Genomic DNA, 288,358 nt, shown 5'->3' with positions numbered 1-288,358 from the left:
TATATATTCAATAGATGCAACACGACAGAAGCATGGCAGCCTTGAATGAATCGTTACTTCATTTCTTTTGGCATCTTTTTATGGACAATGCTTCATAGAGATAATCAACCATTCTAGAAGCCACTGCCAGAAGTATTGTGCACGTCTCTCAAGTCACGTTTGACAAGTTTTTTGTATTGCATCGCGTTTTTGACGATCACTCCTGTAAAGCATATTTAAAAATGCAACCACTTGAGTAAAGCAATAAAATATTACGCGTCCTTCAGGCAGTAACATCTGTACTCCTTAGTTCACTTTTTACAAATTTGTGCATCTTTGCAAATTCAGCCCCCACTCTTGAGAAATAGAGCTAATTAAGATCTGTGTTTTTTTAGGCAAAATTGCGGTGTCGTTGAATACACGCAGTAGCGGTGGGCTGTGGAATATTTTTCATCAGGTGGAGTTTTAAGGCGAACACAAATCCTAGTGTACGGGAGTTTCTGTATTCTTTAACGTCGAATACAGCATTTATAGACAGTAATCGCCCCGCCATGGTGGTCTAGTGGTTATGGCGCTCGAGGGCTGACCCGAAGGTCGCGGGATCGAATCCTGGCCGCGGCGACGGCATTTCCGATGGCGGCGAAAATATTTGATGACCGTGTGCTTAGATTTAGTGCACGTTAAAGAACCCCAGGTGGTCTAAATTTCCGGAGCCCTCCACTACGGCGTCTCTCAAAATCATATCGTGGTTTTGGGACGTTAAACCCCAGATAGTAGTAGTACTTATACACAGTAATGGAACACGCGTCCTTACCCCGTGCTGTACTATGCTTTAGTCCCTAAATTAACCTGGGCGATTTCGCTTGTCGACAGTTTCGTCTAACGTACACTTTTATTTTTACAAATAAGAGGTGAGAGCATCGGCATGTTTCTTAAATAAGACATTATGTACACATGTGTTATATAAATCTGATGGCAAGAACAGCGCAAACGTAAAGCACGGGACGAGGATGGAACACACACGACGACAAGAGTGCTCATTATCACGTCTTTATTACCTGCATTTGCGACGTCCCGTGTTTTACGTTCACGCTGTTCTTGTATGCGATCGTGATTCACGAACTTGGCCGCCAAGCTTCAATACTATATAAACATGCATTTGTAGTTCGCATGGCTGGATCAATGCCGAGGCGGCACTTGCTCAGTGGCACGGATGACTAAATTGTGCGACAACATTACAGAACTTCTAGTTCTAAATAGAGCATTTTTGAGTGACACAACACTGTTTTAGTAAGATCAGCGGAGATGCTTTACCCTCCACTGTTGTTGGTGCCAATGACTTTGTACGCGAACTGGAAATTTATATTGTGGGTCGGTGGTTGTAATCGATGTTTCTCTTGCGTTTCCCTTTTCTCATTGTTCTTATTTTTCCTTTTCGCTATGATTGCGATGTTTATTATTATTTTGTAATCACTGTACAGCCCCTCCAGCCTGAACCACAGGGTGGTCTGCAGTATTATTAAATAAATATATAAAAGAGAAATGAGACATGCACCGGAGGGCTGAATTAAGGACGTCGCTTACAGAATATAGCAGTGCCACTAAGGCTATTTACCACATCAAGGATCAGGTACATCTGTGCATTTAAACGTGGGAGTGCTAATCAGTGGCGCGGTGCTGATTAACACTCCCAGGTTGAAATTCTGGTTAAAATGAACGCGAGGATGACCGGCGCCGTAGCTCAATTGATGACGAATCAGTGGCGCTGTTCGAAAGTTTCAGGTTTGGTCACTGCCGGCGGCAAATTATCTTTTCGTACACCCTAATTTCTTCTCGTTTATATCACAATTACTACAAATAACATCCCCTACACTAGTTTAAAGTCCGTAGGTCAGCAAGCTCACTCATGAGTCGACTCACTGAGACTCACATCGAGCCGTCAGCCTGAGTTTAAGTCAGTCCGGCTGATTAATACTTTGGTGAGCTTGAGTGCGAGGGAGTCCGTTTGAGAAAAATTTTAGTGACTCTGAGTGCAGGCGAGGAAAATTTTTGAGAGCCTGAGTCCGAGTGAGCGCTAAGCGCAAAGTATATATTTTGAGTAAGTCTGTGAGCTCCACATCTTTTGCTGAGCTATGGTAAAGTTTGGTGCCCTATCCTGTCTTATCTAGTTTTTTTCATCGTTCTCAGTTTGCGCCAGAATTATTTCGTTAAGGTATGCACCAACTCGCCTAACGTTAAGCCCTGCTACAGCAGCTGCTGAGTGTTATTGTTACAGAAAAGTTAGCCACATTCTGTTTTGTAACTAGATGACCTTAAACCGTATCTTAACAATGGAAGAACAGTTATTTCAGGTACATCTAAAAAAACGCTCGCGCACCAGATTAGGCTAGCAACGCCGGTTAGAGTCGCCATTCCATGTGATGGAGAACTCCCCCTTTGTACTTATACAGGAAATGGAGAGGGGAATGTGCAGGAATTTTCGTGCAGAAATTCTGTAGTTTTTTGTCTATATCAAAGTAACTCACGGTGAAGGCAATATCGTTCCGCGCAATGTGCTCATTCTCACGCTGTATGGCATATATTTGTTTTTGGAATTTCAATATATAAGATGCCCAATATATTGGACATCGCACATCATGCAAACGCGAAGTGGTAGTAAATTAAGCTTGAACAATTCTTGCCTATCTCAAAATAGGCTATCCTAAAAGTGATAAAAAATTAATGCACCCAACTGCAACGCGGCCCTTACGAAGTTATTTTTAAGTTCGGAGCACTTTAGGGGCCCTGGGTGTCGTCTTATGTCGTTGCTTGGCGTCCCGCTAAACGTACCAAAATAGGGCAAAAGGGAGTGCTACGGTGAATTCAATATCCTAATAGGTCAAAATAGGGCACTACAGGCCCAGTCAATATCAAAATAGGTCAAAACAGGGCGCTTCATATCAAGTCAATGCCAAAATGGGTGAAGAGACGGCGCCAATGCATCAAAAATGAAGGTTGCCTTCCCCGCCCTGGACGCTAAGCAGGCTGCACGCTTTAAATGCCAGCGCTTGCTTGCCTCGTCGCCGAAGGGCTAATTCGTCTGTCTGATTCAGCGAAGCGGAGGCGAAACTCCAGCGCCTGGAGTTGGACGCAGATCTACGGAAGAGAGAAGTGGAAGCGAAACGCCATCGAATGCAAGGCAACCATCACCTTCCGAAGGCTCAGGCACAAGCCGAGAACCAACAAAGGCAGGCAGACCCGCAGCTTCGACTCAGACAGGCAAAACCCAAGCGCTAACAGAGGCAGGCGATTACTCAGTTTGCATGGTGTAGAACTGGCTGGATATTTTTGCACAATGCATTCCCCAGCATTTCACTGGTGGCAGAATGTAGGTTCAAGGATAATCATCTGGTCATTGTCCCCCATAGAAATCTGTTTATATAGATAATATGAAGCAAGCAAATATGCGTAAATGTGTTTAAAATTGGTCTTGAAATCAAAATATAAAATAATCTAATTGATGTTTAATATACACATATATCAACATACCTCGCAAGTAATCCGGTGCTTGAGGTAGCTACTCTAAGAAGTTTGTTATAACTTGTCACAATTCCGAAGCGCTTTTTAATGAAACGTTCGCCATATTTATTGAGAAGTTGGGTTGTTCGGGCGGTTAATTTTCCGTAGGCTTGAGCTGCACCTGGACATGATATTGTTCACAGCTTTTGAAAGTCAGTTTCTGTCTGCTGAGGCAAAAAAAAAACAACAACAATAGCATTCAATAAAAAGCATTTTTATTAATTTCAATAAACCAAGAACACACGCACAAATGCGTTAAAGGGACCTTGCAACACTTTTTCAGCATGGTCAGGAAACGCTGCCTATCAGTATTTGAGGCTCCTGAGAACATATATGCCAAACAATTCATTCTGAAGATCGGCTAGAAATCGATCCCTCTTCAATCGACAAATGATGCCAAGAACATAAATGGCCGCTCCATAAACTCAAAGCCCACGGCCATTGGCTCATTTGAACATAGCGAGTGGCATAATTACCGCCGCCGTCGCGGGATGGCTCGACGTCCCGATTGCGCACTCGTGATTACTGTGAAAATGGGCCTCGCGTTCGAAGAAAAAAAAAAAGAAAGTCCTCGACGTCACAACACGCGCTGAGGAACGGGCAGCCCCTTGCATCCCTCCCCCCTCCCCTGCGTAACTTTTCGCGCTCTCTGGTACGAAAGGACAGAGAAAGCGCTTAAAGGAACACTAACGGGAATTAATTTGGCGTTGATTGTTTAATTAGCGTTCCGGAAAATTCGTAGCGCTTGTTTCGTGCAAGGAAGTGCTTATTTTGAATGAAAATCACGTTTTAGTGGTCCGCACAGCGTTAGCGCACTTCAAATCGTGCGCCTGAAAAAGGCCTCCTGACGTCGCACTTACCTTGCGCAAGGTTACCCGCTTTTACTGCCCAGCAACCGACGCTGTGGTTCCTGCGCTGAAGGGTACATAACACCACATCACATGGACACATCATTTTCTCGAAGTTTACGTTGGAGAAACTTTCATGAGCGTGCTAGGCACAGGCAGCAGTACGCGATAACGAAGCTACCACTGAGACACGACCGCGCGAGCGGAGCGCAGCCTAGCGAAGACGGAGCTTTTGCACAACCCGCGCCGTTCTCCACTGTACGTCAAGTTCTTTTAACGCGATAGCGTTAGAGAGCTCGTTTTGCAGAAATGCCGCCGTCGGTGGCGGCGTCGCTACGTCGCTTGTGACCGAAAAATCTTTCATGACCGAAAAATCGAGAAAGATGCAAATAAAGTAAACAATAAAAATATTCGGTCCCATTTTTTCCCTGAATCAAACAGAAACGCACAAGCAGCATTTTTGTTTTACGTTTCGCAATGCTCGGGAAGTTCTTTTTTATCATAGGTAGCTCGCATACGAGTGATACTTTGTACTCGGGACTCTTTACGTCATTGGGCTCGTTGCAAAACGTCCCACTGGTTGCGCATATAGTTTCCTACATTCACCTTCTCAATTACTACAGCACTGCTATGGATAATATTGACGTTTTAGACGTACTCAAGCATTGACCTTTCACTATGACATAATTGTTTTTTTTTTGCCTTTAGTGGCCGTTTAAAGCGTGCGGCAAATCCCTTATCTCCGCTCGTGCAAGACGGATTGTAAAAAAATTGCGGCATTCAATTCGTGAGAAAATAAACTCTTTTAACGAGGCCAGTCCATCATTTCTTGAAAAGAATGTTGCAGGGCCCCTTTAAATCGTAGCTATAGCTACGGTTTATGACTATATTTAAACTAGAATGCGTCGATGCCCACTCGAGGAAGAAAATATTGGCGAGTCTTATATTCGTGATCGAGCGTGAGTGGGCCAGTGGTGAGTGAGTCTCAAAATATTTTCGTGTGTGAGTCTGAGTTAGTTACACTTTTCTTGCCGACCTAGAGTCCTACCAACTCAACTTCAACATTGCTATCAGCTTCATGTAGGCTTACGCTTATACTCACGTCTGCGCACACATATTTCAATGCGTTGATACACCAGCTCAATATTGATTGATCGTTATCACAGGTTTAAGGTAAGGAGGGTGGTGGGCAGGGTGGGGTTGCCTTGCTTCCCCCACCCCCCGCAAACTCTTACACGGGAAGTTCTTGATGAAAATATATAATGTGACTCGTGTATTTCAATAAACATGTCATTACTGTTTTCCAACCACTAACACCGCGTGTTTTAAAGTACGAGGTCAAAGGGCACCTCGAAGATCGTCAGTTACGTCAGATATTGGTGTTAAAGTGAATCGACTCCATGTTAAAAAAAGCTAATTATATGCAAACCATTCACTCACTCAGTCTCAGATCTAGTTTTGAGGTGAATCCAGGTGAGTAATATTTTGGTGAGTGTGAGGCCGAGTGAGCCCGATTGAGAATATTTCATGTTAGTCTGAATCCGAGTGAATCCGGTTTAGGAAAATTTTAGCGAGTCTGAGTCTGAGTGCGCCCTAAGCGCCAAACGTATTTCTTGAGTTAGTTTGAATGAACTCCAGTTTTTTGCCGACATATGAATGACAATGTTATAAGCTTTGTAGTTCATGTGTATTATGCATATGTAGAGCTATGTTTCGACACATGCTAAAAATTAAGCACGTTTATGGGTATTTTTCATATTATGCGCAGATAACGCTTAGGCATAAACGTACGCGCCCCATTTTGTTTCAGTAGCTTGGCTTCTGCGAGCATTAACCTCTTTCATTGAATCAAAAGCCCAGTGCTACACGAAACTGACTCGCTAAGCAGACTGGCCCATAACTGTGAGGTGTTCCTGTATGGCCGTACTTGCCTAACCTGAATGCGTCATCGGAGTATCACGTTCCAGCACGGTCAACTAATACAAACAGATATGGCGATTTTTTACTCAATGCTCTACAGTACTTACAGATCTCATCAATTGAAATGCAGTAAACAAAATAAGTATGGCGGTCCTTTTTGCGCAAGTGCAGAGAAATGAGGACACAACACGGATTAAACGTTGTGTGCGATGAGAGCGAGACATTTGTACACTCTGTGACTGTATTCGGCCAAGTAATTACCGAGCGCTTTTCTGCATGAGGTCTGGTTATCGCATTTTAATCGATGAGCACTGCGTGTAACCTGACGCCTAAGCTTGAGGACGCGAGTTCAGTTCTCGGCCACTCAGGCCGTGTTTTGATAGGGTCAATATGCGAGAATAGCCGTGTACACGAAGTGAGGTGCGCGTTACTAACTCAGTTTTTTTTAAATTTATATTGAGCAGCAGCTCCACGGGTCACACACAACGATGTGGCCCGTCTGTGTGTCCCGTCAAATTGTTCCACTATCCAACTTCAAATATGCTGCACCAACTCGTCCAGTCTTGAACCTTACCGATAACCGGGTGACCTAAATTATTCCGGCGTCCCGCTCTATATGGCGTCTCTCTTATTCATATCGACGGTTTGGCCCGTAAACCCCCATCATTACATGCTTATTGACCTCCGTATACAAGTGAGGGCAAATTATGTTGTCCAGAAAGCAACACCGTTGGAAGGCCTGCCTTATATGACTTCCCTTTGGGGAGACCTACGACGCATACTTTTGCGCGTGTCATTTGCTGATGTACTCTGCCTGACGTTTTACGACTTGTTAAAGTGAGCTATTGAAAGTGGAAGTGTGAACGAAAATGAGAAGCGTTCAAAAATTTATATAAGCCTTATGATGATGAAGACAGAGATATCAAGTGTAGTTCAGTTTCCGGTTTGCCTACACTTAGCAATTCTCCGAGGCTTTTACCTTCCCAATGACGCTAATACGTGTTCACTGGTTATTATTAAACGAGATAATAATATCTGGGGTTTTACGTCCCAAAACCAAGATATGATTATGAGAGACGCCGTAGTGGAGGGCTCCGGAAATTTCGACCATCTGGTGTTCTTTAACGTGCACCTAAATCTAAGTACACGGGCCTCTACCATTTTGCCTCCATCGAAAATGCGACCGCCGCGGCCGGGATCGAACCCGCGACCTTCGGGTCAGCAGCCGAGCACCGTAGCCGCTATACCACCGCGGCGGACATTATTAAACGAGAGGATTGCTTATTTGCGCCACGTCATATTTGGAAATTCTCAGGGTTTTTCATGTAGGTACTGCAGAAAAAATATTCTGTTTAGCAAGAGTCTGCAGGGCTCTCGGTATTTATCTATCTAAACTTTACGTGCACTCTTTTTTCTGTTCACGCAGCGTAACTAGATGTGACATTAAGGAAGCTTTTCTATGACAATCATAATCACGTTTCTTACTACAGGGCAAATATTGCCTTGAAGTTGAATTTTCGAAATCCATGCTAAGGTCCATGTAACACATATCACAAGCACCACAGAGAGTACTGATGATTTCTTTTGTTTACTATTTGTGATATATGACTTGTGCCACTGTATGCTGATTTCATAACTGAAATCGAAATGCTGCCTTAAAGTCGCACCATAGTCGATAGAACATGCTTAGTTTAAACTTCGCTCTTGCTGCTCTGAAAAGAAAATTCAGGCTACTGAATTACTGTGGCCTACGCAAGCCTTTCAAGCAGTTTCGTTTCAACAAATATATTATGGTTGTGTTCTGGAAAGTTATGCAAGTACGGTAATGTCTTTGCGGATGCAAAGCCTCGCTGTTCTCATAATCACATTGTGTTAAATGATACCGTCGTTGATAAACTAGCTGAAATGTCGAATTTTGAAATACAGGGACATTAATCTTTTTTTAATGAAAAGAACTTATTGCTTTTTTTCTCTTCCATGCGTGAACTATTGTGGACATGATTCACAAGTACGCAGAGGCTCATTGAACTCAGTTTCGTCTGGCAGTAACGGCAAATATGACGCTGATTGGCGGTGCCTTTGTGTAAGCACCCGTAGACACCTTGTTCGAGTGCAGTGACGTCCACGTTTTCACCACATTGTTCGTACAAAGGTCGTGTCCTGGCTTTGGACAGCCTGTTGCTAAGTCGCCATTGTTCATTGTGTTTGGTTGCGACTGCGTCGAAAAATAATTGTTCTTGAACATAATATTGCTGTGGGAGCTTTTTCCGGAGCAGCCAACCTGTTTCTGGTGGCTAATGCAGCTGTCACGCTTTCCAATATACATATTCGACATGGTTGCGAATTTTCACCGGCACTCCTTTCATTGTTTATACAACTGTGTAATTGTGAGGCACAGATAATATTCATCTGTTTTAACCACCTGTCGCTATTCCAAGCACGCTCCTACGTCTCTTTTGAAAAATTTATGAAAATTATCTACTATATATATATATACACATATAATTCAAAAGAAAGTTCTGAAGGTCCGGTGCACATGTAGTCGAAGAAATGAAGGAGCACACGAAAATTGCATATTTTTACTCATTTACGTTGCGGCCGTGGCACGGCCTTCGACAGAATAAACTGAAGTACAAGCACATAGCCGCTTTTATGGGCATCAACACGTGGGTGAAGTAAATGTACAAAATTTACAAAACTATAATAAAACAGATATAGTACATCAGGCAGCATCAAGGGCTTATGAACAAGCGCTTATAACGTTGAGTGATTGACCGCACTAGTCTCGATGGTTGCACGTGAAGAGACAAGACGATAACGATTCTTCAATAATCAATCTTTTTTGCAGATGTGTTAGGCACGTGTCATTGAAGTTATGACAAAAATTCGAATATCAAGACATTACAGAAAGATAAGCACTTTTCCTTCGCTCTAGTTAATACCGGACGATACAGTGTTAACGTTATGGATTAGAAAGGATTCTCGAACTTCGGGATCATGGTGCGATTTGAAGCCTGATTGTAATATCGTCACCATGACTTTGTCAAATGAATGACCTGGCAGCCGAACATGTTTAGACAATGGAAGATGTGGCAAACTGTTAGCGTGTGCTCTGTGATTGTTGAAACGGATACGAAATGATGTTTCAGTCTGACCGATGTAATGCATGTGACGCACTGAGCACTCAAGTAAGTAGATCACGTTAGTGCTGCCGCAGCTGAAGTCTCCGCTAATCTTAACTGAAAAATTAGATACTGTGCTTTCAGCAGTATTTGCAGTGGTTTGTGTAAAGTTTGTACGCATATGACCACTGCAAATACTGCTAAAAACGCAGTATTTAATTTTTCAGTTAAGATTAGCGGAGTCAGTGTGACGACTTCGTGGTACTCAATGAGACACTCTGCGAGAAATATTGCGTTTATATTTCTTCTTGGTCGACATTGATGAAAAGTGCTGAGTTTAGGTTTAATTATGTGGCAATTTCAAATATAGAATTATATTTCTGGAAGAAAACGCACTTTTAACAGAAAAATTTGTGTTTTGATGGGCAAGCCTTTCCAAACTTGAACAATTACGAAGTAAATCGACATACCTCAAAATTAGGGGATAAAAACTGTATTCAATAGTTTTAAAGGAGTTTCCTGCGCTGTTCTGTCATAATGTTCATGTACCCACTAGCCCACCTACGAACCCTTGTTTTAAACCCGTTTCAGTTAAAAGTTACGTAATATTGAACTCTCGTGAGCGAATCATCAGCTAGACATACTTACTCTTCAATGTTTAGCATAGTATAACTTTTGTTAAGTGGGTTTAGAACATGCATTCTGGTTCTGTTGCACACAGTCTCGATTTAATATTATTGTGATATGCGTACTTTGTTACACGTTCAGGTTACGAAAACATGTTGCGCCTAACATGGCACGTGAAATGTTTGATATAGTTAATAAACGCGACATATACTAGTGGAAAAATCATTGCATATTCAAAATCAGCATACAAATACACATAAACTAAGCAAGTTTTAAAGAAATTGATCAAGAATTTCAAAAGAAGCTTCAAAGCAAGCGAATACGATTAGGGTTTTTATGTGATAATCAACGAAAGTTGGTGCCGCTACCTCTTGTTACTCAACAAGGCGCTTCCACCGGGGTTGTCGAATAATTAATCAATTACTCAAACAGGAACACTGTGGTGGATGCTTGACAGGCGCAACAAGTTTTTGTAGCAACTTTACAGTGGTGCACGCGATTCCTCTGAGGGAAATAAAATACTACTCAAAGTTTATCAATACGAGTTTCACAACAATTGCCGTGACTGGCGTAAAACACCAAAATAAGGTAATTACAGAAGAAAGTAAGGCTTGCAACACGGAAAGAGAAGAGTTGCAGACAGCTCAAACGCTAGCGTTTGGCTTGTCTGTATCTTTTCTCTTTCATGTCGGCATGCCTTCATTCTACAATGAACTCCTATAAACAAACTGAAATTTCTGTCATTCGTAAAATTATACCATGAATCGGTTTTCAACACTTGATGACATTTCATACATGTGCACATCGTAATGACAAGCTATTGTTGTATCGATAAGCACCTAAACTACAGGCAAATAATGCGCAGTCCTTGGCCACGTCTGCACCATTGCTAAACATGATATATATATATATAGGAAGGAGCCATAGGCCCTGATACTGTAGGAAGGTATTTGACACACTACGTACAGCGGTGAGCACTGTTAGGGTGAACACGCGAGCGCGTGGCCGACGTAGAGTCACTGGAAAGTCACTGGATAGGCCGATGGCACTATCAGCGCCGCGTAACAGCCATCGTTGGAAACATTGCACATGCGCAGCATGTGCTTTGCGATACACTTTCCACCACGCGCACTGCGTCATAGGTATGCTTGTTGGGGATACGCTTGTGTGCGTGCGGCGGAAAGAGTATTTCGTAGAACGCATGATGCGCATGCGCAATTTTTCCACCGATGACCGTTACGCGGCGCCGACAGTGCCGTCGGCCACGCGCTCGCCTGTTCACCCTAAGAGTGCTCACCACTGTACGTTTTAACACTCTGCTAACACGTACAGTCGCGCTCAATATGACTTGCAACACGGGAGCGCATGGCCTTATGAGATGAAAAATTGCGCATGGGTTTAACTTCTTTTAGTTCAGCAGTTAAATTATATTTTCGTATTTGGAATCATCCCCGAGTGCGACAACAGCGTTTAGTTATGGAAATAAGGGCTAGTGAAAGCCATCATGAGCAGCATTTAAAAACGCGATGCCACGCACATAGCGTACGAAGGTCACTTCGCTCGCTGAAGCGGCCGCGGTTGCGAAAGGAGCGCGCTATTCAAACTGAAATAAGTAACAACTGCGACATTTACTTCGCGCTCGTCCGGTGTGTACCCGTGCGTTCGTTTCGTGCGTCCTGCTTTATGTTTCAGCAGTGTACTTCAAGTATCGAGCTTTGACGCATGGTAGTTTGCGCTCGTCCTTTGTGCGTTCTTTTCGTGCGTCCTTTGGGCTCGAGCGACGGGCTGGCAATTTTGAGCTGGTTTGCGTTCTTCGCGTTACATTCCAATTTGTTGCTATCGCATTCAATGCTTCGCCGTTACGGCGAAACTGTGACTTTTCTTTTTCTTTAGTATCGATTAATCCCTCTAGATGGCGCCAGCTACTACCTTCTTCACGGCTGTGGCGTTTTCACAGCTCCAGCTACTTATAGGTTGAACATCTATCAATCGAAACTATGCTCTGCTGCGCCGGGGTTGTTTTGCTGCTACAGAATGTACATTTTGGAGGCATATGTCGGGGCATGTTGCCCCGTAAACGCGTGAATAACGTCGCTACACCGCGTAATGCTTCAGGAAATAAAGGCAGCAAGCCTGACGTAGAGCCTCCGGGTGTGAGCTCCTTTGCAGTATCCGTCTCTTTTATAGTGAACGCCGTCTCGCTGGCCGAGCGAGACGTACTAGTTCCGTCGCTCTGTTTCGCGAGGTTTTCATCACCACAGGTTTGCCTGCTTGATTTTATTGTCATATCCTTCCATATTAAGCTCAGTGGGACCGGTTTTTGATATTACATTCTTTAGCTGTCCAAAATTGATGCACTCGCGAGGCTTACTTGTATTGCTCGCTCCGCTAGTCTGGTGTCAGCCATCTTGATTTTGACGGGGGAGGAACCTTCCTCCATTGCAAAAGGGAGGAATGTTCATCCAATTAAATTCGAACAGTGGGGACATCGCCGTTTCTCTCTTAAAGGGCAGAGGGTCACTCCATTTTTTTAGGAGTGTCCAGGTTTCTGCTCTGTAGGTAAGTACAGGTAATATGCAGTTGTTATATAGCTTTCTCTTGAGGGATAGCGGTAAACTACCATTCATGATATGAATGCCGGCCGAATGTGCACCACCCACTGCTTCTCCAGTGATTTTTAGCGGTAATTCGTGAGGCCGTTGAAATGGTGAAACAAAAGGGCCGCAAAAGATCAGACATATCGCCCGCTTTTTCATGTGCTTAGGCCCGACACTGAGCGGATTTGTTTGCCATTTCCACTTGCTTCGAGCCAAAATGTGAACTCATCTTCAGGGAGGGTGTCATAAGCTGAGCATGCAAAACTGCGCATAACGATAAGAACCGCACGACTGTTTTCGCCGAGGAACGTGTACTCCAAAGGGTTCACACCAGCAGCCATTGTTAGAGCAGAGCGCCTTTACACTTCATGGAAATTTGTGCTATAATTGAAGCTGACGACGAAAGCATAAACGGTGATGCTCATCAACGTAATTTATGGTTATTCGTTGCTGAACAATACAGAGCCACTTCAAAGAGACGTTCCTTAAAAGTGCCATTTAGATAAAGATCGTGGAGGAGCATGTAGTTAGGAGAACATGCAGAATCATAAAGTTGGCGCCTGTCAGCTTCTTCATTTCAAGTATAAAAGGAGAATCAGCCACCGCAAATACTGGAAGGTCATCACATTTAGCTGCTCCCCGTGCACCTTCAGGAAACCGACAGGTTGAAAAAGTCAAATCAATATCTTCTTTCTCTTCTGTACATATTGCTAAAAATTCTGCCAGCGAAAGCATAGAGGAGAGGCTAAGTAGCATGCAATGACATGTCTCTGATGAACGAACTCTAAATAGAAGTGACGCAAAAGGCAGCAGTGGAAGAAAAAGCAAATGTGAACATATTCGGCACGAGTGAAGAATCCCGGCATGGGGGGGCTCCGGCCTTTCATCTCTCTAGCCAGTTGCCAAGTGTGAACTTTCGAAGCGCAAACGCGATCGATTTAGTCAATGCGTTTGATTTTTATTTCTTGCTAACACATTGTTTTTTGTTATTGCGTGCTGTGGTACGTTCTAAGATTGCAATGGTGTGCGAAATATACTATTTTGCTTGTAAAAATTAACATAGTCGTTGCTTGAACTGGTAACGTGTGTGGTGATAGCTCTTTCTGGACGATTCATTAAGTGTCGCATTCATTAAAAAATAATACTAATATCCTCCACAATCTTGAGAAACATAACGCCTCAACTCATTTCGCACGGACGAGGGCACTGGAGAAAGCTTAATAAATGTTGTTCCTCACGTCTACAAATGCTCACATAAGGCTTCAGCTAATGGGGCATGTGTTGTATTAAATATTCGGTAAAAAACAGGCTGGCTAATGTGCTTTTATTGAACAACTGAAATATCCTGTTCCGTCCTCCAGAGGTCTTACTGGCAGTCAGACTTCAAGCATTCTTGAGGGATGTCAGGTTTATTGTAGACAATTGTACTTTTTAATGCAGTTGCCTCGACAGCACCACCCAAGTGGTTGTTCCGGTGTCGGATTCCGCAGCTGCACATAAGAATTAAATCATTGATTCGTGAAACATAAGTTTTGTTAGGTAATTCTATGAAAACGATTCTAAATCTACGCCAGAACACAAGCAAAACTTCAATAAATAGGTCTAGTTAACTGTTCCTAATATATTAAAAGTATATTTCTTAATTTTTTGCACAACAGCTTCGCGTACGACGTAACGTTGGAGACTGGGCATAAATCATTTTTAATCGTGAAAATTTTCATTGTATGAAAGAGGTAATGAAATAATCAATGTAGGAAAATACGTTTTGTAGGTGTTACACTCTTGTAGCGCAAGAAGGCGAAATCCTTGCTGCACTCATGTCAGACAAGACGAGCCGCAACATACAGTACAAATGATTGAAATGTAAGGGGACCACAAAGAAAGGATACAACATAGTTTTCGTTTGCGTCCTCGTTTTTCCTCGTTATCCTTCTTTTGCGCCGTTTATATTCTAGCACGTCGGACCAACACGCCCAGGTTAAGTGAAACCATTTTTTTGGGGGGAGCCCCTTTTGATGTTGTGCATGCATTTGTGTCTTACGCTCGTCGTGCCCCTCGTTGTTCCGCTTCTCTACTTCGCGGTTCGGTATCTCATTGTTTTCGGCAACATCATAGTGCGGACAGAGAAATGCGAGCACGGACACGCGCTGCTTCCGCCGTGGTTATTCCGCATGCGCAGCCGCCCTAGCGGCTCGCGGGGATGGCGTGCACACTTCATTGCTCAATCACCTAGCAGCCGACTAGCACCGCTGGTGACAGCCGACCCAGCAGCAACTGCGCCTGCCTTGATATAAATGCGCAGTGTGCAAGCACCCGCTCTTAAATGCAAGAAATCCAGTTTTTCTGCAGAATATAGTCAAGAGGAGGCGTCGGCTGCGGGCGCATACCTGTTTTTAGTTCGCTCGAAGCTTTTCCGCTCGCTTCAGCTAAAGGGTTTTTTTTTCGTGAGACCGCGTCCCGCATCAAGTTCACTGGCTCTTCTGTGGGAACTACAACATAGAGACCGAGGGTTCTGGCCTTAATAAAATACAAAACAAATTTTAGACGCCGGTATGAAGTCATCGTGACGAAGAAAGAGCAACCCTTTAGTGTTGCTGCGGCACCCTTTATTGCACATATAATAATCATTGACTAACAGATGATACAAAGGAGAGAAAATCAAAACGTAGTTTTCAAAATTAAAGCAAATGACATTAATTTGCAGAGTAGGTAACTGTGTCAGAGAAGTATAAAAGAATTCGCTTGGTGCGAGCCACCGTGTTGAAGCTCGTAGCATTTTTAAACAGGACTTACAGAGGATCAACGTTACTGCCGTTCAATTAAATTTCCTGGCAGATAAGTACTTGGAAAATACTTCATGAAAGGCAATGATCTAAGCGGTGTGATTATCAAAACATGGATAGATTGTTTTTGCAGCAGTATATTTTTCTAATTTTATAATTTTCTGGAATAATCACCTCTTTCAGACATATAAACAGAGCGGCATCTCTAAAGTACGGTCATATGTTCTAACTTCGGAAGCGACCACGAATACTTGTCTCATAATAAATGCTTACAATTGGCAGATATTAGTGCTATAAAAATGCGGCCATAAAATTTAGGATCCAAATAAAGAATCTTGATCTACCCAATTAATAATGAACTAATTTCAAGTAAAACTAACAATATCCTTTCCGGTGTGTACCTGAAATGTTACTTTTTTTAACGTCCCTTCAGAAGTACCCTGTCACCGGTTTGATACTGATGAATTTCGCTCGTAGAACATAGTTCGTGCTTACACTGCCTGTGAAGTACTTGTCTATGATAATTTTCAGGGGAGAATTATAAGAAGGTCGTGTTCAAGGTCTCAGATGTTTAGCATATAATGAACCCTATTAGAACATCGTTGTGCGCGCCGAATCGCGCGAAATGAAATAACCAACCTGGCTGACCAACAGAAACAGCCTGCATTAGTGCTCTCCAAGAAGCACTGAAGTAATCACGTCCATGGGCTTTTGGAATCCACAAAAAGGCCCGCCCAAATTACCCATGCGTTGCTACAATTACCAGGATTGTCATGTTTGTATTACGTGATGGATCGGGGCCTTGCGCTTAATTGACTAGCCGTAACATTAAGGCATCGGAAGACATCAGCGTTCGTCCGAAAAAAACGGTGGTAGCCGACATTATAGTTGATATTAAGAGAAAGAAGAGAACCTAAGGCGCCACGTAATGCGTATTATAGGCAGGAAATCGTCAATTACAGAAAGGGAGTGGTTACCAGAGGATAAGAAAAAAAAGCCGAGGGTGGCAGTAAGTTGGATGCAATGAAGTAAATATAAAGGTCGCTGATATAAAATAAATGAGCTCGCACTTGACAGGGTAAATTGGAGATCATTCGTAGAGGCCTTCTACCTCCACTTGATTTAAGATAGGCCGATTTCAAGACTTTTGCCTTGGCGTCTTTGGATTTCTTTTTGCACAATAGTGAGTATATAGTCTAGCGTATGCGAATTGCCTCGCGCTAACCGGCGAATTCGGATACGCCTCTCCAGTGACATCATAAGGGCCGAAATTCTGTCCCTTTAATAGGTCGGCGCGCCGAATGCGAGGAAACGCTACGCGGTAATCAGCTATTGTAGGTTCCATGTACGGAAGTTAGCGATGCCCTAGGCACACGGTTCACGCAGAACACTGAACTTGTAGACCAGCCTACAGCTAGTCAGGTATTATTGCGCGTCATGCAGTGCGAACGAACACTTGCGATGTAAGGAAGAAGAGGCTGTCGTCTCGTGCTGTTGGCGAACGCGTCGCGTAGAAATTCACGTAGAAATTAGCTTCAGCTATGAACACTTCTATTACCTAAAACGCGAATAAGGCAGCACAGAAGCAGCACAAGAGGGAACGCTTGTTTTACGTTCGGTAGAGCTTGAAAATAATTTCATTTAGCGTTTCCTCATAGAATGGTATTTTCAATAGAGGCGAAAATGCTTGAAGTCCGTGTACTTTTATTTAGATGCACGTTAAGGAACCCCAGACAGATGAAATGTCCTACGGTGTCCTTCGTCATGATATCGGGGTTCTGGGACGTAAAACCTGAACAATTATTATTATATGATAGAATCGCATCACTAAGATAGTTGTTCTTGACTATAAAATATCTGCACGTTTGAGAGAACTATTTGAATTTCAGAGATCTTTCGATAAAGTTATTTTCCTTGCCTAAATAGAACAAAATCGAAATATAAAATATCTTACGAAACTCTATGGACGCTGAATAATGCTTATGCACTGCTTCAATAAATAATTATTCTGAAAGATAGCATCCATCATGTACGATTGAGTCGCAGAATTTTGAGGTACTGCCTCGTACCGAGGGTAAAGCAGAAATAAATAATTAAGGGCAATATGCATTACGTATGAATCCGTTGAAGTTGTCCAACCCATATTAATTTTACCGCCGTGTATTCTGCAATGAGCGCCTAAATTAAATTTCATCAGAATTTTGAAATGTGTCGTGAACTGAATACAGCTGCCAAGACAAGGTACTCAGTTTTGGTCCTATAATAGCACAGCGCCATGCACAGTCGGCCAAATCTTTTAACTATCGTGCGCGAGCGCCGACTTTTTTGTGCGTCAGCGCCGTACGACGGAGCCAAGTTGCAAACAGGGCGAGAGTAAGCGCAAAAAAAAAACAGCATGTGCGTCGCCAGATCACGGCCGGAGTGGAAAGACGCGCGTCGCCAGATAACAAATTAACAATCCACATTTGTCAGCTTATCTCATGCGCGCTGGCATGTGACGTCTCGGATTTCATTTTCTCGGTCGCTTGCTGATCTTCGAAATATAAGATACGAGTAAGACGCGCTGCCTGTTCGTCTGAACTGAGTTAATGCACCGTGACGTTCCCACGAAGGAACAGCCAAGGAGACGATGGGCCCAGCTGAGCGCGCTTCGTGGGCATGCGATTACTGTCGCCCTGTTTGCAACTTGCCTCCGTCGTACGGCGCTGACGCACAAAAATGTCGGCGCTCGCGCACGATAGCTAAAGATTCGGCCGATTGTACACATAGCTAGCGAGTTATATAGACCAAGTACTTGGATGATTATCAATTTATTATTGACAGGATTACTTACGTTGCATCCACTTGAGGGCTTGCTGTCAAAATAACCAGTGAACCAAAAGCCATCCCGCTGGCAATAGTGGTAGCAACTCGTTAGGATATTTCTCTGCATGAAACAAATCAGTGAAGTATCAGTTTTTCTTTCGAAAACCTAACCAACATCTTCGATTTTTTTTCCTCCGTTACGTGGCGAAAGTTACATAAGTAATGCTATTATCCTACCATCATTAAAATATGCACCTGTTTCTCTCCAATTTGAGATGGAAGTAAGAAGTGAAGCAGGTATGTGATGGAAAGCCCACATATTTACACGCATGTGGTTCGTGCAACCATAAATGTGCGCAGACATATCGATAAAACCTCCTTGAGGACGCTTTTACCTCATGTTTTTATCACGAGATAGGCCCCTATTTCCTCCACCCTTCGTTTGTTTTTTTTTTTATTTATCGCGTGCAGCCACCCATATTTGGAAGGCTGAAGATCCTCTCAAAAAGTTCTATACTCACACGCCTAATCACACTGTGACTTCGGAATGTGCATGGCGATGTTTCATCGTGCAGATGCTGTGCCACCGGCGGTTGCGTATTTTGAAAAGATGCTTCGCGTAGCCGTCAGTGGCGGGATTTCCCACAATTATTTCAAGCGCCATGCATGAAAGAGAACTATGCTTGGAGTAAATAATAACGGAGTGCATTACTCTGCACCAGAAACAGATGGGAAACTTCAGTTATATTTTTGAAAACAAGAAGTGATACGTCTGCCCAAACACCCACTAAATTTAAATCAGGCCATAAGTATTTAAGCGAGGCGCAGATGAGTACGGCGCATTCTTCTCTTCACCTGCGGAAGGAACATCACCTGCAAGTCCCGACAAGCTGTGTGCTACAAGCTTACGTAATGTATGCAGTTCGTAAAAATCTATTTTGTAAAAGAGTCAAGGTATCACTTATTTAATAGCTCTTATTTATTAGCGCTTTTGTTATAATGCTGCGTAGTACTTGACCTTATATATCCAACATTAGTAGATGGAGGCAGTTGGAAAACTGCACGGGATCGCCACGGAAGCGGCGTGGCCGCTCACTGTCTCCCCAAAAGTGGGGCGCTGGGATCGTTTTGCGCCCTGTTCACGTGACGTGTTTCGCGTCGGTGCTTCGTCTGCTCCGCGCGACGCCGGCTGCGCGCCGCGGAAAGGGTCACGTGACGTGGTCGCAAAGCGATGCCAGCCACACCTGGAATAGGCGACGATTTGCAGCCGCCTCCTCGCGTGAGTTTTCCAACTGTCCCCATCCAGTAACGTTGTATATATCATACCAAAAAACCGAAAAAAAATGCCATATAATACATGCATGTTCTTCAATGTGTGCGACTGTTAGCCTTAATTCCAAATATGTAATAGGTATGAAAGTTCCGGATTGCGTCTTGAGCTTGGATGACGTGAAAAAGTAATAATGACGCTATTCTTAACACCTCTGGCACTTTTGCTATAGAGTGTTTTAACTACTGTTAGGCGCAGTTTCTTACAAAGAAAATCATTTAGAATAGAATTACGTGAGACGCTAGGTGCACCCAATTTTCGCTGCCATTGCATTCCATCAACTCTATCACAATGAAACACACAATAAAGCACGAATAAAGTGTAATTGACACTAGTACTTACAGTATATTTAAAACAACCGGAAATGTGCGGTAATAGTAGAACAAGATTACTAGCGTAAAGGCAACAGCTACGAGAAGCAGAAACGCAGGGTCACACTAGTACCTTCTTCTTGTCCCTGTCCTTTTTACGCTGTTAGTCATGCCCTACTATGCTCGATACTTACTAGCCCAATTGTCCGCCTTAATCGTGTGTGGTAAAACACTGTAGTTCACGTCAGCTTAGCAGAACTACACTGGACAAGTATCGAATAATGATCACAATTCTGCTGGCGTTAAGCAACCGTTTTGTCGCACCAATATCCTGACATATAACTGGTTTCATATCATAGAAACCCGTGGATGATTATAATGTAAACCTATTATATTTTAGCTTCAGTAAATACTTACGCCAGTGTGCTCCCTCTCTGGGCATTTAAGAAGGCTTTGTGGATGTGTCAGTTTATCCTCTTCAGGTGCTGAATACGTAATATAATGAATGTTGCAGAAATTTCATCGAAACATCACTTTACCAAAAACAAACGAGTAAGGACAGGAAAACTATATCTGTAACCACAAAATCAATCAATGCGTCGCCGCAACATAGAGAAAAAAAAAAACAAATTTGCTTCATGTGCTTTTATATCTTCGTTCGATCCCGACCGATGTATAGAAAAAATATTTTTTCGCTACATCTTAACCCCATTGATAATGCTTTACCAAGGGTACGATTGAGAAGCAACGCTGGCACTTACTCGTTCTTTTTTTTATGAATGACTGGTCATTTGGTATAACAACAATTACTTGATTACTCGGAGACGACAGCGTTATATCCGAACAAAACTGGTTGCCCTCAGTTCACACTGCACTTCAACAAGATGCTAAATGTTTCCTAACTAGTGCCTGGCTTTCAAACGACCGTGGTTACGTTTACGTACAATGTGACAGCGTTTACATCTACACACAAGTACACTGATATAACGACAAGCTTATAAGAGAACGTGATAACAGCAAGCCGATAGGAAAATAAACAATTTATGGTCTAACTACAGTGAAAAAATAATAGCTAGGGCATCGTACACTCTCGAGTGCCTGGAGTGCGAGTAACTTACAGATCCTTCTTCGAACAAATATAATGCCTATCATAGTGCAACCAAACGGGATTTGTAGCTTGTTTATCGCCCCCTCATCAAGCATATCTAATCCAAATTTTCTGTTTCGTGGAAAACTGGAAAACCGTTGTGCTATTGTCATTTTCAAAACAGTTTGCTATCAAGCGGAAGAAGCAGCTAACGTTGTCGCTATCTTTACAGACATCACATGGGGTTCCAGCGTTACTTTCGCAAAGATATGTAACTATGCATGACGTACACCCGCCTACCTTACCACCCCTATATTCTCTAACTACACCTCGACGCACGCGCCGTCTCCCCAGCTTCAAGCGATCTTCAGTCAGACTAATGCGTTCGAATCCCCTGATTGACCTCATGCTGTTGTACTTTCGAAGGGCCTAATTTGCAATATTTCTGACAACACTAACTCAGAAACATTCGGGACAAAATATGTGAGTACAATATTTGAATTACTTATCCAAAGAACACCATTTGTTAGTTAATATTCGTAGTATTTCTTGTCATTGTTTGTAGAATTACATGACCATTTGTGTTAACTGCTTGACTGTGCCTTAATTCTGTATAGTGAAATCTTGCAGTTGAAATGATCTCACCACATACGGCAACTCACACAAATTTTTCTCAGTCTTTTATATTGCTGATAATGTACGGTACGTTCGTTACTCCTTATTTTTTTATTATATGCACTGCTCTATTCCTGCAATATTCTTTTTGTGTCATCTAAGGTATATGAATGGGAAAATAAATAATACACAGTAATATTTGGTAGCGAGCAATGCCATTTATACTGCGTTGCTATGTATTTTAGTATTTTATTCTTTATGCAGTCATGACCATTATATTTTTTTGCAGGCTGATTAGCAATAACAACATAACGTTTTTCTTTCTACGCGTCTTTCGCTGTTTTTACCCAATATGTAGGAATATCACACCACGTAACACACCCCACTAATTAGGCCGAAATCTGCCAGCGCAAATAAAAAGGCACTGAACGAAGAAACGAACACACAAGCTATACGCGTTCGTATGGTCTGTGTACGTTTAATTTGTGCTTTGAGCTCCTTAAAAACGTGCGTGCACTGATCCACCTATCAATCCTGTTTTGTTTTTCAGCCAATGATTGTTATGTGGATGTCATAACGACACATAGTCTCGGTAAGTCCATCACCACCGTAGAATAATGTACATATTTGGGTTGATATCGTTTTGTGGTTCGTTACGATAGCCTCATTCTTCGAGTTAAAATGATATACACTTGGCATTTGGTGCATTCAGTGAAACAGTTAACAATGATGTAATCTATGTGACGCAGGTTTTCCGCATTTCTTGGGCTATCTCAGAGTTATTTCTGACTAATATTACCGGCGCACGCCTAGACACTCACATTTTACACCATACTTCTAGGCTTCAGTTTGTGCAACAAAGCAAAATTGCGATTTTTATTTTCTTACTTGGATCGTAGATGGACTTGCAAATTCCTTGACTGCAGAGGCCAGCGGCTCCAACTCGGCGTCCGTAGCTATTTATGTTCTGTAAAGTAGGACATGTGTCGTTAATCGCGATGGTGTAGGTTGGTTATTATAACGAAAATCTTAGTGCCAGAAGGAGACCTTCAAAATTCTAGCCTTGATTCACGGTTTTCAAAAAAATCCTTGAATAGTACGTTCCATATTTTCATTATTTATTGGTACTTTAGGCGCAACTTCGAGGAAAGATTGGACATGTGTACGTTCAATAGTGGCTGAATTAAAATACCTGAGCATTCCATTTAGGCCCCTGAAGCGCTACATGAAACTTGAAAGCTTTCTCAGCTTTCTTGGAAGGCAAAAAGACAGTCACAGTCTCACATTTGCAAGAAGAGAAAATGAGTTTATGAAAAACGTCTAGAAATTATTTGAAGTAGGTTTCGTGTGCTACAACAAAAAATGATTCTGATGATCGTTCTGATCAGTTTTACACGTTAATTTATCTAGTTACTTTTTCTGGTACTTTCAGGACAGTATGTGATACATTTCTCTCATACAGACAAGATAGAAGTTCAGGGGAAGATGGAGGCTGGAAGCGACAAGAAATTTCTGAAGAAAATGTCGCTGGAGCCAATGCTAGCAGCAAGTGCATTAACAGCCATGACGTTATTTCCTCCAGCGACATTTCCCATTTAACAAGTTATCCAGTGGGTCGCATACTCTATGGGACGTTCGCTACATGTTTATTGTTCAAGGTTGAGTACAGGCATTGCCCGCCACTACTCACCGGAGCGCTTCACAGCATCATGCGGCCGTTCCCGCATTGTTTCCCTCATGACTGAAAGCAGTTTGCACGAGTGACATCCAGTTCACATTCTGGGAGAGCAGTGAGCGTGTTGAGTGTGATTTGCGGAAAGTTGAACCATTCATAGCTTACATAAAGCTAAGTGAACATGTAACACAATTTGTTTATTTTTTGACACATTGATGTATGGTCCGGTGTGGCTTTATACAGTGTTTGTTTTAATGCGAAGCATTTCTGAACGAACCAAGGGCACTTTGAGCGTATCTATCTATCTATCTATCTATCTATCTATCTATCTATCTATCTATCTATCTATCTATCTATCTATCTATCTATCTATCTATCTATCTATCTATCTATCTATCTATCTATCTATCTATCTATCTATCTATCTATCTATCTATCTATCTATCTATCTATCTATCTATCTATCTATCTATCTATCTATCTATCTATCTGTCTGTCTGTCTGTCTATCTATCTATCTATCTATCTATCTATCTATCTATCTATCTATCTATCTATCTATCTATCTATCTATCTATCTATCTATCTATCTATCTATCTATCTATCTATCTATCTATCTATCTATCTATCTATCTATCTATCTATCTATCTATCTATCTATCTATCTGTCTATCTGTCTGTCTGTCTGTCTGTCTGTCTGTCTGTCTGTCTGTCTGTCTGTCTGTCTGTCTGTCTGTCTGTCTGTCTGTCTGTCTGTCTGTCTGTCTGTCTGTCTGTCTGTCTGTCTGTCTGTCTGTCTGTCTGTCTGTCTGTCTGTCTGTCTGTCTGTCTGTCTGTCTGTCTGTCTGTCTGTCTGTCTGTCCGTCCGTCCGTCCGTCCGTCCGTCCACCTACATATGGATGCTCTCGTGATCGCCTCCTTAACCTGGTGTAGACTAAATTTGGCATGGGAGGGTAAGGGGTTTCACGAATACCACTGTCTGGTAATTACATGAATAACGTGAAAATCCTATCGCGTACGTCGTCAAACCCTTTCCTCCAGAGACTTGTGGCACATACCCGTATACCATGGATCACGGTATGCGGGTGACCGCCACAGGTGATTGACAGTTTCTATCTACCCAGGAACGGCGAGAACGTGCACTGGTAATTTAAATGCGAGAGAGCTAAGAACCGATATCGCCAGCGTTCTGTCGGTGAATGCAAGGACTAAAAATCAGGATCCCAGCAGGTATCGAACAAAGGCGTTCAACGCGGCAGTCAGGTATTCTAGCACAAAGCCAGGCCACGTCTCGCAACTGCTTCGGGAAAAAAAAAAAACCTATGCAGGCGTAATGTCGGTGCAGCGTCAGTTTTGGTTGTAGTGCTGGTTATCTAATTTTATAACAAAACAATCAACATTATGAATGAACATTCCATGCCGATTCGGACGGCAAAATATTCCATGACAACGGCGCCAAACCAAAGTCGGCAAAACACTGATACCTCGCGTCGAGAGGGTCGAGATGGGGTTCGAAGTAGGAGACGAGTTCATTGGGGGCCGACGTATATTCTGCGGGAGAAGACGAGCGCAGCGCTTCTAAGACATACATAAAAGCTGACAGTTAATTCTACAAGTGGCTTGTTTAAGGAAGGATGGTTGGTCACGTTGAGTCGTGATATAGTGAGATGTCAACGATATGTTGATGGTACAACAACACAGATGTTAAAAGGCCACGTTACCAAACGATCACTTGAATGCCGGACTCGAACTGCATATTTCGCGAGTGGAAGTTGTAATGAATGGATTAACTTTAACGTTTGGTTTAAAATTGAACGCGAACCCTAATTACTAATACCTAGATTATTATCTATTGGCGTGCTTGAGGCTGGTTTCGTAGTTGGTATTCTAGGTGTCTTATGTGAATTAAATGAGCCCGCTTGTAATCACTAGTTTAAGATGCAGTTATTGCTATAGGTGACATGTGACCAATGTTACTAGTAGCTGCGGTGATGCTGCCTATAAGATGAGCTGCGTATTACTGTTTTATGAAGGAGTGTGACTCTGCTGTGATAAGCAAACTATCCCCACAAGAAGTAGTCTTCACGAAATTCCAGCTGCCATTGGGATCAAACTATCATTAAAATTTGTGAGGCGGTGTTGTAGTATAAAAGTAGGTCATGATATACGTGTGCAGAAATACAGTATATTTCAAGTGAAGTGGCAGAAAATGATTATGTGGTCGTACTGCTCACAGTTTTTGTGGTGCCCTGAAAGACTGTGCAGTGTTACAGCAAGCTCATATTTGTTGAAAATTAGGGTGCTCGAGTGGAGAACACCTAATCATCAATGATGTACAAATAGTTTACCAAACATTTAGCTCTAACATTGAGCTGCAGCTTAAAAAGAATTTTCGAAACTATCCGTAATATCAATTTCAAAACCATGTGCTTCCTCCTCCAATTTCGAATGGGTGTGGATGTCAAAGAACTGATCTGTCATGATTGGACATTTAATAGAGTTACGAAAAGCGTTCTACATCTGCAGCGACGTTTGTTTTCACATTTACCAGAAGTTATATACAACCGTGGAATAATTACCGCCCAAGAGGATGTTGAATTATATTGAAAAGGACGATCTCTACGGCGATGTTAAACTATAAGAAGTCGTTTTTGTTACATATAACGCTGGTGAAATAAATTGGGTTTAATTGTTATGCAACGGAACGTAACACTTGCGCATGAAGTTGACCGCCGCAGTAATTTATGTACACCTGCACAGTATTGATTCAACGGCAAGTCCTTGGCCACAGATTTTTTTTTGCAGAAACAAGAAACGCTGCCCATATGCGTAACTCTATCATATCAGAAAGTGAAAGTGATGCCTGGTTGTTTAATAATTTGAAATGTTTTTATAACAAAATATAGAATAATTTTAGGGCCCTTCGCAAGTGTGATGGCATGAACAACAGTGAAAAATTTCGAAGCTTACACTAAGTAGTGCGAGGTTTAAACAGCGAAGATGGACGATTCTGAAGTCTAATCTGGTTGCTTCTAGGTTGTTGCTAGGCTTTGGCTGGATGATGCTAGGTTGTTTCTTGGTTGCTTCTAGGTTGTTGTGAGGCTTCAGCTAGGTATGCTAGGTTGTCTCTACGCTGCTTCTCAGTGCAGAGAGATTAGTCACACACCCAGGACATGGATGTCCAAACTCCAGCGACACAAACTCGCGCTGAATCCGAGCGAACGTTCCCACCTCCCATAGATCTACGGGCAGGTCGTCGTTCGCGTTGGGCTTCCATCCCTTCGGGGTCTTCTCGTAGCCGCCGTTGCCTTTCCCGTTCCTGTGTACTCTCTCGTTGCACGTATCGCTAAAGCACTCCATGCAGATGCTTCACCGAAGCTGATACGTGCGGCCACGGTGTTTATCACTGGGTTAATCCCGATAGTTTATTAAAGCTTTGCTTAATTATTGTTTATATCAGTCTGTAAATATTATTTGGTGTAGCTGCCCACCTGTTCCCTTCTTATTTTTAGTGGATCAGTGGTGAGTAGTGGGGTTTGCCCAATTTCTGTGGCGCATACCCACTCAAGATCATGATAGTCTTTGTACACATTTGTTCATGCCAAAGTTTTTACGGCCAGCTTAAAGAGCTTCGCTCTTTAAAGACGGCACGTGCTAGCGGGAGCGGAACTGGGGATATCGTGGGCAGGTGACCGTTTGAGCCCAGAAACAATTATCCCCAGGACGAATGCGCCCAGGACAATTATCTCTTCGTCCAGTATCATGAAGCCATAAGGAAATGTGCAAAACCAAGAGTCATTTTGCTCCGGTGAGCTGACACACTCGCCCACGTTAAAAAATATCCAGAATTCTTTCAACCGCACGTGATAGGCTGCGTGGAATGTCAAGTCTAAAAACACGAGAAACTCAGTTAACTTTAGTTCAGGGTAACGGGGTTCAGATTTGAGACTGTCGCCAACACTATGTAAATATTTATGTGCTTTGTCATGGTTCCTAACTTGTGCCTAATTTACTGTGCGCGTTATTGTTAACTACGTTACAGTTAGGATCAAAATAAAAGCAAAGCTCATGTCTTCACTACATTCCAGTGATACGTAAAGTGGACAATCATGGCGTGAATGATCTTACCAAACATGGCGTTCCATTATGGTAGGGCATGTTAAAGCTTCGGTAGCCTTGTGTGCAGGTGTAAGTACATGATGTAGCGTATCCTGGCTGTGAATACAAATATTTTGAGTGCTTTGTTACGAGTTCAGTAATGGAAATAAACGACAAGAACATAATATGCATATTCACAGGTGCATTGAAAGTTAAGTCAATGTTGCAATGCGGAAATATGAATATCTGTTATTGTAAGAATAGAAGAAGCACTGAAAAAAAGAACACTTTTTAAAAATAGAACACATGATTAAGTTTTATTTATTAAAAATAAACTGTTACCGGAGGAATTCATAGTTATTTGCACCGCGTTTCCTTATCGCGGCCTACTATAGTTTAATGGAGTACGAGCAGGACGAGCGCGAGCGAACACCAACAAAGTACCATCGCCCAAGCAAGTTGCGCTTACGAGTCTACGGCCCTGGGTGGCCGTTACATCGGATGCGATTTCTACGCGGAACTCGTCGCAATTACCACTGGGTCCTATGTGTCCATACTACCCTGTTCCAATCATGAAGACAGAAGCAGGTCACCTCACATAACATGTCCACATCTGCAATACGAATGTTCCCACCTACTGTCGCAAGGCGTCCTACGTACAACACCACGAACAGGTATGAACATTGGATACGTGATAAGATTTAACAAAACACTGTTTCATTTATTACACAACACTGGCCAGCACACATAAAACACACGACACCGATAATTGCCTTAAGAGCAAGTCTTTATCGCTACAAATATAAAAAGAAAGAATACGGAGTAAGAGTAAGGCATAGCGCATAAATTAGGCAGTATGTCTCCTATGCCAACGTCAATATTGAAATGGAACACCGGATGGTTATACATGACCACAGAACGCCAGCTATATGGATATATTGACACTTTGGCAAACCATGAAGTGTGTTTTGTCATTATTCCTGCGCATTCATAGCGGATAGCTTCCTGTATGGTCGTCGTATGATGTGCTGAGGCGAGTACTGCACTCTTTGTTCGCGATTACGGCAGGTTTAACGCTTTTTCTATTTTTGCGCTTGCCTTCCGTTGTCGTCATATGGCTGTATTGTCGGAAACTTTATGGCCTTCTCTAGAAGGTCATTCTCGGGCGGTATCAGCATGGCAAGGTGCCTTTCATTTTCTTTCTAGCGTTCGTCAGCGATTTGAACGGTTTAAAGGAAGACGCATCGCGTGATCCTCGAAAGGAGTGTCTGGCATTGGATCATCGCTAAGTTAGCATTTGGTTGTTGTGTACAATCTTTTTTTTTAACATTAAGTGTACATGTTGTCCTGGAGAAGGCCTTTATTTCACCACAACAGAATATTTCAACAGTCATCAGATAAAGTGTTCTCATTTTCTTTGGTTTTGTAACGCCGAAACAGGGCGTTACACCATATGTTTCAGATATATTCCTTTCCGCAAGCACTATGTTTAACCCAATCGGTAAGGCACTCACTGGGCTTCTCGCGTGGGGCCATAGTGCATAGACAGAACATCACGAATACTCCCCTTGTTTTATACATTTATTCCTTTCTAGCGAGATTCTGTGTATACGTGAAATAATTCTGGAGAAGGAATAGAACCCCGCCTGACGCCTTCTTGAACCCTACGTCTATTTTGGTTACCATTGTATATGTTGAAGCGCATTCTGTGCGGTGGTTTTTTTTTTTATTAAAATTATGAGGTCTTCGGAAAGTGTCATTTACTGAATGCGTGCGCATAGTTTACAGCGGAAGAAATATAATAAGGGCCTCTGATGTGGTATAAAAGCGATGAACTTTAACTTGCTCTCGAATTATTTCTCGACATTCCTGCGCCAAGAAATAACGCATTATGGCCTATTGCACTTCAGTTAGAAATTTTGCGATGTTAGAATGTTTCAGGGCAATCCCTCCTCTTACTGGCGTATAAGGATGATGTTTTACCAGTGACTGTCAGTCAGACTTTGAGAACCGTCACTTTGGTTCTGAAAGTGGTGGTATGGTCCACCAATTTAGTTTAATCACGCCCAAGTAATAATGCAAGCACTAGTTTTACCCCTAGAATCTTGCCTCGGACACTAAGCTACATTATAAAAAGGGGCAACGCTCTTTTATGGTGCTTCACTAGAAAACAACGGGTATGTACTTACGCTACGGTAAACGCCGTCACATGGCACTTCAATAGGAGCTGCAAAACAGCATATAAAATATAATTAGACAGCAATGTTTAAATATTGGAAAACGTATTCGAAGTGCTGGTACAGAAGGTCTTCCTAGGGGCTGTTGCTGTCTTATTATATGACTCACGCGCTTTGTGACTGGCAATATGATGTTAACATTTTTTAGGCCTGTCTTTTTGCCTTTTAGTTCGTAATACAAATAGAATACCACTCCAGCAATGACTGGTGACTATACCATTATTTTTCGTAAATATTGAACTAAATTACTACGTATTATTTGCGCGCGCCACATACACGAGAGACGCCGTTCCATTTGTCCGATTTTATACAGGTGAAAGACAGAGGTTCCCGAACTTTTCAGCAAAGTGAAATTAGCTCAAATGAAGACGGGCACAAAGACGAGGCAGACAAGGACAGGCGCTTCGTTTGTGCTGACATCAGTTTGCTGAAATGCAAGGCGAGCTAGCCCAGTAGCCTGTCCTACTGCGATGCATTTGCCCCAGGCTACGTGACAACGGCTGGACCTCAAAGTCTGCCTTGCTCTCATCTTCCGTAACGCTATAAACTAGCAAGACATAAGCGTAGCTTTGTGTAATCATTACAAAAGGGCAGGAGGAACAGCTACAGTGTTTCCCGAGCAACAAGCGGATGATTTTTGCTTGAGAAACTGTACCGTAGTATTACGCCAGTGTGAACAGAGGATGTTAAATGCGTAGTAAGTAAACTCTTTCCATATGCACGTGCTGCCTGATATATGGCCCAATTTGAGTTTCTAAACGTGAAGACATATTCATTTTCTTTTTGTATTGAAGGGTACTGAGAATAGTACCCACCGTAGAATATCCATTCATATCCGCTAACCGTGAGCATTCATTCATTTACTTCCCAATTGCGCCCAAAGCGTAGAGATGCGCAAGGTGCAATAAGTGTTTCGAATTTATATTTTATAGGTTGTTCGATTGATGCGTGAAAATCAGAAAATATTTTCGTGTACTCTATAGGCCCCAGTATGTCGGTGCGAGAGAAACTTTCCCTTCAGAGACTGGACATACGATACTTACCTACTTGTGCTGTGCATCGTCCATGAAGGCAGTATCCAACCTTTCGAGGCCAAATCCGGTACTATATAAAAAATATCAAATTCATATTTTTTCATATATGTATGATTATGACTTTCCGCCTTTAGAACTATATTTGTTTTCTGGGTATTTCTAAATAATTTTAGGTTGAAATAATAAAATTGTAATAGGCTCCACATCAATAAAATTTGGAGGAACAAAAAAGTGGGTTTCCTTTATTCGAATGCGAAGGGCAACACCAATCATCTTGTTCCCTGCAAAAGCGTCCCAGTACCGTGCTGTTTTCCCGTTGAAAAAAAATCGCTTCGCTGTATTTTTGTTATACTTGCAACGATGCTCTAAATAAATTATTTACCATATATCTTTTCCTCAACGTTACGTTCCCAAGTGAAAACACTGCCATCGAATCGGCGTGGTGCACGCATTCAACGTATTGCTTGACTTTTTAACAATATCTTGTGGCCATTTTGTTCCTGACAGCGACAAACCTGGGAATTTATTATCTCTGTTTTCGTCAACAGCATGGTAACATTAGGCATTTACTTTAGTAACAATATTTAGACGAATGTTCACGTAGCCGGTAACAAGGACATCATCTTAGATATAATACGTGAGCTTCCAAATATTGGTGTTGTGACGGCAAGGTGCCACGTTATACATAGTGTTCATTTCCTGCTTCTCGGCTTTTATTGGCCACATTTCTACACACAAGGGTGTAGGTAGATTCCATTGTTTTGATGTGCCGCGGGGCGTCTGCGCTAGCAGGCGTTTGGTGTGCGACCTCACCACGCACCCAAGCCAACGGGCTGGAGCGGGGGGGTTCAAACCCTCCCCCCCCCGCCGCGCGTCGCCGTGTGTGGCTTTGCTCTGTCGAGGGAAAAGGGGACCCTAAGAGTTGAGCTGATGCCTGGCGTTTGGACCTTTAAAGGTCCCTGGCGGAGGGAACACACCCCTTTGTTTCTGGCATCATGTAGACGGTACCCCTGGGCTCACACACCCAAGGGAATTCGGTAGTCACCATTTCTTATCTCTCTCACTCTCTCCTCACATCTTCTTCTCTCTCTCCCACTATTAAACCTTTCCTATCTTCTCCTTCCTGCTATTTACTTCCATTTCTCTGGTGTCAAGGTTTAACCTTGTGTGATATAACCAATCTGGTTTACTCATACTGTATTATAGCAATGATGTACTGCTGACGTGTACGCGTCTTCCCTTTGCCACGTTGTTGTGTTCCTTTGTTGGGCTCGGTGGTGGGTGGTAGGCATCATTGCCGAACATGCATTGTCTGTGTTATCTGATCGGCAAACCATCCACTTCCTAATCCCTCCCTCGAAAGAGGTGGCGCACCGAAGGAGCATCAACTTTTGTCTCTAAGGCGAAAGAAAGGTTCGCCAAGTTCCATGTTCTGCATAGTGAAGACCCGGAGAAGACCACTCGTGCATAATCGTCGTTTCTTGTGGCGATACTTCTCTCCGAAGATATAGGCCGCTGATACAAAGCAACAAAGATGGCTTCTGGTGACCTGCTGCTGGAGCTGTGCGACCACACGGATTATAGCAATTGCTCCAAATTCGTAGCATTGGGAAAGGTTCGAGTTTCTATTACTCCTCACCAGTCACTGGACAAAGTCCTTGGCGTAACATCAGATGAAGACCTCTTGACACATTGAGACAGAACTCACTGTGATAGAACTTCTCGAATGATAGAAGGAGGAACACGTGACCAATGAGCAATAAATTAGGATAAGACTAGAAAACAAAGAAATTCGAACGGAACACTTTATCCTGACATTCGCCACGACCAACCTGCCAGAGTCTATTAAGGCTACGTCAAGGTTCGTGTCAAAGCATATGTTCCCAATCCCCGCCGTTGTTTTAAATGCAAAAGGCTCGGCCATGGCTCAGAGAGCTGCCGTGGCCGGTTGATGTGCGCTAAACGCGCTGCAATTGACCAGGCAGCCGACAGCTGTCAGGAAGAACCTCACTGTGTCAACTGTGACGGCGGGCACCCCGCATGCACGCGTTCATGTCCCAAGTGTAAACTAGAAAAAAGAAATATTATTCTTAAAGGTCAAACAGAGCATATCATTCCAAGAAGCGTTGTTCAATTCTTAAACGCACATATTATGGGGATGCGGAGTCTCAGAGGGCTGCACTGCTTCGGCCAAAGGCGGCTGTTAAGTTCACGGGTAGTGTACTGGCATTTCTGCCACCAGTCCCTGCAGTGAAAGCAGCCAAAACTGCCCCACCCTCCCCGCCCTGACTGGTCACTGCAGTGGCTTCCGCTAGCGCTGGTAGCAGCCAGCGCAACTCGGACTCTCAAGCAATCCCACCGACCTCCGAGTTGGTGGGGGCAAAGCTCCCATCATTCGCGGCAATACTATTGCAAACAACGTGCCGCTTACAAGAGCACGTGTCCAGAGCCTCTCAAGAGGTAATAAACACTACACCAAGGCTGACAGCGCTACCACCGCCTTTGGAGCGGCACGACTCTAACGACCGCTCCAAAAAAGACCAATACCACATTACAGGGCCCAGCAAGGGCCCCTGTGTGCTAAATAACCTGCTTATCTTGCTACACAAAGCACACATTTGCAATAAATATAGATACACTATTACAATGCAGCATCAGAGGTCTATTTCATAACCTAGATGACGTCTAGGGGCTTTTACATGAACTTAGTCCAAAAGTGCTCGGTGTGCAACAGACACATTTAAAGTCTAAACATATATTCTCTGTCAATTGTGGCTTTTCGGAAAGATAATGATGATCTTACATCATCTGATGGTGCAGCCATCATATTTGATAAATGTGTAGCATGTCGACACGCACAACTACAAACAGACCAAGAAGCAGTGGCTGTTCGAGCTGTCATTTTCAATAAACTCATCAACATTTGCTCCATGTACTACATACCACCACATTATCAGCACAATAAACGCGATTCATATTCGCTAATAACGAAATTGCTAGAGCCCTATATAATTCTCGGTGATTTCAATGCCCACAATGGCCTGTGGGGCGATTCGCATTGCGATGCGCGAGGTTGTCTTATTGTAGAAGTTTCCTTTGCTCTGCAGCATGTTTGTTGAATGAAAAAGGAACCCACGTTTTTTAGCCTTGCAAGTAAAACTTAGTCTTTCACAGATCGTGATATTTTGTCCCCAACTCTTTTACCATACTTTAAATGGGAAGTGATTAAATATCCTTACGGGAATGACCACTTCCCTATCCTGCCTAAAACAGAAAGGGAGATCGAATTCCCACCATAGGCTCCTCGGTGGAAGGTCGGTAGATGTGATTAGGAGCAGTTTGAAACTCCCAGTCGTATCTAGTGGGATTACTTATCTGGACTAAGTATTGATACCGCTGTTGAGTATTTGACAGCTTTTCTGATCGGCGTTACTTCTAAATATATCCATGAAAGAAGTGGTCTGTGTTGCAAACGGCGTGTTCCGTGGTGGAACGATGAATCCAAGCCTCGGTTTGCTTTTTCATCAAAACAGAGCGTGGTGGCTGCTCCGCGATTTCACGACAGCGGGGAATCTCACGAATTTCAGACGTATAATAATCCCGAGGAAAAAGAACGCGCCGGAACGCTGGCAAGAATAGCTGAAATAAGTTTTATTAGGGGTCAACACCTTTACAGACGAAGATAAAGTCTCGAACAGATTTAACATAGTGGGACGGCGAAAAACGCATTCACTTCCGCTGGTAAACACACAAGGAGACACCTCGGAAGATTAAGCAAACTTCTTGGGCACACACTTCGAACATGTGTCCTCTGAAACTTTTTAATTGTACAAAAGAAAAATAGGACAGAAACAACAATGAAAATGTGCGGGGCACGAGACATAACATGGACTTTTCTCCTTTGGCGAGCTGCAGGTAATTCTGAGCTGCTGCAATAAATCCGCCCCAGGCTTCGGCCGTATAGTATACGAAATGTTAGAACACTAACTCTCCGCAACGCAAAAAACCCACATTTTTCTCCACAACACTGTATCATCTTCCGGCGAGATCCCTTCTTCCTGGAAAGAGGCCATTGTGATTCCTACTCTGAAACAAGGCAAGGATTCATCTTTACTTTCAAGCTAAAGGCCTGTAATCCTTACAAGTTTCCTTTGTTACTTTTTTTGAAAAATTATTCAGCTGCCGGCTACTACACTTCTTCGAATCAAACAAACTGCTTGACTCATACCAGAGCGCGTTTCCAGAGGGCTGATCCACAACCGACCAACTCGTACGAATCGAGGCTCACGTACGTGAAGCTTTCGTTCACAAGCAGAATTTTCTCTTCGTACTCCTTTATATGAGAAAGCCTATGCCACTACGTGACGATACGGGTTTTTCGGAGATCTCTCAGAATTAGTTAACTTGGATGTTGACTGTATAGAAAGGTGCCTGTCGAACTGCGCATTCCGCGTCCGATTGGGCAATGTTCTATTACGGCCATCTATATAGGAAACAGTAGTATACCGCAGGGGGTGTGCTGAGATGCACGCTTCTTTTTATCAAAATAACCTCCTTACGTCATCGACTCCCCCGCAGAATGTTTTATTCCACGTATGTGGATGGCATACAGATACGATTAAAATCGTGCAACCTTGCAGTGTGCGAGCGGCCGGCACAGCTTGGTCTGAACAAGATGTCTAAATGGGCAGACGAAAATGGGTTCAGCCTAAACCCACAAAAGAGTACCGGCGCCTTCTCTGAGGACAGAGAGGCCTGCATGCACCCCGATACCGACATCCATTTGTAGGGTCAAGGCCGACCAAAGAAATTCCTAGGTGTGATTCAAGAGGCGACGCTGACCCTGTTACCCTATATAAAATACCTAAAAACAAGTGTGTCGAAACAATGGACATCCTGAGAGTGTTCTCATGTGCTACATGGGGTAGCAAAAAAAAGTTATACTTGCACATAAGCCTCATGCGCTTATGTCTAGATTACGTGTTCATAGCCTATCAGTCGGCGACACCAAGCGCCTTGAAGATGTTGGACCCCATCCACCACTTGGGGTTTCACCTTTCTACAGGTGCGTTTCGGACAATCTCTGTAGAGAGCATTTACGTCGAATCAGACGAGTGGTTGCTTCATTTACAAATAGCATACGTATGATTTGTCTGTTTTTTGGAAGTGAGCGCAATAGAGCGTACTTCACTACCAATGATATCTCCAGCTGTGTCCTGTTTCATAATCTTCCCCATGTAAGAGGGCCATACTCATTTTATGTGCGGCGATTCACGCTTCTTGCTCCCCGAAAACTGATGATTTGCTGGCTTAGAATCTCTCAAAGGGTGACTGCTCCTTGACACCAACTGACAACTTCCGCCAAGCGGCTTCCACAAGGGCAGTGGCAGCTAATAGAGTGCTATGTGTCTTTAGTTAACGTTACAAAGCATGCACCTGTTGCAGATATCGAGATGTATTTTCTCAAACAATCACACAGATACTCTTGTCCAGAGTTTTCCACAAATGCATTGAATTCTCTTGCTGGCGTATCTCACGCTGCAGTCGGCCCATCTTTTTTCGCATGCCGGAATCCTGCACCCTTGCATAAGCATTTTCACAGCAGAGGCATACGTAGTATTGGTGCCGTTAAACACATTAAGCAACTAAAGATACAAAATGCTGTTGAATACACAGGTTCCTTAGCCATCGTAACAGCTTTGAAAACTCTCACAAAGCTAGTTATTATGTTATTTCATCTCTGTGCTCACTCATATGCACTATTTGCGCATTGAAACAGCAGGTCATAGTATGCTGGGTGCCGCGGCACCGTAAGATCGAAGGAAATGTGATGCCTGCTCAACTAGCCGCATCCATCGCCGCAAGCGCCGTCAAGTCATCCGTGGCTCTCCCTGTAATGGACCTCAAGCCCTTCCTCAGAAAGAATGTTAGGGCTTACTGGCAGCGCTTACGGGACCGTGAAACGCACAATAAACTGCATGTTATGAAGCCGTATCTTGGGAAATGGCCTCTATTTTCTAAGTCTCGGCGTATAGAGGTGACATTTCGTAGGCTCAGGATTGGGCACACACGCAGTACATATGTATACCTTTTGTCCGGTACCCATGCGTGAGAAATGTGGTGAGTCACCGTGCTTCACATCCTGCTACAATGCACTCCCCTAGAAGCTAATACGAAAAATTGTTTCCTTTACCATTCCGACAGCATACTCCACTTAACCCTTCCATGTTCACTGGCAGAGAGCCGCTTTTGAAATATGAATCAGTGTTGACATTTTGAAAAGAGGTTACTACTTTTCATATCGTATATCCAGGTGACCCATGGTGACCTCTTATTAAAGGCTGTCGCTGCTGTAGTCATTTTGAGAGAACGCACGTGCCTCCCATCCCTTGCTCTCAAGGGCCACGATGAGATATTAGTGCCAGGTACACGTGATATTATTCTCCTCTATGATATATTTTAGGGATATATTTTATAACCATATTTATCCGCACGCTTCAATACGGTAACTGTAATTATATATACATAACTTTTACGCACTCGGGTGTCAAATATTTTGGTCCTGTACACAGCCATTATAAATCTTTCATTCTGAAACACTGGTTACCGTAATTTTACAAATTACAGACATGGCGCTCTTTGGCCGACCTTGGGCCTTGCGCGAATAAACACGATCAATCACGTGATCGCCAATTGTTTTGACGTTACAAAACTCACAGTAAATCTTGAAACAGCAACAGGCAGAAAAAAGGGACAAGCGAAACAATGTAGGTACGCATGCCAATGCCAATAATTTTGAACAGCAATGTATTCGAAGACGTTCTACGACAATTATGTTGCCCAGCCATGTATCTATTCTCAGGAATGGTATGGGCGCATTCGCCTTTGTGTCTGCCAAACGGCAGCTATGTTCGAACTAAGGTTTGCTTCCGCACTCTCGTCAACGAAGCATCCAGAATCGGTCCCTGCCATTCCTGACATTGCGTGCTACACTTACATCGCGTACTCTTTAAAATCGCTCATACTACATGAACAACACCACAAAAAAGTTTGGAGAAGCCCCTCAACCCATAACTCGTGTTCCTTTCGATTGATTAGAGACATTTTTGAAAAAGTGTTCGAAGTTTACCCACTGGCGTAATTTCCGAGGGGCTATAAGCGACAGCAATATGCCCGTTCTGCACAGCGTCATTTGTGGCCAACACATTAAGCTACAGTGTTCGACCATAATAGCGCAATTAGGTAACCATGATAATGTTCTTCCATTTCAGTTCAGATGTCACAAATACTCTCACTCTGTCTTGCCTTGAAACAAGGGAGAATGCGTAGCTGATACTTTACGTACGCGTGGCGTAATCTTTAGGGCCTATATGTATTTGAAAATGTAGTCAGGGCAGACAAGTGCTTTATGTTCTTTTTTCCTAGATTACGTTGATTTCTAACAAACGTAAGTGAAAATTAAAATTTTATACATACAGGGCCTTTTAAGAAAGGTGTCCGAAATCCTCTAAAATTAAGAAAATACGATATTTATTCTATGCCTTCCTAATTGCTTCTTCTGGAGCCGCAGGCATATCAAGATGGCTAGAAACGTCATTAGGGAAGTATTTAAGAAAGATAAATAATAAACTTTCTAATTAGTGGAGTTAGGCGGTTATGTCAAAGGGGAGAAGTGAAGTCATTCATGCGAAAGAACCATTGCAGATTTGAGATTTCGAAAACATGGGCTCTAGTAATGATAGCGAAGTAATAAATTCAGACAACTTTAGCGGCGAAACCGAAACTGAAATACAGAAGAGCGCTACTGCTATATTCTTCTGAGATGTCCTGAATGAGTGAGCGTCCTACACATCTGTCATCGTTGTCTTGAAGAGTTACGTCATTCTGGTCGTCTGCTTGCTGCACTCTAGGCTGGTTTTTTGCCGTCGCCGTCATGTCCCGGATATGTATATATATGCATATATAAATAAAATCAAGAAAGAAAATTAAATCAGAAGAAAAAAATTGGCCGCGTATCTGCGTGTTTCGCTGCAAATGTCGTCTAAAGACGATAGAAGAGGCGCTGCGTGAGATATGGACGCCATCTGGCAATACGTCGGGAGACATGAGTGCTGTGTTGCGGGCTGGTAGCCCCGGCGCAGCAGCAGGCGAAGACCGGCGGTGACCAACACGGGCGGCGGCAACGCCAGCCAGCCCGAACACGCGGTTTGGCGCGAAGCGCTGAAGCAGAAGAAACGTCCGCACTCAACGAGTACTCTCCACACACTCTCTTCTTTACACGTCACCTGGGTAAAACAGGAATGCCAGAGCGGCGCCCCATGGCATTCGTACAGTGCAATACAGAACCGAAACCGAAACAAAACAATGAGCTCGTGCAGAGGGCACGGAGGAACGCAAGTTTCAGCGCAGTCGCTTTTTCAGTGGCGCTTAAAAAACTAGGGTCTTTAGAATTACGTATGTATGCATTTTCTATTAAAGGAACACACCACCTCATACTTGCCTAGTGATGTTGCGCCTCAGATATGCGTAATGTTTGCTTTTTGATCGAAAATGTACACAAGTATGAACCTGGTCAGCCGTTCAAGATGGCTGGCCCTTGGGCAAGTGGTTCAACTTTGGCCGAGTGGCTGAATCGAGTGACGTGCCGACAAACAGAAAGACAGAAAGACAGACCAAAATTTATCCATTTAAGTATCCCAAGAAAGACTATCGTCTTAAAAAAAATTCCGAAGCGCGCCACCGGGATTCGAAACTGCGACCCCTCACTGCGCAGCGTCCTGCTTTAAACAACTCGGCCACGCGCCACCGGCTGTTTGAGTAATCTAACATGGCCGCTTGAAGCTCTGACGCGTGTCTCTTTGGCTCCGCGGACTTTCCATGTTGTGACCACCTTTTCGGATCCTTGGACACTGGATCGCGCATCTCACCATCTGTGAGTGGACCAGGCACCTGTCTGACAGCTTGTTGGAACGTGGCGGTCCTCTTTCGCGAGAGTGCTGACATTTGCTCGTTCCGCCGGACCGCCTCCGCTCTAGGCCTAACCACCGGCTTAGCATGAGCGGAGGCGCCCAGCGCGACGCGGCTGGCGTCGCAGCAGGCGTCGCTGCTGAAGGATGCGGCCCCTTCTACAACAACATGGACGCCGCGCCGACTGCCAACACGACTGCTACCCCCTGCGTGCAGCCTGTGAACAGCCCTAATGACACCCCGGTTACCACTGCCGCTCTCGACCTCGACGAGCTCTCCTCGGCGAGCGAAGACGAGGGTGCCGTGCTCGAAACCACACCGACTGCATCGCCGGGGCCGGCGAGTGACACCGATGCGAACTGGAAATTGGCGATTTCCCGTCGTCAGCGCCAACGCCAGAAAAAGTTCGAACAAGCTCGAGCGGTATCATTGCAGCCAACCGGTCCTGCAAGCACTCCGCCTAGCCACGTCGCCGCTGGAGCTGCCCCGGCTGGGGACGCTCCTGCTGCGCCAGCAGACGCAGCATGCGTCGCACCGGCGCCCACAACGCCGCATGTAGCGGAGCCGCGCCAGCTACGACGGAAGCCGCCGCCGCTTCCAAGCACGGACATAAAGATCATTATGCGGCCGAAAAAGGGTCTCGCCATTCGAAACTTCACGACGCATCAAATCTCCCGAGCCGTAGCAGTGGCGGGAAATTCTCGACAACACTGCACGGGTGACCATTGCATTATACGCACTCGCCTCGGGTCGAACATTATTATTGCCAGCACGCCACATGTTGACACGGCCCAAATTCTCCGCCGGATCACCACCCTCGTACTTGAGGGGAAGGCCTACGAATTCAACACTTATGTGGCGGCCCCCGAAGGAACGCTGCGTGGAGTCATCCATGGGATAGACCCCGGCACAACCCCAGAAGAACTTACCTCTAACCTCCGTGTGCGAACGCAGGGGGTGACAGTGCACAGTGCGCGAATACTTGGTGCTACCAAAGCTGCTGTGATCACTTTCGAGGGCCCCCTTCTCCCCCGATATGTACTGTACTACGGGGGGGAAGTGGCCTGCCACCCATACAAGCCGACGCGCCAAGCCTGCCAAGTCTGCTTACAGCCGGGACACCGCTCAGACGTATGCCCCACGCCGAACGCTCGTGTGTGTCGGCAGTGTGGTACTCTCAACCCCGTGGACGGTCACCCCTGTGCTCCCAAATGCTGCTTGTGTGGGGAAGCCCACCTAACTGGCGCCAAGGAGTGCTCTCAGAGGCTGAAGGCCCCGCGACCACGACCACTTCCTCGACTCGCAGCAACCACCCCTGCCCGTGGGCGCAACCCCCATCGCAACGGACCCACTCCACAACGCAGATGGTTCAGCAAGGAGAACGAGACTTCATGCAGCCGCTCTCGCTCGAGGTCCCAATCTTTCCCTCCCCTCCCTTCTGCGGGGCCTGGCCACCAGCAGCAGCAGCAGCAGCAGCAGCAGCAGCAGCAGCAGCAGCAGCAGCAGCAGCAGCAGCAGCAGCAGCAGCAGCAGCCGAAAAACCAGGGCCGGAAGACAAAGGGGCAGCAGCAGGGACCCGCCCGCCAACAAACCTCGCAGGCTTCCAGCAAACCTGCTAACAAGCCGAACTACAATCATCCATCAGCCGGCACTAATAACAAGGTGAGCTGGTCAGCAGAAGCAGCAAAACCCATCGCTCCGTTCCACACCCAGTCCACCGAGTACGAACACCTTCTCGCGGAAAACGTGAAACTCCAACAGGAGCTTGCGGCCGTCAGGGCACGTCAGGCCAGGGACAGTGCTCAACTCCACGCCCTTATGGCGCGTCTTGGATCGCCACTCGACTCCCCCGAACACCCCTCCTTAACCACTCCCGACAGACAGAAAACTTCCGAAATAGCGATATCGGTTCCTACTGCGACGGGCACCGCGGTTACACGCGAAGAGATACGCGAGATGCTCTCTACGCTCAACCAACAACTGTCGCAACAGTTCAGTACCGTCTTCACACAGTTCGCAGAACGCCTCGACTCTCTCGAGACACGCATTGAGTCCCAAATTGCTGAAACAGGCGGAGGTACACGCAGGAAGCGCGCCACGCGTAGCTCGCGCAGCGTGACAGAGCCAGATTCCCACAGATTAAGCCTGGAATCGCATGCTTCCGAACTCTTCTCGACACCTGCGTCGACACTTGGCACCCTCACCCTCACCCCTACTTCGGCCTCGCAAGCCGACATCCCGACACCCACGCCTTTCCACACAACGAATTAAGCATGGGCAGCACAGCCCCACCAATTGGCGAACATTTAGAAGTTTGGCAATGGAACTGCCGCGGCTTCCGCAGAAAGCGGAGCCTCCTCCAACAGTACATTAACACACACCTTGCTCAGCCAGATGTCATAGCGCTTCAGGAGCCTGGCACGTCACCCACGTTTCCAGGCTATGAGCCCTACAATAGCCCAACAGAAGGCAGAGCGACCGTCCTCATTAACAAAGCGCTAACCGCAGTTGGCCTGAACAACATCCCCGATACCAACATAGACCATGTAATAGTGGAGCTAGTTCTCAGGCGAAAAAAGAAAGCCGAAAAGCGAAGCATCATCATCGTGAATGTATATAGCGCCCCAAAGCAAAAAGCCACCGACTTTCATGCCCTCGTCCAGGGCGCCTGCAAATTAGCCCAGGGAAAGGAACTCTTGCTCCTCGGGGACTTCAACGCTCTCGACGAACGCTGGGGGTACAACCGTTCGGATGCCAAAGGCAAACAGCTTGCGGCTGCCACCGACAAATTCCAGCTCGAACTACTTACGGATCCCGCATTCCCAACCCGGATCGGCAACAGTGTGTGCAGGGACACTTCCCCCGACCTTATTTTCGCCCGTGGCAGTGCAAACTATAATTGGGATAACCTGCAGGAATCCTTGGGTAGCGACCACTGCATTCTCCGCACAAAAATTACGGAGAGTGTGGTGCGTCGCTCCATTGGACAAGCCCGCATCACAAACTGGGACGCTTTCCGTAGCGAGAGCGAACATTCACTAGGCAGCCTCACAAGCCTCACCAACTGGTGCGCCCAACTTAAACAAATTCGGGATCGTTGTACCACCACCGTTAACAGAACACCTCAACTACCGGAAGTGGACGGTCATCTCCTGCACCTGTGGGAAGCCAGAAGAAGTCTCATCCGCAGATGGAAGACGCAAAAACATAACAGACGTCTCAAGCTAAAGATCGCAGCTCTCACCACTCAAGCAGAGCAGTATGCCGCAGAACTTGCGCGAGTAAATTGGGCCCAATTCAGCGACTCCCTTCGGGGCTCACTGGGTACGGCTCGCACATGGCACATTCTGCGTGCTTTGATTGACCCTACCCGTACAAAAAACGAGACAAATATGTCGGTCACGCGCCTCATACACGCCTTTCAGGGCACGGACGACGAGCTGCTTGCTCAAGTACAGCGGAAATGCTTTGGCGATTACCACCCACCTCAATCTCAGGCGACGTATCGAGGTCACGCCAATGATACTCTCGACCGACCAATAACGGTAGACGAAGTCTATGCTGCCATTCGCAGCAGCACCCACAACACAGCTGCCGGGGCGGACAAAATCACCTACTCCCTTATCAGGAACCTCAACGACGCTGCCGTGCAAGAACTCACGGCGTTTTTCAACGATCATTGGCAAAGCGGCACTCTCCCCCCTGAATGGAAGCACGCGGAGGTGATAATGATACCGAAGCCGGGCAAAAAACTCCAGATCGAAAACCTCCGACCAATATCTCTCACTTCTTGCCTTGGTAAACTGTTCGAGCGCGTCATCACTAGCCGCCTGCAAGATTATCTTGAGGACAATGACCTCCTCCCGCATTCAATGTATCTGTTCCGGGCACATCTTTCAACGCAGGATGTACTGCTTCAATTAAAAGAAGTCATCGATAACACCCCACAGCAAGGAGAAAACATTATTCTGGCTTTAGACATCAAAGGTGCCTTTGATAACGTCAGCCACCAGGCCATACTTGAGGGCCTCGAGGCCCTTCATTGCGGACTGCGCACCTACAGTTACATTCAGGCATTCCTGTCGGACCGTACCGCCACGGTCGGTCTCGGCTCGATCCGATCAGGTATTATCAAGGTTCCAAACAAGGGCACCCCGCAGGGCTCAGTGATTTCGCCGCTACTATTTAACGTAGCTATGATTGGCATGGCGCACGAACTCCACCGCATCGATGGCATCCATCATGCAATGTACGCGGATGACATCACCATCTGGGCCACGCGGGGATCCCTTGGAGAAAAAGAACGTAACCTGCAGCTGGCAGCCACCTGCGTCGAACAATACGTACAAGCACGTGGTCTTGCCTGTGCGGCAGAGAAGTCTGAGCTAATAAGAATTTGGAAACACAAGCCCCCACCGTCAGCGCAGAATGACCCAGGCTACCGCCCCCGAGTCGTCGTTGCTGGCCAACAAGTCCCAGAGAAAACCATCATTCGTATATTGGGTATGTGGATACAGTCAAACCGCCATGTCAATCACACACTTGGCCTCCTTCGTACCACCACGCTACAGGTGGCCAGAATGATATCGCGGGTCGCCACTCGTCGCCATGGCATGCGTGAGGAGGACACTCTAAAACTCGTACGTAGCCTCGTTGTAAGTAGGGTGACATACAGTTTGCCTTACCAACGGCTAACCAAAAGCGAACAGGACCAAGTAGACGCAATGCTCCGCAAGGCCTACAAGGCGGCACTGAAGCTACCACCGAGCACTCCCACAAGCAAGCTCCTCGCATTGGGTCTCCACAACACCTATTCAGAACTTTGCGAAGCTCAACTAACCACGCAGCTGCAGCGGCTTACGCTAACACCAACAGGCCGCGACCTGCTCCTACGCCTCGGCTATATCAGCCAGCTTCAGGACGTTGCTCGCCGCAAGTCCATTCCCGACCACCTTCGTACCACATATAAAGTCGCCCCCATCCCCCGTAACATGGATCCACGATTGCATCAAGGCCGCCGGGAAGCCAGAGTGGAAGCCCTCGAACGAGAGCATGGGCACAAGAACACCACGTACTATGTTGACGCCGCCAACTACGATCTCGCGAACACCAAGGCAGTAGCCACAGTCGTGGACCACACATTCAAAGAACGTACCAGTGCTTCCGTGCGGTGCCACAACATCACTGAGGCTGAAGAAACGGCCATCGCGCTCGCTCTCGCCCTCGGTTACAGACATCAACGATCGCTCACTGTTCTGACGGACTCTCAAGCGGCTTGCCGCAACTGTCTTAAAGGGCGCATCAGCCAACCCGCCCTCAATATCCTCCTGAACGCTACAGACACTGGCGAGCATTCCAGTACACACACACCCCGGATTTGGCATCGGATCATATGGACCCCGGGTCACATGGGGCTGGAGGGAAACCAGGCAGCGGATAGGGTAGCTCGAGGGTATGCGAGCCGAGCACCTTTCAACTCCGCTTCTGAGGAGCCCGTTCCCGTCCCTTGCGACTACTCGGCCATCCTAAACCATTACAGAGGACTCAGACAAACTTACTCCCTACCACATCGAACATTAAATAAAGAAGAATCGGTCAGCTGGAGGCAAATTCAAACCGGCACGTTTCCAAATTTGCACACCCTCAGTAAAATGCATCCTACTGCATACTCTTCTTACTGCCCATGGTGCCCAGCAAAAGCTACCCTGTACCACGTTACGTGGGCATGCCAGGCCATTACAGCCTTACCCCCGATACAAAATCCCACAGCGGAGCGATGGGAACAGCTGCTGGCCAGCGAGAACCTGGATGATCAGCTGAGTCTAATTGACCGGGCCCGTAGAGCGGCTGCTGCGAGCGGAGCCCTGGACTGAGGGCCCCCCCACCGCAAGTCAAGAACCTCCGCATATCCGGAGCTTTTCCGCAGAAGTTCTGTCAATAAATGTTTTCACCACCACCACCACCGGCTGTTTAGGATAACAACCGCGAATATACACCTAGCTTTTTAAATTGCTAACGACACGCAGAGCACGGAGGTGCTTCAGTGTGCGTAGTATCACCAGCGAGATTGCCCGAAGGGCGCGTTTTCAAACAACGCTCCTAAATTTTCCTTGAGTTTGAAAGCTGCTCTTGAGACGCGGACTAAAAAAATCACAGCATATCCACGGAGTGAATTATGATGAGTGGGCGAAGCTGCGGAGGTTCATCGGTAAACCGTGAATCTTCCGTGAATTCTGCCCAGTACATCATCACCGACGTGAGATCGGGCGCGTTTATACTAAATGTTCGATGAGAATTATGACGATTTGCAGCTCACTTTAATTTTACATGTACGCTGTGAATTTTCATTGTTTAATCACGCACAGGAGCAATCGCACACACGCACTACCTTGGAGGTCAAAATCCAGTGCCTATTTATGCGGGGTGGTCAGTGAACGGTTGTGCAGCGCGAGCGGTCGGTTTTTTCAATCAAGACGCTGCCGCGACGCTGCCTGCGTCGGCGCCGCAGCGCCGCGAGGCAAGATAGGGGTGGGGGGGGGGACCGTAGGAGGACCATGAGGCGATGCGAAGCCGGAGCACCTCCACGATCGCGTTCCGTTGGCGTTCGTTGGGCATGCTATACTCGCGGACAACTTTTCTTGGCAATGAAGCAAAGGCTACAGAGCCACAATGCACGTATCCTAACGCTAATGAATGTAGTCCCACAATTGCGTCCGTATTTTCTGGAGTGGGATATATAAAATACTCCTTCATTTTCTACATGTAGCTTTTTGAGGGGGAACGCAGTGCACACAAGCGAGATATTTGTATTTCTTTTAATTTATACGTTGTCACTTTGCGTTTTCACATGCGTAAAAACCGTGAATCTTCCGTGAATTCTGCCCAGTACATCATCACCGACGTGAGATCGGGCGCGTTTATACTAAAGGTTCGATGAGTTATGACGACTTGCAGCTCACTTTAATTTTACATGTACGCTGTGAATTTTCATTGTTTAGAAAACCATTGCTTTAGAAAACACCTTGCGTCTTTCGTTAAGCAGCTGGCGTCTTTTTCGTTTTGCTTTAGAAACATCTGGCGTTCTTTCGTTTTGTTTTTACAAAACATCTGGCGTCTTTCGTTGGTTTATTTCATCAATCAACGGCGTTTTGAACAAAATTTTTATTGTTTAATCACGCACAGGAGAAATCTCACCAGGCACTACCTTGGAGGTAAACAATGGCTGCTAATGGGAATGAGAGACAGAAGAAGTCGGCTTTTAGCTAACACTTACACTTCTACAGAGACAGAAGAATTCGGCTTTTAGTTAACGCGCACGCTGCGAATTTTTTATTGTTCAACAACGCACAGGAGAAATCTCCCACCGGCACCACCTTGGAGGTCAAAGGGTAAGACTTGTTACTCACTACTACGAGCACGACGAGGGACGAACGGGTGCCGCCTTAAGGAGCTTCGCCCCTAAAAGTGGTCCATTTCTGTACCCACTGGAAATCTGGAACGCCGAGTAAAGAATGCGTCGAACGCCACCGCGCGGCAGGAGACGCGGAGGGGTCCCTTATCGCGCTGCAGTTTTAAAGAAAAAGAAGTGTGAGGGCGTTGGGATGCAGCGCGCTGCTCAAACACGAAGAAGTAACAACCGTAACAGTTCGCGCTCGTCCTGTGTACCTGTGCGTTCCTTTCGAGTGTCCTTCCTTGTGTTTCAGCAGCGCGCTGCAAGTGTCGAGCGGTGACCGTAGTTCGTTCGTGGTCGTCTTGTGTGTGTTCGTTTCGTCAATCCTTTGCGCTCGAGCGGCGCGTTGCATCTGTGGCATACTTTTCTTCTTCTTCTGGCACGACGCACTTGGGACATAAACTAGTAGTGGGTAGTCTGCTGTGGAGAAGGAAGAGGTAGTTGGGAATGGCGGAGATACAATAAATATAGCACACTGAAACGCGGTTCCGAAAACACAGCGCGGTTTATTATTGTATCTCCGCCATTCCCAACTACCTCTTCCTTCTCCACAGCAGACTACCCACTACTAGTTTATGTCCCAAGTGCGTCGTGCCAGAAGAAGAAGAAAAGTATGCCACACATCTATCGAGCTGCTTGCGGTTATTCGTGTGACATTCTAATTTGTGGCTATGTCATTCATTGCTTTACCGTTGCGACAAAACTGACTTTTTCTATCCGCCTCGTGCGCTGCTGCTTTGAGTTGTACTGGTGGCGCCACCAACGGCGAAAGGTGGCGAAAGGTGGATACGCGCGGCTCATAGAAGCCGTGGGCAAAGCGCCCGTTACTCGCCGTTTTTCTATTCATTTTTCATTCTGGTTTGATATTTCTACTGCCGACACTGCTCCACTAGACAACCATGCCATTTGTTATGTCGATTGTTCTATATTATTTGTTTTAAAATGACAGGCCCGTGTTTTTTATGCGTGCGCGCGATGCACTGCGTACGTTTCTTACGTGCATGTGTCCAAGATGTTTGCGTGATCTGTTAACACAGATGAAATAAAAACTGTTGCAGTACAACACAGCATTCTTCTTTTATTGAACACCCGAACAGTACAACAACAATGACTGTTACTGCTGTATGCCTGCTTAAGAAACGCACAAAAGACACGCGTTTTTATCTTCGCCCAACACTCGTAGCACTCAACTAGGCCAAGAAAACCAAAATCTAACTTGCTGAACGTTTTAACAGCCGTAACACAGCTGAATAATAATGCGTGAAAGTACTTTAGCAAATGACCAACAAACATTCACACAGCGTTTTGTTTTGTTCACAGACCGTGTTAACATATGAGAAAGTTCTAACTGCATTGCAATCACATATTTCTGAATACCTAATCACTTTGACCACTGAAGCCACAATCCTCTAACACATGCGCTTTAAATTGAGCATGGCATTACTCAGACTTATATAGGAAATGCGCACGCGTGGCATTATTCAGATTTATATAAGAAATACGCACGCGTGTAATGTATCTCGTATGCTAGATTCTCCTTTGGTACGTGCAACTCAACATAAAATGCGATTATAGAAGTAATGTTCGTGGAGTAGCGAGCATATAGAAGTGCAACTACTTAAAGCTTCACTTAACTTTGCAAGAACGGTATTCCAATTGTAATTCATTATTAGCCGACGCAACAACCTTAACAACACACTTGTTGCACACAGGCGTACCAGTTTGACGCGCGAGGCCAAGCGCGGTATTTTAAGTGTAGCACAATCGTGCGCGTACAATACGCTAGAATATTCTGGCACAATGTCGTCAAGCTTGCAGTCACTTCAGCGGTTCCCACGATGTAGCACCAGTTGACGTCCTCACGTCATCAAACTGCTGCGACGCCGAGAACTACACACACAGCTGACTTGGAAAAACGCGGTCTTGCAGAAAGCCATCTTGTCCAGCAACCAACGGACAAAAGTACACAACTGAGGCGTCTGAAACATTGCCGTTGATGAGAAGGCAGCTGAACGAAATCAGGGTTCATCGTCCGACGTGTGGCCACCGCCTTACACAATGTTAACGTTGCAACGTCCAAGGAAGACGCGACGAAGGCGACGAGCCCAGCCCGCCTTGTCGGGTGCGCTGTCTACTACACAGTGCACAGCGCGCGCTCTCACGGCCACCGAAAGAAATAAAAGAAAGTGGAGAGAGGAGTTAACTTGGAGCATGGCCAGTCGGTGGCAGGAAGAGGAGGCGTTGCAGCGTCGGTGTGGCGTATTGTCGAGAGATGGCGCTAGTTTGTTTTTGCGTAACGGTATCCCAATCTTCATTCAACATGCATGGGATCCTATGGGGGGGTTGGGAGAGGGTGCAACCACCTGAGCCGAGCGGTGGTGCCACCATACCGATGCACGAGGCGGATACCTCGAAGCTGCGATCTTTTTTTTTTTGGTATTAAGAACTTCAATTCTCCCTTTTGACATAACCGGCTAACCCTGCTAACCAAAAATTTTATTAATTGAACTTTCCTAATGAGTGTCCCAAATGATGTCTTTAACCATCTTAGATGCCAGCCGCTACAGAAAAAGCATTTGTGCAGCCAGCGAGCAAATACCGCATTTTCCTTATTTTTGAGGATTTCGGACACATTTCTTGAAACACCTGCTATATTTATATTCACCCAGTAATCGTCGAACGTTTATCTATAGGGTATATTTGTATGTCTGTGTACCATCAGAGGTCTACTCACCAAACAAGGCGTGCCGTCCGGGTAATAGGCGTATTGTAGTTGCCATCCAACCCGGCGAATGTAGTAACAGAAGGTCTTTAGCCCTCTCTAAAAGGAGAGATTAGAACTGATATCAACAAAAGATTGGGATATTTAAAAAGCAATATTTCACATTTTCTCTCACTTAACATAGAGAACAAAATACACAATAAACCTTTAAGGGTCTTAAAGCGCGCTTTTCGAATTTACGCCCTCGTATACACCTTCTCAGCGCCCATTTTGCTGAAATACACGAGAGGAAATCCAGCAGTCATTGGGTGGTAACCTTTAACCGCCACACTCGCAGCTGGAACCCATGAGCTATGCTACTGCAGCCCTACGAAACGCCCCCCCCCCCCCTCTGCGCCCACGCCAAGACGCCCCACCGCTGCAGCACTTCCGCAGCCAGACACCACCTCCGCTGTCACCGACGTCATACCTCCCGCTGGTGGGACAGTGCTACGCCCAACGAAAACCGACGTTTGGCGCGCCCCAGACAACCACCCAATCTTCAACCACTGCAGGGAAGCCGGGCACACCCACCGCCGCTGCCAGTACCGACAGATGGGGCTATGCGGTTTAGACATCAACGCGCGGTGTCCACGATGGGGTGAACAACCTCACGACATCACTCACTACCTCGCAGGAGCGCAGTGGACATCCCGAGAACCTTGCCAGTCGCCATCGCCAGGCCGCCACATGTCACCGCTGCGCCGCTAGTATACCGGCCCTACTCGTGGCCGTTCCGCAAGCCCATATCCGGAAAACTAAGGGCAGCAACCGATGGAGGTGCTGTTGCTCTACAAAGAAATTTCGAAGATTCTCCACCGCCGACGGCAACTTGCGGCAAAACACGCCGCAAGTCGAACGAGGCCCTGACGTCGAAACTCGCCGCAAGTCGAACGAGGCCCTGACGTCGAAACGTCGAAACAACGCGGAAGCAGCGGAAAAAAAAACGGATGTACCCATGATCCGACGCGACGACATACCCGCAACGCATGGCAACGAACTATCGACCTAGACGTTCTTATCGACGCTCACAGCGCCACAGCTCTCGTCGACACCGGAGCCGACTATTCTGTCAACCGTGGACCGTACGCCACGAAGTTGAAGTAAGTCAAGGCCGCCTGGGAAGACCCCGAAATCCGTGCATCTGGAGGTCACACGGTAAGGCCGGCTGGCATATGCACAGCGGCATTCTCTATTAACAGCCGAATTTATCCCGCTACTTTCGTAGTGCTACAGCTTTGCTCGAGGTATATCATCACTGGTATGGACTTCTTAGGCCTTCATGGTCGAGTCATCGACCTAAAATCCTACTTAATATCCCGATCCACAGAAAAAGCACTACCACCGCACACGCCGCCACGAAAGCATGCCTTGAATATGCTGAAAGACCATGTCACGGCCCCCCTCACACGTCCGTCATCATTTCTGTCTGCACTCAAAAATCAACAAACCTAGCTGGAAGGCGTCGTTGAAGGAGACTATTACTTGTTGATGAATCGCGAGATTTGCGTCGCAAGAGGAATAGCCGAGCTGCGTTGAGGGAAAGCGATAGTGGTGCTCAAGAATTTCCGCAACGAGTACAACCATGTGAACCAAGGCACGACGGTCACCCACATTCAAGAAATTGTGCAAGCCACCAGTGCTTTCGCCCTCGCCGATTCTACCGAACCCATTCTGACAAATCGGGCCCCTAAACCAGCTTTCCAAGTCAATCCGAGCCTTTCGATGCGTAAGCAGACAGCTCAAAACCCTGCTCCAACATTACAATGTCTGCTTTTTTTCATTGTCAAGAATTCGGCGGAGCCCAGTCGTAAAACAAAGATCCTAACAGAGCAAGCTGACAGGCTACTGCGTCAGAGCCCGTACAGAGATCCGACGCGAGAATGTGAGGCAGTAAAGAAACAAGTCAACGAAATCCCACGCGACGACATCTTCCAGCCATCCAAGAGTCCGTGGGCGTCACGCGTGGTGTTACAGAAGGACAGTACCCTGCACTTCTGCGTCGATTATCGTCGCCTGAACAAAACCACGAAGAAGGACCCGTATTCTCTCCCACGTATAGACGACGCCCTGGATCCACTCCACAGCGCGAAGTAATTTTCGTCGATGGACCTCAAGACCGGCTACTGGCAAATCGATGTCGATGAGAGAGACCGAGCGAAGACTGCCTTTATAACACCAGACGGCCTCTTTGAGTTCAAGGCCATGCCCTTTGGTGTTTGCTCGGCGCCTGCGATGATCCAGCTTGGTATGGACACCGTGCTGGCTAGAATAAAGTGGCAGACGTGCCTTGTTTACTTGGCTGATGTTCTTGTGTTTGCGTCAAACTTCCACCTCCGGCGACTTGATGCTGTACTTCAAGCAATCAAGACCTCCGGACTCACCCTTAAGGCAGAAATGTGTCACTTCGCGTACGAGGAACTCCTGTTCTTGAGCCATGTCGTTAGCAAGAGTGGAGTTCGCCCCGACCCGCGATAACAGCTGTCATCACTGCCTTCCCGCCGCCCACCTGCAAGGAGACCACACGGCGATTTCTTCGCTTATGCGCGTATTGCAGACGCTTCGTGAAAGAGTTTTCACGGATCGGTGAGCCCCTGACGCAATTGGCAAAGACGGACGTCGGAATCAGGTGGGAAACGGCCCAACATCAAGCATTTCAAGAACTCAAACGACGCCTGCAGACGCCTCCGATACTTGCGCATTTAGACAAATACATTGATACGGAAATACATACCGACGCAAGCAGCATAGGGTTCGTCGCCGTCCTTATGCAAAGGACTGACCGACAGGAAAGGGTTATGTGTTATGCTAGCCGATAGCTACGCAAGGAAGAAGCCAATTATTCCAACACAGAAAAGGAGTGCCTTCCCACCATCTGGGCGACGTCAAAGTTACGACCCTACGTCTACGGCAGGACGCTTCAGGTCGTCTCGCACGATGGATCATAAGACTTCAAGAATTAGACATTACTGTGGGTTACAAGCCGGAAGAAAACACTCTGACTCTGAATGCTTGTCTCGTGCCCCCTTTAACCTATCGCCGCAAAACAACCGGGGTGATGACTGCTTCTTGGGAACTATAACTGCCAACGACTTCGCTGAACGACAGCGAGCCTTCCCGGAACTCAGTGGCCTTATGGAATACCCCGATGGCAAATTCCCGTTGTTCCGAAGGTATTCAAGCAAGCAGTGAGGCGTCATTTTTCTTACGATACGGCGTTGCCTAAAAGAACTTCACACCACTTGGACCAAATACGTTCTCGTTCTGCCTTGAGAATTTCGTCCATAAGTCCTTCAGGCCCTGCACGACGACCTGACGGCAGGACAGCTCGGTGTCTTCTGCACGCTGGCAACAATGCAGAAAAAGTACTACTGGCCGTGACTTGCCGCCGACGTCACTCGATGCGTAAGGACATGTAAGGGACTATAAGGGACGAAAGACACCGCCAACAAGACCAGCAGGCATGGCTTTCTTCAACCGATCGAGCCACCTCGGCTACCGTTCAAGCAGACCAGGATGGACCTAGTGGGACCGTTCCCAACGTCGTCTTGCGGAAACAAGTGGATCATCGAAGCTGCCGACTACCCCTCCCGAAAGACGGGCCCTGCAAAAAGGCAGTACCGCCGAGGTAGCCAAGTTCTTCGTTCAGAACATCGTCCTGCGTCATGGCGCTCCAGAGGTCCTCATCACGGGCAGAGGTACCACGTTTACTGCGGACCGAACTCTGGCGGTTCTCAGATACAGCCAGACAAGTCATTGCCGGACCACCGCCTATCACGCACAGGCAAATGGTGTCACTGAGCGTCTAGAGAAGACCATCACCGCTATGCAGGCCATGTACGTCGACGTCGAACAGAAGACCCGGGATACCATCCTATCCTGCGTGACCTTTCCATGCAACACGGCCAATGGGAAACGACGCAATTGACACCGTATATTTTGGTCTATGGAAGGAGCCCGGCAACGACGTTCGACGCCTTGTTACCCAACGTTTTCGACGAAGAAAACTTGGACGTCACCGTCTAACCTGAGCGTGCTGAAGAAGCGTGACCACTCGCCCGTCTGCGCATCCAGAGCCAGCAAAAGACTGACAGCGTCGTTACAACCTTCGACGACGCCTCGTAGGATACCAGCCTGGCGAGCGTGTCTACGTCTGGGCGCCAATACGCCGACGCGGACTCAGCGAGAAGCTTCTACGGTACTTCGGATTATGCAGGGTACTTCGACGTCTCGGCGAACTTGACGACGAGGTTATCCCCGACGTCATTACGAACTCTCAGCGGCGCCGGGCACGTGCCGAGGTGCATGTGGTGCGTCAGAAGCCTTTCTATGCGAGCTAAGAAAACCTGTGGACGCTATTTTTTGGTTGCTTTATTATACTTATTTTGTATATCATGCATGTTTTCAATTTCATATTCTGTTTTCAGCACCGGGGCGATGCTTTTTCAGAGGGGGGCATTGGCACGCTCGGTATTTTGATGTATTCAGGCTTCACCCGCAATGACTGCTTGCAACGCTCCGCGCAGATCGCGTCGCGATATTTCGAAAGCTTCACAATTGTTTTAGATCATTCCATTAAGATTGCGCGCACGAATGGTCTAGCGCCTTCGAGAGAATACGTGGCCACAAGCGATAACACTGAACCCGTCTATAGCAAAAGTATAAAAGACGACACTCTTTACCGCTTGTCAGTTTTATCGACGGCTGACGCTCTTTCACCGCTATCAGTGTGCAGTGTGTATTGCTGTAGTTTGACTCTCCTTTCCCGGCCGCAAGTTCGGCAAAATAAAGAGTTTCCTCTTCGACAAGCCGACTTCTGCCTTCGTCGACGTGACGACCCCGTGACAATATATACCAGGTAGCGTTGGCTATGAAAGCAACACACGTTTGAAGGACGACGTTGATAGCGGGACTTCCGATCAAATTGGTCCAGGTGGGGTCCGTTAATGTGGATATACGCGGATTCAATCAATCAATCGCGTTGAATCGACTTCAGAATGCGTCTCCTGAGTACAAGATTGAGCCCGCAACGCGGCCTACGCTTGCACGTAGCTAAGGGCAGCCATGGAGCGTGCGCAGCCCCGAATAATTGAATGGTTGCTATCATTGCCGCCGCGCTCGCCGGCTGAAGCAAAATTAAAACAAATACGGTGAATGTGACGTTTAAAAGCCACGTGGTTCTCATCATAAAGCGCCTACTCCGCTTTTCAGGCGAGAGCACTACAAACTGCACCTGGCTGCGCTCTGCGCCTCAACAGCGCTCTCCCTCTACCACGGGATGACAGCGCTCCTACTCGTGTTCGACCACTGAAACACGTCGGCTTTGAAGAGGGCACTTTCAGTGTGCTTTTGAGTGTTCCTGTTCTCCCAATATAATTTGCCATAACTCGCGGCCCTGGCGTTTCGCCCCTACTTCTCTCTTCTGCAGATCAGTGTCTCAACTTTCGGCGCTGGCGTTTCGCTGTGTCTTCGCTGGCTTGGACAGACTAAATAGGCCGTCGGCGACGCTGGCGTTCACGGGCGAGGCGCAGGAAGTGCGAACGTAGGAAGTGCCAGGCGCCTACCCGAGACATGAGACGCCGCAGGGCAGTCCCTTAAACTGTACCGCTGTTCGAAGGCTTGGGACGAAATGTATTCTGCCAACTTACATCCCGCTAGTCAAGCGCGAGAAGCAGACGATGAAGGATGAAGGAAGAGCGAGGACTATGCGCACTGGTGACCTCCCTCTCTCCCTGGCGAACGAAAGCAACCTGAAGTGACGTGATGGCGCTGTCTTTGTCCATAGGTGAAGTATGGTGCAGTCGCCGGCGATCAGACGCGAAGGTGGAATTTGCAGCATTCGCTCTTTGAGATGCCTAGGCGGCGGTATTTAGCGCAGCAGTTAATTGTGGTTCTTCTTTACGTGTAATAATTTGTGAATATGAACGTGTGATTGCTTTGGTGCCTAGTGTAATGAAAGATTTCGCTTGTACGTTGTGTATTAAGCGTACTTCATCTCATAACCAAGTGGCTGTACGCTCTGGGAAATAGTTGCACAGCGGTTTAACCACGCCGGTGTCACGTATTTTGGGCCTATTGATCTTGTCGTCACCAGTTTACCAGGGATATGCCGTTTAATTGGGGTTTATGTGCTGTTTCAGGAGCTATCCTACATGTACAGGTACTCACAGGATGATTTCAAACGCTGGACAAGTGGCCGTTCACCAACGGAGCACGCCAGTGGATAAATGGTGGCATGGTGTGCATGCGTGTGCTCTCCTAAGCAATCAAGGCTCGCTCCCCAGCCTTCTTGGCCCTGGTGTCGCCAATTGACGACACCGCACAAAAGTTCCCTTAGCACATTGGGAATGAAACCAAAATTGCTAATTCTTAGGGTAGTAATTCTTCAATGATCCCCACTGCGATCGACACCACAAGTGGGGCACTCCTGTGGTGCTGGGAGCCACAAAGAAGAACAAGCTTGACCGTAGTCGTGCATGACGCCGAGGCGGGTACGCTGAGGCGGGTAAGCGCCATCTTGGGGTCGACGTACCGAAGCTGTTTCAATAAGTATCACACTGAAAAAGTAGACGTGGTTCACATTTTGTGTACTCTAGTGAGTAGCAGGAAAAAAGATGCCATTTTTCTCATTTCACAACCGCTGAGCCCTGATGACCTAATTTCATGCAATGTCTGTAAATACAATAACACTTGCACCACTTGCTCAAGTTTTCGTTCTTGGTCTTCTGAGATCCTAACTATTAAGAAAACATGAACAAAAGAGTCTCCGACCAACATAAAAAATCCAAGACTGAAAGGGCTAGTGCTTGAATGGCGTTGCATTCCTCACAAATGCAAGTGTTAATGGCCTCTTGACCATGATGGACTGGCATTGTGAGTGGCGAACTTGGCGGGTAACTTCTGTCGCACGTTGTGCGCGTGCGTGCAATATAGATCACAAGTGTACCGTTCAATGAGCGCCTGTACCGTCATTTTGTCACGACCACAAAGTAATCCACTCACATAAATTCAAGACTAGCTCAGCTCGTATTGTAGACAAAAACTGCCCGTAGTTGTTTTTGCTAGCCATGGTGTTTAATGTAGATTTTTTTTCGCGGAAGTTGTTACGAATCAGTTGTCATGTGCTGTCCGCCAAAGCTGTTTTTTGATGGAAGCAATTTGCTACTTTGAGGTTTAATGAGAAAAAATGAAACATTTGCAGACATCCTATATCCTGCAAAATTATACAGTTGCACTTTCCTATATTTTTGCACCACAGCACATTCATGTGAAAAATTGCAGTGCATATATAGAAATACAAGAAACAATGCGCTATGCGCATTTTCCCAGTGACACATTGTCATAGAAGTTCTATCGCTTTGATATGCAAGTTATGTTGTAGATGTGGAATGCAACAGCGTTCGCCCAGGATGTCACTGTCCTGGCTAACGTTACTTCGGAATTGCTAAGGCCACACTTCTGACTCCCGCGTCACACAAGGCATACAGCATCGTGAACCTTTGACCGCATTGAGTTCAAATCTCGCGTTTTGGGATAACAATATAGCTTTTAAAAGTTTTGAGGATGAAAGCCAAGGCTGTGTACTATGAAACAATTGTGTATTACTCTTTGATATTGTTTCTACGATACTTGATGGAAGTGTAGTGCAAAAGAAAACCAACCGTCGACGTGGAACAAAAGATGCAATATGGACTCACGTTTGCAGCAGCGGAGCTATATTCAGATGGCTGAGACTCAGCCGCATACCACTCCTGTCCAGTGATATCTGCAACAAAATATGACAACCGTTGAATATTGCGACAGTAAGCTAAAATTATAAGTTCAGCAGCAGTCGACCAAAATTGACGGCTACATGAAAGCGTCTGCTGTTAGTCTGACGTTAAGAATAATCTACGCATAACAGAGTGCCATGCTGTAGTGATGGTGGAGAACATAGGAGCCATAGCAGCGACGTAGCTCTTTAATGAGGAGCCTATTTATTCCCCTCAAAACAAACACTCGGAGTAGAATAACGGTGAGCCCATCTGCGGGTGCAGTGCATTGAGTTTTATGCATGTGACCTTGTACCATCCAGCATTATTGCCTGTGCATGCGTAGGTTATAGAATGTGTACCATAATTCGCGTCGCGCAGGAGGCGTAGTTCAGGTCAAAATATTCGACAACAACATTCAAGAAGCTTCCGATACGTGCACCAAGTCATAACGTCGTAGCACCCTTAGTACGTGAAAATGTATCAAATATAAAAGATGTAAAAGCTTGTCCGTCAACATTCACCCTCTGCCTCGAAATTTTGAATTTTGATATTTAACAGGACCCTTGCGGCATTCCCATTATTTGTATACCTCTGATATTGCTGCGTAATAGAATTTTGTTTGAGGCCGACAACATCAGCGTATATGTGCTTGCGTCTATCAAAGTTCAGCTCAGCACACGAAAGGTGTTGCAGTACTCCCCGAGGCGCAACTTCAATGATCGATGCAGCTGTGTATTCACTCGGCGTGGCGGCGAACTTCTCGATCTATTCTCGGAAAATTTGCCGTACCTTCTGGCACAACGACCCCACGTTAGTACTAGTGACGGTTACGGAGGTCGACGGTCCATAGCCCTCCACTCGTTGACACTGGTGGCAAGTAACCTAAAGTACCTACTGGGTGGCTGTCGACAACTTTATCCATCAATCGACACTTGTTGGCGAGTTTTTCCGGCTTCTATATCCTGTGAATTAGATACCTGTGTTTACTCTACACGGCTCATTTAGGGATGCTCGACCAGGCAGACGGGCGACGTCCTGAATAAACATGGCGACTGTTTCACTCGGCTTCTCACTCCGTAGTTCGTCAACACGCTGTGTGTGGCCTCGCCTTTAACTGCTCCCGAACGTAAGGAGGAACTGTCAGCGGAAGCAGTCCTAAGATGCGAATTCACGAACTACGTTACGTACGCATCTTCAAGAGAGACGTATACGTCGACTAACTCCTGTATTGCGTATTTGTTAATGGAATTGGTCATCTAGCCCTAGTCAACTAGCCAGTGCTCTGCACGTTGCGATGCGCAGCCGTGATAGCTCACGGGAGATAAAGAATTTAAAAAAGCCATCCTTGTGAGGCTTTAGTTTTCGATGTCTTAGGCACACCTGCTCACATTCAGGCTTGTCGACTAACATGCCCGAACTACCGCATTGTTAGAAGGTTGAACTGTGTGCTCCGGTTTGGCAGCAGTGAATGAAATGTAAACGTGTGTTTAAACGCGCTGAAACCTTCAATGTATCGGTACAGGCTAGTTGATATTCCATATTAAACTTGCGTACAGTGCAGGAAGAGACAAAAGGACAAAGAACCGACCCAGAGGAGCGCTATCTGTGTCGGTTCTCTCTGTCCCTTCGTCTATTCCTGCACTGTACGCAAATAGAATACCGAAACCTACCTTTGCTACATGTGGGGATGCTGACAGTAGTAGCAAGCGTTCCTCCCATACATCCACCACTGTCCCGATGCAAAAACAGCCGAAAACGCGAAAACAAGGCTGCTCACTTTGCATAAACACAATTTGCCGATCAGGCATTTATATCGTTTTTTTTGTTGCCGGGTGTGTGCTCCATCGTTATTTACCGGCCACAGATTTAGTGAAGAAAATACGGCAGTGATTGTACCGTTAGTAACAAGAAGGAACGCATAGCAGCGTTCTGTCCGAATATTTACATTCGTTGTCTTTCTTCCTCCCTAATTACTATAGACCTTCGTGCAACTATTTCTTATTATACGATAGCGCATGATTCGTTGGTACTTGCTTGGTGTTCGTTTTATCATCTAGTAAGTATGATGCTTGCGCATTAATTATGCGCGAACTATACATGTCAAGATATTAGAAAACACTGGGGACGTATAGCTATGCGTAGGGTCGTTCAACGTGAAGCAACGCACCTATTTCGCGACCATCTCAAATGTATTTGAAAACAGAAATCTACCGGGTTTATTACACTGAAAACAGTGAATTGTTACAATATTTCGGGCAGAAAAAAGTTTTTTGCGCACGTGGAGCCTTTGGAATTTTGAAAAATTTCAGCTGATTTATGCTCGTCATAAAATTTAATCTGAGAGTATCATTCTCGCTTCAATACCAAATTTGTTTTACCTATTAAGCAAAGGCGTTTGTGTAACGCGATGGAAGCTCAATAATATTGCTGCAGTTTTAAACGCGAAGCATTTCTTAGCGAACCCTAGGTACCTTGGGCGTTTGTATCTATCTATCTATCTATCTATCTATCTATCTATCTATCTATCTATCTATCTATCTATCTATCTATCTATCTATCTATCTATCTATCTATCTATCTATCTATCTATCTATCTATCTATCTATCTATCTATCTATCTATCTATCTATCTATCTATCTATCTATCTATCTATCTATCTATCTATCTATCTATCTATCTATCTATCTATCTATCTATCTATCTATCTATCTATCTATCTATCTATCTATCTATCTATCTATCTATCTATCTATCTATCTATCTATCTATCTATCTATCTATCTATCTATCTATCTATCTATCTTTCTATCTAGCCGCCTACGTCTTTGTGCTGTAGTGATCACCTCCTGAGCTTGGTGTTGACCAAAATTTGCATGGGGGGTAAGAGGGTTTGACAAATATGACTGAATAAAACGTGAAAATCCTGTCACGTACGGCGTCAAACCCTTTCCGCCAGACACGTGTGGCACATACCCGTAGACCCCGGGCCACGGTATAAGCGGGTATGAACAGCAAGTGATTGAGAGTTAATATATCCTAGGAGCACTGCAAACCAACCGCTTTCCCCACCCATCTAGAAATTACCACTTTACCCCCTTCATGTCCTCCCCACAGTGCCAATTTTGTGGAGCACAGGGCACGCTATACCATATGGTGGGGGGTGTACACAGTTACCTATAAGTGCATCTAAACCATACCACACGTCTGAGCTTTGGGAGCGAGCCTTAGCCAGCCACAATCTCGAAGACCAGCGCCAGCTGGTAGCGAGGGCTGTCGACGCGGCGAAAGCTATGGTTTCCTGGAATGGGGAGACCACCCCAAAGACTACGCCTGAATGAAAACAAAATAGAGATGTTTATTCGCTCTCTCTTCCCAGGAACCGCGAGAACACACATCCGCAATTTAAATGCGTGTCTAAGGAGAAACGGACATCGGCAGCGCTCACCCTACGAATGCAAAGAATAAAAATCAGGATCCCAGCAGGAATCGAACCCAAGCATTCTGAGCGGCAATCAGGTATTCTACCAGAGAGCTACGCCACGTGGTACGAGAGAGATAGAGAACAACTTTATTGTGGTCCATTACAGACGTGGGGAAGAGCGTCCTCCGCGCCCACCCGGCCATTCCCACGTGGGGACCGACAAATCTAGCCCGTGGGCCCTGTCGCGGGCGTATGGTGAAACTGCCTTGGAAAAAAGACTCTATGCGGGCGTAATGTGGGTGCAACGTTAGTGTGCTTACAGTGTTGCTATCTAATTTGAGAACGAAGCAATAAAGATTACAGATGTTCTCCTATGATACAGGTGTCATGCCGGATTAACGGCAATTGTGGTTCCAGTGTTTTCTCCGCTTAATAAATATTACACTAGTATTCCTATGATTCACGACGCTATACGCAAGCGTTGCTCGATCCCTGAGGAACACGCTAACGAAAGTTAGTGTGTTCCTAACTTTTGAGCTAACTTCGTTTCGATAATACTGACGTCTGCGCTAGAAAGTGAGGGCTGACGTTACGTCAGACCGTAAGTTACTTTTTAAACGCCAGTGTAGTTGACATGCCTAGTAAAGATGCGATGTTCACGTCGAACCACCTCGTAACGCTTGGCTGTAAGCCATAAAATGCAGCATAGACAACTACTCGCTCATTGCTTCGCATGAAGCCGATTCCCACAAGGCGTGGGATCTGCCAATTTCTTGTGTCGTATACGCCTCCAGAAACCTTGCGAAAATTTTCCATGCTTGCATTTTCTTCGGTCGTAATATTACGCTATGTGTGAATCTGTCAGCAATCAGTACTTACTGTAGGCAAGGTATATTTTGCGACAAAATATTTTCAGGTCATTGAAGGTTGTTAATCTTCTGACAAACATCACTCAGACGACTTTATACGATAATGGGAAGGCTCCCACGTGACCAAAAATTTCTTTTTCTCCAAACTATTCTCACAATTCACTGTTTTCAATGCCAAGAGTCCGCACGATTTTTTTCAAACGTTTAAATGGCTCGGATGTTTCGCTTCGAATGACCCATACCATATGTAGCCTTCGGCTGCTGCTGTGGAACTATTTTACAATGGCTGTCTGCTATATACACGTATATGACTTCACACACTCACGCGAGAATTCTTCTAATTTATAAAGTATCTTCGTATTGTATGCTTCCTTCACTAGGTTTTTCTGCTGAAGGTTGAACGGATGATTTAAATATATTTCTCCTTGCCATTCATTTTCTCCTCCAATGCTCGATTAGTATTTCTTACAAAGCTAAAGTAGAGCATGCAAATGTTATTTTACGAGGAGTATGCTATTTACTGCTTCTTTATACGTCATTCAACAAGAAGCTCCAAGGAAATGTTTAGTCGCCACCTTCATTATTTTCTATAAGTTTATCACGCTGCCACGTGTATCTGGCATAGCAAATTTTTATTCACGAACATGAATATTTGATGCGTTAGATACTGTAATGACAAAGGTTATACTTACCTCTTACTGTTGCTAAAATCATTACAATAAAACCGAGTAACTTCATGACTGATACGTGGACGTGTTTTTTAAGGATGCCGAATTGCATGTGTGTGTTAGTAGGGCTCCATATGCAATACTTATACACCGCACACCTCCAATATAACCGCTATATGCACTGCAGTGCATAAATTATTTTTTATACCTTACTGTGAACAATGCTACAAAAAGAGAATCAATGACCGAACGAGCTGTGAATAACCTGCTATTGTTGAAATGAACGAGCGCGAAAATGTTAGCGCTCTGTACACTCATGAGCCTTTGCCTTTGTGTATACAACTACATTTTCCAAAAATAAGTTTTATCATGCGTCCTCAAGTGCAGGACAAAATTTTCTTACATTTCTTTATGGCGAAAAAGACACTGAGAAGTAACTTAGCAGCTTCAAGTTCGTAATGCCACGACAAAATTGTTCTTGCCATGGTGGAAAGTTTAAACAAAATGCAATTTTGATGTCACGAAATACAGGACTAAGGTGACCAAGTTTATTTTCGGCATTATTTTGCAGTAGACTTCCTTGCATTGTTCGCTGGTACGTCAGCCCCCCCCCCCCCCATTTTCGGGCTATGCAGCCCCAAAGGGCTGCATAGCACGCATGGCGTCGTAGATCACCTGTCCGGTTGTAGCATAGATTCAGCAGCTGCGCAGCGCTGGCACAGTGCGTGCTCGCGACCGCTTATGCATCCACTGAGTAAGTGTAGCCTTTAAAGTTATAAATGATGGGGGCTATCAAACATGTAGTGTATGCGGTGTGTGGACGATATCATTGAAACATTAACGTAGAGAAGCCGTAATCTGAGTTTCCTTATACCTATATGCAGAAAAAAGCGGACGTTGTTCACGAGCAACGTTGTCTGATAAATTCGGACTAACTTTACCAGGACAAGCAAGCGATTCTTAAAAATATATCCAACATGCCTAATAGAAAAACGTGGTCGTTGTATAGCTACATTATACAGTTCGTGGAGCTGCGACTGCGGTGACTACGAGTCAGAGGTCTTGAAATGGTAAGGCAGGAAAATGTAGCCAAAAATAAAAAGTTGGGAGGACGCTTGAACTTCGCTTTCAAGTGTAGAACGCGATAGCGTAATGGGACCGTGTTCATGTCGCCTTCCCAATCGCTAGCATACTTTCGCTTCTCGGCCTCCACCTAAACCGTGCCGCAAGAAAACCAAAGTGCGGACGCGCGCCGGCGCCTATATCCATGCATGCGGTACGACAAAGCACGGAAAGCGCGCCCGTGGGCCCTTTGCGCCATCTCGCGGGTTTTCTGTCAAGCCGCTGAATAAGCTCCGAGATGTGCGCCCCACTAACACTAAATGGTTATTTAACCCTTTCAGCCCTGGATTTTTTATTTTGGTCGAGGACATTTTTTGTGTTTGTTTTCCTAATACTTATGACCTCAGAAGATCACAAACGAAAAATTGAGCCAGTGGTGCAAGTATTAATGGATTTACAGACATGACATCAAATTAGGTCATCAGGGCTCAGCGGTTGTGAAATCAGAAAAATGGCATCTTTTTTCCCGCTATTCACTAGAGTACACAAAATGTGAACCACGTCTCATTTTTCAGTGTGATACTCATTGAAACAGCTTCGGTACGTCGACCCGAAAATTGCGCTTAGCCGCCTCAGGTGACCCGCCACGGCGTCACCCATGACTTCGGTCAAGCTTCTTCTTCACTACGGCTCCCACCTCCGCAAGAATGTCACCATTTTGGTGTCAAACGCAGTGCAGATCATTGAAGAATTATTCCCCCAAGAATGGCGACTTTTGGATTCATTTCCGAGGTGCTAGGGGAAATGTTGTGTCATGGTGTCAATTGACGCCGCCAGGGCCGAAAGGGATAAACAGCTAGCCGTTACAATGCTACATGATGTATGCGTGGTGGTCGAGCGGTAAACGCATCGCGCCACGCAACCGAATTTTTTTATTATTTCTTTATTTCCATTTACCTCAACTTTTCGCTCATTGGTAACGCTGATTTTTCGCTCACAACAAAAAACGCCGACACCGGAATTCCTGCGAAACGAGCTCTTTAACGCTCTCACGTAAAAAGTTATACCACGTTTGGAAAAAAGAATAACATATGCCACAGCCTCACTAAAGAAAAGACGCGTTCATAAATATGTATAATTGTTCTTCCGCTAAATATATACATACAATTGCAATAAGTTGCATAAAGAGCACAGGGTCAGAAAAAAGTGAACCCTCGTTTCTTTATGTCTCACATGCAACTGTTGCATTTTTGACACTTTACATTTATCTGAAAGGTATATGTGCAGCTTACATACATAAGATGCGTTTTAATTCTTTGCGCTCTTTTAATCCTAGTGCCCGTTTTCGGCGGAGGATTCCGAGAATCGCCACAGGAGGAAATAAATTTAGACACTGCATATTTGTTGTTTAAGAAGCCTGACGCTGCTGAAAACCAAGTCACTCTTGAAGGTTCAGGTTATGCGATCGCCGAAAGATACTAAATTTTCAAACATTGACGTTTGTAATGCATCGTTTCTGTGCAGCGCGCAAAGCAAGCAAAGATGAAAATCAGATATCTCGGAATTTCCTTCACATCAAGCGTTCCTGTCGAAACATGTGCACACATATGGGTCAGTTGGTTCAATGTTGCTGGGGCAACAGGGCCAAGAACATGTCACGAGGAGCTCTTTGGTTTGTACCACCTCATTTTATGTCCGGTTCTTCGTACTGTTTCACAACAAATCATACCTTAAAGTGGCAGACGGACAGATGATTTTGTTCTTTAAAGCGAAGCGAATGCATTTTACCAGAGGAATAGCAAAAGGCCGCAAAATAGCCTGCTTGTGGCAGTCGTCATCGAAAGGCACTAAACTGACTGATATATTTCTAGCGAAACAAAACTAGGGCTCAGCATTACACGTGCTCATTTTAATCGGCGGAAAACTATCACATCAGGAGCATGAAATTGTTGCAGTCTTTATTTTTCGTTCAACGTCAACAAAGCTGAAGAAAAAGGAGCAAGGAATCGGCTGTGGTGTCCTTCACCCCGAACAAAGAACACATTTTAGCACGATAGCGTTAAAGAGCCCGTGTCACAAAAATTCCGGCGTCGGCGTCTTTGGCTACAAGCGAAAAATCATCATTGTACGTGACCGAAAAAGTGTTAAGGATGCAAATAATAAAAACTATGTACCGGAGGTGGAATCGAACCCAGCCCTTCGGCATGGCAAGCAGGTGCTCTACCACAGACCTTTGCCAATGCTTGGAACTTCACTGGTTCCATAGGTAAAACGTGTGAATTCCGTGCAGTCAGGGAGACCGGAGACGGGGCGACGTGGCTCCTTGCAATGACGTTCGTGAGAAAAAGTAAAATGCCGCGTTCGGTACAAGAATTGAGCCAGCCGAGACGGCTGATAAATTTGTGTGCGCTATCTCCGTGCGTCTAATGTTTGGTGTTTTGTTATTTCAGAAAACCTAAAGGCCGCCAAACGTGTTTCATCGGTTAAGTTTGCGACATTTATCCCGTGATGTTTATGAATTTCGGCGTTCACGGTCGTAGAGTGCGATCTGCTCAAGTTCACCTGTGCAAGTGTGACGCCGTGTTTGTAATATATATTGGTTATGTGACTGACTACGGGAATTTATAAGGCGAATTAAATGGTAAACATTGATTGGTAAAGTTCCTTAAAGCACTGATATATACATCAACGCTTTGCCTTTCTGACAAAACTGCGACTTTTCCGGACACGCTACCTTTGAGAGCAGACCGCCAGCGAATACCTTTAATGTACCATGATCTCGTCTTTTCTTAATGATATCATAAGTATTAGCTTAAATACTATCGCTATCCAAGAAATTATTTCGTTTAAAAATTGGGGCCGGTACGCCCTGTTGCTTAGAAATCAGCGGATCAGGTGGTCTTTCCATCCTCCTCACGTTCACTTCCCTTTTCCACCCCTTGCTACACTGTACTATACATGGCTATGCTATGTTTTACTTTCTCCCTTCCTCATCACCCTCAAGCCAATAATCCTCACTCTCACTTTCTTTTTCAACTTCCTTGCTATACCATACTACACAAGGCTATGCTATGCATTCTCTGGCTTCAAGGCTATACATATATCTGATATGCAGACATCTGGACCGATAGCCTTCCCTGGCTATCGGTCCAGATATCTATCAATGATTATGTACAGAAAAATCAGGTTCGCAGTAAGGGCGAATCACGCAAAGCGATGACATTAAATTAAACGTTATACGAAGTCAGGCTATAACACTTTTTTATCCGACCTTGCGTAACTCAACAAGACACTGGGTAAGGGAATACGGCCGCTCCGGGGACCGAAATGGTTTTCGTGTTGTCAGTCCTGTAAACGCGAAATGCTGAGAGCTGCATCAAGTTTGCGGGCCGTGTCCTGATGTCTGTCGAGGTAGCTCGAGCACTAGCACTCGTGACCATTTCTTAAGAGCAAAGTTCGCTGCTGCTGCTCGAGTGACGCAGCTCCCTCCTCCCCATCTCCCACCATTCAACACTTCTTCGCCTGGCGAAAGAGGGCCTGGACATTTGCTTTCTGCTTGAGTGGGCATCGACTGCAGGACTCGCACGCAGGACAATGCTATCGCATGCACACATCGCGTGACGGAGATGGCCGGCTCGTTTCACATCTGCTTCAGCCGCGTTCCTTCCCAGCGCTTGCATGCTTTAACAATCGCGTAGAACATCCGATGCACCGGGCGATCTTCGCGATTTCGAGTTCATTCGGAGCATGACTGCGACGGCAACAGCGCGTAAGAGCATCCATGTAACTGATGTCGCAATAAAAAATAAGCACTTTCACTTATTCATACATGTATATATATATATATATATATATATATATATATATATATATATATATATATATATATATATATATATATATATATAATTATATATATATATATATATATATTGGTATCGAAACAACTGTAACAGTCCAGTATTTCTTGTGACCGGCATCAAACAACCCTGGTTAATATATTTGCGGTCCTTTCTTCATGATTTGTAATATATGTTCATTACTATAGAGATTTTGTTGTCTCAGAGCACAATTATGGCATGGAGGGGCCACCATGTAAAAGTGCTCACGTTCAGTTTTCATCCCGTGGGGCTGTGTTTTGCTCATGCCAGTTCGCAGCAATTTTCAAATCGCCTCGCCAAAACTGATGAGTTATGAGTTCATTGGCTTACCTTTAAATCGGGCCTTTATTGCTAAGTAGTATTCAGCCACATGTACTGTGAAATAGAGAAGAAGCGGGCTAGTGTTAGAATATAACGATTTCTGACTATCAGCCTAATTCTCCTCAAATTCGTTTCACAGCGCCTCGTGCCGAGGCATATAAACTAATCATTAGAGCCCAATGGAGCATTGCCTCACTCCGCGTGGAATCTTTGCTTTCTAACAACGATGCATTAAAATGTATTCAGAGAGATATTCTTAGACGAGTCGCGATATCTTAGAAATCTGGATAACCAGTGGTTTATGCTCCACAAAACAGTTGCCTTGCTTGGCTTCCTAAAGTAACAATGAAACTGCTGTTTATTTTCTCACACGAATTCCCACATGGCGGTTAACAAGAGCGTCATGCTCGGATATAACAGCACCACTTTAACAATAGACAAAGGAATTTCCAATGCTTTGTCAGTTGATTTTAATTATAGTGTCATTCTCTCTGAGGTGAAACTACACTGTCGACGTGCTTTGTGTAGTCGTTTCCTTTCGTTTTTTTATCTGCCGAAGAAGATTCGATGTAGGCATGACTCAAGTGTACCAATGTTCCTTGCACTCTTGACATTGTTGACTCTGGTTGCCTCTGCTGTTTTCGGGCACGTCCGTAAGCGCTGACGTCTCTGATAACACTTACACGTTAGCTTGACGTCAACGCTGAATCCCCAGCTTTTGTGAGACGTTCCAGCCTGACGTGTAGCAGCGTATAGGTTGCCTTAACGGCGATGTTATTTAAAGTTCTCCATATTACATTGTACAATGCACTGTTCATGTCTTTTAACAAGGGCCTTTTTTTTGTACGACGACCCATTTGCGATACCTGCGGGAGGACGCAGCTGTCACGCTATCATTTATATTGTACTTGCTTGCCAGCTTCCTTGGCCCCTTGCCCTGTCGCCCGTGCTTTGGAAGCGCAGATAATTGTGTATGTTAGCTAAGAATTACATGTGTTCCTCACTTCTGAATCTTTCTTCAAAAACATTTTGATGCGCGATTCTGCGGTAATAAACAAATATACACCATATCACCATGCACTGGAACCTTTTTAACGCGATTCTTGTGTCGGTATCGGCGGTGTCGCGTTGGATGCAGTGAACGAAAATTGAGGGTTCTGGCTGAAATCGAACCCAGCCGTTCTGCATACCGGTCAGGTGTTCTACCACAGAGCAACGCTAGTGCTTGAAACTGCTTCGGGAGAAAACCCTGGACATCTAGTGCGAGGAGTCGCGTTAACACTGCAATATTGCGTGGCAGGAGCGTATAATCGCACCAGGTGTGACACAATGTGGAATGCGCAAAGAGTGGGTGGTTTAAAGGTCCACCCATAACAAAGCGCCCATGCATAATTGATCATCGTAAGCCATAGCATGAACAAAATGTGCAGCTGCATAGGTGCGCGTATTGCCCTATGGACGCGTAGTAGTTACATGACTACTTCGCGAAACGATGACTTATGGCGTAGTGGGAACTTCGCAACTGCACTTGCAGGAGGTATTCTGCAGAAACTTAAAACGGCCAATGCCACGCACACAAATGTGCCTTGCCACGCGGCATGGTTGAGACGCCCGCACTAATGACAAGGCGGTGTGAACGGGGCCTGATTACGCCATCACGCTCCAGTCTTGAAGCAAAGCTTACCCTCCATCAACGTTTTAGTTACAGCGTGCACTTGCCTGCCAGTCGGTTTACTGTCCTATGGTTCTCTTCCTCGACCTCTTGAATCTCTCATTTTCTGCGAGTTATCACACTTACCAAGGTTGGTGCCGGCGCCAGCACTATTTTTTCAGACACACCGTTTTCTATTATTGTAGCACTAATGATCTCTAAAGTCAATTATTGGATGATTCCTTTTGCAATTCATCCACACATTTTCTTGGGAGATGTTTGTGAACGCCATTTATGTATTCAACCAGGAATAAGAAAACAGTATAAACGTATGATCTCCCGCTGAATCGAAACCTTGTAACTGTTCGTAAAATCATAATTGTTCATGCGCATTGTTCACGACACTGGATACGGTGGCTTCAGTTATTTCTGTAGTAGGCAGTTTTCGTAACTATTATAGACATTCCGCTGGAAGACCATGGACCGCATACACAAAATTAGTGACCTCACTTCTACACTTCTTAGTATTATAAATGTCATTGATATGCACACATATTAGTGACAATCGTCATTCTCTTTCCATAGTCTTAACACGAACAAATAGCGTGAGACCACAAAAAAACGGTCACAACGCTGACTCACCTTTACATGGTTTATTCACAGCAACCAAGTAATTTGCTGCACCCAGCTGCTAGATCTGTTGCTTGCTTTTATTTCATATTTTAATTTTCGTTTAAGCGTTCGAAAAGACTTCTAAAAGAGGAGGTCCTTGTCAATCGCAGTCTGCACTTTTGTATTTTCCTCATTAGCGAATACTTTTTTTAATATTGACAAGAGCTCTCCATGAATGTCTAATCTGAGGTAATAAAACATCGATGAATTTATCTAGGAAAATGAATGTTGTGAATGCCTGCTTCGTATGAACGCACTTCGTAGTTCCACAATCGATATCACCCCAATGCATCGTTCTTCTAAAACTACTTCGTCTCGTACGAATTTCTGGCTGCCCTTTGAACTCAATACCAACATGTGCAAAAACGAACGTGTATAGCAGAAGAATGCGACCAAAACATCATTGCGCATTGTTCTCGTCACTGCGCTTAAATTGTTTTTATCATTGAATGACGTCACCAATTAGCTCACCTACAACTCTAGAAGTACTATTGTGTTGTCTCCAGGCTCTTCGATTTCACAGGATTTTACCGGCTTTGTGATAACTAGCCTTTTGTTCGTTCTGGCATGGACGTTTATCCAGCTTCTTAGAACCGCCTTTTCACAGAAGACAAAATCCTACGGCACTGACCTAACCTGTCTTTATTGCAAGCGGCCATGAGGGCGTTGCTGCTGTTTATACGAGGAACTGGACTAAACGAGACATTGAACTGTTAGCCTGCAATATTGGTGTGTCGTACTTCGACGGCGCTATTGTCATGACTTTATAGGGTTGGTTCCAATGCTCATCCTAGATGGCTAAATAAACAGCCAGCCGGACAGCGGCAATGTTAAGTCCCATTATGAAGCCGATTAGGTCCATTAAGTCTCACGTAACCGACAAAATAGACAATTTCGCAAAGACAGCGCCGGAGGCAAATATGATGCTGGCTACTTTGCTGTCCAAACAAGATGGCGGCTCTGCGGAGTGATCGGATAGCTCGGATGTCGCCGAAATGGTCATCTCCACAATATCAGACGCCTTTATTTGCGCTCAATGTCGATTTTTCATTGATTTTAACACAAAAGATGTTAAAAAAATGGCAGTTATGTTTGCTTTTCTTAGCGTTCTCGTGCCGGCACGAAAAGCTGTCAGCATAGACTGTCTACGATGTTGTCCAGAATTAGAACATAGCCATGGTGTCGTCACACGTTCTTCTCTTTAACTTTTTCTCATGCCCTTTCTCCTTCCCAAGTACAAGATAGCACAGGACATTTTTTTTGTTAAACTCCCTACATTTCCTTTATATTTCTATTTCTCTTCTTTGAATATACCTACCGCGTGAATGCGCTAGTTTCTACCAGCTAATGACAGAGCTCTGTATTAGTTTCATCTTAACGTCAGGTTGCGCAGCCAATTCACAGAACGACCGTATCGATGTGCTTTAACGTCTTTTATTTGTCATTTGATAGCTTTGTTGTCGTAAGCTGCATTCGTGAGGCAGCCATTGACAACAAAAACAAAACACATTTTTGGTTACTCTTCTCTAGCGTGCACAAGTTTTCTAGCTCTGCACGCCGTAGCTGGTAAGGATAAATATTCTGTTCACGCATTTCCCACCTGCCACAATTATCACATGTAACACTTTGACCCATTTTGTGTTTGAACCACATAATCTTTTTCCGGACAACGCAAAAGAACTACGAGCAAACTGCTGCCGCGTTTGTGCGGAGTAGTGCAGATAGTGTGCGGAGTATAGCCGTATATATAGGAAATGTGCTGAATTATACTTAACCTGCGTTGTCAGGCATTTCACACGAGCGTAAGCGCTTCTCACGTAATATGACTCCTTTATTAAAGCGCTACAATGTCAGGTGCTGTATTTCTAGTTAGTTAGATGTTGCTCTTAGGAATCCAGGTGTGGTGCCACATTTTCAACATCTTGTCCGCATTTCGCCTGAGGTATGCATTCCCCTTCGCAGCAATATCCAGATACTCTTCGTGGGCCAAGAATCTGGAATGGCATCAATGCATAAGGTCTTCATAATTATCACGACGACAATAAATTGATGAATACCAGAGCCTTATATGGCTCATGGTTCACTTAGGCATGTGAGGGTGGCGCAGTACACGTCATGACAATTCTGCGTATCTTTATCTCTACCATCTCGACTGCTCTTAGCTGCTGTGCTCGCCTGTCGGCTTTTGTGACCGATACTTCCTCAGTATGTCGTCGCGCAGGACGTCGGTTGCATGCGACAATGGCGCAGCAGGCTGCTGCTTGCCGCCTTGGGCAGCACGCTTCAATATGACTCAGGTGGTCTATTGGAAAATAATTATTTCACATTCACAACTGATAAGTGATTTGTGTTCTGGTTTTTATAGCAACGGTATCTGCCTAGATCCACTAAGCTGACAGCAACATAACATGTACTGTTGGTTTAAGTAACTTCTTGCAGCACTCGGTCTTCTATGGAACCTATTAGGCATGTGAGATTGGGCTTTTCATCTTAGAACCTTCGTAGTTAATCGAAGTTCTCGAATCGCAAAATGCGACGTATTGAAATAGTCGTCATTTAAGCAATGCTAATAAAATTAGTGCATTTTCCGGCGTTATGACCTTGTAAAGATTTTGATCTCTTCAAAGACATTCTCTTTCAGCTCCGACATATATTGAGCTTTCTGTACCTACGCTACGAAAAGAATGTGTACTGTACTTTAAGTGTATTTGGAAATAGCTCGCAGAATAGGCACGTTATTCTAGAATTTCGTAGAGAATCCATGTAGTTTTATAAGAATTCCGTAACCTTGCATGAATATACAAGACATACTTAGGAATGTGTATGCTCTGTAAAAATACTAATATACAAAATACTTGCGAATGTAATCGGTTGTGCATCGACCACCTCTCCTTTCCTTTGCACACAACGAATGTGGTACCATCGCAAGGGCATGAACGCTTTTTCATGCGGCCTTTGTTTAGGAAACGTACGGTAAATAACATAACACTTTACCTCACATGCGCTGTTGTAGGTGCTCATATAATGACCGAAGAACCATTCGTTGTTTCTCTGACAGTAATAATAACAACTCCCGAGAACGTTTCTCTGGAATATAAAACAAGAAATACTGAAAAAAAACTATGAATACAGTTAAAAAGTGTTTCATGCCTATTTCCCTGTCTGTTACGCCGTAAATGTTACCAGTCTGATAAATGTCACTCATGGAGATTTTAAGGTGAATGCATTAGATTTCCATGTATCCAGGTCATGCGAGGCACGAAAAATATGGTCCGAAATAGAAAAGCACCTGAGCGTAAACTGCGCGCCTATTTCATCAACGTAGTTTTTGCTATTTGATGAAGCAGCGCACAAAAGGGCAAAATCACACAAACATAAAAATGACACAAGCACAAGCCCTGTACTGCAACTGATGTTTATTGACGAAATACCCGCCTTATATAGAATAATATGCACATGCGCACTGACGTCAGTGAACATGATAAAAGACCACAAGACCACAAAAAACCAATAAACAAGAACAAAAAAAAACGAATTGCACAGATATGACAGGATTTATGATAAGAATTGCGAAGAATATATGATTTAGACCAAGATATCGGCGCGCTTTTTTAGTGAATGATACCGGCATTATTCCCTAAAAAAGAACACGCTGGTTGGTCGCAACTCACAGAGTCATGGACTGAGGATTGCACTCACGAAAGGCTCTTTCATTACGGTCAGCTCAGTAACCATTACTCTCAGCTCAGTAAGCAGAATTGAGATGTTAGCAATGTAGTAATGTTGTGCGAATATTGTTGCGTAGCAAAACAATAGTCCTACCAAAAGGACTTCTCTGTGGGGGAGTTACTGCTCAGATTGCTTGTGTATGCTTGACTAGAGCATACCTACGCAAATGCTTAAGAACTCTCTTGTTTTTTGTCTTGTTTTCACCAAATGTATTTTAAACCACATTCAAGTATACACTCTTAATCAGGTCCCGGTTAAATGCTGGCTATATCCAGAAAACTAGACAAAGATGTCCGGCTTCCTGGCTATATCTAGCACTTTAAGCGGGACCTGATTAGGAGTACAAGTAAACAAACACTAGCTATGCTCTCTAGTAAATATTTCCGAGCGAGAATAAAAAAACACATGAGCCCCAGAAATAATTTTCTTGATCGGGCGATAACATACGATGAGATCAAGCAATAAAATAAACAAAAAAGAGCGAGGCTAAAAATGGATTGTTGAAGTTTGTAGACCCCAACACTTCGTAAGCATTGGTCCTGAAATTGTCATAAGGCTACGAAGACAGACACCGCTGCATAGTAACGAAAACCTATAAGGTTCCTTCACACTTACGCCGTAGTGATCCTTGTCGACACATCTGTGCAGCCTCCGTAGAAAAACCTTTTTCTTAATGTTCGGATAACTTGCCTCTATTTTGAGAAAATAAAATGACGATTTAGGTAAGCATCTTACTCAAAATGTATCTTTTCCTTACCAGAGTTTAAAAATTATTCAGTTTTCAAAATGCGAGAGTTTTTACAGCGTCAGCTAGTACGTTATACCACAACAGTTAGCGCACAGGAAGGAAGGAAGGAAGGAAGGAAGGAAAGGACTCTTCAGCAAGAGAAGAAGACAGGGCACAGGGCGAGCGCTCGCCCTGTGCACTGTCTGTGTGTGAGCTATGACCCCACAACGGCAGCCAATTTGATGGCGATATCCGCCGCTGCAGTCACGCCCAATCAGAAAAATAAATTGCGGCATCTACGCACTTGTGCGAAGACTGACGAAGCAGCAAAACTAGTGGCGTTGTCCTCCTCTCCTCCCTTTTCCTCACCCTAACATTCCTTTCCCAACCATTCATACACTTTACTATAGAAGATTGTGCTATGCTATGCTATAAAACAGAGTTCCAGCCAGCATCAAACCATAACCAGCCGGAGAGCAGGGTTGTAACACCGACCCTGGCTTTTCATTGGGAGCGATGCTGAGAACGTCAGACAGGTGCGACCCGTCGCGAGAGCGACTGCCACCCACCATTTGGTTGTATATCCTGTGCTATCAGTCAATGCTCTGGTGACAGAGCCGATATTTCAGGACGTTGTTTATGCTTGTCAGCCGTAGCCTATGGCTTTATCGAGACGAAGACGACGAGAAAAGCGTGGCTAAATTAAACCGTTTCTCCACATTTTTCAACCTTTCCCCCGTTTTATCAAAATGGCTTTTACAAAAACAAAGCAAAAAGGAACTATGCAATCCGGCTAAAACATAAACATGCTTACGCTGTGATTGTGCTGCTTGCGTAGTGATATGCATATTTGTACAGCGTGTGGCTAAAGTTCCATGTGTTTTCTGTGTTGTGTATTAAAGATAAAAAAGTGAGCTTCGGCTGATCTTTAAGGTCGTGTAATACTTGGCCTACCCGCGACAGAGGTGAAATAGCCTTCTAGCACTCCGCCCCTATTAATAATGATAATAACAGTAGTACATAATAGAGGTGCAGTGAATAACTAAATAAATCAATAATGTTGTATCAGCATTCAGAATACGCCGTCCCTCCCTGTCCATCCAGACCAGAATGAGGTTATAGCTGATCATACCTTGCCGAGAATCTCGTTAAGGTTCTGGGCCTAATGAATTGCTATTTATCACTGTAATTGCAAAGTTATCGTAACTTCAATCACGCAGTGATAATAAATACATGTACGATTGTCTAAATGATGACAGATGGCGCTCATCCAACTTCACGGAGTGGAATGGCACTAGATTTGTTTTATTGTTCTCAACCAAACACATTGTGTCCATTTGTTTTCAGAGAGAAGTGTATACATTGCGTGGCTTCAAGGAATTCAGTTAATTTCATTTATCGGGGTCTTGAAACAAGTTTGTATGCATGTGTTCTCACGAAATCACCTCACAATTTTACTAGATTACCTTGTGAGTCCTCTTCTACAAAAGTGTTTATATTATTGGAGGATAAGTGTTGAAAAAGTATCGTTAATGCACGTTCCAAGCCTAATATTTCACCGTCTTTTTCCAAAGTGCACGTTGGACCCTTCACAAGGAGGTTAGTGAAAACAGGCATGGTATGAGGGCAAGGCCCTGTTCCAAAAGTTACGCCGCTGACTGTCATGGACAGAGGCACCTTCGCTTTTTCTTCGTATTTTTTTTCTTGCGTATTGGCAGCTACTTCTTGTTCAGGCATACACTCCGCTGTCTATAAATGCCAGATTTGCTCGCTTTGCCCCTCGTCAACGTACCGCTGGAGATACGTCATGTATAACATAACAGTGTGTGCGTTGTCAAGAAAAATTCAGTTGGGAAATGTAAGGAAGCGGTGCGCCATGATGAAGCGTGCGCTGCGATATAGGGTTGAACACTGTCCGCGCCGCTCGACGCCCGTTCAGTGTATTACCGATTTAGTAAGGATCACGATGAGATGCATATTCTAGAAATGGCGTTTTTCTCATCACTTTTTCTATAGAGCGATGAACGGGTCTCGTGTTGCACTTCCGATTAAATGCGATTCTAAGTACGGTTTGGTAGAAAAAGTTAAACCCAATTCCACGCATGTGAACTCTGAAGAAACATCGATGATGTGGTTGTGCTGTATTTGCGCTCAAGGTAATCAGGATCGGATGATGGGCGGCACCAGCGAGCGTTCTCACACCTCTTAACCTAACAGAATCCATGGCGGAAAAGAACGTCATAAGCGCGCGCCCTCTTTCCTCTTTTTTCGGTCCTTTCTAGCCACCTGGCGCGATCTTATTGGCTCGCTCCAAGCCGCGCCGCCCACGCCGGTGCTCAGTTTTGTGAGTCGGTGGCGCGCTCTCTTGACTCTGCAGGCACCTGCGGCAAATGCGATCTGGATCCCAGGTGAGAGCGTGACATCGAGGACAGCGGATAAGGGGAGCCCCTAAACAGCTCGGATGTTAAAAGATAAGCATTCAATACTGTGATGGCAGGCTCAGCACGGCATAGGTGAACTACTCCGGGCCTTATCGTTCGAGAGAGCCCTCACGCAGAAACCTGGATGCCGCCCAACATGTTGGCAAATGCAATCAAGTTGCTAGCGCCTCTTTGTGGTGCACTGAATTAATGACTACCATAGAGACCTACTGATACAAGTTCACTAACCACTCCTAGTCGTTTCTCTGTGGCCCCAGAATGCCGTCCAATAATCTGGTGCATGAATGGCCTCCTGGTATCGTACCTTTCCCTTTGGCTAACAATAGCTTTCACTCTATTGATGTTGTGGCTCATACAGACTGAACAAAATAAGAAAGCTTTAGTTTCGTTACCATTGTTTCAAAATAACATTCAGGGTTGATCTCTCTTATGTCGAAAGTGATGGTTCGTGTGGGCACCCTTGGGATAGTGCAAACCTTACGCCAGCACCACAGCTAAACAACAAACTTACTTTCTCTTTAATTTCTCCAAAGTCCTTGACTCGCATGCATGCATTAGCACAGTACAAAATCAGGCCATTCGCCAAACGAATTAAGTTTTGAGGCTAAGGCACTGCCTTCATCAATACTTAAAGTCCACCCATATATGTGTTTTCTATAATTCTTCATTGCATTGTTTAGAGTTTAGCGCATGCGTCCTCAATTCGGAATATCTGATTTAATGCAACTAGTGGCCAAGCGTTGCGTAATTTCTATATTTAGATTACTTACCGAATTTTTGATACGGTTTGCACACACCAATGTAGCATATTCCGGCATCTCCTGTGCGTTCCCCGTCCTTATTGAAAGGCTGAGAAGTAAACGAGCTTGATGTGGATTGTTCCATGATATTTCATCAAAAACATTAACTTCGCGTTTCCCATTTAGAAGAAGGATTTGCATTGTCTTATTTTAAAGCAACTTTTTATTCCACTACCTCCGTTTAAGTAGTCATAAACTAATAACATGTATAGAGAGATCTCAAGAATCAACATGGATTGAAAAGCCCATGATTTAGAGCAATCTGAATGTCAGTGAATGTACAGTAAAAAGATGGCAACTTACTTCCCCCAGTCACACTCTTCCTTTCAATTTGTTCCTTTCTTACATACCATGGCGCGAAACCACTCACTTGAAGGATACTCAACAGGGTTAAACAGTGTGCTACTTTCTGTGCCGCCTTTTGAAACAACCCATGTTGTAACGATGCCTACTTGCGAGATGACAAGTCCATAGTAGATGAAATGAATATTTTTCACTCTTTCTTCACTTAATCACTCACTAAACCGGCGCCTAAACTTGTTTGTAGTTCAGCCGCCAAAATACTGGCGTTCACTGTGTCAAAGACAGTTTTTGTAAGTGGTCACATTTTCTGTGTACTCTGTTTCATAATTGCACGCTGAGCTTGTCTCATTTACCAACATTTCAGAATACTTTATTGCGATATCAATTATATGAACAATATCGACGGGTTATTGACGTCACCGTCATGTTCCGTGTAAAGTCCAAGTTCGTAATAACGCTCCGCGCATCGTAGGCTGTACCCGCGAGTAAAAGCGCGTGAGTGCTGGCGAAGAACGCGGCTGAAGTGGAGATGAAACGAGCCGGTAATCTCTGTGGCACGGAACGCGCACGCTACAACATTGCGAGGCCTGCCGTCGATTGCTCCTCAAGCAGAGAGGAAACACCCCGCCCGTCTTTCCACGGGCATAAACGCCGGGGGAGGGGTCGAGCTGCGTCGCTGGAGCAGCAACTGTCAACTTTGATTATAAGGACGCGGTCGCGATCGCTGGCACGCGCGTTCTCTCCGCAGGCATCACCAAACGGCTCGTATACCCTTCGTTGTGCTGTGCACTCACCTCTTCGCTCTGAGACAATAGACTGAGCGAAAACCACTTTACTCCCTGAAGCGGCCGTATTCCCTTACATCAGCGTTACAGAGGAGCTGTGAAAGCCGAGTTCGAACGGGCGAAGTATGGTCCGCAGAGTAGCGAAGGATGGGGAGGAGGAGAGAAGAGAGAGAAACATAGCATCCGCAACCTAGCGGAAGAGGGTGAGGAGGAGGGAAGAGAGTGAGGCATACCATAGTTATGTATAGTATAGCATAGCAAGGGGTGGGAAATGGAAGTGAGGGTCAGGAGTAGTGCTGTGAGAGTGAGAAGGATGGAAAGGAGGGGATAGGGTAAAGCATAGCACAGCCACGTACGCTAAACTATGAGAAGGTGAGGGAAAGAGTAGTAAGGGCGAGAGAAAGGAGGCGGGAGGGTATAGCACAGTATAGCGGGGGACGAGTGGAGGAGGGAAGCGAGTTGGAGGTTGGAGACATGCAGGTCGTCAAGCGGAGTTGAGGTTCCTCACGGCTAAACCATGTGAATGTTCCCTTAGCTTTGCGCAACTTTTGCATTTCATTGCTCAGGGTTCTTGTCAGATCCGCTGTACATTGGCTTGTATGACGTTAAATCATTACAGCCGAGCCTAAATTGTAGAGTTACGCGATATCGGACCCAAAAGAGATAGCTGCTAGTCTGATTTCTTATAATGTGACAATTTGTTCGTATCGCTTTCATTGCTTCGCCCTAGCGACGAACCTGTGATTTTTTATTGAAGCAGAAGGTACAGCTGTCCTGTAAAGAAAAGAATCTGTAGAAACCGCGATACCGACTATTCTGCATCTGAAATAAGCCGTTGTAAATTCTCAACCAAGTGACAAGTCGCGGCTTCCGATGTAACAAATATTACTGGGCACCAAACGAGGCTGCGGATCGTCTGCTTGGTAGTGCGGGAGTTGTTGTCCTCTCCTCATGACACATACCCGAGGGAGGGGATCGGCCAAGTAGTTGGTGAATTCTTCCTATATTGTCTGCAAGGTGTGACTTCTGGGTAAGCTATTTGTTTTTAGATATTGAATTGAAGTGCCAAATATGAGTAATGAAAAATTTAATGCCCATGGAATTGAGCAAGATATTCTTTTAATGGCAATTATATATTCCTGAACAGCAAGGAAAACATCCCTTTGGCTGTACGCCAGGGTAGTGGCTCCAAAAGAAAGAAGAATGGGTCCTGATAATTCCAGGCCCAGCTTTCAAAGAGGTGGTGGTGCTAGTATTCATTTTCTGAATGTGTTGTTGATAGGGCAGTGTCACACTTTAACTTTCTCTTACTAACACATGCGCACACATTTATGGTGAGATAAGACGTCTCAAGAGCAGCTGCTACCTCGTGCATATGAGCGACTGCAGTTTTTGCATTGCAGCCGTTCATTAGGAAATGCGTTAAACATGTATCTTGGGGGAATAAACGTATATACTGGTTATTCGACATGCATGAACGTCTAGAATGTATAGCACTGAATAAGCGCTTGAGGACCAGCTTTGGCGAGTCCACTGATAATAACTAGTGCCAAAAGTATCTTTGCGTGAGCACGTTTGTTGCTGAGCAGAACAACTGTGTTTTAAGTAGCAAGACCACATTAACTATAAATTCGATACACCCAAGTCGTTTTCTTTTTCTCGCAATAAGTCTACATTGATTTCGTGCTTCCAAAGCGGGCAAATATTAAAAAAAGCCCGGTCAATTACATCATGCAAGTGCTGTATAGATGTTTTCTATCTTTCGCGTAACGTTTGAAACAAACATATAGCAATAAGGTGGAAATTGAGGCATGGTTGAGACTTACAATGCAGGGGGTTCCAATAGCGTAATGCATTCGTTTCGGTCGGCTGCTCTGCATACATATATACTGACAACTTCTTGCATATCCCTTCTGAAAGAGAAAATACTGTTCATGTAGAACGCAGCCTAATGTCACCATATGGATTCAGGTAGTCTTTTTTTTTGTTACTCTGTAGTTGCGCACATAATTGAATCAGAAACCCGAGTGTTTTTGTAACCGAACTCGTATACTTACAGGTGCGACATTCCTGAAGTTGTTCTGCGCAGCATTCTAAAGCAAGCTCTTGTGGTGGAGTAGTTAGATCAGCATTTTGCTGCAGTAGGCACTGGCAGCTTTCGGACACCTCTAAACATACCAGAATGTATTGCAGCCATACAATGTCACTAATATAAAAATAAATGAACACATTAGATTAACACAGCCAGTCTACACGCAGATGTTCTACTAGTTGATCGGAAGGAATACTGGAATTTTCTATTTCAATAAAAAAAAATACTGGAATAATTTCGTTCCTTGTTGCATTGTTCACTTCGAAGGAGCCTTGCGTCATGCATTTGTTGATTGATGCAGCGCTTACTTGTTCTGGGCATGGCGGCGTAATATGTAATATATTTAGTTCTGCCCGGACTGGAAGATTGCCAAAAAAGTTGCATGAGGGGCACCAGCCGGATCTGTTGCGGTCGTGAGGTATTACGTTTTCCGTCATCACGTTGAATCTTTGAAGTATCTTAGTGCTGTGATAAACTTCACACGATTAACTCTACTTAGCAACTACACCGAACCAGCTAAAGCTACAGCCACTGGACAACGTCATCAGTTGGATATGCCACTTTTTGTCTATTCCATAAAGACGGGGTATGCTTTACCCGGTCCTGTGAGATCGTCATCACTTGCTGAATTTCTATCGTATATTGATAACCATGTTTAGTGCATCTTATCTCGTTACGCAATTTCTTGCATTCGCTACTCCCCACTCCTGCTTTAGAAAATATATAATACAAAAGTGAACATAGATAATATAAACGCGCACCCTTATCTAACTACATTGGCCTCCAGCATTTCAAATACATCGAAATGCGGCCGCAGCGGCAGGGATTCGATACCGCGATCTTCGGGTCTGCAGTCGCGCACCACAACCACTAGACCACAATGGCGAGCTTATTTCAATTCAACAAGTTTTTTTTTTATATTAAATAATACGTTACCTTTCCATATTAATGAACTGTGACTTACTAAAAGTCACAGTATGAAGGTTGTCATTGCCACGAGTTCGCACTAATTACGGCATCAAATGCTTAGAGCTATATCCATACAGAACTCTATAATACCTCATCTAAAGTTGTCATTTAACCTGTATAATGAAAAAAAAAAACTCTAAGAATATTCGTCTGTTGTCATAAATCATTGTATTTTCTTCTTGAAGGAAAGAAGTGTTAATTTTAAGGGCTCGTTTTTCTTTGTTATACACAATATTAATGAGCACTAACAGACAATAATGCCAAGGAATGTATTGCGGATGTTAGTAGTAAATGCAAGGTAAATGTGAAGACAGAAAAGTGGACGAAAAGATACCTTGCCGCGGGCAGGGACCGAACCTGCGACCTTCGAATAACGCGTCCGATATAGCCCAGAGAGGGAAACATATTGTTTCTGGGAATTTGTGGGGCGCCCGCTGCTCGTAACGCTGCCGCGTTTGACATTGTTGATCGTGACGGAATTGTGAACGTGATGCACGCATTTAGGTGTAGTGTTAAAAGATTATCGGAGGTGGTTTAGGGGCCCTTTAACGACTGATTATTGTTGCACTGCGAGTACTGAGATATCGCGCGCCACTTTACTACGTCATTTTGCAGAATACACAGTGATCAGACAAGACGCCTGTGTAAGCATAAGGCAACATAGATTACGAACACGCCTATTCCATACACGAGTGCTGTGTAACATGGGAGCGACTGTCTAAAGCGCTGTGCACAGCAGAACAGTCAAAAAGCTTAGAGAGTGCACTTTGCTTTGAAAATGTGCATTATGTGCCTGCTTATATCCCGCTTATAAAATGGTGCTAGGTGTCGTCTTCACAGCCACTTTGACAAAAGCTCCACTTGCCTGTAACGAGGCCCCGAACACTGTTATACTTGGCGAATTTTGCAACAAATGATGCAAAGTAGTTACCTGTTACCAAGTGTCTATGCAAATTTCCCGTACTAAGAAAGACCAGGGTCTGGTAAAAGTAAGAAAAGCCATGTGCCACTATGAAAACTAGAAACGTGTTTGTAGGTATGTAAAATAGATGGTGAGAAGCAGCGCGTTAAGTGCATGCAAGTTTTGCAGCTGCAGTCAAGCTGCAAGCCTTTCCTAATGTATCGTACGTACTTGAAAGGACATCTTGCCGATGATAACTGACTTACAAAAAATATTGGCTCATATATGTACTTTGTTCTTTTTTTTATGTGAAGTTTGTGCAGACTACACTGACCTCATGCACAACAATGAACTCACCTATGCTTTCACTCGTGTAAAATACTTACCCCATAATACTGACCATCGCAACGCCGGTTATTAGTTGTAGTATTGAAGTTAGAATCTCCATCTGTGAATATAGGACATGTATAGATTTGACTATTACCCTACAGTTACAACATACAAAGTGTGCGAACAGTCATTCGTACATACAAGTTTAACGATAGCAGTACTTTTATGGCCATCGTGTTGATTCTTTAAAAATTTTTTTGAAAATAAATATACCTCAGAAGTAGACAAGTGAAAGGAAGCACTACAGAGTCGTATATGTTTGAAAGAGAACAAAACAGAGTATTGGAAGGCCGGTTTATTTTTTTTATTTTATTTTAACACGAACGTGTTTTATGCCGGGGTCCACGAAGACTTTCATGACGTATTTCCGTCACGTTAGCAAAATGAACGCCATCAAATGGCAACGAAAAATACTATAAGGAAAAAATTAGACCATATCCCCGAAGGGAACCCTGATGGGATGCGAAGCAGCAGCGGTGCGCACGGCGTTGAGCCGGTTGAAACGGGCGTCGACGTGGGTGCTGGAAGAACGGTTTGAAGCGAAACTCGGTGTAGCGTTTACTCGAGTAAACGTTTGCTTGAAACGCAAAGACACGGGAGGCGGGTTGGGTTTCGTGGAAGTTTTATTAAAGCGTTTGGCAAGACTTCGTAGTCGTTGTTTCTTCAGAGTCGAGACACGGGCGCTGGACCGGAGCAGGCGCGCGTATTCGCCTTGACTACCACGGGTGAAGCGAGAGAGAAGTGACACGTTCAGAGGCGTTGCGAGAGGGCGGAGCAGCCGGCAGCTGCGGGCGCTACGGCGAGCATGCTGCGGGTGAGGGAGAGAGTGACGTCAGCGCGCACCTGCGAGGGAAGCGTGCGAGGGGAGCGTGACGTCAACGCAAAGGTGTGGCATGACCTACTTGGCAACGCTTAAACACCTACCGCGAGGGGAACGCGTTGCGGTGCATTCGTACGGACGCACGTAACGTACGGCGTTACACACGTGAGTCAAAGAGCTGCTTCGCATCTAAAAGTTCCATTGAGGGTATGGAACCCAATACCTCTCGGTCCGCCAAGCTGGCTGGCAGGTGTTAGCCCATTGAGCTACCGCCAAACACGTTACGGAAGCTACATGAAAGCGCCTTTTATCTTTCACACTTTCCTCTCACAGTGCTCTTGGATGTACGGATGGCTGCTATGAGCGTCCCCTTTATAACGAGGCGGTGACATTTTCGCTACCAGACTAAAAAAAAAAAAAAAAAAAACGCGCCGTTGCTACGACCGTCCCATTTGGCGCGTTTCCACTCGAAGTGTATTTTGTCCACGCTTTAAACACCGCGAGGGGGCGGTGTTAGCCCAAACCTCGCTCGTAGCATCTATCCATATCGAAAAACAGCTCTCCGACGCTCGCCTGGCTGTCGCCCTGTGAGAAACGCTGGCCCTGCGTAGCGTTTCTCTTCGCGTTTTAGGACGCTTTGAAGTGCATATCGGGTATCAGTGTTTATTACCTGCTTGGTGGTGCCATCATTGTGCGGGATTCACCGTATGCGGTGTTCGCGCGCATGTTAAGAACTTCAGCTACCGCAAGGGTTGAATCATGATCATGGGCGTTAGTCATCGGTACGGAGATGTGCCACTAGGCGTCAACGTGAGTGCGTCCACACCAAGCGGTGCTATATCTGCCAAACAGCAGCAGACATTGTACAAGCTCTCATATACCAATTCACTATAAACAATCAACTACCTCTCTGACGACACGTTTCACTTTCGTGTTATACCAATTCCTATGACGCAGGAATCAGCCATCTTTTTTGTCATTTCTGGTGCATGCATTTTGAGCCAGGATTGCGGAAGCGCAATGTACTGCACCACGTTGCAGTGAAGTTTGACAAAGAAGTCTAACAATCAAGCAATTAAGTAATAAATATGTTTACCCACTTCGCAAACGCTTGTTTCCTAAGTATAGCTTGTTTACTCCTGTTTTGAAGAATGAAATGTTGATGAGTTAGAGCACGTTTGGCATACATAAAGTACAAGATACCTCTTTTTTTTCTACTTTTGTCCTTCTGAACTCGAATGTAGAGGCGGTCCCGTTTGGGACTTCCTCTCGGTTGGTGAAAATGCTAGATGTATAAGAGAAACTTTAATCTCAGAATATTTCTTCTGTATAGCATTAGACATTCCTTGGGAACTAAGCGCGGTTGCTCACGACTATGTGATCGCTTTCATGAAGTGAACCCACAGATAGCAATGTGTAAAACCACGCCTTGTATCATACAGCTTTCTTTCTAGGTGTTCGTGAGAACACTCTCGGTCATTGTTATTTTAAAACAGCGGAGCTGTTTAAGCTTTTGGTTGCGCTGGGTGGTGCGAACAAAAATTATCATAATGATGAGTAGAGTAGAGTATGTAGATCCTATAAACTCTGGCACACACCCACGCTGGGAGATTGGCCAAGAACCGGATAGTTTTTAAAATATAAGTGTTAAAGTAAAGCGTAATTTTTTTCTATTTAAACCGGCATGCGATGTCTTTCTCCTCCTCTTCATCTTGTCCTTCGCTCACACAACACGTGCACTGATTTGTCTAGCGCGGGAGGCAATAACTCTGATGGGCGACAGAACGAGTGCAGAGAGAGAAAAAGAAAGAGTGAGAGGAAGCAAGACATAAAAATAAAGAGAAGGAGAGAAAGAGAGAGAAATAAATGGAAGAAAGACATAAAACTATAAAAATACAGAGAAATGACTACGCAGAGAGAGAAAGAGACTGAAACGTAGACAAAAAAGTGGTAGAAAAACCAGACAGCATGACAGAAAGATAAAGAGAGAATGGTATATATATATATATATATATATATATATATATATATATATATATATATATATATATATATATATATATATATATAGAGAGAGAGAGAGAGAGAGAGAGAGAGAGAGAGGAAAAGACCAAAATAAAACGAAAGAAAACATGCCCTAGCCACGCATAGTGTTGCGTAGCAATTAGGTGGCAACGAAATGTGAGGGTGAAAAGTAGGGAGAGGGGGGGGGGGACACAGTGAGGCATAGAATGCCCATGTATAGTATGGTATATGAATGGAAAGGAAAGGGAAGTGATGATGACGAGGAGAGAAAGGAGGACGGGAAAGGGTGAAGCATAGCATAGCCATGTATAGTTTGTATAGCAAGGGGTGGCAAATGAAAGTGGGGGTGAGGAGGAAGGAACCCTACCAGCTCCACTGATTCCTCAGTGTTTGTACCACTAGTCTGCAGCTCTCACAATATTTTCTCTGAGCTTCTATTGCAGCTGTTTAGATTACTGGTATCTTCAAAAGTGAATAAAAAGAAATATGAAGTTAATTAAAGTTGGTTACCATCTTGCACTAGGCATATTCCTCTTGCACACTTTCCTAATTTTGTCGGCTGTCCTCTAAGCTGCGGAGGAAAAAGGGCATCAGTCTGAAGGAGAAAATATTCGACAGAGCACGCATTCTCTGGTCAACATTGCTTCCCAAACCATAAATTAAATCTAACTATCCGATGTGCCTACACTGTAATCTAGCAGATGTGTACGTGCTCTTCTTGTCGTTTCATAATTGATCCTTTTAAAATTAGAGGTGAATATATTGTTGAATTATGCTTCTAGATAAAGAATTATCCCCCAAGAGGATTATTTTAAAGTATACTCTTGACGAAGCCTAAAGTCAAAAGGCCTCTTAAAACTTCCTCCATCATAAAAATATTAAGACTCGTGGTTTTATGCGCAGAAGCATAATCTGATTACGAAGAAAGTTGCTGTGAGTTTGTTAATGATATGCAGTTATCTGGTATTTACCTAAACCTACGCAACTGTACTTGCGATTCTGACCCCTGAAAAGTCGCAGCCAGGGCTCGCAATCCGCCACATCAGCCTCAGCAGCGCTGCGTTTCGCGTTGCTGCGTCACCTAAACTGGTAACAAACAAGGTAACGCCTATCTTACGCTCTCTGTTCTACGTCTTCGTCTTGCAGCCCTGCAACAACCATGCAAATATTACAAGTTGCCCAACATTCCATTGTACTGCGGGTCACTACATTCGCCCAATGGCGAAGCATTGAAAGTGAGAGAGAGGTCAACACCACACAACGGCGGGGTATATTCATAGCCGCAGGAGAGGAACACTAGTGTTCGTCCGCTTAAGACTCACTACAGCAGAGAAGTCAGGACATTACCTTGGCTCCAGCAGAGCCTATTGACAGGATGATCATATTTAGCATTCTGCATATTGTTATCTAAAGGCACTGCGCGCCTCGATAGGTCTTTATAATCCTGCTCCAAGAACTCTGGCGTGCGTTGTTGAAAGCGGGACCACGCTATATTATTGATAGCTGTGAAAGCAGTGAGTTCGCAATTAGACCGTGAGACTCTGCACTCGCTACAGCCATCAAAAATTTAAGGCGTGTCTATATGAGTACGATAAGGCATTTAAAATTGAAGTCGCCACATCAGAATGCAAGACTTGTGACGTTTCTCGTTATAGATAGATGACTTAAATATTATGAAAACGCCATATTTGATTGCGGTGTTTATGCAGCAGGCATGTGTGTTCTGCAGCTACATTTGCACGTTAACCTGCAAAACTAATGTTTCTGAATATGACTTCAAACCTCTTCAGACCGCATAATATAGCGCGTGTATCTAAATATAGCTGCAGTATAAAGAAAAGTGAAAATATTTCATTTAGCAACCTACCAGACAAGGTGTGCCATCAACGTGCATGCCCTGTTGGCGATGGTAGCCGTCGTAACATAAATAAAAGCAGTTGTGCTTTGGAATTGACTGCAAAGAGAACCAGTTAAATCCTGCTTACTTTCACACAGCACCTGTTAATTTCAAAACGAGTACATTATTGCTGATCTACAAATTCATCATTTTCATCATCATCATTATCAATATGAACCGAAAGACTGAGAACCTTCATTGTAGTACATCTGCTTTTACGAGATACCTCCAATAAAAGTTGTAGCAACAGTTGAATGTATCACGTGACCCAAGAACTTATCATTCGAAAGGACTGCACATTTACATTATCGACAAAACTTTCTATTTCTTTGTCGCTCATTGCTTTTCACAAATAAGTTTTATTTATTCGCGTAGTATGTGATCAACAAAGCCTGAACAAGGCTTGTTTGGAGAAACAGAAGCTCTGATGACAGCGTTAACTTTGGAATATGCAGTGGAAATTTCAGCTCACATGAAACTGGTTCTATAGGAACCATCATATCAATACTCATAACTAGAGACCGGCGTTTAGCTAAATGCCTCTTTTGTTTTTTGATTTCGTATCTTCCCAATTTCGTAGTATGAGCCTGAATGAGAAGTTAAGAGCTTTTATATCGTTGTTATGGTGCCTATAAATGCCTATTTTAGCGCTTGTGCGTCAATCCCTATCACTTCCTATACACATCTGTTTTCAAAATCGACGCCTATATGAACACTATTTAGTCACAAGTATCGCTTCCGAGTGCGCTTTGGGACCGTTATTCATGTGACCGGTAATGAATGTCTGTTCAGAACTCTATGGTGTTCAACCTAAATATCTAGCCGAACCAACTCACGGAAAACAGGTGCTAGTAGCCGCTAGTAACAACAGCTAGCAGCAGTGAAAAAAATTGGCCGCGTATCTCCGTGCTTCGCTGCAAATGTCGTCGAAAGACGATAGAGGAGAGCTGCGTTAGAGTTACTGTGTATGCTACCTTTGGGTAGGAGAGTATGCTACCTTTGGCGAATGCGAAACCGCAGAGAACCGTCAAGGGGAAAGGAAAATGAAGAGCAAAACAAGAAAAATGTGATGTGCGCGCGGTGTTTGTTTTGTTCGTAATTTACATTTGAACGTGTTCGCCGCCAGGGTAAAAATTGGCTCTACGCGCTTCGACCCGGCAATTACCAAGGGCTGTCCTTGTAGGTTCGAAGCCTTTGGAGAGAACATACTTTGTAAGCGAATCCCTCAAGGTTTTATACGAAACTGTTACGAAATTTGAAAGTTGGGAAGAAATTCTAGTTATGAACACTGCGCTAATTCTCCATGCACGGTAAAGAATCGCCGCCGTGCCTGAAGGAGTAGTAGCCCAAAAGACACTTGCGAAGTTACACTCGGTCTTGGACAAGAAAGACGAATTTTCTATTCTAAAAAAAGTTTCTGGAGTCCTTGATGGTGAGCATCCTAGGATCTTAGTGTCAGTTAAGTCATCAAATATTCAGTTTCGCTCCAATTACATCTTTAGACGTAAAGCGCTCCTTCTCGGCTTTCAAGGTCATTGTCAGTGACAAAGGGCAGAATTTGAATCTAGAATTCTAGAGATGGTGGTAGTTTGTAGTTATACCCATAGTTTTCAGAGTGATCCTTAGACTACTTTCCGCGGGGTCTCCAAACAGATTTCTTCAAACATGTGCACTTCAAGTGGACGGAAGTGTATTTGGCAGTGTTAGGGCGTCTTCCTGCCCGATTCCCATGTCATTGTATATCAGAAAATTCCCAGAGTTGGGCGTAACAGTTTTCATGTAAGAAAATGTTGATTTCTTAATAAATCACTGTCTTTTTTGCATTTAGTATTCGTTTAATTGCGCCCGGCAGAAATGAAGTAGCGCATTTTTTATTCAGTACAACCAGGTTTCAATTATTTTTAGATGCGAAGTATCTTAAGGCCGAGCTCAATCCAGTGGTGTGCGGCGTGACCACCCTTACTGCGCATGCGCATACCCTCTCCACATTCCCTCTCCCATTCCCCTCTCCCAGTCCCCTCTCCACTTTCCCTCTCCCATACCCCTCTCCCCTTCCCATTTCCACTCTTCCTCTGAAACGCGGGCTAGACATGCCGAAATTCTCTCCTGCGCAACGCCGCGATGAGCTCGAGCGCATGCGCGTCCCCTCCCCTTCTCTCTCCTCTCCTACGCTGCCCCCCTCTCGCCCGCCTGTCGACCGCGTTCCCCGCTCGCCCTGTGAGAATTAACGGCCAGGCTAGATGGAAGATACGACGCGCGTAGCGTCCCTCTTCGCGTTCCACGACGCGAGGTCGGTAGCATGCCCAACGAACGCCAACGGAACGCGATCGTGCAAGTGCTCCGGCTTCGCATCGCCTCATGGTCCCCTTTAGCGGGAGATGGTGTAATTTTTTCAGGCGTGTTCCACTATATGCAACACACCAGTAAATTACCGTGGCCATTGAACATGAATGTCAGCAGTGTGCTTCTCGAATTAAGCCAATTAATCGTCATTAATTCAGCTGTTTCATGAGACAATTGCATGGCTACCTTAATATGTTAGGGCCTTTGTGCCATCATAGACAATATATTTGTTTCTTTGTTTTGCTGTCATAGATAACGTTTGCGCATTTATTCGTTTGAAATTATTTGAATTTATGCAACATATTGTGCCCATATTTATGACGCTGGAGGCCTAAAACGTTGTTTTACCTGCCTAATTTTGCACCTAAAACGCGCTTTTTTAAATGCCTAATAATACTGCTTGTACTCATAACCACCTCACACATTATTGTTCACGCCAACCATACGCCTGGTCGTCAGCTGTCGGTATATTCAGAATTTATAGGTACTTCCAGGAAAGTTGACATTTTTTTACGTCCGCTGCTCTGCTACTGTTCAATTATGAGGCCCCGCCACGGTGGTCTAGTGGTTATGGCGCCCGACTGCTGACCCGAAGGTCGCGGGATCGAATGCCGACCGAGGTGGCTGCATTTCCGATGGAGGCGAAAATTTCTGGAGCCCGTGTACTTAGATTTAGGTGCACGTTAAAGAACCCCAGGTGGTCGAAATTTCCGGAGCCCTCCACTACGGCGTCTCTCATAATCATATCGTGGTTTTGAGACGTTAAACCCCAGATATTATTATTATGTGTTCAGTTACGAGGTTTGTGGTGTGCCGGTTAGGACCTTGGGAAGCTGATATTCTGTTTTTGAATCTGCTGAAATAGCGGCCTATTGCTAAAAATTATGCAGACGCAGTGCAACACGTAAACATGATCTTATACTCGCCCAAATTTGTTCCTACACACAGTGTTAATGCGGGCTTTTTGGTTCATACTGAAGTACGGGTAAACAGCGCTACATCGGGACAAGGAAAGAAGGAACCGGACCAAGCGCTGAACTTACGCTGTTAAAGACGACACGGCAGTCGTACTGCCCATAGCCATAGTCTCCAATACACTTGTCAACGAATACTAGGAAACAAAAAAAAAAGAGGTATAACAAATAAATCGTTTAATATGATGCCTCTTGACGGCAACTTACCATGACGAAGCACCTCGAAAAGAATTGCAGTCGTTACAGCTCTTTTGCACGTTTATCAACTGACACTAATGTTCTCTATATAAAATTGGAACCGTGCTCTACCCAGTTTTCGGAAAACAAGCACAACAGTAAGAGAGGGGTTCCTTGCGGAGTTAATCACAAAGGTATTTCTCGTTTTTCCATATACAACTTCGTTAAACAACTCACATCAGGGTGCGTCAGTTACGCTACTAGACTGCGCCATTACTGAAGGTAATGCGATGATTACACTGGGGCATTTTTGAAAGCTGAGCAACACAACATATCATGTTTAACTCATTGATAAATATACAATATACATAATTCCATCTCTTACATAATGATATGATCTGAACTTGCCCTGATAAGAATTATGTGAATTTTAATGACGTTCGTTATGACATTTATAAGGAAAAAAGAACAATAGGTTACATATTTTTGCTACACTTCCTTTGAATGTTTGCCCACGGCTACGTTCAATTTATTAAGCTTACTTTTACAAGTTATACTTCTATTCATATGTATATTATTTGGCGCGCGTGTGTTGTTGTGTGAAGCTGGGTGCGCTAACACGTATCTCTGTGTTTGTACGGGTGCGCGTGTTTGCTGGTTGCCACAAAATTGTAGTGGGTATGGTGGGGACATGTCGAAAGAAGTGCACTAGATTGTAAGCCATTCTACGGAATAAGGATAAATATTTTTTAACGCAAACCATTGCACGACTAACGGAACCCCTGTAGCACTCACAGGCACCAGCGCGCAGATGGGAATCCTATTAGTGAACACTCAGTAGAACTCAGTTAAGACAACACAAGTTTACACCCAGAAAGCATTAAAAATGTAACATGCATCTAAAAGAAACCGTCAAGCTTCCTGAAAGCTGAAATTGGCAATTGGCGCGCAGGCTAATATTAACAATCGGGTGAACCATTAGATATGCAGTTCACACAGACCACATCGACTGTGTTGGTAGAGAGATTTAGAACTTCCTTTTGCATAGATAACTATTCTGTTACCTCTCACACGTCTCATAACTGTAAAATCTTCCAAGCCCCCGCAGGGGCGTCTGTGGAAGCAGGTGTTTGGTGTGTAGCGACACCACGGACCCGAGCTAACGAGGGATTTCGATCCCTCCCACGCCTCGCCGTGCGTGGCTTTGCCGTGTCCGGGGAAAAGGGGATCCTGGGGGTTGAGCCGACGCCGGGTGATTGGACCTTTAAGGCCCCCCGGCAGAGGCAACACACCCCTTTGGCCCCGGCTTCACGTAGACGGCACCCCTGGGCTGACCCACCCAGGGGAACTCGGCAGTCGCCTTTTCCTGTCTCTCTCTCCCCCCTCATCTTCGTCTTTGTCTCCCACTTTAAGTCTTTCCTGTCTACTCCTCCCTTCTGCTTACATCCGATTTTTCCTGGCGGCAAGGGTTAACCATGTGTAGTTACTCTCGCTTGAGTAGTTATATTAGGTTATAGCGGCACTGCACGGCTGGCGTCTGTAGCCTTATACATCTAAGCGCTTCAGCGTCCCCTAGTTGGACTCCATGGTGGGTGGCCGCCATTGCTGCCGAAACAAACAAAACTATCATGGGAACACCCTCATTTCCCCGTCTACTTGATCGTCTCCCTCAGAAGAGGGTACGCACCGAAGAACTAACAAGTTTCAAACCGACCGAGAACCTCCTATCCGAAATTCCACGTAATCCATAGTGAAGCTACAGACAAACAAGCTAGATCGATCTCCCCATTTGTTGTGGCAAAGTCTATGACCGAAGTCTTTGGGCCAGGCTACAAGGTAACTAAGATGGCTAGCGGTGACCTTCTGCTTGAGCTCCCTGAAAAGCACCACTACGACAAACTTGGTGGTCTCGCAACCTTTGGCAATATCCCAATATCTGTTTCACCTCACCGATCAATGAATACCACACGCGGAGTCGTCTCAGAAGTAGATCTCCTTCAATTATCGGAACAAGAACTTCTAGAAGGGTGGAAAGACCAAAATGTCACCGATGTGAAGCGAATCATAATCAGACGCGACAACAAAGAAATAGCGACGAAGCATCTCATACTAACCTTCGAATCCAGCGATCTACCACAAACCATTGAAACAGGATACATCAAACTAGCCGTCCGCCCGTACATCCCAAATCCGAGGCGATGCTTCAAATGCCAGCGATTCGGCCATGGTTCGCAGAGCTGCCGTGGTCAAGAAACTTGCGCAAGATGTGGAGGCCAAGGCCATCCCTCTGAAAACTGTACAAGCACACTCCACTGCGTCAATTGTGACGGCGATCATGCAGCCTACTCGCGATCCTGTCCTAACAGGAAAAGAGAGAAAGACATAATCACCCTCAAGGTAAAAGAAAACATTTCCTTCCGTGAAGCCCGTAAGAGGTGCTCACCTTTTCACACCACACCTTACGCTGATGCGGCGCGCCGGGGGGCCGCGTCGCATCGGCCGCCGCCACTCCCTCGGTCTGCGCAGAGCGACCCGTCGGCTGTGGCGCCTGCCCCCAAGGCGGCAGTAGTTAAGTCTACACCACCAACTCGCGAACAGGGACCGGCGACTCCAGGGCCGTCGGGTCTCAAGGCCTCGTCTCACCAGGTTAGGCCCGAAACTCGAGCAACTAGCCCGACCGTGCGGGCATCCAGTGCCTCCGAGGAGGCAATGGACACGGCATCGGCACCACTGGTGCCGAAACACCGGCGCAGTCCTCTAGGACCGCGCCAAGAAAACAAAAAAGCCAATTACGGGGCCGGACGACCGTCCTGCCTCCTGAAACAGTATTTCACTTGAACACTCCACAGTTCCTTATTGTGCACACAGCACCGTTGTATGATTAATATGCACACACAAATATTACAGTGGAACTTCCGAGGCCTTCTTCGAAACCTCGATGACATTCAAGAACTCCTTCACGAACTCAATCCAAAAGTGCTGTGTGTGCAAGAAACACATTTAAAACCACAACACACAAACTTTCTCCGAAACCACCTCATTTTTCGAAAGGACCGAGATGATGCCACGGTATCATCCGGCGGTGTAGCCATTATAGTCAACCAATCAGTAGCATGTACACATCTACCACTACAGACGTCCCTAGAAGCAGTGGCTGTAAGAGCAGTTCTTCTAGATAAACTCATCACCATTTGCTCTCTATACATACCGCCACAATACCACCTACAAAAACAAGAATTCCAGTCCTTGGTGGATGAACTGCCGGAACCTTATCTGGTCCTTGGGGACTTAAATGCGCATAGTGGTCTATGGGGTGACTCTCGCTGCGATGCGCGAGGTCGTCTGATTGAACAGTTTCTCTTCTCTTCCGGCGCGTGTCTGTTCAATCGGAAAGAGCCAACATATTATAACCTCGCCAACAATACCTACTCGTCCATAGACCTCAGCATCACATCTCCATCCCTTTTTCCAGTCCTTAACTGGAAAGTTATTGGGAATCCCTACGGAAGTGACCACTTCCCAATAGAGCTAAGCGCAGCAATAACAAATCAATGTCCTCCACAGGTTCCTAAATGGCAGACCGAAACAGCCGATTGGGAACAGTTTCGAAAACTTACCCTCTTAAGCTGGACTGACATGTGTACCTTAAGTATAGAAGCTGCTGTGGACTACTTTGTAGCCTTTTTGATCGATGCTGCAAGCAAATGCATCCCACAAACAAGCGGACGGTCTCGAAAACAATGTGTCCCATGGTGGAATAATGACTGTCGAATTGCGCGAAACAAGCAAAACAAGGCATGGAGGTTGCTTCGCGATTCTCCGACAGCAGAGAACCTTACAAACTTAAGAACATAAAGTCCCAAGGCAGGAGGACGCGCCGACAGGCTAGAAGAGAAAGTTGGCAGAAGTTTTTATCAGGCATTAGTTCATATACACATGAGGGTAAAGTCTGGAACAGGGTCACTAGGGTAGTAGGAAGACAAGCGTATTCACTTCCTCTAGTAAGCACAGAAGGTGAGAGCTTGGAAGACCAGGCGAACTACCTAGGCGCACACTTCGAACAAGTGTCCAGTTCCGCGCATTACTCTGAAGTCTTCCAACGGTACAAAACAAGAATAGAAAAACAGAAACTAGAGCGGAAATGTACAAAACACGAGGCATACAACCAACCCTTCAGCTTAGCTGAGCTCCAGGTATCGCTTAACAGCTGCAGCAATTCCGCCCCAGGTTCTGACCGTGTGGTATATGACATGTTGAAAAACCTACCTGCCGAAACGAAAAAAACCTTACTTTCCCTGTATAACGCCATCTGGTTTTCCGGCGAGATCCCCTCGTCATGGAAAGAGGCGATTGTCATTCCTATTCTTAAACAGGGCAAAGATCCATCCTCTGTTACGAGTTACAGGCCCATCGCGCTAACAAGCTGTCTGTGCAAACTTTTCGAAAAGATGATAAACCGCCGACTTATACATTTCCTGGAAACGAACAATCTACTTGACCCGTACCAGTGCGGATTTCGCGAGGGCAGATCCACCATTGACCACCTGTTACGTATCGAGGCACAAATCCGTGACGCATTTGTCCATAAGCAGTTCTTTCTTTCTGTGTTCCTCGATATGGAAAAGGCTTACGACACAACATGGCGCTTTGGAATACTAAGAGACCTGTCCCACCTTGGTGTACGTGGTAGAATGCTAGATATAATAGAGAGCTACTTGTCGGATCGTACGTTTCGAGTCCGGGTAGGAAATGTTCTATCAAGACCATTTCTTCAAGAAACGGGAGTGCCACACGGTGGTGTACTTAGCTGTACACTCTTTATTATCAAAATGAATTCCTTGCGCCTCTGCATACCATGTAATATGTTTTATTGCACATATGTCGACGATGTACAGGTCGGTTTTGAGTCGTGTAACCTTTCGATCTGTGAGCGTCAGGTCCAGCTAGGCCTGAACAAGATCTCCAAATGGGCGGACGAGGATGGTTTCAGCCTTAATCCTCAAAAAAGCACCTGTGTCCTGTTCTCTCGTAAGAGAGGCCTTCATCCTGATCCAGATATTGACCTGCAAGGTCAACATCTCTCCGTGAAGACGGAGCACAAATTCTTAGGCCTAATTCTGGATAGTAAGCTTACGTTCGTATCGCACATTAAATATTTAAAAAACAAATGCCTAAAAACAATGAATGTTCTAAAAGTGTTGTCACAAACTACGTGGGGTAGTGACAAAAAGTGTCTGTTGAATCTGTACAAAAGCCTCATACGCACTCGCCTAGACTACGGGGCAATAATCTATCAGTCGGCGACAGCAAGTTCCTTGAAGATGCTTGACCCTGTCCACCATCTAGGCATTCGCCTTTCTACGGGCGCCTTTCGCACCAGCCCCGTGGAAAGCCTCTACGTCGAATCGGACGAGTGGTCGCTACACCTACAGAGGTCTTACCTATCTTTTGTATATTTTCTGAAGGTGAACGCAAACAAAGAACACTCCTCACACTCCACAATCAATGATTTGTCCAGTTCTGCCCTTTTCGACAACCGTCCTTCGGTGAGACAGCCGTACTCACTTCGTGTGAGGGCTCTAGCTGAAGAAATGGGTGTGCCAATTCTCGAACACTCTCTAATGGCTCCCGCTCCACGTCTCCCGCCGTGGCAGTGGCAGCTTATAGATTGTGATGTTTCTTTCACGGAAGTTACCAAGCACGCGCCACTTGCACATATCTGTACACACTTCCTCGAACTCCAGCACAAATACACGTGTCCAGAATTCTTCACAGATGCCTCAGTCCAATACTTCTGTGTCGTACGCAGCGGTTGGTCCATCCTTTTCCGATTCCGGTATTCTGCACCCAAACTCAAGTATCTTCACAGCGGAAGCTTACGCGATACTTGCAGCTGTTAAACACATAAGACACACAAAACTACAAAAGGCAGTTATTTACACGGATTCCCTAAGCGTGGTAAAAGCTTTAAAAACTCTGAAAAAACACAAAAACCCTGTCCTTGTCTCGCTATACACTCTTTTATGCACGATCCACACACTCGAACAACGTGTCGTAGTGTGCTGGGTGCCAGGGCACCACGAGATTGCAGGCAACGCGTTGGCGGATCACCTAGCAGTATCCGCCCACGAAAACAGTCCCAATACACTCATAGCTATTCCCCCACTAGACTTAAAACCCTTCCTCAAAAGAAAGCTAAGGGCCTTTTGGCAGACCACATGGGATATGCAGACAAGAAATAAGCTACACGTTATCAAACCGCATCTAGGTAATTGGCCGCCGGTATCGAAGTCACGATACACAGAAGTTACACTCTGCAGACTTAGGATTGGCCACACATACAGTACACATTCATACCTTTTGTCCGGAGGCGATCCACCTTTGTGTGATCATTGTGGCGATCCACTAACTGTACTCCACACCCTACTGCAATGCACGGAACTAGACGCTCTCAGAAAAAAGCATTTTTCATCAATATACCTGCAGTTCCCACTTCATCCCGGTATGTTCATTGGCAGAGAACCACTTTTTAAATATCATTCTCTCTTCGAATTTTTAAAGGATGTACATAACTTCAACGTTATTTTTCCAGGCGCTCCGTAGCGCGGCCTCATGATTGAAGCTGCTGCTGCGGTTTCTATCAAATTAAGCACCTGCCTCCCAGCCTTTGGGGTCAAAGGCCTTGAGGAAGCATTCGTGCTGCTTTCCCGTCTCTCACTTGTAAATACCATGCTCACTCATCATTCATCCCACACCCATAGATCACACCACTTGTCACTGCCATAATTTTATACTGTATACACATCTTTTACGCTTCTTTATAGCGCGTGACTTTAGGCCTCTATACAGCCACAATACACCCTGTCATCGTAATCATTGGTCATAGCTAACACCACACAAAAGACATGGCGCTCTTTGGCCACCCATGGCCCTTGCGCCACAAAGCCCCACTAATCATCAAATCTTCCAAGCGTGAGCGGAGCCCGTGCTGTGTATAATATTTACACATAAAATGAACACGGAAAGTAGAAAACTATATTGAATACGTCTTCCAATTATTCACTCTTATAACTGCATGTGATCTGTTTGAGAAATATCGCCGTTTCTTAATTTTAACTTCACCCTATTTGGTATTACTTTCGACAACTCGGCGATGACACACTTAGTCCGGTAGCTTCTGGTTCATAATGAAGAGACACATCTATTTGTTTGCTTTTGCGACAAGTCGCAATGCCTTAAGGTGCGCTAACAATGTATACGAATAAAAAATACAACTAAGGGTATGGTATTGCTTGAGGAGCGACGAGGTGCTATTCAATACTAAAAGGAGGCATGACTTACCAGTTACTACACTGTACAGTAAAATCAGATATACCATGATCATTCTTATTTTCCTTCAAAGGTAGTGTTCAAAGTGATTTCTTGCTTTAATTCTACCAAAATACTGTTAAGAAAGAAATGTCATTAACGAAACATTATGCATTGGTGGTACTGTTGTGAAACTATTGGCAAATCGACTATTGATAGCATAGTTTTTTTAGCAATCAACATTGTAAAGCGATTATCAATAGTACTACTATCGATAAACTAAGGAGGGTAGTAACATAACAGCTCCCCGGAAGACATCTCCTGGAGGCCTAGTCCGGGCCAGTGATTTCTCGTTGGACTCTCAATAAAGTTTATTACCTACCTACCATCACTCACCGCTCCGACGTGGCCTGCAAAATTCCTGATAGGTGAGAGAACGAGTAGAGAGAGAGAGAAAAAGATATAAAGAAAGAGAAAACATACCAATAGAGACATTGCATGCAACCTCGGCTCTACAATGCTTAGCCTGGCTGCTCCCGATCGTGCCGAGACAGTCGTAGGGCGTCCTTAGAAAGTGCGTTCTCCTGACGAGCAAGCCACGCATCTCCAAGCAAGACATGTTGGTTAACGGGAGTACGAGTGGCGACGGGCCCGTGATTCGATGTACCAAGCTTTGCGCGACTTAGTGCAAACTTCCCGCGTTTTTTAACACGAAACTGTTTTATGCCGGGGTCTACCAAGACTTCACGGAAGTATTTCCGTCACGGAAATACGTCAGCAAAATGCAGATGCGAAAGAAAAACCGAAGAAGATTTTTCGCTAATTTAGATGACCTGGGAGTCAAACCGACGACCTCTAGGTCCGCGACGATGGAAGTAAGGCTATTTAACCACTAATCACCGACGGTCATGCATGAGCCTCTACATACACGCCTTAGAGCTTTCACATCTTCTATCTTTCACAGTCACTGTTGGCTTGGAGCGGTGTCGCCGTCATGGAGAGGTGAATTCAAGTGCTGCTTCATGACACTAACGAGGACCGACAGGACTCGCTTCCGTGGTCTCAGCGCAAGGGCGCCTCCATGCCAGCGTTTCTTCGTTCAACGCTGGCTACGAGGCGCCGTACTCCGCGCCGCAGAGGCTGCTTCCCCTATTTACACTCCATTTCGTTTCAATACAGTTTGAGTGAGTGCTTTGTTGCAGTGAGGCACGCCAGCGGGTAGCGGTACGCCTTCGAACGTACACGCCTCAAGCTACGAGCCCTGCCTGTCGCGTTCGCAAATTGATCTGTGGATTTATGAGCAGATTAGTTGGTTACCACATTATGGAGAGCGAACACCTTGCCACTTTTCTCCTCAAATGGCACTTTCCATGAGCGCATATTTATGATGTGCTTGTTGATGTCATACCGTACGCTGCGTCGGGATTTATGTTAACTTCATTATCTACCACCAAGGTTTAATCATGATTATTGGTGTTAGTCTTCGCGATGGAGAAGTTCCACCATGCGTCAACGTAGGTGTGTCCCATCAAGCGATAGCCACCAAACGCCAGCAGACATTGTGCAAGCTCTAATCTATCAGCCTACAATGAAAATTTGAATACTTTTTCAAAAGAAACGTTTCACTTTCGTGTTCTACCGATTCCTATGACGGAGGGATCAGCCATGTCTTTCTTCTTTCTTTCTTCCTCTACTTCATTCTCTCTCTTTTTTGTCACTGTTCAAACCTATTTCTTGCTTTCTCTTTCTATCTAATTGTTTCTCTTTGTCGCTCTTTCTGTCTTTCATTATCTTTTTTTCTGTCTCTCTTTATTTCTATTCCTTTCTCTCTGTTTCTTTCATTCTATCTTTGTTGCTGATTTTCTTGCTCTCTCCTTCTTTCTATCGGTTTTTTTTGTGTCTGTTTCGGTTTCTTTCTGTCTATCTGTATTTGTTCTCTCTGCCTTCAGAGTTACGGCAACGCAAGCCGGACAAATCGGCGCACGTGTTCTGGGAGCACAGCAGAAGGCGAAGATAACAATATTATCTGGGGGTGTAACGTCCCAAAACCAAGATATGATTATGAGAGACGCCGTAGTGGAGGGCTCCGGAAATTTCGACCACCTGGGGTTCTTTAACGTGCACCTAAATCTAAGTACACGGGCCTCAAACATTTTCGCCTCCATCGAAAATGCAGCGGCTGCGGCCGGCATTCGATCCCGCGTCCTTCGGGTCAGCAGAGGAGCGCCATAAGCACTAGACCACCGTGGCGAAGCGCAGAAGGTGAAGAGGATGAAGAGGAAGTTGAGGATGAAGAGAGCTAGTGCCAGTTCATGATGATGACAGTATTTTGTCGGCTCAATATGGCATGTCAAAAATCCTAACAGCTCCCATATAAAAATATGGCGTCTCCTTGTGTGCCTAAAATGCGCTGTGTAAACCATGGTGTCAAACAAACGAAGGTTTAGCTGGGCATTTAGGTAACACGAGCAATCAATATATGAACTATAGGTTCACATACCATATTCCACAGCCACGTGCACTAACAGAAGACAACTTGAAAGGGTATCCTGCAATCCAGATGGGTATCTTGAAGTACACGCTACTGCGATGAAAAATAGCGGAAAAACGGGACAGAGGGGAAGACGTAGACAGTGCTTGTGTTGTGTGCTTCGTCCCCTCTGTCTGGTATTCGCGCTTTTTTTCCATCGAAATAAATTACATCCGTTAACATCACTGCCAAGTAGAGCAACAAGCATCATTCTACCTTAGTTTTATCGGACATGCCACCGAAATGTGTCACGTTGCTGACGTCTGCTTGATAAAAGTTTTTACCTCTGTGATATGTACGTGTGTGTCGTGAACAATAAAACCAGTTGGTAGTCAGCGCTCGTGTCGTCCCTCTTTGCTTTCCGTTCCTCGCTTTTAAGCCTTTCCTTCAGCACTACCGTGCTTGCGCTGCAAAACCCCTTAAATATGCATCATTTTCCCTAATGCATTTAAACTACAATTCCTCAGGAAATGTGTGTTCGTTTCAGTCATTATAAGACTCTGTTTTTCAATAAGCGGGGCTATTTTGAATAATCTTGTGACCGGCTGTCTTTTTCTTTAGTGCATTGGTTGTCTGCATATATTCCTACTTCAAGTTTTGTTTTCATTATAGGCTCAATAATACCCAATATCTAATCAACATAGCTCATTTCTTGCGGTATGCGCTCCCGCAACGCTCATTTGTAAAACATTGTCCTCTGAACAAATTGTAAGTAATAGATAACTTGCCTTTTAGAGCAACAATTATTTGCTTTCACCTGTATAGGAATCTGGATTGCCAGAAGTCGCAAAGGCGTTTACTGCCAAGTTTTTATCTTGTCCTCTTTCCAGATGCTCAATTTACACATTCTCTCGCCCATTAAGGTTCCTGACACACTTATCGTTCGCCGAGCTTTAAGAGTTGCGCGAAGGATTGCAACAATGCTTTTTGTTCCTCTGCAAAACTGCAGTAGATTTCGTTCACAGGTGCAGTTGAATAGAGCACTGCATCACCGAGTCCTTGCATGAGTGTCTTATACGAAGAATGATTCTTTGGACAATGCATCGCAACCGTGAAGTATTTACGCCTAACATGAGCCTGGGGTAGCACATGGTTCAAGCAGTTTAACATCACGGGCTATGTGCGGAGCACGCGGAACAACATTCTTTCATACAATATGGTAAAATATAAAGGGTTTGGAAAATTCTTCTGTGGAGTGCGCAAATTTTACTGCTCAAGAAAGTATTGAAAATATTTCTGCACTCTTGAAGTCTAATTATTGTGCGTTTCTATGGCTACTGATTGGAGAGCTCGTACACTTAACATAACAGGAACATTGACTTGGGCGAAGGGAGCATGCTTGAAATTTTAAGACCTTCTTTTTGGAAGCAATTTCGGTGAATGCTTCTGAATATTTCCTTGGTGATAATCTTCCTTGTTACACTTTCTCGACAAGAAGAGTGTTCGGATGACCGACGGTCTTTTACTGCAGGCTAACATTATGTCCGCAATAAGTTCACAAGGGAGAAACGCTATTTATTGCTGCGAATTTGTGTCGTAGTAAGTGCAGTAAACGCTGAACAAATAAAAAAGGGGCAATTTTTAGTGGTTTTATTACACGGGGTGAGTTCATTTCGTTGGTTTGGCTATTTTATTCGTCGTTAAAGTATTTCGCCTTGCTCATGTTAAAATATTATGAAGCACTATACACACATACGCAATCCTCCAAAATCATGAAGACGATAATTTTTTTCACATAGATGCAGGTAGCCACGTGTATTGCTTACAGCTTGCTGAATGGAGTGGAAACTCTATATATTGGCCATGGTAACCTACATAACGACCACTATGCCATGCATGTGTCTAGAGCATCTTAAAGCGCGAATTTTGAAAAAAAAAATTCTAATTTGAATAGTCTCACATTTTCTGTGAAATTACAGATTAGCCTTTAACAGTTTGAGCGCTTTAACATCATACATATTCTTATGACAGAAATATATAAATGAGCATTGCAAACTGATTTATATCGTCTATTTTCATTAAACTAATGCATCAACTGCGTCAAACCATTGGCTCTAATGTACCAAAATTTCATACACCAGACTACACAAGTAAAAGAGCTGACGTAAGTGTGTACCGACTGCTAAAGAAAACTCCATTCTTGTTCTTACAGTAGGTTGACGGTTTCATATTTAGTGCGTAGTAATTTTCTTATGTACGTCTGCTTTATCTAATGCATTTGCAGATGCAATTTGCATACTCGTCTGCCCTGCTGTGAATACTGTCTAGCGCTACATTGTGTAAAGAAGGGAAGCTTTTAGTGTTGTTTTCGTGCTTCTAAATATTTAAATTGCGATACTGCTGTGCTGTTGAACAGTGGCAGTCATTACATCGCCAGCGCCAACGTATCCATTGAAATAAGATCTCTAGTACTAGAAGCCTAAAGGTTTTGCGTATATATAGGCCTGGGCCAGTCATGGACCAATAGAATATGCTCTTGTGGTAATACGCGAGCACAAAAAAATTGTATTGCGATAGGAGTTGTATAGTCACTCTCGACGGGCTTCTGCCGTCGCCATTGCCGTGGTGTCCCGTATAAAGTCAAAATTGATAACATCTCCACGCGCATCGTATGTTCGTATGAGTAAAAGCGCACGAGCGGGGTTGACGAACACGGCTAAAGCAGAAATCAAATGAGCCGGGCCTTCTGCGTAGCTGGTAGGGCGCATGCGATAACATCACCCCACTCGGGAGGCCTGCCGTCGAAGCAGAAAGAAAACGCCCACCCGTCTTGAACGAGCATGAAAAGACGCGAGGGGAAAGATGGGGGGGGGGGTGTCGCTTGAATAGGAACTTTGATTCTAAGGGCGCGGACGTGATCGCTGGCCCGCGCGCCATCTCGGTAGCCATCAGCGCGCGGCTCGTATAATCTTCTACGTGCTGCGCTCGCAACTCGAATAGACTGTGCGGAAAGAGCATCTTTCCTTGGAGCGGCCGTATTCTCTTCCACCAGCGTTTTGTATAGTTTCGCGAGATGGTATCCAAAAGAGTTTCTAGCTGCCAGCCTCACTTCGTTTAACATTACAATTTGGTGCTGTCACGTCCATTGCTTCGCCCTTGCGGTTAGTTGGTTCGCGAAATTTTATTAGTCCTGAGACACGCGACAAGTGTGCAGTGGGCTCCTCCCTCGTTGGGACGGGCAGGCTAAGACTGATCGCCGCATCGTGGTCTCCCTGGACGGCCGAAAGCTGATCCCTGCTATTGGGGCTTCTCACACTTCCCTTATTGTAGCAAAACAGCCATTTGGGCTAGTTGGTAACGGTTCATATCTTAAAGCAAATAGGCGCACTATGGGAACAAGGACAAAAGGGAGGAACCGACGACACAAAGCGCACACTCGCAACTGAAGGTTTATTGAAAGAGTACACATAAATACGTTAAATACGGCGAGGAAATTGCACCACGTGCCCCTTTTTTTGTAACGTATTTATGTGTACTCTTTCAATAAACCTTCAGTTGCGAGTGTGCGCTTTGTGTCGTCGGTTCCTCCCTTTTGTCCTTGTTCCCATAGTGCGCCTATTTGCTTTAAGATATGACACTTCCCTTGCATACACTACCACACAGCGCTTCAGGAACGCGAGAGGCCGAGCTCGCAGCTGGAGCCTTGAACGCGCGAACGCGTCCCGCTGCCCGCTAACATGTCTTACTGACACAAATCACTCAGTCAAACTGAATTAAATGAAATGGAGTGGAAAACTAGTTCTTCGATAAGAAAGTCACAGCTTCACCGCAAGAGCCAACCAAGCCCTTGCGGTGAAACGGTCACTTTTTTTATCGAAGAACACGTTTCTCGACTGCATTTTTTTGCTGAAGTAAGCTAAATCTTACAATAGAAAATAACGAAGCGTGCAAACATGCGTGTAATGTGACTACAGTGGCGTTGCTCTCAAGAACATACCTCACGCGCGGTTGAAAAAGAAAGATCGCCCTGGGAAGAACCTGACGGAGGAGCTTTGTAGCTCGGAGTGTGTGCACACAGCGTGCACACTCACCTCATCGTGCATGCACTCATGATATTCATACAGGCACCGCAGTTCGTGCTGGTAGCTGTATTACTGACACCTAGTGTTTCGAACCAGCCAAATCGCCTGCAAACCGTGGCCAGGAAATCGTCGAAGTATTAGACGAATACGATGATGCCGCGCAAGTGGTAGTCCTTTCCTACGTGTCTGACATTCTCGTCTTAAATATATTATCAGCAACATTACTGCTAGAGTGAGGACATTGCAGGCTTTGTATATCGATATACTTATCGTTTTATCCATATCGGCCATCGGCTCACGTATACGCTAGTATTTTAGGGGGTACAGTCGATTTTGCTATATAAGGGCTTTACATACAAGTTGCAGGCAAGAGAGTAAAAAAAGCGAGGTCTTAATCTCGTGCCGCTAACACCACCCAGTCGGCAACCAAAGGCCAGCGGTGCGCTCAGCCTCTGCGCACCATTGCTTCGTAAATGTTGCGGCCGTCGCCTGCTCTGGCGAAGTCAGCATTATTATGGTACGAGGCATAGAGTTAATATACTGACTCTAGAGGAAAAGCTGCCCATAGAGCCCATGCATTGAAACCTATAACCGCATGGGTTCCAGCATGATGGAACAAAACGAACGTTGCCAGACCCTGAGACGCTCGCTATATTTGACGGTAGTAATCAGTTTTAATCTGCCAACCTAAGCCATCTACGCGTTGTTCAAGGAACATCATCTGTGTTTTGATGCGTGAAGCCCTGTGTTAGTGTAGCGTTGTCTGTGCGGCTGGCCCGATTGATAACAGCTAGCATTTCCACCTGTTTGTGCGTGGTTTTTACTCGGCACGCCCTACCAATAATGCATAACAAATAAAGGTTCTCCGTTCGCTGGCACAAGGGTCACTCGAGATTCGCAGCTCGAAGCAATGTGCGTAGGCCGTGGTCGCGCGGTGCTTCGACTTGCAATGACGAGACACCGGTATTCACGTTCTTTTTCAGCTCATTGCTGCATTACATCAGCGCAGAGTGCCTTAAAACAGAAAAAAAATGTCGATTGCAGCTTGCAGCGGCGAACGTGAGTGAGACGTCACCCGAAACTTTCAATTAAAAGTAAAGATACCCGGCACACGAAATTTTATCGCCATTAGAAAGACTAAAAAAAAAACATCGGTCGCGCCTAGTTGGTACATAGCTTTCAGTGCTTGTCTCCTGTCTTCTTTGCCGTCCGTCCTGGTTTGCACTGAAGTTTTCAGCTTGAAAGAAAAAAGAGCTGTCACATGAAGTCGAGTGGTACGTGGCAACAGAAAACGCACACAACGGTACACTATGACAACTACGAGATACACGACGTAAACGAAGTTTTAGGGGCTTTAATACGACACGGAAACCGGCGCAATCGGCCGCGAGCGCACTTTCGAGTGTTGGTGTTGATATGGTGGCGCCATCTAGTAAACCAGCCTGCAAACGCTCCTTTCCATGCACATTGCATAAATAGCCGTCGTATTCTTTCGTAAAACTATTCAAATTAAACACAAAACAATATCCGGGCGTTTTTAATTGTTCAAATGCTTCTTTAGGATTGATATGTAATGGCAAAAAGGACAACGTTCCAAGATGTGAGCGTTCTTGTGGTTAGCGGTCTCGTGGCCCAGCTTTTCCTCTAGAGTCAGTATATTAACTCTATGGTACGAGGGCACGTTTTAACAGCTAAGGTGTTTAGCAAATCGTTCCTTGTGAGCCTATCGCAGAAAACTATCAACTTAACGGGTATGTGCCACTGTGAGGCTACCTGAGAATGAGTACAAAGAGGGAGAGAGAAAGAAAGAGAGGAACAAACAGAGAGACGGAAAGAAAGACATGAATAAAAAGACAAATTCTTGCAGAAAAAAAAATGTTCTTGAGGCGGGATTCGAACCCGCGTTCCCTTGATCCGAAGGTAAGCGCCCGAACCACTCGTCTATCCAGGCACGCAAGCAGAGACTTGTAGAGTATAGTGCAGCAAGGGGCTGGGAAAGGGAAGTGAGCGTGTGTAGGAGAGATGTGATGGTGAGGAGGAGGGAGTGGGGACGGGAGAAAGTAAAGCGTAGCACAGAAATAATGGGAAAGAGAAAAGTAGCGAGAAAGAAATGTAGAAACAATAAAGAGAGAGAACATCCGCGAAAGGAGAGAAGGAAGTGGGGATAGAGAGGAAGCATGTATCGCGTAGTCTAGCGAACAGATACCGCACCACCTGGCCAAGCTGCGCATGCGAAGTAGCTAAAGCAGGACGGAGACATCGCGCGCAACCTCCGCTTTATATTGCATAGATTGGCTGCGTACTCCCGGGGAGGAAGCCGCGCATATCGAGGCTAGCCGTGTCGGTCGCCGGGGAAAACAAGTGGCAATGGGTCCGTGCTTCGCTGTTTCGAGTTTTGCGCGAATTAGTGCAAACTTCCAGCAATTTTTTTCGTGTTTATTTCACAATGTTGAAAGTTTTTCGCCTGCGGGGCTGAAGTCAACCGGCATGTCACCAATGTTGCGTCCGCAAAGTGGCTTCGCTATGCATTTGCCTTTGCAGCAATATCCTGACATGCGCTGAGGAGTAAACGTCTGAAAAAAAGGAAAAGTTTATTAGCGCATCAATAAAGGTGCTAAAGCAACAATATTTTCCCGCATGCTCTGAGCTATCAGGTGAAGGCAAGAAATATCTTCCCTAGTCTTCTACCACTTTAGCACGCAATTTTTATGCAAATAATAAAGGCATGAAAAAAATAGTCAGTGTGCTTCGCCATAATACTAACCTCTAATAATGCGGCATCTCATTTCGTAGCCTTCTTTAGCTAATAAAAAGATACAAGATAAACTGCAGCATAGATAACAGCTTCATTTATGCTGATGTGATACTAGAGGACTTCAGGCACCCTTAACTTTTTTTCGCTGATTACTCATGTAGGCGTGTTAAATATGTTTTGGTCGTTCTAACTTTCGTCACGTCCGCATATTATATATATATATATATATTGTTGAGAAGCAGTTGGCAACTCCTTTCTTTCTGTGCCTGGATTTTATTGTAATGCAAGGCTTCCAAGTTGTTTTGAAAGTAAATATTTCATAGCGCGTCATGATCACTGAAATGTTCTGCCAAAAGAGTTGTTGCTGGTGTTAACAATCATATTACCTGACACGCACTGTTGTAGCTGCTTTTATAAAAACCGTAAAACCATTCATCGTCTCGTTGACAAAAGTAGTGGCAATCCCCAAGCATATTCCTCTGCAATAGTATGAAAGAAGAAAAATATATACAGGATAAAAACGAAGCAAGCAAATACAATCCTCATCACTGTCACTCACTGCAGCACCAAGACGTCTCCCAATGATCTCCAATTTACCCTGTCATGTGCGAGTTATTATGTCCTGTGCTCACTTTATGCCGGCAAATTTCACACTTTCATCGCGCCACTTTCTGCAATCCTCGGCTACATTTCCAATCTCTTGGTGTACAGTATGCTCCCTCTGAACATGATTTTAAATGCATAGGTAATGTGTTTCCTTTCTACAAGATTTGATTTAGGTGAGTGGCACAGTAATGGGAAACAATCGTATTGTGAAACAGTGTGCGAGCCTTTTGTTACTTCCTGGTACAAAAGGCCCAAATGGAAGACTGCATGTACTTCTTGCGATATTTGAAATCATCATTTTGATGAAAAGGAACTCGTTCAGCGGCAATCCAAAAAAGGCAGAAGTTCGGGAGATGTAAGCTTGAAGGGATGAAAAATCTGTCAACATGAGATGTCGCTAGAGCTGACGTTTCGACTAGCGTACGTGTCTTCAAGGCTGCAATTGTTGCAGCCTTGCAGAAGAGAAGTACACTTGCCGAAACGTTGGCTCCAGCGACACCCTGTGTTTACGATTTTTTAATCGCTAGAAAGTCTGTGGTAAAATACAGGAAACAGCGCTATACTAAACACTAAAACTGGAATTTCGATTTGTGCGCTTAAGTTGACAATTGCAGGCCTCAACTTAGCAATATTGTTAAATTCAGAGTATAATACTTGTTGTGCTAGCTGTAGCTATGCAACCAAAAAGGACACAGGTTAATCACGTCAGTCCACACTCCAACAGTTTATGATGCGGCTAATTTTGAAAAACCGCCCCTCTAGAGCTTTCTACTATCCGAAAATATAGGTAATAAGCTGAGTACACATTCTGTCGTGTATTGTATAAACACTAATTTATCTCAATGCAGTAGCGTTTGTGCATTTACTAATTTAGGAAGTAAAGTAGAACAAGTCTGAATCATTATCCGGCTTTGCCTACTGCTTTTTTCGCGTAGTCCCGTACTTAAAGGGCCCCTCGCAAGGGCACATAGCAAATTTTACTTAGATGCTGAAAGTTCTTGCTGGAAGAGCATTATGCCGCAAAAATTTTGAAATGGTTCAAAAGCTGAGAAAAACAATAAGTTTTACGGGCGGGAGGCCATAACGCAAGGAGGCGAGCTTGAAACCCTTGCCACTCGCCCCGTGTAGCCTTCCCAAGCTAAATTTCTTCCCTGCCCTCTTCAGCATCGGAACCTGAGGATCACATGACGCATACTGATCAACACGTCATGCGCATGCAAGGTCACGTGCGCATGACGTGCGTGAGCGAGCCAGAGCACGCCAGCGGCGTTGTGTCGGCGTTCTCTGTGGTGTACTGCCTGTTTCTGTGTGACGTGCATGAAAGCTGCGACATTTATACGGGCACGAGACCAGCGGTGTCAAGAGCCAGTGCCGCATGAACATTTAGGTAGATGCAGGAGAATAAATGAAGCTAATGAGTGCTGGAACGGAGTAGAAAATTACAGTTTCGTTGTCAGGGCTGGCGTCTGCTCGACGTGCAAACCGCGAGAATACAAATGCATGCAAAACTAAGGCAAATTAGTCCCGCATATCGCTGCGATTCGCAGTAAAAAAAAATGAAAATGAGAAGCACGCATGTTTGTGCGTCCTCTTATCTCTCTCAAAGTTCATTATTTATTGAAGCAACAATTCACACAAGCTACACATGTCGCTTAAAATAATTATCGCAGTTGAACGTGCTATTGTGGGCGACGTCAGAGCACAGACAACTACGTAGGGCCCTACCTCGTTGTACGTCATCCTCCCCTTCTTGGGACGCGCGCCCGCGAGACGAAGGGCAAGCGGCATTATTCTTAAAATTTGACCCATTTCCGCGGAGCGCAGCTTTGCAAGTTTTCGCAGACGTGATCCTGAATGGCGAGTGTATGCAATGCGCTCGTCAGCTCAAAATGGTCAGACCTTTTGAGGGGCCCTTTAAAAAGTTGCTAAGCATTATTATGCATGCATATTCCTACGACAGAAAGACATCAGGTGATGGCAATGGAAACTTGATATTGCCACGCCCACTTCTTGTCTTGTTTTGATGTATTCGGGTTTGACCGGCAGGGACGGTTATCAACGCTCGACGCTGTCCGCGAAGCATTGTTCGAGAAGCTTCACGTCTATAGTAGATCGTTCTGTTAAGATTGCGCCCCGCACGCGAACGTTCCAGCTTTGTCTAGAGATAACGCCGCCACCAGCGATATTGCTGGAAAGTTCGATACCGCCTGTATAAAAGCCGACGCGATTGACCGCTTGTCAGTTGATCGACGGACGACGCCCTGTTCGCCGCTATATTTGTGCAGCGTGTATTGCTGTAGTTATAGTTCTCATTTTCCGGCCACAAGTTCGGCCAAATAAACAGTTTCATCCTGCAAACGCCGACTGCTGTCTTCATCGACGTCACGACCCCGTGACATCTGGTGGAGGTGCTGCTTCGCTCATGTTCCGGTCGCCCCCGTCAGGCCGTGAACCCAGTCCGGGCCGCAACGAAGACATCGACGCCTACCCCGAACAGCGAGCAAGCCGCAGGACACAAGGACTACCTCCAGAATACCAGCCTTTACCCGACAAGACCAGGAAGACCCCGACCATGACCAACACAACAGCGACAATGACAGCAACCATGCCGCTTGCACCCGTGCTGCTACAGCGCCCAAAGGAACCACCGACCTTTCACGGATCATCTGCTGAAGACCCGGAAAGTTGGCTGGAGAAGTACGACCGCGTCGCCATTTTTAACGAATGGACCGATGAAGACAAGTTAAGACACGTCTACTTCGCCTTGGAGGACTCTGCCCGAACTTGGTTCGAGAACCAAGAGCGAAGCCTCACGACGTGGGACATTTTTCGCACAAGATTCCTTGCCACATTCACGAGTGTCGTCCGCAAGGAGAGGGCCGAAGCTCTGCTGGAAACCCGTGTGCAGCTTCCAAACGAGAACGTGGTGCTGTACGCGGAAGAGATGAGCAGACTGTTCCGACACGCCGACCCAGCCATGCCCGAGGACAAGAAAGTCCGCTTGCTCATGCGAGGGGTAAAGCAAGAGCTCTTCGCTGGGCTAATGCGGAACCCACCGTCGACAGTCCAAGAGTTCGTCTCAGAGGCGACGACGATTGAGAAGACGTTGGAAATGCGCAACCGGCAGTATAATCGCCGATCGATTCAAGACAACCCAGTTGTTCATGCTGTCGGCTCCGACGACCTGCGCGAAACGATCCGAGCGATCGTGCGGGAAGAACTACGCAAGCTCTTACCCTCATTACAGCCTGAAGTTGCGTCGATCGCTGACATCGTCCGAGAGGAAATCCAGCAGTCTCTGGGCACCCCCGAGTCAGCGCAGCAGCAGCTGCAAGCAGTGACCTATGCTGCTGCAGCCCGACGCAACGCTCCCCCTCCTCGCCCAAGTCAAGACGCCGCGCCGCCTCAACAGTTCCGCCGCCAGGCACCACCGCCGCCGCCACCGACGTCACACCGCCCGCCAGCCGGCCAACGATACACGCCGAGGAAGACCGACGTTTGGCGCGCCCCCGACCACCGCCCACTCTGTTACCATTGCGGAGAAGCTGGCCACACTTACCGCCGCTGCCAGTACCGACAGATGGGACTGCGTGGATTCGCCATCGACGCGCCGCGTCCACAGCGAGGGGAAAGACCACGTGACATCGCCGACTACCTCGCGGGAACGCAATGGACGCCCCGACAACCTTCCCGTTCGCCGTCGCCAGGCCGCTACGTCTCTCCCCAACGCCGACCATACACTGGCCCAACTCGGGGCCGGTCACCTAGCCCGTATCCGGAAAACTAAGGGCAGCAACCGATGGAGGTGCGGTTGCTGTACGACGAAATACCGAAGATCCTCCGCCGCCGACGACAACGCCGCAACGACATCTAAAGAACACGCCGCAAGCCGAACGAAGCCCTGACGTCGAAACTTCACGGCCCGAAGAAGACCTGACGACACAACGACGAAGCAGCGGGACAAACCGACGTAGCCGTGATCCGACGCCGCGACCAAATCGAAACGGTAGGCGACGAACGAGTGACCTCGACGTTCTCATCGACGGCCACAACGTCACCGCTCTCGTCGATACTGGAGCCGACTATTCCGTCATCAGTGGGCCGTTCGCGACGAAGCTGAAGAAAGTCAAGACCGCCTGGGAAGGCCCCGAAATCCGCACAGCGGGAGGTCACCTAGTAACGCCGGCAGGAATCTGCACAGCGAGGGTCTCCATCAACAACCGGATTTATCCCGCAAGCTTTGTAGTCCTTCAGCATTGCTCCCGAGATGTCATCCTTGGTATGGACTTCTTAGGCCTTCATGGTGCAGTCATCGACCTCAGATCGAAGTCGATAACACTATCTACAGAAAAAGCATTACCGCGGTACACGCCGCCAGGGAAGCATGCCTTGAATGTGCTGGAAGACCAAGTCACCATTCCCCCTCGCTCCAGCGTCATCATTTCCGTCGGCTCTCAGAAAGTAGCAGACCTGGAAGGCGTCATTGAAGGCGACCAGCACCAGTTGATTAACCGCGAGATTTGCGTCGCAAGAGGAATAGCAGAGTTGCGGGGAGGCAAAGCAACAGTGATGCTCACAAATTTTAGCAACGAGTATAAGCACGTAAACAAAGGCACGACAGTCGCCTACATCGAAGAAATCACGGCTACGTCGATGGCTTTCGCCATCGCCGATTCTTCCGAGCCAACACCGACGAACCAAGCTTCTCAACCAGTTTTCGACGTTAATCCTAGCCTTCCGAAGCATAAACAAGAACAGCTCAAAACCCTGCTCTTGAAATACAGGGACTGCTTTTCGTCATCGTCAAGAATCCGCCAGACCCCAGTCGCAAAACATCGCATCATAACAGAGGAAAATGCCAGGCCACTCCGGCAGAGCCCGTACAGAGTTTCAACGCGAGAACGCGAATCCATAAAGAAACAAGTCGACGAAATGCTACGCGACGACATCATCCAGCCGTCGAAGAGTCCATGGGCGTCACCCGTGGTGTTAGTGAAGAAGAAAGACGGAACCCTACGCTTCTGCGTCGATTATCGCCGCCTCAACAAAATCACGAAGAAGGACGTCTACCCTCTCCCACGGATAGACGACACCCTGGATCGACTCTACAACGCGAGGTACTTTTCGTCGATGGACCTCAAGACCGGCTATTGGCAAATCGAAGTCGACGAGAGAGACCGAGAGAAGACTGCCTTTATAACACCAGACGGCCTCTTCGAGTTCAAGGTTATGCCCTTTGGTCTTTGCTCGGCACCTGCGACGTTCCAGCGCGTTATGGACACCGTGCTGGCTGGACTGAAGTGGCAGACTTGCCTTGTGTACTTGGACGACGTCATTGTGTTTGCCTCAAGCTTCGACGAACACCTCCGGCGCCTGGACACTGTACTACAAGCAATCAAGACTTCTGGCCTCACCTTGAAGCCTGAAAAGTGCCGCTTTGCATACGAGGAGCTGCTGTTTTTGGGTCACGTGATCAGCAAGGGTGGTGTTCGCCCAGACCCGCGGAAAACAGCTGCCATCGCTGCCTTCCCGCCCCCCACCGACACGAAAGCCGTGCGCCGTTTTCTCGGCTTGTGCGCCTACTACAGGCGCTTTGTCAAGGAATTTTCACGAATCGCCGAACCGCTAACTCACCTCACGAAGACCGACGTGCCATTCAAGTGGGAAACGGCGCAAATCGAAGCATTTGAAGAACTGAAACGACGCCTTCAGATGCCTCCTATACTAGCACACTTCGACGAATACGCCGATACGGAAATCCACACCGACGCAAGCAGCGTAGGACTCGGCGCCGTCCTTGTGCAGAAGACTGACGGGCAGGAAAGGGTCATCAGTTATGCTAGCCGGTCGCTATCAAAGGCAGAAACGAACTATTCCACAACAGAAAAGGAGTGCCTAGCGATCATCTGGGCTGCATCCAAGTTTCGCCCCTACCTCTACGGCAGGCCCTTCAAAGTTGTGAGCGACCACCACGCATTGTGTTGGCTAGCTAACTTGAAGGACCCTTCAGGTCGCCTCGCACGGTGGAGCCTACGACTTCAAGAATTCGACATTACCGTCGTTTACAAGTCCGGAAGGAAACACTCCGACGCTGACTGCCTGTCTCGCGCCCCCGTCGACCCACCGCCGCAGGACGACAAGGAGGACGACTCCTTCTTGGGAATCATAAGTGCCGACGACTTCGCCGAACGACAGCGAACGGATCCAGAACTCAGGGGCCTTGTGGAATACCTCGAGGGCAGGACCACCGTTGTTCCGAAGGTATTCACGCGGGGACTGCCGTCATTTTTCTTGCGCAACGGTGTTCTCCTAAAGAAGAACTTCTCACCGCTTCGAGCCGATAGCCTTCTCGTGGTACCCTCGACATTGCGGCCAGAGGTCCTCCAGGCTCTGCACGACGACCCGACGGCTGGACACCTGGGTGTTTCTCGCACGCTAGCAAGAATACAGGAGAAGTACTACTGGCCGCGCCTTTCCGCCGACGTCACTCGTTACGTGAAGACCTGCCGGGACTGTCAGCGACGCAAGACACCGCCCACTAGGCCAGCCGGATTCCTGCAGCCTATCGAGCCACCTCGACGGCCGTTCCAGCAAATCGGGATGGACTTACTGGGTCCGTTCCCGACGTCCAATACCGGAAACAAATGGATCGTCGTAGCTACAGACTACCTTACCCGCTACGCCGAGACGAGGGCCCTGCCTAGAGGCAGTGCCGCCGAGGTAGCGAAGTTCTTCGTTGAGAACATCGTCCTGCGTCATGGCGCCCCAGAAGTTCTCATCACCGACAGAGGTACGGCGTTTACTGCTGACCTAACTCAGGCAATACTGAGATACAGCCAAACAAGCCACCGCCGGACCACAGCGTACCACCCACAGACAAATGGCCTGACCGAGCGGCTAAACAAGACCATCGCCGACATGTTGGCCATGTATGTCGACGTCGAACACAAGACGTGGGATGCCATCCTTCCGTATGTGACCTTCGCATACAACACGGCCGTCCAAGAAACGACGCAGATGACTCCGTACAAGTTGGTCTACGGAAGGAGCCCGGCGACGACGCTCGACGCCATGCTACCCAACGTCACCGACGAAGAAAACCTCGATGCCGCCGCTTACTTACAACGTGCCGAAGAAGCTCGACAGCTCGCCCGCCTGCGCATCAAGACCCAGCAGCACACCGACAGCCGTCGCTACAATCTTCGACGACGCTTCGCGGAATACCAGCCCGGCGACCGTGTTTGGGTCTGGACGCCGATACGCCGACGTGGGCTTAGCGAAAAACTCCTTCGGCGATACTTCGGGCCATACAAGGTTCTTCGACGCCTCGGCGCTCTTGACTACGAGGTGATCCCGGACGGCATTACGAACTCCCAGCGACGCCGCGCACGACCTGAAGTCGTCCATGTCGTGCGCCTTAAGCCGTTTTTTGCGCGTTAGCGAACCTGGGGACTCTATTTTTCTTCCTTTGTTATTGTAATTTATTTTTGTATGCACTTGTTTTGTTTTTTTTCTCTCTTCTATGTTCTTTCACAAGCATCGGGACGATGCTTTTTCAGAGGGGGGCAATGCCACGCCCACTTCTTGTCTTGTTTTGATGTATTCGGGTTTGACCGGCAGGGACGGTTATCAACGCTCGACGCTGTCCGCGAAGCATTGTTCGAGAAGCTTCACGTCTATAGTAGATCGTTCTGTTAAGATTGCGCCCCGCACGCGAACGTTCCAGCTTTGTCTAGAGATAACGCCGCCACCAGCGATATTGCTGGAAAGTTCGATACCGCCTGTATAAAAGCCGACGCGATTGACCGCTTGTCAGTTGATCGACGGACGACGCCCTGTTCGCCGCTATATTTGTGCAGCGTGTATTGCTGTAGTTATAGTTCTCATTTTCCGGCCACAAGTTCGGCCAAATAAACAGTTTCATCCTGCAAACGCCGACTGCTGTCTTCATCGACGTCACGACCCCGTGACAATATGTTGTCAACTTGTGTCACGTGGTTTTACCTTGATAATAGATGGCACCACAAATCCCCAAGAGGAGTCTATAAAGAGAAAAAGAGCAGCTTCTGTTCCTACTTACGCCATAGTGTTCCTCTTCCTGGCACTTGTGATATTTTTTATGAAAAACCTTGTTCCTAATATTCGAATGCGTTGATTCTGTTGGCATAAACACCATTTATTTTAGCCGTAATTACGGGAGAGGTCTTACAGAGTATTAAGCTCTAAACATCCAGCGTTGCCCAATTGATATTCTAATGAAGATATTTTTGGTTGGATGAACTAATAATTATTCTCTTTTTTCTGTGTTCAACAAAATAAGGCATGGAAGGGGAAATTGCTATTGACCCGTTTCTAGCAAAACTCTGCCATGAAATTAACAGGAATATTTCATAAATAAATATCGGCAGATACCACGCAGTGTGGGAATCCATGTAATGCGAAGCAGCCAGCAAAGAGCTGCATACATCGTCTTGTTTGTCATCGAGGCTAATGAAGTCATTCATGTCGTGACATCTACTTCGCCATATATCGCGAGATTGTCATACATGCATGCTGTACAATCTTCTATATGCCATGGTAATGAAACATATATTCTGCTACATATATAGGATGCGTGACCTGCTATTTATGTTCGGCACTACTGTCATGCCATACTAATTTAGGTATATATCCAGTTAACAAAATGGCCGCGAGTGCACCATGACCATGAGCGTGGCGCCTAAATCATACCTACATGATATGCATGTCATGATTTTCGTGTTAACACCTGTTCTTTTTCTTCGTCGCACAGACGTCGCGCAATACCAATTTTGGTCTATATCAAACTAGCGAAACGACCGCCAGCCCACCATGAGCGTGGCACGCAAGTCATGCTGTACAAGACATACATGTTGTGATTTTCATGGTAACTCCTGTTATTTGTGTTCGAAACAGTCACGTCGCGCAATACCAATTTTGGTGTATATCAAGCTAGCGAAATGGCCGCCAGCGCACCATGAGCATGGCACGCAAGCCATACTGTGCATGACATGCGTGTCATGATTTTCATGTTACCACCTGTTATTTGTGTTCGTCACACAGTCACGTCATGTGATGCCAATTTTGGTATATATCAAGATAGCGAAACGGCCACGAGCGCACCATGAGCGTGGCATGTACATCATGTTGTACATGACATGCGTTTCACGATTTTCGTGTTAACTCCTGTTATTTGCGTTCGCAACACAGTCACCTCGCGAGATACCAATTTTGTTGTATATCAAGCTAGTGAAACGGCCGCCGGCGCACCATGAGCGTGGCACGTAAGTCATGCTGCGCATGACATGCATGTCATGATTTTTATGTTACACCTGTTATTTGTTTTCGTCACACAGTCACGTCGCGCGATCCCAATTTTGGTGTATATCAAGCTAGCGAAACGGCCGCCAGCGCACCATGAGCGTGGCACGTAAGTCAAGCAGTACATGACATGCGTGGCATGATTTTCATGTTAACTCCTGGTATTTAGGTTCGTGACACAGTCACGTCACGCTATGCAAATTTTGGTGTATATCAAGCTAGCGAAACAGCCGCCAGCGCACCATGAGCGTGGCACATAAGTCATGCTGTGCATGACATGCGTGTCATGGTTTTCATGCTACCACCTGTTATTTGTGTTCCTCACACAGTCACGTCACGCGATGCAAATTTTGGTGTATATCAGGCTAGCGAAACGGCCGCCAGCGCACCATGAGCATGGCACGTAAGTCATGCTGTGCATGACATGCGTGTCATGATTTGCCCGTTAGGTCATGTCGCATATGTTCGCCATACATTCTTGTCACGCCATACCAATTTTGGTATATAGCAAACTAACCAAACGGCGGCAAGAGCACCAAAACAGTGGCATGTAAATCGTGTCGTTAATGACATGGATACCATGATTGTCATATTATGATCTGTCATTTATGTTCGTCATAAAGTCATGTTTCGCCATACCAATTTTGGTGTAAATCCTATTAACGAAACGGCCATGAGAGCACAAAGTCGTAGGCGGCAAGATAGATAGATAGATAGATAGATAGATAGATAGATAGATAGATAGATAGATAGATAGATAGATAGATAGATAGATAGATAGATAGATAGATAGATAGATAGATAGATAGATAGATAGATAGATACGCTGAAAGTCGCAGAAGTTCGCTAAGAAATGCTTCGCATTTAAAATCTTAGATGACGAAAAGGTAGTCTCGGTACGGCGGCCAAACGAAGGAACAACGCATGCCTGGTGGTGTTCTAGCGACTACGTTGTTATAGTAAACGTCAGTTGTACATCCATTCTTTGTCCTGTGTGTTTTTCGTCTTCAGCATTCTGAGTTAGCCTGGTTGCTAGCAGTGCCACCGTGAGGGCGAATTAATGCGCAAATCGAGCTGCTAATTGCACACCTCCTGCCTAGGTCAATTCATAGGTTGAGCGCCTCGGAATAGCATTGGTCCGGGTTCAATCCACCAAGTCGGATGAAAGTTTCCTTAACTAGAAGGCTTTACTTTCTAAGAAATCCGCGTGGTTTTTCCGGTAGCATTCGGCTTAAAAGCGGGTGAACGCTAATTTTTCCAAATAATACGGTGTCGTCGTTCATTCTCGACGTTCCACAACAATGCGCTGAATACAAGCGCATTTTTAGAAATGTGGCAATGGCTGCCTTCAATTGCAAAAAAGCACTGGAAAACCCTATTGCCAGTACTCCTTACATAGGCGATGGGGTGTAGATGAACAGCAGCAGAGCGTAGCCTTACCAAGTGTAATTTTACATTGTATTGCACGGGTTAAGGACCGGTTAAAAAAGAAAGAAAAAAAAAGGTGGCGCAGTGGGTTAGTTTGTATGTTGCACTGCTCTTGGTTCTTTACGCATGCCTGGCGATGTTCTAGCGACTACGTTGTCATAGTAAACTTCAGTTGTACATCCAGCCTTGGTCCTGTTCGTTTTTCGTCTTTTAGTCGTGTCGTAACGTGCTGAAACCCTTCACGTTGTCATCATGTACCAAGAAGCCTAGAAAAGCGCACCGCATATCGCAGAACGTATCCATTTCAAGCAACCACACTGAATTTGCCACTAGGAGCTTACCGAGTTTGTAAGATGGTTCGCAGATGCCTCGTAGGCAAATTCCCACACTATTCACGCGATCCTCGTATTCATCGAGAACCTGAAAGAAGGATAAAGCGATTCTCCAATTATAATATATCTTTACTCGAAGTACTTTCCCGAAAATTTACTGTCATACAACAAATCCTTGTTCCGCGTCATCTTTTCCCATGTCTTTCATTATTCTACCCGGCAGCATGAGGGCTAATTGGTACGCAAGGGATTCGATCGGATCGACCATATGTGTGAACCACTAAAATTTTAGTGAAAAAGAATCAGTACACAAAAAATTAGTCCTTTCAGCTAGGCTAACGAGAGCATAGGCGAAAGCGTGCGCGCTCACGAGGCAATCATTAAAATAATTTATCGTTCTCAATTGCTCGTATGTCGACGGCAATATTATGATGTATTGGTACATTGATTCAATGTGAATCGCATGAATTTCAACCAAATATCGTGAGAAAGGCTCTGGTATAATTTATTTGTCATCTTGTGTTCTCGCTTTTTTATCATTGTTTTTTTTTCTTCGGCTGTGCGGAATGCTTGGCCACTATTCGGCGTTCTTCATATTATCGTAGTTTATGATGGACGCCTGGGCGAGTTCGCCCGCTCCGCATCTTCCGCACAAACATTTGCGTATGACCTAGACTTTTTAACGAAAATTGGGCCTGTACACCATATGCCTGGCGAATTCATTTCAAGTGCCAAACATAATCACCTCAGGTCTCCGTTTCATATGTTAGAGACGCAATTTGGTTATAGTCGTCATTCTCACTCATCAGCCGAGTTCGAACCTGATGAGGGGCACTCTATTGAATCCGTTGTTTTCTACTAAAACAATGTTTCAACCGACTCATTTTTAACGCGCAACCATTTTTAGACCACTTCCTCCTGAATGTTCTGTACCTGACACGAGAGCGTAACATGATGTCATCAATAAAGCATACGAGACACAAGTATGCGTATGTCATCTAGAATTGTGCAGCATTAGTCAAAGTTAGGCAGTGCATAGTTAGTCGAAACTCTTTAGCTCATTATTACTCGAGATTGATTAGCACCTAATTTGTCAAGAGTAATTACCTCGTCACTCAACAAGATTCATGCCACTGCAAATTGTGCCTAAGGCCTATCTCAGAAATCCTGAATATTGAATTCCCGTCATTACTTTTGCGAATGAAATTATACAAGCATTCGACCTTAGTTCGCATGCATTCGGTACCACCAACTTCTCTAGCCCGTATATTACGTTACCTCCGTGGCCCGTTCAACGAGCGTTAAAATGCTTTAAGAAAATGAGCACCAGAATTCGGTACACGAACAAAGTCGTGTAAGGAATTTCTAATGCTCTGCTGAGAAAACCGAGCCAGATCCGAGCTGCGATCCAGTTTCACAGCTGGCATTCGGAATGCCCACTCAGACACTGGTATCTACTGATGATTTGCGGGCGTTGCCCACTGCAGTGCATGCTGGAAGCTGCATTAAAGTACAGGAATTCAAATTCATGTACATTCTGCTCTGTTTTGAGGTATCAGTAATCGGTCGAAAACGTTGATACCGTACAGCCAGGATAAATAAAAACGTTACGAAAGCATCTCGAAGCATTAGGACGTTGGTTATTTATGCATATGGAGAAAAAGCTGTAGGCGGCACTATTTCTTGACTTAGGTGCCTGGTACTGACACCCGTACGTCGTACATCATGTGCACCAAGTGTATTCCTTGGGTCAATTATGTGCTTCTTGCGCTACCAAAGATCTCAGAGATCGCGTAGATAGAGGCGCATCCTTGAAATCTGCTCCTCCAGGTTCCAGAATGATCGCAGCTGCTCACAGTCTTTCAATAAACTGAATCAATAAATTGCCATTATTACCCTGACAGTTATTTGGCCCTTACCTTCAGCCAAGTTAAGCTCTGATATCATATGCATCCAATGTAACCGTTTACTTGAACGATAGCCATCTATTTCTATTTTAGAACACCTTTTCTGAATATTCAGAATGCCGGGAGTGAGTGCTCGACCGCAGATGCTTGGAATAGCAACAACGGTGTCACTCACTCTTGCTAGCAATAAATATAAACAACCAAAGATACCGGCGATTACCATATTCTTTCATGTCATACGTGAACGCCGTTCTACACGTGTTTACATTTGGTAAAACAATAAGGCAAATAATTTCAGAGAGACATATGTACATAGATGTACAGACTACTTGTTACTTTTATTCCTTATTTTTACTCTAAGTTGTTAGTTTCTTATCATACTTAAATTTTTGGTATGAATATATTTTTTCAGCTGCGTTTTTATACTGTACTTCGGCAGCGTCTACTGCTGTTACAGACAACGCTTGATATTTATTTTTATTCTTTATATTCATTTTTAAGCTTTGTATATTTATAGTATATTTTTTTCTGTTTTAGCGGCGAATGTGCCTGGGTCATCCAGCCGACCTCAGAAAATGAGTGTCACATCGCTCAGGGCACGCGAACTAGGATATCTTTCTCTCTGCTTGGGGGTTTGCTTGCTTATAGTTTATTCTTAGTTTTATTTCTTTAGAGCGAAGCACTATACCTATCGTCGGTCGGAAAATTTCGCGGAGCAAACAAAAACGCCAAGCCCCTAAAGCACCAACAGACACTCACGCTCGCGTGCTTCTCTGCTACCAGATACGCATGCTCCTTGCGTTTTCACCTAGGCGCTGAGCGAGGGCATTCGGAGAGGTGGACAGACGAGCCGACGAACGCGTTCGCTGTAGCCTCATGCACAACTGCAACGCCACAACTAAATTTCGACATCTGGGTGGTTTAGAAGCCCTTTAACAGTTGAAGGGAAATGGCATATCTTCTTTGTAATCAGGCATACAGCAAATCGCTGAGTATTCTTTTCAATAAAGAAAACCACAAAACAAGCATCAAAAACACATGATGGATTATAAAGCGCCTGTGCACAATGGGAACACCCTCTCTTGTTTGCCCGGTAAAGATTAGGTTGCAGCTGCTTTGCACTACACGCGAGGGCTTCGGGTGACGTCAAACGGCCCTTCCTTCTCCCCGCGTGTTTTCCACTTTCATATATAAAAGGCAGACCCGTCTTCGAAATCATTCATTTCATTCTAAGCCTGCCATAGGTAGACCACGTAAATTAAATACACCAGAAGAACAGTGAAATACAATGCTCCACGAAAGGAATAAATTTGTTTTACTGAAAATGATCGCCGAACCAATCACGGTCTACCACAACGACCACAACATATTAAAGTTATAATAAATGACCCCCCCCCCCCCATCAGCATGCGTGGTGTTTGATGGAGCTCCGCAGGATATTCACGTTCGCAGGGCGGGATTCCGACCAATTTATTATTTTTTTTTTCTTCATCTGTGAAAGATATAGAGCAGCCCAGACAGCCCCGGCAAAAGAAGAGCGTCGCGTTGTTAGAGGAGCCCCAGAGAGGCTATCTTTCTCTATATATTTGATCGCGAGGGACAACGACGGATAACGCTCAACACTGGAACGGCCGGCGGAGAGCTGCGCTCTAAGATTTTGAATGTATGCCTTTGTCATGATCAGGCATCCGCTTTAGTTCATATGGTTTCAGCAGTGACGTCTAAATATTAAACATTATACTGAACAAAACAAAGCAAGAAGGCATTATTGAGCCAAGTTTTTCGTTTATTTAATATAGCTAACATCTATGTGGGCACACTTACGTTTCCGCATATGGCGGTTAAGTGCGCACCAGAAAAAAACGCACAATTTATTACGGACAAAGCCTCATTTCCAATGATTAAAAAAAAACTTTCAAGATTGGCTGAGGCGTGGGGATACTTCGCGAGACTTCACGCATGCTGAAAAGTAACTTGAGTAAAAAATGGCGAAGCATGCACTAAGCAGCGGGGAGCATGAAACGGCGAAGCTGGACGATTCTGACGTGTATTCTGGTTGCTTCTTGGCTGTTGCTAGGCTTTATCCAGGTTATGCTGGGTCGTTTCAAGGTTGCTTCTATGATGTTGTTATAGCTTTAGCTAGGCGATGCTAGGTTGTTTCTAGGTTGCCTCTCAGCGTGGAGAGGTTTGAAGTTAAACCACAGACATTCACAGACACGACACGGATGTCCAAACTCTAGAGACAGACACTCGCGCTGAAACAGACAGTTCGCACCTCCTATAGATCTACGGGTGCGTTGTCGTTCGCGTAGGGCTTCCATCGCTTGGGGGCTTCTTGCAGCAGCCGCTGTCTTTGCCGTTTTCTCGTACTCTCGTTGTACGTACCACTGAAGCATCTATACTGAGTGCTTTTACAGAGTGCATCTGTACAGTGTCTGAAACACTCCGTAAAGATGCTTCAGCGAAGTTGAAAACGTGCGGCCACAGTGTTTATTTCTGGGGTAATCCCGATAGTTTATGAAAGGTTTTCTCAATTACTGGTTAGGTCTGTCCGTCTGCTACCCGTCTGTTGCCTTCATTCTTGTGGGCCAGCGGTGAGTACTGCGATTCCCCCCATTTCTGTGGCACATACCCGTTCAAGATATTTTTGGCGGACATTACTAACCCCGCGCTATGGCACTAGATTTATCCAGAAATACAGCCAACTAATTCATGTTCATTATGCGCGGATATCATGAATATCGAAACCATGGCTGACCCCTCTGTCACAGGAATCGGTATAACACGAAAGTGAAACGTGTCTTCACAGACGTAGTTGAACGTTTGTTGGGCAATCTTTTTCCCCAATGGCGAATGAATGAATGCTATAGCAACAAATTGTAATGTCTCGCGAAGAGCGCCAAGCAGCTCGAAACTTCCAACGCGCTGCTCAAGCATAAAGGGCGCACAAAACGAACATACACAGGATGAGCGCGAACTGTCACAGTTGTAACTCATTTTTGTGTGAGCAGCGCGCTCCTTTCGCAAAAGCGACCGCTGCAGTGAGCGAAGTGATCTTCGTGCTCTCAACGCAAACTTGCTGTGAGAGCACAAGACGTACAAACCACCGCCATCACGATATAACGCTGAGACAAAAACCAGTCAAAAAGACGTCGGACAAGGGGAAGAAGTGACGCACACAACAACGTTGTGTGTCACTTCTTCCCCTTGTCCGGCGTCTTTTTGACTGGTTTTTCCTCAGCGTCATGTACCAACTGACCCAGACTTCGACGTTATTACATCACGATATAAGCGCTCGCACGAGCGGCCACGCCCTGTAGAGGCGCGCACTCATCGAGACGCGTGGGGCGGCGATCTTTAGAGCGCGCTTTTTCTATCCCTTCGCGCCATCTCGCTAGTGATAACAAAAAACACGCTGCTGTACTACCGATATCTGAGTACCGCCACCGCCAAATGGTGTACATAAATAGCTCGCCGTTATCATGGCGAAGAATGCGCTGTCTGTGGCCTAATCGTTTCGCGCCACGCGCTGCGGAGCGAGGGATCGTAATTTCGACTGCCCATGACGGAACTCTTCTAAATTTTTCTTTGCCATCTGTTAGTCTTTATGTTTTAAAACGTCATATCCGTGACGGAAATGCGTCAGTGGAGCCATGGTGGACCCAGGCATAAAATACTTTCGTGTTAACATATGCTCTGGCGGTGTCCGCGTTACGCGGCGGCGAAGACATAACGCCGTCAAAATGGGAAGCTGCTATTACCAGCTCCGGACTCGAAGAACAGCTATGTGCAGTCCATCGGGCCCGCGACGCAACAGAGAGACTTGGTCTTTCTGTTCCGACGTGGGAGCTGCCCCTAACATGCTAGGGCGAGTTCCGAGGGACCAAATTAAAGTTTATTCATCTATTTCTACACGCCAAAGTTTTTACGGTAGGCTGAAATAGCTTTGATGTTAACAAAAGTCGGCAAAAATTGACGGTATACTATAGTTAATGACGTACCAGAAGTCCATGCCCTCAAAGACACATGAATTCACAAATCGCCGAACTTAGCGACGTCATCATGATGTCATGACATTGCGTGATATTCTAACCTGGTCACACGATATCGTCTCTTGGTCAAAGGTGGGCGGATCGCGGAAGCCGTACAAAACCAGGTGCGGTACAGAAGGTTACCTTTATGGGAGGGCCTTGGCAAATTAATGCAATCGACTGACTATAAGACGGGGAAGAAGGAGAGGCTGTCGCCTTCGAATAATAATAATAATATCTGGGGTTTAAAGTCCCAAAACCACGATATGATTATGAGAGACGCCGTAGTGGAGGGCTCCGGAAATTTCGACCACCCGGGGTTCTTTAACGTGCACCTAAAGCTAAGTACACGGGCCTCAAACATTTTCGCCTCCATCGAAAATGCAGCCGCCGCGGTCGGGATTCGATCCCGCGACCTTCGGGTCAGCAGTCGAGCGCCATAACCACTAGACCACCGTGGCGGGGCGCTGTCGCCTTCGAGTCAATTCGGGCATATGCGTAAGTGATAATGTGAATTTCCATTTGTCTCGCGGAATGGTAAAGAGAACACACTGGTAAAACGCATTGCAGGCATCGATCTCGGCGCGGGCACTGTTAGAACATTGTAACATCGAACATTCCCAAACGAAAAATCACAGCCATGAAAGGCATTCTAAAACCGTTCACTGGCGTCGGTCAAGCATTTCGGTACATAAAACTACACACCACTCACAATTAAGTATGTGTGCAATATTATCAGCAACCAATTATTTAGCAAATAATATTTCTTCACTGCGCGATATTGGTAAAAAAGTGAAGAAAGGGCCATTCTAGGTCCCAGCCTGTTAATCAGCGTCCATAAATAATTTTCTTTGGAAAACGAAGAGAAAACGCACAACACAAGGTGTTCCGGCAGTGTAGTTCATTTGCATCGGTTTCCCGAAATACGTGCACGTATATTTGCAACTTGGTGCATATCCCTTCTGAAAAGGAAAGAATTCATAAGTGAAAATGCTGTGTGTCAGCACAATATTCATAAACATTCTCGAGTTATTATCAAGGGCAGTGAACTCTGAATCAAGCGTAGTAGACTTGAACTATAAGAATTAGTTACTACCATCGTCGGCATACCACCAAACGCACAATGAACAAAAAAAACGCAGCGGCCAAAGGTAACCAAACATCTGATTTAGGAAGGCGCTTGTAAAGGTAATTGAGAGAGGGATAAACATGAATCTTCTTAGCGACCACATCTCTAACAAGCATGCAATTGCATGTGACATTACAATAAAGAGCAAGTTCTGTCAATAATGCTTCGCCATTAGCACATTAGCACACAACTTCTGCCACTTCTACAATTTAAACGCAGCAAGCAAGCCTACATGTCAGTCAGCCCTTTCTTAGTAAAAAATGGCTGGTAACTGCATGCTGATGCACGCTTTTATGCAGAAGCAGCAACGGTAATTTTGATGTGTTGTGACTGCCACAGGTTATGAACAAGTATAGGTGTTGCATAACTTTTCCTTGTGCTTCCCTAAAAGACGCATCTCTACAGAAAAAAGATTACAATCCTGTAACAAGCTCTTTTGATGTGTATGCTGTAGCCAAATGGCATGCTTGACGGTATTTCGACAGATAATTTTTAAGAGAATGAAAATACGAAAATATTAGTTCAGTGAGTAAATAGCAGGTTCTAAAGATATTTCAACTACGTTCCTTGACATAATAACCTGTACACAGGCGTTTATGAATGTGAAAGAAAGTATGAGAAAAGTAGTTGGCTCCAATGATATATTAACACAAATATCACCAAAAAGATAATGTTTAATGAACTGAATGGAGGAGAGGTTAGCCTGGAAAGTGGGTTTCTAGCCTGCTACTCCTCACGACGGTAACGGAAAAAGGGAGAGAAAGTGAAAGAGGGCGGTATGATGACAGGTGACTATGGTATAGTTCAATGAGTCTTGGTACACGCGAATGTCGCCAAAATATGCATATTTTCTATTTCGGGGTCTAATGAAACAGAAGAGTACATAATATTAGTGCAGTTTTTATACAGCTACATCATCCTGATATTCGTTGATATGTTAAGTTAACAAAAAAAAAGAACTTACGCCATGGTACTTGCTATTACAGCGCTGTTTAGGTTTGGTTGAATTAAAATTGGGAACTTCATCTGTGAATAGCAAAAAAAGTCACAGTTTGACCGCAAGGGCGAAGCAATGAATGCGATAGCAAGAAAAGTGGCGCGTGATGGACGCGCTGCTACGCTGCAGAAACATCTGCCCCCCCTCCCCCCCCCCGGAAGGAACTACCGCGCGAGCAGACAGCGGAAGGGCAAGGTTCTCCCTGCGCAATTATTAGAAGCCAGCGAGCTGGCCAACGTTAAATGCGCCCGCTGCGCTCATCGCGCCATCTCGCTGGTAATGAAGAAACGCTTATAAGCGCCTGCCGTCTCTGAGTACTGTGGTAAAGGGTGTGTATATAACGCTCGCCGTTACCTACCTGAAGGAGCTGCGTTTTGTGGCGTAGTGGTTAGCGCTGCAGAGCGAGAGGTCACTGTTTCGATTCCGCGCGTCCGAAGCACTTTTCTGAATTATTTTTCTTTCGGACTTTATATATATATATATATATATATATATATATATATATATATATATATATATATATATATATATATATATATATATATATATATATATATATACGGTAGAAAAACAGGTCGACAAACGTGCGAAACACAGGTTTTACTAACGTTTCGGCAGGAGGGCCTGCCTTCGTCAGAGTGAATGGTTACAGATGCCACGCAGGGCACATTTATAAGCCGCTTCTTTGCGTATCACACGGCTAAGTCGTTATCAGCCGTTTTAGTTTAAGAAACAAGATTATACATCACCAAAGGCACGTGGCCGTAGAGTACATACAACTGAACACGCGTATCATTAGATACCTTAGAACTTGTGTGCAATGGACTAGGTCTACAAGATAAACTGCGCACGCAGTCGCTCACTTGGCCATAAATGCAGCGGGATAATCGCATTCGAAAGACATTCAGCAGGCCTTTAAGAAAAAAAAAGTTAGAGAGATAAAAATAAAATAAAAAAGCACGCAAATCAAAATGGATGCGAGTAAACTCATGAAGCGATAAAGGCCACGGACATTATGTACGTAATAACTGACAATAGGTCAAGATCATGCAAAAAATAGACACCAGCCAGTAACACAAAACGGCGATTTACTAAGGCAACATGGAAGTAAGCGTACCCGGGCTCTCGTTCAGCCCGTCAGAAAGTGTTTTGAATTTATGAATTAGGAATGACTCTTTCACTTCACGTTCATGGTGGGATTTAAAACTCGATTCCAGTATTGTAGCCATAATGTTACTGAAAGAATGACCTGCCTCAGTGACATGCCTTGAAATTGGTAAGTTAGGAAGGGCATGCACATGAACTTTATGATTATTGAAACGATATCGAAAAGCAGTTTCGGTTTGACCTATGTATTGTACATGACAGATTGAGCATTCTAGTAATATACGACATTTGCAGTATCACAAGTAAAATTGCCCTTAATCTTGAATTTGAAGTTAGTCGCAGTACTGACTGCCAGTGTGTCGTGGTCATGTGCGCACACACTTTACAGCGGGGTTTTTTTACAAGGATGGCAACCAACCGTCTGGATGTTATTGTTCTGTTTGGTTTTGGAGGAAGTTAACAGATCCCGCAAATTTTTGCCTCGTCTGTAGACAACACGCGGTGGTTCTGGAGACGCTTTTGTAAGGCGTTCGCTCTGCATAAGTATGTTGTGGTGTTTACGTAGAATAAATGCCACGTTAGGCGCCGATGCGTTGTGGGTTAAAACCAAGTTAACCTGTGAATGACTTTTTGGATTTTCTTTGGTGACGCAGAGTGCTGCACGGTCTTGTGCGTCGGCGCGCCTCACTGCGTCATCGACTAACTTGGCCGGATATTTCTGTTTAAGAAGTGCAGCGCGTAGTTGGTTACAGTTGCTATCGAAGTCGGATTGCTCAGAGCAAATTCGCTTAAAGCGTAAGGCCTGGCTGTAAGGTATGCTGGATTTGCAATGTTTTTTGTGGCTACTTTGAAAATGTAAATACCTCTGTCTGTCAGTCGGCTTGCGGTACAGCTTAGTGGTTTATTTCGCATCCTTCAGACATACTGTGACATCGAGAAAGTTAATGGTCTCTGGTGAATATGTGTGCAAAAAGGAAATGGAAGGGTGAGCATTATTAAAGTCCGAAATAAAAGACAACAGTTCCGCCTCTCCATGTGACCATATCATGAATATGTCATCAACAAATCTTTTATAGTAAAAAGGTTTTAGCGAACGACCCGACAAGAACTTGTTCTCAAGAGATCCCATAAATATATTCGCGTAGCTTGGCCCGATCATGGTACCCATAGACGTACCGCTTACTTGAACATAATGCACTCCATTTAATTCAAAGTTGTTGTACTGAAGAATCATTTCAAGTAATACAGCTATAGTCGAGCTATCAATGGACTTGTTGAGAGCGAGGTGATCGTAAGCCTCAACCACGGACTTTATACCATCCAAGTGTGGTATGTTTGTGTAGAGAGACGTAACATCGAGAGTGACAAGGAGAGAGTTGTTAGGTACACTAAGGTTGGTAATATCGGAAAGGAAGTCGTTAGTATCTCGCAGAAATGACTGGAACGTAGGGGGTATCTGGTTTATTAGGCTATCTACGTAACGCGAACAAGTTTTCTGTCACGGTACCTATGCCGGAAACAATTGGGCGACCAGGGTTATTGCGTTTATGAATTTTCGGCAACAAATAGAACCTACCAGCTGCCGGACTAAGAGGGATCAGAGAAGCTGCCTTGTCATTTAATTGTTTCTCCTTTATCAGTTTTCTTATTGTGCTGTCTAACGTTCCTTTATAATTCTCTGTCGGGTCGGCATCGAGTCGTTTGTAAAACGACCTATCATCAAGCTGACTGTTCGCTTCAGCGATATATTTGGTCGTGTCCATGACAACAATGGCACCCCCTTTGTCGGCAGGTTTGATTGTGATGTCAGTGCGTTCGCCAAGATTTGCTATGGCTTTTATTTCTAGGGTCGATAGATTTCGACGAAAAGACTGGGGTTCGTTATAAGCTTGAATGATATCTCGCTGTACTGCTTTAATAAACATGTCCAAGTGTTTGTCACGTTGTGAAGCCGGTGTCCAACGTTTAGCCGATGGTAAAGCGGTCGGGTCATCGGCCGAAGCCGGCTGATCGAAGAAATATTCGCGCAGTCTCATATTTCGTGCGAAGTTGTCTAAATCCTTGTATAGCTGAAATTCATTATAGCTGCCGCTTGCTGGACAGAAGCTTACACCACGGGATAAAAGGCTGACCTCTTCTTTAGATAAGATAGCGCTTGAAATATTAATAATGTTGTCGGGTGCAGGTTTAGATGCTCTTTCCATGGCCGAAGACGGAGGTGTTGAGCTTCGAAATTTTACACCATCTCTGAGCAACTTTTTGCATTTATGCGCGTTAAGTTCGGTACGTTTTCTTTGCTCATATGCTCCTAGGGACGATAATTCTTCAGGAGAAAGGCTAAATTGATCGAGTAGTTGCCGCTCCCTGTTTATCAGGGATTTCAGAGAAGATCGATAATGGCTTAATACAATGCGTACCAGCTCAAGTGAGGCGTTCTTTAAGGTCTCAAGCCACTTTCTCGCGTTGCATTTTGGTAGCTCTGACGTTGCTGGCTGTATACATAGACTTAAACCTCTAGGCGGAATGGAAGCCGCTGAATATGCTTCTAGAGTGGACACATGCAGCTCGTAACGGACATGTTTCTCGACAGACTTCCTAATTATTTGAAACTCTTTGGAACACTTTGAACTCACGAAGCGTCTGAATAAACGTCTGAATATTTGCTTCGAAGTGGGTACCTGGAGCCCGTAAGAGAAACTGCCGCCTTTCGTGGGTCTTGAGGAGCAGACCTGGCAGATATCCCTGGTGCGGCATTCTTCTGGGCAGAGCAGGAGTAGCCTTCCTCGTTCCGGGGCACACAAGGACGACTCGATGACCGCTGGTTGGCGGACGTTGTAGACGTTGATTCGGCGAGCATGGCGTTGTTGTGCGGCTCCTTCAAGGCGGGTCCGTTGCCAGAAGGCCTGCTGAATGTCTTTTTTAAAGGCCTGCTGAATGTCTTTCGACTGCGATTATCCCGCTGCATTTATGGCCAAGTGAGCGACTGCGTGCGCAGTTTATCTTGTAGACCTAGTTCATTGCACACAAGTTCTAAGGTATCTAATACGTGCCAATTCACTACTGCATAATGATACGCGTGTTCAGTTGTATGTACTCTACGGCCACGTGCCTTTGGTGATGTATAATGTTGTTTCTTAAACTAAAACGACTGATAACGACTTAGCCGTGTGATACGCAAAGAAGCGGCTTATAAATGTGCCCTGCGTGGCATCTGTAACCATTCACTCTGACGAAGGCAGGCCCTCCTGCCGAAACGTTAGTAAAACCTGTGTTTCGCACGTTTGTCGACCTGTTTTTCTGCCGCATTTTCCACCGGATCCATTGAATTTCACCCCACCATATAATATATATATAATATTATATATATATATATAATATATATATATTATATATATATATATATATATATATATTATATATATATATATATAATATATATATACTTAGACATATACGATGCATGATGGCGGCGGCAAAAACCAGCCGAAACGTCCATATAATTGCTATCGCAATAAATATTTCCGTCTCCAGTAAAACATATATACCAAACGTGTGTATATCTGCCCGTCTTAAAGAAAATTATATTATAGCTATATTGTTGCACCGCATTCGAGCATTATGAGTCTTAAGTGCAGTGTGAGAGGTATATTCTTTTGACACGCTCAGTGCACAGCCGTGTGTTATGTGCTTTTCTGCCTCATAATTCAAACCATCTATTTAATGTGCCTTCCTTAATATATTGCCGCGCACTCGGTACCTTTCAGTGAGGATCGGTGTAGGCGCTAGCGACGTGACCTAGCATTCATGTAAGAGAAGTAGCGAGAGCACAGATTACGAGAAAGGAAACGCAAGTGACGATTATCGTTGCGTCGGTGATAAATGCCCCAAATATGCCCCTCGAGGTGGTTGAGCTTTAGAACATAATAGGAGTTAATATCTGCACTTATCACTTGTATGAGAGACACGCAGGCACTATTGAGCATATGTCAGCAAACTCACTCTTGAGTAGACTCAGTCAGACTCAGTCAGACTCAGATTGAGCCATGAGTCTTAGTTAGTCCGGGTGAGTAAGATTTTTGCAAGTTTGAGTGCGGCTGAGTCATGTTGAGAAATATTTTGTGATTCTGAGTCCGAGTGAGTCCGGATGAGGAAAATTTTAGTGAGTCTGAGTGAGCTCCACACTTTTTGCAGACCTATGGTAGTGTGCAAACTGAGGCCGCCCAATATTTTGTTCCACAATAACTCATTCATACGCGTAATTTCGCATGTCTTTGAACATTGCGACAGGTAGTGAAACGTTATATATACGATGAAATGTTCAAAAGCAAAGTTTGTTCTGAGTCCCTCGTTGTGGAGCCCACAGACATCGAAGACCCTTTGCCTTTCACTTAAAATCATTTTCTATTCCAATTCCCCGATCCTCAGTGTAGGGTAGCCAACCGGAAGTGTTTCTGGTTAACCTCCCTGCCTTCTCCTTTTTCTGTTTCCGTCCTTCCTAAAATCATAATAAAACGTCCCGCTTTGACGGCATGAGGTTTCCTCACTTAGTTGTTTATTTTGACAGGAAAAGTGTATGACGAAGGCAGTGGAGATTTAAGAATTAAATTCAGGCACTTGTTTGTTTTTAATCGTACAGTCAGTACGTATCTGAGCGCATATAATAAGTCGCATTATGATCAGACCTCAAATTAAATCTGTGACTTGAGCCAGAGTTTCTGTGGTTAGTGCTTTAGTAGAACCAAAACCATCATACAACTCGCCTCAACAGCAAATTATATGCTTTTTGTTGATATGATTAGAAGCCTTCATATATACTAAGTTAAATTGAAGCAGATGGTGATGCTTTACCTTGTCAGTTCTCGCTGTGCAAGAGGCAATGGGATATTAAAAAATAGAATCTGAGATAGCACTTTTACCAAAATGTACACTAGTTTTCTCTTAAACCAGTAGTACTGTATTGCGCTACATCTTAATGTTGTAGCAGGGAGTGAAAAATAGCGAATTAGCGTGTATCTGCACAGGGATAAATATAACAAGCAGATATGCTTGTTATATTTTCTTTTTTCAGCCTTGGTGGTTCTTTAGCCACAAGGTTCTTTTTTAGCCTTGGTGCGTAAGCAAGCTGTACTGGGTCATAATTATAAAGTTTTTAGAAATAGGAGTTTGTGAGGGCAACACAACGTGCTTGGGTGAACGTATACTTAGGGTATTGTTCGTTTGGTGGTAGTTTAAAATTACCGAGAGATTGTGTGATATTTATTGTGTGAGTTCCGCATTATGATACCATAATGGAACCGGTGATACACCTTTCTTGCCTCTGTTACTTTTATACATGTGAAGATACAATCTATAACTAGACATGGTACACTCGCTTTACCTTCAAGGTTTGCGATTTGCAATACAACTAACTTTTTGGCCGATTCTGTGCTTGCTAAAGAAAATGTGAGTTTGCAAGGTGCGAGAATAAGATTGGCACAAATAGAAGGTAGTGTAGATAGAACAAGAAAGTGATAAGTCCTGCCTCTATTTTAGGGGCGAAGCTCCTCTTAGTCTAACCTTGTCACGTCTCCGTTGTCCGGCGTAGCCACCTTTGCAAACTGCCCACTACCTCGTCTTTGCAAAAATCCCACTTCGACCCATCACCGATCCATCACTTCACCGACCATAAGGCCGTTATAATGAAGGGGGAACGTAAACCACGTCTAGCTACCACTTACGATTAATAAAATTTCTTGTATAAATATATACAGTGTTTGTCACGTCTTGGATGATGTACTGGGCTATCGCTTTGATTACTGCTGGGCGAAACCACTGATGATTTCATGGTGTAACCATGATTGCTTCAGGAGCTTCGCCCAAGCTCTTCATCATTCACCTGTGGATATGCTAATTTTTTTGCATTGCTGAGTCTCTCAATCGCAAACATGAGCCTATAAGATCGGTCGTACAGTTAAAATTTTTGCTTTCAGGATCTTTTCTGCTCTTCTACGCAAGCTCTGATTTGTAATGCATGATATTTGAAATACAAGAGCGCAACTTAAACAGGAACTTAGGAAGACAAGGACTAGCGCATCTTCGTGTTCTTAGAAAGCGGTACATGCAGTGGGGCTATCTATTTTCTGCAAGGCAATGGAGGCTTTGGCGAGACGTGACAGTCATATTCTTTATTTTTGATCGTTTTTATTTTTATCGTTGTGTTCTGTTATTGGGTGATCTTACGGGAGATGCATCTGGCGGTATATGTATAATATGTTAACGCTTTCAGAATAAAATTTCAGTTGGCATTATGCGCTCGTCCTTGCCTCCCTAAGTTCCTGTTTAAGCTACGCGCTCGTATTGCGAGTGCTATGAATCATCAACTCACCCAATCACCCATTTCTTAATACATGTTCGCACACCTACTTTACCGCATTTATCAACTAGACGCAGTTATTCATCTATACAGCATCAAGTGTTCAGCAATGTACAAGTGCTAACAATTGCGCGGAGGCTATTCACGTAGGTTTTTTCCCGCATGAAGCATTTGAAAATAAGAATAACCTAGCTTTTTATCACAGTTTTAAGAAGCATGAGTAATACATTTGCTTGTAATTTCATAGAAAAAGCCATTCTATGTAATAACAAATTAGGAATTAGGATCTTGTTCTGCCCACAATGTGGCGTCGATGTGTGCAGTAAGCAGACGCCCTTAAATCAAGTACCGTTACATAAATTCCCCCAAAAAACGAAGAGTGATATATACAGCCACCTTGACATGCTATTGTTTCTGGCTTGTATGGATCCATCGAGCATTTTTGTGCAGACCATCGTGCAGAACAGGTATCGTCCTAAGGAAAAAGTCTAATTCATATTAGAGATTTCCTTCGTGAATTATTCCGACAAATTTTATCATAGTATGGACTCAGTTATCATCCTAAATGGAACTTCAGTTTCGATGAAATTTTATATTTATATTCCTGCTGTCGGTTGTATTTGCCCTATGAACAATGTTACCGATTATGAAATATGAACAAAGTTCAATTCAATTTTCATTTTCAGTTTGAAAGTTGCTTCGGAAATATCATTACCTTCAAGCGATATGCACACGCCTCTCATGCAATGCCCTCGTCGTCCAGGAAATTTCTCGTTCTGAATGAAAAGAATGCGCGTTACATTATTTTTGGTTGCACAATGCAAACGTTTATGTATGAAAGAAAACTGCAGTTTGCGTAATAACAATATGGTACAAAAAACCGTACACAAAGTGACGTATCTCTCCCCTCTCCACCATCAAAAGAAAATGTACGCGCTGTGTGTCTGAATGGTGTATATTAAGCCATATTCTTTTCAACTGTACTTTTAGCTCCTACGGTTACTTCCAATACCATAATGTTCACCACGGGGGTACAGTTCTTTTACGCTGCTCGGTTGCTGACTCGAATGAAGCAGGCTCGATCGCGGCCGCGTCGGTAGCATTTCGTTGTAGGCGAAATGCTAAAGGCCCATGCGCCGTGCGATTACATTGCATGTTAGAGAACCCCAGATCGTCGAAATTTCGGGAGCCCTCCAATACGGCGCCAGTCATTACGGATTGTTGCTCTGATGCTAAACAGGTCATTTCTTATTTTCTTACTCTTGTCCCTATTTCTCTATTGTTCCCCCTTTCCCCCACCCCACGTTTAGGCTAGCCAACCGAGCCAAAGCCTGCCTAACCTCTCTGTCTTTCCTGTTCGTTCCTCTGCCATGGTTCGTAAAGCCCGATAAATTATTATCAGTATTACTATTACTATTATTGTTACCATAATATTCAATCTCTCACTAAACTTATCACTCAGGTGTTTCTCACGCTACATTGCTATCAACCTGTGAGCTTGTATGTCATATTTTGTCATTTTTTCCAGCACTGTGGCCTCACAAAGCTAAAGAGTGCAAGAATTCAACATTAAAAGAATAAACTGTCTTCAGAATGCTGGTTTCACTTAAGCTGCACTAGAACATTTCGCGTTAGGCTAGCTTAGCCTCACAGAGAGAAGTTCACATTGAATATGAATCAATAGCTCTAGGGAGGCGGAAAAACAGCAATCATTACTGTGTTGGCAATTTTATGTAACAATGACCTTAGCGACCTAATATGACATGACGTGCAACCGTATTTATTAGGCGCACGAACTGAACGCACGCACCATTTGTTCAACAGCTAGCACGAGTGCTTTCCCAACATTCGGCCGGTCATTTCTTGCAATGGTACATCGGTGTCTGTTGAAATAGTGTTTGGTGTGAATGTAAATACATCCAAATGTTTGCGACGGTAGGTACTTAGCACTCAAAGAGCTGAAAATTCAGCCCTCAATAAAATAATCTGCACGCCTTTCTTTAATATATAGATAATAAAGCGCGTTAACCAAGCAGTATTGACTAATATTGTCATATTGTTGGAAAAATGTCTGAATTGTTTCCGTATTATAAAATAAAATTTATAGTTTTATGCGGAGGCTATTTCCCAGGCAGCAAAGGAAACTATGCTGAAGGGAGTGACGGGGAAGATCGAATAGTTTTGTTGTTCATCACCATCAAGAAAGCATTTAATAATTAGTTTTATTCTTACCTCACATCGCGTTCCATCTCTGTGAGTTCCCTTTAGCAATCCGCGTTTGGAAGAATAACATTGGTAATAGCAGCTTGTTCTTTGATAGTCCTAGAATGGAAGGAAAAATCTATTTGAATTCTGTTCTCAATCTTACTGTCACTCCGCCCATATGTTTTCATAAGTCGCAATAGATTGTGTAGGTTGCCGTTCACAAAGTGGAGATAAGTTTTCAAGAATGAATGAATACTAATGGCGTATGTTTTTAGAGTCACATTGAGTATTTGTCTTAGTGTGAACTATATTAAAATTAGTATTGCATGTAACCGACACTCCATGTATCTGCGAGAAAAAAAAAGCCAAGTGAGGCAATGTATTCGTAATATAGCAATTGCTCTTCCGGCACCATAGAAGTATTATCATGAATATTGAGGAAAAAAGTTGATGAGACCACCGTTTCTTATTGTATGGAGCAGGGTGTTTACGCAGCAGACGATTATACTCTACTTTAAGTTAACGTACCCCGAAAATAGTTTCCGTTGTGTGAATCGTAGAAAATGTGCCTTCTTAGAATTGTTGGGACGTGAAGCGTGGGGAGGAGCACGATTCGTACACAAGCGTAGTATCCACTTTATGCCACGTATAAAAAGATAGAAGGCGCTGAAACATTATATATTAACGAGACCTAGGCAATACACTGAAAACATGAAACACAGCTGATTGGCAGTAAAAAAAAAACATATTTAATTCAAAGCTGAAGTGTCCTCCTGGTGAACGGAAGCGTAAACTGCATTAAAAAAAATGTTCTTTATCTCGGCATTGATGTTCCTTGAAGTACTGAATTTTTTAGATAATGCCCCAAAATCCTGCTGGGCTACAAGAATGATAATGCTCTAAATACATGCTGCATAAACAGGGCAATGCTCCATATGCGTATGCCCATCTATACCAAGCATAAATTTTTTTCAGATTTCATGCATACCTAAACTTGTTAATATTTCATGCTAATCAGGCTTCATTGTAAATAAACGTAGGGACGTAATCTAGCAGCCTCTTTTACGTTCGTGGCTGTATTTGTATTCTTACCGTCTGCAGGATGTCATCACAGCTCGGAAAATGGTTGTTTGGCTTATGAGGTTGTAACTTCCCAAGGGAACTCGGTAAACGGTAGCACTGAACTGCGCAGAAGTTTCCTGTAAACGCACGCAAACCGATATCAATCTCGAGAGCAGTCCTGAATGGTACAAGGTGTAATATCGTTTCTCAGAAAATATTTATTTCAACTGCTAGATGGAAATTTCACCCAAAGATGCCGATCTAAGGGAACTTGTTCATGGTCTTGTCCGGTAAAATATAGAATCTCTGCACTTAAACACGTTTGTATGTGCTCGTATACACAAAAACCTGCTCAAAAAAAGAAATTTATTCTGCTGTAATTATGTCCTTTACCATGCTCATGAGTGCAATTAGGCGCCAGCTGCGCTCATAGTGATATCAAAGAGCCATTCGGGCACCATATCATTTTGCTTTGTCACGGCATCGCATTATGTCTTCGAGGTTTACCTGTTACCTATCTCGTCCAACGACCCGCTGTCACTGCTGCGATTAAATGTCTATGCCAATTCGAAAAATGTTCGGCGCCATAATTACGCAAGTTTATTAGGTGCTCGAGTGGTGAAATTGTAATGTTACAATCACGCCGCGACTTCCAACGCCCGTGAGACACTGTGCGACTCGCAACGAACATCTGGTCACTGCATGCCCGTCGGTGCAGTCGGCCCATTTATGCACGCCTTTGCATTGTTCAACACACTACGTACACATTTTCATTGCTGGCACAATTCTCTTGGCAGATACTTGCCTGTCAATGTGAAGGTCGGGGTTATATTATATGTAGGGTCTTGCTTTTCTCAGCCACCTTCAAGCAACAATTATGTGGTGCTGATGTAGCTACCAGGCTGGAGTGGATAAGGTTAGCCAAAGAAATGCCTTTGTGTTATCAACACGCGAGTGCAGAGGATGTTTGCGCTTGTTGTTTGTCGTACATTTTTCACTCGCTTGTGAGTCTAGCACCTATGGCTTCCGCTCTGTTTACATTTCTATCTCCTTCATCTGTGCGACAATGATCTCGCCAAAGGACAGACTTGGCAACTACCGACACTCGTTGGTATGAAGCATTTGAAAGTTTATTTAACATAAGACATGTATGGATTACAAAAAATACACTTTTGGGACCCAACAAATTTGCTAAAGGGGCCCTACGGAAGATATCTCTAGTAAAAAACATTTATAGCGGCTGTTAATATACACGTTATATATTAACAACGCTGCATATATTTGCCTGTAGCATGTACGTCACCATTTTCCAAAATATTGTAATGATAACGAGTGAACCATCATTCAATCAACGCTTGTTTATCGTCCACATCAATGTGTATGCTGCCTACCTCTGTATTTCGACAATAATCATTCGCCCGGCAACACTTCTTGTCTGTGAAGCAGCGTCTCTTGTTATATTTGAGCCTCTGTGGGTTCCATGAATATTTCGCATCAAAACGGGCGTATAAAAAGGCAGTTATACTGGAGCACTCTACAGATAGCTAGATGTTGCTCCAGTGTACCTGTGGACATTTGCATTTACCACAGTTGCAAAGCATGTACAGCTGCAGTGTTGTCTCCTATCATGTTTAACCGATATACTTGTAACAACATGGCAACAAGGATGATCGACATTGTGGCTGGTTTTCTCTTTATATTTGCTAGTAACAATATTTTATGCTATCACCGAGAAAGTGCATAGCTAGAAATGTGCACCATACGTAAGGAAAAGTTCGCGGGTTACATTAATAGGAGTGTAATGTGATACGTAAACTCCACGGGAATTTTAAATGTGACCACATCAATTTACGTGCCACATAATCGACTCATGCCTAGAAGGCCTCTCAAGGTTTAAAAATGGTAGAATAAGGCTTGTATATAAAACATTTTAGATTGAATAAATCTAATACTACCACACTTCGCTGAAATCTGTTCACCTCTGACAAGATGTTTTTGGAAAAGCTGTGCATATTTTGCTGTCAAAACGAAATAGAGCTTACGTATATGCGCGATGCGGAAGCACTCAAAAATTACTCCTAACACTATACTCCTAAAGTAATATAGTTTCAATCTTCAATCTGAACAACATAAAAAAAACCATAAGGAACTTACCCACGAGCATAAATGCAACAGCGAAGATGCTATTGCTTATCCACATCATGGGTAGTTCCATTGTCTTTAAACTGGTCACTACTCAGTAGTTTCGCGAGTCCTAGTACTGCTGTAAAAAGCGCAAGAGAATAGTTATTGAGAATAAGTAAGGAAAGCTTTAGCGCAGAACGTGGCTTCAACCTGCTACTCCCCACCGTGGTAAAGTACAGTAAGAGAGCCCGATACGTAGGTGTAAGTGACCATGCCTTAATATAAATAGTATAAGTAGTTACTCTATAGACATCCAGTTGCCCTATGTACGGATGAGCTCTGCGCCCAACAGGCCGGACTGTTCACATAGCACACGCGCTAGAGACAAGCATATGCGCCTGTCTGATTCAGATAGTCAAACCAAACGCAGTCTAAGCACTAGTATTTCGCAGCATCCTCACAGCCGAAGGGGAAGGTGGTTAGCTACAGTTTTTTTTTTCGTGTTGCCAACGTAGGTAATCTTAAATTTTTGCCCAGCGTTGAAATAAGATCCGCATCCAGTGTTGCACTTGTTGGACGCCGTGCACACGCAATAGGACAAAACGCGTTATGTACCCTGTCAAAACACAGGGCCCGGTAAAGTCTATGTCGAAATATATGTCTATAAATTCTGTCACTAAACTAATAAACACTTCTAAATTATGTGCGAATCATAGTTGTGGGTCTGAAAAATGCGACTTAATGAGCATTCATACAAAAAATATGACTTGCGAGACAGTGTCTTTCCGATATAAGTTTATGCGAACTCAATACTGACATCACAAAAGAAACCAGTGTTAGACCTGTTTAAGTAAACATTCCTGAATAAAGAAAGCAAATAATAGCTTCGCCACCTTAGTACATAAAAATTCGAATTCGGACCTGAAATAAATGAAATTTACGAATAAATGTTTGAAAGAATTCATGAACATGTTTTAAACTGCGTACCTCTGCACCATAAAGAGATATCTGAAAACAGACACGTATGCGCCAGGACATTCTAAAATGGATGAGTGTGATTTTATATATGTGCCAACCGTAATGTTATTAATATGTTCAAGAGCGATTTGCGGAAGTCCCACTTACAAATTCAAATGTCAGAGCAACATGTGCTCGTGTGCTCATTAGCGCTTTAAATATTCTCAGTTGGCAATACATCAAAATGGCAATAACAATCTAGAAGACATTCTCGGACATTGTGCAAAACGCGAACATATCCTAACCCTAAATAATGTTAGAAGTACTCGTGATATTAGGCTGTTGCCAGTGTTGCAGTCTCAGAGTTCATGTGATAAAGAGTCGTGTGCTAAATACCAACATACATAGCAAAGAACTTGCGGCGAAACGTTGCTGATGGTTTGATAAGCTGCTGTAAAAGCATAGTTTTGGGGGTTTTCGCTCACGTTGGTGTAGCAATTCGCCGAGCATTGTTTCTCCAATGTCACGCTTTTTGTAGATAGGGATTTCACGTAGAAAACAAGGTTTATCAACTAAATATCTTTTTTTCGATTTATTCCTCAGATACCGAACAACCATCTAGAAAGGTTATTTCTCGCAGAGGAAGTTTACAATTCGAAAAGACTGAAGCAGCTGGTACCGATTGCGAAATATCAAGAAGTCTGTGCCCTTCGTTACCTGCCTGAGATATGGAAGTGCGCAGACTATAAATTTTGAAAGCATATATACCGAACACGACGCCTCTTTAGTACCCAGATTTCAGCACAAGGGGATTGTGCTGATGAATCCGACAAATATATATATTAAAAGAAGCAGCTATACCTAGACCATTCTTTCGCATTTATTTCGCCAACGTTCTCCAAATTTGCGTTAGTGTAAGGGCATTGACAGAAAGACTTCCATCGCCACGTCACGCTTCTTTGACGTCATTACTAAAAGAACACAATAGAAGCACGCAGTGAGAAACAGAAGTCTGGTAACAAATTTCTCTTTTTAACCTGTTTTCCTAGAATTTTCTGACGCATTTTTATACCAAGAAAAAAACTAGAAATTGCATAATTTAACAGGCTCAGACGTCCATGCCAGGCAGCTTTGTATTGAGAGCACTGATTCATGTTCGAGGCCGGTCACGCAGTGCACCCTTGGAGTGAACGGTATCAGGGACCTTGTATATGTACGGTATGACGTCACCGCATATATGAGCTGCGCTTTTGTACAATTGTTCCACCTAAGCAGCCGTGAGCATGGTACGTCACACAAGTTACCTATTCCTAAGAACAAAGAAGCAAAAAAACTAAATGAACTGTGAAGGATGGTCATATAGCGAGTATGTCTAAAGAAAGATGTAGCAGCTATGACAATTTCCGAGAGTATTTCATGGCTGTGGAAGACCTTAATATTAGCGTTTTCTTTTACGCGATAGCGTTGAAGAGCTCGTTTCGCAGAAATTTCGCTGTCTGTGTTGGCGGTTATGAGCAAAAAGATCAGCGTTGTCCATGAGGGAAAAATCGAGAAATAGCAAATCAAACCTTCACTTCGAGTCAAAATTGAACCCAGGCCTTTTGCGTGGCAAGCACGTGTTCTGCCACAGAGTCACGCCACTGCTTGAGATAGCTCAGGAAAAAAAAACACTTATCAAAGTAATGTATTGGGATGAGTCTCGTTAACGCATGTAATATTGCGTGGCAGAAGCGCAGAATTGCGCCAGGCGTCAAAACATGTTAAATGCGCAACGAGTTGGTGTTTTAAAGACCCATTCATTACAAAGCGCTGAGGCGTACTTAATCATCAGCAAAAGAATAAAAGAATATGAGCAGCTGCGTAGGTTCGCCTGTTTCCTTACACAGAGGCGTAAAGGGCCCTTCGATGATTCGCAAAAGGAAGAATTATGGCGTAGTGGGAACTTCACAACTTTTTTACAGTAGGCATTCTAGGATAGATTAAAACGCCCAATGTTACGCGCAGAGTCGTTCGCTTCCTTGCGGCACGGAGACTGAGAACCGAAGCCAGGCTAGCAATGGAGAAGGCGATGCACACAGGCCCCGATAACACTATCGCGTCCTACTCCTGAAGATGAAGCTCAAGTGTCCTCCAAGGCATTTTTTTGTTTGTTTCTCCTGTAATAAATCGGTTTATCCAAGTGACATCTCCAAACACGGTGAATACATTTCGAAAATAAGAACGCTTCAACACAGTACAACTCAGGTAATGAGATACACGAAAGAAACAGCCGTTTCCAGTAGAAAGATTGGTGAAGCGTATTGGTTGCGGGTAGAAAAATATGTGTTTTTATTATCTTTGCAAGTGTGTTTAATGATATAATAAAGGCGTTTATTGACGGCACTAGTCGACGAAGCACAACGGCGACAGTCAAGACAGAGCGCGGATTCCGAGCGCGAGGAGCGTGCTGTCTCAGAAGAGCCGAAGGGGGCGACCCACTAGAAAGCGCTCGAGAGGGCGACCCATTACATACTTCCAACGCTTAGCAACAATTACCCCGGGTAGGAAAAGGGAGCCGCCTGGTGACCTAACTGCTTGTCACTATGAGCGGGTCATGGTAGGGCTTCAGGCGCTCCACGTTGACAATGTCGCGCCCTCGACGGCGCCCGTCCGAAGATAGTTCAATGGGTTCGATCAGGTAGTTGACCGGGGATGTGCGTTCGACGACACGGTAGGGGCCGTCGTACTTGGACAGCAGTTTGGAAGAGAGGCCAGTTGCAGTGGTAGGGACCGAGAGCCATACGAGTGCTCCAGGGAGGAACGTGGGCGCAGAAGTGGTGGTGTCACAGCGAATGCTCTTCTGCCGCTCTTGGTCATGCGTAGTAAACGTCTTGGCAAGCTCCCGACACTCCTCAGCAAGTCTGGCTGTGGCAGATATAGGGGCACACTCAGGCGGATCCGGCTTGTATGGAAGGATTGTGTCGATTGTGTGCGACGGGTGTCTGCCGTACAATAAGAAAAAGGGGGAGAAACAAGTAGTGCTCTGAGGGGCGGTATTATAGGCGTAGGTGACGAAAGGCAGAATGGCATCCCAATTGGTGTGATCGGCGGCGACGTACATCGAGAGCATGTCGCCGAGCGTACGGTTAAAGCTGTCGGTGAGGCCATTCGTCTGCGGGTGGTAAGCAGTAGTTTTCGGGTGAACAACGTTGCACTCTTTGAGAATGGCTTCGACGACTTCCGACAAGAAGACACGACCTCGATCGCTCAGCAGCTCCTGGGGTGGACCGTGGCGCAGCATGAATCGGTGCAGCAGGAAGGAGGCAACATCGCGTGCTGTAGCCGCTGGGAGGGCGGCAGTTTCGGCGTATCGCGTAGGGTGGTCAACAGCAACGATGGCCCAGTGGTTACCAGCCGACGTTAGAGGAAGTGGTCCATACAAGTCTATTCCAACGTGCCCAAACGGCCGGTCGGGGCAAGGCAGAGGTTGCCGACCTGCCGGCGACAGGTGCGTTGATGTTGTGCGGCGCTGACAATCGATGCAGGAGCGAACGAACTTCTGGACGTAGCGGTACATCCCTCGCGAAAAGTACCGTTGGCGAATGCGGTGGTAGCTTTTCGATACCCCAGAGTGTGCGCACTGCGGATCAGAGTGGAACGACTCGCATATGTCAGAACGCAGACTGCAAGGTATTACGAGTAGCCACTGGCGGCCGTCGCCGTAATTGCGTCGGTGGAGGAGGTCGTCGCGAACGGCGAAATGGTGGGCTTGACGACGCAACGCGCGAGTGGATGGTGTTGCCGATGGATCAGTCAGCAAGTCTATCAATGAAGCAATCCAGTGAGCCTTGCGCTGTTCAGTAGCGATGGTGTGAATGTTGATAGAAGAAACAGCATTGTGAGACACTGAGCTATGGGTATTGTCGTCAGGCAAGGGGAAGCGCGAGAGTGGGTCGGCGTCAGCATGCTGGCGACCGTTGCGGTACAGCACGCGGATATCGTAGTCCTGTCGGAGAAGTGCCCAGCGGGCGAGGCCAAATTATAAAGGCGTTTATTGACGGCACTAGTCGACGAAGCACAACGGCGACAGTCAAGACAGTGCGCGGACCCCTAGCGCGGGGAGCGTGCTGTCTGAGAAGAGCCGAAGGGGACGACCCACTAGAAAGCGCTCGAGAGGGCGACCCATTACAGACTTCCAACGCTTCGGTACAATATAAAGAACCAACACTCGAGAATTGTGTTGGGGTCAGTAATCAACTAAACATACAAGGTGCAGGTGGCAGCATTTACAATGTAACATCTAGAAAGATTCTCAGGCACCTTTGCAAGAGTAAAAAAAGGAATATTGCTACTGCCTCATTTATAGGCATGGTACATAGCCGTTAGTAAGACGTGCCTCCATCGGAGTTGTTGCGGCTTTCTTTGACACAATAATTAAATTTTGCGCAGTGTGAATGACTCTTGCTGCAGCAGGGCAGTCTTCTGCGCGGGCGCACCGATGTAGACACTGGCTGCCACATCTCCGCGAGCATTTTGGTACTGCTCTGTTTTGTTTTTCGCGGACCGGTAAGTTGCGACTCCATATTATTCATGAATATCAGTAGCATAGTTCTCAGTTTACACCAGAGCGCTGATTTTCACCTAGAATGTTCGAAATCGTTGTGCTCCCCGCTAGCGAATGTATCGCTGGTCTGACGCAGTCATGAATGTACCTCGCTGCACCGAGCACTCCCCCAGCGCTGTGGCTCAGTACTACGCTTCACTGCTCTAAGTAGCGGTGCCTTCGCTGTAAACGTTGTCAAAGGGGGAATTATACGATTCGTATTCGAACCTGTGAATGTAGATACGTTCGCGGCGGAGTGGTCAGCGTGCCTGGATTTTATGCTCGATAGTCATGAACTGGGAGAGTCTATTGTTTTCTGAGCAACCTACGTGCCCGTATGCACGTTAACTCTGTAACAGAATTGACGTGCTTCAATTCTGGGTGGGCTCCTGCATGAAACACTTTCGTGATGAAAAAGCAATAAATGTTGGCACTTTCGCTAAACATAAGGCGATTTACAACACAACAGGAGGTGACAGAGGAGATGAAAGGCTGGAGATTACAACGATAGCAATGTTCCCCTACTTGGTCGACTCTTGAACCAACATCACATCATAGACACCTGCACTTGGTGTATTCCTGAACACGGCGTATCCGGCAATGAATGAATGAATGAATGAATGAACCATTTCATTTGTCCCTGGTTAGCGGGAATGGGGCAGTGGGACAGAGGGTGGGGGGAAGAACTACTTGAAGTAGGCCTCCGCTCCCTATCAGCCCACTTCATGATGGCCTCATTTATGTCGGGACTCGAGCTGCGAAATGCAGCCTTGCAGTGCCCCTCAAAAGAAATGAAGCGTGTCAGGAAAGGGGGAACAAGGTTCTTGGGACAGCTCCACACGATGGGGTTTCAGTTTGCTGTAGAAGCGATGCAGAATTTACAAGAGGGGGAAGGGTAACTGAAGGCATAAATGCGGTGTAGGAGGTAAGAGGCTAGAAAGGTGCGAGTCTGCAGCTGTGGCCACAGAACATCATACCTGCCCAAGGATTCGCAAATTAGTGGCTGAAAGTTTAAACGTTCTAATCGGTTGTGTGGGCAGATATCATGAACTGAAATAAGCCGATCCTGCGCGGTAAACTGTGCCTCCTCCGTAGCGAGTTGCGACACGACGGATACTCCTGCTTGGACTGCAAGTCCTCGGGCACTGGCATGAGCCGCCTCGTTTCCGGCAAGGCCCGCATGCGCAGCAGTCCAGATTAGTGCTGCGATTTGATCGAGGGGATGGGCCAAAAGCAGAAGTGCTGGCTTAGAAACCCTGCCCGTTTCCAAATTATATAAGCCTGTTTTGGAGTCACTTACGACAACAGATAAGTTACGTACTGCGAAGACTATGGAATTATGAAGGCTAGCCTCTTCAGCTTCCTCCGACGATAAGGCAAGAATGGAGGAGTCCGCAGCGACCTGGCCGTGAGAGTGGATGACTGATATTGCATAGTTATTCCTTTCCCGTAATCGGCGGCATTAACATAGAGCACATCATTTGAGAAGGAGAATTGTTTTTGAGAGCCTTTGCGCGCTGCTGCCTGCACTGTTTGTAGTGCACAGGGTGCATGTTTTTGGGATGTGGGAGAACGTATACAGTTTCTGGTTGACTTACTGAGCATCTTTCTTTTAGTTTTTATACACACATGTGACTGCACGTATACGATCTATACACACAAAGAAACTCAGAAGTAAACTGCAAAAAAGTGACAACGCACACAAAAAGTATTTCAACTCGTGACCACTGAATCAGCAGCCGCGTGCACTAACCGCTATACCACGCTGCACTTCGTCGCACATCGCAGAGTTAATAGCAGCGAGGTTATACGGAGTATTTCGCGTAACTAGACCTTAATAGTAACAAAAACTGGTTAACTTCAACTGAATGCAGGCAACTATATATGGTTTGCTGTCATGTGGCGCTTGGTCGAATATTTCTATTGTGTTTAATTAGTAAATTGACTAATATTCAATATGCAAAATTCTTAAGTTCCCTTCAGGGAAAAGTTCGGCTGGTTAACTTGTAGAGGACATTCCAAAACGACCGACTCAAATTTATGCCGCAAAGTACATGCTGCGTAGTAATCTTTTCGAGCGTGTTAAGGAAGCCCGCAAAATATGAAATAAGAAGTCGCCCGCATCTTCCCACGGGGGCAACTCGAGTAAATGCGTCGCAGAGTGGGGGGGGGGGGGGGTATCGCGTGATTGTTGCGTAATTGGGTATGGTTTGGGAATGCTTAATTGTTATACGATGGGCACACACAGTACGACTTCAACGGCTCCAGCGTGCAATAAGTTCCGGGTCCGCAGCTCGCTTCAAACGCTTGCGTTCAGCGTCGTATGCTCGTCTCTTCGCAGCCTTGTCTTCTGCGTTGCTTGCTGTTGTTGACGCCGACGACGGTGAGGGTGGGGTAACGTTGCCTGAACGGCGCTGATTGCAGGTTCTGTTGCTTCCATCGCACCTACTCGAGTAAAGCAAAGCGTCAGGTCAAGCGAAAGCCAAGTAAGAACGCCCTTGACTGAATTCCGAACGCGCGCTCCGCCGCTTATTTGCACACCGCCCGCGTTCGAAGGAGAGGAGGGTGGCATGGAGAGGAGAGGCTTGCTGCGGGCACGAGACGAGTCGAGAATGCGCAGTGGGGGTGTGGACGGCGCCGCCGACACCGCAGGTGCGATTAAGAAATGCTCCGCATTTAAAAGCACGTGACTGCGCTCGTGCGCTGCCGTACTGTACCTCCATCAATCGTGCTTCGATCAAAGCAACCAGCGCACTACCATGCGAAACAAGCGGCGCGGCTCTAGGATTCGGTTTCCCAGTGCACCAACATTTTTGATGACCTCACACGACAAGGAAGCACCATCATCTCTGATCAGCGATAGTTTCACACCCTCTCCACACACCTCCCCACTTCCCATCTCCCTTTCCCCCTCTCCGCTCCTCCTCCTCATTTAGATAAAAGGCTCGCGTTAGGTCGTACACACGCTCAGTTAATGCGCCGGCTGCGCCGGTGTCATGAGTTCCAACGTCAACGTCGGCGCTAGTTGCAGTAATACCTTAACGCCTGCCGTGATCGCGGAGCAGGGCAAGGCTCGACGCGCCGAAGCGCAACGTAAGCGTCGGAAAGCGGACCCCCAGCTCCGGGCTAGGGAAGCTCAGCGCATACGGCAACTTCGGCAGGAAACTGCTACGGAGGAAAGGCGGGCTCAACATGCCGTACGCTGCTTCGCATCGCCTCATGGTCCCCTTTAGCGGGAGATGATGTAATTTTTTCTTTACTTCTTTGTTAAGCCCAAGACGGAAAATCATTGGGAACAATTTACTCTCGGACAACACATTTTCTCTACTTACGTTCTAGGCTACGTAGGAAAAAGATGTTGCAAAGTGAAACAGGGGGGCGACAGAAAAATATAATGACGTCATCAAAACTCATGTCAAAATTCTGCTTCTGAGGAGACACATTGCCTGTCGAATTTTCCCAGACAAACCTCAACCACATTGCCCATGGCGAATGAATACCAAGTAATTCTGCCCCCATTTGTCCTCTGAAAGTGACATTTCAAAAGCAAGAAAGTTGTGAAGCGCATCTATTTTGACAAGCACTTTACTTTCAGTTTGTAGCCTGGAGTAAGTAAAACAATGAGCGTGAAAGAGATGTTCCTATTTAAGTTATACGTTCGCGCAGTAGTGACGTACCAGACGACGTAGCTTCATGTGACATTATAGGCTTGCATTTCTTGGTACAGTGACACAGAATGGTAGAGAGATATGCCTTTCAGTTTAAAGAAGCACTGCTAGTTCATGTAGCCGTGGAATGAATTCAGAATTTAAAAAAAAGCAGGCACATTGTTGCTATTTAAAACTCATGGGCGTTTATTAGTGATATTTATTTCTTGCCAGGATTCAAATGTATCCTCTTAAAGCACAAGTTGGATTTCTGGTTTGCGTAGTTAGTAATCATACCTTATAGAAACAGGCCACCACATATATAATTCATAATGCTACTGGTACTCTTGCAGAAGCGAGTAATTCGTTTTTGCTGAGCTCTACTTATGCAACCCCGACTAAACTACTCCTTAAGAGAATAGTTTAGTTTAGCTTGAATAGTAGTGGCTAAAGATAGCTTGGACACCCGGTATAAACTAAGGAAAATTTAATAGAGTTTCAATATGAAATATTTAGTATTTGGGTGGCGATACAGACATGTGACTACATATACAGTCGATTTACACAAATAAACATTATAAGGAAGCTTTGTGGAATACGAGAGAAAGAAAGAAAGAAAGAAAGAAAGAGAAAAAGAGAGAAAGAAAGAAAGAAAGAAAGAAAGAAAGAAAGAAAGAAAGAAAGAAAGAAAAAGAAATCAGTAGGTCAGGCATACCCACGCGACCTCCACTTCCACCCCTCCCCCAACCTTCCCGCATTGCCGAACGGTTCCTGAACTTGTTTTGTTAAATATTTTTGATGACAAATTGGGTAACTAGAGTTAGGCCACCTGTCAGTAGCTGACAAGCTGTAGGCCACTGGACGAATAATATGTGAATGTCATCACTAATTACTCGGCCAATGATGGAACTCCGCCAATCATCATGACAGGATGCATGTATAATCGCAGGGTGGATGCCAAAAGACATGTATAGCTCAGTGAAATAAGATTACCTGAACGTAAGTTTCGCAAAGTTAAATTATTGGTTTGCAGAAGAACCTTAAGTGCTTGAAAAGGAGTCCTATTGCACTGCAGAACATAGAAGCCTGTAAGAAAAGCGTCTTTTTGAAAAGACAACTGGCTTCATTCTAAAGAGACAGGGATCTCTGTTATTCTAAACAACTGACTTATTATCGAAAGGATTCCAACATTGTAACGTTATCCCATTGATTTTATTCATTGAACACACCTTATCCATGGCGCTGCGTGCGATTACAGTAGCTGACGTTAAGTAATATCTTGCAAGAGCAACATTCATGACGCGAGGCAATGCGCCTTTTCGATGCATCTTCCTTCACAACACCATCCGAGGTCCTGGGTTGGTGTCGACTTTGCCAGCTGCAAATCAAAAAATGATTTCCGTTTTACAGTATCCTTAGAAATAATGGTCGGAGCATTAACGTTCGCAGATAAACTATGCATTTGTGCCATTGTTTATGTAATCACCTCTAGCTCGAAGTGAAGCCATCGAATATGAAAGCTTACTACGTAGAATTGGGGCTTGCGTATTCAGAGTGTACAGCGCAAGTACGGAAGAAAGTGTACTTCCGTGTGGTGTTATGCTTTAGTTCTTATTCCTCTTTGCCAATGAATATAACTAACGTGTACATATGTAGCTATATAGATATTTGTGCAGTCGCTATTTAGGAGTTTATACATTGATTTAAGTTGTACGTTTTATTTGTACCCATTTACATACACTTCTTTATTTTACAGGAGCGCCATACTAGTTAATATTGCCGCGGAATGTTCTATTGTGAGCTATATGAGCGGGAACACGTGAGTGTGTGGCAAATAGCCTCAAACCCGCTGTAGAACGATTCGCAGACGTGGTACGATTCGAAGGCCGCCGTCCTAAATAAAGTGGAAATGGCACCACGGTTGCGCTCTCTGATAGCACTTTCGATGCGTTCGCCTCGCTAGTGTTGATACAAAACAGCAGCTGATTGATAAAAAACAGGTATTAGTACAAAACAGCAGCTAACCAGCCGCGCCCAGTGATAAGGGTGACGAAAGACGAAGAACGCGGGAGCCTACTGTGTACAACTCTGCGCAAAATACAGCTGTCAATCTCTATTTCCACTCGATTTTTGTGTCACCAAAAATCAGAATAGAGTTTAATAAGAATAAAGCACTGTACTGCTCTTTCCTGCGCCTGAGCTCTAAAACATGCCCTTGAATATTCAGCCGTTGTCTTAAAATGACTTTTTGAGTGCCTAGTTGGTACATAAACATATATAGTTAGAGAGTTCGAGAAAAGACGAAACACACAAGGAAGATACACGTGGGAGGAACGCTAGGACGAGAGCGTCTTTTCTTGCGCTCGTCCCATGTGCATCTTGTTTGTGTATGGCGTCTTTCCTTGCACACAGTTATTTTAGATCAGCCGCTCTCTGTGTCATTTGTCCCGCGTGTCCTAAAACCACGCGTGGTGGCGGTGACAACCTTCCGCGGGAAAGCGTTACCTTTACACTTTATTTTTAACAGTGCCATCCGAGTGTCGATCGAATTATGGTTTCAGGCTATTTGCCAAGCGCTCCCGTATTCCCGCTCACACTACTCACGATAGCAGACCCGAACCCTATGCTATGTGGCTGGCATATGCTGTTTTACTGTAACTTAACGAACACCTTTTATATGCAAGGTTACAATACGTACGGCCCACAGAAGGGTGAGGAGAGTAGGACGTTCATTTGCAGTAAAAGTCAAATGTAACGGTACATTTTGTTTTAGATTCCCCACGGAGAACTTATTTGATAATCCTATTTTGCATAACGACGTTCAAGCAAATTCGTATTGGTATGCACACTGACCCTGTCACGTCGTTTTTATATGCCGATATTTTTTTCGACTCAGCAAGGCTACATACCTAGTAATTTTGAACGCGATACGGAGCCTAGGGGATGGCTTCATCCTCGCAGTAGCAACGATATAGCTATGTTGCAGTAGGCAGTGGTTATGGTGCATTGTCTCAATGATTTTGTGCATAGCATTGCGACATAAACTATACACCTAAATTTTGTTTCTTGTTATTGATGGGTTCTGCCTCGCTCACATAATCGCTTTCAGTAACATTTGGCGAAAGCTAGAAGTGCAGATAAGTTAGCGCAGTGCGTTGTAAGTAGGTGCTTTCTACAAAATTGTTCTTCAGCCCTGAGGCCACCTTTATTTTCAACCTCACATTTGACTTTCTATATTATAAATATAGCCAGTTCGGTGGCATGTTTCATCCAAGTTATCTAGTGCGAGACAAATAGCATGCTTTTATTGCGAAGTTGGCTTGTTTCTTCGTTAATTATTTCTATGTTGCAAATTTTGGCGAATAACGTGGAGAGACAGCGGATAGATATATAAAAGCTAAATAACGGCGTTGTGCTTCCTCTCAGTTCTAGCGTCGTATTTTTCTACCATCTCCGGCTCGCAACTGTTTGCATTTTCTTCGGGAGCAACATATATTTGGGTGTATTGAAAATTAAAAGTAAAAAAAAAGTCAACTGTAATACGCCAATGCTATACAAGAATGGCGTGATTAGTGAGTTTGCAGCAGCACATTGTCGTCAGTTTTATGAAACCGTGGAATGTGCCTTGTAGAAATGGGCTTGTTCAGGCCACGTGCCACGTGATTGTTTTTTTCCTTTAGCACAACCTATGAATTGGGTCAAATACTTAAAAACAAGGATCAGTTCCTTTAGCTAACGCTAAGGAGAGCAAGTGCGGAAGCGTATGCTATAACAAGGCACTTGCTAAATTACCTTGATGCTCTCTGACGACGGAAATGTTCATCCCCAGTCCCCTTGTTAAGCTTTCTGCACCTCGCCCGGTTTTGCACAACCCGAAGGATCGGCCCAACTTTGACCAAGCGACAAAGTCATTGATGACGTCATCACGTGATGTGATCATTGGACGCCATCACTTGGTCAAGTAACTCATGGCAAGACTCGTGTTGACGACCCTACCGTACGCCGCATTTTTTTTTAGCTATGAGACATGTAAACCTACCGCCTTAAGTCACACGGCCCTTTAATCAGACCCTCAGGCCACTCGAAGGCGACAGCCATTTACTTCTTTGTCTTCTTCTCAATCGGTTATATTGATGCTCCCCTGCCCTTTGTGCGCTCCACGTGGTCTGGCAGTGCCTCCTGGACTGACCTGCCTTTGACCAGGCGAGGGTGTCATGTAATGACGCCACCATGCGACATCTTAGTGAAGCCGCAAAATTTAGATTTTTGGCTTCATTATGAAATACGTTCATACCACGTGACTTTTTGCATTGTTCGCGTTGACACCGACGGTCACTGTTCGCATAACTTTGTGGCATCTAAGGCTTTTGCCCGATTAGACGGAGACAGTTCAAATATTGTCGCCGTACATTCAGAAATAGCAACAGCTGGGCGAGTGCATGTACGATACGCACGACGATACATAGGCCTTCCGCATTCAAGTTTTCCGATCCCGAGCAACTGGCATGCCCTTAGTGAACAGTGGCTTGCGTCTTTCGTAGATCGCACTTTTTCGATTTATATAATTTTAAAGGGTTAGGATCCGATAACTGGAATGTTTGCGGTGGCGTTAAGGAAGCATCACAATTGCTGTCGTTTCCTGTAGCCATAGGAAGCCGAAAAGATTACTTACATAGCAAGAACTTGTCAGATTACTGCTGTAATAGCCGTGGTACCATGTGTCACCTACTTTGCAGTAATGGTGACAATTGAATAGAACGTTTCGCTGCATAAACGACAATGCGCGATCTATTACTAAAATGATAAACATCTATTTCATGCGAATACAACTGCATAGTAAATACGAGCATTTTCATCAACCTTTATTCGGCAACGCCTTACAACATTATTGTTCCACAACTTTCGAAACATATTTTCAGTAAATATTTAATTTGTTTTATACTAACTGCAAGAACAATTAGAGAGGCATCTACCACGGCCGTGTATGCTAAAGTGATTTCTTGGAATGGCTCAGTAATGGAAATTCATGAGTAATTCCTAAAGCTGCATAAAACTTCATGAGTGTATAAACGTGGGACCAACAAGGTTAATGCAGCGTGCATGATCGATGGGTAAAAAAATATTGAAAAATTGAGTAGTCAATGGTATACTGCTGAAGTTATCATTTTTCCCATAAATAGGGCTCGCATCTGCAAAATAGATCATAGAAGGGCTGTAAGCTGCGAGTCATTTGCAAAGAAATTTCGCGAGCGTGAAAAATCCTCCTAGCCACTAACAAAAATAAAAGAATTATAGCTTACAACCAGCCTTCCATGACCTCCCTTATCAAGTGTGCTCTTACTTATTCTTTGCAATACCCACAGCGCCTTTCAGCCCTGCTGTGGGGGCTTACTTCGGTGCGCTCAAGCGAACCGTTACCCTCGCTCCTCTTTGACACGCAATTGAAGACGCTGCATATCAAGTTCCCCGGCTTGCGTTAGCTCACCTGGTTTCCCTCGTACTCCTAGGGTACGTTGGGTTGGGGGATTATTTAATTGAAGCTTCGCTTCACAGGAGCCGCCAAATTATTTCTCCCAGTGTCTCTCTGAATAATACCGGATTACAAACAGTCACTGCATCATGCATAAAAAAGGGCATAATAGTCACAAAATGTTACCGATCCTCCATTAATGGCATCTTGAAAGTTACTTACTGAATCAAAGCTCATATGATTCCAAAGAAATTAACAGGCTTTAAGAAATGCCTTATCACTCACTACCTAGCTTATTCTTTAGTATGTGCGTTCCACATTCCCTAATGATACATATCATTAGAGTGTGTCTAAACATGTAATCGTAGTACAAAAATAAAAATTGTTGGCGTCTTACGCGCTAAAACTACGGTATGCTTATGAGGCACAGCAAAGTAGATGGCTTCAGATAATTTCAACCACCTGGGGTTTCCTAACCTGCGCTGACATGGCACAGAGCAATTAACCGTAATAATAGCAACTGATTCGCTTGCTTCGCTGTAAATGCATGCAGTTGGCGTGTGTAAAGAGCAACATCATTTACTGTTTTCGTTCTGAGTGTGTCTTACAAATGCGCAACTTCATAGTTACCGCCTATATTTGATTTCCATTTGTGAGCCTCCCTAATCATAATTCGTATATCTTCATGTTATATTTACAAATATTTCCAATTATTTGATTTGATAGCAATACAAAGCAATTGTACTTGTTCGTTCGAACTTACACCATAATTTTCTTTTTCTTTGCATTTTAGGTATGTATGATGATGGGCTAGTCTTTGTTCTTGATAAGCTGAAAGAATGAAAGAAACAACGAATTAGCTTGTCTTTGAGACACCTGATAATATACTCATCCAGTCACATTTGTTTTTCTTGCTCAAATAAATATTTGCGTTATGTTGCCCAATCCAGATAATTTTTCTTAAAATCTCAGGTAGGTCAGCAAAAACCCCCCTCTGGTCGGAATATTTCAGAGATATTTAGCACTTTACAAAGAGGGATGACAATGCACACAAGGCACAAAATCACGAAAAGCATGCAACTCAAAATTTAAAAAGTAGCACAGCGGCGTGAAGAAATTGTGCCTCGGATAGTGTCGCATAATATTACCGCAGAAACGAAGACAAAGCCTGAAAACAAGCGCACAAGAAAAGAAATACAATATTTTATTGCAAATTTTTTTCTAATTACAAATTATTTTCTAACGGTAGAAATGTATTAAAATTTCAATTCTACCACGTACTGAATTTTTAGCATTCCCTCAAAACTTTCCTCTTCTCTTTCTGCGTGTCATTAACAATAAAATTATGAAAGTGCCTTATAAAATTTTGCACGAATCCAATATCTTTATGAATGAGGTGGTTGTAAGAACATACTCATCCGATTCTTGCAAATCCCGGCAATAGCACTACTTGGCTTGGTAAAGATATTCTGTGAATAAATAACATTCCACCAGTTACACAACGTAATTGGAAACAGGGGTGGCATAACCGTTTTGAGAGGTAGCATTATTTCAGCAATTTACGCGCGCTTGAGTATGCTAATTAGCATACGTATCAGCAGATGCAGACGAATGCATTATTGCCGTGCGTCCTCGAAACCTTCGGGAGTTTGCATAATGTAATTTGAGATTTCGGGTTTGCCGAATGTCACAAGGAAAAAAAAATTCGGCAGATCCCACGTACCGTGGGAGTCGATGTTATGCGAAGCATGCGGCGGGTAGGTGACTGTGGCGTAACTTTTTTTACTGAGCGACACGTTAGAAAATGACGCTAAAGGTTTGCATAAGTTTTGTACGCACACATATATATGTTGAAGAGCCGCATATGTGTTATATAACCAGTTGTTTACGTTTGGGTAACGCTGCCAATGGCAACATTGGTATTGCCAACACCAGGAGTAGTAAGCTGATATGTAGTGCTTATACGTGTCCCAAGAACGCACGCACGTTTCACGAACCCGTGTGCATGTGTGCAAGAAGTTCTTGACAGTTCTTGAACAAGGGCATCATCACCGTGATCAGTGAGCACCAGCAGCTTGTCATGACGTGTTATAGTATCCGGTCGTGACCGTGGTGACGAGGATTCCATGTGTAGTGAAGTATGTGGTATAGTAGAGCTGTTAGAACGCGTGGATGCCTCGGTCATTTCGTCAAAAAATTGTCTCTCGAAAGATCCGGCGACATGTCGGAACCTGAAGCCACCCTTCGCGTTGGTGAGGTATAGGCCGTCGAGGCTGGTAGGCCTCGATAGTGCTACTAGACCAACATCAGTGGATGGTGCTTGTCGTATTCCTAGACTACCTTGGTGTATGTGGCCTACGTAGCCTAGTCTACAAAGCGGCTGTCGATCAATCTGGCATCATTCTCGGTCAGCATGAGGCCATCGCCCAGCCTCGTAAGAAATGAAGAGGACACTGCGTCGTTCTGGTGGACGAAGTGCACTTTACGGTGCCGTGATGTGGATATCATATGCAACTTTCGTTAATGTATTCCTCCGGGGTCGAGCAATGCTTCAATATAGCTTGCTGAATCATAGGAATACAAACGTAATGCTTATTAGACAGCTATAAAAGCGGAGCCAGCACTGGAACTACAGACGTTAATCTGATATGACGCCTGTATCGTAGGAGTATACACATCGTATCATGTAGTGTTTATTGCTTTCTTGTAAAATTAGATAACCAGCACCACAACCACAATTGACGTTGCACCGATATTACGCCTGCGTAGGCTGTTTTTCCAAACCAGTTTATAGACCTGGCGTGGCTCAGTGGTAGAATACCTGATTGCCACGCAGAATGCTTGGGTTCGATTCCTTCTGGGATCCTAATTTTGATTCTTACCATTCGTTCCCTCAACGCTGCCGATGTTGGTTTTCCTTAACGCTCTAGCATTTAAGTTACCAATGTCTGTTCTCGCCGTTCCTGGGTCGATATAAACTGTCAATCACCTGTGGCGCATACCCGTACACTGCGGCCCGTGGTAAACTGGTATGTGCCACACGTGTCTAGTGGAAAGGGTTTGACGACGTACGCGACAGGATTTTAATGTTATTCATGTCCTGACCAGGCATTCATATTCGTCAAATCCTCTTACCCTCCCATGCAAAGTTTGGTCTACACCAAGTTAAGGAGGCGATCATGAGAGCACCCAGACGTAGGCGGCTAGATAGATAGATAGATAGATAGATAGATAGATACGTAGATAGAAACGCTCAAAGTGCCAGAGGTCCGCTAAGAAATGCTTCGCATTTAAAAGACATTAATTGACATCATACAATACATTGCAATAAGGTCATAAAATACCGTAGAGGTTTGGAAAAGTACGTTTCTTAGAATATTGATGGTCATTAATTTGTCGTCACACGAAGTAGTTGAGGACTCTACTAGTTCAGAGAAATGTGACATTCTCATTTATTGTTGTTACTGACGTCATGATATTACTGACGTCATGATATTGTAGAACCATAAAAATATAATGACTATACTGGTAATATTCAAAGTTATTGAGATAAACACAGCGAGTAATCACTTTTATGCATAGATTTTGGTCCAAAATCCTGCGCTGATACCATTTAGCTCACAGTTTCATAATAGCTTACAAAAAGTGACGTCATGTATCCACAATAAACTATTGCAGTGTGTCTCCCTGAAACCGCAACGTAAACAAGATTACAGGCGGAATCACACTTGTCTAGAGCGCTGAAGCGCGTGACTGTGGACGCTGTAGTTGTCCGCATCCGTTCATGATTGAGTTATAGCGCAAGAACCTAGCATGCACTATGACTATATTAGGTCTCATTACGGTGTCGGTCTTTGCCTATTTCTGCAGAAAATTCCAGCTGACAAGTCTGGTGCTCTAGACAAGTCTGATTCCATCTGTACATGGTAGTATCATTACACAATTCACAACCGTAAATTGTGTATCGAGTAAGTGGTATCCAGATACCCAATCTTTACAAATGGCTCAGTCATAACTGATTTCACCATAAGCAACAGCCACATCATCAACAAAGTGCGCAAATACGTAGGTGCGGGTATTGCTTTAGAGGCGCGTAGTGGGCAAATCGCTGCTTCGCGAAATGGTTAAGGCACAATGGGCACTTCACAAGTACACTTGGATTAGACACCCTGGGAGAGTTTACAACGACCAATACAACGCGCACAGATGTTCCTTGCCTCACGACACATTTAAATTGCCACCAATAAGCCGACAATGAAAAGCGAATGCAAAAGCGATACGTGCAGAGCCTGATAACACTGCCGTGTTTCACTTTTAAAGCCGAAGGTTACCCTTCCATTTCGCCTGTACATACATGGCATTTATTGCAGCGGGTTCGTATTGCAACTTCCCCATATTGTGGCAAACTGTGCCTATTGCCTCTTCAAAAATCTGAATGGTTAACCAGTAGCATTTTCTACACATTGCTACAATCACGTAAGAATGATTGAAACTTACACCGGTGTCGCAAAGTGCACTGCTGGTCGTGATTAAGCCCAATCCTGATCAAATTGCTCAAGAGTGATTGGCGCTCTTCTGCAGCTTGCGTAAACGAGCCAATCATAATCAAGAAATTTGATTCGGATCAGGCTCGCTCGCTATCAAAAGTGACCGCTTGACACCGATATTATACAGACAACATAGGTAAGTGGTGAGGGGAATTTTAGCCCTATGACTATGCAAGACGAAATTTTTCTCACAATACATGGCATTCCATCGCAAGTTGTGGAATTGCATGTGGTGATGTATCCTTGCTGTAAGAAGACAAAAAAAAAGATGTATTATTTTCATTTGATACGACAGCAGTGTTTTGTAGTTAGTAGCCACATTTTCGCTCTCACACTAAATATAATAAGGGCAAAACCAATCGTTGAAATAACCTTTCTCGTATAGTTACGACTGGCTTTGGAAGGCGACATGACCGGCACCATTGTGCGCGTTGCTGTCAGTCACGCTTGTCACTCCTAAGGTTTACCCTTAGGCCGGCACTTGGAGGAAGGCAAGGTGCGCCGCATTTTTCGGGAGCTTATGCCCACGTGGGCAGGAAATCATAGAAAGCAGCCGCAGATGGGTTCTGACTGGAACAACGGGGAAGCCTCATACAATTCTTTCTAGCGCGGTGCAGTCGGCATGGGAGCGTGCCTCTGTCGAGTTTCCCACCAAACCACTGCTTTCCTTATTCCGAAAGCAGACGTGCAAATTTGTGTGAGTTCCAGTGAGCCGTTTGTCCCCCCCTCGAGATTAGCGACACTCCCCGTCCCTTCCACCCTTTTGGACTCTCATCCTCGCCGTCTGGGCGTGGCACTTGGATTGTGTGGTTCATGGCCTTCTTGCGGAAGGCAGAACGTCGGGTCTTCGAACCATTCGATTGGCGGGAGCTGCGGAGACCAGTTGCCTCAGTGCCTCAGTGTTGTCTGACTTGTCGCTATATAAACTGGAGACTCATGTACCTATTTTCTTTCTTCTAGATCATCTGAATCTGATGTAAATAAACCTCCGTCTGTCTGTACGAGCCTCTCTCCTCTCTGCAAGGGATGGGTCCGGTGACGAGGGCCAGCTACCAAGCGTGACCAGCCGGGCCCGAATCAAAAAGTATGTCAATATGTCCATCAGCATAAACATGAAAGTTAAATACGAACGTGTTTTGGCGGAATTCCTCACTTTGTGTTGCTCCGTTGAAAATTGCGCAGGGCAGACAGCCTATTAGCTTCACATAATGATTAGCTACATCATTGTGGGCCAATAAAGCTCGCAATTCGTTACGTCGTCGAAGGCGACAGAGGAGTGCTCGTCCTGGGTTCGATTCAATTTGTAGGCATAGCTGTGCCAACAGTCGTTGAGAGGCGAGAAGACGCAGTGGTGGAAGTTGAAGGAACGAAAGAATACAAAAGGGAGAAGGCATGGAGGTTAACCAGACAGCAGTGTACATTGATGGAGCACCTTTACTATTCGCCATCTTGTCCTGGAATTCTCCAAACGAAGGTAGCAGGTTCGACAAGACCCACCTTGGTCACATAAAGGTATAGACTGCCAGTTGACAGTTCCTTGAAAGCACAGCAAGTGTTCCACAACAGTAGAAGATGCATGTTTTTTCATGCTTGAATACCTTAATTTATGAAGTAGAAAAAATTACGCCCGCCATCTCAACATTTTCACCAACAGGTAGTTTGGCATCCAGCGCGGAGCAAGCGCTGCAGCAATCGCGATTGCGTCCCTCAAGGTGTCCTAGGCTGAGCGACTCGGATGCGGCGTTTCGTTAACAGCATGTCAACGCATGGTGATTCAGCCAGCCCTAAACAAACCAAAGTCTTGTCGGGAGCAACAAATATTGTTGCTTTCGGAAAACAAGTACTATCTGCAAAGATTAGAGCAGAGGTTCGTTTTGTAGAAGTGCATTGAGGGATTGCTGCATATTCTCAAAGAACATCACAGCGTTGAACTTCATATAAAGTTTGAATGGATTCCAGCGCATATGGGTATAGCGTGTAATGAGGCGGCTCCCAGACTTCCTCTAGAGGCCTTGGAACTTAGGTCAACAAAAAGGCTTCTAGAGAACCGCAACGTCTTTTGAGAGAAGCTGTCATCAGGCACTTCAATTCTTTATGGTTGACAGCTCACCTGCCTTGTGTGACAAAAGGGCTAACCAGGGCAGAGGGCCTCCGTCGACGTCATTGTGTCCTACTTGTAAGACCTATGGCGATATTGAACATTATTTTCTTAAATGCAGTGAACTTGATAAATACCGACAATGTTCCTTTGCAGCACCGCATGCCAGTGTGAATTAGATGGCGTTTCCGCATGGAAGCTGGACATTCAGGAAGGTGGCGTCCCGACTGCTTTTGAAATTTTTAAGCGTTACAGTTATCGCTTGGACTGACACTTATATTGGGGTGAGGTAAGGTGATATGGGGGCACGGCACAGCGCTACACGCGGGATAGCTCATAAGCCACCGGCATGTGGGCTGCTCCGTCGTGCTGTGCGCGCCTTATTGGTAGCTTGCCCGCACTTTGCTTTCAGAAAAGGACCATGGTTTCAATATAAGCAGAAAGGAGGAAATCGGGTTGGGTAATGACCTGCATATCTCGCAAGGGTAGGTCCGCTTGCAACCTACAACATCCTCGTGCCCCTTACATAATTGTGATTGTTTATGACCGAGTGACCACGATACTCCTATTCTCTCCATATTTAAGCATCCTACAAGGAATTTCGCTATGACTGACGCATATCAAAGAGCAATCATGAAGTATATTTTTCAGGTTTAGGATACTTCACGGGAGGTGGAGGGCAACAAGTTTTAATATTTTGTTAAATGGGATAACCTGTGCAGTACTATAAGGTAAAGCTATGGTACTGTGATTTTATTAAAAACCACGCACTGTTTGTCTTATGACAGTTCGTAACGAATTCTTCGAATAATCAAAACCCAGGCACGTTTTCTCTTACAGGCCTATGTTTTACCTATATGAGTCCATGGTATCCCCAGTTGCTACAATAATCTGAGCAACTACACACATCTAATAGTCCGTTCGGGAAGGGCATCTCGGTATATTTCTCGAAAGAGTATCTTGTGCGACATATTGTGCTCTTTATTACCTAAATGTCTTGACGTGTTCGGTTATCACGGATCTGTAACGTCGAGTGACGGAGAGGCAATGTTGACTAGGAGGTGGAGTTATTTACCTATAATGGTGGGCTATTGGTGCCACAAGTGCAATGATAAGAAAAGTACAACGCGATAGCGTAATCGGGTCCCGTTCGCATTGTCTTGTCAATTGTTAGCCTGCCTTCGGTTCCCGGTGGATGACTCAGCCGTGCCACAATGAAACGAACATCTCTGCGCGTAACATTGGCCGTGTCAAACCATACTAGAATGCCTACTCCAAGTACCGCTACACAGTGCACACTTCCCCATAATGCTTCCTTTTGCGAATCAGCGAAGAGCCCACTACGCGTCCGTAAGGCAACACGCGAACCTACGCATCTGCTCACTTTTTAGGGACGAAGCTCCTTATGCCGTGGGTCTGTCCATCCTCCGTTTGTTTGTAGCGTTGTAGTAGCCACCTCTAGCTCGTGAGAAGCGCGCGTTCTGGTATGCAGTAGAAGAAGAAGACGACGTTAAACGAGTGAGACTCTCGTGCGTGTTCGCCTGTGTGGCTTTCTTTCTTCTTTACTGCGCGCGTTCTGGTATGCAGTAGAAGAAGAAGACGACGTTGACGAGTGACACTCTCGTGCGTGTTCGCCTGTGTGGCGTTCTTTCTTCTTTACTACGTCTCGTGTTTCCAACGAAACCCGAAGACAACATTTCAGAAGTAACGCGCCATGAGGCTCCCTCTTGGCACGCTTTCTCTTTCGCTCGGAGTCGCCGGATGGAAGACAAGGCTACAGAGACCCACTCACGAGATAGCCGTTAACTTTGCAGTAGTCGAACGTCTTGGCAAAAGATTGCCGTTCTCTTATGTTTTCTTTACTTGTTGTTACCTTCTGTAGTTTCCCGGCTACCATGTAAGTGGCTGCAAAACGGATCAGGCGGGTTCTGCCCGAAGGCGCCGAGGCGCGCTTCCAGCGGGACTTCCTTGATAACAGTTTCGGCCATAGTTCCGGTGTGTGCAACAGATTGTGGTTCTCAAACAATCTAGTCACAATATCGTCCATCAAGAAGGACCACGCTCGCGCCAGTGCCATCTCCGTGCTGCAGCGCGAGTTCGCTTCACCCCACTCGTCATCATTCACCACGTGGATATGCTGTGATTTTTTTATGCTTCTGCTCACGATTGTGCTTAAATATGTCTAAGCGTTTTGTAATGAGTGGGCCCTTAAAACACCCGCTCGTTGCGCAGGTGAAATGTTTTGACGCCTCGCGCGATTCTACGCTTCTCCCACGCAATATTACATGCGTTAAGGAGACTCCTCCCACTACATGACATTCATATAGTGTTTTATTCCGAAGCACCTTCAAGTGGGGGTGTTGCTCCTAGGTAGAACACCCACATACCACACGGAAGGCGTGGGTTTGATTCTCACTGGGACCGAAGCTTTTTATTTTTTATTTTATTTGCGTCTTTCTCCATTTTTCGGTCACGACAAACGCAGATTTTTCGCTCACAACCAACAACGCTGACACCGACACCGACGGCGACATCCGGAATTTCTGCGAAACGAGCTCTTTAGCGGTATCGCGTTAATAATTTATTCTATTCCATTCTATAAGCGGCCTGTACGCGGCGCTAACGGATCGGCTCTTTTAAGGTTTTAACGCGATGGCGTTAAAACGCTCGTTTTGCAGAAATTGCGGTACGGGCATCGGTGTCGGCGCTATTGGTTGTGAGCAAAAATTCGAGAAGGATGCAAAGAAATAATAAATATTTTTGGTTCTAGTGACAATCGAACCCCGGCCTTCTGTGTGACAAGCAGGTGTTCTGCCACAGAGCTATGCCATTGTTTGTAACTGCTTCGAAAAAACACTATAATAATGTCATGTAGAGGAACGAGTTTCCTTGACGCATACAATACTGCGTGGTAGAAGCATGAAATCGCATCAGGCGTCAAGACATGTTAATTGTGCAACGAGTGGATGTTTTAAATGGCCACCCATTGCAATGCGCTCAGGCATAATTAATCATCATTATCTGGCAACAAAATCAACAAAGTGTGCAGCTCTGCAGGTTCGCGTTGCACTTAACGGATGCGCAGTGGGCATTTCGCGGATTTGCAATAGGAATAATGATAGCGTGATGGGCAATTCCCAACTGTACTTGCTGTGGGAATTCTAGGATAGTTTGAAGCGGCCAGTTTTATGCGCATAGACGTTAGTTTCCTTGCGGCACATTTGAGGTCTCTATCAAGAAGAAAAGCCAGGCTAGAGATTGAGAAGGTGATGCACAAGGGTCCCGATTATGCAATCGCGTTCTACTCTTGAAGGCGAAGCTCAAGCGTCCTCCAAGTTCTCTAGTAACATCACGTGGTAACTGGGGGTGGGGGCATGGCACAAAACATGCTCCCGGAGCTTTTATAGTAAAAAAAGCGTAGAATAGAAAATATGGTGTAGCACCCATTTTTGTCACTTTTCAGACATTCGAAAACCTGCCTCAGGAACTACACAAGCCCTCCTTTGGGCAGTTTACGAGGCTACAAAGGTGGCTGGAGAATGCTCGATAGATCAATCTTCTGAATATGCAAATATCAGTTTAGCTTATCATGGTAATTGAAGGTTGTAAGTATAACACTAAATATAGTCTACTGTCATGGTATGCTTGGGGCACTTGGACCATCAAGCGTTCAAGGGAGCAGTTATCCCAGTAATTTCCTCATATTCATGCTTTGTGCACAGCTTAGGGAGGTCCTACTTACGCCGCTGCAGCTTGGCGCTCCAGCACCTGTGAAGAACGATAGCCAACATGAGCTAACTTGTTTAGGTACATCTACTGTCGATATGCTAACAAGAATTCTTCACTCTGCAAAGCTACATTCCTTTTATTTGAGAGAAATGTTTTTAAATGCGAAGCATTTCTTAGCGAACTTCTGCGACTTTGACCGTATCTATCTATCTATCTATCTATCTATCTAGCCGCCTACGACTTTGTGCTCTCCTGGTCGCTTGGTTAATCGAATGTGCACCAAAATTGGTATGGCGTAACATGACTGTATGACGAACATAAATGACAAGTCATAACATGAAAATCATGACACGAATGTCATGTACAGCATGATTTACATGCTACGCTCATGGTGCGCTGGCGGCCGTTTCGCTAGCTTGATATACACCAAAATTGGTATCTTGTGACGTGACTTTGTGACGAACATAAATAACACGAGTTAACATGAAAATCATGACACGCATGTCATGTACAGCATGACTTACGTGCCACGCTCATGGTGTGCTGGCGGCCGTTTCGCTAGCTTTATATACACCAAAATTGGTATCTTGCGACGTGACCGTGTGACGAACATAAATAACACGAGTTATCATGAAAATCATGACACGCATGTCATGTACAGCATGACTTACGCGCCACGCTCATGGGGCGCTGGCGGCCGTTTCGCTAGGTTGATATGCACCGAAATTGGTATCTTGCGACGTCACCGTGTGAAGAACATCAATAACACGAGTTATCATGAAAATCATGACACGCATGTCATGTACAGCATGACTTACGTGCCACGCTCATGGGGCGCTGGCGGCCGTTTCGCTTGCTTGATATACACCAATATTGGTCTCTTACGACGTGACCGTGTGACGAACATAAATAACATGAGTTATCATGAAAATCATGACACGCATGTCATGTACAGCATGACTTACGTGCCACGCTCATGATGCGCTGGCGGCCGTTTCGCTAGCTTGATATGCACCAATATTGGTCTCTTACGACGTGACCGTGTGACGAACATAAATAACACGAGTTATCATGAAAATCATGACACGCATGTCATGCACAGCATGACTTACGTGCCACGCTCATGGGGCGCTGGCGGCCGTTTCGCTAGATTGATACACACCAAAATTGGTATCTTGAGACGTGACCGTGTGACGAACATAAATAACACGAGTTATCATGAAAATCATGACACGCATGTCATGTACAGCGTGACTTACGTGCCATGCTCATGGTGCGCTGGCGGCCGTTTCGCTAGCTTGATATACACAAATATTGGTCTCTCACGACGTGACCGTGTGACGAACATAAATAACACGAGTTATCATGAAAATCATGACACGCATGTCATGTACAGCATGACTTACGTTCCACGCTCACGGGGCGCTGGCAGCCGTTTCGCTAGATTGATACACACCAAAATTGGTATCTTGCGACGTGACCGCGTGACGAACATAAATAACACGAGTTATCATGAAAATCATGACACGCATGTCATGTACAGCATGACTTACGTGCCACGCTCATGGTGCGCTGGCGGCCGTTTCGCTAGCTTGATATACACCAATATTGGTCTCTTACGACGTGACCGTGTGACGAGCATAAATAACACGAGTTATCATGAAAATCATGACACGCATGTCATGTACAGCATGACTTATGTGCCACGCTCATGGCGCGCTGGTGGCTGTTTCGCTAGCTTGATCTATCCCGGAATTGGTCTTGCGCGACGTGACTGTGTGACGAACATAAATAATAGGAGTTAACATGAAAACCATGACACGCATTTTCCTCAATGACATACAAGACGATGTATGCAGCTCTTTGCTGGCTGCTTCGCATTACATCGATTCCCACAATGCGTGGGATCTGCCGGCTTTTTTTTGAATGGGCACTCTTTATGATGGCATAGTAAAGTCGTAAAACGCAGCCCCGTGACTCTCTGCGGCGAACGGGCTTCTTGCCGCACAAGTGTTTTTCCTGCTGTCATACCTGATGCAATTAGTAGCACTGTAGTACGCGTTTCCACATATTTGAAAACCCGAAGGTCACATGATTGAATCCCGGCGCCGCGGCCGCATTTCGATGAAGCAAAATGCTGGAGAGCTATGCGCTTAGACAGGCGCACTTTAAAGATCACCAAACGGTCTAAACTTTCGGAGCCCCACACTACAGCGCATCTTATAATCATATCGTGGTTTGGGGATGTAAAACTCTCAACAATTATTATTATCAGCTTCCTTCCTTGACACTTACATAACCTCGAAAGCGAAACGAAAATGCCTCGAACGTATTGTACAAAATGCAAAGAAACGTCATGCTTGGGGGTCGACAGAGCGGATCGGCAGAGAACGCACGTCAGGGAAAATGCGACGTTGTAGAGCAATACAACATATGCTGAATGTGCATTCCGAGTAGCTCCGTAAGAAACCTTGGTGATCGTAAAAAGAGATGCGACAACACAGATATTATACAAAGCCGCGACTTTTTTTTTGCAGTCGCGAAGTGTTCGATTTCAACAGCCTAGAGTCATACAGCCACGTTGAGGGCAATACGATTCATCTGCTGGTCGCTGTGTCGTTTTCACGGCAGCAATATCGTCAGCACTTACACTGGCTGTTCTATACAATGTTTTTGCTTCTGCCACTTGTCCTCTAGCGAACGGAAGATGGTAGGGGGGAATTTATCGAGAGCCATTTCCGTTTGTTAGGCGCAACCTAATAAAACGAAGAGACAATGAAGCTAAGGAAGGCATAACTGACATTAATGGCACGTTTTTAATGATATTATAGTATGGAAAAAATGAAGGGGAATTAAAGTGGTTTAACAGTCAACTCGGATGCCTTATCCGAAAGTTCTAGTTTCGCTCCTTACCTGTGGTTTGTTGATTCTCGGAAATGAAATAAAGCATTGTTTAGATATTACTTATCTTCCATTTACATTTCGAAAATGAAAAGCTCCTGCTTTGAAAATGACAGAGCAATAAAGATAGAGCGGAAGAGAAGGAAAGCTTTTTATTGGAGAGCAGAATGGTCAGCCGAAGTATATTCGGTTATTTTTTGTTCAACAGGGAATGGAATTCAGCACTACGATTGCTACCATACATCAGTCTGCGGATGTAAACCATTAGATTAACGGAGAACTGCGCTGATTGACAGGTATTCATGTTAAAAAGACTGGGCTTGCAACCGCGTACACAAGTGAAGAGACCACAAACGCATCCACTGGGAAAGGCGACAGTTGCGGAACACAACGTTGACACAAAAACTTATCTGCGCAAGACCAGGCAAGAAGCGATGCCTATCAATCCGGCACGCGTGGTGGTTTACGTGAGAGACATCTGTTCATGCATTTGATTTCTTTTTTATGCAAGCACTTACTCGAACTCCTGGGGAAAGCGGATGGCCTATAGCAGGCGAAGTACCATTCAGTGCAATGTCGGAAACAATTTCAACTGTCAAAAATAACTTTGCCGGGAAGTATGACAAAAAATACCAATCAACATTTGAGAAGAAAGTGAATAATGGTTTTAGAAATTGCATCATTGTCATATTCTACTGGTCGCAGCGACGAAGCATGATTGATATATTAAAATGTCTTGAACAAAAGGCCTTGTGACTATCTGTAGCATATGTGTCAACACTGCAAATTAAAAGAATACTCTCGCTTCTAGAGCAAACTTTGCGACATACACTCACAAGAAAAAGATACTCACTGTTGTTCGCAATGCATATTCCTTGGCTACAGTATCCAACACTATTTCGAATCGGCGTCAACTATACAGGACAAACGAGATGTGTTAAATGCAGTGCTGTGGTTTTAAAAACGTAAAACTCCAACTCCTTTTATGCATCTTTGCAATTTGATAAGAATCTTACGACAAGGAAATCCAAAGTACCGCAAAAATATCTTCCCATTAACATGCATTCAGACAAATATGTGTACTGGTTCAACATTACCTGTGCAATACCGTCTGCACATTGCTATACATGATGCGCGAGCTAATTCTAGCCAGAGTTTATAAGTATGCAGACGCACTCTATGATGACGCGACCAAATACATGTTGCTGACTATTCCATGCAGTAAGTCGCACTATTTTTGGTATTCCGATTGACTGCCTAGTTGAACAAGATTAATTAAATAACTTTTGAAGCAACGACGCCGGACAAAAAATTCCAGCGAGAACGTTCTAGATCAGTTTGCAAAATGTGCGATTAGGCATCTTGCAGCTTTGTATCCATTATGTAGTAAAGTGTTTTGTGCTGACTACAGTGATGTCCTTTGAAATACAAAAAAAAGAAGAACGTGGCGTGCCCGCTGCGTGCCCATGCTCGTTGTGATTACAGTGTTCCCTAATGTTCCCCGGGAGGTGGAAATGGCTATAGCGTTTGGCAGGGTGTGCTGCTGCTTGACATGCGACACGCCAGTGACGTTGGGGGTGGCTCTGCGATGACGCACCTGTTGTTTGCTGCAGAACAAGCAATAACCGCTGCACCTGCCTATTTCTGTCGTGAACCGCAGTGACGGAGGCATATGTTTGTACGCCGAACTTTAGCGAACACTGCAATCGCGGCAAGCATGCGGGCGTGTCACGTCGTATATTTTGTAATTCGCAGGCATCCGTAGTAAGCAGAAAAAAAAAGTTATAGAGAGCCCGCAACTGTCTAACTGAAGATTTTGCAAACCGATTTATAGCCTTTTCAGTGGAACGTTTTGCCTAGCTTCGTTGCCTGAAGAGTTGGTTAATTCATCTACCACAATTAAATAATAGTGCAAAACAAAAAAAAATAGTGCGATTTACTCCACACAATAGTCAGTAATAGGCCGCGGCGGCTGCATTTTCGCTGCAGGTAGAAATGTTTCAGGCGCGTGTACTTAGATTTAGGTGCACGTTAAGGAACCCCAGGTGGTCGAAATTTCCGGAACCCTCCACTACGGGGCCTCTCATATTCATATCTTGGTTATGGGACTTTAAACCCCAGATAATATTAATATTAATAGTCAGTAACATTCGTTTTTAAGGCATCTATATTTTTGAACTCTGGCTAGAGTTAGATGGTCAATCTGTATATATCAAGCATAAAGAGTGCAATGTATCTAGAATTTCGTCCCATGGTAAGGGGTGGGATTTACGTCTAGTGAATTTTGTCTGCTCTGACGGTTTCGGTTTCGAGTAGGCGCTGGTGATGTTCTTGCGATATACCTTTTTCTGCTTAAACCAGTGGCCGAATAAAGAGCGTATGGACAGGGAGTGTTCGAATTATAAGACGGTGTTCAATAAGGAACGGAATATTTCTACTATCTTTATAAGGCTTTACTTATGCATGACGCAGATATTATAAATATCACAAATTTTGGCATTCTTAGCTCTTGATTATGTTTATAAGAATAGATTTCTGAATGAAAACCATGTGTCACGAATGCTGTCTTTTTGTGCTTCTGTGGTTCCGTTTGCGAGTGTTATAAAAAAGTTCGGTCATGCCTAACGAAAGTTCACTTTTCCGTTGCATAAATAGGAAACAAATAAATGAAAAGTCGTATTTTTGAGTTGCGAAGACAATTCCGCTTAAGCAATTGCCATTTATCTAGAATATACTTTTCATGTTTTTTTCAAATTTTTTGGCAACTGTCGTTCTTTTGTTCGAGGAGTTTACTAGTAACGTACAGATAGATTTTCAAGGCTCTCATGAGAATATTCTTACCCAGCATGGTGTTCCTTCTCGGTGAAATCTGTATTCCCAACCATGTCCCCAGACATAAATCATGTCATAACAATATAGTTTCGGTGAAACCTACGAGGAAAGAGCAGTTGTATTGCATTACATCTTGTCATCAGTATGTGCTTTGCTCCAAGGATTTATATCAACGAAAGATTACATAAATTACGCAAGATCTTCATAACAATAACTAGCAATAAACTTGCAATTGTAAGGCAGCATTGTGAGGATCAATGTTCTTATGTGGTCGTAGCAGTTGGGCTTCATTCTCACGGAAAATTTGTAGAATTAGCTGCTTCTTGATCATGTAATGCGGCACTCAGAAGACGCATTCTTGTCAGTCTAAATTTTCTTGGTGGTCGATTCTGTAGCACCTGTATTCCACGAAATGTCTTTGATCCGACACTGTAATAATAAACTTCCATTGAGTGCATTTGACTTCGACGCGCCTAAAAAGAAATATTGTAAAGACTTAAGAGAGTACAGAGAAGAAACGAACGTCTTTATTCGAGAATATAGCTTAGGACAGGCGCCCTAAATCAAGGGTGCCTTGAGCTCGGGCAGCGTCCCGGGCCCTCGCGGTCAGTCTTAGCTGATAGTCGAGGTTGGAACTGGTCAAGGCTCTCTCCTTAATTATTCCTTGGTGTTGTAAGGGTTGGGGGGTCTTAGTGGCGTTTTTCTGCAGGCTCCCTCCACATGTTGAAGGGATCCGATTTCTCTTCAGAAGCGGCATTGCGGGAAGAATTTTACAGACTCTTAGGTGATTTCCGGATGTGTGTGGGAAGTTATTGACCTGTAGAGCAGTGAGTAACCTCTCCTGCCCTTTGCATGTAGAGTTCTTTTTTTCCGGTAGGATAATCGCATTTTATGGCATTGTTCATTGGCGTAATCTTATTGTCTATATTTGCGAGGTATTTTTTTAGTAACGCCTGGTTACTCAATGCGCCAGTCGAGGCACAGGACACCACGCAACAAACGGCACGTGTAAAGTTCAAATGCGGACTACCAACTTGGCCTGTGAAGATTCCGGCTTTATAGATAAAGCATATTGTAGGACTGCCGTCAGAACCGGGCGCACGGCTGTTTGTTTGCTTTGTGCGCTAAAATTGGAGGCCACGCCGGTGGTGGCGCTGCGTTCGCTCCGACGCACGGCTTGGCTTTGGCGTCATTTGGTCAAAGTAGGTGCGACCGGATGGGTCCTAACCGCAGGCGCCGAGGCGTCTTTCCGCGCAATCTTTGAGCACCCAGACGATGGAGCGCATCTGGTGTCTTGTCGCGTACATGACAATGGAACCCGCCGGCAGAACTCAGGAAGGGATGGAAACGCCGTCGTGTCACCCCCTCATTATCACGCGGTGCCCTGCCACTGCGCATGAATGGGCCTCTCGAAGGCGCCGACGTGGCGGTGGCAAGGTTTCACGTCGGTTTGGCCCAGCAGTATTCTGTGTACGCGCCTCGCGGTTGCCATCCAGTGATAAATGAGACAGCGCAGCTCGTTTTTTTAGCCGTGTAGGTGCCGGAGGCGTTCGTCGCAGTGTGACATGCATCACGTGGCTCTAGACAGCGGGCGGGCCCACAGCACCCGAATGCGTAGACGTCAAAAAGCTGGCCCACATCGAGGGCAAACCATTGATGATTAAAACGCGTTCTTGCGCTGAATGGTGCATGATCTGACAAAAGTTTTTTTTTGAAACCAGGGTCCTTGGGAAAGTCGAAACCAGGTGGCCAGAGAATTGTTGGGGGCTTTTTGCATAAATAAGAAGGGTTCCCAGTGTGTCAGTGTGCCGTCTTTGATTTTATATCGCTACGAATTGCACTTTTAAGACAAGTCTTGATAACAGAAGGCCGGTTGTCATTCTGTTGCTGTGATTTCGATGTGACTCGCGCATGCGCCTGAAATTACCTGGGGTGCAATGTTTTTTTAATCAATCGGTTGTTAGTTGGCACAAGTCCTGTCATTCCTTGTCCTCGTTCCTTTCTGCCTCCAAAATGTTTTTTCTCAGACCTTTGATGGTTGCTTTCACGCTGGTATTCCTTCAGCGTTGTAACTATTTCCGTTCTACACTTTCCAGTCTGGTTCGACGGAATCGCTGCAGCGGGAGTTAGTGTGACGAACTTGTAATTACCGCCATGTGTAACGTTTGTAATTCCCGCCATGTGTAACGCAGGGGAATGGCAGAGCGGTACGAGGGTAATCAGAGCGCCCACAGGACAGGCGGTCTGCTTTGCCTTCGGCAATCGGTTTGGCTAGACATTAGGAACGTTTTTCTTGTGACAATATATCACTGCACGCTTACATTTAGCACTAGACACTCGTGCACCCGCTTAGCCTACCTTTGCCACAACATTGGTTTACTTTCTTTTTATTTGCATCTTGTTGATGGGTTGTTTGAAGCAAGGAGCATGAGCCCGCATATGTGTAAAAAAGTTGTGCACTTGTAGTGAGTTCGTTGATTCGCTGTATGCACTGTCCAATTACAGAACAAGCAGGCGACTATTCACCGGCAGGCTTGTTGAGGAGCAATATCGATGTAATAAGAAGCGGCCCCGGTCTTCCGTCTGGTGTTCTGAACCGGGTTTATGGTGTTAGGCACCGTCGGCTCTGTCGGATCCATGTCGGGTCGCTGTATTGACGGTTCATTTCCAAACAGTCTTTTTTTGTAACATTTGTGTCTGTAACTCTTCTGTAAAAAGCCTCCAAATACAAGTTGTCTTGATTTTCCTCTAAACGTCGTCAGCGTCTATTACTCTTCAAGCGACCAGCGAATTCATCGCCTCTATTCGCACATCGGCAGTTCTGTCTTCCCCCCGCTTTGTTTATAACACCTCGGGTGGTGCGTCTCGGGTGCCGAGTGTGGAGCGTTGTTTTCTGCCATCACCCGCCGCGGTTGTCTAGTAGTTACGGTGATCGACTACTTAACAGAACTGCGCGGGATCGAATCCCGGCCGCGGAGCCCACGTTTTCAATGGAAGCGTAAGTGCTTGAGACCCGTGCAATTAAATTTAGGTGCACGTTAAAAAACCCAGGTGGTCGAAATTTTCGCACCACCCCACTACGGTGTTCCTCTTAATCATATCGTGGTTTTTAGACATTAAACCCTAATAATTACTAACAATTGTGATCTACCATCAAAAGAACCTGAATTTTAGGTGCGAAAGTAATCTTCCCTTTGAATAACGCATAACTTGCTTGCGCATCAGCCTTGAATATGTATACAGTAAACAACTAAATACGCGTGTAACATACACAGAGGTGCTATCGCGCTCAGTACGAGCTGGGGCATTTCACGCCTACTGTCCCAACCAGAGCTCTTGAGAAAAAATCAGTTTCTCTAAAAATGTAAGATAATTACATACACATAGACACTGGTTCCGCAGTATTTTCCCAAAATAACTTGAGCGAAAAATTTTTGGGCACGTGAGCGCCATTTAAACCTCACGAAATGTTGGAAAACCAGGTAAAAAAAAAATTCGCTATAAATCGACAATTTCAGGCATTCTTTCAACACTTGCATTTTTGCGATTTTCGAGCATCGTGATCTCATTACAGGACAGTTCCTTATTGTAGCTTTACATTTTATACTCCTTAGAGCACAGGTAAATTTGAGTACTCGTGTTTTCGCAAATTTTTTACAAAAAAGAATTATCGATCAAATGCAAAAATTATTTCGATAAAACTTTCCATAAAACGTACTATCACCTAAAATTTGTTTTGCCTGTGTACGGCACATAGGTTTTAAAATAAAATCCTAAAGTTGGCAAAAAGGCTACATTGGCCTATGTTCAGACGTCTGCAGCACCCTAAGGTGGTCCAAGTGAAAAAACATAAGCGGAACAGCACATACGATTGAGAGTCATAAAAACATCGTGCACAGAAAGTTTAATCAAAGTTTTTGTATTAGTTGAGAAAAAGGTTTGAAGTTTAGTACCACCATGCATTGTTTTGCTGCGGGGGCAATACAAGCCAACTAAATTTGCAGCATAAAAAACGAGGTAATGTACTCGTAGCCCATTGTTTTCAGTTCCTTTTGTTAGTACTTGATATTGTTTATTACATATCACGGTGATAACAAGCAGAGGTAAAGAATATAAAAAATCGGCAAATCCCACGCAGTGTGGGAATCGATGTAATGCGAAGCAGCCAGCAAAGAGCTGCATACATCGTCTTGTTTGTCATTGAGGCTAATGAAGTCATTCATGTGGTGACATCTAGTTCGCCATATATCGCGAGATTGTTGTACATGCATGTGTGTACAATCTGGTATATGCCGTGCTAATGAAACATATATTATTCTACATATATAGGATGCGTGACCTGCTATTTATGTTCGGCCCTCCTGTCATGCTATGCCAATTTAGGTATACATCCAGTTAACGAAATGGCCGCGAGTGCACCATGAGCGTGGCATCTAAATCATACCTACATGACATGCATGTCATGATTTTCGTGTTACCACCTGTTATGTTCGCCACACAGACATCGCGCAATACCAATATTGGTCTATATCAAGCTAGCGAAACGGCCGCCAGCGCACCATGAGCGTTGCATGTAAATCATGCTGTACATGATATGCGTGTCATGACTATTATGTTAACTCCTGTTATTTAGGTTCGTGACACAGTCATGTCGCGCGATACCAATTTTGGTGTATATCAAGCTAGCGAAACGGCCGCCGGCGCACCATGAGCGTGGCACGTAAGTCATGCTGTGCATCACTTGCGTGTCATGATTTTCATGTGAACTCCTGTTATTTAGGTTCGTGACACAGTCACGTCACGAGGTACCAATTTTGGTGTATATCAAGCTTGCGAAACGGCCGCGAGCGCACCATGAGCGTCGCATGTAAGTCATGCTGTGCATGACATGCGTGTCATGATTTTCATTTTACCACCTGTTATTTAGGTTTGTGACAGGGTCACGTCACGAGATGCCAATTTTGGTCTGTATCAGACTAGCGAAACGGCCACCGGCGCACCATCAGCGTGGCACGTAAGTCATGCTGTGCATGACATGCGTGTCATGATTTGCACTTTAGGACGTGTCACTTATGTTCGCCATACACTCTTGTCACGCCATACCAATTTTGGTATATAGCAAACTAACGAAACGGCCGCAAGGGCACCAAAACAGTGGCATGTAAATCATGTCGTTCATGACATGGATATCATCGTTTTCATGTTATGACTTGTCATTTATGTTCGTCATAAAGTCGTGTTTCGCCATACCAATTTTGGTGAAAATACTATTAACGAAACGGCACAGTCGTAGGCGGCTAGATAGATAGATAGATAGATAGATAGATAGATAGATAGATAGATAGATAGATAGATAGATAGATAGATAGATAGATAGATAGATAGATAGATAGATAGATAGATAGATAGATAGATACGCTCAAAGTCGCAGAAGTTCGCTAAGAAATGCTTCGCATTCAAAATCCCCTTGGCTTAGGTGTCATAATTCCCGCATAATGAATCGCGTTACTTATTGCATTGCTTACGCACACCAGAGGTGGCGGCGACGGCGTCAGGGTTGCCAATGGTGGCTACTTTTCGCAAAATTGGCGAATTTTAGAGGCCCGTGGCGACCTAAAATTATGAATGGCGACATGGCGAATTTTTGGCGATTTTCAGCTTAGGTCTCTACTGATTTAGGCATCCTAAGCTCAGTGCCTTCCCAACGAATGAGCGGCACTATTCTCTGTATTTTTCTGGGCTTTGAGCTGCACATTGCGCGCCGTTCTCTATGTCCGTCCTGTAACTCGTGTGTATCTCCTCAATTCATCTAGATGCTTCTAACTCAATTCATCTAGATTCATCTAGATGCTTCAGAGCTTCGCTAAAGCTTCGCTTCTGAAGGGGCTAGATGACGGGTTGGTCATGTGTTCCGGCCATTTGTTCCGCCAAAGCTCCAACTATTCTGAATAGCTTGGCGACCTATTCAACGCTGCAGTATCCCCTAATCGCGCTCGTATAGCGAAGATAAGCGTATAGGCGGGTGTTCGTGCACTAAAAAATTATTTATTCAGGCATTTTCTACTGTTCTCGGTGAGCGTGTGCAATGAAAACAATTGCTATATAACATTTTACAATGTCTACCTGTTCAATTATAACGCGCTGGATTGACGCAGGTAGATATAAGTGATTATATATGAAAGGGACAGTGGCGTCCGGTATCATATTAGCTCACACTGAAACGCATAAGGCTCACTAATGAACGATACCTGTAAGAATTCTATCTTACTACTTTCAATAAACCTCTTAATCCTTTTTTTTTCATATGAGGGGATGTAAAGCTGTCTACAAACAACGCCTTCGCGGCTTTCGCCTAAGGTTTACCACACTTTTACCTTTGAAACGAGCGGACAGGGATGGAAGGATATCATGAGCGTTTTATCCTTTCATACTTGCGCGTCCGCGCACATCTTGCGGCTAGTCGGAGAACCAGGTGCACCAAGCACTCCCATGGTGAAGGGGCGATGCGCCTGGCATTGAGAAATGTCAATATACTTTAAGGGCTTTGAATGGCACTGTTTTCTACGGGGCTATGCATCAGTGGAAATTCTTATTACTAGGATATGCCGCACATATCTAGAATGGCGACTTTTTTGGCGAAATTCGTAAAAAAATGACGACTTTTGGCGACTTTCTGCTCGTCGTTTGGCGACATTTACTCGAAAGTCAGTGGCAACCCTGGGAGGCGTATAACTACGCCGCAAAAATCGTCTGTTGTTGTGATCTCATAACAGTTGTAAAACTCCATGTCACCAGACTGACAAATTCTACTTTAACCAAAAATCTGCTGCCTGCAACCACCCACATTAGGATGTCAAATATAGCTTTTCATATTCCGTCCGTAGTCTCGCGGACGACGTACAGAAAGCGTGAATGCGGGCGCGTCGTCACATAGTGCGCTGTCCCTTGCGGAATACACAGATGTACTTCGTATGGATCCACTATAAACGTTCACGCTCAAGCTTGCTTTCCCTGGCTCACATGAATGTTGAGACTTGACTAATTTTGACGCCCGTTGATTCTGAGAGCCCCATGCATTAAGTAACGCGATTCATTATTGGGGGAATCTGGCACCTGAGGCAATGGCATTTTTATATTTGTTACCTCTGTTTCTTATCACCATGGTATGTAATTAACAATATAAAGTACTAACAGAAGGAACTCAAAACAATGTGCTATAAATACACTATCTTTTTTATGTCGCAAATTCAGTTGGTTTCTATTGCCCCCGAAGCAACACAATGCAGTGGTGGGACTAAACTTAATTCAAATTTTTTTTCTCAACTAAAACAAAAGTTAATTTGTATAAACTTTCTCTGGACGAACTTGTTATGATTCTCATTAGTATGCGCTGTTCCGCTTATTTTTTCTTGTACCACCTTAGGATGCTACAGACGTCTGAACATAGGCCAATGTAGCCTCTTTGGCAAATCTAGGATTTTAGTTTAGAGCCTATGCGCCGTACACAGGCAAAACAAATTGTTAGGTGATAGTACGTTTTATAGAGAGTTTGATCAAAATAATTTATGCACTTGATCGATAACTGTGTTTCGTAAAAAAATGCCCGGAAACACCAGAATTTACTGAATTTTACCTCCGCGCTAAATAATAAAAAAAATATAGAGCTAGCATAAGTAACTGTCCTATAATAAAATCACAGCGCTCTAAAAACGCAAAAAAGGAAGTGTTGAAAGAATGCCTGGAATTGACTATTTATAGCGAATATTTTTTTTATCTGGTTTTCCAATATTTCGTGAAGTTTAAATGGCGCTCACGTGCCCAAAAATTTTTGCCGCTCAAATTATTTTGAGAAAGTACCCTACAACTAATGTTTATATGTGTGTATTTTTCTCATATTTTTTCAGAGAAACTGATTTTTGCGACCGCCCTGATTGGGACAGTTGGCGTGGAATGACGCAGCGACATCACGCGAGCGCGTGGCCTAGCGCACTGGAAGGTTGTACAGTGGCGCCGATCGTGCAATGTCTTCGAGTTATCGGGAGAGAGTGTGGCTGTCCCTGCGAGCGCGCATCGCCCCCACTCGCTTGCTTTTGCCATCGGTGTTTTCATTTTCGAGGCTGATATCACCGCAGGGAGAAATGAGGGCTAGCTTGAAAGCAAGCGGAAGCGATGCGGACTCGCACTAACAGCGAAAACCTCCCCTCACAATTCGAAAACATATCACCATCGATGCCACGGTAAAACCTTACAGTGGCACCTTACCGGCTCCCGCGGTGTAGCTCATACTGAGCGCTATAGTACATCTGTCTTTTGAAAACAAAAGATCCCTCCCAAATCACTTTGGCACATGCATTATTGATCCTTCCATGCATGTCCGATAAGTGACTCACAACTATATGCGGAGTCCATCTAGTGGGTTCCAAAACGGTATTTTGTGTTTTATCCAACCAGCGGGTTTTCTGTGCACGTGCTGGTTAACAAAGCTTTGCACCCTATTTACATCCACGACTTGCACATTTAGACACCAGTGCTTCGAGTGAACATGCCTGCTTCACTAGACATTCTTCTTTGTTTTACAGTGTTTGTTAGTTATAGGAGCACTTCTAAAATGAATTAACGCGACAGCGTTAAAGAGCTCGTTTCGCAGGAATTTCGGTGTCGGTGTGGGCGTCGGTGACGGCGTGGTTGGGTGTGAGCGAGAAATCTTCATCTTGTCCGCGACCGAACAATCGAGAAAGATGCGAATAAAACAAATAATAAAAATATGTTGGTTCAATTGTGACTCGAACCCAAAGCTGCGATTCCGAGCTGCGTGGCAAGTAGGTGAATCCACAAAGCTACGCCATTTCTTGAAACCATTTCGGAAAAAAAAAAACATTATATGAAGGTCATGTAGCTCATGAAGTCTTCTTATCGCATGTAATATTTCGTTGCGGCAGCGTAGAGTCGCGCCAGGCGTAAAAACGTGAATTGCGCAACGACTGGGTGTTTTAAAGGTGTACCCATTTGAAAGCGCTCAAACATAATTATTCATCATCAGCAGCAAAAGCATAAACAATATGAACAGCTGCGTAAGGTGTCGAGTTGCCTTACGGACGCGTAGTGGGTCATTCGTTGATTCGCAAAGCGAATATTTATGGCGTAGTGGGCACTCAACAACACTACTTGCAGTAGGCATTCTACACTTTGAAACAGCCAATGTTACGCGCAAAGCCGTTCATTTCCTAACGGCATGGTTGAGGGATGCACCTAGAACCGAAGCTTGGCTAGCAATTGAAAAGATGATGGCACGGGGCCTGATTAAGCTATCGCGTTCTACTCTTGAAGGCGAAGCTCAAACGTCCTCCCTTTTTAACACGAAAGCGTTTGATGCCGGAGTCCACCACGGCTCCACTGTCATATTTCCGTCACGGATATGACGTTTTAAAATATAAAGACTAACACTGGGCAAATAAAAAAACCAGAAGAAAAAGTTCCGTCACCGGTAATCGAACTTACGACCCCTCGCTCCACAGCGCGCAGCGCGAAACGATTCGGCCACGGACGTTCTTTGCAATGCTAACGGCAGCTATTTATATACACCATTTGCCGGTGGCTGTACTCAGAGATCTGTGTTACAGCGTGTTTTCGTTATCACTACCGAGATGGCGCGAAAGGCTCGAAGAGCGCAGGAAGAGCGCGCTTGAAAGGTCGCGCCGTTGCGACGAGCGCCCGCGTCTACAGGGCGTGGTCGCTTGTGTGTGCGCTTATCTCGTGATCGCGGGGATTTGTACGTCTAGCGTTGAGAGCACGAAGGTCACTTGGCTCACTGCAGCGGCCGCGTTTGCGAAAGGAGCGCGGTGCTCACGCAGAAATAACTTACAAATGTGACAGTTAGTTCGCTCTCATCCTGTGTATGTTCGTTCCGTGCGTCCTTTTGCTTGAGCAGCGCGTTGCAAGTTTCGATCTGCTTGCCGTTCTTCGCGTGACATTACAATTTGTTGCTGTAGCATTCATTCCTTCGCCCTTGGGGCGAAAGAATGTGCAACAAACGCTCAACTACGCCTGTGAAGACACGTTTCATTTTCGTGTTATACCGATTCCTATGACAGAGGGATCAGCCAGTCTTTCTTGAGGAACTTAAACGCAGAAATTTTGGTCTGTCTTTCTGTCCGTCTTTCTGTTTGTCGGCACGTCCCTCGATTCAGCCACTCGGCCAAAGTTGAACCACTTGCCCAAGGGCCAGCCATCGAGAACGGCTGACTAGGTTCATACTTGTGTATATTGTTGATCAAAAAGCAAACATTACGCATATCTGAGGCGCAACATCACTAGGTAAGTATTAGGTGGTGTGTTCCTTTAATAGAAAATACATAGATGCGTAATTCTAGAGACCCTAGTTTCTTAAGCTGCGCTGAAAATGCGACTGCACCGAAACTTGGCTTCCTCCGTGCCCTCTGCACGAGCTCATTGTTGTGTTTCGGTTTCGGTTCAGTATTGCTCTGTACGAATGCCATGGGGCGCCGCTCTGGCATTCCTGCTTTACCCAGGCGACGTGAATATAAAAGAGTGTGTGGAGAGTACTCGTTGAGTGCGGACGTTTCTTCTGCTTCGGCGCTTCGCGCCAAACCGCGTGTTCGGGCTGGCTGGCGTCCCCGGCGGTCGCGTTGTTCACCGCCGGTCTTCGCCTGCTGCAGCGCCGGGACTACCAGCCCGTAACACAGCTTTCACGTTTCCCGACGTATTGCCAGATGACGTTCATATCTCACGCAGCGCTTCTTCTATTGTCTTTAGACGACATTTGCAGCGAAGCACGCAGATACGCGGCACATTTTTATTTCGTGTACTTGTTTTTGTTTACTTCAATTCACTATTAGTGTTGTGAAGGGAAATGACCCATGCGCACTTGTTTACTTTTTGACGTACGAAGCTTCCTACGTATTTTCTATTTACTTGCACGCTTATTTACCACTGCTTCTGAGAAACGAAAGATTGTCGGGACCATTTCATTGTATTTTTCAGGCACGTGGCCACCATTGATATTTTACGGAATATGTGCTTGGATCGGCCAGTTTGAGGTAGGGGAACAAGGTGATGTACAGATTTTTGTGAATCCTTCCTAACTTCAAGCCAGATTTTATAAGTCAAACCATAAACATAAATTCAATAGCATGACATTTACGAAACTGGTGTAATGGACATCCATGTATAAATCGCATTATAATTTAGGTAAAGAGACGTTTAGGAATTTATTTTGCTCATGCGCACTGGTGTTGGCTGCCTTATGTATGATGCCTATTTGCAGAGCGAAGGCTATACGAGTACTGTAACGACAATCTCACAGGTTAATATTACTGCGTAGGTTCCCTCTTTTGCACAAATATTAATCAAGCATTCGTTACTTACGGCGGTATTTATGGAGTCATAATTGCTTCCGTAATTAGAGTTCGTATACCAGGCCACACTTAACGTACCTGTAAGAGATCGCGCATTATTTGTCAAGCGAAATTCCGTGCTCACGTCAGAGTCTGATATATATTGCAGCGAAATATTTATACTAATCAGCTGATCAAGATAATTTTAGTAAAACGCAAGAGACGGCAAATTACGCTCTCAATTCTTAATTTCTTTATTATATTTTAGTAAATACAGGTGAATAGACAAACAGTTTCTTCAGAAATTAGGATCATACAACTGATCTGTACGTAACAGATCAGTATATTATTAGTATAGAGGAACAGACGGTAATTGATTACGCGCGTTTGTTCTTTCAAGTGCTTTCAATAAATGCAAATGACAGTTACAACGTAGAACGAAAACTGCAATCATTTAAGGACTGCTATTTCTTGAAATATGTTATCCCTCCGCGTGTCGAGGACACATACTTTCATTCTAGCATAGGCTGCTTTGCCGTATCGAGGCAATGTGGTTTTTGAAAGCGGCTTAGATCATAGTGCCGCCTTCAGACTAACCTTCGGGCAAAGAGAATATTTTGATAGAGCAACTTTGGACGGCAGTATGGTAATTTTGGCTGTATGCTTTCACAGGCTGTTTCTTGTTTAAAATACTAGAATAGATATCGATATGCTGAAGACCATATTATATGTTTCGTTTGCTGTTTCGAGTCCATTTGATAGGGTTGTCTGACTAGTGAACCATGCAGTAAAGATCGTGGAGAAAACTGAATGTATATAAAAATATCGGCTAGTGTTTATCTGAATCAGTACTTGACAAATTCAATACTAACACCATTTGAACAGAACAAACTAGATGTTGAGTTCGCGACACTTACAGTATAATTATCTATGACTTATGCTAGTGAATATCATACATAAATATATAAAGGAAGCACACAGTACCAGCAAGAGCACCAAAAAAATCGCAATGGAACCAATGGCCATTATATGAATTGCAGTGTATAAACTAGACGGGCGTAATATGCGCGCCAGGTATCCAGATGTGTGCAGATATCATATATACTGGAGCCGTTAAATGAGCATATTTAACTTCATTTATGGAAATACGTAAGACGCGCACCTTGTTCTTAGCTACAATTCGTTTTTGTCAAGTCAGAATAGGCGATCACAAAGAAAATGCGTTAAGACAAAGCTAATACACTATGACACATTGTGACCTTGCAGATGGGTCAGTACTCTGCGCCGTTCGCGAAGTCATTTTATTACTTTTTGCCACGAGACAATAGAAGCCAGAATAAATGAAATGACATTTAGAGGCTAGTCACCACTTTAAATAGCACTCTCCTTTCATAAATATATCCACTGATATGAATTTACATTTTAATGGTAGGTGGAATATTACAGCGATATCCCGAATAGCAATATACTTTATGGCGCTGAGTAGTGAACTGTCACTTGAGTAATAGCCCAATAGGTACTACAAATCTGTTTGCCTAGTCCATTTATAGATTGTGTTAGTCAGTGAACTTGCCTTTGGTTCACGTCACGAATATATCACCCTTCGTAAGTCCCCCACGAAGAGTAATGTGTCCCGCGTTACTCTTTTAACTGTCAAGGCTATTAATTTTATGTACCGTCCGAACTTTATGCTCAAGGTGCAAGAAGGGACACATGTGAAATTCTGCGTAATCTGCTTAGGCTTGAGAGCATATTTTTTTTGCAAACGTAGGGTATATACTTAGGTAGATTAAAACTCTTTAGGATGTAATCATAAACAACAAATATTATAAGAGAGTCTTCACACTTATTCATATTTGGTGTACAAAGTAACATTTGTTTTAGCATCACCAATAATGAAGTCAAAGGAATGCCTAAATATAAAGAGGTAGGTAATTAAGTTGCACATTTGCTATTTTAAACATGTAGCTGAGTGATAATGTCGTATCTTGGAAGATAAAAAGATAAGTTATTGTTTGTTAAATAAAAGCAGTCAGCTCACCTTAGCAGCGAACGTCATATATATATATATATATATATATATATATATATATATATATATATATATATATATATATATATATATATATATATATATATAATACTGGTCTTGCGTACGGAGATTTGCAATGGGACGCGCTGCACAAAACAAAAATGGAAAGCGACGCCGTAAGGGGGAAGGGAGAGCTTAGTTTTAATTGCTTCTTCGTATAATCTTCACGCAGCTATTGCCTGCTTAGAACGTTGGGGAAATCAAGCTTTCTTTTTAAATGAACGAGTTATTCTGCGATGCGTTCACACACTTCATTCAAAAATTCAAAGCAAAAGCACGGCCCTTCATTTATCACCAACGACACACTAAGAAAAAAGGAACATACAGGTCTTGCCTTTAAAGGAATGCTGACAGAAAATTTTGGACGCGAAATAACTTATCGTATAGACTTGCGCGGAGAAAGTCGCATGATCTAGAAAATATTGCTATATAAACTGCTTATATAGCCTAGAACATATATAAATCACTTTTAAAGCGCATGTCGCACTATCACTACGTTGACATCAACTTGTTCTGAAATTAAACAACTAACAACCACCAGCATCATGAGTTTGTGTTGGCTACCATGCTCTTTGCATATGTCATATACAAACAAATCAGATGGAAGTAATGACCATCACTTGATATTGACTGATAAAAATGCACGGTGATTGTGAGAGTCCACATTAACTAAGTATCAGTAGCTAACATAAAAGAAAATAATAGTGTTTTCAGTAACAGCATTTCCAAGCAAATAAAATTGTTGAATTACCAGAGATGCCAGTTGTGCTTTTAATAGGAAGATTTCGCCTTATTTTATAACCGAGCCGTTTGCAGAATTTCCCTGTCTCTTTCGGCGTTTTTTGGAATTATTCCCCGTTTGCTTTTCAAATATAAGTATTTTAGTGCTCCTCACGCTCACTAAGAAGGAGTTTGTCGATAAGTTTGTGTAGTTGAGCTTTGAAATCAGACTAATGGGTTCGGAGCCAACAAATAACGCTACACATGCACTCGCAAAGTTGGATTGAATGGAGTGTTGAAAAGTAAATATGTGATTATTCCATAGTTCCGCATATTTGACGCAAAAAATTTAAGTGATTTTTCAAATTCACTTTGAATTTAACGCCTATTTTAATATAAATGATTAAACTGAGAAATTATTAGGTAAAACGAATTATCTGTTCGTTTTTTGGCTTCTTTACTAAAGTCGTGCTGCTTTCTTTGGGTTTGCTTTGGGGTGATTATTTCCTTGATTCTCGGCGGTATCTGTTACGTCTGTCATTTACTCAAGTAAGTATGATTGAGTCGTCTTTTTGATATTGGTTGGGAGGAAAAAAAGTAAAACAACAACAATAAAAAACAAGCAACTTGATCTGTAGGATTTAAAGTTTCGTCGCTAAAGAATACACTTGGAAATGCCAGAAAAAAGAAAATCAAGTGATAGCACACGCACTTATGGAACTCAGTGTCTTTAGCAACCAAACAAATCAAAATATCTAATATTTTTACCGATATTTCATACTAAACAACGTCTATCAATCATGAACTGGCATCGGCAGAGCTTTATTTAATCACAGATTGCGCTGGGAGAAATAATGTTAAGCCGCGAAATAGTTGTGATCTACACTTTCGAGTACAACAATAAATTAGGCAATAGCGTTTTGTTCTAACGGTGCGAACACCTGCTGCTTCTTATACCTATTACAACGGTCGTTTCGCGGTTACTTTTCATCTGACAGCTATAACTGTCAAATAGTCGTCAGAACATGAAACGCATTTAGGCCTTAAGGTGGTGCTTCTACAATTAACAAAATTGCAGTGACAACCGTAATGGTTGAGTCAAAAAGCATGCTCCCAATGTTAGTCTTTCATAGTATCGGTAAACGAAGAAAATTTAAAACAACAAAGGTGTATACTTAATCCATAGCATTAAAATATCTCTTAATGGAAATTAACCTTCTGAGGGCATGAGAGCTGGATATCTTGGTTAACTGTCTTTACCGTTTCATACGAATGATTCGCAATCGAAAGAAATCAAAATTCGCTTTGGCTCAGAGAGCTCGAAGCAATTGCTCCACTGATCACTCGCTCCCGTAGCAGTTGTAGTTAACAGTAAAAAAGAACAAAATTCACCGACGATTACGATACTCCTTAATGCGAATTCTGAGCGCACTTTCGTGTTGTTTAACGCCTGCACTTACCTTTTCGTCTCTCGTTCCTAGGTTTTTAATGCTTTATAAAGCTAAAGCAGCGTACTGCTCATCGTTGGAAAAATCCAACATCTGCCGGTGTCGTGCACACGGCTGGTACCGAAATTCTCTTGAAGTTATGTGTAGCTGTAATAATTCCGAATGTTTAAGGAGGAACACTGACGAGATTCGAAATAAACTCAAAGCGATTACAAAATGAATCAACGCACTATATAGTTAATCAGTAATGAATCGATATGCAATAAATTGAAGTGGAATAGCTGGTAATGAAGGTTGAATCAACTAACTTCAATAAGAAGCAACGTAAATTAAAGAGAAACTAGAATGGATCAGCGTATATGAAACTTAATCCAGCGTGATTCAGTTGTATCCAGCGTGTTAAGAGAGTCTCACAAACCATAGTCTTTCACCTGTTATCACCTGACCATTAGCTAAAGGGATTTGGTGCTGCTTTCTAATTGAATTACCAAATCAACCAGCAATAACCATCCGATTAAAATATATGGCTAGACCTTATGATCCTTCTGCAAGCCTACAAATTCATCGTGTTGTCACCTCCTTGCGTCTCTTTCTTTGCTTTCATTATCCGAATTCATAATGAAATACTAACTTGGCCAACAGTTCATTCGCTCCAGTTGTGTCAAGAACCTCGAGACCAGTCGCACGATAACTTGCATGTCGCCGTCTTAGTGTGAGTCACTGGGCGGTTTCATTTGCCGAGGTGATTGATGACGCGTGGATGTTACTTCGAAGAGGTCAAACTCTAGGAAGTCTTCTGACATTTTGAAGTAGTGCTTTTGTGTTAACAGGAACGAAGCTTTCCAGCGACAGTTTTCATTTTGAAAGTTTAGACGCCCCGCTCAACTGCAAATTGTTTCAAAGGGAAGTGATAAGTAGAGATATTATTTTCTCAAGAAAGCGCGTCGCCGCGTACGCTAACGATCATTATTATGGCCTTATTGAGAATTACAACGTGCGGGCCGATTGAAATGCCGGACCATGTCGTTTGTATTAGCGTCCTGACAAAGTTATTTCCTTCCCTTGCTCCCCCGCACAGTATAACAATCCTTTACGACTCCAGATTGAAGCCTTTGGGAGCCATATATCAAAGCCCTGGAGTGAAGTAGTGTCACAAGAAAAATTTCAGAGTATCGCATCTGTTTTCCGCGTGCGGACGCCGACGCGATTGGCTTACTCTAATCACGTGACATCTCGCCACCATGTCCCTTCCAAGCACGTTGGGCGCAGGCGCGTTGCATGCAGAGCGCGGCAGGACATTTAGCAGTACCACGGTCCCTAGAAGTACTTCGTCGCTTTTTTAAACGCGTCATCACTTTTTTAAACGCGTCATGCAGATGTCAGACAGTAGCTCACCAGTAACTGAACGTTGCTGGTGAGCTACTCCGAGAATCTCGTATATTTTTGCATTCCGTGTGGGAAACATTAAAGTCAAAGAGCGTCGTTGTACGTGGCTGCATAGTTGGCGCGGAATGAATTCGCCCCCCTCGAAGAACTCCTTTCTGCAGTGAACTACACAAAGTTTGCTGGAAAAGGTCTCGTGCAACAGGATACATCACATTTTCTGTTCGCTATGTTCAGCGATATTTAAAACTACATACTATATACATTTGTATTTGCTCGGCTGTTTATATCTAGATCTGTTGAACAGTGTGTGCATGCATTTCGCGTTATAAGCGTGGCACGCACGAGAGCGAAATCGAAGATTTATTAAAATAATAACTGTTTACTGTATACTGTGAAGGCAATTGTCGCATGATAATTTGCCACTGCGCGAAACTGAAGCATGGAACTCTGTTGATAACCTTGGTATAAGGCAATGTTATTAGGCGTATTTTTTATTTATTTTTTTTTCAAAAAAATGTCGCTAATGCTGCATTGCGCCGAGCTTACCCTTACAATACTGTTTCGTGGGTGAGAAATAGTCAAAGCAAAAAAAAAAAAAAAAAAAGATCGTCTTATCCTCCCGCGCATTGAGGGAATCGATTTCATGCTAGCCGTAGATCTATATACATACTGTGTCGCAGTAGCATGCACGTTCAAAATTTTCGCGATGTGCTACTTCTGATCAAAATAACATAAAACACTGTGCCGAGGAAGTTTCAAGAAGAGTGAAAAAAGAATTATGGAAAAAGAATTACGAACAAAGAAATTTGAAATTAAAAGCAGTGCAGAAACCGAACCCCAGCTGTTTACGGGCTGGTAATGCAAAAAAAAAAAGCTTTGTCGGAAGACAGCAAAATATTTGCAAATGCACTGAAATGTTGGGAATATTAAGGATATAAAAAATAGGAAATGAAACAACTGAGTAGTGATGTCAATCCTTTTTGTATAGCCTACACTTTATGCATCTGTTGGGAAATGACAACGTATTCGTGAAATAAGATGTACCTCCGCACGCCGATTCGCCCGTGCGTTTGGCTGCTGGCGCTCCGAACCGAGGCATAAATACTTCACGCACAAATTCCACTTAACGTACACACACCGCTTCAATTACGCATAACACCCAGCAGAACAGCAAGCATGGTGCGCAAGTAAGGTATGCGTCAGTGATCAGTCGAAGGACGCAATGTTGAATGTTCTCGATGTTCAATAATATTCTCGAGTGCGCTATGGCGTGGACCTGAACACCGACTGCAAAGCTAGCGCAAACAGTCAGTATTCACCAAAAGTCGAAGTAAATGGCATCTCGCACGGTCATTACGCTAATGCAACTATGTATACAGCTCCGAACATTGCGAACGCACCCGGCCGTGAAACGAAAAGAGACCGATAAAGCCACGAAGGGAGTTCGCGAACACATGGCAACATTCGCTGCACGTTTCATTAGCTACACCGCTTACCGCGCAGTCGATGACTCGAAATCACTTCTCATATCCTGTTGAAGAAACACACACATATTGCTGTTACGCCGAGCGTAACACGGCATCGAGGCGGAAAGATCGGTTACTTCTCAACACTGGAAGGGAAATGGCCGGTATAACTTCTTCTATGGTTTGTTTCTATATCGACACGGTAATTACGCTGTCACCTTGTAGATTCGGCAGTTTTTGCCCTTTCTGCCCTGCGTGGGCTGGTTTAGGGCCTTGCGGTTGCTGCGTTTGTTGCTTTTTCAATTCCTTATTTTCTCTTTCCAGGTCTCCTATTCGCACTCGCATTAGCTCTAGCTCGTGTTCTAGGCGCTTGAGTTGTGTTGTGTGGTGTGAGGATTGGGAGGCCTTTGCTGCCCAGCTCACCTTGCTTTTGGCTTTCTTGTTCTGCGTCTTTTTGCTTTCACGCTGCTCCTGTTGTGTTGTTTGGGCCCTCTCTCGGTCACTGTCCCCGGAGTTGGAGCGGTCTCGGGAGCTAGACCTAGATCGGGACCTGGATGTGGATCGGGACTTTGATCGGAACTTGGTATGAGCCTCGTCTTGCGTCGTCAAATCCTCGCGGTCCGTGGTGAACCAACGTCTCTTTAAGATCCCGTTGGTTTGCGGTCGGCTTTGTCGTTGCGACAGTTGTGGCTTGCCCCTTTGTGGGACTCGTTTGAGTTTTCTGGTGCACTGCGATGCCGCTGTGGGATGGGCCCCCCCGCACAGGGCACACTCTGGCTCACAGGTGTGGTCTTCAGGAGGGTCCCTTAGCCGGCAGTTGCTGCACGCTTTTGCAGTTGGTGTTGGGCAAACATCCGTTCTATGTCCCTGGGTTTTGCACAGTTTGCAGTACTGTCGGGTGGGTTGATAGGGCACACATGGCATCTCGCCACTGTAATAGTACACAAAGCGTGGCACTATCTGTCCATCGAACGTTATCACTGCGGTTTCAGACTTGCCGAACATACGGGCTTGGACGATTGTCACACCTTGCGTGCGCACTCGTAGATGACTTAAGAGTTCGGCTTCTGGGGTTTCACGTTCCAGCCCATGTACCACTCCTTTAAGGTGTGGTACATGTGCTATGGTACAATTCAGGGGTGGATGTGTAGGTGTTCATCGGGTGTTTAGTGCCGTTGAGCTCTAGGGTTTTAATCTTCAGAATCTTCTCCGCCACTTCTTCGTAGGGCGTACTTGCAATGATTATGTTTGACCCATTGCGGAGGTGAAGCAGAAATTTATCGCTTTTGCAGGTCTCCGGGTCACCGCTGGCACGTTCTATTGCTCGCGCAACAGCGTAGGTTTTAAGTTCTTTCACGACTAACCCTGGCTTGGGCCGCATGATAATTTTCATGTCGTTTCTGGGGAGCGGCGCCGCGCGCGTTCTCCATCGAGCTCGTGCAGATGGTCCCCCGCGCTTGGCTTGTTCTCCTGCAGGCGTTCCGACGTTGCAGCTGTTGCCTTCGCCAACGCCCCGAGCTCCGCTGTCATCAAGGGCTGCTCGTTTTAGTTTTCTTAAGCGTTTACGCTCTCGCAACGATAATGCAAGTTGCCACTGGCCGTTGGTAGCGTCTTCCCTTGCTGAGTCCTTCTCCTCGTCGTCCTCGCTGGTCGATTCCCCTTTATCACCTCGTCAGGTGAGAGGAAGTTCTCTTCAGCGTCGGCCACAGATCCGCCTTGAGTTTGGATATCTTGGTCAGCCGTGTCCATGGGGTACTGGGCTTGTGGGTCATTGTCCGTTGGGATTGCGGCCATCGAGGCGCTATGCTTGGGCCGGGAGCTGGCTGCCGGGGTTCCGCGCTCCGCACCGCCGTTAGGCTTAAAGTGGCGGGCCGGCATGCTCGGGCGTACCTCTTATGTTGTTAGAAGAAGCCGGGTCTGCTTATCCAGAAAAGTGGTAACAGCGTGCTCCTGGTGTTGTCGTACACAAATCCGGCAAATATGGTAATGGTCACATAATTTTGACCGCTGCTAGGCACGATAATTAACGGGGCCGACGCGAACACGTCTGCACTCCTCGGCGCCACCTGGCGATCTCCATAGTACAGTAATATTATTAATAATATTAGCGGTGTAACGTCCCAAGACCACGATATGATTATGAGATACGCCGTAGCAGAGGGCTCCGGAAATTTCGACCACCTGGGGTTCTTTCACATGCTTTGAAATCTAAGTACATGTGCCTCAAACATTTTCACCTCCATCAAAAATGCAGCCGCCGCGGCCCGGATTCGATCATGGATAATACAGTCTTGCATTATTTGGAGTGCCACCGACCTAAAGGTCTGCTATATCTAGTGAAAAACTGCCTGTGGCATTTGCCTTCAGACGTTTCGAAAACTATGTATGAGTCATAGTAAATAAAACTTTCGAACATCCTGTCTGTGGCATGCACGAGAAAGGCTGTCGACATCCCTTATGGCGTTTAGCGACATTTAATACAGAATATAAACCTATGACGTCAAATAAATTTAGGAACTCTGAAGAAGCACTTGTGTGATTCAAAGGTCACGTATTTGGCTTCACGTTATTTGTCCACTACGGAGCTTCAGGAAAACAGCTATATAAGCTGACCATTGTGATTAAAACACGCCTGCCCTTTCCTTTGTTTTCACTCGTCACGCGTCACTTCACTCTGGAACACGGATGCTGTAGATACGAATATGCCATTCCTTACCAATGTTTGTCTTCAAACTATGGGAAAACTGCTGGCGTTAATTTTGTGCTATGTTATCTCTATAAGCGGTGAGAATGTTTTAGGTATTCTTGGATTATGTACACATTATAATATATTTGTTTATCTGTGTATATTTATGCATGGTAGTCACACTTGGTAAGCGGTGATGTACAGTGATATTGCGTTTCGTAGCGGATTCGCACGCTGCATTAGGAATAATTGAAAACTGCCTACTTACCGAGTGGCATGTTAAGATTCTGATAATTTACTCGCCTGTTATGGCATATGAGATGTGAATGCTTTTTTGGGGTGCGTAACGAAATTTCTGAAGATGGAAATTTGCATTGGTAGGAGGCTTGCGATTTTTAACATTTTTCCGTGCATTTACAGTTGTGCCTTGTGCAGCATATAACTATGGTAACTATGGACACTATGGCTACGCAAACAATCTCTGCAGAGGAGGACGTTACACGGTAAGCGACGCGTGGTTCTTTTTAATAAATAACTGTGATGTGCATTGCAAATGCGAAGGAGATTTTTAGTATACTTACATATATGCATGAAATAATTTACTAACAAACGTGAATGAAACACTAAATGTTGCACTTCGGTACCCCTAGTGCAGAATATGTATACAAATTTTCAGGAAGTGGACGAAGAAGGACATTAAACTGTTTTTATTAATATATCGGCCTCCGGAAGTAGAAATATTTCCGGCCACACCAATGAATTTAAATGTAATCTGGACACTGCTAAGAACTGGTTCAGAAGCTCTTAGTGACGGGATGTTAAGATCTGTTGCTTACGAAAGAGTAATTTATTTATTTATTTATTTACCTTTTTATTATATATTTATTCGGCTTACCTTATATACCCAGTGGGCATTAAGTAGAAAATTGTCAAACATTCGGACATCAAAAAAGTGCGGAATAAAAAAAAATCAAGGTAACTCTTCGGGAATCAGCATGACATAAATGTAGTTCCACAAACAAAAACACAAATGTCATACACATTAAACAACGGTAAGTAGTTCTGACTTGAACATGATTACCTATATTGATGATAGATTCGCCACTCTCACGGGGTTAAGCATCACAAAAGTTCTCATTTCACTTACAAACAGCACTCGCAATTTTTAAAAAAAATAAGCGTAGAAAATTGCAGTTCATTGAATTTATTCGAGAGATAAATCCGATGGAAAGTGATCATCGGTTGTTCAAGCTAGGCATCCTTGTGCACAGCTGTGCGATTGATCTACCTGCCACGTAAAAAAGAATATTAGAGAAACATATTTATTTTTCAAAAGCGTGGCCAACGCAGCAACGCTTATTAACGCGATGGCGTTAAAGAAGTCGTTTCGCAGAAATTCCGGCGGCGGTGTCGGCGTCAGCAGTGGCTTCCCTGGTTGTGAGGAAAAAATCGGCGTTGTCCGTGAGCGGAAAATCAAGATTGATGAAAATAAATAAATACATGTTTTTGGTCTGAGAATGAAACTTAGGCCTTCTGCGTAGCAAGCAGCCGTTCAACCACAGAGCCACATCAATGCTTGAACCTGCTTCGTAATAAAAAGAAAAAGTCACAGTTTCCCCGCAAGGGCGAAGCAATGAATGTGATAGCAACAAATTCTTGTGTTATACGAAGTGAGGCTGGCAGCTAACTGTTTTGTATCCGATCTCGCGTAACTGCAAAACGCTGGTGTAAGAGAATACGGCCGCTCCAGGGAGAGATGCCCTCCGCATAGTCACTTCGCCTTGAGAGCGCAGCACGTAGAAGGGTATACGAGCCGCTCGTTGCGATGGATGTCGAGATAGTGCGTGCGCCAGCGATCCCGACCGCACGCTTACATTCAGTTCACAGTTAGTTGAAAGGAGTTACACGGAGTCAAAGTTCAAAGTTATACGGAGGGTGCATGCGTCTTTTCACGCTCGTTATAGACGGGTGAGGCGTTTCCTGTCTGCTTCGACGGCAGGCATCACGAGCGGGGTGATGTTATCTCATGCACCCTCCGATCGACGGAAATGAGCCGGCTTGCATGGTCTGTGCTTCGGCCGGGTTCGTCGGCCCCGCTCGCGCGCTTTTAGCCGCGGTAGAACATGCGGTGCGTGGGGGGATCTTATGAATTCGGACTTCATACGGAAAAGAAATGACGGCGACGGCGACGACAAAAACCCATCGAGACTGTCCATATAATTGTTATCGCAATAAGAAAAGTCGCAGGGAGCGAAGTCGGAATTGTAAGGAGGATTGGTGGACACCGGGGTGTTGCTCCGGGCCAGCATGTTGGTAACGACGAAGGACGCGTGACTGGTTGCATTGTCATGGTGGAGCTTGACCGTGTCCTGGATGTCAGCCCAAACGCGCTACCGGGCGTTTCAATACCTTGAGAACCTTAAGGGAAAAAGCTGAGTTGAGAGTCTCTCCCTGCGCTACAAACTCAAAATCAACGATTCCTCGGGCTAATACACGAAGGCAACGTGCTCAGTACGCCTGCGCACATGTATTTAGCGACGAGGTCGCAGTATCCGCATTAAAAAAAAATGTTTGACGATAACGATGCACCGGCGAAATGTGACCACCGCTATACGCAGGTTTTCATATGACGAAATACGAGGGCGACTGCTTCATGAAGGCATGTATGTAGAGTTCTCACAGATTGAAATGCGTGAATATGGGGCTAAGTAATGCGCGGACATTCCTTTATGTCACTTTGAGTTAGTGTGATTTCGGCTTAATTTACACTCAAATACCTGCAACAAAGCCAACCTCAATTTTAGCGGCCAGTTTCGTAACGACAAGACATGACACCGTGATTTTGAGCAATTACGCATACCAATCGTTATCCTGTAAGTTCTGACGTCGGGTTTCAGTCGTTGAGGACTGTTCAGTTCTCACAGATTCCAGGATCTCCCGGACTAGGCATGCGAGCAATGTGATGCGTCACTGTGCTCAATCGCTCGGCTGCGTCGATGGAGGAGGACGGCGCTCAGCCCAGCAACCGGCGCCTAAGATCTGCGCAAGAAGAATGGCCACTTATGTGCCCATTAGTATTAAGAGCAATGCTACCAAGATACAGCCTGCCCAATATGTGCGCTACTTTTCCGGTGCAACAAGTGGATGACATTTCAATTCTTTACTATTATTGTAGTCCCTTTAAGGCAACGTTACCTCTAATGGCTAGCTGTATGTATATATATATATATATATATATATATATATATATATATATATATATATATATATATATATATATATATATATATATATATATATATATATATATATATATATATATAAGCCATAACACCCCGCTGACGCACCGCTGCTAGGGTTTCAGACAGAGAACTGTCGAAGCTGACTTTCTGGACTTCGAACTAGTCATTGGTGGTAACGTTAACTCTATATACCGGCTGTGCCAGCTAACATGGACCAAGATTTAAAAATAACCATGCTCTCTAGGAAAGTTCTAGCTGTTGTATATTAGTGGTAGTCTTGTGTACTATCGGCGTCAAATGAAAACCGAACAGCGGCAAGCATTCGCAGAGGCGTAGTGCGCGCCGTCCAATTATCATCGCTGACAGGCGCGCGCATCCGGTTCGGCAGCACTGCGCATATGTGTGCGCATGTATGTGCACTGCGAATGCTTGGACGCCGATAGTACATTCAACCTGTATATTTCCATAAATAAGGGCTAAGTACTTAATTAACTTTCTTTGGCCAACATTTTTATTCTTGTTCGAATCGGCAAAATAACTTCATGTTTTACCTCAACTCAAATAACCCCGGAACAAAGGTGCAAGAAATACTTATGTGAGCGAACGACGCGAAGGGAGCGCTTGTTGGGGAGAGATGGTTAATGTTATCGTTTTCCCTGCGTGCCGAGAGATCGCGCGCCGGACTGAGGACAGAGGCGGGCTGCTTGCAAATGCCCAAAGGACCTCCGGCACGTGGGCGACGGTGCCCATATCTGAAAAAAACGAGTTATCGCGCGATATCGATCACCCGACACGTCGCGTGAACGGCCGGTTTCGTCGCTCATAGCGTCGCGCGTCGCTGTGCAGTGCATTTTCGCGCATATGGGGTTTGGCCTTCTCTGTCCACGTGCTACGTTAGCCGTGCAGAGCACGCACTTTTTCCTGTTGCTGCGTTTGCTTTTTGAGCTCGTTTTTTGAAATTGTCACAGTGGTCAAGTCTTTTTGTGCTGCGGAAGAATGGGCAAGTGCTTTGTGCCCTTTTTCAAAAGTAGCTACAAATCTTGCAGAGAGAAGTACGCGCTTTTCACGCCGCCAGCTAACAACGTGGTAAGAAAAAGTGATAAGAGGGTGCCATTTCTTCTACTAAATACTTCAGGCACCGTTGCATTCGTCATATTCGCTATATATATGCACACTGGTTAACTGCAAGAGATTCAACAGTAAACGCAGGCGTCGCTTGTGAGCGAAAAATTGTCCGTGTCCAAAAAATTGAGAAAGATGCAAATAAAATAAAGAATGAAACCTTCGGTCCCATTCAGGATCGAAGCCTGCCGTTTGCGTGGCAAGCAGGAATCCTACCACAAAGCCACGATGTTACTTGCAACTACTTTGGAAAAAAATACTACATAAATGCCATGTAGTGGAAGGACTCTCCTTAACGCATCTTGTTCGGCAGGCGTCACGAAGAAAATGAGTCCACTCGGCGATTTGTAGCGAATTGGCGATGCTATCAAACTACGTTTTTTTGCGCGACACCATGCTTCGAAAAAAGCCGGGATAGTGCACCCTTCGTCGCTAAAAACAAACACAAACTTGCACACAGCTCCAAAAATGGACAACTATGTCCATCTAGCGGAAAACATATCAAGAAAACAGCAAACGTTAGATAATGTGCTGCCATCTGTGAGGCATTGTGAGAAACATGTCTCGACTCTATCACAGGGAAGTGCTTTAGATCGATAACCTGTACCATTAGGATAGATACATCGCGCGCGCTTGTGTACATTAATAAGTAATAACACACATTAATAAGTATGCACTTAAAGTTTGAAGTGCGCACTAGGGGCCAGATTTCGCTATCGCGTTCAGCTCTTAAAGGCGAAGCTTAAATGTCCCCCAATGTTTTCGTTGCGGAAATCTGTCTGGTTGTTTTTTTCCGAGAAAAAACAAAAGCGCTTGAAACAAGCCAAATATGAAAAAATGCGCGCTCGCGCGCCACTACTCCAGCGTCTCCAAGCGTTCTCTGGTTGGTACACGGCTGCGTTCGTTCATTGTACAGGGTTTCACGCTATTTGACGGACGCGCATGAAAACACGGTGCTGACGCGTCCATCATCGAGCGTGAAGCCCTAGACAATGCGTATGTTTCTATGGGCCGAAAACTGGACAATATCCGGACCTCAATAACAAGCTCGCAGGCATTCTTAAGCAGCTTCATGTACACCGAGCTTGCCAAGCTAAATGCCCTTGAATCGGCAGGCGATCATCGCGTATCCATAAGTGATAGAAAAGCCAGTAAAATTGGATTACCGAAGGAAAAAAAATGTCAGAAGCGGTAAATTTCGTCTACTTTGAGGCTGTAGTGTGACCGTACGTTGTGGTCTAGTGGTTATGTTGCTCGACTTCTGACCCGAAGGTCGCCGGATGAAACCCTGGTGGCGGCAGCCACACGTTAATGAACTCCAGGGGGTCAAAAGTTTCCTAGCTCTCCACTATGGCTGCTCTCGTAATCAGATGATGGTTCTGCAACGTAAGAACATCAACAATTACTATTATGAGAAAGTACTGTGCTTAATTTTTTTATCGTTAACAGAGGGACATGCCACAGATTGAAAACGCCTTCTAACGTTACGTTCAGGTACTTTTTTATTTTGAACTCTTAAAAATGTACTGCGTGTTACATTCCAACAAATACCATATAAGCAGATGTGGTTTGCACATTTACGCTGTAGTCTATATATACCGTGGGCACTTATCTAGGTATCTAGTAGGGGCAGGGTGCGGTGGCAGCCGTTAACCTTCCGATGGCTTGAACTTCGCTAGAAGAATTGCGATTCCGCGTGTAATTTAGAAGCGTTGCAATTTTATTTTTGGCGAGTTAACCCATATATGCCCAAACTCAGAAAAAATGACAAAACAAATATACTTTTTCCCAGAAAGTCTACTTCTACCCTCAAAAAAAAGCACAAGTTCTTTTTTTACTGCCAGGTAAACGCAACACTGTTTTTCAAGCCGTCCTATACATATAGGACACTTGGCAGTAGGGATGCTATGTGCGGGTGGGGTAAGCCTTGAAACATTTCACGTGCACACCGACATTGCAGGTCTTCCTCTCAATGAAGTATTTCATCCAAAGCACACGTTTGCCAGGAGAAAACGGTCGGCATTTCACGTGCACTCCTTCCTCTCCATGACGTCTTTCACACAAAGCACGCGTTTGCCCAGGGTATGTGCCACAGAATTTGGGTGAATCCCAGTTCCCACCGCTGCGGCGTGGCCTGTAATAACCCTGACGAATGAGAGAACGAGTACAGAGAACGAGAGAGGAAAAATGAGAAGAAACAAAAGCGACACGAAAGGAAAGATATAAAGAAAGAGAAAGAGAAAAATTGTTGCCGAAAAAGAATTCTTCGCGGGACGGGATTCGGACCCGCGTACCCTCAATTCGTGAGGAGGAGAAATGTGATGGTGAGGAGAAGGGGAATGAGGAGGGGAGATAGTCAAGCGTAGCACAGAAATAATCTGAAAGAGAGAAATAGAGAGAAACTACTGAATGAAAAGAAAGGCAATGAATAAAATAGAGTGAGAGATAGAGAAAGAAACGGATAGATAGAAGGGTGAAGCGAGCGCGAAATAAAGGGACAGACAACGAAGGAGATGAAGGTGAAATAAAGATAGAAAGAGCAGGAAAGAGAAAGCAATTGAGAGTGAGAGAAATAAATATATAAATAGAAATAAACAGAGAAAAAGAGATGTAGACTAAACAGAGAAAAGAGAGAAGGAGAAATGGAAGAACAAAGAAAGAGAAAATTAGCAAAATTTAGCAAAACAGCGAAAGCCAGGACTACATAGGTGCCCATTAGCTTCGCGTTCTTTTTAGCATTGCGCCTCCAGCGCTACCTATGCTAATTATGTTTTTTTGTCTTTCAGGCTCCGTGGAATCCCTGTAAATACAAATGCGTTACGAACGCTGGTCACTACTACTATAATTCATATCCTGATGGAACAGTTTGTATTGTAAGTCTTTCTCACACTTTCAGTAGTTATAATGCTTAAAGTGGAGATAAAGTGACACCACTTTTTGATACCCTTATATTATAACTTGCATTGTCAGGAAAGGCGAGACACGTGGGCAAAACATTCAGAGTAAAGTGATTAGGCCGTGCAATAAACAGCAGCCCAGATTATCCTCACATGCGGGTAGGATAACGCCAATAGTAATATTATCATGGCTGCAAGTAAATCAGAAGATTAGGACAGTAAACATTAACAGTCAATTCCTACAGTTTGACCACTGCGGCGTGTGCTGCTGTCTCGCTATAAAATAGTAATCACTTGCTGAAGAATGAAAATTTTGCACGTTGGAGAAGAAGTTGTTTGATTTCATAATTTGTTGAGTGTTTTATCGCTTAATAACTGCTGTGAGGAGAGTACCTAGATATAATTCTCAAGTTATATGCAAAATAAACGTTTGTCATTGTATAAAGCTAAGTGATACAGTTTAGACCGCGAAACGTAACTGCGTTCGCAACACAAGGGACATTAGAATTTATTCATCACAGCATTATAATAGTGCTTGAGGAATACTCACATGAATATACACTGGCGTTAAAGTGTCTTAAAGTCTCGAATGTAACACGGCAGCTGTACTCGGAGGCCTTCCTTCAATTAGGAAGTGGAGCTGAGTGCCGCTTTCCCGCCGAAAGCCATACTTTCTCATGAGGCACGTGAGTACGGTAGTCATGCAGACGAGTTTGTAAGACTCTATAACTTCAGGCATTTGGGAGCACTGGCTAGCCAAAAAGTGCAGGAGGCTAGGCAAACAGAATCTTACCAGTAGTTGTTTAGATTTTCTGGGACACGTTCGAAGCGTTTTAGAGAATGCCGAACTGAAAAAAAAGAGTTATAAGAATGTTGCATTAGGCTTCCAATGCCACATAGTGATAAATTACTTCCTTAGGACACACTACGAAAATGTCTACGTTTTGAAGTGGTCAACAGAATTCGCCATATCTCTATCGTCTAGTGGTCTTTTAGAACAATGTTTTTTACGGCATGGTACTTATATCAGAACACAAAGGACGGAACCACGTATATGGAAAACATTACAGCAATTTAACTCTGAAACTATTATGTCCCCATCATCAAAATCCATATGTTCTCTGCAAGTAACTTACCAATTCCATATATAAGACTGTTGGAAGCAACAGTGCAAATTATTGGCCGGAGTCCTTTACAACAACGTCTTGCAAATTGCAGTTGAAGCAGAGGCCACTCGAAATTGGTCTTTGTGAGAAAGGACAATGTCGAAAAGGTAGGTATGTCTTAAGTTCCTCAAAAATAAAGAAAACCAACCATGAACTAATTTTTATATGAGTCTTGAAGTCAAATATCCGAAACTCAAAAGCAATTGTGAATACACCGCGGTGGAGAAACGTGTATTACATCGAAGCTGCATATACCCGGATTTCATGATTTTTGCTAGTGCGTTGAGAAAAACCATTTCACCAAATAAATAGAAAACACCTATCCCTATTGAAGTAGCGCATGCCATACAAAATTACTTGCCTAGTTTTAGGTGCTTGTTTAACTACAATATAAGGGCTGCATATTTCCGGTGAAAGTGCTTACTTCGGCTTAGAATTGCCGATGTTATTTCTACATAAATCAGCGTGACATCCAAAGTTTATTGGCAAAATCAGTAACACATAGATGTGCGTCTTCCACTATCTATCTACACAATAATGAGTTTTAGTATTGCGAACGTACAGTCCGTAACGGCGTCGTGTGCGTTATAACATTACGTTTCGCGTCGTGCGCATGCGCACAACGGAATACGAACGCTATGTGATGACATTGCCGTGAGGTACGTGGCGAAGGCGGGTAACACAAATCGTGAAGCGAGTAGAGAGAGAACTCAAAGGCAAAAGGGTGTTAAAAGGGTGTGTGGTTCAACCTTCTGGGAACTAATGAGGCGGTCACAACCATTAATCCGTTTATAGACTAACGGCAACGGGTCTAACAGTTATTTCCCAGAGATAACGTCAATGGACTAACATTTAGTCCTCACATTTGCACCTTACTGCGCAACAGTTAGTCCTCACATATCACCTCAATGGACACATTTAGTCCTCACATTTACACCGTACCGGGCAACTGTTAGTCCCCACAATTGCACCTCACTGCATGAATGGTCGCTCCACTCATATACTCCATTCGTATCAATTTTATGCCTATTTCAAAGAATCCGTTAATCCCAAGAGATGGTTTTCTACAGTTACTCTCCGCAAGGCTTAATACTTCTTTTCGCATATTTTTTTTTGCGCGGTGAGCAACAAATGGCGCGAAAAAGAACCTCCGAAAAAATATTTAGTCATGCGCGTATCACTCCGTGCGCAGTCAATGCGACAATGAAATACGAAAGTGAGACAATGAAATGTTTTATTTTTCGATATACATATGAAGTTTATGCTTTCTTTCAGTGAATTCACTGTCAAATCCAATGCAGTCCTCTTTGTGAAGCTTCTCCAACGGAAGCGATAGATTAGTGGCATTGCACGCGCCAGCGCATGCAACGTTCTGCACGTTGTGGACAACGCCCGCGTCCTCCAAAGCGCAAAAAGATCGCAAATAGTTAGTCAAACGCTAATAAATAATTGCTAGAGTTTAACTTTCCAAAACCGCGACATGATTATGAGGCACGCCGTAGTGGAAGGCGAAAATTCCGGATACTTTTGACGACCTCGGTTTCCACTCACATTGTAGAGCATATGGCAATCTAGCATTTCGCCTCCATCGAAATGCGACCACCTCAGCCGGTTTTTATTACCTTAATTGTAATCGATATAGAGAGTAATTTTTTGTCAAGTCATTTTGAGCAGGAGGCTTATTCACGCACTTATGTAGTAAACATAGTGAAGAAGTGGTGCCTGCCTAAGCAGATCGATTTGATGTCCTGCGGTGTGGCATGTAGACTGTAGTGCTACAGTATTTTAAGTGATGCAGGAGTTGTCATTTTGAAAGCCGAGCACGCAAGTTACTAATGAGCCAATATCAAACGTCACACACAGATTAATACTGTTTGACTAGTAATAAGGCTCCATGGGTGGAGTAATTAGCAAATGAGTTGCAGAGGAGGCGTAATTAGTTTAATTAAGGCAATAAAATGTTTCATGAGATCACTGAAAAACTGCCCAATCGGTGGTTGTGGTGGTGATGTTGTTTCAGCAGCTCTCAATCGTTCAAAGAACGGGTGTGTCAACTGAAGCGGTTAAATCGTGTAACTTAGTTTCCGATTGCCCCGGTCTTTTGGGACTTGTGGAAGTATTTACCGAGCTTATAATATGTTTTTCTCACTGAGGTGTCACACGTCGTCCACGCCCAAATAGCTGTGATCCACCAAAGAACGTGGTAAGTGCAAAAGTCGCTGCCTAAACCTTAGTATTGAGAATTTTTTTATGGTTAAGTGCATAAGCATTCAATTAAAATAGTTGAATATGAAGGGTCTCATTTTTAATAAAATTCGCAGCGTATAGCGGCATCATGAATGTTTTGTGTATAACCGTGCCTCGCAGATATCCAGCTTACTCTATTGCTCATTAACAAACACACAAACGTGCATGCCCTGACAACCGCCTCGCATACATAGTCGGAACCATGTTGGAACTTTTTGCATTTTACAGACCTCAATAATAAATTCTTTCTCGTGCCTTTAGGACTGGTAAAACGCAAGCAGCTGCGTGCTGTTATTGGAAAACGATGGTTAAAATAGCTAGTAGAAAAAAATAAAAATTGTTATGAATCTGTATTTAACTGGGAGGTGCAGAGCATGTAGGCAAGGGTGTCTCAGCTCCGCTAACGTGAAACATGGGGAGGTGGGAAGCATGAGAGTTTTCATAAAGATTTCTGTGATGAGGCACTAGTGGTGCCAAGCCTGAAACGGGGCATGTGGGGAAGCGTGTTTCCGCTTCACTAACGTCGTCGGCTATCTGTTGGGCTAGCCCTTGCCTCCTTCATTTTTAAGTGGGATTTACCCAATTTTTGTGTCTCATACTCATTTTATGATGGTTCGTGACTAGATGACTGCGATGCAAGTTCTTCTTATTGTTGGTAATAGCTCTCTGGGGCTGAGCGTCCGAGAGTTTTAATAAGGACATAGCCGTTTGTTTAACAGAAACCACACAGAACTTTTAATAAACAAATAAAGCAAACAACTATATATCTACATAAAATTAAACATTTTACAAAAAGGCCAATGCTCACAATTAAACACTCCTAAGGACAAACAAGATGAAAGTTTACAGTTCATCGCGGACGAGCGGCGAGCGGCGGAATAACTGGTGGTCAGTCTCACCATGTCGTTTATGCTGGATGACATATGAGAAACCGAAATGCTGTGGCTCCCACTTGTGGAGTGGACGCGGGCTGGCTGGCTGAGAAGCGGAAAAGATGGCTACTGGGCGACCCCTTGATGCCCGGACAAGCAGGGCCAGGCACCGGAACGCACAGCTCGGCCCCTAGCCCAACTGCTGCTGCTTGCCTGTCGGAACCGAAGTCCGCAGGCCTTGAGGTGGTGTTCGAGTACCATGGTTAAGGTCTCCTTGCACAACGGCGAGGCGGCAGTAGGCTCCGCCCGGTTGAAGCCCTGGAGGCTCGGGTCCGCTACCCGACTGCCCGTCTTCAGCGCGCGGTCCGGTGACAACCTCCTCTTCGCCACGTATCCTCGAGCTCATCTATCCTCTCCCATGCCCAAGAATTTTCTCGCCCTCGAGTCTACCTGTCTACTCTTCATTGGACACTGCTCGGCTGCCGCGTTGAGCGGTGATTGGCCACTGACGTTTTCCGTACTGTTTTCTTATTGGGCCACTTGTACGTTGAGCCCTTGCGCCTCGCGCCCTCATGAAGGTTTTCGTCTTCGCCGTCTTCCATTCAGCACTGTGCTAATTTCCGCGTGCTTACTCCTTGTCGTCTTTCTCTTTATGACGCGCACTCTTTAAAGGCACACACTTAAAACGCGCACTACACATCACAAAGGCCCCCTTTTTGAAAAGTTTTTCTAGTCGAAAAACTGCCGCTCCGTGCGCGGTACATGCCATCCACACATCAAGTATAATTTTTAAACAGCACACTACAGTCATTCATTGGCATGATTCAGGTAGAATCAATGACTTCTAATTCGTAGCACGCGAAACACAAAAAAAACTGTGCAATCACAGTTAGTAACATATGAATGGTCTGGTACTATAACGTTCTAACCTTATACTGGTAATACCAACAGACACTAAAGAATAAACTCTTCAAACACTCACAAAATATCAGTCCGTTCAGTATAGCAGACATGATTTACATAGTTCTGCTAGTCATGCCAAGCACACTTACTGCACCTTGACCATTCCCAAAAATATGCCCGTTTAGTCCAAGCCAGCTCCCTCTACACATTCAAACACCTGCCACATAAGCTATGTACCTCACCTCACACCCGACATCAATATCTATATATCACATCACATAAAAAGTCAAAAGAAAGTTCACAACAACCTCGGCTATCTACCAAAATATCTGTATTCGTTGTTAAAGGTGAAAATCCAGAAAGCCACTGGGTACTGAACTCGATGGTCAAGTGACTGCGTCCCATACGAGACGAGTAGCCCTTTTCTCGCGTTGGAAAAACGCTGTGGAAAAGACGCTTTGAAGCTTGTTCGCAGAAACGCGCGTCTACACCCCCGCATGAGACCACACGGATGCTCAGGGGAATTTCCAGCCACTGCGCAACAAAGATTCAATCCAAACACAAGGCGTTGCCTACAGGCGCACCGAGACAAGAGCGTCCAAACAACTTCTTTCCTCACGCGAACGCCTTCCTCTGGCCAGCGCCTTAGAAGGCGTTGATCTGTCTCACCATCTCTTAGCAGACACAAATTCTCAGTGCCTTCTGAAACCAAAGACGCTCCAGCAAACGCAAAAATTTCATCGCTGCTCGAAAAGGAATGCGCTTGCAATCGGCTATCTTCTTGTTCACCTTCAACCGACTTAGCGCTGGGTTCCACGCTAACGACCTTTACGCATTGGTCGTCCTGCTCTGCCACATCAGCATGTGTTAACAAACGCGCCTCCGACTCGATACTGTTTGTTTTGATGACAGCTTCCGCCCTCTCATCCTGCTCTCTCAGAGAAGTAGCGTCTGCGCTATTCCGAGAAGTCACACTCTTTCTCTTTAAGGGTGAGTTATTCACTTGATCTTCGACAGTGCTTGTGGAGCCTGATGCCACATCCAGCGCTACACAAGAATACGCGGACACCATATCGGATACTTCTTTAGGTATTCATCACCCTGAATACCTGTCAGACCTCTTTCAATATAGCTATTTGGAGGTAATCCTACATATTCAGTAAGTGTGCTCGGCCTATGAGAGATTCTGAACGGAACTTTCTTGTTCCATGCCTCTGAAACATCGCTCGGCTCCATCGAGCTCAACAACATTGTTCCTAGCTTTGTGACTACCCACCTCCATGCCATTCTCTGCCTGGGTTCCTGGCTCTAACGACAGACTATGGCCAGGTTCGAGGTCGGCCTTACTGAAAGACTTCAACTCACTCCTGCAAAAACTGGTTTCGCAGTGTCTTCCTCACACCTCCGCCTGTCTAAACCCGTCTCTTTATCCACTGCGAGTTCGAGCCGCCTCTGAAGTGCTCTCCGTTTTGATTCCAGGTCCCCCTTCTTAGCCCTTAGTACCAATTCGAGCTTCTCCTTCTTTACCTTTCGTTCTGCAGCCCGTTCCTCTCGCTCTCGCACCATCCGCTCGTCAAACCATACTCTAAACTCGTGTTTGGAAACAATTTTGACGTTTTTATTTTATTGACAAAATGCAAAAGCCTTTCCGCATAATGTAAATAAGTAGATCACGAACCATTCAAAATTCTAATTGTTGTATTAAAAGAATCAATCGTTGACTTTAGCAGTCATTTTGGGTAGGATGACAAAGTTTTTTTTTGCGCTGTTGAAAAGGTAACAGTCTCTTCATAAATCCTGCATGAATTTTGTTTAAAATACTAGGTAACGACAATGAAATTGAAGTGCATGGCATGAATTTGTTTGTTGTCGCATTTTTTGGGATTGAAGGATACGCTTTTTTAACTTTCGCAATAGTTTCTAGTATAATCATGAACTCAGATCAGTTAGTATTCCAGAGCCACAGTCCGTACATAATACAACAAAATGGCAAGCAGTCCGTCGGATATCTCATTTCTAATGTCGATGAGTGCTGAGCGCCCTGGTTCAACAATAGGGGGCCTGTAAAATTAAGCACTATGCAACTGTTTTGGTTGAGTCCCAGCCACGTATATAAAGGCCTTAACGCGATGGCGTTAAAGAGCTCGTTTCACAGAAATTCTGGCGTCGGTGTCGGCGTTTTGGTTGTGCAGCGCGAGCGGTCGGTTTTTCATTCAAGACGCTGCCGGGACGCTGCCTCGCGACGCTGCCTGCGTCGGCGCCGCAGCGCCGCGAGGCAAGATAGGGGCGGGGGGGACCGTAGGAGGACCATGAGTTGATGCGAAGCCGGAGCACCTCCACGATCGCGTTCCGTTGGCGTTCGTTGGGCATGCTACTGACCTCGCGTCGTGGAACGCGGAGAGGGACGCTACGCGCGTCGTATCTTCCATCTAGCCTGGCCGTTAATTCTCACAGGGCTAGCGGGGAACGCGGTCGACAGGCGGGCGAGAGGGGGTCAGCGTAGGAGAGGAGAGAGAAGGGGAGGGGACGCGCATGCGCTCGAGCTCATCGCGGCGTTGCGCAGGAGAGAATTTCGGCATGTCTAGCCCGCGTTTCCGAGGAAGAGAGGAAAGGGGGAGGGGAGAGGGGAAGTGGAGAGGGGTATGGGAGATGGGAAGGTGAGAGGGTGAGTGGAGAGGGAAAGGGGAGAGGGGTAGAGGACATGGGGAATGGTGAGGGGGAGTGGAGAGGAGGTGTGTGGAGAGGGTATCCGCATGCGCAGTAAGGGTGGTCACGCCGCACACCACCACCACCACCACCACCACCGGACAGATACTGCCGTTTACTGCCGGCTGCCGGGAGATACGCCGGACAATGGACGTGTGACAAGGTTAGACTAAGAGGAGCTACGCCCCTAAAGAACACGATATCAATGATACGTCGTAGGAGGAGTCTCCTTACCGCATGTAATATTACATGACAGAAGCGTACAATCGTGCCAGACGTCGAAACATGTCAATTGCGCAATGAGGGGGTGAATTAAAGGCCCTTCCGTTGCCAAGCGCTAAGACATATATTATCATCATCGTCAGCAGCAAAAGCATCAAGAAAGTGAGCAGCTGCATAGGTTCACGTGTTGTCTTACGGGCGCGTAGTGGACCATTCATTGATTCGCCAAAGGAAGAGTTATAGCGTAGTGAGCACTTTGCAACTCCACTTGCAGTAGGCTTTCCAGGATAGTTTGAAACAGCCAATGTTACGCGCACAGACATTCGTTTCCTTGCAACACGGATGAGGCAACAACCGTGAATTGAAGATAGGCTTGCAGGTGAGAAGGTGATGCGCACAGGGCCTGGTTACACAGTTGCGTTCTACTCTAGAAGGCCAAGCTCAAGCGTTGTCCAAGCTTTTCTTCTGTTTTCGAGGGTGAGGCCTGCTTGACTGACAGGTTACAAACGTGTAGTTCTTTTAATATTTATTTTATCATCTCCACCACTGGCCTTTACTCCAGCTTAGGCAACTCAGCCATTCATTCAACTAAAGTTCATTTTCTGTGTATTGCTAGTGTTTAATTAAATTTTAAGACCTAGAAGCAGTCGTTGATCGTCATCTTTTGACACCACATCATGAAAAGCCAGCGGCTCGACGACAACAGATATTCATATTCTGGCACAAATCGGGGAAGAAGAAATTAGCCAAAAAGTAGCCAAGTAGCCAAGATGTTTTCTGTGCCGCCGATAGCCTTAAATAGTAGCGAACTTGGCGCAAGATAGCCAAACCTGGAAACCCTGTGCGGGCGATTGATCTGAGAAACGTTCGGACAGGCGGCAGAAGCAGAACAATTTTTTTTTAGATGCGAAGCATCTCTTGTTCGGGGGTATGTCTCTCGGCGTCGGCTCGGTAGTCCGCACTAACACTACGCATGCGCAACTCTCCTCCTTCCCTCTCTCCAACAGCTGCGCGTTACTCACTCCACTTCTCTACCAGCACCTGCTTGCGCTTCTCCTGCGCTCTCGCTTCTGCTCTCGCGGCGCATGCGCTACTCTCCTCTTCTAGTCTCATCTCCTTCAAGTGGTAGAGCGCTGCGCGCGTTCAGTGCAGCGCTTGCTTCGGTTGACTCCTCTGAAATGCGGGCTCGACATGCCGAAATTCTCTCCTGCGCAGCGCCGCGATAAGCGCCAGCGCATGAGCGTCCCCTCCCCCTCTCTCTCCTCTCCTACGCTGCCCCCCTGTCGCGCACCGGTCGACCGCGTGCCCTACGCGCGGTGCTCGAGTACATTGATGCCGCGCAACTCGCAGACCGCCTCTAGGCCGTGCTTAGCGCCTGACCAGCAACGACAACGACGGATCTCCCCGCTTCCTCTACCCCCAGCCCTCTACCTGTTGTGACCTTCCCTTTCCTACCACCATCTTCTCCTCCTTCCCTTTTACCCCCCTTCCCCTAAAGTGACGCGGTTGTGGTGTCCTCGGCTGAGAGACAGTTACTGTGTCACTCCCCCACCTTTCTATAGGCACCGTACAGTCGAGTTTTCCAGTGCGACTGCAACGCCAGAACGCAAAACCTAGCGGACAAAAAACGCAATAATGAGACGGGGTTGCTCAAAATGGAACGCGATGTGCGCGTCTCCCTCTCTGAATGAGTGGGCGGACTGCGGCCGGGATACACGGGGGACGCGTTCGCGCGTCTGTTTTCTGCGTGCCCCTAACGACCAATGCCAGCGAACTTGGGACGGGCCAGTGCGAGCAACGCAGCTCCCTCTGGTCAGTGTACGGTGCCTATTTTCCATTTTCTATCAAGAAACTCTTCTCTTCTCGACCGCGTTCCCCGCTCGCCCTTTGAGAATTAACGACCAGGCTAGAGGGAAGAAACGACGCGCGTAGTGTTCCTCTTCGCGTTCCACGACGCGAGGTCGGTAGCGTGCCCGTTGTCGGTAGCATGCCCAACGAACGCCAACGGAACGTGATCGTGCAAGGCTTCGCATCGCCTCATGGTCCCCTTTAGAGGGAGATGGTGTAATTTTTGTTCACCTCGCAGCACCCAGCAGAAGGCGCGTACGCAGGAGTGCATCATAAATAAAATGCGGCCGTGAATATGATGATGACCTCTAGAGTAAGCCCTTATTTGCTGAAGTATCGCGCAACATCACTTCCTTCGGCTAAAATATGCCCTTCCGTTTTACGGTGCGCTAAATATAGTCAGGATTTTTCATAAGCAGTGCGACACGTCAAAAATATAAAAATTTAGGAATTTCACAATTCAGCAACTGCTGAGCACTAATTGAAAGAGACGTTGCCTCAGCCATGTTTGTTCCGGTCGGCAAGCGTGTTCGTAGCCAATCCTAATCAATCCGCTTGTCCAGGAATAAGCGCGCGCCTCCAGGGGCGGTCTCAGAATTTTATGGAAAGCAGAAGCGTCGACCTCCGCAGCCAGCAAAGTTCCGACTGCTCGTAAAAACGCCTGCAACGTACAAAAGTGTGGCCAACCGAACGCGTTGTTGCTAGAAAAGCAGCGTACACACAGATGTACACACTTTAACCTTTCACTGCCTCGTTTTTTCGGCACTGCTGCACACTCCATGCCTGTTTTTTTTCTACACGTTATACGTAAATTTATTGTTAGCAGAGCAGCAGGATGCTGTTAAGGACATGTATATATTTTTGTAGGAATTATCTCATCAAAGTTAAGGTAGCACTCATTACAAGCGATGAAATTATTAACGAAATAATGAATGTTTAACTATATATTTCAGCGTTTACCCACTAATACAGAGCCACTGAGACACTAATTATCCATTTCATCGGGAGCCCGAATGAGTCAAGAGCTCAAGCATTTCTTCGCTCAAATAGCGCGTGCATATCGCACGCTGACTCCTCATGTCTGCGCTGCTGAAGCGCCGACAAAGAGACGCGAGCCGGCACTTATGTGCAAGAATCCGCTCTCTCTGTTGTTGAATATTTCGCTGCAAGTTATCTTTGTTGATATCTTATTTTCGTAGACGGTGGACACACCAGCATTGTTTTTTTTTTTTCACAAGAGTTGTCTCGCAAGTGGCAGGGAGTGACTTAGAGGCAAAACGAGTACACTCGGGATGGGAAAGGCTTGTGCGTGTGTGGTTGCCCGAGTTATCTCAAGATTGGCAGTGAAAGGGTTAAAGCAAATGAATCGGACTTTTGTACTTTTTATTCATCGATTAAGCATCCTGAATATTTATAGCGTGAAGAACCTTGCGTGACAGTACTTGTAGCCAGCAGTCACTCACCTACACCTCACCGGTTAGGTTATTCAGAAACAGAAAAAAACATGCAAAAGTAAATTACATTGCAGTTGGCCCTCTCGTCGCTCTGAAGGGCTCTTTCCGGAAAGGAGTTGCGCAAATGGCACATGGCACGGCACTAAGTTCCTTAGAAGGTTGCCTATATGAACGCCGCAAAAGAGAGAAAATGGTGCTGCTCGTTAAATCAGCAAGAAAGAAAACACTTTAAAAAGTTGCAAGATAGTGAGGGCGTTTGCTGAGCATTATTAAATCGACTGAGGAGAAAAAAGAAGAAGACCGCTTCCACCTTCAAGTCCCTGAATGACCCTGTGAGTTTTTATCACAGCCCGGAGGAGAATATGGCAGCACCCAGGGAGCCTTCGTGGAAAAGGTCTACAGCTAGAACAAGTCGCATTACTGCTGAACAAGAAAACACGTCCTCAAGGAAAAAAAGAAAATGATTATGGGACATCGTAGTATTGTGTCAGGCTTGCTTCTATAGACTTTCTAAACGGAGGGAAGGAGGACCTGATTTGTGGCCGGTTGTACAGGAGTACAAAGAGTAATGCCGCTGCCTAGGCACTGCATTTCGGGAGGATGTGGTGCACGCTACTTACATCAGCTCCAGAGAGGATTATGACGGCACCTACAGAACATTTATTGAAAAGGTGCATAGATGAGCTGCTCATGCTATATGAGAGAGAATACACGTTCCTTTGGAAAAGTAGATGGCGGGTCTGCTTTCCCAGAAGGCACTTTGCCGGGTGTAAGATACAGAGTCGTTCAGTAAGTTACGGAATTACGGTATGCAAAAACGGTATAGTGTTACCATGCCACTTCCCCTTTCTTGCCCGTTGTGAAGGTACGGCAACACCACAAATGCTTTTTTTTTTTTTTCAAAATTTACTACGGGGTTGTCCCGCTTCATTGTTGCGTCTAAACCTACGCATTGTTAAGGAGGAACCTACCGTTCCCGGTACGCACTGCCACTGGAACTGGGAGTACCTAAAGCGCAATCCAGAAAGGAGGAGCGCTACGGTGATTGCCTACCGTATTTCCGTACCGTATCGGCGTAACTTCCCAGAATACTATTCTTTCGTCGGGTATAGCTGCACATGAACGCCTTTCCAGGCGATGCCCCCCTCACTAAGGGACTTTAGAGTGCCCTCGTGCCAGGGGAATTAGGATTCTTTTACGGCTGCATTAATATTCTTTGCCCCGTTAAAACATCTGTGAAAATGCTACCGCGCGATTCCGTGGGGTGTACTTTGTACGCCAAGCCTTCGAAATTGCTGATGATGATGATATGCGGGTTTTCATGGCGCAAGGGCCATGCTTGGCCAAAGCGCGTCATGAAAATACGAAACTACTGATAATATCGCGCCGGAATAAGAGAGCATCGAGCGACAGCATAATGTACCTCGCCTGACTTATGCCGATTTCGAATGCTGCGTAGTAGAGGTTCTGTACCTGTCATCACAGGGTGGCTTCCCCGAGCAGGCAAGTGAGGAGCTCGCATGCATAATCAAAACACTATTTTAAACGACGTGAAATGAGAACAACATAAATAAAATATTTGTTTGTTTTTGCATTTCATTGCGGTAACGTTTACTTACGGAAGCGGTCGCAAACACGCGGCCCACGGGTCCCACGTGGCTGCCTTCCGACCATATCTTTCGTGAGGTACCCTATGCAGTCACCACGTGCTGACACATAACCCAGGAACAAAAACTGCATATTTCAGGATCGGTGTCCAGATTTCAGTCATCCTGGACATCGGTATCGCCGCTTCTCGAGTCCTGAGGTCCATTCCCGGTCAGAAATGGCCCATAAAAAAGATTGGAAAGCGCCGTGTTCTTTCAAATGGCAAATTTATCTGACATTTCATTTACCGTACGAAGCGGCGGCTTCGACACTAATGATGCAAAAGATCATTGTTGTGTGACGATTTCAACCTATGATATGATCATGACGTCACATGCCGCACAGTTGCTGACGTTATCACATGATATTGCGACCTGTCAGAGGTGGGCCGATCCGGGAGGCACCGGAAAACCATGTCGAGTGCAGAAAGGTTTTGGCGTGAGATTAACACAAGCTAGCGAAAAAATATGAAAAGATGGCTTTTGCCTTCTAGTCGTCTTAGTCAAATACGTAAGGGACCGTGTGACTTTTAAACACTAAAAATCGAAGTTTTGATACTGGTGTATACATCTAAGTAAAATACACTTATTGTTCTCAACAGTTATTCAAGGTGATCGAGCAGTTGTCGAATAAAAGCAGTTGAGCATTTTACATATGATTCATTAAGTAGATTGCAATATTTACAAGGGCACCCCTTGTCATTCATTAGCACATTCTCTTATATCGTAAATAATTGCTGCGAATTTATTCAATATATATTTTGCTGAGTTCTGAGCTATTGTACCAAAATATAGTGCTATCTGATATAACGACAGATAAGCAGTAAACAAAGAATGAATTTCAGGAAGCGCACATAGCTCATATATAGGATAGTTTACCATTTTTTTCTGCAAGAGTATGAACAGAAAAAAAAGAAAGCGTTAAGATAATAAACGCTACAAAGTAAACCAGTTCGTTTTTTTTCTGTTCTGTCCATCCTGGCATCAGAGTTCATGTGACCGGTGACGGAAGCAGTACGCGCAACAACTCTTTCTGAAAAGCCCAACCAAACGTTCCTCTTGCATACGAAGCTCCCCCCCGCCCTCCATCGCGAACACATTTTGTTGGCTTGAAAAAAAATCACAGCATATCCACGGGGTGAATGATGATGTGTGGGGCGAAGCTACGGAGGGAATCATCTGTAAACCGTGAAACTCTTCCGTGAAATGCGCCCAGTACATAATATAAAGAGTGTGAAACATCGTGTATATATTAAACATCAAACTTTTATTGTACTGTTGGTTTACGTGGTCCCTTCATTATCACTTGTGATCGGTGAAATGCAAGGAAGAAGTCCGCTCCCGAGCGAAAGAGCGCCAAGAGCGACCGCATTCCCCGCTCGCCCTGTGCGAATTAAAGGCAAGGCTAGAGGGAAGACAGGACGCGCGTTCCACGACGCGAGGTCGGCAGCATGCCCAACGAAAGCCAACGGAACGCGATCGTGCAAGTGCTCCGGCTTCGCATCGCCTCATGGTTCCATTTAGCGTCCCAAAACCAAACATATTGCTCAAGGTGTGCCTTGCGTTTCTCGTAGAAATAATTTCTTTATCATGTACATTAAGACGAAAAGTTGAAAGCTCACTAGAGTGTATCGCCCGCAAAGTATGTCTTTTAGTGTGATTTAACTCTCGTACGGCAGGGTCCTCGCGCCGTTGCCGGTCCACCTCGCCCGTTGACGATCGGGCGAGGTGGCTACATATAACTACTACTACTACACTTTAAGAAAAACATCTGGCGTTCTTTCGTTCTGCTTTTACAAAACATCTGGCGTCTTTCGTTGGTTTATTTCATCAATCAACGGCGTTTTGAACAAAATTTTTATTGTTTAATCACGCACAGGAGAAATCTCACCAGGCACTACCTTGGAGGTAAACAATGGCTGCTAATGGCAATGAGAGACAGAAGAAGTCGGCTTTTAGCTAACACTTACACTTCTACTTCTACTAACGTTTCCTACTGGAACATGCCAATGGCTGCTAATGGGGAATGAGAGACAGAAGAATTCGGCTTTTAGTTAACGCGCACGCTGCGAATTTTTTATTGTTCAACAACGCACAGGAGAAATCTCCCACCGGCACCACCTTGGAGGTCAAAGCGTAAGACTTGTTACTCACTACTACGACCACGACGACTACGAGGGACGAACGGGTGCCGCCTTAAGGAGCTTCGCCCCTAAAAATTGCTCTGCCTATGCCCACACGATATTTCAGATTTTGCCGGCTGGTATAAGACGATGAGAGCGCAAGGGTGTCGAGAGCGTTTAGTTGCGCCGAGCTCGTGGAGGCAAGCGTTCTAGCTTCCGATTTGGTCCTCTTCTTCTTGCACTCCCGGTGACTTGGAGCGTTCGATTTGCGTCGCGTCCGCAACGAGGTGTTAAGTAAACGGATGCTCAAGCGAGGAAAAATTCCAAGAGGGATATCCTATACAGGCACACGCGACTTGACGGTGTTTTCACCCAAGATGTTCATTATAGGGAAATTAGTTCATTCCTTCTGGCAGCTTCGAGTACCTTGTGCCTGAACAATCGGCGACAATACGTGTTTTCTTCTATTCGGAAATTTTCCCATCCCACTTGTAGACATTATGCTCACTCGTTATCCATCCCACACCCATATACCACACCGCGTCTCACTACCATAATTTTATACTCTTTACACACCTTTTACGCTTCTATATAGCGCGTGATTTTAGGCCTCTATACAGCCAAAATACACCATCATTGCAACCATCGGTCACCGCTTACAACACATAAAGACATGGCGCTCTTTGGCCACCTATGGCCCTTGTGCCACAAAACCCCACTAATCAATCAATTAGTTAATCAATCAATCAATAACTCTTCTATTCGGAATGACACTGTTCACATGTAGACAAAGAAAAAAAAATAGGTTGGTGTTTCTTCATAATAACGCCCTGTTTATTATATGCACCACCTTGATATGGATTTGTCAGACAGTCCTGTCCTATCGTACACGCCTACGAACGGGATATACAGCTCCAGCAATAGTTCGAAATCCCCCATGGTGTAGACTCATCCACAAGTTCGACTCACGGTTCCAGGTATAAGGCCAAAAGCGCAGCTTTCGTCTCCAGCGCTGAAGCATCTTTCTCTTCTTTTGTTGTACGAGACGTACAGCGAGCATAGCCATCTATATACTGACGCCTCAACCACCGTGGATGGGTCTGCTGGGTCAGTGATCTTTCCTGCAAAAACAACCACCGTGAAGATTAGGCTATGCCACCAGACTACATCGACAGCTGCAGAACTTGCTGCTCTGCGTAGAGCACTTAGAGTAATTCATGACCAAACACCCAAGAAATAGAGCGTGTTCAAGGTCTCCAAGGCAGCTCTACAGTGCCTGATATACGCCTTACGCCGGGGACCTCACGAGCAACTAGTGTTGGAAATTAGAGAGCTGCTCCATCACCTCTTCGTGCAAGGACATGACATCACCTTTCAGTGGCTTCCAAGTCAGTGCGGCATATAGGGCAACGAACATGCCGACGCAGCTGCTCGAACTGCACACGAAGACGGCGTACAAGAATCCATCCCGTTATCAAAAACGGATGCTGCGATGAAAATTTGAGAGATTGCCAATGAAGACATAAAATCCTTGTGGAACACATCAAGTTTACAGCACACACGACTGCATAGACTAGACCCGTGTCGTCGACTTCGACCTCCGTCCGGGCTCTCTCGACTAGAGGCAACGGTGCTTTGTCGACTGTGGCTTGGTGTTGCTTTCACTAAATCTTTTGCCTTCCGAATCGGCATGGCAGACATTGCTGCTTGCAGCCAGTGTGACAGCGAAGAAACGATAGACCACGTTCTTGTCGCTGCCCTCGCTACAGCTCGCACAGACTGTCGCTAGCTGCTGTGTTGGCCCGCCTTGACGACAGACCGTAGGCGTGCGCACAGGGGGGGGGGGGGCAGGCGGGCGCCCCCCCTCATCACCTGAAAGGGGGGGGTGCAACATCTGCCCCGTACATTGACCCTTGTAGTCACCTAAGAGGGGGGGGGGCGCAAAATCTACCCCATACATTGACTTAGTAGGGTAGGGGGGCGCTGCGATGGACCTTTGCCCTCCCTGATGGAGGACCCTGCGCACGCCTATGCGACAGACCCTTGTCGGAAGAGTCAGTGCTGCAATACCGACCCGAACTGTCTGCACAGCGAAAATCATTTAAGGCCTTACTGAACTTTTTGCGTGCCAGTGGCCTTTTCAATAAGCTTTAGTACTCCCGCTCTACAGCTTCCTTTGTTTATATTTATTTTATCGCGCGCCTTCTCTTCTCTCCGCTTTCCTTTCCATCTTTCTTTCTTTTTCCCCCTGACCTTAGTGTAGGGTAGCAAACCGGATGCTACAATTCTGGTTAACGAGGTCTGGCCCACTTTTCCAAGTTGTGATCTAATGTCCTCAGTATCGGAGTTTACTGCCTCCCGAATCGATTGCCGCAAAAATTTCTCGAATCCGTCAAGAATGAGCGGAGTTACGGGGGTTTGGCGCACGCTCTCAGCGCTTTCTCTATTTTCTCGTGCCGACGAGCGCACTGGAAGCTACACAGGGAGGAATGGCACGGGGGAAATAAGTTACGTCAGCGCGCATCATGAAACGCGATCACTCTCCCGCTGTGATTCGCGTGCGAGTGCGGGCAATTGGCGGCACTCTGTGGCAAGAAGCGCATCGGATCCGAACGCCACTCTCGATTTATGTTGGCTATCGGCCAATCAGGATGCTAGGTCTTTTGCGACGTGGAGATGCAGATGGCGACGTCAGCGGGCAGACACACCGCCCACCGACGAGAGTGAGAACCGGCGTTTGTTTGAAAAAAGGGTGCCTGGGAAAACAACAACTTCGCGTTCCGCTTGTAGCCTTTAAAGCGCGCATGACTGCAATATTTGGCTGAGTAGTTCATAGTCGTGTCAGCTTTCCGCAGGATGTGTTTTTTCAACAAGCCCAAGGAATGCTTCATGACCCATTTACCCTCCCTGCCTTTCTCTCGTATTATTATCGACGACGAAGTGTGCGTCTTGCACAGCGCTTTGTTTACCGGGTGACAGTTTTTGGTGATTTTTCATGTTCCTCGCGTAGCCATCGGTATTTTATTTGGCTACACTGGAAGTAGACTGGCCTTCACACCCTCCAGGCATGCCTCCGCCGTCGGCGGGCCCCTCGAGGAAACGGAACAGCGAACTCAGCGACGCCGACAGTGAGTCCACCGAGCTGTATTCGGCAAGCAGTGACGATTCCGACGATGAATTCACGCCTGTTTACAGTCGTAAACCAAAACGAAGATCTATGGGTGCTTCACCAGCTTAAACCGCATCTACTGTGAAGCCGAAGGAGGCTTCAATGAACTACACCGTCTTATTTGTGCCTGTTTCGCCATCGGACAATCTGAGACACTTGAATCGGCAGACTATCTCGAGGAAACTCGAGTCTCTGGCTCCAAACGAAATCAAGGATGTTCGAGTCAACCCCCGCAAGAATGTCTTGGCTATCGACGTTATACACCAGGCATCTCTGCTTGCTCTGACCAGGGTCACTGACTTCGACGGTATCAAGGTTCGAGCTCACCTTCCACTTAACAAGGAAATGGTGGTAGGTGTAATATACGATGTCGACATCTCCATTCCTTGTGGCGACCTTGCAATGCTCATCAAGGAAGTTAGTGACCGTAGCAACGTCTTCCAAGTATCACGTCTGGGCAACTCGCGTTGCGTAAATATTGTCTTCAAAGGTGACATATTACCATCCCACGTGAAGGTGGGACAGTTTCGTCACGTGGTCCGTCCGTTTACACCACGACCACTCCAGTGCCGTAAATGTCAAAAAAATGGGCCATGTCAGCGGAGTTTGCAGGAACGTGGCGATTTGCCCCCGCTGTGCAGAGCCACACAATGCGGAATCCTGCCGAGCAACTGCCCTGAAGTGTACCAACTGCCATGGATCACACGAAGCCTCATCAAGGGACTGTCCATTAGTGAAAAAAGAATGGAGTGTCATGAAACAGATGGTGCGGGACGGCTCGACGCACAAAGAGGCTGCTGACGTGGTGAGAAATAGACAACGACGCTCGCGTCGGCGACGAGGGTCTAAAACTACTGCTACCCAATCTGGACGGACAACGCGAAATCCTACTCAGACAGATCGTCAGACTTCCCTTAAGCGACAGCTACCACCACTGCCGCCACCACCACCGCCCAATGCATCACAATTGGAGAGCCGGAAAGACGCAGAAGCTTTGAAAGCGGCGGCGGATGTCGCGTGGCTCTCGCTGCCACCACTGCGCACTCATAAAGAGCCGATGCAGAATGCCCCGCAGTGTGCTTCATCGTCCACAGATGACTGCCACGACAAGAACCTACAAGTCCTCGCTGTGTTGAGGTCTCTCATGACCACGATGCGCACTCTCCTCAACGGAATGACAACTCCGTCAGCTCAATGCGCTCTGCAAGTTCTCGATTCCTTGGAGCCAGTCCTTGCAAGCCTTTTTTAACATCTCGCAGAAGAACCGATGTTAAATATTTCTCCGTTGTGACTGTCTGTGTGTATGCAGTGAACACTGATGTGTGTGCGCGTATTACTTCTTCCCTCTTTCCTCCTCGCTATCTCTTTTTTTTCTCCCCTCCCCCCCCCGTGTAGGGTAGCAAACCGGGTATAACCTGGTTAACCTCCCTGCCTTTCCTTCACTTTTATCTCTCTCTCTCTCTCTTGATATGGCGAGTTTTCATGGTTTCATAATATTTTGTGGCTGACAGCGACGTTTGCGCAGCGCAAAGTTAGTTGAGGACTAGAGGCGAAAGAGGTCTACAATCGGAAATAATTTACATCCGAAGCAGTTTTTGCACTGGGCTTTGTCCGCAGTTCCATTGGCGACCATCCGCTTTCTAAAACTTACCATAGCCATCTGCGCGAGCACGCCCCCCTAAGCGCGTGCTCGCGCCAAGGAGGAGTCTTCATCGTCTTGCTCTTTGACCGCCTTGATGGTGATACGTGCAGAGCTCTTTAGGGGCCCGGGCTGCCGTATGCTGTTCTAGCTTGGCGTAACGCAGACAAAAGCACGTGTTCTGGCACACGCTAGCGCGTTCGGGCCTGTGTAAGGGGCTGCGTAAGACGCTGTGGCCTCTTCCCCTTACACTCTCTCAGCAATCATGTGATGGCGTCGGCGAACGAGATTCTGCAGACGGGCGATGAACCCGCGTGGCGTCCTCCAACAAGAGTTCGGGACGAGTAACAGCAACAGCAACTGCACTGAATTCATGGTGCGCTCCACATGCAAGGACGCCTTAATATCGGGCAAGGTGCCCATGATGAATGGAATATTATGTCGACCCATGCGCTCCTTCGCATCCCCACATGATTCCCTTTAGTGGGAGATGATGATTCTTTTTACCCTGTGCTTGCTCAACCTCATCATGAAAATACACTTTTTACATATATTAATGGCGTGTTTTTATGGTCTTTGTTTCATTATGCAGCACGAAAGCCCTGTAGGCATAATCCGGAATATATATGAGCCAGTCTCAATGGGCTAATTTCGAATACTCAGGAGAAACCTAAAGGAATATCTTTACTTCATAGCAAGTGTCATTAGCAATGCCTCGCTGTGTCACGCACGTTGGCTAGTTGTGCTTGTTATGCCACAGCATTTATTGTTTGTACACATGTTGCTCGCGATTCAGAAAGGGTACGTGCCCGGCTGCCAATACGAGTGCCCTAACCAGAGAGGAAGAATGGGAGCGCACCCTACTGGAACACCATGCATGGTAAGAAGAGTTCTTTTGCGAATTAATAATTGGACAGTCAATTTTATTAGCACTAATGATAGCAATGTCTCCATACTTGCATGAACTAAGAACCCTTTCTCAATCGCGAGCAGCATGTGCGCAAACAACAAAAATATTTTTTTCTGCGTACAAAGATTGTGTCATGTGGTTATATTAGTAAGTGCCGGAGAACCGTAGGGTGGGGTATTTTCTGCACTGCTTGAGTCTACAAAACTTCTGACGCAAACATTACCGCACCTCGTAGGATGTTACAGCTTCAGGTGAATACTTTCCAGTGAATAAAAGAAAACCGACGATGTACAAGTGAATAAAGGAAAACCTACTTCAGAAAACCTACATAGTGCCTTGAACGATTCACTTTCCAGGGAAGAGGGAATAGTATTGAAGGAACGCCACGACGGGAGCAACATTGTACTGCTTTGGCATGGAGACGTTAGGATGCGAATTATTTTATCGTCGTAGTTTACCGCAGATGTGGAAGGAATCTTGGTAGTCAACTTTTTTGGTGGCATTCCAATCACTAACCCTGGACTAAAGACTTCGGGTGCACTTTCGCCAGTTGTAAGAGTAATCAAATGAGCAACACTTTATGTGTTTTTTTCTGGGAGACTGGAAATTTAGAGGCCGAGATACCTTTAGCACGTAGTACAAGTAACAAGAACATTATTTTTGCAGTGCTACTATTAGGCGAAAGAAATATATGCTTACAGTTTGGAGCTGTATCACGAAGCACAAAAGCCAGTACCATACATACAAAGATGGGGCAGGAGCTTAACACTCGCTTTTTGTGTAGGTAAAAGTACCAAAAGCGCCAAAATATTGAGCACGTATCTTGTTTTACAGCTACAATCAAGCCAAGTTATCGCGCATGTTTAGTAAACGAATTAATGTTAAAAAGACAGGGCGTGGAAACTCGCACACAAGAGAGAAGTCAAGGCACCACAAAGGCCACAAAGATAATGGATGACGGTGAAAAAGATGCCTTATCTACTATAATTCTACATGCATTTTCTAACGGTTTACAACTCTATTGAGGTTGCCAACAATAGCACAATTATTGATGGTTGATTATTGGCGTCTTGTGCATAACCAAAAGTCTTGTTTTTCTGCACAACAGCAGGTCATCCTACACAATGCCTATTTGATTCAGAGTGTATGCAGTATATTCTCGGTTTGCTTAGGTGTGCGCTATGAGACCAACTATCATATACTCCACATATCTGCCGATAATAACCTGGCTTGCGCGCAGGAACCCCGAACTGATGAAAAAAGATGCAAGATTTATTTACGATAGCGGCTAATGCAAGTAAAGAGCCGAATGCTGCTTACGAGCTGAAAACTTTATGAACTAATGATGTACAGGTGTACACTTGCTGGCAGTGGTTAGGGTAGCGTTAACTCATTTGTTGAGTAACTCTGATGAAATTTGAATTGTTACGGGAAAGCACAATTGCATCGACAGTGTGGGTAGCTATATAGAGAAGTCGGCTGCCTTATATTTCACTAAACGAACCTGTTTTTCTTTGCGCACGATCTCGTTATTTCGTTATTCTGCCCGTCGTCATTTTATTTTACTCTTATTATATGTGTCTCAATTGAGTTACTTGTCTCGGGCGATCATAAAAAGGGACTAGTGTACCGATAGGTGTGTACCACGCCACAGCCTCTAAACACTTCGACGTCATTAAAACAACTCTTACGTCTAGAAAATTTACCAGTTATGGTTACGCACCCCACCACCTGGCATCCCAACAGTATACACTCGCATCAACAGTTCTTTATAGACCTTATGTTGACACTGCACTAGCCATGGCAGCTTATTGTGTAATGATTCGCGCTGGCTCACTTCAGCACACAGGTTCGCATTCCGACCATGGCGACCGCGTTTATATGGCGTCGAAAAGGATGAACACCTGGTTGCTGGAAGCTAGGTGCAATTTAAGAATCCCAGGTCGTCAAAATCAATGTGCAGCCTTCCATTAGGGAGTACTTGGCATCATGTCGTGGTTTTGCACCGTAGAACATAATAGTAAATGAGACACTGTGACGGCCAACTTAAACAACAACGACAAAAAACTTGTGGAAGTTGCAAAGAAATTTGTTAGTTTCAAAAATGCTTACTTGATTGTGACCACAGTTTGATCCAGCTGCTTTCCAAAAATAAATGTGACACTCGCAGCGTTCATGCTTTGGATGATTATTATTGGCATTAATGAAATTGTCAGCGGTGCATGCTCCTGCAAATTTAACAGCACGTTCGAGGATAAGTTTCAATTTTAAGGCGAAAGACTTAGATGCCTCATGAAACGCGAAAGTTGACCGTCACCGTCGGCGTCTAGCGGTGTCGGGGATGAGTGATGCAAAAATCACCATCATATGACGACGTCACCATATGACGTCGCGATGATGTCAGTCATCGTTGAAGTTTGTGACGTCCTGACGTCATTGTGACGCCACGTCACGTCACCTGATGACGTCATTATAAAGCATCGTACCTTGGTCAAAGGTGGTCTGATCGCGGAGGCAATGCAACACCAGGTGAGGTGCCTCCGATCTTGGAGGCAGTGCGAAAGCACGTTAGGGGCAGAAAGTTTCGAATGATGGTGGGACAGGATCCATATATCGAGTGAGAAGAAAAAGAATATGGCTGTCGCCTTCGAATCGCTTATGGGAATGTCCAAGGGACCCTGTCAGTTTTTTAAATGATTCTATGACAGTTGCTACATTTCTTAGTTTATCTCCAAATTCTTGTTCATGCGGATTCTGTCTGTCTGCAATCAATGAAATTTAAGTTCATCGCTTTGCATCATTTACACATGAAATTATATGCAGGCATTTTGTCATTCAGAAGGATATTACAAGTAAATATCTCGGAAATCTAATGACTACATTCCACTTTTACACTATAATACGAAACATGCGACGTGCTTGTGCATACGTCGTAGCCACAAATTTCAAGGAAGGTGTATGATTACTGTCTAAAGTAAAATTATGCTTACTAATTGTGGCACATTCCTATCATTTTTGCAGCCGGTTAATAGCCAAGGAAACCGCCACGGAGTAGCAGGAATATGCCAGAATGGGGATTGTATAGCACATTACTTACTTGGTAAGTGATAATCTTTATCTTAACAAGACACTAAAGAGAACACGATTCTCTTCATAACAGTAGATTAGAATTTGAGAATACCGAGTCGCGTATTGGCTCTTACCTCGAGAAGACCCTCATAAGCGAGAAAATGCGCAGAATAGATAGAGGTCGCGATGTCGCCTTCAAGTTCCCTCACTAACTCGCCATGACGTCCCAGATTTTCACGGCGTCGGGTAGGGCCTACGTAGTCGCGTATTGGCAAAATTGACGTATGTTGTATTGGGAGCGACCCAGATTCTTAACATAGCAAGTTTTAGAAAATTTCAGTTAGCCAACGTGGCCAAAATACACAATAAGACTTTCAGAATTCTTATGTCAGATTGACGTTCACGTGCTGAGGTTTTCGCGCGAAATATAGATATGAAACATGGCCTTTATACTATCTTCTAATAATTATGATATGATGACGAAATATTGACAACAGATTCATTAAAGAATACTTTTACTGTCGAAAGTATTTTTATCTCTCACTTAGGTGTAACATTAAAAAAAGTCAACTGACATTTTATTGCAACCCATTTGAAATCTAAACAGAAACTTTTTGGAAAGTGTTTAAGCTCCTAAACCAAACACGCAATCGTAAGTTTCTGCACGCTTATAATTCTCAAATCTAACTTCGCGAAGTCCATGTTTATTACAGTATCATTGAACTTTAGGGATGTTTCAACAAATTTGATTGATACAATATATGAGATATTTAGGTGTCTATTCTCGTATGTCAAACTGAATTCCTGCAAGTCATGAAAGCATTAAGCCTATTAAAGAGGTACCTTTAAAGTGACATTGCATTCATTTTTCACCTGCAGCTTTTCACATGTATCAGCATAAACCTAAACTGAAAGAATAAAAGGGGCCCTCCAGGAGTGATACGTAATCGTTCGCTTTGAAGAAAATATGAACTTTTGATTTGAGTGATCTGTATATTTATTCTGGGCAGTCCTATGCAAGCACGGATTGGTTTCCTTCACTCTGTTTACAAAAACCAAACACTCACGTTTAAATGTTGAAGTCATCTTAAACAAAAACGTTGCACATTGATGGCGAATTACTCTGAAGAGCCGGCGTGCGCATTTTTCTTTGATACTGCCCTTTAATAAATGTAACTGTCGTAACAAATTAATGAATACATTAGTTTGATTACCATGGAAATGCAATAATCAACTGCTTAAAATTTCTTTAAAAAAAACTTCGGCTTATAAGTAAGTATCTAGGACTCGCTGTAATAAAGAGGCAATAATACCAACCCGCCGATACGCTCCGATTCGATCTACAAGTGACAAATACACAAGAGTATCGGCAATGATAGTAGTTTCTCTAGGCGGGCACATCCCGGTTACTTAAGGTTTCACAAGTATTTTTTTTTATCTCTAGAAAGTCACAGTTTAGCCGCAAGGGCGGAACAATGAACGTGATGCAATAAAATAGAATGCTCTACAAAGTAAGCCTGACAGCTTTAGGAGCAATGTGAATGACAGAGAACATATGCTTGCGAAGTAAACAGGTGGACCGCAGCGTTGGCAGATCAATATAAACAGACACACACGATAGCCACGGCAAGCCGCATGTAGAATGGTGGTGTCCATGACAAGCGGTTTCTGGTTAACCTCCCTGTCTTTCCTTTCTCCCTCTTCTCTCTCTCTCTCCGGTGAACAGGGCATTTTAACCCTTTTAAGAGCCACCTATGAAAAACTGTCTGTAAATGCGTCAAATCGAATGTTTTGGGAAAATACGACACCGATCTGAAAAAAAAGTTATCGAAAGGTGGCCAGAAAGTGTTTTTTTTTGTTATGCGGAGTCAAAGAAACTCTCTCAACGAAAAGGCGGCAAGATCTTTGCCCTACACTTTCTCCACTTACGTCGACATAATAACTGTGAAACATGGTGCCCACCCTACGACAAGCGAATGTCCAATTGAGGCCACTTCAGGCTCTGTGTCGAGGAGTTAGCGAATGCCTGATTGCCGAAGAATTTTGCGATCTATTATTGAAAACTGGATAGGCTGCGCAAACGAGTGGGTACTAATGCTAGACATAATCGGTTTGTTCGATTGTAGTGATATTTTCTGCGTTGATATACACTTTCTCCATTTACCTCGACATAATAACTCTGAAACACGGTACGCACCCCCCGACAAGCGAATGTCCACTTGAGGCCACTTCAGGCTCTGTGTTGAGGAGTTAGCGAATGCCTGATTGCCGAAGAATTTTGCGATCTATTATTGGGAACTGGATAGGCCGCGTAAACGAGTGGGTACTAATGCGAAATATAATCGGTTTGTTCGATTGTAGCGACATTTTCTGCCTTGATATGCCTTTGATCTTTTGATATGGACATTAACTTTGCAACAGACAATCTTCAATATGTGCCCTTGCAGTGTAAAGAAGTAGGACAGGAACAGGTGGAGTTAAATACGCCGCGCAATCCATTCTATGTGAGAAATGAAAATCAGACCTGTTGAACATCTTCACGTTAGCAAGAAGAAAAGGCTTCAGAAGGTTGGAAGTATTGAAGGCAGTGACGTTTCTGAAACAAGGCCAGAGCTCTAAGTTTTACGTCATTTAGACCGGTGACTGTGACCAGCTGTGTGCTTCAAAAGAAATGGAGAACATGATTAATGAATGCATTTCATTGTGGTAGTTGGCAAGAAGAAGCTGCTAGCAGAAAGTGAAGCCGACTTCAGAAAGTGATGAGGCACAATGGACTCTGTGACGGATGGGGAAGATCAAAGTGCACGCGCAAGCAACGCTATAACTATATCGCTTGATGTTCAACGAGCATATTGTCACGTTGTCGTGAGGTAGAAAAAAATCAGAGCACAGTCGTTAAACTCGAAAGATTTTATTGGGCGAACTTTTGCCTAGTAAAGGAAAGACTAAGAGTGCAAGCGACACTCGCTGTACAAAGATAACGGTAAGCACTGACGTCGGGTGTCGACCAATAAGCCCATCTACGAAATGCGCCTTTATGCATGCTTTATCGAAGCTTCTGTACACAAATGAAATAAAAAAAATTGAGAGAGAAATCTAGCAATTTTATAGAGACGCCCTCTCACATTACAAAAACTACTTGGACCGTGGCCTGAAAACCATCTTCAGCAAAAGGCGAACATCCTCCTAAAAGACTTCTTAGGGGACACTGGATCACATAATACTCGTGATGAGCACCTATGTGTCGTTCTATACGAAGTGATGCGTTAGTCCGTATTCTGTGGGTAAACCTTGGACAGAAATGTGTGCGTGCCAGCGTTCTATTCCATATTGCTAAATGCACACTTGCAAGCCAACTGTCCATTGCCATGTTACTTTATTGTTTGCTTCAGTTTGATATGTGTGTTTCAACAGCGGAGCTGTTTAATTAGCCCATTCAGCCCTGGTGTCCTATAAAAAGGACACCAAGATATATTGCTATAAATTGTTACATAAATAACTAAGAATTCAGAGAAGTGTCTTAGGTATCCCTAATACATCTGCGCAAACATTGGTGGTAGTTTTTCTATCGTCGTCTTCCTCGGAAATCCCCAGTGTTAAAATCAAAATGGCGGAAGGTGAAAGAGACGACATACACCCAAACCAAATATATATGACATTTTCTTACTAGCTATCGTAGTTGTGTTAGCTTCCAGTTGTGTTAGCTTCCGATTTCGTGTAAGTGATTTTAGGAAATCAGCCTGGATTTCTAGTTTGCAAGGGAACTCCAATAGCAATATTGTATACATAATAAATAAGAATGCGTTTGCTACACGATATGAATGGTGCGTGTGGAAGCTAGAAGATAAGGACGATGAGGTGCAGTTCCGTCAGCTTGCCCTTGCAGGCATGGGTGAAAACAATTTCGGCGCAGTAAAAAATGGATTCGGCAATCTTTTGTGATATTGATATGAGATAGCGTCCAATAATTAGGAGAAGGCCATTCAAGTGCAATGAAGAGCTGTATATCACAATCGCAAAAAAATTCCTTTTAGAGATTTCCAACGCAGTAACTAATATATGGTTGCTGGCATGCTGCCTTCACAACAATTTCACGTGTTAACAGAGTAAAATAAAAAGCGCTATCGAAATTCACCATTTTTCACTTCATAACCACTTAGTCCTGGTGTCATATTATAGGACACGGCGGCATTGGTCTTGCTCAGAATACATTGTTATGCTCAGAATACATTATTTTCTTTCTGTTGACGTGGTAGACAAGCGTATTGGTAGGCAAGCATAGTCAACAAGAAAAAATTATTTGCCCACTAAAAAAATTCAGGGCTGAAAGGGTTAAGCTTTTCGTTAGGCCGTGCGGTGAGTAGAAAACTGGGCCTAGATATAACGTCACTGAGAAATGCGAAGATAAGCTTAGCCAAGGTTACGCCTATTACATCACCTCGCGAAGTTAAGTTAAGCTTAGCGAAGATTAGTTAAACCTGGTTGTGCGAAGTTGACCATAGTAGAGCCTAATCATGCCAAGTTTAACTAAATCAAGTCTAGTTAGGACTAATTCATTTTATTGAAAACGGATTAAGCGTTATTATGCATAAGTTTAGCCTAATTAAGCTACATCTATTTAAGCTATGTCTCATTAGGCACACCTTAACCTAGTTAGGCATAACTATGTTAAGCCTAACTAAGGTAGAGAAAGAGAGAAAAATAAATTTAAGAGAAAACATAGCATAGCTCTGTACATTGCAGTATGACAAGGAGGTGGGAGAGGGAAGTGAGGCTGAGGATAACGGAAATGAGGAGGAAAAGGCCACCAGCTCTGCTGTTTCCTGTCTTCGCACCACTACTGCGCTCCATTTTTTCTTTACTTGTTCATTTTTCCTTTGGAGGGGATCATTTTTTTGTAGCTGCAGAACTTATAAAAATTGAGTAGCTGAGCAGCAATAAACTGGAACCTGTGCAGAGCAAGCTAGGTTTAAAAACAGAAGCGGTTTCTTTTTCCTCTCCTTTCGGTTCTACCTAAATATGTGAATTGCATTTGTTCCAGATGATCATGGTACTACTGAGGCAGTGTCTAAAATATTTGCGCAGGAGTACAAAAATTGTACGGACAAAGAACATCTTGGGGTAAGGAAATTGCACGCACACTAACAAAAATCCGGGCGTTACCACGCATTGTGGGAATTGAAGCAGTCGCAGAGTAGATGCTTGTGCCGCAAATTGAGCCAATTCTTACGAGGTGCATCGACGTCTTTATTTGGTATGAGTAGTTCTGTGTGTAACATCGCCTTATCAGGTGCATTGACAACACTGGCATCTCTCATTGCCCGACGTAACGTCGGCACTTCAAGGAACCGGCGTCACTTTTTTTCGGAAATAAGTGCAAGCTGATGAATCGACATTTGCCCAAGTTGTATTTGCTTCTACATGAAGTGCTGCATGAGTGTGAAATCTATTTCTTGAATGTTTTCAGAGTATGGTAAACGATTGCTTATGTGATCATCTTTCTCGCGCTCCTATTTAAACATGTATATTGTAAGCTACGTTCGCTGGCACATTCTTTCGGTTACGAGCAACGCTAGACTATCTTTTTGAGTCAGAGGAGTGCATATGTAAGAATTTGTGTGCTACACGTGACTGTGGGAAAGGCCTTCCCTAAGTACGCCAGAGGCATGTCATATTACTTATGTCCTGGCTTTCCAATCACATTTGTGATACAGTCATATCGTCCTATGCCAATTTTCCTATATGCCATGTTAGGAGGTGACCGAATGAGCACCGAGACGTATGTGGCTAGATAGATAGATAGATAGATAGATAGATAGATAGATAGATAGATAGATAGATAGATAGATAGATAGATAGATAGATAGATAGATAGATAGATAGATAGATAGATAGATAGATAGATAGATAGATAGATAGCCGGATAAAATCAGAATATAAAGAAAACCCCGCAAGTTGTGCAGGTAAACCATGTATGACGTAAATAATGACACTTTTTCTGCGACTAGGAGACACAATGCTCAAATTCAATTTCAAATGAGCTAAGAATTGTCCCTCCGGCCATCCGTCTTTTTCTGTTCATTGGTTGAAGCTGTCTTGAAGTAATCTTGCGCACACATCTCCATGTTTATGATAAAAAAGTGAACTGATGGAATAACAATTACGTTGCTGGTTCGCACGAAGTCGTAGCTTTCTGTGTTGGTACGGATGCTTTCGATAACGAGATGAACCTCGAATATGGGCCTCCTGAAGAAGCACAAGCACTTGAGCTTCTTTTGGTCCCGGTCGTCGTCCTCCGTTAAACCTATGCGCGAAAAGAACAGTTACGGGCAGCAGAATACTGACCGACTTTGCATAGGCTGAGTAATATAGCAATTAAAAAAACATATAATAAAATGCAGAGATTGAATAACATAGAAATCATTTGCTCTATATTTGCTACTTTCCGCAGAAAAGTGCGCTATATGATTGTCATAGGTATTGCAAGGTTGGCGGCGGATGGTATTTTGGACATTATACAAGCAATAGCACATGTCAGGTGAGCCCTAATTCTTAGAACAAATAAAAATTTGGTATGATCATTTGCACATTATTGCGCAAAGTACGGATGACAAAATTAGATTTTAATTCGAAAGTTTAAATAAAATGTTGAATGAGAGTTAGAGAAACCGCCGCAAATTATATATTTAGTTGGTTATTGAACAATGTGCACCCAATGATTCCGACTTGTGCTAGCCATTCTACCATAAACTCCGTGAAATATTTTTACGTGTTGTAGATCACGCCTTAGTGAGGATGATCTTTCTTGGCATTATCTGCCGTGGTTGCTTAGCACGTAGTGTGTCGCATTGCTAAACACGAGGGCGCGGGTTTGGTTCTCGGGCCCGGCGGCCGCATTTCAATGGGTGCGAAATGCAAGGACACTTGTTTGCTTAAGAGCACAGGGTGGGCCCTATACCTTCCATGAATTTGAAGGCTTTGTTAAGACCCATCTTCTCAGAAAATACTATATGTAAAGCGTTCGGGTTTGCTTCATTCTATTCGCGGGCGTCTCTTTTCGCAATGGAACTAGAATAACAATTAAATATTAAGTTGTATTGTTTATTGTTGTATTGTATTGTAATTTTTTAGTAAAGCAGGTAGTTCTTGTCATTATTTTTTAAATAGAACTAATTTTACATAAGTTTAAATAAATTCTAGTTCAATACCTTTATATTGATGTTCGGTTTATTCTGGATAAAAATCAGCCATCTGCTTTTTCAAGTTCTTTTGATCATGGGGCAAATGTAACAATAAATTGATTTCAATATATTGAGATTTAAAGAGAAAAAACACGTTTATTTCATGTTTGTTAAGAAGAAGATGTACTGAACAGTTTATTTACAGCAGCGTACCATATAGTCATTACACGAAACAGCTTTTCGCTTCTTTTCCTTGTTTTCTTGGTTCCCTGGGTTATTTTGTCTTATCTTCTATCTCTCTACTAATCTTACACTGTCGATAGCGGCCGATCTCACACAACCATATCACAGTGTTGCGCCTCAGTGATATGCCAAAAAGCCTTGAGAACGTTTACTTAGGCCATGCAGGCCTTTTTGAATATTAGAACGGTTTCAAAGGAGCCAGTTCTGAGGGTTCCCATTTTAAGGTACACGACCCATTTTGTTGTCTACGAGTGTCACGGTTCCTCCGCATTCTTTGCAGACACAGTTACTCGCGCGGTTTGTAGAAGCTCCACATCCATCAAAGCATAGCCATTGTCACTATGGGTAGCATTTTGTCCTTCCAGTGACGAGGGATGAGGGCAAAGCTTACTTGCTGAAGTGCTCGCACGAGTGCTCCCGGTCTCGTTTCTTTTAGCAGTCGAATCATTTCGATTTCTAATTAAAATTTGCTTTCTAAGCGGTTTCTTTGATGTGTCAACATGGAAATATCTTCTGCCGCCGCAACAAAATCAACAAAGGCGCAACCAAACTCAAAATAATCGCACAAAACCCAGTATCCATGAGGGTCTCACACACACAAGGCAAGTCGACTTGTTAAATGCCACGCGTCTTAAAAAAAACTGCGCCATGTACCTTTAGGTAGCCGGAATACCTTTTTATAAAGCTGCTAACCGCATCTCGGAGAAACTACTAGTTTCATTTTTTAAAAGGTTCACTTGAGGTAGAAATCGGAGGTTGTGCGTGGATTTAGAAAAAGGGGTTTGGCTGCTCGTCAGTCTATCTAGAAAATCTAGTCCTTGTTGCTCAATCAAAACGCGCAAGATGTGTTGGGTACTGGATATTGTTGAGGAAGGCCATTTTGTTGCAAACAAGCAAAAGACTGAACTTTAAAGTTTTTAAATGTTACCCTACCCTGTGTCTTTGAATTTAGGTGCACGTGAAAAAAACCTCAGGTGCTAAAAATTACTTGCAGTCCCCCACGACAGCCTGCCTCATATTGACATAGTGGTTTGGCACGCAACACCTCAGGAATTATTTATTTCTTCGCCTTTGCTATCAAATGTGGCATATTCTGAAATAATCACCGAATCCCCGGCTTTAGTTAATCGATGGAAACCCTGAATTTGATTTCCTCTCCTACGTTCATTTCAGCACAGTCGTATACAGTGGCTTAGCAAGAGCAAGGGTGTTTGGGGGTTTCAACCCCCCCGCCCTAAAATTTTCAATTTTGAATTTGTATATCACGTGCACACGTATAAGCGCATGCACGAACATACATAAAGTATGGTTGAAACGCCCCCCTCCCCGCCAGAAAACAACTTCTGACTACGCCAATGCTTGTATTCTAATTTAGTCACCAGTTTGGGCGCTGAGTAAGGTTTTCTCAACATTTGTGGACCCTTTTCCACCCACAAAATACAACTTCTTGCTTTTATTTACTGTTCAGTTATTGCCACAAATGACTATGAATTCTAGAGCTTTCGTAAGGGCGACGTTCCCCGCGGGTCTTGCTCAGAGAATATCTAACTGTCCTAGGCTTAGCTTTGTGCATTGATGAGAGACGCATGTGCATTTCGGCCTCGGAATTTTTACAGGATGTGTCCTTGTCATCGAACATACATTCGGCCCTGCATTAGCAGAATACTATAATCTGTGTTACCACACATATATTTCCTTAGGGTTTGATTGTTTGCGTGCTGCTTAGTTATTTTGCAAGATGACATTGTCTTCTGCATTAACATTTTATATAGCTTGCAACTCAAAATTTCGGACACCAGGCAAGAAAGAACTAGGTTATTTTAACGAAAGCGAATTACTTACATAAGATTTTGTTGGGGGAAAATGGCAGAACGGTGAAAGGTAGAACGCGTGCGGCAGTCTTCATGAGTTCGGCACGAGAAGCTTGCAGATACTCCTCCTGAAAAATGTAAGGATTTATTAAACGCTATTGGCGATAAAGGTTTGTAGTGTAACTTCGAGGTTGAATAAAAAGGTCATAGGTTCCACATGACTATATAAAGGTTTGTAGTGTAACTTCGAGGTTGAATAAAAAGGTCATAGGTTCCACATGACTATATCATAATAGACAGCTAAAGCTCAGTCAAGCAAGTCCTTTTGTTTATGAAGCTCTCGATCGAAGAAATTTTCATTCCCCGGCAGGTGCACATAAAGTTCGTCAACTGGAATTAATTAACAAACTTGGCCCCAAACCCGATTTACCGAAGTTTTTCCTGAAATAAATAAGTAAAATCTTGCGTAGCGATTTGCGTATAGTTCTAAATTCTGCGCTAAACGCCGCTCCACTACTGTGAAAGCTGAGGAAGTGCGCAGATGGGGCCAAGCGATTCCCGTTCGTAGAGTTCCCACTGCTCAGTGTACCAAAAGTTGATGGTGTGAAAGTTTGAGAAAGATTCGCGAATTCGGTCTGCGACATGCGCGCTACTTTTTCATCGACTTCCTGCTTGTTACGGCAGCTGAGATACGCGACGTCTGCAGCGAGTTCCGTCAGATTGTTTCCAGTTTCAGACGTAGGCCCCGCCACGGTGGTCTAGTGGTTACGGCGCTCGACTGATGACCCGAAGGTCGTGGGATCGAATCCCAGCCACGGCGGCTGCATTTTCGATGGATGCGAAAATGTTTGAGGCCCGTGTACTTAGATTTAGGTGCACGTTAAAGAACCCCAGGTGGTCGAAATTTCCGGAACCCTCCACTACGGCGTCTCTCATAATCATGTGGTGGTTTTGGGACGTTAAACCCCAGATATTATTACAGTTTCAGATGTAGCGACGAAGGCAACGGAGAAACGCCGGTGGGAGGTGCAATCGCGCTCTTGGTGAGGTAGTGGTACCCTCTCTCGCCTGGTGCGGGTGTCAGCCGCATGCTTCCAAATCGTTTTTTAGCAACTTTAAGATACTTCTTGCGATTACTTCTTGATTATTTCTGTTAATTGTAGTATTTTAGACATTGTTCGCACAATTAAACCCGGCTTTGAGCATTCCTAGCCTTGGTTTAGGACTGTATTAACTACATGATTTTGAGCGCGACTATGCCAAATGAAATCAACGTATGGACGACAAGCTGTTCCCCTAGAGCTCTGGGCATTAAAAATGACATGACTTCACAATAAACGAAAAGGACTTTAAGGGCCCGTTTCCTTGTTTGACACAGCCTTAATGACAACTAAATAACAATCAAGCCAAGAAAGATATGGGGCACGCTATTTGTAGTATTTAGGTGTAGTCTAGTAATTATAATATAAATGTCAAGAAAGTAAAGTAAACAAAAATAGAACTTGCCGCTGGCAGAACCCAAACCTGCAAACTTCGGATGACGCGCCCCATGAACTACTAATTGAGCTACAGCTGCGCTCCTCCACCCGGCCACATTATCTTGGATTTATATGCATAGAAACCTGGGAGTGTTAGTCAGCGGAGCTCGCAAGCACAATGGCGAGTGTGGAACATTTTTTTTTAAAGTGTGGAGCGCTTTAGGGGCGCGGGCTATCGTAAGCATTCATCTGTCATCTCATGTCGTCGCTTGACAAAACCATGTCCCCAAGGCAAAACAATGCATAGCATAGCCATGTATAGTATACTATAGCAAAGGGGCGGGAAATGAAAGTGAGGGTGCGAAAGAGTGATGTGAGGGTGAGGAGCGGTGAATGGAGGAGGGGAGACGTTAAAGCATAGTAGCCATGTATGTGACACGCAGGCAAAACCATGTATATAACTGCCAGTGTTGCTGCTGCCAGTATTGTTCACGTTTTTCCTTCTAGTGTCCGTGTCTGTGTGCGCGAGTTATCCAGATTAAACATGAATCAACACCAACCAGCCGAATTATAGCAAGGAGGCAAAACTGGAAGGTAATGCGAGGAGTAGTATAGGAGGAGGGGAGGGGGTAGAGCATAGCATAGCCATGTTTGATATCAGGCGGGCAAAACCATGTAAAAGATAGCCATGTATATTAAACAGTAACAAGGGGGCAGGAAAGGGAAGTAATGGTGAGGAGGAGTGATGTGAGGGTGAGCACAGAAATGAGGAGGGGAGAGTGCAAAACATAGCATAGCCATGTGTGTGTCACGCAGGTAAAACTATGTATAGCATATCTGTCTATAGTCCAGTACAGCAAGGGGGTGGTAAACGAAAGTGAGGGAGAGGAGGAGTCATGTGAGGGTGGGGACGAGAAAAAGGACGAGGAGAGGGCAAAGTACAGCATGGCCGTGCATCGCATAGCATGTCACGAGGGAGAGAAATGGAAGTGAGGGTAAGGAAGGGGGCAAGGAGGAGTGGTAGGGTAAGCATAGCTAGTCGTGTATACTGTAGTATAGCAAGGGGGTGGAAAAGGAAAGTAATGGTAACGAGGAGAGATGTGAGGGAGAGGAGGAAGAAAATAAGGATCGGGAGGGTAATGCTTGGCATAGCCTGTCTAATACTGGATAGGAAGGGGCGACCCGCCATGGTGGCCTAGTGGTTACAGAGTTCGACTGCTCACCCGAAGGTCGCGGGATCGAATCCCAGCCGCGGCGGCCACATTATTGATGGAGGTGAAAGTGCTTGAGGCCCGTGTGCATAGATTTAGGTGCACGTTAATGAACCCCAGGTGGTTGGAATTTCCGGAGCCCTCCGCTACGGCGTCCCTCAAAATCATATCGTGGTTTTGGGACGTTAAACGCTATCAATTATGGTCTATGGGGGCCTATGTTTTTGTCCTGCGTTTTATGTACACAACAAGGAAACCTACTGAAGATGTGTTATATCAACAAGCCCACATCGCATCCCTCGTGAGCCTACCTTTCGTTGCGTTGTCGCGGCACGCCCAGTATTTCCAGGTCACGATCGGCATGCGCGTTATCAACGTAACACAGCATTCATGATAGGAATGTAAGTACCGGTAAGATGGAGCTGTTGTATACCTTCCTCATCAGAGACAGTGGTAAACTAACATTCATTTTTTTAGAATGCCTGCCGAACGAGCTACATCCCATTCTTATGCTTCTAGTTCAATCAAAATCGCTCCGCTCTGCTGTCACTTTCTTTCCTAAGTAGACGTATTCCTCTACCACTTCCAGTGCATCGCTACCTATAACAAAGCGCTGTTCACTTCCGCATCTGTCACGCATTAGTTTTCCGCATATTAATTTTCAGGCCTAGCGTTCTACTTTCCTTCTCTAATTCAGTAATCGTGAGTATCAATTCGTCCTCTGAGTTATTCATCGATGCAGTGTCATCAGCGAATCCCAGCTTACTAAAGTACTCTTTATTAACTCGTATCCCCAGCTCTTTCGAATATAGGGCCCCCGAAACCTCGTGTATGTACGCGCTCAATAGCATAGGAGTTATCGTGTCTCTCTGCCTTACACCTCTCTTTGTTGCAATTTAGTTGCTTCCTTTATGGAACGTTATTTATTTATTTATTTATTTATTGAAACCCTCAAGGTTAAAGGTAATAAAGAGGGGAGTGGTTAATAATAAGAAAAAAACGACAGACGAACAACAGGCAGAGAGAACATTTCAGCAAAAGGCATGTAGTTATACAGTTGTAGCTAAATTAACGAATACAGGCAACGTGTTCACAGAAAAGTGATAAGCAATGATAAATAGTGCACGAAGGTTGCAAAACATATGTGTAGAAAAATATGTTGGCTATATGTTGGTATTATGTTGGCTATGGAGCCGCTGTAGATTTATTTCAGTATCTTATGCATGGATCGTGAACGCCCTGATTCTGCAGTACCTGCATGACTGCTGATACCGAATCAAATGCCTTCTCGTAATCTGTGAAGGCTATATATAGGGGTTGGTTATATTCTGCGCATTTATCCTGATTGATAGTGTGACACCTAATTGATAGTGTGAGTATGTACTATTGTAGAGTAGTCTGTATGAAATACCAGATCGGAGGCCGAATGTTGTAGTGGGACAGAAAGATTCCCCAAAGAGCGTTAGCTCTCGACGGGGCAGCCCAAGATTGTGTAGTATTATGTTCGCATTCTATTGCCATTCTAAAATGCCTTTTAAATACTAATTCTTGATGACATAAATAATGCGCATACCATTTGTTTTGTTGAATCACTTGTAGATGTGGCATTCAATACAGCAAATTCGCATCTCAAGAATAATTACAAATTTCAATAGTTTCCACTGTTAACCTAATGTCAAGATAAACGTAAACTTAAACTTAACCATCTTTCTTGAAAAAGCTTGTGAGAGTTACTAACCCTGCCGCCTTTGGGTATTAAAATATCTGAGAAAGGCGAAGAACTGGACCACTTCTAATTTGTTTCTCTGCAGTTACAAAAAGTTGATATGGCTGTGTGTGAGGAAAGAAGGGTCTTTTGGTTCATTACCCTTTCTACTGTAATTCTATATTACATCATTGCTTGCTTTTTGTGAAATACAGACTGTTTATGCCAGGAAAACTGATGTGTAAATAATAAACTACTGTGAACTGTTATGTGACGAGCTGATGCCCATGCCATTGCACTCAAACATGAGCAGTTTCTAGCGTACTTTGCAAACTGCGAAAAATGCATGAGAGATTGGGACTATATTTATGGAACTCATAAATGGGCACTTCTAAGCATTCTTTGCCACTATCTCATCTAATGAATCAATATGAAGAGTGGTTACATGTCTGCCGTATATCAAATTTGCTCATTGCAGTTTCACGACAGAAATCGCCTGGGCTGGTGTTGCGAAGGATATTGCCATGAAAAAATGGGATGCGCTGGAAAAAATAATAAAAAAATCGAATAGTGGACCATATGCTCCAAAAAATATATTTCAAGTGATACACGAAATTTTCATGCGAATGCCTCTCAAATATTTCAGATAAAGTCAAACATGTCTGTACTGTACTGCGTGTTGGTGTTCACTCAAATCGTATACTCTATTTTAAACATAATGTTGACGTGTATAAGCCGCCATGTATGGCATACGTTTTACTTCCTCGCGTTCGGTATCCTCTCAGGGACCTGCACACATACGGTGCTGAAAGCCGGTGGCGTGGTGCATCAGCGCATGTTGCGAGGACGCACAGAAGTGGCGATGCGACTAAGACATTAGCGCAAAGGGCTTTACGGCTTCAGGGGCAAATTTCCCATATGAATAACAAGCGAACAATGTCTGAGTACTTGTAATGAAGGGTTCGCGAAATTTCATCTGGTCAGGTGACATGATGAAGAAATTCAGGTGCCGATTGGAAGTAGAAAGCGGAACTAAAACGTACTTATACGGAGAAGAAGGAGGAGGATGTTGTAGGTTGCAGGTGAATGTAGGCTTGCAAGATATTTAGGCGATTGCCCCACCCGGTCCGCTCCTTTCAGGTTGGGGAGGACGAAGACGAAGTGATTCTTTGCGGAACACATCTTGCTCGTCTCTGTATTTTTCTGGACTTTTCGCTGCAATCGTGGGGTCTATCGCCCCGTACATCGCAGTGATGGATGTACAACCTCACGAGGTACCGTCCGGTTCCGGTTCGACCGCGGGCATTGCTTCGAGGAAGCGAGGAAACACATCTAGCGAGAGCGATGACACTGAGCTGTACTCCGCATCCGGCGACGAGTCCTCGGAAGACCGCTTTCAACCCGTCCTGTACCGCAAGGCCAAACGACGGGTCATCAACGCATCTTCGGCCTCAAGTACGGCCACCGTGAAAATAGCGCCTCAGAGATTGCCTCATTCCACCCTGCTTGTGCCACAGAACGCTACCGATAGTCTACGTGTTCTGAACAAGAAAGCGCTCTCCTTGTATCTTGAGAACGCTGTGCCGAACGAGATCGAAGACGTACGGGTAAACACAAGGGGAAACATCTTGGCAGTCGATGTGATGACCCCGAGTGCGCTGAGCACGCTGCAGCAAGTAACGCAACTGGGAAACATCACAGTCAAGTCCATCATCCCAGCCAATGGCGCTACCACAGCAGGAGTCATTTACGACATTGATACTGAAATCCTTAACGCAGACCTTCCAGTGCTTATAAAACCAGCGAGTCAAGACAGCGTCATTGTGAACGTCGGCCGCCTTGGTAATACACGGTGTGTGAGGGTAACGTTGAAAGGCGAATGTCTTCCCTCCTACTTGAAGGCTGGCCACTTTCGCCACCGGGTTCGACCATTTATTCCTAAACCTACGCAATGCTTCAACTGCCACAAGATCGGCCATGTGAAGGGTGTCTGCAGGAACTCCGCAGTGTACCCCCGGTGTGCAGAACCGCACTCGGAAGACAACTGTAGCGCAACCATACAGTTAGGCTATCAATGTACGCGGATGATATCTGCATTTGGACGTCCGCCGTAACACGCCTACACTTGCGAGTGAGAATTCAAAGAGCTGCCACTCAAACTGCCCATTACCTCCGTAACAGGGGCTTGGAAATTTCTTCCGAGAAGTGCGCCCTCGCGGCGTTTACACGCGTCTATGAATAGCTACAGCGTAATAATGAATGGTCAATATATACCATATATTCGATCACACAAGTTTCTGGTTGTCATAATTGACAGACATATCATGGAACCATCACGTATCGTACCTAAAGAAGCCGTTGATCGGCATCTGCCATCTGATGATGTTTTTCGATGGGAAGACTTGGGGAATGTCCCCAAGGGCCATGCTACAGCTGTACAGGGTACTTTTTCTCGGCTGCTCCGGTACAGCTTGCCTGCATTAACCAACGCAAGCAAAACAAGCCTACGAACGTTACAAAGTGTTCAGGCCCAGGTACTTCGAATTTGCCTAGGCTTGCCTCGTAGTGCATCGACAGTGGCTTCTATAGCGACAGCCGGAGGCCATCTCATCAAGACACATATTGACGTTAAAACACTCAGGACACATATAAGGCATCTGCTTACACGCCGTTGAATAGTCACTGGTAATTTGTAGGTTGGTCCGGATGGCAAAGGTCAGACCTTTCAATGACGGTTTTGCAGCAGAATTAACAAAATCAATATTTCTTTTCGAAAACCATATTCACCCTGCCTTACAGTGGCGGTAGCGTCACATTACGAGAGACCAGCTTCTATCAATAGAAAGCGGCCAGCCAATATAGTCAATGCATCTTACCTCTCCACACTGCACATATGCCTTTTAGGGATAGCGTGTGTAAAAGCCTGTCTGTGTCGTTCAAGGAAGCTCTGGCACAACTGTGCTATAAGCTCTGGGACGTCATTTACTGGTATGAAGTTCAACATAGCACACTCCGGCGCCTTCCATTTCGAAATACATAACCAAGGGTCAGGCGACTATAAAAACCATTATTAGGCAGTAGAAGTATATCAGCTCATATATGTTTACTTAGGGTCCTTATGTACATTTACTGTAAAAGGTACCCTGTCTTCATTATTTAGGAACTCGTAGAGATTCTGGCAGCCTGTACCTTACAAGTGCCGTCGGGTATGGAACGTACCATACGCCAAATGACGGATAAAAGTTGGGTTAATGACATGAATACTACTGTGCTGCACAGAAATCTGTTAAAGTAAAAAAGATGGTGTCCATGTATTCTGGCAGTTAGCAATGAATTGTAAATATGCTGACAGAAGCAGGATTCAGCATATAAAGAACATTTAGCTGATTTCATTGAAAAATAGCAATAAAGTAATTTTTTTTTATTTTCCATGCATATTTGTTACAACACAATGTATGCCAACCTTATCTCCAGTCCGAGGTCTTATCTTTTCAGGTATTCTTATAAAATATATTCCTGCGTAATAAAGTTACAACTGCTGCGAAATCTGCACTCCTCTAATTAGTGTAATGAGAGCAGTTCTAACTATTCCCCCCCTTTAGGTGTGAGACAGCAAAGTTGATAGGAGGCTATTGATGCACACACAGGTCAATTAAAATATGGTCTGAGCAATAGGGGCCCAATTTACAGTGCTAAGGTAGCCAATACCCACGATGTTTTGGTTAATGCAGTCTGCTACCCTCGTAATGTTCGTTTTGTGGCTATTACAGGACCCATTAAGCTGCACGTAGGTAAATTGCGACTGTTCATGCATTTTGCAAAATCGCCGTCTATGCATGTGTGTGTGTATGTATGTATGTATGTATGTATGTATGTATGTAAGTATGTATGTATGTATGTATGTGTGTATGTACGTTGTCTCTAACCATTATCCTGCGAGCTCAACTCAATACTTATTCGTCAACGTGGTTCAGAGAGCACCAGCTTGCTTTGTGAAGTAAACTAGATTGCAAGGCAACCGTCTGGTTATGATGAGGCACTGCGTGTGCGACGCTGAGCATGTCTCCATATCCAATGGAAGTATTTGAATCCAACCTACTAGTCGGTGTATGCCGCAGTCTATCTGCTGTTCTTCAATGAACCGTTTTGTCACCGTCTTTGCAAAGCGCAGATGTGTCACTAAATACCAAACTTTCTCGCACATAACTTGCACCAGAAAACTGAATATGTGCTTAAAAAGCGGGGAGGCGGGTTTATGCAGAGGTTATACGCATATTCTTTTTCCTTTTGTAGGGTTAAACGTAGGGGTGTGGGTTATATGCATAGGCGGGTTATATGCGAGAAAATACTGTATGTGCCATACATCAGTAAGTCATGACGCCCTCTTAGATAGTAGGGCATGTGTCACTTCACATGTTTGAGTCATTTATTGAAAGAAAAGCTTGCATATTTTCATCGGTAGCGGGTGCAATCAAACCCCATCTTGTTAGTAACGTGATTCTGTACAAAGTCCAGGTTAATAGCGTGCAAGAAAGCGATATATGCAGAAAACTTTTGTGGTACATTCGCAATTTCTGTTAGTGCAACACATTTGGTTCCTAAAAATATCAAACTAGAAAAAAATATTCCAGCTCTAGCTCGTACAGACGGATATATTTTCATTGAATTAGGCGCAGCTTGTCCGTACATTATTCTTTTAGAATGACGCCCGCCATAATTTTTATTAGACCACACAAATCATTATTGTAAATCTGGCCGTTCTCACGCTCAGACTGATCGGCGTATGCGAAGCGGGGTGCTTGAGGAAGCCGGGTCCGCATGTTCTACGTGCTTCCAACAGTAATAAAATTCACAGCTACGACTAAAATGCATTGAAACGCACTTCTAGGGCCTTTTTTTTAATTTGTTGAACGCTGCGCTGACTGACAATACGAATAGCACTTGTGATATTGAACCGAGCATGGCCTTCTACAATGTGGACAAGGCAATCATCAGTAATACACACTGCGATATATTTCCGAACCGGGAATTTCGCAGTGCTAGAACGAGGTCAATGGTACTCACTTTTGATCGCAATCTGAAGGAAGGCAGTACTGCGAACGCTGCTGTTCCTGCTTCCGTTCTGCACGAACCACAACTTACTTAAATTTTACACATGGGATATTGCGCTCCAAAAGAAATAGCCTTCTTCTACCTTTGTTGCGAAATACTTTGAACAGCCAATACAGTAACTGCACGCAGTTCTTGCATACCAGGCATTTTGAGCATGGAGTAGAGCTCTGCTTTACTACAAAGAAAAATCAGTTATTATGTCTGTTTAGGTAATAAGATACAACACCTGAAATTGTTCGATAATGTGCCGCCTGCACGGTTCTGTACCCCTCGGTCATCGTTATTGTACTAGTCGCACAATCTACATATACACAATGGTTCAATGGCAGCAGCTAACTTTAGGCTGGTCTAAGACAAGTTTTAGAACAGCTAGGCTGTCCATTGCTCTCCGATCCGGCAGTTTAATTCGAAGGATAATATAGTACACCTTTCCATTGATCTCATTCGACAGCTTTCTAGCACTTTACAACTTAGTTTGCTGCTTCCTGAAGTGTACTAGAGATCAAAGACAGCCAAGTAGAATGTTTGGCTCTTTTACGAGTCATTCGACGAGTTAGGTGACCGGAGTACGCTGTGAACTTTTGGCAGAGCCTCCAGCAAGAAGGTCAGAGAGCCTCCCAATACTCGATATACATGAGTGACATAATTATGCTCCGAGCACTCGGCTCAAACAACATGATGGTATAAAAACATTGAAAGTTTGTATACGATTTTGAAAGTGGTCAGTTGAGTGCGTCGCACGGTTCTAACAACTTGTCTCAATATCTGTATAAAAAATAATTCCCTGTAAAAAAAGAGGAGCAAGAAATAGGCGGAAAAACACGGAGGTTAGCAAGTCTTGAGACCAGCTGGCTACACTGTGGTGAGAAAAATGGTTGTCTCGGGAATAAAAGATAATATGAAAGAAATGCTATAAACATAAGGAAATGAACGAACCAAGTGCAAATAGGTTGATGAACTACCAAAAGTGCCTCTTAATGACAGGTTGTCCACAAGAAACGCTACAACGCTTTCAGGGACTTCTGTGCTGAGGCCAATGAGTTATAGCCAAGTCAATATAGCGCCCTTAAAAGCTCCTTTCGGCGTGCATTGAAAAGAACTGTGTATTGCAAATGCACTTTCACAAGCCAAGATGGAGAATTGGCACAACATGCAGAAAGACAGCGTGAGCCAATAACAATAATTTGCAGCTGGAAGCACCGTCAGTCATTACAAGTGCTTGTATGTTTTCTGAAATGGTGCAAATGCTTCCGCAATTTCGTTGCCAGATTTATCGACTTCACGTACCTGCTACCGTGCCAACTCAACAATGTTGTACATCATAGCACGGGTCAGTAGTATTCGGGTCTTCCTTTCTGCGCCTCAAGTTCTAACAAAATAGTAATTTCCGTCCGGATGCTCTTGACTGACGGTTGCGATTCTCGGATATCCGTCGGGAAATGCAGCCTTACATTAAATGGCTTATTGCTTACTGTCAACACCAAGCCCCACACTGCAGCCTCTTAACGAGTTATGAAGGTTGACGCTATGCAGGGAGTCAACACCAAGCCCCACACTGCAGCCTCTTAACGAGTTAGGAAGGTTGACGCTATGCAGGGAGTACTCCGCTGCAATACAAATGCAGCTGGCGGGGGCTACAGCTGGCGTACTTCAGCTATGCTTCGTTAATCCCCGGAAATTGGCAGATATTACCGTCGGCCTCCATGTAGCTTGCTTGTTTCGAGTCCGGCAACATTGGTGGCCGCACATAGCTGAGGGCTAGAGATGTTGGTCAGTGGCCTGCAGCGGGCTTGACTGTGTTTGGTATTTTGCCTTCCAAATGCATCGTGAGGGATGGTGACGGCTCCAGTACGTAAACCAACTTCTGGTGTGCTTTGTCACTCTGAAAATTAGCTGGCTCATGTAGTGCCATAAATATCATACTAGAAGAAAATGTGTTGTACGCGTAAATGGGAGCTGCAACGGGTGACGCTGAAGCCAGAATGAGCATGATGGGGAGTACATGGATTTGCCTAAGCTTAGTTCTAGCGGCTCCTTGCGGTTTTGTGTGGTCTGCAGCCGCTTTGTCGCAATACGTATTGCAGCAAAAGTTCAGCAGTCCCACTGCGCCACAGTCACCCTTTGGAGTGGAGAAACATCTGGCATCTTTTGTTAAGCAGCTGGCGTCTTTTCGTTTTGCTTTAGAGACATCTGGCGTCTTCCATTGGTTTATTTCATCAATCAACGGCGTTTTGAACAAAATTTTTATTGTTTAATCACGCACAGGAGAAATCTCACCAGGCATTACCTTGGAGGTAAACAATGGCTGCTAATGGGAATGAGAGACAGAAGAAATCGGCTTTTAGCTAACACTTACACTTCTACTTCTACTAACGTTTCCTACTGGAACATGCCAATGGCTGCTAATGGGGAATGAGAGACAGAAGAAATCGGCTTTTAGTTAACGCGCACGCTGCGAATATTTTATTGTTCAACAACGCACAGGAGAAATCTCCCACCGGCACCACTTTGGAGGTCAAGATCTCGTGCTAGCGTTAAGACTGGTTACGCACTACGACGGGGACGAACGGGTGCCGCTTTAAGGAGCTTCGCCCCTAAAATTTGCAGCCGTCGTTGCATTAGCCAGTCTGTAGGTTTGAGGTGCCGGCGATGGCATCGCTGCTACTCGCTGCACTGCCGCTGACAAGATGTCTGAGGCCGGCGGCGGTGGCGACCGGTCAGTTGGTTTGAAATATACCACGCCGCTCACAAAAAGAAAACGCTTTTGTCGGCAGCGGCTCGCGCCATGGCTTTGGCGGCTGCACTTGGGCTTATGCGCTACTTCTCCCGAATTATGTCTCTGATGTATAACACTAGAGCGAAAATATTTGCATGCGATATTTAAATGGTAAGCCTTAATTTCAGCTTGGGCATATTTGTTATATGTATGCATCTTTACTGCTCTCTAACACATGTCCTTATTTGCAGCAGTCTTGTGCTTGTTACGAGCCTTCCATTCAGCGCAACACGTTGATCATTGCGTGTGTTGGCGTACCATCTTGCTGTTAGTCTTAAGCATCCTCTAAAAGAAAATGGGCACAACGGGATGTGACGATGCAGTTTGTCTTGCACTGGAGATTTAACTGTTTATTCACCAGAGGAATGCAGAACCTTGTACTCGTATGTCTGTGAAAAATGAAAGATTTCCTTTGGCTCTAATGCCTTCCTTTGGCGCGTGTCGCTGTTTCACCGGAAAGACTGAGACACATGAAATATTTTTTTACACGTTTTTGCTTCTTTCCATGCCATTTCTTGGTCGCCACGAGAAAAAAAAACATAAGAAATATTTATTTTGGGGGCAATACAGCCGAAGGTAATTATTGGGGATTAAAAGTTCATGTGAAATACATAAAAATGCAGCATCCTCAATAAATATCTCAGTAGACTAACTCTTCGTGTGGTGAGGTATTGCTGTGCGGGCTAGCTGCTTGCGTGGTGCGGTTACTGTGTACAAACAGGTGCTCTGGTAAGGTGTCAAGATAAGAACCAAACGTTTGTCCAATGAGATGTCACTGTGGTGACCAAGAGTTAGTTTGCTGAGAAGTAACTCAATGGAGATCACCTACCACACGAGGTGCTGTTAGTGCTTGGACCTGTCAAATCAAATGCCACACTGAGAATAGTTCTTCGATTATAAATAAATATACTCTATCATATTTTAACTGTCGGACCAGCATTCATCGGGGCAAAGCACACAAACCTACTTTGATGGATGGTTAGTATGCCAGTGGGTGCAGTAGAGCAAACAATGCTGGGCGGTAGAACGTACACAAAAATTTAGGGAAGCACGTGCTGCAGAACTACACAAGTGTTACAAGCAGTAGGCGTGAGGTGATACAAGTTTCAGACTGTACATTGTCCTTAGGAAAGAAGAGAGTAAGAATACCAAATATATCAACATCTATCCCCACAAATTTTTTAGCTGCAAAAAGATGACCCTGTGCGCACCGTCTTCGTCATACGATGGGAGGTGCATCGGCCGAAGTGTTACACAGGTAAACCAGAGAATAACAAAACTAAGGAAATTTATTGAGCTTGCTTATTGTACAATACAATATTTTCCAAGAGGGTTTTCCACTCTCCCCTAGATGAACGAGGGGCAAGGTGGAGAGCTGCACTGAGTAGCTCAGATCTCCAGAACCAACTTTGGGTGTCCAGCCACGCGGGAAGCTACCGCGACAGGGCCTTTCTACTGCCCCGGTGTGGCCTTAGCCCAGCCCATTAATTTGCAGGATACCTAACAAACCTGCCTCACTCACTAAGAATTTTCTATGGTACATCACAACGATGTAGAAATTTACCCAGTAGGGTCCCTCTAAAAGGTATCGTGATAAAATTCCACATAAACAGTGTCCCCATTACACGGCGCACCATTTCGCGGTACGAACACGCTTCAAGAGGTTAAGCATACATGCAGCCCAAGAAGCGTCAGCATACACAGAACGTAGGAACTCTGACGCTTTCTTTTCTTCCAGATCAAATGCAATCAGAAAATGCACATGTAGTTTGTTGCGATTAAATCGTGCTAGCATCCGTACCTATGAAATATTTGATTCTCATTTTACACCTATGGAAACTTTCTTCTCTAGAAAGTTAGATGAGCTGTGTATCGTAGTTTATGGCTGATCCGTTTTCATTGTTTACGATTTCGGTGCACAATCAATATGTGTTCCACACAAATAGTTGTCATTGTCTACATTTTGCTGCTTTCAATTGGACACTCAATAGTTCAGCTTAAATCAAGTAGCTTGCGTACAAGCATGTTCTCTTCACATGCTCTTCTATAAAGTGTTGTTTGAAAACCCTCATCTTCCAGTGTAGGTCGACGAACCTACTCATAAGTCGACTGACCCAAACTATTTTTTTGAACTTTCTTGTAGCGCAGCAAATAGCATGGACGCATAAGAAGAAACGTACGACGACACGCGGCGCTGCAACAATGTATGTCGCAATGCAGTGCCGTCTATCGTCGCACGGTTCATTTCTGTGTATCCATATTATTTCCCACGAGAGAACGAAATTTAAAATATGACCTGCAATTAACAAGCCAACATAGACTCCCTTATTGCCCGAGATTTAAGCTGACATGTAAGTGTGAGTGAGTCCAGGTCAGTAATCATTTCATGATCTTGTGCCTGAGCGTGTTTGACTGGGAAGACATTTTAAAAATTCGTGTGGGACCAAGCCCAACTGAGCAAGTTATTTTCATGTCAAAATGCAATTGTTAGAGTAAGCTGAATGATGGGAACATTGTGTGGCTCCCCTTCAGTAAACTTTTCGTAAGTTAAAGTTTGAGTGAGCCCAACGGAGCGGAATATCGGTTCTTTGGAGTAGACACTTAAAATGTCGGTGCTTTTCAGTACGATCTCAAAATGTAAGTGCTGTAAGTGCTGTAAGGGCAGTCTGAGCAGGGTTAGCTCAAAGCAGACAAACGTACTTCTGAGTGAACCTGAGGAAGCTTTACTTATTTTGACGGCGTACGTCTGCACCAAAACCTAGTGACGATCATTCTCGATTGAATTCTACTGGGTGGGGGCGCCTGAATTATGGCGATACACTTTTCGATCATCTGCAAAAAATAGGAAAGGAACTGTTAAGCATTCAGAAAAAGAAATGCAATTCTTGATTCAATTATGACCACAGAGAAAAGATGCGCACGGTGCTTAAAAAAGATTTCGAAGCTAAGAATCATTTAATGTACCATACCTGATAGTGCAAAGCTCGTTCTCGGTCAACAAAAAGTAAAGAAGCAGACTTATAGAGAGGCTTGAAAACGCGTCATGATGGGACCAGAGTCAGTTCATTTTATATGTGATGAAAGATGACAGGGCAAGAATGGAGAAAGTATGAGCGATTCCAATCTGTGATGGTGGATGACGGGCAAAGCTGCTTGGCACGCGACAGAGAAACGAACAGATTCTGAACGTGCCCATAAACGTTCAAGCTACTGTGCAGAGAGTTCACTGCGACACATCGACGCTGAAGACTCCATAGAGTTTCACATACCGATGTTTGGTCTCCAAGCCCGCCTAAGAGGCCGAATTCTGAGGTTTGCGACATGCGTTCTCTTGTCTTGCTTCCCGAATGCTCATGGTGTTTCGTGCGGGATCTTCATTGGTGTTTGCCGCCCGCAGCGCCGACTTTTTTCTTCATCAGCAGGCTTCACTCCAGCACATATTGGGGTAAAGCCAGTCTAAAAGAGCAAAACTTACACCGAAAACCATTAAATCGGCAGTATGTCTAAGCAAAAAGGCATTGATTGGAAGAAATTTTTCGAAATAAGAAGACTCCAGGGCATTTCTTTGTCATATCGTTGATTCTTTGCAATTTCGCCGAGGTGCACACGTGTCTAGGCAGAGCGCGTCCAGCGTGGATCACCACCGCGATTTCATAGCCTGAAAAAATTTACCACTTGCCCACAGACTGGAAAAATGCACCTACTCCTAGCCATATACACTTTCTCTGTTAAAATTTTCATGTAAATTCTGCTTTTGTGGTGGCATAGGTGGTCCTTTATAATTTATTCGTACATATCCCTGTTTTGCCTAGAGGCGGCACTGCAGGGCGACTACACCAGGGGGACTAGAAATTTAGAGTTTTCTTGGGAACCTGTGTAATCACGACTTTCCAAAAAACGTTGTCGTCTGGCTGCATAGGCGCGTTGTCTTTCGTCGTTTTTATAGCGATCGTAAAAGTCTGGATCGACTCCATGGAACGCACTTGCAGGGACGGCGTCAACGCGTGATTGCATGAAATTTTCGTACAGTAGATATTTGTGTTGATGTGTACATTCCTTCGTGACAGATTTCCATCTCGTCCTGGAGATGAACCGTATCCCTAACGAAATGTTTGAGCACAGCCTTTGCAGAAAGTGTTGTCCTCCAATGTTTCTTTTGTAACGCCTGTACGGCGCACTTTTATAATTTAGGCGGACGTATACTATTATAGCTTGATTTTTTAGCCCATTGGATGAAACAGTCGACTTCGGAGCATGGGGCCCTAATTTTTAAATACAGAACCACTACGAAAACTAAGTGATTTATCTCATATGAGGGATAAAGGTAAGAACGGTCGTACACACAGTTATCTCGCTACGTCCACATAGAAATGTGCACGTAGATAAAAGCGACCATAACATCTCGTAAGGAAAAGAAACTTTGAGCTTGATGATGCTGTTTTTCTCGCATGAGCTACCTCGTATATCTTCTTAGAATTGAACTATGAATGTACATCACTTCAGTCTTCATTATAAACGATGACTCCCCCTCCGGTATACAGAGGAAGAGAGCGAAAGAAGCGTTATTAGAGTAGCAGTCATTGGAGTCATGAGAAAATCCACTTCGCCCGTTGCCCCTAGTGGTCGCCCGGAATCCATTGAGACACGGCAGCAGCCAGAGCTTGACTGATGATCTCCTGCTGAAGGTTGGGGGCCTGGACTGCGGAGCAGGTTCCCTCAGGATTCTAGAGTTTACGAACTATCGTGCTGAGTTGGATATCTCCACACCATGTGAACCAAATTTGCTGCCTCATAAAAAATTGCACTGGATACTTCTGTATGCCCTTGCTGTATATTGCGATGTTTGTAAAGACCCCCCCGTCTGTAATTTTCGCCACGTAGCCTCCTATTTATTACTAAGCGATCTCTCCGCTCCCGGGTATATTTGTCAATTTATTCTGTAGTGGGTGGGCTGTGATTTATTGGTATGAGTACACATCCTCTCTTGGAGGTTCCGGGGGTAGACTGGTAAGTGATACCTCGGGCGACCGAATGAGCCCCCTCGTTTCCTCTTAGTCCCTCGTGAGCTGGTTCCCAAATGAGCAGAATCCGCTCTCTTTTTTAGAGGCGAAGCAGCTTTTGCGCTGGGCTGTGTCCGTAGTTGCATTGGCGACCGTCCGCCTTCTACCACCTAGGGTAGCCATCTTGGCGTGCGCTCGCGCCAAGGAGAAGTCTTCTTCCTCTTGTTTTTCAACCGCCTTGATGATGATACGTGCAGAGCACTTCAGGGGCCCGGGCTGCCGTATGCTGTCCTAGCTTGGCGTAACGCAGACACAACCATGTGTGCTGGCACGCGCTAGCGCGTTCGGGCCTGTGTAAGGGGTTGGGTAAGACGCTGTGGCCTCTCCCGCTTACACTTCATGTGATGGCGTCGGGCAACAAGATTCTGCAGACGCGCGGTGAACTAACGCGTTGTATCCTAGTCAGAACGCGCTGGCACGCGCTAGCGCTTTCGAGTCTGTGTAAGGGGCTGGGTAAGACGCTACGGCCTCGCCCCCTTACACTCTGTCAGCAATCACGTGGTGGCGTTGGCGAACGAGGTTCTGCAGACGCGCGATGAACCCGCGTGGCGTGCTCCAACAAGAGTTCGGGACGAGTACCAGCAACAGCAACTAAAGTAAATTCATGATGTGCTCCACTGGCAAGGACGCGTTAACATCGGGCAAGGTGCCCGTGAAGAACGGAACTTTAAGTCGACCCATGAGAGAGAGAGCTCTTTATTGAAAAGCAGAGAAGTTAGGCGGCGTGTGTAAATTCGCTGACTTGCAACTCTGCGTGGGGAAGGGGATTGGGGACTGATAGACACAAAGAGAGAGATATATAGAAAAAATATAAAAATCTAAATAGAATAAAAAGAGATAAAAACACAAACTGAGTTTTTTGTCTCTTGGACAAGTCGACCAATACGCTGCTTCGCATCCCCACAAGTTTCCCTTTAGTGGGAGATGGTGTAATTTTTTACTTGTATTGTGCCGCCATGAAGGTCCCCGAAACCTTAACAAAAATGTTCATTTCTGTATTTGTTTTGCACCTCGGTTACCACGCATTGACATGCTTCAGATATGGTAACTTGCTGCATGCATGAATGCGCAGCCCAGTGTTCAAAACCAGCCCAGCCAAGAACAATTATCTTGTTTTATTTATTTAGTTAGTCCTCTGATGTTTTTTTTAATGCGCTAGTTTCTTCTGCCACTACCTAGAGGGCGCCAAGGGTTACACTCTAATTAAGTCTCTGGAAGAAATAAAAAGCCCAACAACCCGCCCTCCGAGGAGCTTCTGCAGCCACCTCCCTCTCCAGAAGCCTGGGAGAGGTCCTTAAGGAGCACAAACTGGCACATACAGACCAGGCTGACGGACTGCTGTGCTAGTGTTGCTGCCCCCTGGGTCCCAATCTAGCCCCCCGTCCAGCCTGGCTCTCCCATTTCGATTCCCATTTATTGTCAATAAAGTTCACTTCTCCTCCTCCTCCTCCGCCCTGAAAGAAACTAAATGAGCGCTGTTCGTGTCAGTGTGCAGGCTCCTCCTCTTCTCTCGTGTGATTTGCAGAATGTAAATGAAGTTATTTGAGGCGCCAAGCTCGCGAAACATGGCTCTTGAGCGGTAGGAGGGGCTTGTGCAATTCTACGGCTACAGCGCTTGAGGACGCTGCGGTTCTAAGCGGCGCAGTGTCGAAGACCCGCGAAATAGAGAATGCGAAAAAGAATGATAGGCACGACAGTTTAATGTATACAGAAGCAAGTGGCGTATTTTCGTGGTGTCAGAGAGTGTGAAAATGTGCGCTACACAATCAATAAGTAAACGAACAGGCTCGCTCGTGATGGCAGCGCCACTGCAAACTTAGCGGCGCAAAGAAATTGTCAGTTTTTAAGTGTGACGCACTGACTTTCAAGGAGGTCCTGTAAGCGCTATCTCGTTTGCCTGCTTGCGAGGGTGGTTTGCTTTGTCGGTGCACTGTGTGTGCTCGACCGCGCTTGAGGCTATTTGCATGGTGGTTCTGCATGCTTAGCTATCCCGATCTTCTGTGGCAGCGGTAGCAAAAACTGGCACAACAGACGGAAGATGTTTTCAGTAAAGCGGAAAAAATCCGCAGGTTCCTGGTAGACACCGTAGGGGCGCTGCTGCAGCTGCTAGGCTAGGAGGCAGAGGCGAATGGAAGCAATTGGCGCTACTCTACCTTTTTCAGGGATTTAACACTTCCCTAGTTCAAAATAGACTCCTACACCATAGGCAGCGCTACGGATTTGTTGCAAAAATCAATGACGTGTGCCATTAACAGCCTCCCTGTAAACTCAACTGGTCCATTGTAATACACAGAATGCACACATTCTTAGAATTTGATTTCACGAAATTCCTAGGAAAAGCTTAAAAAGTGATTAATGCAGGCTCACAAAAAGTATTAGAATATCAATAAATAATATTATTCCGAAAGGTGCTACACCGCCGAATATCAGTGTGATCACTGTTTTAAGAAAGAGGGTCATCGAAACTGTTGAGTTCAAGCTGGAAAAAACAAACATGCGCATTTTTTGCGGTATATTTTAACATACCCTATCTTCGAGGTACACAATGAATGCGATGTTGAAACTTGCTCCTTCCGTGTACTGCGTAGTGAGAAAGGCATTAAAAGGAACCATAAGTGAGTCTCCTCAAATTGTTGCATGATGCGAAGAAGCAACAGGTGCTGAGCAGATTAACGGATATCTAATACCTAACCAATGTACAGGAAAAAAAAGAATGAAGTGGTAATGAATGAAGGGCTCGGTTTTTTATTGCGATAGCAATTATATGGACACTCCCGGCTGATTTTTGCCGTCGCCGTCTGTCGTTGCTGTAATGTCCCGGATATATATATATATATATATATATATATATATATATATATATATATATATATATATATATATATATAAGGCACAAAGGAAAATAAAGCAGCAGAAAAAATTCCCAAATACCCGGCCGCGGATTCGAACCAGCAAACCCTCGCTCCCCAGCGCGCTGCATAAGACGACTCAGCCACACGCCATGTATGCGCCGGCGAAATAACCGCGAGCTATGTATATACACGATGTACCGCTGATGGTAAGCAAACCTCGGAGGAGCGTGAGCGTGTTTTCTGTCACGCAACGCTCCCAATTTTCTTTCAATTTGAACAGTGCCCTTGAGTCGCGCACGACAAAGTGGCCCTTTTCTGTACCCACTCGTGATGTGGAAGGAAAAAAAAGAAAACACCGGGAACACCTTGCATCAGACGCCCCCGTGTGGCTGGGGGCGCGGGGGGTAACTCCACGCGCCACAGTTTAAAAGAAAAAGAAATATCTAAGAGCGTCTGATTCTCCATTGTCGACATTTGCAGACGCAGCACTCGTAACATTCTTTCATTTCGAATAGTGCCCTTCAGACGCGCACGACAAAGTGGCCATTTTCTGTACCCACTCAGGATGTGGATGAAAAAAAAAAGAGACAAAGAACACCAGAAGCACCTAGGGTGCCTTGATGCGCGTTTTGTGAAGCACCTTGCATCAGACCCTGTGGTAGCAGACGCAGAGGGTCACTCCACACGCCGCAGTTTAAAAGAAGAAGAAATACTTAAGAGCGTCTAAATTCCAAAGTTCCCCACTTATATTAACCGCCGGTTTCATGGCCAATCCCCCGTAGTGGGTAAGAGCCAAGAATTAAGGATCAAGCAAGCAATCGTGCAAGCAAGCGTCTGATTCTCCATTGTCGACACTTGCAGCGTGTTGCTCAAGCACATAGGCGTAAGAAATGTGACTGTGACGCTTGCCCTGTGCATGCCTGTGCGTTCTTTTAGGGCGTCCTTCTTTGTGCTTCAGCGGCACGCTGCAAGTATCGAGCTGCTTCTGGTTCTTCGGGTGTCATTTAAATTTCTTGCTATCGCGTTCATTGCTTCGCCCTTGCGGTTAAACTGTGACTTTTTCGTTAGACACCACCTAATGAGCGCAATATACATTGAAGCCAAGGAAGCCCCTTGCAATGTCCCCAATGCCTTCCTTGGCTACATTGTCTGTCGGTGTGACAACAATGGTTAACAAGGTATGTATATCAAACTTCTTTTTTTACTCGCCTCCTCTCAATTAGTGGTTTACTATTAAACATTAGTAAATTGAAAGCTAAAGTTTTTTTTTGTTCAAAGCTGGTTCTCTGACACTATTTTGGGGTGAGTGTTTCAATCTATCATAGACGTTGAAGTATCGCGTGCATTTTTTTTTTTGTGGCAGTCGTTCATCGACAATCCTCTGAAGAAAAGCGCTGCAGATGCCATGGTTCAGGCGGTATTTCTGTCAGTTTCCGCACATTCGAGAGCCCAGCCTCCGATATCGTTCTAAACTCTTTCTTTTTTTCGATACTGGGGCGCGCAGATCTTCAGAATAAATCTCTGGCACTCAAAAATCGCTGTTCTCGCGAGCTCGTGGTTTTCACCGCAATCATTCCGCGCAATGCAAATACGCTGAATTTGTTCGCGGCATCATGACAAGCGTGCACGCTCGTGGGGGCGCGCCATTATTCGCCAATAGCGGTGCAGTAACTGAACCAGGTTTACAGTAAACACCTTGAGCGTACTAGATTTTAACAGTGAATTTGGCACTTTAATTGCGTGGATGGTGCTTTCGTTGTTAGCAGCATTTCGAAAGCCTGCCCTTAGGCATAGTGCACCTACTGGCTCATCGCTCATAGGGTTGGCAGTGCGCCACTGCCACAGTCATCGGCATTAAAGCGGCGCGCTGCAGACGTTATAGAACATGAGAGTGATCCCTTTTCAATATACTGCTAGGCACGTTTATTTTTTTATTATTATATTCGTATAACTGGCGTGCTACACATGTAACCACTGTGTTGCGCACGGCGCGCCGGAATGCCGAACATTCCCGAGTATTTTAAATGGTTCAGATAAGCTTGAGCGCGCCAAGCGAGCAGTGGAGTTCATTCTGTAAGTGACGCGGCCACCGACGATAAGGCTGGAACCTTTAATGCCACATGCATAAATGCCGAGGCACCTTACCGGAGACCAGATTACCGACCGCCGACGACTGTGAATGCCGCCAACAGTGTACCGCTTCTATTGCTCGTTCCGTGACTTCATTTCCTGTGCACAAATTCGCCTAATAAAAACCTTTGGCTTCAACAGCCCGAGTGCTTCCTTCCTCATCGTCGCAACCACGTGGCAACCTTCGGCATTGTCTTTATGACATGCCAACTGTTTAGGCCAACTAAATATTGAAGCTTGTAGCGCGTTGAAAGCACACTTCCGATATTTGAGTTGCCGTACTTTTCAATAATAATAATAATAATAATAATAATAATAATAATAATAATAATAATAATAATAATAATAATAATAATAATAATAATAATAATAATAATAATAATAATAATTTCATTTCTACCTCAAGAAAATACATTGACAAGGGGGCTGCAGAAAAAGGTGCAATAGACAGCTTGACCGAGCCACAGCCTCAAAATAAGAGGCAATAGCGAAGGGCAGTTGAACGCAAGAACCGTCCCATACATAAAACTTCATGTTAAAAAAAAAAAAAAAAAAAAAACTGTGAATAGCAAAGCCGGCAAGAAATGAACAGAGAGTGTTATCTACACTTTCTACGCACAGCATCAATTGCTTTCTAAGTAATAATAATAATCACAATAATAATAATAATAATAATAATAATAATAATAATAATAATAATAATAATAATAATAATAATAATAATAATAACACTAATACTATTGTTATAAATAATTATAACAATGTAGATACTTTTAGTGTAATAAGTACTATTGTAAATATGCCTTGCAATACGAACGCCGATGCTCTCGTGTCTTCTCAATGCTACCTAATTAATAATCCGTTCGACTTGTAAGGCAAAAAAATGGCAGCATGATATGTATCTAAATTTTACCGCCCATTTGTTTGCGTTTGAAGTGTTTAGCCTGTACGAAATCAAGTAGAATAAAAGAATGTACCATAGCCAGGTGGTAACGCAGGTAGGGCATGCCTATGCTTTATCGTATAAATTGCAGCAATGAGGTTAAACCATAGAAACAATTAAACTTGAAATGTGCTCTTTGTGTGCTTTCTTTCATGAAAACGAAACTAACTGTTCCCCTTGGTGGTGGATATCAACTGAAAAACATTGGCAGTTTCCAAAAACTACAAGGCTTCTCAATATGCGAACTAGACAAAAAAGTCACAGTTTCGCCGTAACGGCGAAGCAATGAATGTGATAGCAATAAATTTGAATGTAACGCGAAGAACGGAAAGCAGCTCGAAAGTGCCAGCGCACTGCTCGAGCCCAAAGTACGCACGAAAAGAACGCACACACCACGAGCGCGAACTATCATGCGTCAGAGCTCGACACTTGAAGCGCACTGCTCAAACATAAAGCAAGGCGCACGATACGAACGAACATGTACACACAGGACGAGCGTGAACTAACTGTCACAGCTGTTACTTATTTCTGTTTAAACAGCACGCTCCTTTCGCGAGCGCGGCCGCTGCATCAAGCGCGGACTTCAGCGCGGACATCGCGGGGAAAGCACAAGACATACAACCCCCGCTAGACTCCCGCCCCCCCCGGCCGCCCCCTTCTTTCCTCGAGATAAGCGCACGAAGGCGACCACGCCCTGTAGGGCGAAGAGCAACGGCGATCGCAGGAGCGGGGCGACGATCTTTAAAGCGCGCCATGCGCGCACATCGCGCCATTTATGTGGTGAGTAAGAAAGCATGCTGAAGTGAATTGTGTATATAAATAGCTCGCCTTTAGCAGGCTGAAAGACGCTACTGTTGGTGGCCTAACCGTCTAGCGCCGCGCGCTGCAAAGCGAGAGGTCGCCCGTGCGATACCGCGCGTCGGAAAGTTTTTCTGAATTATTTTTCTTTGTGGCTTATATATATATATATATATATATATATATATATATATATATATATATATATATATATATATATAGATATATATATATATATATATATATATATATATACGGTGCATGACGGCGGCGACGGCAAAAATCAGCCGAGACTGTCCATATATTTGCTATCGCAATAAAATCTATTTCAATCACTCTCAAAGCCCTCTTCCACACCTTCTAATCACTTTCGAAACACTATCATATATGTGTACGATATGTGAATTAAATTTGCACTAACTCGTCAACACCAGTGTTTAGCGCTGTAAATCTAGAGATTCTTGATTTTCATCATAATCTTAGCCAAGAAGAACGAATATTGCCTCTGCGGTAGCATAACGTTTAGATAAGCCGTTCAATTATGCATATGTGAATTGCGATGCCCCTGTCCTCTTTCTTTTTCTAATTATCACCCCAAACTTGAAGTGAGAAGGGTCAACGCTATGAATTATCTAAATTGTCCCCCAGGGATGTCGCGAATGTTCAGCTACCTATATTCGGATACAGCTATAGAAGTGCGAGCTATTTTCTTCTAAAATTCGTATGCACAGAACCCTGCACAAAGGGAGGCGCCCTCCAGAGTGACGTCACGAGTTAGAAGGACCGGTATGCCCGCCTCCGGAGAACATTTCTGTGTGCATGAGCGGGGCTATTCCTTAAGTCGCGGAGGCGATCGGCTGTAGAGCTTCGGACATCTGGTTGTAGGATCTTTTGACTTCTTAAGTTGCATCCGGCTTTAACTGCTACCAGCTGTCCTCGCTCCTTAATGAGCGTTTCTTCTATTTACATTTGATCTTGCGATAACCTATGGGCGGTACAGAAGTCCGTTGGCGCAGAGTTACTAAGAAAAATATTTTATGTTTTGCATTTGCTTCTGAAGTTGTTTGCTGCAAGTGGGCCTCTACGGCCGAAAGCTCCACTTTCATTTCTGTCCTCGCAATAAACTATTTGATAGTCCGGGTAGAGTGCGGAGTCGTTATTCCGAAATACGCTCTATGCTTATTCGGGCATCTCTAATGCACAAGAATGAACGCGCACTTTTTGCAAAATCACACACACACACACACACGCACACACACACACACACACACACACACACACACACACACACACACACACACACACACACACACACACACACACACAAATATATATATATATATATATATATATATATATATATATATATATATATATATATGTACAATAAGTGTGTACGGTACGTGATGCCTGTAAAGAAAACTACTTAATGCAGGCGCCAGCTTGCAAGGTAAACTTCTTCAAAAACATACCCTCCATCTGGCTTGCGTTACGTGAAATCTCAAGCCTCGGCTGCTACGACCCCTTTGATCCATGTAGGCGAACTGCGCTAAATCACGGTACCTAACTGTGTTCGGAGTTCTGTCTTCTATCCATCCACCAACTTCGATGCTTTCTTTACAAAAGCTCACCAGCAATCCAACGAGTAGCAGTGAAGTGTTAACTGCAACCATATCTTCCTTTGCGAAACCTGCAGTCACCATAAAAATAGTTTTGAGTTATACAGATCCACAATTTTCTGTAACAGCAAGTATGGCCGAGGTTATACAGTCAAATTTCACTATATAAATCGGGTACATCGATTTATCCTTTATATCGAACTATTTTCGAACACGGTAATGCTTTAACGTCCATGCAGAGGAAAATATACGGCTACATCGAACAAAAACAACCAGAACACTTGATATATCGAACATCCGGCAGAGCGAAACGGCAAGAGAAGTTGGCTTTCCGTCTCAATAGTTTCGCATTTCCTCACGGTAAAAAACTTTCCCGCAAGCATTCGGGAGAGCAAGCGACATGAGTAGGAGGGCGCCGCGCAGAGCTAGTAGAAACTATTTCTTTTCATCGCGTACTTTCTCCCATGATTCCTCGTCCCCGAGCCCGCCGGCCCATCATGCGGGCTCGCCGTTCTCTTCGTTCTTTTGGTTAACACGATAAATGACGTAAAATGGCAAGGCCTTTCCGTACTCCTTAAAGCTGGCGATAAATAATACAGTGGAACTATGGGGAAACAAAGCCTTACGTCGCCGCTGCTTACAGTATCCCGAGTAGCACGCAGTGTATGATATTGGAAAACTACTCCAACATAAGGGCTAAGGCAGACTAGAGGCTTCTGGCGCCCGACGTGTACGCACAGCAGTGTATGAAGGTGTTAAGGCGCTCTTTACACTAATACCACATTTTCTAGCGTATACCCCACCCTTGCGTAAAAACCCGCACCACCAACTGCAAACCGCTAAAAAATACAAAACAAAAAGGTTCCCCGCGTATCACTGTGAAGGCATCTTTTCTACAATATTATCCAGCAGTGCCGTGAAGGCAACTTGCGCACCAAAATCGGCATCAGAAATGCAATAAATTCTTCAAAGGCTTTCAAAAGATATCCGTCTTCAAAGATATGATCGCTCAAGAGATATATGGAATTATTTCATATATCTAACTAATTCCCGTTTTTTAGCGCGTTCGATATATCAAGGTTCGACTGTATTTACATTTACAATCTCTTAAGTATAGAGTATGGGCTTGTGGGTGCATACTGAGCTTCGGAAAAACAGCGCTAAGAAGCGACATAGAAAGAAGCGAAGAGACCAGCGTGTGCTCTTGTCGCCTGTTTTCTCTGTCCCGTCTTAGCGCTGTTTTTTCGAAGTTTCTCCTTCGCCTGCAAAATGTTCTTTATTTTAGAGCGAACTTGGGCTTTTTGGTGAAGCTTTATGAAACACGGAGCGCAAGAAAGCGTGTGTTTCTTTCCTGTGTCCCTGCAGCTTCTTGCGTTGTGTGTTTCGTATTTGCTTTATTTTTAATGTAATACTATTGCTGCCCTGAACTTTGTACGTGTCTTAGAGAGGTAGTGGTTAAAGGAGAAGAGGCAATATGTGTAACATTTACTGTGGATGTTCTGTTCCTATTTGCAACCTATACAACAACAGTCATGTGTTAAAATTAAGCTGACAAAAGCAGGCTTGCCCTGTTTTACGCAATATAACATGAGTTGGTTAAAAACTTGGAAAGATTCATAGCATTGACACTCTGCACCCGTGAACAACAAGGATGCAAGAAGATTCATTATCAGAAAGAAGGGACTTGTGCTGCAACGCGAGCGTGTTCCGCAAGTCCCATCCATCACTGCTGCTTGACCCTTAGCCTAGGGCGCCACAGGCAGTTTCTGCTCTGCGTACCCTGTCGATAAGATTTAGCTGATCGTCAAGGCACGCCTGTAGCTCCACCCACCACTCCACACTCTCTTGGGAAACGGGGAGCAGGCACCGACATGTATATGATATCGCGTTCCGTTACCATGGGGCACGGACACGCCGGCAGGCTTCATCATTATAATCGATAATGCGATGGGGTGCACTGTAGTAAGCCGGCTATTTCGGTATGTAAAACATACAAAAGTTGTTGGCACAGCATCCTCTCATTGCCAGGGCTGGGCAAAGATACCTTGAAATTGTATCGCGATACGATACAAGATACTCAGGCAATAAGTATTTGAGATACAGATACAAGATACCACAACGCCGATTGTATCCGATACGATACATTCCAATTGTATCTAAAGATACTCCGATACATTCGAAAATTTTTTATCATATATGGGTATTTACGGTAATGCAGCACTAAACGCCCATGAACGAAAATGTTCGCTTGAATGTTTATTAACTGCGACCAATTTTGTTTCATTTGAATGAAATGTCTGTTAGTATCTCCAAAGTTTTGTATTTCTTGCTGAAGCTATATTACTTTTGTTCCGAAACAACTTATTCGGTTTGATCTAGCTGCTTACCATGACAGCTCTTTATACACTTCGCTGATAACAGTTTTTGCTTGCCGCTTTTGTAATTGAGTGGAGTCGATACTCTGCTTGCCGACCAGCTAGCGGACTGCCATCTTCAATAAGATGGCTCCGCACAATGGTGCAAATGCCGTTGTTAAGTTCTACCTTGCCCGTAAACATATCATGGTTTTCGATATACCCGATCACCGGACAGGTGTGCATCAGCGAGAACGCTGGTAGCGACATTCTTTGCTATCCATCTTGTTTACGCAGAGGACATAAAACTGTAATTACTTTTATATTCTACTTATTTGCTGGCGTAAAGCGTTCGTTAGCGACGTACTCAGTAATGCGCGATCTTCTAAGAATTTTTCTTTTATGGGAGAACATCTGCAGCCCAGAAAACGTCTCAGGCGTGTTTCAAAGTTGCATGAAGTGCCGCAGGACACCGCCGCTATTCACACTGTATCGCCAATTAAGCTCCGATTACCTGGTGATTACTAAAGTAAAAATATTTAGAGAAGACTAAGAAAGAAAAACAAATATAACTAAGTAAACCAGAAAAGCGGTTTTGTATCAAACTCGGGGAATAAGTATGGGAACACGATACAGGCGGAACTCCCAAGAGCTGATAATTGTTGAGTTTAACGTCGCACAGAACCACAATATGATAATGATATACGCCATAGTGGAGGACTCCGGAAAGTTCGACCACGTGGTATTATAAAACTTAAATGTAAGCACACGGGCATCGAGTTACGACCGCCGCAACCTAGGGTGAGCAGTCGGTCGGAGACTCGGAGGACGCGAAAACGAGCTCTCACTGCGCCGTCTCTTACAACGAGCATCTCGGGTGCGCCCACGCCTGCTTGGTAACCCCGCGCTCGTGACCGCTTCAGTGACCAAATAATTTCAAGATTGACGTCTTCAGTGCCGCCGACACCTTTTTCGGTACTGCTAGCCTTTTAATAAAAAGAAATTCAATCCTGCCTGCATTTTATACACTTGCTGGGCAAGAAGTCGGAATTGCCAATCCTTGCCTAAGTGTCTCATTGGAGGGGCCGTAAGTATTAGTGCAACAAAATTATGCAATATGTTTTCAATGATTGTGAAAGCTGATGTGGAGGAGAATAAGTGGACAAAGTTTAAGAAATATAAAAAATGGGTTTTTTTAATTGTCAGAAGTTTCCATTGTTCGGTGTTTTCTTGAACTTAGCCCGATCGTATCTCTTTACTGAAAATGTATATATATATAATATGTGGCAGTTTGGTAGATAAGTATGCGAAAAACGTAATGCGGATTTTTTGTCGCTCTGCTACAAGGCTTTTTTGAGATAAAGACCTTCAAAGTAAGGAAAATAACGTTTCCTGGGCCAATTTTGAGGTTTTTTATAAAAACATTTACTCTACACATAAAAACTAAAAATACCTGAGCAGAAGCAAAAACATGCATCTATTTAGTTAAAGAAGTTTCAGCTACCTAACTTTAATATATTTTGTGCAATTCATAACGAAAGTTGGCCAAAACAGCAGAGCGGATGACCGCTCCACTCCACCTCTTCGTCATTATTGATTTCCTGTGCTTCGAAAAAAATTTTGGCGGCAAAACAAATTGCGGATCTCTTCTTTCCACTCATCAGGCAATAATATATAAAATTTTGAAATAAATTTAAGAGGTCGACCAGCCATCGTTTGTTCGGTCTTACGTGGAATCACCCAGAAGATGTGACGCAGACAGTTAAAACTAGGAATAAAGCGGAGAGCTTACCTTAGCAGCACGTTAAAGGCATATTGCAGTAAGCAGACCGGTAGAAAAAAATATAGAAACATAAGTAATGTATGGTATGGACAGCTAAGAAAGAACGTCTGCTAACAATCAAAGCATGATTTTAAGAACTCTTTGAATAAAAGGAAAACAGACGTACGCCAAGATAACGTCTGTTAGGTGAATGCTTGTTCTGTTAAATCCAGCATCGGCACTGTTGGTGCTATAACTGTTAGAATCTTACTTGCCTATAAGTCAATCTCGTCGCATGTAATGCAAACTTACATCCACGAGATCCTTCAAATCGCCGATGTGTGAAAGCCACGAGACGCAAAGCAGCCCGCATTTCTTGCATGCTTCAGACTTCGTAACGAAGCACCACCCAAGAGGAACTTCGATAATGACTCCACAGCGTCATCGGCATGTGTGCGAAAGGCGCCGCACGCATTGTATGTAGTACGCGGTACAGGAGTGTGGCTAAGTGGCAAGTGTCATGGCACTGACAAAACTAAAAAAAACAATTGAACACAAATTTGGCTGGGCGCAGACTTTCGCGCGCTTGTCTGTCGAGACGACGCGAGCGCTACCTCGTAACTTTGCTCAACAAATATACAGGGACGCTCAGAGCTTATCGCCTATCTTCGCTGGAAAACCATTGCGGAAAGATCAAATAATGTCCCTGCCTTTAGTTTTATTCTGGTGACTTAGCGTCAGCAGTATCAGCTTGAGAAGCGGAGCTCAGCCAACGTTTGTTGCTTCGCACGGTGGTGGGGCGATCGCAGTATCTTGTATCTTAAGATACACGATACAATCTTCAATGTATCGGAAATACAGATACAGATACTTGTTTTGCGAGACGTATCGCGATACAGATACAAGATACCCAAAGAGTATCTAAGATAGTATCGAAGATACATGTACCTTCGATACTGCCCAGCACTGCTCATTGCTGAACTGAATATATTGTTAAAACATGTATCGCTCTAAATGGGTTGGACTGAATGGGTACGCCTCGTGCCATCGTATCGAAACTACACTCTTAAAAAAAAGAGAGTCAAAAGGGAGTCACGTCTGCTTGACTCTCTTTGTGGCAGCCGATGACCACCTTTTTTTCTAAGGGGAGTCACAATGCTCTGGTCGACGCTCCTGAATGAAATAGATGACTCCCTTGCTCCAAGGGAGTCAGTGATGGTTCTGCATATACAGGGTGGGTTTTTTTTAAAAAGAAAGCTTCACTGGCTGCGACCAAGATACAGTTCGCTGCTTTGGCTTGTGGTATACCGAAAAATTTTGGTTGAGAATAGATAACATGGATTCGTAAAATGTGGAATTACGCACGTATTGTGTTATGGCTTCAGTTACGATATTGCTGAAACGGCGCTTCGAAAACGTCTACAAGTAAACAGGGTTCTTAAAAATCTTGCCCCCAAGCGAAACATTCAGAGTTATGACAACGTTTAACAATGGCAGCGCTGACAAATTTGCGAATCTTCGCACGTTTGCAAGCGAGGTTTGTAGATTCCTACGACAGCATGTATGGCAGAAAACATACATTTATTAGTGAAATGGACGTGCATGGTGTTGAACGCACTGGCGATCGGGAACACATCTAACTCGACGGCCGTAAAAACATGTGCCGCAAAGCTGGCATGATAACCGCGCAGACCGGTTATCAAGGCGACGCTTTACCGCGTCTCCTAAAGAGCGACAATACTACCAGAATTATAGCTCGCGTGGTCATAATTTCTGCCCGCCACAGCTAAACTATATCTTCACGATAATCCGCGCGGGCCACCAAATCGCTCAGCAAACGTTGAGCACAGCTAGGCACGCACACACGGCCTCACGGCACTCTCCCTAGCCCCTAGAGCTGGGGATGCACGTTCACCTGCGCCCCCTCCCACCGTACAGCCCTTACAGACACACACAGGGCACGCTTCGCCTCATCCACCCTGATATTATTCAATAGAGCTTTAAGGGGAGATGCGGGTCGAAAAACGCGAGTTTTCTAAAAAATTATCGATTTTTTTTTCACCTGTTTTGTTAAGATTAGTACCTCTACTGTTCTGAAAAAAAAAAATCAATGCCGAGACTCAACTGGAAACTCTTTAAAATTCCGTCTAAAGAGCATAAGGTGGCTGTCAAAAGGCCGAAAGTGTGTCATCTTCGAGCACCTTGCCGCCGATAATGCGCTGCCGCTCGCTATTGTCGACCGCATGAGGCGAAGAGCCGAGCCTCACTGTTCAAATAACGATGGTTTCCCGCGCTGCTGCAGCGCAAGAAATAATAAAGAGACGCACGCTTTTGCCGCCTTTTTCGAGCGCCGCGACTGGCTTTAAATCACGTGGTACGGATCGGGAGCCGCCATTGGCCGCTGCGCGCCTGTGTGTGCTGTGAAGCCTACTTGCAGGATCCATGTCTCGTTGAGCAGCGCAGCTGAACAACGCTTTTCTCGAGTGCTTATCCGTTATGGATGAAGAAAGCCATAGGAAGCGCGGTCACCGGCCTGTGAAGTTGCACGCAGCGTACAAATTTCGAGGACGCCGGCGCAAATCAAAGCCAAACACTCAAACCACGAAAAGAGCGTCTGCTGCCTCAAGGCGTAGTGGCAGTGACGGCGATGCGTCCGACGAATTTGCCGCGGCATTCGAATATGTGAGTGCCTCCCAGAAAAAGATTGGACTCTTCGAAGACGAAAAAAAAATCACAGGACGACGAGTCTTCGTTGATTGCTGATATGACAGCACTGAACATGTTGGTTTAATCGAGGGCACTCCAGTTTTGAACGTGTTCTGGAAGAGCTTGGCGTGCTCCCGCCTCATGATCTGGTTGCTCTTGGCACATCACGGGACAGCACACGCCAGAAAAAAATGTCTCAAAAACTAACAGGAGAAGCAAGGGCTCGTCGGCGTTCGCTGAAGAAAAAAATCTCTTGTCGAGGAGTCAGCTCGAAAGAGCCGTGAGGGCCAAACCTATGGTGCTGGCGCATTTTAATGGCAGTGGCCACTACAAGGAGGATTGCTCTTTCTTGTGTACAAATTTAGTCGCATTCAATGACATCTTTGATAAATAAACATGCAATTTTGACTTTAAAACTCGTTTTTCTCAAAACGCAAATTTTGCCATTTTTGTCAATGTGCCCCTCCTTTTTCGGGTACTTCTGGTGCTCAGATCTGCATGAAATTTTTCCCAAATTTTTTCCAAAGTAGGTTAAATGCAATTATCTTGTTTAAGTTTCAATATTCTTATTATATAATAAAAAAAAGTTATGCAAACTTTTACTAGGGTAGGAGAAATATGAACTTCCCACGTTAAAATTTTTCTCGTCTAGTACATATTTTGTATGGACTTCCTAATTAGTTACTTGCATTCCACACTTTATTTGAAACATTATGAACTATCAATTGTAAAAAATTATTGAAGTTTAGGTCTGAAAAGAGGGGGGGCAAAAGGCTTAAGTTTTTCACTTTGTCATGTTGCAGAACTAAAAGTATGCAACTTGCAAGAAAACTAATTATATATTTGAAATCAGCATAAAAAGTTCTATAAGCAGCTCAAGTTTCATTGCTCTAGGGTGAATATTGAAAAAAAAACCGAAACCATTTAGGCGTTCGTGGAGGCTACTTTAATCCAAAGCCGAAGCCAACAATACGAGACAGCCATTTTGGCCTGGCGTCGTTAGACAGCATTGTTCGTGATCCGTCTCGTTGTGGTCGTTCTTTAGTCCGCCAGAATAATCTGTGTCGTCAGGCGTGATTGCAAGTGATTGTTTTGCGTGACTTTCTTCGTGCTATGCATTCGTGGCGTAGTATCGTATCGTCGGCTCGCTCTTGCCGTGTCTGGCTGATCGTTTTGCGTGACTTTCCTTCCGTGCTATGCATTCGTGGCGTAGTATCGTGTCGTCGGCTCACGCTTGCCGTGACTGGCTGAAGCAGTGTCACTCAGTGTTTGGGAAAAGCAGCCTCCGGACGGAGAAGTCCCTGCAGTAAGCTTCGTTTCGTCGTGAACTTGCCTGAGCAAGATGGCAGCGCATGACGGATCCCAGTGGCACCGACAGACGAAGCCTGTGGACGACGCTCCTACGGTCGTTATAGATTTCAGGTGAGTTCTGCCGGCTTCTGCCTACAACTCTTTTATTCGCTTCACACGTAGCTTTGCCACTTGTCTTTCTGATGTTCCAGTTGCACGGATTTTGCTATCGTGTTTCAATGGCTTGGCAACGACGAAAACCGCACTGGACTATCCAGTAGCGGGTAAAACGGAGTGGTGCGCGCCAATATCGTGTTTCCTTATTCCATACATGCCAGAAAAACATGAAATTGCGAGTTGAAATCTCGGTTGCAAGTCGAGTGTGGTGACACGTAGAGCAACGTTGCACCGATATATATTTGAAGGGTAAGTAAGATCAGCTGATCAAAATCAATCTAATGCACCCGGCCCGAACATGCCTGATATCCAGATCATGATTTTCGCTCGTGAAACTCTAGAATTTAGTGTTTCTTTCCTTTGCTACCCAGACGTTGAAACACGTTTAATACGTATTTATTCGCTGCATATTCGAACTTCTCGCCGTGTTTGCTTGTTTGTTTGTTTGTGTGTGTGTGTGTGTGTGTGTGTGTGTGTGTGTGTGTGTGTGTGTGTGTGTGTGTGTGTGTGTGTGTGTGTGCGCGCGTGCGCGCGCGTCCGTGCGTGCGTGCGTAACTGCTATAAAACTTTGATGCAATAGCTTTTGTAGCACGGTTTCATTTAATTGAAGCAGTGGTGACTTGATCTTATGATGCTAAAAATTATCATGCAACAAAGGTAAATGTGAGTTCACTTCAAAGTTGTAGTTTTTTTTTTTTGTCCACAAACTGCATACGAGCATAACCTCATCCTCCTGTGATACTTGATTTGTCTAATGTGGTGTGGTGCTAGTACCTAATAGTAAACACAACACCGGCTAGTAATAATGGCAGTAAACATACTGCTCAAACGCTGTGTTTCGTGGATATTGGATGCCTTTGTTATACCAGCCGTGGTTCAGTTCGTTATTATTTTCAACACAAAGATACAGTCTACAGTGATGTTGTGGGCAGTGGACAAAAATCCTTTAAAATGGACTTGGAAGCGTTACGCTGCGAAGCCCAAGGACGCGGGTTCTATTCCTGACCCCGGCAGCTGCATTTAGAAGGGGGCGAGATACAGAAACTCCCACGCCCTCTGATTTGTGCACGTTGAAGAACTCCAGGTAGTTGAAATTAATCCGTGATCTCCCACTATGTAGCACCGCTTAATCGCATTGTGCTTTTCGCTCATAAATCTCTAGCAATTATTACTTCGTCATTATACCTCGAAACACTCGCTGTATCCTATTTGAATTCTATTGGCCATAGTCTGCAATGAATATTTAGCACTTTTTACAGCAGGGTACCTCATTTGACATTCTTTTACAATGCACCTTAATTGTCCCAATTTCGTGCCATAATCAGCTGTTGTTTTTAATATGTATATAAGTCACTTCAGCACTGTTCCTTTTTGTTTGACCGCTTCTCATCACCTCGATTGTTTGAGGTTTGAGGTGATGTTTGTGCTGCACAGTTTGCCCGAGTTTGCTCCCAACCCTCTATACTGGTCAACGCTGGCTGGTGGGTTGTCCTTCCAGACAAACGGAAAAACGAGACCTTTGCCTGTTGATATAGATCTGAAGAAAAAATGGCACATTAGGCCTTTAGAATAGCTGCACCTTCGTGCAGCTGTTCTGAAGCCAGGCACTAGAAGGGCACGCTCACAATGATGCGACAGAAAGAAGGCAGTGAAGGCAAGCCTAGTCTTGTCGTACATTCGCCATATTTCGTGTAGCTGTATACACATTTTGCCGTTTTCTTCGTTAAACTAATAATAACATTTGGCGTTTAACATCCCAAAACCACGATATGATTGAGAGACGCCGTAGTAGAGGGCTCTGGAAATTTCGACTACCTGGGGTTCTTTAACGTGCAGCTAAATCTAAGTACACGGGCCTCAAACATTTTCGCCTCCAACGAAAATGCAGCCGCCGAGGCCGGGACTCGATCCCGCGACCTACAGGCCTTCGTTAAAATACTGCTAGTCTAGTGGTTATTGTGCTCTACTGCTGACCCGCAGGTTGCGGGATCGAATCCTGGCCGCCGCGGCCGCATTTTCGATGGAGGCGAAAATGGTTTAGACCCGTGTGCTTAGATTTAGGTGCACGTTAAAGAACTCCAGGTGGTCGAAACTTCCGAAGCCCTCCACTACGGCGTCTCTCATAATCTTATCGTGGTTTTGGGACGTCAAACCCCAACAATTATTATTATTATTAAAATACTGCTGCCATGCTATACAGGGTGATTTTTTTTCAGACAGTACATATCTTTTATAAAAAACTCTATGACAGTCACGCTCCAGTAGTACTCTAGTTCGAGGCGGAAATATTCTGCCGCAACAAAAAATGCGTTGACGGGACTAATTAACAAAAACCCGTTAACTAATTTTTATTTATTGACTTGAGGGCAGTTGTTTATATTAGAAATTTGTAGTGCGTGCCGCTTTATGGTATACCCATTTTTCAGAAATCATGAAAGTTTTACGTAACTCGAGATATTTATTGTGAAATTTTAAGGGCTAAATCAAAACTGATCGTGTCCGGCACACAGAAAACGCGGTTTTTCTGTTACGTCAGACCGGAGCTGCCCGCGACAAGGGAGTGACGAAATTTGAATGAAGGCGCGTTGTGGTCGTACCTTTTCGTGAAAACTGGCAAGTCATCTAACTTGCATCAGCGGATCGCCTTACCTTTGCATGTGGCGTTTCGTGCTCATTTGTTTCTTTCGAGATGCGCGCATCCGAAACGGCAGTAATATCAACCTTTTCTTTCTATGTTTACAGATATGTACCACACATCGCACCCAAATAATAAGCTGTTTACTTGTGTGTTTCTGAATGCTTGCAGATTTTCCTGATCACATTCTGCTTCGGCCCACCTTCATTAAACTATCATCACCTTCTTTTCACGTGTAGCTCCGAGCTTACGTAACAGAGAAGCGACGTTTCCTGCACGTCAGGCGCTATCAGTTTCGATTTCGTCCTTGAAATTCAAGGATGAATATCACGAATTACGTGTAACTTTCGCGATTAAAAAAATGTGTATGCCATAAATTGGCACGCGATACAACTTTCTAATATAAACAACTACCTCCAGGTCAGGAATTAAAAGTTAATTAATGAGTTTTTGTTAATTAATCTCTTCATTGCCATTTTAGTTGCAGCAAACTATTTCCTTCTTGACATAGAGTGTGTGCGCGAAAACATCTTGAGCGTGACTATTATACAATTTTGATAAGAAATATGCGTTCTCTAAAAAAACATCCTTCTAATTGTACGGAGGTCATGCAGCGGAAACAGTTGCAGCTGGCTAAGGGAGTAACAGACCCTCAAAGTACAGCAAAGTTAATGAGTATCCCTGGTTTTGTTCATTGCCATGACACTTCATGGAATCTGGTGTGTGAGCGCTGCCCTTGTCAGATTAAAAGGTGATCGATCTGTCTGTCATCATGTGTTTATTTTTGTGCACTTGACTATTTCAGGTTGTTTCAAGACTGCACATTGAAGCTCTACAGCTGCATTTGACCAGGAAGCCTCCTTGGAAACTTCGTGTCTCGAGGTAGTCAAGACGTGTCAAAGAATTCGGAATAGCCACGCTTAAGGTCTGGCCGTGAGTGGTCTCGAATCAGTGCAACCTGCTGTCCTTTTCGCCAGAATGTCACCTGACCCTGACATGGTCTGGGAACACGACACTGCCAAGCTCATGCACGCAAGCTGTGTCACCTATTGGGGTCCTGTATCTCAGATGACTACATGAGAATCCTGTACTACATGAGAACTACACATGTTGCATGTTTTGCGCTGTATGCCACATAAAATATGTAATGGATGTCGCAAAGAAGTGCTTGATGGCTGGCCATTGATTCCTCTTCATAAAAACTGACTGCTGGCTATGCTAATATTTATGCCAGGTCTAGTATATTGCCGCATTTGACAGTAATGAACGATGTTAGCGAAACTATTGCTTTTCATATCTCACTCATTCTGACAGTAATGTGTCTCGCTGTATTTCTGGACGGTGTTTCTGTATTTCAGTTCTGTACAGAACTCTCCATACCACCGCTAAATATATATATTTATATATATCATACCTTATATATATAAGGTACTTGACACACGACGCACGTTTTAGCATTAGCATAGTGCTAAAACGTACGTCGTGTGTCAAATGCCTTCCTACAGTATCAGGACCTTCGTGATCTTTCTCTAGCTCTTATATTTAAGGGTCATTCCATGCCAAGTGTCCCAGACGTGGCGCTCGCACATCGCAGCTTTTGCTGATAAAATTTGTGCCTTTTTCCTGTGCCACATGGAGTATTGTGGCAAAACATTCTTGCTCGAAAAAATTTTTGACGATCCTGGCACCCCCTCGAATTTCGCTTCTATTTATTAAACTGTACCTAATAGAAAAATGTGTATAAAATCTACTTTTGTGTGTTGAGCTTCTAAACTGCGCTTGCGCTATCGCAGAGGTTCTGTTTAGTTGTCCCATTCATTATTTCCGAATTTTTGTGTTTCACTACCAGCTACGTAGCTTCAAATCTACAAAAATCTTCAAAGTTCGTGAATTTTTCTTGAGCTATCTGGAACTCACCCTAACCAATATTAATAATAGCCTGATTTCCAGGAAAGTGTATTTTAGTACAGAAATGTTTAGGGGTAAAATAGGCTTCAGATCTTTCCGAAAAAAAATTGTGAAATTAGAGAAAATGTACGATTTGTTGCATGTTTGACCATATTTTTCATACTGATGCGGTCAAAGTAAAAATCCTCGTCATGCGGCGTTTGATAAAAGACTTCATCGTTAAGTAATGAAAAAAGTCTTATCAAATCATTTTTTTCTTTTAAGGAAGAAAATAATTTTTGAATTTGGCCCTCCGAACGCGCAGTGCATTTCATTTTGTTGCCACTTCGCCGCAAAGCACGTGGTAGCCCTTGCAGCTGACACTCGTCACAGGCAACGGCCAGATGCGAGATGTATGTCAGTGGCTCGTGAGTGGTCGAAAGTCTTGTCACGTTGATGTCAGGGCGACGAGTAATGAATTCGCGTTACAATGTGAGCTTGCTTGGCGGGCCCAATGGGAAGTATGGACGCCCGAGAGCAGCCTATGGCGTCGTTGGCACATTGTGCTAGAGGCCGTCTGTGCAACATGTATACCCTGAGAAAGAAGTGTGTACAGTGTGCATTATTTCTTTCAGTATGTGTATGCTAGTTGTGCAGACGTCCCTCTAGGACATTGTGCCAACGACTCCACATGCTGCTCTCGGGCGTCCATATTTCCCATTGGGCCCGCCTAGCAAATGCTCATTGTAACGCAAATTCATTACTCGTCGCCCTGACAGCGCGACAAGACTTTCGACCACTCACGAGCCGCTGACATACATCTCGCATCCGGCCGCTGCCTGTGACGAGTGTCAGTTGTAAGGGCGACCATGTGCTTTGCGGCGAAGTGGCAGCAAAATGAAATGCACTGCGCGATCGGAGGGCCAAATTCAAAAATTATTTTCTTCCTTAAAACAAAAAAAATGATTTGATTAGACTTTCTTCGTTACTTAACGATGAAGTCTTCTATCAAACGCCACATGACGAGGATTTTTACTTTGACCGCATCAGTATGAAAAATACGGTCAAACATGTGACAAATCGTACATTTTCTCAAATATCACAATTTTTTCGGAAAGATTTGAAGTCTATTTTACCCCTAAACATTTCTGTAATAAAATACACTTTCCTGGAAATCAGGCTATGATAAATATTGGTTAGGGTGAGTTGCAAATAGCTCAAGAAAAATTCACGAACATTGAAGATTTTTGTAGTTTTTGAAGCTACGTAGCTGGTAGTGAAACACAAAAAAAATCTGAAATAATGAATGGGACAACTAAACAGAACCTCTGTGATAGCGCAAGCGCGGTTTCGTAGCTCAACACACAAAAATAGATTTTATACACATTTTTCTATTAGGTACAGTTTAATAAATAGAAGCGAATTTCGAGGGGGTGCCATGATTGTCAAAATTTTTTTCGACCAAAAGTGTTTTGCCACAATACTCCATGTGGCACAGGAAAAAGGCACAAATTTTATCAGCAAAATCTGTGATGTGCGAGCGCCACGTCTGGGACACTTGGCATGGACTGACACACACACACACACACACACACACACACACACACACACACACACACACACACACACACACACACACACACACACACACACACACACACACACACACACACACACACACACACACACACACACACACACACACACACACACACACACACACACACACACACACACACACACACACACACACACATATATATATATATTGAGAGAGCGTAGGCATCGGCAAGTTGGTAATTCATGTTTGACTTTTTGAGCGCGCAAAAGAACAGGGACGAAAAACGACGCAGACACAGCGCTGACTTCCAACATATGCTTTATTTTCTACAGTGGTACATACATATATAGACAACAAAAAGCAACGCACGCAGGCGCATTGTACAGGAAGGCTTCATGTAAAACCACAAATAAGTATGCATGATAGGCAATCAAACAACCTGATACCGGATTTTTTTCTTCTTTAAGAGATCAAGCGGTCATTCCTGACTACCACTATCGTCTAGTCACCCTGTGGGCCTTGCTTAGAAGGTCTAGTTCTTTTTGGATAGGTCAATTGAAGGTGCACTAATGCACATGTCTCCCAAACTTGCAATCTTCGCCGCTTCAATTATCTCACGTGTTGTTTGTGCCTGGCTCCTTCCTGTCGCAGTGCACTGCGAATACATGGGATCGCACCCACACTTCCTGCAGTGGAAAGCCAAATGTCCCACACCTCCAGTTCGCACGTTATTTGCGTGCTCACGCAGCCTGTCATTGGCACACCGTCCCGTCTGCCCTATGTATTTCTTGCCACAGGACAGCAGTAACTCATAAACGATGTTGTTCTCACATTTACCAAAGCTTTCTTTGTGCTTTTTTTGGCACCTGGGTTTTTCAGAACCACTGTAGGAGGCCTTGCACAGATTATAAAGCTTGTTTGGCGCTGAAAGGACGACTCTTACGTTGGCGTTGTTTCCTATCTTTTTCAGCCTATGTGAGACATCCTGATAGTACGGTATGACGGCGCATTTATGCTTGACAGGCTCCGTTTCTGCTGAAGCCTGCTCCTCACCCTCGCGAGCATGTTTGACAGTCTTGAGAAGACCCTCCGCCACAGATGTGACGACATACTGAGGAAACCCCGCCTTTTTCAGGCAGTCAGCTTGCGCCTGGAAACTACACGAACACTTGTGAGGACATGAGCGGCGAAGCGCATTCATTAGGGTTAATTTTGCAATACCCCTTTTAACTAGCTTGGAGTGGCCCGAAGAAAACGGCAGAAGCGGCTTATTGGCCCTAGCCTCGTACGACCAGCAGACCTGGTCTCGCTCGAAGAACATTCGTAAGTCAAGAAAACGCAAGGCGTTGTTTTGCGGCATTTCATGCGTGACTGCGAGCGGTTGCAGGAAACGCGTGAACAGATCAAGTACGTTTGAAGAATCATTGCCAAATTCGCCTGGACTTGATTCTAGAGAGACAACGTAGTCCTCTACATATCTAAACACCTTCTTTACATTTGTGCCTGTTACTAGAAACTAGAAACAGAGCTAACAGGCACAAATGTAAAGAAGGTGTTTAGATATGTAGACGACTACGTTGTCTTTCTAGAATCAAGTCCAGGCGAATTTGGCAATGATTCTTCAAACGTACTTGATCTGTTCACGCGTTTCCTGCAACCGCTCGCAGTCACGCATGAAATGCCGCAAAACAACGCCTTGCGTTTTCTTGACTTACGAATGTTCTTCGAGCGAGACCAGGTCTGCTGGTCGTACGAGCCTAGGGCCAATAAGCCGCTTCTGCCGTTTTCTTCGGGCCACTCCAAGCTAGTTAAAAGGGGTATTGCAAAATTAACCCTAATGAATGCGCTTCGCCGCTCATGTCCTCACAAGTGTTCGTGTAGTTTCCAGGCGCAAGCTGACTGCCTGAAAAAGGCGGGGTTTCCTCAGTATGTCGTCACATCTGTGGCGGAGGGTCTTCTCAAGACTGTCAAACATGCTCGCGATGGTGAGGAGCAGGCTTCACCAGAAACGGAGCCTGTCAAGCAGGAATGCGCCGTCATACCGTACCTTCACGATGTCTCACATAGGCTGAAAAAGATAAGAAACAACGCCAACGTAAGAGTCGTCCTTTCAGCACCAAACAAGCTTTATAATCTGTGCAAGGCCTCCTACAGTGGTTCTGAAAAACCCAGGTGCCAAAAAAAGCACAAAGAAAGCTTTGTTAAATGTGAGAACGACATCGTTTATGAGTTACTGCTGTCCTGTGGCAAGAAATACATAGAAGGAAAGCTATGATTTTTCAAGGGCTCGTTTATCTTTGTTAGACACAATATTAATGAGAACTAACAGACAATAACGCCAAGGAAAGTACAGGGGGTGTTATCTGTAGTATTTAGAATGTAAATGTGAAGAAAGTAAAGTGGACGAAAAGATGACTTGCCGCCGGCAGGGACCGAACCTGCGACCTTCGAATAACGCGTCCGATGCTCTACCACTGAGCTACGGCGGCGGTCATCCTCCCGGCCACTTTCTGGGGTATATGTGTTGATTAAACCTAGGAGTGTTAGTCAGCGCCAATCGCAGCCATGGCGGCGAGTGTGGAACACTCTTTTTTTGCCTCTTGGCGTCACGTAGCACGTGATCTTTTTACGAGTTGGCAGCTGACCAATAATCCCTCGCATACTACCTGAAGGCATTAAGTCTGCCAGGACGAGACCCTCGCTATGAATGAAGGAAAGCTATGATTTTTCAAGGGCTCGTTTATCTCTGTTAGACACAATATTAATGAGAACTAACAGACAATAACGCCAAGGAAAGTACAGGGGGTGTTATCTGTAGTATTTAGAATGTAAATGTGAAGAAAGTAAAGTGGACGAAAAGATGACTTGCCGCCGGCAGGGACCGAACCTGCGACCTTCGAATAACGCGTCCGATGCTCTACCACTGAGCTACGGCGGCGGTCATCCTCCCGGCCACTTTCTGGGGTATATGTGTTGATTAAACCTAGGAGTGTTAGTCAGCGCCAATCGCAGCCATGGCGGCGAGTGTGGAACACTCTTTTTTTGCCTCTTGGCGTCACGTAGCACGTGATCTTTTTACGAGTTGGCAGCTGACCAATAATCCCTCGCATACTACCTGAAGGCATTAAGTCTGCCAGGACGAGACCCTCGCTATGAATGAAGGAAAGCTATGATTTTTCAAGGGCTCGTTTATCTTTGTTAGACACAATATTAATGAGAACTAACAGACAATAACGCCAAGGAAAGTACAGGGGGTGTTATCTGTAGTATTTAGAATGTAAATGTGAAGAAAGTAAAGTGGACGAAAAGATGACTTGCCGCCGGCAGGGACCGAACCTGCGACCTTCGAATAACGCGTCCGATGCTCTACCACTGAGCTACGGCGGCGGTCATCCTCCCGGCCACTTTCTGGGGTATATGTGTTGATTAAACCTAGGAGTGTTAGTCAGCGCCAATCGCAGCCATGGCGGCGAGTGTGGAACACTCTTTTTTTGCCTCTTGGCGTCACGTAGCACGTGATCTTTTTACGAGTTGGCAGCTGACCAATAATCCCTCGCATACTACCTGAAGGCATTAAGTCTGCCAGGACGAGACCCTCGCTATGAATGAAGGAAAGCTATGATTTTTCAAGGGCTCGTTTATCTTTGTTAGACACAATATTAATGAGAACTAACAGACAATAACGCCAAGGAAAGTACAGGGGGTGTTATCTGTAGTATTTAGAATGTAAATGTGAAGAAAGTAAAGTGGACGAAAGGATGACTTGCCGCCGGCAGGGACCGAACCTGCGACCTTCGAATAACGCGTCCGATGCTCTACCACTGAGCTACGGCGGCGGTCATCCTCCCGGCCACTTTCTGGGGTATATGTGTTGATTAAACCTAGGAGTGTTAGTCAGCGCCAATCGCAGCCATGGCGGCGAGTGTGGAACACTCTTTTTTTGCCTCTTGGCGTCACGTAGCACGTGATCTTTTTACGAGTTGGCAGCTGACCAATAATCCCTCGCATACTACCTGAAGGCATTAAGTCTGCCAGGACGAGACCCTCGCTATGAATGAAGGAAAGCTATGATTTTGCAAGGGCTCGTTTATCTTTGTTAGACACAATATTAATGAGAACTAACAGACAATAACGCCAAGGAAAGTACAGGGGGTGTTATCTGTAGTATTTAGAATGTAAATGTGAAGAAAGTAAAGTGGACGAAAAGATGACTTGCCGCCGGCAGGGACCGAACCTGCGACCTTCGAATAACGCGTCCGATGCTCTACCACTGAGCTACGGCGGCGGTCATCCTCCCGGCCACTTTCTGGTGTATATGTGTTGATTAAACCTAGGAGTGTTAGTCAGCGCCAATCGCAGCCATGGCGGCGAGTGTGGAACACTCTTTTTTTGCCTCTTGGCGTCACGTAGCACGTGATCTTTTTACGAGTTGGCAGCTGACCAATAATCCCTCGCATACTACCTGAAGGCATTAAGTCTGCCAGGACGAGACCCTCGCTATGAATGAAGGAAAGCTATGATTTTTCAAGGGCTCGTTTATCTTTGTTAGACACAATATTAATGAGAACTAACAGACAATAACGCCAAGGAAAGTACAGGGGGTGTTATCTGTAGTATTTAGAATGTAAATGTGAAGAAAGTAAAGTGGACGAAAAGATGACTTGCCGCCGGCAGGGACCGAACCTGCGACCTTCGAATAACGCGTCCGATGCTCTACCACTGAGCTACGGCGGCGGTCATCCTCCCGGCCACTTTCTGGGGTATATGTGTTGATTAAACCTAGGAGTGTTAGTCAGCGCCAATCGCAGCCATGGCGGCGAGTGTGGAACACTCTTTTTTTGCCTCTTGGCGTCACGTAGCACGTGATCTTTTTACGAGTTGGCAGCTGACCAATAATCCCTCGCATACTACCTGAAGGCATTAAGTCTGCCAGGACGAGACCCTCGCTATGAATGAAGGAAAGCTATGATTTTTCAAGGGCTCGTTTATCTTTGTTAGACACAATATTAATGAGAACTAACAGACAATAACGCCAAGGAAAGTACAGGGGGTGTTATCTGTAGTATTTAGAATGTAAATGTGAAGAAAGTAAAGTGGACGAAAAGATGACTTGCCGCCGGCAGGGACCGAACCTGCGACCTTCGAATAACGCGTCCGATGCTCTACCACTGAGCTACGGCGGCGGTCATCCTCCCGGCCACTTTCTGGGGTATATGTGTTGATTAAACCTAGGAGTGTTAGTCAGCGCCAATCGCAGCCATGGCGGCGAGTGTGGAACACTCTTTTTTTGCCTCTTGGCGTCACGTAGCACGTGATCTTTTTACGAGTTGGCAGCTGACCAATAATCCCTCGCATACTACCTGAAGGCATTAAGTCTGCCAGGACGAGACCCTCGCTATGAATGAAGGAAAGCTATGATTTTTCAAGGGCTCGTTTATCTTTGTTAGACACAATATTAATGAGAACTAACAGACAATAACGCCAAGGAAAGTACAGGGGGTGTTATCTGTAGTATTTAGAATGTAAATGTGAAGAAAGTAAAGTGGACGAAAAGATGACTTGCCGCCGGCAGGGACCGAACCTGCGACCTTCGAATAACGCGTCCGATGCTCTACCACTGAGCTACGGCGGCGGTCATCCTCCCGGCCACTTTCTGGGGTATATGTGTTGATTAAACCTAGGAGTGTTAGTCAGCGCCAATCGCAGCCATGGCGGCGAGTGTGGAACACTCTTTTTTTGCCTCTTGGCGTCACGTAGCACGTGATCTTTTTACGAGTTGGCAGCTGACCAATAATCCCTCGCATACTACCTGAAGGCATTAAGTCTGCCAGGACGAGACCCTCGCTATGAATGAAGGAAAGCTATGATTTTTCAAGGGCTCGTTTATCTTTGTTAGACACAATATTAATGAGAACTAACAGACAATAACGCCAAGGAAAGTACAGGGGGTGTTATCTGTAGTATTTAGAATGTAAATGTGAAGAAAGTAAAGTGGACGAAAAGATGACTTGCCGCCGGCAGGGACCGAACCTGCGACCTTCGAATAACGCGTCCGATGCTCTACCACTGAGCTACGGCGGCGGTCATCCTCCCGGCCACTTAGGGCAGACGGGACGGTGTGCCAATGACAGGCTGCGTGAGCACGCAAATAACGTGCGAACTGGAGGTGTGGGACATGTGGCTTTCCACTGCAGGAAGTGTGGGTGCGATCACATATATTCGTAGTGCACTGCGACAGGAAGGAGCCAGGCACAAACAACACGCGAGATAATTGAAGCGGTGAGGATTGCAAGTTTGGGAGACATGTGCATTAGTGCACCTTCAATTGACCTATCCAAAAAGAACTAGACTTCCTAAGCAAGGCCCACAGGGTGACTAGACGATAGTGGTAGTCAGGAATGACCGCTTGATCTCTTAAAGAAGAAAAAAATCCGGTATCAGGTTGTTTGATTGCTTATCATGCATACTTATTTGTGGTTTAACATGAAGCCTTCCTGTACAATGCACCTGCGTGCGTTGCTTTTTGTTGTCTATATATATATATATATATATGTACCACTGTAGAAAATAAAGCATATGTTGGAAGTCAGCGCTGTGTCCGCGTCGTTTTTCGTCCCTGTTCTTTTGCGCGCTGAAAAATGTCAAACACACACACACACAGATATATACATTTATATATATATATATATATGTATGTATATATATATATATATATATATATATATAAATGCTTAACAATTGTGGTGACGTGGCTAAGAACTACGCATTATTCGCAGGATGTTGTGCCTATAGTTTAGGTGCTTACTGATAAAACAGTAGGTTGTCATTACAATGTGAACACGTATGAAATGGCATGAAGTGTTTAAAACCGATTCAAAGAATAATTTTACGAATCGCAGAAATTTCAGTTTGTTTATAGGATGAAGGCATGCAGACGTGAAAGAGAAGACACAGACAAACCAAACGCTAGCGTTTGAGCTGTCCGCATCTCTTCTGTTTCCGTGTTGCATGGCTTACTTTCTTCTAGAATCAACATTTTTTGTTGTTTTACGCGAGCAGAAATTGTTCTGAGACTGATCTATATAAACTTCGAGTAGTATTTTATTTCCCCCAGAGGAATCGAGTGCAGCACTGTAAAGTTGCTACAAAAACTTGTTGCGGCTGTCATGCATCCACCACAGTGTTCCTGTTTGAGTAAACCCGGTGGAAGTGCCTTGTTGAGTAACAAGAGGTAGCGGCACCAACTTTCGTCGATTGTCAGATAAAAACCCTAATGGTGTTCGCTCTGATTTGAAGTTCTTTTGAAATTCTTGATCAATCTCTATAAAACTTGTTTAGTTTATGTGTATTTGTACGCTGATTTTGAAAATGCAAATATTTTTCTACTATTATATGTCGTGTTAAGTATATCAAACATTTCATGTGCCATGTTAAGCCTGCACGAGTTACAAAGTAATCATGTCACAATAATATGAAATGGGAACTGTATGCAACATAACCAGAATGCATGTCCTAAACCCACTTAACAATAGTCATAGTATGCTGAACATTGACCAGTAAGTGTATGTCTAGCTGGTGATTCGCTCACGAGAGTTGAATATTACGTAACTTTTAACTCAAATGGGTTTAAAACGCGAGTTCGTATGTGGGCTAGTGGGTTCATGAACATTATGCCAGAACAGCGCAGTAAACTCCTTTAAAACTATTGCATACAGTTTTTATCCCCTAACTATAGCGATATGTCGATTTACTTTGTAACTCCAAGTTTGGAAAGGCTTGCTCATCAAGACACATGAAATTTTTATGTGTAAAAGCTGCGTTTTCTTCCAGATAATTGCATATTTGAAATCGCCACATAAGTAAACCTAAACTCAGCAAGTTTCATCAATATCGACCAAGAAGAAAAATAAACGCATTATTTGTTGCAGAGTGTCTCATTGAGTACCACGAAGAGGTCACACTGCCTCTTGCCAGGGGAGTCATGTACACCACTGTCCTTAAGGACAACGGAGTCAAAGGAACGCTCCAGTGGGGGTCAGCGTTACCATGGCAAAGGGGTCACCCTGACTACCTAGAGGTACTAGCGGGAAATAAAAGGTAGTCACGTAGACTCCTGCGTTGGGAGTAACGTAGACTCTCTGCTTGTGAAGAAGGGAGTCGTTGGTCTGAAGAACGAAGGGAGTCGTTTGACACCCCAAATTGTGAAGAAGGGAGTCGTTGGTCTGAAGAACGAAGGGAGTCGTTTGACACCCCAAAAGGTCATCATATGTGTAGCGAGGCGATTACCACCCAAAGGTAGTCAGTACAGACACCCTTTTTTTTAAGAGTGTAGGCTAGATTCGCTTATCCCATGCCCAATGAAATATAAAAAATGGGCTGCATGGAGACCGACAGTGAAAATGAATCGTGTGTGTGTGTGGAGAATAAGATAGTTCAGTTATCATGCAGCTGTCGTTGCCAGCACAAGTCTCACTCCGTGTTTTGAGTACCGTGAGCCTGAAGAAATACCACACTAGCAGCTGCGTAAGCTCCTGCAACCGCCAGCCTACACATCCTTTTTGTCAAAATAAGTGGAAAACTACCGGAACTTGGATGGAAATGAAGAACAAAAGAAAATGCAAGTACCTGTTCCTGTTTTAGTCATACATAGCTGCACTGTAAAAATATCGCGCTCTGCCGCGTGTCGCACTTTGTCCCGGCTTGCATATGGTACTCGCCTGGTTCATCTTGTTAAAGAGGTGTGGTATATATTCGCTCATGATGCTGTTCATCGTGCAGCTATACCGTTATCAATAACGGACGCCTGTGAATTATTGGGTGTGTCCACCAGGGCGTATCAGTGGTTACGGTGCTTGGCTGTCACCCCAAGGTCGCGAGTTCAGTGCCGGCTGCGGTGGCCGCATTGTGATGAAGGCGAAATGGCGGATGCCCGTCTACTGTGCGACATCAGTGCACGTTAAAGCTCATCAGATGGTCGAAACTTCCCGAGGCCTCCACTACTGCGTCCCTCATTATCATATCGTCGTTTTTGGACGTAAAACCCCAGATACTATTATTATTAATTATCGATGGTTGAATTACCGAGCTTCTACTGTAGAGTTATTTGGTGTATGTGGATGTAATATGCGAAATGAAAACTACGCGGGAGTTAATGCATGCAGCGAGAATGTTCAGTGCCTAACTAGCAGATAGAATATTATAAATATAAATTACTAATTACAATAAATGCGAATGACTCGGATATATTCACAGTGAATAGGGTACCTCAGCAATATTTATTCATATTCGCACACCGATGTTATGATTACTGACCAGTGTCAATCAGACATTCACCATTTAGAAGCTTACGATTGAAAGTGGTCGCTATAGGAGGATATTCATTATATACATTGCTAGCATTACAATGTATGCAATTATAGTACTTGATTACAGTTACACTTCATTAGCAGTGTTAATTATAGCTCATTAGTATCAAATACTATTCTCGGCCAAAACGTTCACAAGTGATCGGTGAATGGTGTCCATGAGAATTCGATTATAGCAACTGTACTAACATTTAAAGATATTTAATGATAGCACACTAGTAACAAAGAAATCATTGGAACGTGTTGTGGTAATGCATCAAATGAAAGCATATACAGTCATACTTATTGCAATGAGAGCCTTAGTTGCTCGCGCGCAATTGAGAGTTCTTTACTTTTCATTTGTAGTGATAATTCTTATAAGAATGATAGAGCAGAATTCGCAGTGACTAAGAATTACTCAGTTACTTTAGGAATGACTGAAGAGGATTGAGTTTTACGAAGTCTAAAATAGCATCATTGAGAACCATGTGACGTGAAGTGTTCGTCGTTCTTTTAAACGTTCCTCTTGATCCTATGTCAGTACTAGTAGTCATTTTAACCCGTTGGTTTTATGGCGTGATGGAAAACTATCTCTGGTTGTTTCTCAGGAGCTGCAGCAGCTCAGAATGGAAATGGATGAAATAGAAGAAACAAACGTGGCGCGACATTTTCTGTGAAGCTATTGAAGCGACTATGTTAATGAATGATGAACTTAAGTTCAATATTTATTTTATTAGCAACTTCAGTGGCGCCACCGCTTCTGTTACCGATGACTAGCAGCAAAACAACAGTGTCGTCGGTGTGGAACCTTCGTGCGCCACGATTTCTCGTGCTATTTATAACGTCATCTTACGGGTGGAACATGAAATTCAAGAGTGACAGGGGAGGTTCTAGAGACGATTTAGGCAGATTTCTGAACTTACGTCACAGAAACCACCTACTGCTTGTACTATGAGTAAACATTTCTTTACGCTCATAAAATTAGTTTGCAGCGAGCTGAGGCCGACAGTCAAGAACACATTTCTGTGAACACAGTTTCGGGAAACACAAAAAAAGAATCAGTATATTCACTTATATTGCGATTCAGAAATACTGCGAAAACAAACGAGTGTTGCCTGTATAGCGTGTCGTGTCCATAAAAAATTAATTATCTAGGGCGTATTTTATTATGATCTTGAGAAACGAAATGACCATGTTTCAAACCAATCTTCCCTAATAAAAGGCTTCAACCAAGAATGCCATTGAATATTAATAGGTTTTTAAACGAATTTGAGTCTGCACTTCTACCGCTAGTGAACTCCACAATACGAAATCGGCGGCTGCGAATATAACACGGCTTGGCTCCTTCACCCAATCACGCGAAATTATGGATTGGTAAACTGACGCCTACAAAACGTCAAGCCAGAATACGCGTATTTTAAGACCCGCGACGAATATCATAATTTAAATTCGTAATATTTGATTAGCATTAGCTGGTACAATACAAGAAACAGTTTCGCCGATTAGGCAAACCAATGAATAAGACAGCAAAAAGTTAGAATGTTATGCGATGTAAGGCCAGCAGCTAATCCTTTGGATCCGACCTCGCGTAACTCAACAAATGGCTGATTTAAGGGAATACGACTGCTACAGGGATCGAAATGGTTTTCGTGCTGTCAGTCCTCTAAACGCGAAGTTTTGAGAACACCGCAAGTTTACGAGCTGTCTCGTGATGCCTGTCAAGTTTGCGCTCTCGAGTGCGTGTGTATGAGCAAAGTTCGCAGTTTCTGCTCGATCGACGCAGCCGTCTCCTCCTTCTCCGATGCTGCTTTGCCTGTCGAAAGACGGTCGGGGCGTCTGCTATCTGCTTGAGGGGTCATCGACTGTAGGCCTTCGCATGTGGGGCGATGTTATCGCATGCACCCTTCGTGCGCCGGAGATGGCCGGCTCGTTTCGTCTCCACTTCAGCCGCGTTCGTCCCAAGCGTTTGTATGTTTGTATTCGCGCATAGAACATACGATGCGCAGGGTGATGTTATCGATTTACATGGTACATGACGATCATGGGTACGGCGACGGCAAAACCTGCCGAGAGTAATCATATAATTTCTATCGCAATAAAACTGCAGCGACTGAAGTTGTTCTTCTGAGTTGCAGTTGTTCTTCTCAACTTTAATATAAACCAGGGGCTGCCAAACCTTGTATGATCGGACGCATAACATTTAAGACGTCGGGTGTAAGAGGAAGGGCAAGACGCCATTTTCAGATTCTGCCTTCTTGAAGCAGAACCGAGCCACTTTGCAACAGAAGTGCTGATTCACAGTTGAACATCCGACCGATCGTCGCATGCCATGCGGTTATCAATAGGCGATTCCCTGTTCCCTCTCAATAATGAAAGCCTATATTGTTGCCTTGTTTTTGTGTTCGCTGCACTGTGTGAGCGGGCCCGCGAATATTAAAGCTTAAAAGTCCGTACGCCACGTGATGTGCAAAACCGTGAAATAAAAGAGACGTCCGAAATTGCTGGATATACATGTTTAAGAGGGACATTCACTTATTACCTCTCACTTATTTCTTGAAGCTATTGAAGTTGTTGCGCTATTAGATTATGAAAAGCTCACAGCTATAATCGAAGGATAGGCGATAAAACCTAATTTCAAAAACTGTTTTATAATCAGAAATCGTTCTTGTCCTGCGTAGCGTATCTGTACACTTTCGCTTTCAGCTCTGATATATATTACGTAATGTGGCACGGAACCATTCTATATTTACCAGTAAATTATTATGCAAGCTTCAAGATATTGTGGCTACACTTGCAGCAACGGAAGCATTTCTTTCATTGCCATAAAAGATTACAGTACGTACCGCACATCCGTGGTATTGGGGTTACTCTGATTAGCACGTCGTAGATGCACACTTAGTCGTACGACTGTCTTTGATGGAGCGGTGTATTGTGCTGCCAGCTTTACCACGTGCTGCTGGTTGTGTTACTATAGGTTGCTTTTGTTTCAAACGTGCCATGCGCACATATGCTGCAACAGTGGGACAATCGGTAACGTTTCATGGTCGTTTATACAATGTGTTGTGACTCCATTTGCGGCCACAGCTTGCATAATTCACCCGCTGCAAGCATGGATGACGTACTACGTCATCCATGCTTGTATTTGTATTGTAAATGTATTTCTTCGAAATGAAGTTCATTTCGAAGAAATACATTTTCCGACACGGCACTACACTGAGAGATAAGGTGTAGGCCACATGCTGACACTGCCTGTCTAGTTAACCTCTGACCTTATTAGAGTGGGCTACTATGTGCACAGTTTGAAAACGTAATGGGGTGCAATGTAAAGAAAGTGATAAGGGGAAAAAGAACACCACAGAAACACCGCTAACTTTTACATATTCTGGTTCTAACACGCCACCTGCTTCACAGATACACGCTCATCCCAGATGTGCGCATCAAGGCTGAATATGTGATGGGACACTGTCGGAATATGGAATATAGGTATTCACAATCACTTTGGACAGAGATATCGAAGGATCACTAATAAAAAATTCAGGAACCCTTGCCCTATCGGGAAAATGTTGGCGAGCAAAGCTTGGCGTGTGCCTGTCTTACGTTCTACTTTTCTGTGTTTCTTTCTTCCAGCACATTTCGCATTGCTTGCTCCCGTTTCCTCCCCTAATGCCGGGAATGGGAGCGTCATCCACGTGCTTATCAGCGCAACACTTCATTTGCAACAGGCAACAATGTCAGTCATGCGTCCATATCCAGGCAATCAATGAACTCTGGCACCGTGGAATGATAATTTCACCCCTCGACAACATCGATACAAGATAAGATTGCTGTATCAGAAACGGCTAGTCGCCAACAAGCCCAGGATATATAGAGCATAGGTGATTGCAAAACGGCGAATACAAAAACGCCAGGCCTGTGCTGAAACCGCAGTACAGTCACAGCGAAAGCTGGAAGAGTGGCATTTCTAGAGCCCGTTGTAAGCTCCCTTGGGGCTACTAATACAAGTACACTAGCAAGGTACCCACTACGCCGTAAATCAAAATTTTTGTGAAGTTGGGAAGCACCTACTAAGCCATTGTTCGTCATTCTACGGAGAAGGCGGACACCAGCTACACGTCTGTAAGGCATTATAGGGACTTTGTTGACGCGACGACTGATGACGATAAAGAATTATGGCTCAGCCCTTTGTATTGGGTTGTAAGCATTAAACGACCCACCAGTTATGCAATTTGCATTGGGTGACGCCCGGTTGCTATTTCCCTCTCCCGCCATGCTGTATAACATACGTTGACGTGGGAGATAGAGAGGGGGGGTGTCGGAGAACTTTACTGAGACTCCGAGGAAATGGATCATGCGCTTATGGGCTTCCTTGGCAACCAATACAAGTGCACTTGCGAGGACCCCACTACGCTATAAATCGTTGTAGTTTTTGAGAAGTAGGAAAGCAGGCACTAGGCCATTTTTCGTCATTCTACGGAGGGCCGTGGTACCTGCTAAACACATGTGAGGCATTATGCGCACTTTGTTGATACTGTGCCTGATGACGATGAAGAATTATGGCGGAGCTCTTTGTAATGGGTTGGAAGCAATCAACAACCTACTCGTTGTACAATTCGCATTGTGTGACGCCTGGTTACAGAATTCGCGTTGTGCGACGCTTGGTGCTTATTTTACTCTTCTACCACGCTATATTCCATATGCTAATGTGGTTCCTTCCCGACATGAAGCCTGTATAGGACCTTTTTGCAAAGCAGTGTTAAGCACCGGCATGGCTCAGAGGTTGAATACTGGGCTCCCACGCAGAGGGCCCAGGTTCGAACCTCGTTCCATCCTGGAATTTTTTTTCTTATTTCGTTTTTTTTTTCTTATTTCGAGCGATAGTGGTTGCGGACACCGGCGGTGGCGGTGGCAGCGGACAACTACAGCGCCAAACGGCCGCTTTAATGATCTCATAACAGCTTTCGCTGTAAAAGGCATGTGGCTAATGCACCTTCGAGGGCCGCACTTCTTTGCGCTCACGGGCACCGCGTTGTTTTTTTCAGTCACACCTACAACTCCAACGACACTTGAAAGGCAATACAAGATTTGCTTGAAAAAGAACATCTATCTTTTTAGGCCATAGGTTCTAGGAGCGTGTCAAAGGAATCTGTCATATCACCAAGTCTACGATTTGTAAACAGTTCAGTCTCCTGATTTCTAGACTATATTGCGCAAGAAACGACACGCCGTTTCAGCGCCTTGCAACGACGACAATCTGCGAGACCGGCCGTTGTAGGCATTGGTGCAGAAGGGCACAACGCTACTCCGGGGCAAGCACAAAGTAGGCTGTTACGTTCGCATCGCCTTCACATTCACTTGATACGATTTCCTGTCTGTGGATTCATCAACCGTGATGTGAGGGAAGGAACCTCGGCGTGAGTGACTTTGGCTGGCTATACTCTCCTAATTTCGTTACGGCAATTATAGTTCCGAAGGAGCGGAAAACGGGCAAAGAAGGGAGCGAAGAGAAGGTCTCTGTTCATTGTGGGGTTCATTTTGAATAAATCCCTAGTGGCGAGAGAGCGCTTGTCATTGTTCCATTCTTCGTCAGTTATCTGTTCTGCTTGTTGAACATGAACAACCAACTAACACAACCTGAAACGTTACTCTACAAAGATACTGAACTAAAATCTGAAATTTTTACAGAACTGCTGATGAATTCTCAGGGTGCGATTACATCCAAGAAGTCGTCACTCAGCGAACTTTTCAGCTATTGGCCTTATTTTTGACGTTTTTGTGAGCGTGCGGCAAGCCATTCGGCCGAGGTGAGTTGAAAGGCATAACGTCAAGACACCCTCGTCGGACAGTCGGCCGGCGCGCGGCAGC

At 44.7% G+C, this 288,358-nt stretch overlaps 7 protein-coding genes across 28 annotated transcripts in view; 1 reads left to right on the top strand and 6 right to left on the bottom strand.

The window, feature by feature from the left end:
* Positions 1-26, bottom strand: part of LOC119402043 (uncharacterized) — a 24,656-nt gene extending 24,630 nt beyond the window's left edge. Inside the window, exon 1 of the mRNA XM_037669124.2 lies at positions 1-26. This exon is cut by the window's left edge and continues 109 nt beyond it. The gene's annotated coding sequence lies outside the window, so the exon portion shown is untranslated.
* Positions 27-13,954: 13,928 nt separating this feature from the next.
* Positions 13,955-62,687, bottom strand: LOC119402042 (uncharacterized). The gene is made up of 10 exons (XM_037669123.1): positions 62,542-62,687; positions 57,502-57,569; positions 49,778-49,864; positions 30,636-30,696; positions 29,545-29,582; positions 27,386-27,472; positions 22,471-22,549; positions 20,298-20,365; positions 18,268-18,360; positions 13,955-14,141 (listed from the first exon to the last, which is right to left on the bottom strand). The coding sequence occupies exons 1-10, from the start codon at positions 62,627-62,629 to the stop codon at positions 14,061-14,063; spliced, it is 750 nt and encodes a 249-aa protein (XP_037525051.1). The 5' UTR covers positions 62,630-62,687; the 3' UTR covers positions 13,955-14,060.
* Positions 62,688-107,757: 45,070 nt separating this feature from the next.
* LOC119402041 (uncharacterized) lies at positions 107,758-142,453 on the bottom strand. 5 transcript variants are annotated; one of them, XM_037669121.2, is made up of 11 exons: positions 142,348-142,453; positions 140,742-140,850; positions 138,618-138,724; positions 137,553-137,642; positions 136,036-136,096; positions 127,829-127,890; positions 126,611-126,697; positions 119,807-119,885; positions 116,779-116,855; positions 108,479-108,571; positions 107,758-107,910 (listed from the first exon to the last, which is right to left on the bottom strand). In XM_037669121.2, exons 2-11 carry the CDS (start codon positions 140,800-140,802, stop codon positions 107,779-107,781), a joined length of 849 nt encoding a protein of 282 aa, XP_037525049.1. In that variant the 5' UTR covers positions 140,803-140,850; positions 142,348-142,453; the 3' UTR covers positions 107,758-107,778. The 5 variants fall into 5 exon arrangements, with proteins under 5 accessions (XP_037525049.1, XP_049274435.1, XP_037525047.1 ...); XM_049418478.1 differs by lacking the exon at positions 142,348-142,453 and adding an exon at positions 142,154-142,263; XM_037669119.2 differs by lacking the exon at positions 142,348-142,453 and adding an exon at positions 142,073-142,259.
* Positions 142,454-151,087: 8,634 nt separating this feature from the next.
* Positions 151,088-183,939, bottom strand: LOC119402038 (uncharacterized). Of its 12 annotated transcripts, none has more exons than XR_005185614.2 (11): positions 183,813-183,938; positions 182,860-182,927; positions 171,484-171,573; positions 169,496-169,556; positions 165,755-165,780; positions 162,025-162,097; positions 160,107-160,160; positions 156,782-156,836; positions 156,131-156,198; positions 154,570-154,662; positions 151,088-151,275 (listed from the first exon to the last, which is right to left on the bottom strand). XR_005185614.2 is itself a non-coding variant. In XM_049418479.1 (11 exons), exons 3-11 carry the CDS (start codon positions 177,882-177,884, stop codon positions 151,192-151,194), a joined length of 567 nt encoding a protein of 188 aa, XP_049274436.1. In that variant the 5' UTR covers positions 177,885-177,983; positions 182,860-182,927; positions 183,813-183,937; the 3' UTR covers positions 151,088-151,191. The 12 variants fall into 12 exon arrangements, 5 of the variants coding, with proteins under 5 accessions (XP_049274436.1, XP_037525042.1, XP_037525040.1 ...); XM_049418479.1 differs by lacking the exon at positions 162,025-162,097 and adding an exon at positions 177,849-177,983 and having other exon boundaries at positions 183,813-183,937; XR_007417139.1 differs by lacking the exons at positions 162,025-162,097; positions 165,755-165,780 and adding an exon at positions 155,383-155,509.
* Positions 182,333-238,160, top strand: LOC119402037 (uncharacterized). Of its 6 annotated transcripts, none has more exons than XM_037669110.2 (10): positions 182,333-182,544; positions 193,047-193,129; positions 199,777-199,863; positions 201,106-201,160; positions 203,207-203,256; positions 220,679-220,762; positions 223,814-223,892; positions 228,903-228,982; positions 230,339-230,399; positions 237,969-238,160. In XM_037669110.2, the coding sequence occupies exons 1-9, from the start codon at positions 182,352-182,354 to the stop codon at positions 230,387-230,389; spliced, it is 762 nt and encodes a 253-aa protein (XP_037525038.1). In that variant the 5' UTR covers positions 182,333-182,351; the 3' UTR covers positions 230,390-230,399; positions 237,969-238,160. The 6 variants fall into 6 exon arrangements, with proteins under 6 accessions (XP_037525038.1, XP_037525032.1, XP_037525033.1 ...); XM_037669104.2 differs by having other exon boundaries at positions 230,313-230,399; XM_037669108.2 differs by lacking the exon at positions 182,333-182,544 and adding an exon at positions 192,565-192,724 and having other exon boundaries at positions 230,313-230,399.
* Positions 215,689-233,220, bottom strand: LOC119402039 (uncharacterized). Its single transcript, XM_037669117.2, has 3 exons — positions 233,128-233,220; positions 230,026-230,165; positions 215,689-216,195 (listed from the first exon to the last, which is right to left on the bottom strand). Exons 1-3 carry the CDS (start codon positions 233,189-233,191, stop codon positions 216,040-216,042), a joined length of 360 nt encoding a protein of 119 aa, XP_037525045.1. The 5' UTR covers positions 233,192-233,220; the 3' UTR covers positions 215,689-216,039.
* A 9,927-nt stretch (positions 238,161-248,087) lies between the features above and the next one.
* On the bottom strand, positions 248,088-285,462 carry LOC119402798 (uncharacterized). Of its 2 annotated transcripts, none has more exons than XM_037669866.1 (4): positions 285,340-285,462; positions 258,634-258,851; positions 252,965-253,018; positions 248,088-248,210 (listed from the first exon to the last, which is right to left on the bottom strand). In XM_037669866.1, exons 1-4 carry the CDS (start codon positions 285,344-285,346, stop codon positions 248,106-248,108), a joined length of 384 nt encoding a protein of 127 aa, XP_037525794.1. In that variant the 5' UTR covers positions 285,347-285,462; the 3' UTR covers positions 248,088-248,105. The 2 variants fall into 2 exon arrangements, with proteins under 2 accessions (XP_037525794.1, XP_037525795.1); XM_037669867.1 differs by having other exon boundaries at positions 258,793-258,851; positions 285,340-285,389.
* Positions 285,463-288,358: the final 2,896 nt, after the last annotated feature.

Source organism: Rhipicephalus sanguineus, chromosome 8, assembly GCF_013339695.2.
Source record: "Rhipicephalus sanguineus isolate Rsan-2018 chromosome 8, BIME_Rsan_1.4, whole genome shotgun sequence".
Taxonomy (NCBI): domain Eukaryota; kingdom Metazoa; phylum Arthropoda; class Arachnida; order Ixodida; family Ixodidae; genus Rhipicephalus; species Rhipicephalus sanguineus.
Note: the sequence above shows the minus strand (reverse complement) of the source record. Positions and strands in the feature narration are given on the sequence as shown.

Excerpts from the sequence above, each read along its gene's own strand:
- LOC119402039 (XM_037669117.2), bottom strand. The coding sequence starts at position 233,191 with ATGAAGACTGCCGCACGCGTTCTACCTTTCACCGTTCTGCCATTTTCC. Across the intron at positions 230,166-233,127 it reads TTCCCCCAACAAAATCTTAT|GTTTAACGGAGGACGACGAC; the intron begins GTAAGTAATTCG and ends TTTCGCGCATAG. Across the intron at positions 216,196-230,025 it reads ACTTCGTGCGAACCAGCAAC|GAAAGATCACTGACCCAGCA; the intron begins GTAATTGTTATT and ends TTGTTTTTGCAG.
- LOC119402041 (XM_037669121.2), bottom strand. The coding sequence starts at position 140,802 with ATGGAACTACCCATGATGTGGATAAGCAATAGCATCTTCGCTGTTGCA. Across the intron at positions 138,725-140,741 it reads TGTTGCATTTATGCTCGTGG|GAAACTTCTGCGCAGTTCAG; the intron begins GTAAGTTCCTTA and ends GTGCGTTTACAG. Across the intron at positions 127,891-136,035 it reads CGTGTGCATATCGCTTGAAG|ATGAAGTTCCCAATTTTAAT; the intron begins GTAATGATATTT and ends TGCTATTCACAG.
- LOC119402798 (XM_037669866.1), bottom strand. Across the intron at positions 253,019-258,633 it reads TAACGCAAGCCAGATGGAGG|TACACGGAAGGAGCAAGTTT; the intron begins GTATGTTTTTGA and ends CTCACTACGCAG. Across the intron at positions 248,211-252,964 it reads TTGTGTACCTCGAAGATAGG|ATGATCGAAAAGTGTATCGC; the intron begins GTATGTTAAAAT and ends TATTTTTTGCAG.
- LOC119402037 (XM_037669104.2), top strand. The coding sequence starts at position 182,352 with ATGCGCACTTGTTTACTTTTTGACGTACGAAGCTTCCTACGTATTTTC. Across the intron at positions 193,130-199,776 it reads GCAGAGGAGGACGTTACACG|GCTCCGTGGAATCCCTGTAA; the intron begins GTAAGCGACGCG and ends TTTGTCTTTCAG. Across the intron at positions 201,161-203,206 it reads GAAAGGACAATGTCGAAAAG|GTGTCACACGTCGTCCACGC; the intron begins GTAGGTATGTCT and ends TTTCTCACTGAG.
- LOC119402042 (XM_037669123.1), bottom strand. The coding sequence starts at position 62,629 with ATGCAATTCGGCATCCTTAAAAAACACGTCCACGTATCAGTCATGAAG. Across the intron at positions 30,697-49,777 it reads CGGACGGCACGCCTTGTTTG|TACCGGATTTGGCCTCGAAA; the intron begins GTGAGTAGACCT and ends TTTTTTATATAG. Across the intron at positions 20,366-22,470 it reads CAAGTCCATCTACGATCCAA|CACCTGAAGAGGATAAACTG; the intron begins GTAAGAAAATAA and ends TTACGTATTCAG.
- LOC119402038 (XM_049418479.1), bottom strand. The coding sequence starts at position 177,884 with ATGATATCCTTCCATCCCTGTCCGCTCGTTTCAAAG. Across the intron at positions 156,837-160,106 it reads GCGATGGAATGCCATGTATT|AATATCTTTACCAAGCCAAG; the intron begins GTGAGAAAAATT and ends ATTTATTCACAG. Across the intron at positions 156,199-156,781 it reads GATTTGCAAGAATCGGATGA|CTTATCAAGAACAAAGACTA; the intron begins GTATGTTCTTAC and ends TCATTCTTTCAG.